Here is a 288,358-nt window from a genome sequence, read left to right as displayed (position 1 = left end):
CTTGTCTAAAATACTGGATTTATTTGATTGCGCTTCAGGGGCTAAGGAAGTGCTCCTAAATAATTTTAGGCCAATTTTTTTCGCGTGTCGGTATGAATTCACACTGAATTTGATTTCACATGAATGTAAAAAAGTACTATTTGGGTTTGGCAAGATCACCACATATGTACAAATCGCATGCAAAAATTCCTAAATTATAAAGAAGACAAGATTTTCCAAAATCGTGGGCAAAGTAAAAAAAATAATTTATTATACTCGTTTAACAATACCGACATCCTCCAAAGCACTCCTCGTTTCGCTTATCGTGCCGCATACAACTCGTGCGACAATAAAACGTCTCATTAAACTTGTATATTATTAATAATATACTACCAGCGCACCGGCCAAGGCGTGTTTCTATAGTAACTATGTTATTAATGTACTTTTTTCACAGTGTTTGCTTCAGGCTAGATATATACAAAATCAAAAAAATTGTTAAAATGGAATAACTTGAGCTTTATTATAAAGGAAAACAAGTAAAATGAAAACAAGTAAACGTTGTTCAAGTCAATACAAATTAGTTTGTTTTACAAAAATAATTTTTAAATGAAGTTCTTTTAAATTTCAATAATAATGCCATATAATCATAAAATACAGTAATGTATATCTAACCCGGACCTCCTATAATCCGAAAATTTCGGTAATCCGAAACACTTCATACAGTGAATGCCATAATCCGAATATTCGATTTCTGTAATCCAAACTTGGCACGTAATTTTTTTTTTTTTAACAGGGATATTTAAATTTATTCAGTTTAAGGCTATTCAATTATTTCGAAATTTAGAAAAAAATGTCTTACAACAATATCTCTAACTTTTGACGGGCAATTTATTTAACTTGAAAAATAAGGGAAGATTAAACAGGTATACATATTATACATACAGGAGCATATTTTGTACATTTCAAGTGAGACTTACTTTATAAAATTTTCAGAATTTTTTTCAACTCTGACTAGCGCTCTACCATATTTATTACAACCATAAATCGTGCACATAATTTCAGAACAATAAATTTTAAAAATGATAGTAATAATAATATCCAACAGAAAACAGAACAAATATTCCACTTAATGGATAATTTCCAATAATACAGAATCAAAATTAAGTAGGACATTAAAATAAAATAAAACTAAAAGCACGTTTGACATTAATAATGGTGATAATGCAATAGAGAAAAAAATATGTATTTCCGTTTTTAATGCAGAAAAGAAAAATAATACAATAAGAAAATCATATAGTTTTGCAGTTTTTAAAGTAAATAGTAAAATTTTGTTGTACAATTCCGAAATTTCTAAAAATTTAAATACGTAGGATTAAAAGTAATGGTGAATTAATAAACCATAGGTGCAGAAATATTATTTTGTCGACTAAAAATAAGTTTAATTTAGCAACATTTTTGTATGGCGTCATCAAACTTTTAGTTGGGACGAACAAACCATGTCACAGTAATCTGTTCAATAATTTCAAAGATGCTTTGTGCAATAAAATCGCCTGCAGACGGACCGAAACGAAAGATCTACTTTTTTATACTTTGGGAGGTATAATACGTCCAAAACATGAGATTATTCCTTCTGCAAATGAATCCTACTACAATACTTCCTTAGCTTACACTCGCAAAGTAAAACAAAAAACTAATAGTTATTTACATTACAAGCTGCGTAAGTAAACTTTTTTTGTCGAGGTGGATTTGACGGGCCGAGGCAACGCCGAGGCCCGGCAAACCTCCGAGACTTAAGAAAGGAGTTACGCAGCGTGTATTGTATTACGTTTTTTCTGCTACCGACACCAGTAACACTAAAAAGTAATAATTCTAGTAACTAAAAAATATTTAAGAAATTATCAGGAACTCATTGAACGTATTCATTTCCGTAGCAACAAGATAAAAAAAAATTGTTTACAAGTGAAGTTTTCTAAAATGTAGTTGTTCAAAGTGAAAAATGAGTGATTCAAGTCATTTACAGGCAATAGAAGAAGCTGCCAATATTGCTTGCGCATGTCTGTTACCTGAAAAATCGAAATTCCGTTATACTGAAACTTACAACGCATTTTCAATTTGGTAGGTATACATCACGAAACATTCAAGATGTTAATGAAACCGTAATGCTTGGTTATTTTAAGGAAAGATCCGAAGCCCGCAAGTCTCCTAGCAGTTTATGGTGTGAATATTCAATGCTGAAATTAACGTCGTGTCAGTTCTTCTGTTTGTTACCTCAATTATATAAGAAAATGTTGGAAGCTCATGCAGTTGATGAAAATGTGACAGTTACTAATTTTGAAATAACTTCAAATAATAATCCTTTAATAAATATTACTGAGTGTAGTGTTACAGTTAATATTAATAAATAATTATAAAAGAAACTATTGCTGTAAAATGAAATTATTGACATTTCTCTGACATTCTACTACTTTCATTACTTTTTTGTCCTGGCAGCGTAAGTAACACTTACGCCCTTAGTAACCTACTTACGGAGCTAGCAACGAGGTTGCCCTATTTACTTCACTTACGCTTACATCAGTGTCACTGGAGCAATAAGATTCATTTACGCTATCGGTAGCAGAAAAAAATATTTAGCAGAGCGCTAATTTACTTCCTGGTGGATATATCGACAAAAACAATTTATTGAATTTATTTGGATACCTACTGATCTCATTACCTAACTGTTATTTCGTTTTACATCTCTTTAATGTTCTTGAAAAGGTTTTTTGCAACATGTGTTTTATGCAGACTTAAATTTTTTAGTGATGACGCTCATTAAAATAATTGATGAAATAATTCGAACATCATTAAAAAATACCATACGAAACAAATTAAATACCAACTTGTGTTGATATAATTTGTGTAGCATTTTAATATGCACCAACTAGTCTAGACATGTTTTTCTAATTATAACACCTCGTTGAAAGAACCAGGAAAAATGCCAAATCGAAGAAGAATTTAAAATCGACCAAAAGTTTTAGAAAAACCACTTGCAAATTAATGTGAGAACGAAATTCCAATAAAATTTAAAATTAAGGTCAATACAAAAATATGCGTATTGATTACTTATTTTCAGTAATGTGCGAACTACATTAAATTTAACCTTGCCCTGTGCATAGATAATCTGGTTTTACGTTGAGTTAGTGTCATCTCTTCTAGTGGGATTTTTGGTATAAAAGCCAAAGTCATACAGCAAGTAATCATATCATTTTCCAACATGCATTCAGTGAGTATTGCACACACGTAAACAATAACTGTAATAACAAATTTTAAATAATAATTTCAGATTGTGGTAATCCTCGCCCTCGTTGGCTTCGCTACGGCACAGCTGAACAGCAAATACCTCCCTCCATCAAGTGGTGGTTCTAGGATTGGTGGCGGCGGTGCTGGTGGCGGCGGCGCTGGAGGCGGTGGTCGTGCTGGTGGTGCTGGTGGTGCTCAAATTCCAATCCTGCGCCTCGAAAGTAACAACAACGGCGACGGTACCTACAGTTATTCCTACGAGACCGGAAATGGCATTGCTGGTGACGAAAAAGGACAATTGAAAAATCCCGGTTCCCAAGACGAAGCTCAGTCTGCAACTGGATCTTTCACCTACACCGCTCCTGACGGCCAAAAAATCACTGTCTCCTACATTGCTGACGAAAATGGTTTTCAACCCGTGGGTGATCATTTGCCTACATCTCCCCCAATTCCTGATGCCATTCTTAAGTCTATTCAACAAAACCAAGCTGGAGGCGCAGGACAATACGGTGTTCCATCTGGTTCTGGTTCACTTCCTCTTCAATCTGGTGGTGCTGGTGGGTACAGATATTAAAGAAAAATTGACTTGACTTAGTAAATTGTAAATTATTATGTACTGTAATACTGTGTAATAGCGTAATATAATTGAAATGTGATAACTAAAAATAATTGTACTTAATTCAGTCCGACACAACTGTAGACGAAAATAGAAGGAACAATAATGTGCAACACTAAAATTGTGCTCAAGTAGGCGCTATATTTTTAGCTCTCTTTCTCATTCCCCTTGTAAGTGACAAGACAACTTACTCATCCAAAGCCAACTTGAGGGCATTTTTTGTTGATTGCACATTATTACGTCCCGAGCATAAGCTAAGGAAGTTAGTAATCGAGTCTATCTGACGAATTGCTACTTTCATATTTTCTCGACGCTTCATGACCCCTAGAGTACGAAAAAACTAAAAAAAAGTTATCTCCCGTTTCCGTTTGTCTGTCTGTCTGTCTATCTGCCTATCTGGTGTAGGTATCCGTTTTTAATCTCAATGGTAAAACGCTAACCAAAATTTTTCTGATCATCCCACACCAATAACATACTCCTGGGTTTGTTGTTTATGAATCCGTCTTTAGATTTTCTTCAGAGCATCCAAATTTTCGCAAATAAAACGAATTGTACCGCAAACTGTTATCTATACTCTATACTTATATAATAAACCTGAAGCTTTTGTTTATTTGAACACGCTTATCTCAGAAACTACTGGTTCAAATTCAAAAAATCTTTTTGTGTTGGATAGTCCATGTATCATATCTACATATAGGCTATATAACATCACGCTACGATAATTAGGAGCGAAGTAGCAATGAAAAATTCGGAAAAACGGGAAAATTATTCCTCCTTTGACAGCTTCCGTTGCTTACGCTGCTTAAACGGTTAAAGTTACGTGAAAATCATGTATGACGAAATTGTTCCTCTCTAAAAGATCTAAAGAAAAGTCCGCGACAGCATATGTCTATCTTTTAAGGTCGAGTCAGTATAACCTTTTTTATGGTAATGAAATTTGTTCTAAAATAATAATGCATTATGTATAAAATTCTCGCGTCACAGTGTTTGTAACCGAACTTCTCCGAAATGGGTTGACCGATTTGTATGAAATTTTTTATGCATATTCGGTAGGTCTGACAATAAGTTGTAAACTATTTTTTAAACCTTTAAGTGATAAGGGGCCCACCCTAAAAAATGTTTGTCTATTTTTTATTTTTATTTTTTTAAGATTTGGCACCAAAAAATACACATAACCCTAAATTTTTACCTTTCTACCACCAACCCCCATTTTTTAATCGTCTATAAAATAAAAATCAATTACTGTTCCTGTTAGTCTCGCTAAGACTCAAAAACGGCTTGACCGATTTGAACATTTTTTTATATTACGGCATTGATTAAATACATATGTATTTAATCAATGATTACGGGGATGGTTTATAAATAAAAAAAAATAAGGATAACTTAAAAGAACAGTTAAAAAATTAAAAAAATCTAAAAATTTTGTATGGGAATCGCCACTTCAAATTAATTTCAATAGTTGGCGTTTCTAACGGACCTGTCGTCTAACTGACGTGTCATACAAAACTAATTCTTCCGTGCGATTGTGAAAAGTATATTGCATTTCGAATCGTTCTTTGTTTTTTCGTAAAAAAAAAACGTCGTTTATTTTACATTGCGAAAGTTTCTTATTCATTTTGATCTGCCATTCTTTTTACCTATATTCACTTTGTTGATTTCGACAAAACCTCAAACTTTACCGTTATTCGAGGATTTAATTTGAAGTTTTCAATATTTTAAAATTCTCAAGACAAAATTTACAGATTTGATTGACTGTGAAAATAATTCTGTGTCGTTTTTTGAAGTTCATTAAAATGCCGAGATAGCTCACATAGGTCCACGAAGTCAATCAAATGTGCGACGAACTACCTCAGGTGCAAACCGCAATGATTTATTTCATGGGTAAATCGGATACGGAAGCTGATCAGTGTTGTGCTCATAATCAACATAATCAAACATTGAAGCGAGACATTGGGTGGTATGAATAAAAGTGAGTAGATACTCATATTCGAAGTACAAAGTACCTAGTAATCTTATATACCTGAGCGTCTACTCTATGTACTGAGTACCTACTTGGAAACATTGTACCTCTCCGGACACAAACTTAACATCTACGCGTTTTGTGAGCATTTAATCTAGAAATGAGCATCGGCGTGGCAAATAACTAAGCTGTCTGTAAAGCAGCTTAGAAAACCTGTAGGATCGTTGTAAGAGTGAATTTTAACTAAACATGGTGACTTTCATGAACGTGGAACGTCGTCAAAAGGTGCATTCAGTTTGAAAAACACATTAGGAGCAGGAATATCGAAAACTTTTCATGTAATTAACTTTTATTTATGCATAAATTGTGCAGTGCGTTTTTTCTAACACTGGCCATAGAGATTTCCATCTCAAGGTGTCTACCCCATGCTAACTTATATTTTGGTAACTCAATTTTTGGCTTGATGGTTGAACACTGTCACTGTTGTCTTTTTTTGTTGTATCGAGATGCTACTTGAGCATCAACTGTTACTTACTGAAGTATTAGTATCATCTAGAAAAACTAGAAATATTTTGATTTGATATTCGAGTAGATACTTCGTATTTCGAGTATGAGCATCTACTGAGTTTTATTTATATCAACCATTGTCAAAAAATTGATCGAACGTTGTTTCGACAGAACTTCCTTCGCACCAAAAGTATAATAAAACCTATTCAGCATTTTCGAGTTGAGTCTGTTCTTCACACAATTTTGTGATGACCTAATCAACATTTACTATCAACACGTATACCACCTTGGATTGGTGCAGTGTAATACTAAAAATAACTGTATTGTATTCCCAAAATTATCTGCGAAAATCGAGTGAGCCATTTCATCAATTTTTTGGGGGGAATAAATAAATATTCTTAACAATTTACCATGCTTACAATAACTTTAAAACGTCTGCAAGATCTCAAAGTATTCATTTTTGCAACTCTTGAGTTATTCACTAAAATAAATTGACTGATCCATATATTTTTTTGAGTCATTGTAAAATCAAATCTAAAAAATATGAATGCAATGATAAATTACGAAAATATACTGATGATGTTTTCCACATTTTAGATAGAATTTATTCGGCAAAATCTTGAGATGACGTCTTCAAGTTTTTGGGCTTGATAAACAGATATATTTTGATTGAAAACCTACCATGTCAAACAGTAACTTCAGAATGTCTAAAAAATTTCAAAATTCAGTTTTGCAGTTCTTGATTCAATCAATAAAATAAATTGACTCAGTGATTAATTTTTTTGAGACACCCCGTATAAGCAAAATTAAAAAATTTGAATGGAATGATAAATCACAAGTATAGTTTCATCCTATTTTGGACATTTTAGACAGGATTCATTTGGCAAAATTTTGGGCTGACGTCATCAATTTTTTGGAGGGGATAAGTAAATGTATTTTGAATAAAAATTTATTATGCTTATCATATGTTTAAAACATCTGCAAGATTTCAAAGCATTCGATTTTGCAGATTCAAAATTAAATTGTAGGTGAAACGAAGTTCACGGGGTCAGCTAGTACTAGTATAAGCGGAGTGGTTGGAAGGTTGTTCTGTGGCTGAGTGTTTGGTTTCAAACATGTAACACGAAAATCGATTACGGTTCGAATGTCGCATAGAATCTTTTGTTTTTTATGATATTATTGCTATTATCTATGATTATTTCCTGAGAGTAAGCTAAGACAGTATAATAATCGGGTCCATCGAATGAATGGCCACTTCTATGTTTTCTCGACGTTTTATGACCCCTAGAGTACGAAATAAGTAGTCTCCCGATTCCGTCTCTTTTTCTCTGTGTTTGTCTGTCTGTTTGTCTGGCGTCTATATCCATTTTTATTAAATACGTAACCTCCAAACCACTGGACCGATTGTTGTCAAATTTTGTGTGTATATTAGAAATATCATGTAAATAGTTAAACGCTAACTAAAATTTGTCATCCCCAACAACAACATGACGCCATCCCCTCAAAAAGTTTAACAATAAATATTTTTTAAATTTTATGAAATCATATACCGGGTGATTTTTTGAACCTGAAACTTTCAAATATCTCGGAAAATAAACACTCTGCGAAAATGTGTCCAGATTCAAAATGTAACCATACAGCGGGGGAAATACACTAGTGCTAAAATTAGCCCCACTTTCCCTCTCCTTGTATGTGGAGCAGGGGTTAACTTTGAAACCTTAAACAGGAAATGCTATTCTTTATTGCAAATCGGAGTCTACGACTAAAAGTACGTATGATTTGTCTAAAACATTTTTTTCAATTCGTGATAGATGATGATAGACGAAATTCAAAATTTTCCGATTTGTCCTACTGCGAGCCTATGCATACGATTCTGCCATATGCTGGCAATAAAAAATACGACGTTTTATGTAAATACTCGAAAATCGTCGTCAAAAAAATTTATTCATGTTACAAATTTCGAATAACTTCGAAATTGTTACCTGTAGAAATGTAAATGGCTGGTGAATGTAAACTACCTTTAGCATAACGCGGGAACAACGATGTGAAAAATAGTTTTCTGTTCTCTTCGGAATAATTGATTAACGTGAGTCTCCTTGGCTTTCAAGTATCAGGGTGCTTGATTTAAGTGAATCCCCTCGCGTCTCAGGGTGCTTGATTTAGGTGAGTTTCCTTGTCTTTGACCTATCAGGCTCTGCTTCATTTATGTGAGTCTTTTCGCCTCTCATTATCAGGGTGCTTAATTTACATGAGTCCCCTCGCCTCATTCTCTTTCAATTAAAGTAAGGGCTCTAAATGATGGCCTCCGAATTCAATGCATATTGAATGTAAAGTGGGGGAAATTTAAAGTCGGGCAGAACTTTTTGACGACTGTAAATATGACTTTATTAAAGTACAAAGAATCCTAGGAAACTCTTAGATCATATAATAAATAGATATCAATACTCAAACTGAAAGCTGTGACTAGACATGAAGCTATCTGTTGTCGTTTTCTACGTCAAGGGGAGTATTATAATGCTATCCTTGTGTGATCACCACATCTTCATCTTTGTTATATGCATTTCATCTGTATATGTCTATTTCACTTCCATCCTGGTACCGCACCGGCGCAACAAATCGCTTTTGACAGATGTTTCTTCTAACCTCTCTTTCGAGTTTTTGTACGAAAAACAATTTTAGAATTTAAAACAAAGATTCTATTTTAAGTGATGTAATCATAAAGGATCACAATTGCTGCCCAATAATTTACTATTCCTTTCGTTATCTAGTGTGAATTATTTATAAAATCAAGCTGTCAACATCTTTCGTACGAAATTAGTTCAGACATACTTCCTAAAATAAGGATAGCTTGATTGTAATCCCTCTATGCAGAAGAGAGATGTGTGACAGGAGGATGTCGTCACAGGCTCTGCCAGGGAAAGAACACGGCGTGGTGGTATCTATTTATTATATGATCTAAGAGGAAACTAGAATTTAACGTTAAATTTGTAATTTGATTGAATACAAAATCACCATGGAGATGATGAAGATAAAATGGGTAATAAAAGCCGCGTTTACCAAAATTGGTAAAAATGTCATGAAAATGTCAGCTTGGTACCCGACTTTAAATTTCCGCCACTGTACATTGAGACATGTCTTTGATTGAATTTCGGCACACGTATTTCTGATTCGCTCAATCATATTCACATATGCTGTTGATTATATATTATTGTTATTTATAACTTTGTCTTTGAAATATCCCCACAAAAAGAAATCTGGCGAAATATGATCTGGTAATCTGGCAAATTTACCGGAGCAGCTCTAGAGATCCTGTGACCACTGAAATCATGATCAAGTACTTCACGTGCTAGCATCGAATGGTGGGCTGGACAACCATCATGTTGAAACCACATATTCTGTCGGACTTCTAACCTCAAGTTTTCAAGTAATCTTGACAGTTTATTTTTCAAAATGGCTCGGTATACCATTCAAACTGCCTTCAAAAATATGGCTCATTTTTGATTATTTACTATGAAAACGTGGTATTTTTTTAATGCAAAACGCGTAAGGTTTGTTTAAATAAACTGAAATAAACGAAATTCAATTTTTTTCGATTTCTCCTACTGAGAAGCTATGCATACAATTCTGCAGTAAAAAATACATCTTAGAAGTATGTATTGCATTGCTCTATATTAGGTACACTCAGAGGTATGAGCTTAGCCACAATCGTTGGTCAATAATATTAGGGTCAGAGGCGGTACCGTTTGGTTTAAAATGAGTTCATACTGTTACGAAATAAACCCATACGCCGCCCCGGTACGACGCCCATGGGTTTTCTAGTATGTGCAGCGATGATGGATGACTCATCGTCGGTGACGGCGGCCGGACGGCATTCGCTAATGAAAAGCCTGGAAGTGGAAGTGGCAATGGGTGCTCCAGAAGAAGCCTAGAGGCGCTGACGGCGACCTTTCGAGAAGAACAGCGTGGCAGTTTAAATGGGAACCACCGTCGGTAGCAGTCAGTGAAGTCCAAACAATGGGAGAAATAGAGTCTAGTCAAATCCATTCTAGTCGCAATTATTCTGTACATAATCGCTGTGTAATTAGTCTCGTAAATTTGAGTTAGTAAGAAATAAATTATTGTTAAGTTTTACCCACACCGATTTTAAATACCCGTTCAACGTAACAATACTTAGTAGACGCTTGTCTTACCATTTGCTAAAATGTGGTATAACAACAAAAATATTTATCGCAACATAAAAACTTAAGTAAGTTTTACGGTTGGCGCTTTCATATTCTATCTTATTGATTTACAAGTGATCGGAACAATTACTTCATTATTCAGTAAAATTAGTAATTCATTACAATTACAAATTACTTTTAATAAGTAATGCACTACTTTAGCAATTACTTTTTTTTCCTTTGAAAACTTTGATGAAGACACAATTTTAAATATTTGTTGTATGGGTCCAAAGGGTCAAGAAAAAAGGTGTTAGAATGAAAAAATCAGTGAGTGATTTATTTTACTAACGTATTTGTTATACAGGCTGTCTCAGACATAAGTATATTAATTTTAACCAGTAACAGAACTCGTGAAACGGAACAACTTTTTTATCTAGCATTTTTTCGAAAACTCAAGTCGAATTTCGAATTTTCCCACCCATATATTCACGAGCCGTCTATGTTCACCTTAAATAATAACTTAAATAATAGCAACACTACAACAATGAAGAAGGTACCGTAGCAACCGTTTTGACACTGACAATCATTTTTATGTCAATGTTTTAATTAAACGTTGTCTCTTTAAAGTTTGTTTGGCACAGATTTATAATTTGTAGACGAAATGTGTTGAAATGGCTTTGTTTTCAAATCTGGAATGCACCGATTTCGTTTTAACGTACGGTGAAGCTCGGGGAAACGGCACTCGCGCCCAACGAATTTTTTCAGAAAACCTCCCAAATCGTCGTCTGCCAAATGTGCGCAGTTTTAAGAACGTTGCAGCATTTTCGAGAGTACGGATCTTTTAAACCTGCACCTCAGGATCGGGGTAAGTTACGTAGTAATAGAATTGCTAATACTGAAGAGGCTGTTTTGAAGAGTGTCGAAGCTCGACCGGGCACTAGCATGTATCACTATCCAGTGTGATGTATCGGAGAGTAGTATTTGGAGGATACTCAGAGAACAAATGTACTCCTTTCAGGACCAGAAAGTTCAGTTATTGAAACTAACAGACTTACCACGTAGGCAAAACTTTTGTGAGTGGGTTAATAGAAAAATAAACGAACAAGCAAATTTTGTATCTCTTATACCATCAACTGATGAGGTCGGTTACATGAGGGAAGGTGTTCAACACCCACATTTGGGCCGATGAAATTCCGTATGCATTAGGGAGCAGGATTTTCAATTTCTCTCTAAATGTTTGTCACATTGACAAGATTAGGAAAATACGTATCCTAGTAACTGTTTTTGACCATAAATTATTAATTATAATAATTATTAGTGTCCATGGGTGACTGAGGATCCATGGGCGGGTAACCTTAATTGGGGTATAACTTTAACAATTTTTAATTTGATAATTAAAAAGTTCTTGACAAAACTCTACTAAAAAAAGTTGTTGAGTTCAATGAGCTCTATAACTGATTTAAATTAATGTACTTATTTCTGAGACACCCTGTATATCCACATCAGTAAATAAAATAAAACAAATAAATACTTCACGCAAGAGGACTGTATTCATAATTTAAATTCAATAATAACTGATATTCAAAATTTTCGTCAGCTAAGACATGACGTTTCCACTGCGACGCTAGATGGAACTGTTGTGGAGTAGAATGTTACATATTTTACCAAAAATTGAAGAGCCGATTCTTTTGCGCCTAATTTCATTCCACTCTAGCTATAAAAAAACGTTCGATGCCAACTGCAACGACTTTTAAACGAAAAAGGTTAGATATTTCAAAACATCTTATTGGCTACGTGTAAATGTATCGTAAATATTAGTCCATCGATAATAATTAGCTGCGGACGCAAATCTTTTAATAATAAAAAGAATGTTCCGAAATACTTAGAAGGGGACTACAAGATAAAGTAAACTTAAAAATCTGTCTTTAATTGCCTCTTACTTGGCGTTGTGACTTACAGATTAAATTTAGAAAACGTTAGAGGTTGGACACTCTCATCAAATTTTATTGTCGGATTATGAGGGGTTTAAAAGGACGGGCTCTATCGGTTACCTGTTATAGATTTGAGTTGACCAGAAAAATGGCCAAAGTTTGTTTGACCACAAATTTTAAATATTCTGTCCCTGTTTACTCACGTATTTATTAAGATATTTTATTTCTGTAAAGCACAATGAATTTTTAATACAATTTCTAGTAATGTACTGTGGTGACCGAATTTAAATCAAACTTTTCGCGCTGAAATTAATTGACAACGGCGCGAAATCACATTTAAATAATTTTAATTTGAAAAAAAAAGAGTTCAATCACAAAAAGGAAATCCTTAAACATAGGCAACCAAATATGCATGGATGGTCTAATGCACGTAGCGCTTAGGAGTTAGTTTGCATGATCTTTGGGTTAGATGGCAGCACGTAGCGCTAGGGTAATTTCAGTTAGAGGGTTGGTAGAAAAGCGGCATGGCGGTAGAATGTGTCATTCTGGTGTGTTTCGTGTAAGTGTAACCACGTGGTAAGAGCTAGGTTTAAATTAGTTGGTTTGGTAGTTAATAAAACGGGAGGAAGCCTTTGTTTAACGACGATCAAACGTATTTTTCATAATGATACAGTTGTCCCCAACCCGCGCGGTAAATTCTTGCGCCCTTTTAATCGAAAATTGCAGACTTCCGGTCGGACGCGAACACGTGTTGTGAATCTGTTTCTTTGTTTGTAAATTCACCAATCAAGCTAGTTTTTCTTAATAGTCAGCTAGTGCAAACACAATTTAACAATCAGGATTATTTAAATTAACCATTTGCTAGAAGATTTCATGAAATTCACTTAGTCAGGAAAAACACCTTATGTTTAATTACGAATAGGTCTCTGGATGCATATACGTAGGTAAGTGTTACATTATAACACTTCTAAATTCTTCACACAAGATTGCTAATAGTTCATTTACGGCAGTTAAACAAGTTCATTATACTGCGGACTGGCGGGGGGTTATGATATTTTCTCCCCTTAGGTGGTTATCATCGTTATCACGATTAATTCATCGGGGCATGTTTCGCAACGCCAGATTGATTAATTAATTAAGGCATGCCCCCAACGCTACAGAAAATTTACATTACCGAGACGCTTTTTCCTCGCAACGATTTTGGAATTTACATCACCGAGACGCTTTTTCCCTCGGAGCGATGATTGGATATTTTTGTATTTGTTTATTATGTGTTTTGTTGGGGTAACCAGTTCGTAGTATTTTAACTTCTCAAAGTAAATTATTTTTGAAGTAACCAATCATTTAGATCATGATATAATTTGGCATAATGTAAACTCTTTGTTTGAACCGTTGATAAAGTGTGGCAAAAATTAATCTCATGTAAATTTTGTTAGCTCTGCAAATTTTCACATCATACAATATTTCTTTAATCTCACAATTTTAACCTCAGTAATTTTATTTGTTGTATAAATTTAATTGAACGTAAATTTCATGTTCTACAGTTCTAACCTCACATAACATTTCTATTTGTACAAGTTTACTTCACACCAGATCTTTCGTCTCATAAATCCTTGCTAAGTTTTGTTTTGTAAATACTTTGTTGATGAATGTTTTCTATCATATAAATTATTTGATGTCCAACTTTAATCCCACATAAGAATTATTTGTTGTCTAAGATTTCACAAGATTGTATGGCGAATTTAAATGTTGTTTATTGCTCTTTGAAACTTTAACACTTGTTCAGTTGTTGTTAACATCAGAGTTATAAGAGATTGAATGTTTTAAAATGGAATCGAGGTTAAATGACACAGAAAACGTGGCAGAAGCGAGGTTTGGTTCCTAGTCGAGCTGGCGAGATTTATCGCGCCACCTGTACAAGTCCACAGGTTTGGATAGATTCAGGGGGCGGCCGCCGACGTTGTGAATTTCTCGATTTGGCCCAATAGTCGAGATCTTTGCGGGTTGGACGACCGTAATGGCCTAGTTCCGCAGGGCAAAGTTCGTCATGGGATATGCGTGTCGGGTAGGCTTTGCGATAGATAGAATCATCGTCGCGGGGGGAGAACAGTTCCAGACCGGTAGCTCAGACTCCGCTTATGCTACAACGCTCCAGGGGTACTTTTCTTGTGCTCCTGTTAACTGCCGTAACAAAAAAAAAAGGGAAAGGGAGATCGGCCGCCACACGCCTGTAATAACTTGTGTACTTGCATCCAGTTACTTGATTCAGCTTTTGCTTTGTTTTACTAAATTTGTGATATTCAAATATTTGCATTGATTCCAAACAGATGTACAGAGTTTCCGTTTGTTCGTTTTTCGTGTGTGTATGTCTGTCAATTCGCGAGTGTTTTTCTTTCCCATATCTTAAGGTGTTTGAAATGTAATATATATGTCGTCCGGGAATAAAAACCAAAGGGGGTTTTTGCGCTGAGGAGTAAATCTTCGAAGCGTCTTTCCCCCTGTGAGGGTGCCGTACTCGCCCTCCAAAACAATTTTTTGCCTATTATTTCTTGCGCTCTCGACAGTGTATGCACTTGTATGAAAGAACTTCTTCCCGCCATTTTTCAAAACCAAAAAAAAAAAAACACACAACGTAGGTTCTCATTTGTTAGACGATCACAGCCAAGGCCAAACTTTGAATTTTTAAATTTTTCGCGGGCCTTTCGAACTGTTTCAAGGTCAAATTTTGAGGCGGGAAGTTTGGGTTATCACAGTACCTTTTTGAAAATTTAAAATTGATCCATAAATAGCGAAAACCAGATAATCTCATACTCATCACAATTTTAACGCGTTGTAGTTTTTTTTTTGACAACAAAATTTAAAAAACGGAAAAGCAGTCTGGGTAAGGTTTTTACAACGGTCTGAAGTTTATTACAATCGGACGTATACTTTGGCAAAAACTTGAGCAGAAGTTTATATGTATTTCCCTATTCTGGAACATGCTTTAGCTCACCATTAAAATGATGAAGAGCTTATGTATATTATGGCTACCTCGGTTCTTAACAAATTCTGTCCTAAACTCGTTTTAGATTTTCACTCCCTACTGGATTAATCTTAATTTGTGGGGACGAACCAGGTATAATAATCCCAGCAGGTCAAGTAAACGATTCGTAGAGAAAAACAAAAAAATGTTTTTTAGTATTGGGGTTAAAGTAATTGAATTACTCAAAAAAAGTAATACGTTGCAATTCCTCATTACATTTTTTGGACAGTAATGCATTACAATTACTCATTACTTGAAAAGGAATTAAATTGCAGTGGTAATGAATTACTTGTAATTGAATTTCTTCCAACCACTGTGAATTACATAATAATATATTTATGTTTTATGCCTAGTATTCGGAAAATTCTTTCCAACATGCCACTGGAACAATCAGTTTCTTGGTATGTTTCTGTTGTCATTTTCCTCCACTACTCTTTACGTCTTTTGCATATCTGCTTTATAATCTTGTATTTGTGCTCTTGAGTGTTTTGGCACTTTAATTGATGTTCTGTTTTCTTCACCTCAAAAATTCCCTCGTCCTCTTCTTTTTCCTACCTATGATGTTGCTTCGTTATTTTCGTTCCTGTATACGAACATAGGTAAAAAGGGAACTACGGTTAATTTGCTAAAAACTAAACAAGTATTAAAAAAAGTTTGGGATGAGTAGTTCCGTTTACGTGTGACATTCATCTGATTAGAAAACTGTCTTTACTGCTCCCGATTTTTATGCAACACGAATTACCACGCCCGGAACGTCATACATACCATCTACACTTTTCAAATATTTTTAACTTCACACTTCACCAAATGTAACTATTAAATACAAGGGTCACTTATTTGTATTTTACTGGAAGACTTATTTACGTTTCCCAAAGTTATAAATTTTTATAATTTCTGAATCACAAGTACGAGATAATTAACAATTTTAACTGAACTAGATATCCATTTACTTACCTTTATTTCCTAGTAATATCATCATCAAGAGATACAAAAAAGAATCAATACGTGATGTATTTTTTCCAAACGTCGTTATATTCGAAATGGATTATCTTCGTCAGACAATCGCATTTTTGTTCTGTTTAAATTGTAAATATCTGGTTGACCGAGTTTCACTCGGCTCGTTTGGTAGTATTAGATCAGATTAGGACAGATAAATATGCGTATAGTATGCATTTTGAAGTACACGCGCTACTTAAAAATACACATTAAAAAAGAAATTCCATAAGCAGTCTTTGTTTTAAACACTGATAAGTGACATGTAGAGATTAAAGAACAGAAAACTGGAATTATTGTTTGACATCTCATTTGTTACCCAAGTTTTCTCTCTGTCGTTTTTTTTTTCCTAGTTCTCTCTCTCGACTCTAGAAAAAGGTCACAACCACATTCTTACTGCCAGAAGAGTTTCGCCTCTGGTGTGGTTAACATACTGAGTTACCGTGCTCTTTTGTGTTATTCCTAATTTCTCAATCTCAACCCTGCTCCCGAAGATGCCATTTACGAAAGTGTGCGAAACGTTGAGCCCAAAAACTCAAATAACACGGTCCCATCCCCGAAAACGATCACATGTTGACACTGACCGTGGAACCTCTGAAATGAATGCTTGACAAAATAATCTCAATTCAACACACTTTCGTGTGCCTTTTATCCGCTCACTGTTTAGTTTTTGGTAAATTTTCTCACCTCAGGAGGTGAATTTCAACGTCCTCTATACAGTGGAGTATGTTTCGGTACGTACAATTGAAGATAAAAAGGTACGTCAAACGTACTGTCAGACTGTCACCCAAACTTCTCAAATAAAACAATCTCGTGTTCGTGTAGTGTCATCTGATGTTGCCTAGCAACAAATATAATTCACTGCCTGAAAATTGCTGAAAATGCATGAAGCTGTAATTTTCAGAAGTTAAAACTATGATCAATCGATTTCTTGACCCAAAAAACCCCTAACCTGTAAATTTCATCGAAATCGTTAGAGCCGTTTTCGAGAAACCCATTACATATATATATACAGGGTGCCGCATCCAAGTCTGGATATAGGGAATTAACATGCGAATTGGTTTTTATTTTATAATATCTCCCCATATCACTTTAAAGCTATTATTGAGTGATGGCTTTGTGGAGGTCGAAGAGGGCTATCGGCCAGTATTTTTTTCAAATCGTTGCATCGCCCTCATTCACTGTAAAAAGGTTTTAAAAATCGTATTTTGAAATTCGCGCCCGATCCGAATTGTCGCGAAGTGTTCCGTCGTACTGTCGAAGTTCGGCGATCGCGTATTTTCATTACCCATGCCGTTGTCTTCGTTGATTCACTATTAAAGTCTCTCCAATCCCTTAAATGTGACATGTGAGGGCGCATACGTCGGGAGGGAAAGGAATCTGTAATGTCGGCTAAATGCTGTCGTGGTCTGACTTTTTGACACAATTTGACATCATGTATTTCAGTTTTTACTTGAAAAAGAGGCAAAATTTCGGTACCGGCACCAAAGTCACAACGCCATGGGCGTGGATGGTCTGCAAAGGGATATGCAGTAGGAAAGTTTTTCTTTGAGGTGTTTACATTGTTATCGGAATGTGTCTCAGGTCAGGTCAGGTCAGAAGCTGCATTCTGGATCACGTTTAGTACTTGCTGGGGAGCTTGAAGAAGTAGGTAGTGGTGACTTGGAACCATGGAGGAACAAAGTAGGAACAGAGCCGGGTTTAAGTCTTTTATTTGCATAATAACAACTTCTCTCAAAGTGTTTACCACAAATGTATAAATTATTTGCAATATTATCACCTGAAATGGTTTTAATGGCTATACATTCCCTTAGGTAAAAGACTCATGTGGGGGTACCTACTTGTAGCATTAAAAACCTTTTTGCACCACAACCTTTTGTTCACAGTGTTTGAAGGGAATCTGTGCATTATTTTGTGGTCTCTAGGATCCTTGATTACCTCACAAGCAGGCACAGAGCAATATTTTTTGGACATTTTGATAATATCAATTCAAGCACAAACTGTTTTGGCGCGTAACAAAACGGATTAATTACAGATTCCTGTAACTCCCGAAGGGAGTGACATCTTTTGATATTTTCCCTTTTGACAAGTCGGACAATTGTAATCAATTAGAGAGACTTTAATAGTGAATCAACGAAGACGACGCCCATGCAAAATTCAAATGTCAAAGTGAAATTAGAAATTATTCTCATCAGAAATCAACGAACAAGTCAAACTGAATTATTTTATCCAGTGTGATGATTATTGTAGGACAAATTAAACGGAATAAATGCACAAATTGATCCATTCATTCGTCATAGTGCGCGACCCCGTCAAACGAGCCATCTCGAACTACAATCAGACCGTATCCAAAAAGCCCAAGATGAAGACTTCAAGACTTCGAGCAGCTGGTCTTCCTCAAAACCCCATCAAAGCCCATCGGCAGCATTGCGACATTTTCTGGGAGCCCTCAAGCTAGGAATGTACTCGGGCTGCCTCACTCAGTAATCACTGAACGACTCAAATTGAATAATTTTTTCCAATATGACGATTATTGTAGGTCAATTTAAACGAAATAAATGCACAAACTGCACAAAATATTTTATTAGGTTGTTGCTGGTGCTGATCGAGTCTTTATTACTAAAATCTCATTAAAATGCCATGTTCTACTGCGATTAGATGAAAAAGCGAGGGCCCGCTTTTCTTATTGTGTGATGATAAGATTTACCATCAAAATAGCTGGCGCTTTTGAAGAGGACCTTTTAATGAACCATTTAGATAACTACAAATAACAAAACTTAACAATTGTTGATGAATGAAGTAATGAAATATTGTACGAATTTGGAGAAGTATTGCACTATTTTCAAGAATTGCTCAAAAAGACTGCTCTCAGCAGCTGTACAGTAAGTAAGCCAATCTTCAAAACTCCTACGCGTGTTGATCAGCATTTTAGTTGAAATCTGAAGACAATATTGCTGGATTGCTTGTTTCAGCGCTTCTCTGTTTGTATAGCTTGTCTGAATGCAGATGGTCGTGAAGAAATCTCCAAAGAAAAAATTCTCAGGGGTTTATATCCGGCGATTGCACAGGCCAATGGGGCGGTGCAAACTTTCCATTCCAACATTGCGGAAAAATACTGGTTCAAATAAACAACATTTATGCGAACTGTATGGCTGGAGATTTGGTCCTGGATGTAAAAGACCTGCTGCAGATGCCGCACCCTTCGAGTCCCAGGAAGTATTTGCTGAGCTAGCATATTATCCTACTTCTGAGCATTCAATCCGGATTCGATGAAAAAAGGTGCAATGACATGATGTCCTAGAAGCCCCAGTCATACACTGACAATTGCACGCCATTGATAACGAAGGTCATGGACCACGTGAGGGTTGTGTAATGCTCAAATTTGATCGTTCTGACGATTATAACTTCCCTTAAGACCAAATGAACGTCAGTAAAACAAATTTTCCTCAAAAACTCTCCATCAGCCTAGATTCTCTCAAGCGTTCCTTCGTAAAACTCTATATGTGAGAAGTAGTCCCCAGGGTTCAATTTTTTGTCATGATGCTTTTTGAAATTCTTCTTTCTCATCTGTTTAAGACCCCTAGAAAACGTCGTGCCCACCTGATTTTATGTAATTTTTATCACCTTTGAAAATAAATGTAACTTTATTTTGCGAAATATTATTTTTATTTTTGTTGTTGTTAACACAATAAACAAATAAAACAGTAATACAAAAGTTTCTGAATCCTAAAACACATTCGTAATAGAGAAAAATACTTTAAAATGTTGATGAGTCAATGTTCTACATTTCTCTCTCAAAAATTTCCTGTAATGAAGATGCTTCCTGGAGGCAAAAAATCCATCCCTGCTTAACGAATGTAAAATCAATTGACTTCCAATCTTTAGTGATTCCAAAAAAAAGGGTGAAATTTATCCAAATTACCTACTAATTAAATTAACTGTTGAAGAACATGCAGGCCCCCGCTTTTTCATCTAATCGCAGTAGAACATAGCATAACCTAATAAAATATTTTGTGCAGTTTGTGCATTTATTCCGTTTAAATTGACCTACAATAATCGTCATATTGTATAAAATAATTCAATTTGAGTCGTTCAGTGATTACTGAGTGTGGCAGCCCGAGTACATTCCTAGCTTGAGGGCTCCCAGAAAATGTCGCAATGCTGCCGATGGGCTTTGATGGGGTTTTGAGGAAGACCAGCTGCTCGAAGTCTTGAAGTCTTCATCTTGGGCTTTTTGGATACGGTCTGATTGTAGTTCGAGATGGCTCGTTTGACGGGGTCGCGCACTATGACGAATGAATGGATCAATTTGTGCATTTATTCCGTTTAATTTGTCCTACAATAATCATCACACTGGATAAAATAATTCAGTTTGACTTGTTCGTTGATTTCTGATGAGAATAATTTCTAATTTCACTTTGACATTTGAATTTTGCATGGATAATGAAAATACGCGATCGCCGAACTTCGACAGTACGACGGAACACTTCGCGACAATTCGGATCGGGCGCGAATTTCAAAATACGATTTTTAAAACCTTTTTACAGTGAATGAGCGCGATGCAACGATTTGAAAAAAATACTGGCCGATAGCCCTCTTCGACCTCCACAAAGCCATCACTCAATAATAGCTTTAAAGTGATCTGGGGAGATATTATAAAATAAAAACCAATTCGCATGTTAATTCCCTATATCCAGACTTGGATGCGGCACCCTGTATACAAACTTTGCTCGTTTAATAGTATTAGATTAGATAGGGTTAGGAACAAACAGTGTAAAGTTTGTGACATCACAAATGATTTAATGCTATGCGGCTTGGTATACAAATTAGATTTATATTACAATATAATACACAAAAGAGTAAAATATATAAATCATATAAAGTTCATTATGTAAAATATCATTAAAAAAGAGTTTTGGAGTGCTTGAAAAAAAAACAAACTTGATGAATTTACAATCTAAAATCTATACATCATAAGCATGTAAGCTGCAATCTTTACATACACATATAAACAAGGGACGTTATGTACTTATGTTTAAAAATATTAAATTATCTCTGCACTTCATATTTTACAAATAAATTTCATTAATAAATAATGAAACTTACCAACCGTTTTGTGACAGATCTTCCTGACAATTTTTAATAATCTTTTATCAATTATTTTTCATTTACCAAAAATAATGCCGATCAGTTTTGATTTCCGACTTTCATTCCAGACACACAAACACAACAAATAATATTAACAACAATAACTAGGTAGAATGTCATACTTATATGTAAATAGAAGAACATTTATAAGTTAAATAGTATTAAAACATACATAACTAAATCTTTCTACTCAATACACCGTTATTCCGAAATTTTCTGTCGTACAATATTAAAAAAGTATATGAGGAGCTAAAATATATAAAAAAATACTTGTAATATATTCAATTCTAGACACATTGTAGGTACAGTTTATACAAATTTAAAACTAAAACTAGCACAGTTGTTTGTGTTTCTTTGAGTCTTGTTACAAATAGCAAAACTTTTTACATCTATTATGGAATAAAACACTATTTAGCACAATTGTTTTTACTAATTCACAGTTCAGTAAATTAATTTTACAATGACTCACCTATTGAAAATTAAAAATGAAACACAAACAACAATCTTCAGAAGATAATACATGATCTTATATAATAAAAATATCATTTTTTTATATAGAGCTATATATCGGTATGTAATCACATTTTTTTATCTTATACTGAGTCCAGACAAAACTTGTTTTATTTTTACTTTGTTCTATCTTTTAAATGATTTTCTTAGGTCAACAAATTAAAATTATACAAATAACATACTTAACAAGAACAAAACATATCACATTCTCTATGTCGAGTAATAAATAAACTGCAGCAATCTATACTACATAAGAAAAGTTTTTGACTAGAATTTTATTTTAAAACTGATGTTTTAAAATTTCTTATAAAAACAAAGAAAAAATAAAACATTTGTCAGCACTGTATTTTTTGTTATAATTAAATATACTCAATTAGCACTAATATTGCTTTGAAAATTAAGTAGAGATTCAGATTGAAACATGCACCTTTTAAGCATCTTCACTTCAACAGAATAGCACAACTAGTATTTGTGTGACTGGTTAAAGCATATTAAGCATCATCAGCTTTTGTGGTGTAAAAAATTTAAAATTCGATTTTTTAAATCTCTTATTAAAAAGCAAATGAAATTATACTCCACTTATATATTTAAATTATATTGCGTCCTGTTGATTAGCTGAATAATACTATCTGACCCAATGATCGACTTGAAGGTATATTTTATTTACAATAACTATATAATCTAGCATCTTTAATTTTCAGTCGTCTTGTTCATTAGTATTTTTACAATTACAAATGTACTTATACTTTATAATACAGAACACTGGAATAGAAACATCGAGAAATGTACCTGTAGGTTTTCACTCACCTTATCTGTACTTGGCCGTACTGACTGTCCAAATTATAATGATAAAGTGTTAACTTAAATGTCTTTTAAATCTTAAAACTTGTCAACTTGTGCTGTTTATCGCACGTTACAGCGTATCCCAAAATCGATGCAATTTTTGTTTTTCTCTCTACGCCAAGTCTGAATAACACGGTACAATATTATTGACATGATATGTTAATTTATTCTCAAAACTATTTCACTGTGAGATTCAGGTGATTACTATGTACATGAATAATTTTAGGCCTCATCACATGTACATTTGACATGAATTGCAAAAATTAAATTGCAGAAGTGTTCTTGAAAATATTTTAATTTGAAATAATTCTATGTCAAACGCACATTTAAAGATTCTGTAGTCGATCAGTGAATCAGATAACAATTTGTACTAAATTACATCACAGTTAACTTATGTATCGTTCGAAAATCGAAAAATAAAAGATTTTTACACCACGATATCTATAAAATATTTTAACAGTAACAAGTCTATTGACTATGTCGTCACCAGTTATTGTATAACACAGCACTTGCACTTAGGTTTCTTTTTTATCGTAACATGTTCGACTTCCCCATCTGGTTTAATTGTCCCTCGTTTAACGTCAACAGCTCCGGGGGCGGCAGGCTTGTTGTCGTTCTGTACATTTCCGTTCGCACTTTTGGGGGCGGCGTTCAGTTCAGTTGCTTTTTTTGGACTTTGCGTAATTGGCTCTGCAACATTGTTCGCCGTTGTTTGGTTCTTTTGTGTGTCTGGCTCATCTAAGGAAGGTAAAGGGGGCGCAGTACTATCTGGTGTGGGCGTTATTGGTTTGCCCCCTTTTATTAACTCTACTATTTCGTCTGCTTCTCTACTCAAGTCGCCTCCAGGTCGAAATGGATTCTCCCAGCCGCTTTCCGTACTAGAACAATTTCCTCATATTAGTAATTACAAAATACATTTTGTACATTATTGTAACAGCCTACTACAAAAATGCATATGTATTGTGCTTGTTATTTTATAGATCATATTATTTTTAAAGCAGTTTTAGTGTGGTGGAAACATTTTCAAAGTTTTTAACACTAAAGTACTAAAGAAAATACGGCGATATATCTGCTAGAAAAAAAAGAACTTTGATAGATTTCATGGGAACAGGGTAGCAAAAATGAAACAAATAGATCTCAATAAAAAAAAAACTTCAAAGCCGAAATACTGAAAAATATTTCAGTGTTCAATATATTTTTCAGTCTAGAGTGGTATGTACAGTTAATATCTAAACTCACTACTAGTATATATTTGACAAGAGTGACGTTCATATGGAACGAAATTAGTACCACCATAATGGTTGTCGTTGTCATTGGTTAGGTAGTTTTGATAAAATTCATTCAAACGATTTCTTTTATTGGGGTTATTTACATGACCTCCTGTGCCCGAGTAGAACCTACAGAGATTTGGAAGAATTGAAAGCTGCTATTATTCAAAGATCAAATAAGATAACTTGTAACAATTAATCCGAACAATAACAAATTTCTGTGATAAGATTTAGTTTTTGTTTGGCAGAAGGTGATCTAACTAAGTATTTGAGCATCTCATTTGATGTTATTTTTGTATTTTTGTTTGTCGTAATATTTTTTACTTCTTATATTATACTGAATTGAAAAGTTCCTAATTTATCTTAGGTGTTTGAATTTAACTCTAGTAAAATTTTAACTTTTATTGCCTAAAGTTAGACAGTGATGCAGACAGTGAATTGATATTTTACGTGATTATTATGATAACTATTAAAGGCGATTTTTTTTACAGAAAAATGGTGAATGCTTGAAAACATCTTTGAATCTTTCCAACTGTTCCTTTTGTTACAAAACAATCAAGGGAGAAAATATTGCCGCTTATTTCAATTTACGTACTTTACGAATAATGATAAAATTAATGCTATAGTATTAAAAAGTAATACAACACATTCGACTAACTCAATCGTGTCATTTTCCTCTAAGGGCACTGCAAATGTAGATATCTGTCATTAGGTCACTACGTCAATTTTATATTTAAATTTGATGATATATTTCGTTGTACAATGGTCAAATAACAATATATTTACTTGGTTAAGTAAGTAATACATATTTCTACAAAATACACATTTTATTAAATAAAAATTGCAAATACATACAGGTAAATAAATAACAAGTCTGTAGTACAAATTTCATGTCAATTTTTAAAAATTTTCATCAAAACATAAATAATATTTCTGTACTTACGATGCATAATAAAAAGATGCAGCTTTTGATTTTGATTGGCCGAAAAAATTTCCACTTATTAATCTCGCTTGGTTAGTAAGAATTGCTGTGGTAACCGTACTAAATTCTGTCCTCTTACTGATTTTGCTCGAAATTTTTTTTTCTTTACTAACCAAGCAGATTAATAAGTGGAAATTTTTTCAACCAATCAGCATCAAAAGCTGCATTATTTTATTATGCATCGTAAATACAGAAATATTATTTAAAAATGAAATACACAATTATTATAACTAGTAATATGTTAGAAATTGGTAAGAATACTTTATTACCGTTTGATGCATTAATTTGAATGAAATTGTCCAAATGGAGGTATTTAGTGCCAAGAGTAAAAACCCAACACGGATTCATAAATCACACATGCAGGTATTACTTTTACAAAATTTAGAGAACATTTATTCGTCAAAATTGTAAAATCTGGAGAACTAAATGGAAATAATGTCATGCACTTCAAAAACCACTTGTCAAAAGCTACTTGAAGTTATAAGCAACAGGTTAACTTAATTTGATCGTCTTTAATATTACAAAATTAAAAAAAAAAATCTCCAAGGGGTATCTCGATATAAGTTCCCTCGCCTATAGAGTACAATCAAACAAATACGGCTTCTTCGAAAAATTACGAAATTTAATTTTGCAAATTTCACGTCTTAATAATTTCTTTATATTATAAGTTAAAATAAAAATATGTGTGGACTGCTGACCAGGTAAAGAAGTATGCTATGTGTATGTGTCAAGTGAGTTTTTCTGTAACAAAATTTTATGATGACGCAGTGTAATACAACTAATAACTAGACTGTCTACACACATTTTCGTGAAAATAGAGTAAGCTGTTCTTGATTTGATAAAAAAAAACTCAATTTCCTAATTCATGTTTTGTGTCATTAAATTTTGAGATGACGTCATCAATTTTGGGGGGGGGGGGGGGGCATAAATTTTGATTACGGATTCACCATGCTTACGACAACTTAACATGTTTGCAAAATTTCAGAACATTAGGTCTGCATGTCTAGGGTAATACCTCAACACAGATTTAATTACACATGCAGGAGATCTGATATAATTTAGTTAGGTAATATTTATTCGGCAAAATTTTAAGATGATGTCGTTATTTTTTGGGGGCGGTTAAAAGGGATAAATTTTGATTAACTATTTACTATGCCTAAGAACACCTTAAAATGTTTGCAAGATTTCAGAACAATCGGTTGTGAAATTTCAAAGTTAAATTGTAAAATGTTGTCATTCAATTTTGATTTTTTTTCCAAAAATGTGGATCTCTAGGATAAAAACCCAACGGATTCATAAACTTCAAGTGCAACAGTATCTTATTTTATAAAATTGAATTAACATTTAATTCGTAGAACGAATTTGGACATAAATTTTAATAATTTTTATCTCTAAAAGGAGAACACTTTTACCTGAACTTTTTTTAACTTTTAGCACCTATACTTCGAGACCAATTGCCGATTTTATTTTTTACGTACCTTTCAATAACAGGCTGTACATATAAAATTTTACAACAATCGATCTACTTAGTAGTAGTAAAAATCCAAAAACTTTTGTTTCATAGTTAGTAAATACATATATCTTAATAATAATAATAATAATAATATATATTTATTCCCAACAGGTAATACACCCAGTTACAGGGAAACAGCAAAATATACCCTAAAACTACAAAATTAAGTTAAACAAAACAATCATTCGCACAAGGCATCAAACAAAACTAAAAATTCCAACACTATTCTAACGAACACTCCAACAAACACTTTCGTATTTTGTGAGATGAATCAGCATGTAGATCACAGCTATCATCAAAAAATCATTTTGTTATATAATTCGCACATGAAGTTAATTGGCGATTTAACTGACGCATTAGTTCTCTTCCTTTGACAATAAAACATGAGGAATTGCCTTGAGTTACTTCTTGGTACAAGGAAGTTCAGCTTACTAAGTAAGTAATTACAATCGATATTGTTATTGACCAAACTGAACAGAAACTTTAATGCGATAATCCTTCTACATGATGCAAGAGACAAGAAGTCGAACCTAGATAATAAAAGGGACTGATCTATACCTCGAACAGGATAGACACCATCAATTCGATATGAGAGAAATTTTAAAAATGTCGTTTGCACCGATTCTAAGTGCTGAATATGTACCTGATATATAGGTGACCAAACTAAGGCAATATAGTCCAGTTTTGACCTCACTAATGAAAAGAAATAATGCTAACTATACAACAAATTTAAGCAGATACAATCCAATTTTGGAAGACTTTTTATGCAGACAAAAAACACAGCTAGCATTATGTTCAAACGATATTTCTAGATTTCTCTCGTATGTTTTTACCTTACGTTGTAAACAAGATGTTCCAAATGTTCATTGGCGTACGTTTTACGACTTTCCTATCTGGCCCACACCATCCACTGAATTATACTTTATTTTCAACATATACATACAATGTTATGATTTACGTAATATTTGTGTGTTGCAAATTTATACTATCTATCGTATACCCATATGTGCAGCAGTGTTGAAAATATCACTCACTATCTCACTTTTTTTAAATTTATCTAGCAAATTTTAGTACTTATTAACATAAATTTGTAAATGTAGATCGTGGTCCAAAAAAACACTTTCGATTCTATGGTTGTATTTACTATTTTAACACATACTTGCTACAATAAAATTAACAAATTTACATGTGCTTATGACTACAAAAGTTCAAGTGCGTGGCAACTACTTAGCGATCAGAAATAATAAACATGAGCCACTAACGATTTCGTATACAATGATCTCTTCCCAACCTCGAGGCTCCAACAAATTATATTTAATATCTCTAATGTGTTCAGTCAATAAAGCACTAATTTTCTGATAGAAGCAACATAACGTTATCTTATAATTATGTTTCTTTCCGTTACAAAAACAGTACCCGGTTCTTCAGTAAGTAACTAACTAATGCTGAGTTTCACCATGTGGAATTAATGTTGCCATCAACTTAAAGCAACTATCAGTATTTCAAAATTTTTATGACTCATATTAATTTGTGTTTAAACCCAGGCATTATTAAATTTTTAAGTAAATTTCTTCCGTACACTATCGTAGAGCGATTTTAATTTCCTGCGCATTGATTTTACATCAACTTTTGAACTCTTCTCGCTCCTCAACTTGGTACACTTACATACATATTATATGTACACATATTTGAAAGTAACGATGTCTTTCCATACCTAATATTTGATAGGTTCGTGTGTCGATATCAAAATGAACAATCGTTCATTAGCCTAGACTATTTAAACTATTTGTAGCTATCACCGGATAGTACATATTGTCAAAAAAGCTTAAATAACGTACTGTCGTACATTATAAACCAAAGATGTCAAAAAAAAGTCGAAGGTATTTCATACCAGCGTTTTCGAAAAACTATAAAATTTGATGTTGCGAATTTTATTTTATAAAATATACACTTATATCTCTATAATAAATTGAAATAAAGATCTGAATGTAATGTTGAAGTAAATGTAAAGAAATGTTCTTCGCGGGTGTTTTAAATCAGGTTTTCCTTTACAAAATTTTGCGATGACGTCAATTTTTTAGGAGGAATAAACAGATATATTTTGATTAACAATTTACCATGCTTACAATAACTTTAAACCGTCTGCAAAATATCAAAGCATTCGGTTTAAGAGTTCCTGATTTATTCAATAAAATAAATTGACTCATAGATACATTTTTTTGAGTCACCTGTATATGCAAATCTAAAAAATATTAATGCAATGGATAAATCATTTTGCACATTTAAGATGGGATTTACTCGACTTTCTACGGGAAAATTTTCAGACGTCATCAATTTTTGGAGAGATAAACAGATACATTTTTATTAAAAAATTACTATTATATTTACCATAATTTCCAAGATTTCAAAGCATTCAGTTTTGATTTTGTTTTCCAAAAAACTTGAAGTCGCGGGTAAAAACAACACGGGTTCATAAACTACACGTTTAGTAGACTTATTTTATACAATTTAACACGCATTTACTGTGTACAATTTTGAGGTGACGTTATCACATTATCGGTGTCAACAAAGTTTGGTTAGCATTTTACCATCTGCATGATATTCATAATACACATATAAAATTTGACAACAATCGGTCCAGTAGTTTCGGAAATTATATGTCTAACAAAAATCGTGACGGATGTATGGAACGGGAGATCCATTTTTCATACTCTAGGGGTCATGACCCATCCAGAAAATATGAAAGCAATCAGTCGCACGATGGACTCGATTACAATACTTCCTTAGCATACGCTCGGAAAGTAATTAAATCGTAGAATTAAGACAATTAATTTACTTTGCCGAATGAGTTTCTATACTTAACATTGATCCAAGCAGTTCCCGTCTTACTGAGCGGCACTCCCATTTTTGAAGACTTATTAACTAATAACAACAATAAATTCGCAATTAACACAATTATTATGTTTTCGTGAAAACCTAATAAACCATTACAAAAGGAAGGAGAATCTTATAATTAAACAATCAAGAACACTTACAGTAAATAATATACTGTCCCTAATCTTTTTATGTAATCATATTTATAACAAGAGGTCTCAAGTTGCTGTTTTTCGTAATTTTGACAACGCGCCACCCTATCAATTACCTTTGTCTTATTTTAATTTTAATAAACGGGTTGAATAATTTCAGAAGATGAAGCATCAAAGACAGTTTATACAGCTTGAATAAAATAATTTTGTATTGTCGTGTTAAAGTTTAGTTAATTATTTTTACCCACATTTATTTATAAATTAAAAAATTGGTCTAAAGAGTTTAGACAGTACTTCCCTCGCTGTCGGAAACTTGACGACTGCATGCCTATTGTATTTTTTTCTCATTACATTTTTGTAGTGGCAATTTAAAAAAAATTGCGATGACGTCATCAACATTTTTGCAAGGACACGTATATCAGTTGGGATAGATGTAGTGTAATACTAAGAATAAAATTATTGTATTCCCAAATTTTCGGGAAAATGAATTGGGTCGTTTTGAATATTGATTTCTTATAATCAATAAAATAACGAAACAATTTACTCACGTATACGGCGCCGGTGTGTAATATCTAGAGAGCGGATTTCTGTCGGCTAGGCAAGGCCAAACTCGGTACGGCTCGTACGGGATGCGAATTCATTGCGGTTGTGGACTGCACTTCGTTTATTTGAGATTAGAATAACGCTGTTTCGTTGCACTCTGCTGTTAATTCCCGTTCTCATTTACTTAGCCGTTTGATTAATAAATCGTTAATTATATTTATGGAATTAGTACTGATTAAATTCAGTGATTATCTATCACCCGCTACTGAGTCCCGGCGATCCAGCGCGTCCCCACCTATAATCGTGACGTAGCCCGACAAAAATCTGCTGTCTAGTAATATGAAAGGCAACTGAAAATCGTTTATGTATAAACATTCTTAATTTAAGATGACAAGCGTAACAGCATACGTGAGAGTCAAACAGAGAAACTGTAAACAAAACGACCATCGGTTTTATTGCTTCGACTTCCGCTTATTATATAAAACATTGGGTTTTATTTTAATTCTTGACGGTGAAATTCACAATTGGTTGATTATAAACATGTCTATTTCACATTCGCGGAACCAAGTGAGCGCATAAAACAAATGCAGGTCTGTAATGTTAAAGTCGATGTAAATAAGCGTGCTACCCTTATGTTTCAACCGAGTTTTTCCTTTAACAAATTTTGTGTCTACCAAATTGGGTTGGTTGGGGTGTAATACTAATAATAAGTGTTGCCTTTAATTTAATCAATAAAATAAATTGACTTCATTAATTTTTTTGAACCACCTCTTAAGAAAATCTAAAAAATATGAACGGAATGATAAATCACAAGTACAAACTCATCATATTTTTTGCATTTTAGATAGGATTTATTCAGCAAAATTTAAGGGTGACGTCATCAATTTTTTTAGGAGGGATGAACAAATACATTTTGAACAAAAGTTTACCATGCTTATAATAACTTTAAAATATTCCCAAGATTTCAAAGCATTCGGTTTTGTAATTCCTGATTAAATCAATAAAATAAATTTACGCATTCATTAATTTTTTTGAGTCACCCTGTATATGCAAATCGAAAAAATTTGAATGGAATGATAAATCACAAGAAGAGACTCACCATATTTTGTACATTTTAGATAGGATTTATTCAGCAAAATTTTGTGGTGACGTTATAAATTTTTTAGGGGGGGACGACCAAATACATTTTGATCAAAAATTTACGATGCTTATGATAATTTTAAAATATCTTCAAGATTTCGAAGCATTCGGTTTTGTAGTTCCTGAGTAAATCAGTAAAATAAATTTACGCTTTCATTTATTTTCTTGAATCACCCTGTATATGCAAATCCAAAAAATATGAATGGAGTGATAGATCACAAGTACAGACTGATCATATTTTGTACATTTTAGATATGATTTATTCGGCAAATTTTCGAGCTGACGTCATCAAGTTTTTGGAGGGGATAAGCAAATATATTTTGACTAAACATTTATTATGCTCTTTATAACCTTAAAACATGTGCAAGATGTCAGAGCATTCCGTTTTGTAGTTCCTGATTAAATCAATAAAATATATTTACGCATTCATTAATTTTTTTGAGTCACTCTGTATATGCAAATCCAAAAAATATGAATGGAGTGATAAATGACAAGTACAGACTCATCATATTTTGTACATTTTAGATATGATTTATTCGGCAAACTTTCGAGCTGACGTCATCAAGTTTTTGGAGGGGATAAGCAAATATATTTTGACTAAACATTTATTATGCTCTTTATGACCTTAAAACATCTGCAAGATTTCAGAGCATTCGGTTTTGTAGTTCCTGATTAAATCAATAAAATATATTTACGCATTCATTAATTTTTTTGAGTCACCCTGTATATGCAAATCCAAAAAATATGAATGGAGTGATAGATCACAAGTACAGACTCATCATATTTTGTACATTTTAGATATGATTTATTCCACAAACTTTTGAGCTGACGTCATCAAGTTTTTGGAGGGGATAAGCAAATATTTTTTGACTAAAGATTTATGATGCTCTTTATAGCCTTAAAACATCTGCAACATTTCAAAGCATTCTGGTTAGCAGATTAAAAATTAAATTTCAAAATGTTGTTTTATAATTTTGATTTTTTTTCCAAAAATCTGGACGTTTCGGGTGAAAAGTCGATTCAGAGTTGTAAACTACATGTGTAGGACTATGTTATTTTATACAATTGAAAACCCATTTACTATGTACAATTTTGAAGTGACGTCATCGCATTAGTGGTGGGGATGATTAGACAAATTTTGGTTAGCGTTTTACCATCTACATGATATTCTTAATATAAGTACAAAATTTCACAACAATCGGTCGAGTACTTTCGGAGATTATTTGTCTAATAAAAATCCGGGACGGCAGACGGACGGACAGACGGACGGACAGACGGACAGACAGACGGAAATGGGAGACCTATTTCTTCGTCTTCTAGGGGTCATGAAAGATCGAGAAAACGTAAAAGTAGAGAGTCGGCCGACGGACTCGATTACAATACTTCCTTTGCTTACGCTCGGGAAGTAAAAATAACACTTTAGTGCACAGTTTGATTCCTTTTGTTCCAAAACACATTTGAGCAATCGTAAAATGATTATCTAAATATGAGTATCTGTGAAGTCTGTAACAAAATTATATTACATTTCTGCAAATACATATCAAAATTTTTAAGTGGGTACAGCGGAAAGTAATTTTAAAAATGTTCTGTTTAGTGTTGACTTATTTGTTTAAATGTATCTCTCAGTGAGAAAAACAGACAGAAATATCCATGAGATCAGGATAAACTTAAAGCTACATCGCACTGTTGGTTTGCAGTTTTTTACTTTGTGCACAAACAAGACCATATAACAGTTTTATTTCCTTTTTTATACAGGTGTCCCAGAATTCGCGCCATTCCCGTGAATGACATGTTCCCTGTCCCGAACTGTGCCGTAATTCGCAAAAAGAATTGTCCAGGCTTTAACCGTGTGAGAACTGGAAGGCGATTAAGTTGACCAATAGAGAGGCTGCTTTTATATCCGAACGTTTCTATGTTCAAAGTTACCTATGCCAAGAACAAAAAATCCGGTAATACTAAAGTTGAATGAATTTTTTCCGAATCCCCCTCCGTCAACAAAAGGAAACAGAAGTGTGGTTATAAATTTAATCATTTTGACAATTGTTTGTCATAAACTGTCACGAAGTTCATCACTGACCTGAACAGACGCTTCTGCCCCCAAAGATGACTGATTAATGTACACAGAGACGTCAAGGTTTACTTTAAGGCAAGTAGCATGGGACAGAAGTTATTTCTGCTGCCATTCTAGTTAAATTGTGTTTAACTGGGCTGTACATGTCATAAAAGAAGCTGTTTCATTTCATCGCAGGCAAATAATACATTTATTACTATTCGACATAGTGTAGATACCGAAGAGCAGGTATTAGAAGTCATTTTCTTAGAGCCCCGTGAATAATGTGTTGTTCTTTTTAACGAAAAGTAGTGCATTTTCAGAATTCACTATGCATCATATCCCTGATATTAAGTTTATCGTTATTTCTAAAAAAGAGTACCACATGTTCATTCAAAGAACGTTATTAAGTGTACTAAAACATAAATATCGCTTTTGATTAATCGGTGCTTATGATTTTCAATAAACAGTATCAATTTTTACCGAACAGCTTTGTTGCTGATACCTAATCTAAGCAACGAAAAAAGAGACGAGACTCCACTTCTCTGGTATATTGAAATCATAGGTATCTGCTGTGGTGTCAATCATGTGGGGGAGATACTGAAAACGGAGACTTATTCAAGAATAATATTGATGTTGCACATGATGATTAAAAACAGTTTCTTTAAAGTTGTGAGTACTTTCTAGAGATTGAAAAGATCCGAATAAAAAATGTGACAAAAATTGTTTAGTTGCATTTTTTTTTATTTAAGGACAATACAAACTATAAACAAATCAGTACCAATACCACTAAGTCACTGATGTCTTATTCATACTAGTATAAAGAATATTTGGAAATGATGTTAATTTATGGAGAATGTAAACGCTCTGCAGCCACTGCTGTGCGCGAATGTACAGGTCTTTTCCCCAACCATCGGCTCCTTGACCAGCATGTGTTTCGTCGTTTGTTGCATCCAGCAAAAGAAGATGGATCTTTTTAGCCTATTCGGAAAGGCCTTCCTGGGGCTACACGGATTATACGCGTAGACGGTGAAGAACAAGTGGCACAAATGAATGGATGCTCAAGATCGATCATGCACCACAGCAGATACCTATGATTTCAATACACTAGAGAAGTGGAGTCTCGTCTCTTTTTTCGTTGCTTATTAGATTAGGTATCAGCAACAAAGCTGTTCGGTAAAATTTGATACTGTTTATTGAAAATCATAAGCACCGATTAATCAAAAGCGATATTTATGTTTTAGTACACTTAATAACGTTCTTTGAATGAACATGTGGTACTCTTTTTTAGAAATAACGATAAACTTAATATCAGGGATATGATGCATAGTGAATTCTGAAAATGCACTACTTTTCGTTAAAAAGAACAACACATTATTCACGGGGCTCTAAGAAAATGACTTCTAATACCTGCTCTTCGGTATCTACACTATGTAGAATGGTAATAAATGTATTATTTGCCTACGATGAAATGAAACAGCTTCTCTTATGACATGTACAGCTCAGTTAAACACAATTTAACTAGAATGGCAGCAGAAATAATTTCTGTCCCATGCTAATTGCCTTAAAGTAAACCTTGACGTCTCTGTGTACATTAATCAGTCATCTTTGGGGGCAGAAGCGTCTGTTCAGGTCAGTGATGAACTTCGTGACAGTTTATGACAAACAATTGTCAAAATGATTAAATTTATAACCACACTTCTGTTTCCTTTTGTTGACGGAGGGGGATTCGGCAAAAATTCATTCAACTTTAGTATTACCGGATTTTTTGTTCTTGGCATAGGTAACTTTGAACATAGAAACGTTCGGATATAAAAGCAGCCTCTCTATTGGTCAACTTAATCGCCTAACAGTTCTCACACGGTTAAAGCCTGGACAATTCTTTTTGCGAATTACGGCACAGTTCGGGACAGGGAACATGTCATTCACGGGAATGGCGCGAATTCTGGGACACCCTGTATGTACTTTCGATATAAAATCTCAGAACATTATACAAGCAGTGAGTGTTCTGCAGATACATAAGGTAATACGTTACTTATTGGTGTAGGCAAGGGGTATAGTGTCATAAAACCGTGGAATGTGCATTACTATACGTTGAACCAAATAAAGCATGCCTAAACTTGGCCAATGCGGCAGTACTAAATGCCCAAATATGAAGGGTCTTTAGCGTACGGTAACCGACTTGGAGACCCACACCCACAACTATGCCGATGACTGAACGCAGGTACATATGTGGTTCCCGGTCTGCGCAAGCACAACGGTCTAACAATATATGTAAGTCCTCTTACCGAAAGGCTTGAACTTAATCGCATGTCTGTACTAGTGCATGTAAACAATAGTATATTACATATCGAGGGTGGTAAGAAGCTAATTACGAACGAAGTTTACACACGAGCGAGCGTAGCGAGCGAGTGATGTAATGAGTTCGTAATTAGCTTACCACCAGAGTTGTGTCATATACTTTTTCTACGATCTATACTGAAGAATCACTTTCAGAAGAATTTTTTTTGGGAAAGCAAATATTTATAATTGCTATGGAAACTACCCAAACAGGCACGTAATATATATATATATTACATGCCTGTTCATTCATTACATGCCAGTGGGTGTAACTATGGTTTTACTATGAGGCTAGACAGTTCGTAATTCATGGATTACTATGAGAGAGTAGAAAAAGAGTTTTATAAATTTGGACCAATTTTTTTTTAATTAAAGTACTACTTTCTTGGAAATTTTTAGAAATTATATTAGTGTCTCGTATTTCTCTACTTGCAATGATTTAGTTTCGTTCTTGTCAATTTTTACTGCAATAAAATGCATCTGTTTCGAGCTTAATTTTTGAAATTTCACTCAGACTGCATATTCTACAATTTGAAAGAAATTTGGCGTAATAAAGTAGAAGTAAAATACATATGTACTATATTTTAATCTTTTATACTTATATTTTATTCCACTTATATCAACTTTATTTTTAAATAATACAATTATGTTGTAAACGGATTATGTTAATGTTCTTCCTACACTAGTTGTATATGGCTGACTACTTATTTGTGTGACAACAATCAGGAACAAAATCTGAAAATATATTTTGATGTAATAAATACCTGCATACTTATTTGAATATATGACGGCATAGATTTTTCCAATCTTGTCACTCTGTACATATTTTCCTAACTTTGTGTTTTTATGGGTACCAATCGAATTTAAACTGTTTTTTTTTTTTATATACCTAATGAATTTCCTTGTCGCTTATTTGTTATTCACTTCTTTATTTACGTGTTTTACCTATTTACGTCTTTGCTGAAAAATGTACATATATTTTGATTTAAAGTATTTTGGAAACCCAGTATTTTGTAATATTATCAGTATTATCATTGTTAGTGTATGTAGAACTGGCATGAAATGCAATTTTTTAATCGATCAACTTCGTGATGATATTGGCTTCCTAGAAACCTGTTCTAAATTGTTAATTTTAGAAAATCAATATGATCACTCCGTACATTACATGTGAACATTCAACAAAATTTATGAACGTTAGTTTAGTAAAATAAATAGGTCATATTTATTAATAGTACTACTATAAAATGGTAATATAACATAATACGAAAATAATTTCTTTTCATATGTACGATTCATTAACTCAAAGCATAATAATCAATTGTCCTCTAATTAACTGAAGTGCAATGTTAGTTCTTATCGACACAATCATCAATCATTTCTATATTACAAATTTAAAAACCCTCAACTCCATTTCATAAAACCAACGAATTTTTTAAACATTTAGCTACAACAATGAACAATCATGGATTTTTGTATGATCTTACACCAAATGTTCTGAAAAGTAACTGACTGGAACAATTTCAACAATTAATCTATTTGGGCGCTAAACACTTGCCAATTCAGTTTGTCATTTACAGTTTAAAATTATATAACTTTAAATGTGGCCAATTTAAAATAGCCTTGGCATTGGCAATACTTGTTGCTAATTCGATGGCGTCACGTTTTTTCCTGACTTAATTAAAATATCGTAATTGCAGCTACTTCAAAGCCCATTGTTGAACATTGTGCGTGGTTGTTGAAACCATAACGTTGAAAAGCGAGCATTAAAAAGTATGGTATTGAAATTTCATTTCAAGATAAGAATTCATTTAAATTACATACCAAAAAACATACCTCAATTCTTCTTGATCTTTAGGCACCTTGACCACATAATATAGAACTCCACCATGTGTCGTCATACTGGGCATGATATACCTACTAATTCGTAAAAAATTTAACCATGCCTTAATTAATTTAAAACTGGGGTCCCAACAAGGTTCAACATATCACAGTTCAAACTTAGGTCACTTTATTAATAATTTAAAGTACAGTCACGGTCGTTTTATTATCACAAGTCTCACATACTACACTTTAATTTAATACAAAAAATTTGTTATTATTTTAATAAAAAAATGTTAATATTGTATGGTGGTCCCTTTCTCACTTAATTTTAGATACTAAATATTATTATTGACGTATCCTGTGCGTAGAAATTATTGTTATTGAGAGAGATGAAAACAGCGAAGTACTTCTTAAATTAATCACAAATTTACAGTACCGGTGCTATATCTAAAAACAATAACGTGAGAGACAAAGTGACTTGCTATCAAACCGATTTTTGTCAAGACAATCGATGACATCGATGGTCTGTTTTGGCTAGTTGAAAATTTGGCCTTCAAACTAAATCAAAAGGTACCACTTGTAAACATCTGACTAGTTGCTATACATTCGGATACAGCTGCCTTCAAATATTCAATTATAGCGTTCTGTTGTGAGATCTCTTTCGCTAAAGGCTTGCAAAGTTAAAAGTAAAACACTAAAATTCACATTTAAACTTAAAACTCATGTGTGTCTCAATCGTAATATCTCTCTTCGTCGGTACACCTCCACTGCATTTTTTAAAAATACTGCAATCTAAAGAGCAAACACACCTCCGAATGACTAATCCGGCACAAACTGAATTTTGACCGATGCCGATGTGGAGCATACAGAGCCATGGGCGTATCGCATTGGCGCACGTTCAGCACTGCTAGCTAAATTTAGGACGACCGGCATGGGAAACGTTGACGTAACAAAAATGTCTTACTCTGAAGAAGTTGCTGAAAGGAACTACAAGAACTATTTATGTCTTCCGGAATGTCAACCGGATCTCTTCCTGGAATGCTGTGAATTCAAAACTGCTCGATTCCGGTTAAACCGTTAATGGCACTTGGGAAACGTGATAAACGTGTTGTCCGACGCTAATGGTGCTGAAGGAAAAGTACTTTTCATTTGACACGGTGGTACGTTGCGCAAATTGAACAGTGAAAGAAAAAATATCGGTCAATTGCAGTACACTTTTTTTAATGCGACTCACGAAAGTTTAGCCAACTTATGCGTAGAATCGGTCGCCAAATCGAAACTCCGCTTCTCAATTTAAGCGCTTCGCTAAGTGAAAACATTAATGCAGATGTGTCGTGTATACATAACATTTTTATGTATTTACTGTGGTAAAAATAGAAATGATGTAACGAAGATGACCTCTGCAGCTACAATCGGTAACATGTTTTCTCTCCATGTGTTGCTAAACGATTGAGAAAAAATTATCAAGTACACAAATTCTTCGCTTCTCAAAACATCTTCATATGTTGTCAAAAAATTATTTTTATACTGACCTTAATCTCACAGGAGTTCATTTAAGATGTTAATAATTTTACATTATCGTATTAAATTTTTACAAAGGCACACATACGAAAACAAAAGTGCTAAATAATTGTAAGCAAGAATTTCGAATGGTAAGCAATGGCAAAGTGCCAAGCACATGAAAGGACGTCGGAATTTAAAGCACTCCAGACTCCAATTTCGATTTTACAACCGCACAGAAATACAAGTGGCTTTGATTAAAAAAATAGGTTACTTCAATTAACCTACTTATCACAAACCAACCCCGCCTCACACTATTGACCTCGATATCACCGATATCCCTACGACAATACGATGGTAGATATGTTGAAATACGCAGAAATGTGTTTGTTTTAGAGCCCGCTTTTACAGTAATGATTTAATTAGTGGCTTTAGGAGAGTCACATTTTAACACATCAACCACCACATCACCTCCGCTACACCATAACCACAGACAACTGGAGTCATCGGGGCACCCGGCCATCGATCGTGGAAACTCCTGGTGCACGTTATTTCCGAGCCTGCGCCAGTGAATGTAGAAAATTACGTCACTGCTGCAATTACTTCGAACAAAAACTAAAGGCTTTTTTAATAATTGTTCCTTTATTTCGGCCAGCATTCATCAAACTTGGTAAACACACTTCTCATTATCCTGGACAATGCGGGTATTCATCACCCTTAACTCCAGCTTTCAAAGGAAGTCAAAGCTATACAACAAGAGGAAGCAATCATTTGTATGATAATCGACTGAAAGTCCAAAGTTGGGACCACAATAAATGTCGACTTAGATTCAATAGCTTTTTTAAATCCGAAATATTGCTGGGAAACCAGACAGGATATTAACAAAATAACTCAATATCCTTATTTGCCATTCCAAATACAATTTAAAAAAAAGGGAGACATCGGAAAATATTAAGTTATTTATAACAAGCGGAACATTTGGATGTTACAACCATGACCAATCAGCACCGGATGATTATTTTATTAGGCGTTTTCTAAGAATAGACAAACACGTAATGAATGCAATATTCACTGGTCGTAGACAAAGTATTATATTGTATTCTCCCAAAGTAGATGCCCCGAAAGGAATTGTAACAAATTAAGAAAATGTGCCATATGTAATTATACAGAACTTGCTTTACCCCTGAAGTACAAACAAATATATCCAGTCGTTTAGAAAAAAAAAACAATATAGACGACAGCATTATCATATTTTAATTACCCATACTCCGCCACTGCCTTTGCATCGAATGCATGAAGTAACCAAATGCATTGATAAAATACAACGCTGTGCCTGTGTTTCTAATGAGGTTTTGCATTAGAATCTGCAGTTTAATACTAATGATAAAATTGGGGTGTACCGTTCTTGATTTAATCAATAAAAAACATTGGAAACTCCGTCGGGGATGGAACCGCAAAACAGAGCGCGCCCCTACACAGATCTATGAGCTAGGTTTACGTAGCTACGTATTATGTAACTAAAGAAGGTTTAAAGAGTAAATAGAGGAATTTATTATTGTATAAAACAGAAATGGCGTTTACTGAGCAAAATTTTAAGATGACGTCATTACAGTGTGGATGAAGATGATCATACAAATTTTGATTAGCGTTTTACCATCTACAGTCTACACGATATTCCTAACACACATACAAAATTTGACAACATTAATCTGGTAAATTCGGAGATTATTTATATAATAAAAATCGATACAGACGGCGGACAGCAGACAGTAATGAGTAATGACTATAATAATTTATATGAAATTAATATAATATTGTTAAAAAAAAGAAGAAATAGTTCATTAATAGTCCTAGTTTATAGCTAATTTTTTAAAAAGTACCACGTTTTTCAACATACTATATTATTAGTATACTAGTCTTATTCAGAAATTGTGTCAGTCTTCTGTTAAAAAAAGCGACCTGGGATTGAAGTTTCTAGTCTGAAGTGGTCATACATAAAGTATACAGGAGGGTGTTTCACAAGTAAAATAAAAAGATATACAAAAATTGCAACCAAAATTTGTAAAACATGTACTGTAGGGAAAATTTTCTTATAATATGTATTCGGGTAAACGTAAAACTTATAAAAGTAATGTCAGTTGACTAAATCGGTCAGACCTAGATTCGGCTTTGACGTACATTGGTCAATTTCTGAATACCGAGGGGGAAAAACTAGACCGATGCATCCGGTTGGTGGCGACGGGATTGCGCCACCCTGTTTTTTTTTACATTTGGCCGATTTGGCACTCTCGTTCAACTGTTCGATCGATCCAGACTACGAGTACAACTTTTTGATATATAAATATTCCGTATTAAGATATTTTAGTTTTTGTATATTTTGAGATGCACATTTTAATTTGCAGAAATACTTGGTGGAATAATCACATTGTACATCAGAATTACATAATGTTGAATTCTGGAACTCATATCGAAACTAACGTTCACACAGACTGTTTTACAGAATAAATTTGTGAATTAATAGCTCTATAACATGGCTTAATTTGGGAAAAATCCAAAGTTACGTTTTAACATCAACATTGCAAAAATTGAATACACACTAATAAGCTTTCATTAATTCATTTATTTATTTATTTACACGTACCCTATGTCACGTCATTTCGCATGTGTTACTATTTTTTGTTTGTTATCCAAGTAACCAAAACCAAAATTTTCAAAATGGGCTCTCAAACAAACACAAAGTATTTCCAAAACAAAGTTTTACACAAAAAAATCTAATCAAGTTAACAAGGAAAAAAAGATCTTATTTAACTCATTGTGTAAAGAATATTATTCAAGTGGAAAAAGGATTTCAATCTAATTTATAAACATGGCTGTGATAAAGTAAAATATAGCATGTTGAGTGATAGATTAACTATTCACAATTTGCATTACGTGACCCGAAATAGCTAAATATACCAGGACTAAAAACACGAAACATATTGATGATACGTTGAAAATAGTGACTGTAACATTAACAACATTAACCATGAATCGACCGGTGATTCAAATCTGATTAATTACTCGCGTGTATTTGATGTTGAAGTCTAGGTCAAAGTGTTATTTTCGTTTTTGCAATTTATAATTTACTCATTTTGTTCATTTGATCAAGTAGGTAACACGTAGTGAAGAGAGGACCACATATCAACAGTTTTTCATTTTTTTTTTTAATTCACGAAACTAATAGTTTTTGGAAATATTCAAAAGTGCCCATGGTACCTTTGAAAAAAAGTTAGAAACTATAAAAAATGAAACGAAAACTGTAACTGCAGTGAAAAATTGTCTTGATAACAATTAGTATTACTATGACCATATCATCTATTCTTTAAAATAATGGAAGTTCACACTGAATTATTTTGTCGTGTTCCTATAGTACGAACAATTTCTCTTGTCATAAAACTACAAAAAAATGTTTAGAGTCTAGAACAATCTATAAAAAATACGCTAAGAAAGATTTATTACTCCATAAAGAAACCTCCCTCCGAAACTGTGACGCTGTCAAAATATACTCATAAAAGTCGAAATAAATATTCTCATTTCGATATATTTTCTACCCCTGCGTGTATGGAAAATCATGAAAAGAAAAGAAAATACCACTGAGGAGTTTCCCTGCGACAAGTCCAAACTATAATCCCTGCCTTCTCTTAATACAAGACAAATTTGTTAGAGAATTTTTAAATTAATTTACTAAGGGCTAGTTTATACCAAATTTTAACTGAGATTAAGTTAATCACGCATTTAATGAGGCGTTTGGCGACGCATGATTGGCGTCCTGTGGTACTTTAAAAAATTAATCGCAGTCAAATATTTAATTGAGCTTCTGTAAACCGGGTCTAAATTTTGTAATAATCCACTTAACTTCGCACAAAGACAAAGTAAATTTCGCTAAATCACACACATAAATTAAACACTCAATCGTGAATACTTTTATTATTGCGATAATTGAGGACTAAATAAAGATAAACTTTTTCTTTGAAAAATTTGGTGTAAAATAAAGAACGAACAAAATTCATAATTATTTAAATCACATGTAAGAACTCCATGTATCAAAATGAAATCGCCAACCAACATAATCATGAACGGTAGTCGTAAAATACCTGTTATTGTACCACAGATTTTTATAGTATACAAATTGCTTAATTTTCTAATCTTAGGTTCCGGCAAAGTATTTATGGTCGATTTTTTACAAGCTGAAAGATGGCATTTTTAACCAGCGTTCTGCAATCTGCTTGAATTGGATAATATATTTCAGTAGTTATTTTTGTTTATTTCAATGTATTTTTTTCGTAATTACATACTTCGAAATATAAACAAATTAAAATGTTTGTAAACGGAAGTTCCTGTACCACAAGCAATACAGTCTGCGAAAGTCCACTTTAATCTTGAATACACAAATAATTTTTATACTTTTACCGCATTGTATGGAAATTTCTGTCGCCATAATTTAGGCTTAAAAGTGACCCGGTCAATTACAAAAAAAAAAAAAAAAAACAAATCCTTACTAAATGTCGCTAATTTAATGCATGTCGAACATTATTTCCAAAAATGATTACACGTATACTCACTGAAATTCCAAAACGAAACGACACATTGAAATATGTTTTATTCTGTACACTAATGGCGATCATAAACAAAACTTTGTCAAACTCCATCGTAACTCGTTCATGTTAATCACATAATTTTGCATTCCAGGATAAATTGAAATTTTACCAAGTAAACAAACTACAGGTTTATTAAAAATAACACACAAACTAGATATCTGACAAGTATCAACTTGTCGTCGTTAAGCACCGTCTATCATAAAATCAACAGTAAATGTGAAAAAGTCGAGATGTGAATAAACATTTTGTATGTTTACATACAAACAGAAATATTAATAAGAATATATTTAATGTTGTTTTAAGTTGAGGACTTAACACAAACATTAATTAAAACTAAAAAAAATAGTTATTAAGAAACCTATAAATTCCAAAGAGGAAGATTAGTAAAAATCAAATAAAACACAAACTAAGTCATATTATGACAAATAATAACAAAGAAACTATTCTAATGAGTAGTTTTCAGTAAAAAAGAAGCGAACAAACAACACCATATTATGTGTTAATAGTTTAATTATAACAATAACATAGCTCCTTTACATCTGTCTGCTTTCCAATGACATTTTAATGGACAACGTGATCATCAAATACTGTTTGAGTTGGCAATAACTACGTTTTAGAAATTCTTCTTGTGTTACTATTGCCAAACCTGATCCAAACGCTTGGCGATATGTCATGCACTTTGAAGGTGTCAAGGTTACTGCATTTTAATGATAATCAATGACAAATTTTGATTTCAATTGAATGTCACTGTCAACTATGCCAATTTTGACAATAGGAAGTAAGATGGGGGTGACAGTTCTACCAATTTCAAGCAAAATTTGTTCATATTAACTGAAACATTTATGAAAAACTACAAATCTTATTATGTATTGATTTTTATTCTGCCAAGATGTTATCCAGTATTCGGAAAATATGTGCATGTGGCATATAGTTTTTTTTTCATAGTCTCACGAAACTATAAACGTACCAATATTTTTAGATTCATTAATTCTAGTTCACTCACGGTGGTTAACTTTAACAAATGAATATTTATCATATTGTCTCATGGTCAATACCTAAAGAAAGCTGCGTTGTTCTAATCAGATCATAATCCATAATGACATTTTGTACATTGAACAAATATAATAAGCAATTACCGTCTCCTAGTTCGTAACGAGTAGCTGGCAGTAGGTGGCTTGTTTCAACTTCAATACATTCAGAATGGTTTTGATTAAATTTTTCCACTACATTTCCATTTTGAGATATAAAGCTTTCAGAATTATGTTGAACCTGAAATTACGCATTAACTATTTCGAACTTGTAAAAATTGTCACTCCTACTTCTCTTTAGTTTTTGTTCTTCAGGGTTATAATTAAATAAATAGGTAAAAATTGAAAATAAATTTTATCTGGACTAACACTTTTACAGCATTCTTTCTAGTAGTTCCCTTATATAAAGTCATAATGTACATTGCATACTAAGAACGTAGTGTTATTATTATTACTAAGGAGTTGTTAACTCGAATATTCGTAATGTAATAAAATAATTAGAAACGAAGCTGTCTTCCTACGACGTCAAACAAAATGTACCTCATCATTTGCTCAACCAGTTAAGTAACCTAAGTAGGGTAGGGCTATCCTGATTAAATGAAAACTGCGGGGGCTGCAATAGTTTCGCTAATTTACGGCTCTCTCGAAATTAAAACCTACAAGTTCGTGATGCAGGTACTCGTTCAGACGATGTTCTTTAATTTACCGCTTGGACTCGGCAAGATAAGTGATCTTTACCGTAGATTGAACAAATTACAACATTTCAACGAGCATCGAAGAAAAACGACCTACATGTCTAGGTTGAGAAATTAAACATGGACTGCAGCAACAGATTGATTTCATTTCCCGAGAAGCTGCAACTTAACCGCTATATTTTTGTAAATGTCACTTAATACTGAATTCTAGTGGATAAATGGCCATCAACGAAATGCCAGGCTTTACTGACATTATACTTAACTGTTGCAGAAATGTCAACGACCCACACTTTTTACGGTAGATAATTCTAAATTAGAAAAAAAGATAACTGTTCGACAGTTGCATTGCTTTAAAAGTCGCACCTTTACACAGCATCACCTCACCCACTTAAAAAAGCCGGACGCATAACAATCCCGTCTAATACTGTTAGAAACTAATTAAAAAAAAAAACTTCCGATTCTGCACAACAAGAAGTTATTTTCAATCAATTTATTGTTGAGATACGTTTAATTAAAACTTCTATAATTAAATTCCATTAGCTTCGCCACAAACACAAGTGTAGCTACTTGATGCACTTATTCCTGTCTAAACAGTTTTAAAAGCTCCGAAGTCAACACGATGATGTTTACAACTTATTTCTTAAAAACAACTACTGTACGTTTGATGATAATTATTGTGTGATTAAACAAAAATCAGACGAAGACAAAATGCACACGATAACGATTTGTTTAAGTTTCACCATTAGATTACTATTAAGCAGCTTGTTAAAAATTTTTTGTTTGACAAAAAAATTGATGTTTTTAAATTTTTCAGGATAAATTAATCCATACAAGCGGAATAAAATGAGTTAAAAACCGCAATAACGACTCTGAGATTAAATCAGTTTAAGCATCATTATATTACATTAAAATACGTTTATTGAAAAGTGAAACTGCATAAAAAGTAGTTACCAAACAATGATCACGATTACAAAATTTGCGATACGAGTAACAAATCAATTCCCCATACGACTTGCACTCTTCCATAGGTACTTTCTCTGGAACTACGACTGACACTTAACCCGCATTCAACGAACAATTTTTTTAATCACTCCCTGTTAGATTGCTGTAATTCTGTCACTAGTGTATACAATATTATATTACAGAAAAGAATTTAATGAGTGTTATTTTTCTGTAAACATACAAATTGAGGACAATAATGTTTTTATTATTAGCTACAGAAACAACATCAAGTCAACAAAAGCTCCAAGCTAACGTTATTGGCTACTTAATCACTGGTAAAAGAAGTCCAATAAAATTACCAGCGAACAAAACATACAAGGCTAAACACGATTATCGCATCACCGTAAAAATGTAATAAAATGCAACTAAACATAAAAAACGTTTTTTCCGTTATTCTATCAAGTAACTTTTATAAATATCACTACCTACTATCTTTTTTTTGTACTTAGATCTAGTGCTCTGCACACCCTCACACTATCAATGAAAAAAATGTTATCAAAACTCACCTTTCTGTTCTATTGTAAACTACATGGTTCGAATCATTCATAGCCACCGTAGTCGCCATTATGAAGTCTGTATCCGTAAAAACAACAGGTTCATCCGGCAGGTCGACTTCTTGAGGTTTCGACTGTTGAAAGAACGTCACTCGTACTTTTTCTCGTTCGGTTCTGGAATAAGAGCACGATCAATTGCTATTTCTCAAATAAAACATCACAGCTGCTAATGGAAATGGATTTAATTGGACTCTGGAGATGCCTGAATCCCAAAAGGGAGAAGCAAGTGTGGAGGAACGTAATTAATTCAATAAACGTACTCACTTAAATGACATTTAGATAAAGAACGATGCAATTCCTTTTAAGGTATGGCAGGAAGGAAGAGTCGAAAAAATTCAAGGCGCATCTAACATTAAAAACTGATTATATAATAACTTTCATGCGTTAGATGAATATAATTTACGTTCCTACTCCAATCGACCTCATAAAAAATTTCAAGACTCGATCAAGGAAATAAGCCATCAGAATGATGGCAATATCAAAAAGCACCGATTTTATCGTGGGTTTAAGTTATATATACATTTTGCAAACTGGAAGAAGTGTTCTTTTAAATAAGTATACTGTTAGTATTATCATTGAATTAAGTTTTTTTTTATTTAGATATACATAATTTCTTTATACAAGTTATTTCAGTACGTGGTGATAATTTTCCTCCCTTATACCGTGCTTTTGACAACTTTCTTTTATTTTATTTTTCTTTGTTACTTTATAATTTGCTTATGCACGTTATTTCAATACTAACGACTTTTTCTATTTACAACCAGTTCTACTGATATTTGACGGAATCCAAAAATTATACACGTGGATTATGTATAAGGGTCAAAATCCAATTCATTTTTTAAATATTTCCTGTGCATTCAATGCGCGAACACGCAACATAAATTTTAATTTTATTGACGACTTCAATATCTGTGCCAACCACGTTGATTATTATTTTTCCAGCCTAATAAATCCTTTACATGCATCAACGATAAATTAAATTTTTCAACTTACCCACTAAATTGTTATGATATTTATAAAAACATTAAAATATTTGGGTCAATAATAACTGTTAAAAACTAGAGGAATTTTGTGATCGTATCATATCCAGCAACTTTAATTAGACTGTTGGCAACGTTATTTATTTAACGTTTAAAAGGAAAAGTTCATTTCACTGTGATTAAATTCTCTACTTGCGGAACTACATTTTTATGGTATTGCTTATAAATATTGTAACTTTTGCTAGTAAATTATTAAGTAAAAGAAAACACTGATCTATCCAGTATTTAGCTGAATATTGAATTTAAATCAAAAGAAAAACTACACAAAAATTTTAATTCTGAATTCCACATATTACAAACAACAAAGAAAGGAACCTAATGTCTGAAACATTCAAACAAAGTAAGAATGATAGCAGTTAAGTTTTGCATTCTTAGTGGAACACTAACAACTCATAGAAGAAAATACGTTAGAAGTGTCAAAATAGCGACACAAAATACTTCCTGTCTAAAAATTACCGATATTCGTTTACCCTAATTTTTTCCAAAGAAAACTGATTTTGTTACAGTCTTCAAGTTTTGAAAGGTTGTATATGGTTTGTTATGAAATACAAATGGACTTTCTGAATTCTACAACCTTTGCGTGATAAAGTTGATATCGCAAAAATCCACATTCCAACGAATGAATAAATTGAGGTCAAATTTTGTACCATTCAAACATTATTGTGTCTAATGTACCCTAGAACCATATTTTCGATTTTTACTTAAAATGCAGGAGAATGGTAGATGCTAGCCAGTACTGGTATATAATTATGCAGTGTACATGAGTTTTTAAATTAAAATGGTTTAAAATTATTATTTTAAGCGAACAGCTTGCATAGATCATTTTCAACGAACTTTGTTAATGCAAATTAAGTTGAACATACTTAGGTGTACTTTTTGAAAAAAATAAAGTTAACTAATGTACTAAAAAAAGTCTCTGACATTCGTTATCTGCATATATTTAACTGAAACTATAATGTTGTCGTCTCGTCTGTTATCATTATTCTATTGTGACTTTTATGTTTATATATTTTTCGAGAACTTCCTTTATATTAGTAGAAGAATAAAGATTACTGAAGATTAAATGAAATGTTATTAAATTAACTAATAATATAAAAAAGAAGAAAAATATTTCATTGCAGATGCGAAGGCAACAAAAAGATGAATTTACGAATTACATTAAAAACCAAGAAAAATAGCTACCAACAAAAATTGGTCGAAGCTTATTTGGATAGAACTCTCCCTTGAAGTGTAGTTCCACAAATCCCACTTCTTTAAAGTGAAGAACCACCAATGAAGCAAGTAACACCCCCTTTCTCCTAAATTTCGACACTATGAAATATATTTAAAGCACGTTCAAATTACAAGCAGCAGCGTTTAAAAGAAAATGAAATTTGATTAATTTTCTCTCGTCAACACAGAGGAGGGGACTAATTAATCAAGTAATTAACCACACTCAGTTTTTTTTTTTTTAAAAACACTTATAAATTTGAAGGACACACATTCAGCAAAACCGTAAGATAACGGGAAACTTTGATTAACGATTTACCGTGTTTGCAATAACCTTAAAATATTTGCAATATTGCACAGCATTCAATCTCAAAGTTTAATAGTGAAATACTGGTTATATAATTTTGATTTTTTCCCTCAAAATCTGGATGCAAAGGGATAAAAATCTGCAGAACTATGTAGCTCTACAAAATTTGAAAAACATTTATTCGGCAAAATTATAAAATGACGTTATCAATTCTTAAGGAGCATTGACGAAAAAATTTTGATTAACGATTTATCATGCCTACGATAAACTTAAAACGTTTGCAAAATTTCAAAGCATTCGGTTTTCCAATTTCATTGTCAAATTGCAAAATGTTATACAATTTTGATTTTTTTCTAAATTCTGGAGGTCTAAGGTCAAAACTCAACACGGATTCATGAATCACATGTGGAGGAGTGTCGTATTTTATAAAACTTCCATAATATTTATTACCCTAAATTTTAATTTCCTGTTAATGGTAAGAATGAGCAGCCAAATTTTGATTAGCGTTTTACCATTTACACGACATTCCCAATACATATAAAATTTTAGAACGATCGGTCCACTAGTTTCTGAGATTATCTAACTAATAAAAATCCGCTCAGACAGACGGAAGGAAACGAGAGACCTATTTTTTCGTACTCTTAATGGTCATGAAACGTCGAGAAAACATAAAAGTAATTAGTCGTCCAATGAACTCGATTTTAGCTTACGCTCAGGAAGTAAAAATTGCTTGAAGGTTACGTAGACAGAACAAAATTTTGTGATGACATCATCAACATTTTAGCAAGAACATATCAATTTGAATAGATGCAGCATAATGCTAATGATAACAGTACCTACTGTATTCTCAAATTTTCTGGTAAATAGGGTGAACGGTGAACCGTTCTTAGTTTGATCAATAAAAAAGTGCCGGGACTGGAACTGCGGGTGTTTAATTTGCAAAGTGAACGCTCTACAATTGAGCCAAACCCCAGTTTCCAATGCTTGGTATTAAGATGTATCGCAACAGAACATATTTACTATTAAAAACATTAAACAATAAAAGTTATAATAATAATAATAATAATAATAAGTAAAATCAAAATGGATTCATAAACCACAAGTGTAGGGTCATGCAATTTTATAAAATTTAAATAGCATTTACTATGCAAAATTTTGAACTGACGTCATCAAATTGTTGGGGATAGGCAGACAAATTTTGGTTACCATTTTATGATATTCTTAGCGTTCATATAAAATTACGGACGGAAGGAAATGGGAGACCTATTTTTTCATACTGGCAATGAAACCTCGAAAAACTATTGTAATTGTTGGACTGCGCTCGGGAAATAAAATGGATTAATCCGTCAAAGTGCAACGATGATGCTTGCACTAACGACATATTCTAATTTGCACAAAAGGTCAATTGGCACAGACTCAAAATCAGAAAACATGAATGAATAAAAATTGCAAAAGGAAACAATATGAATGCATATTCTAGAAACAGAACGAAAAATCTATGCAACCTGGCAGTATAAAAGGTGTAACGGAAAAATAAACGAGATCTATTCATTTTCATGATTCACAGGGTCTATGTATAAACATAAACGTGTTTATTTAAAAATAAATATTCTCACGTAAGTACATTTGCACAATGCACATCATCACTTGCCACAACAAATCGTTTATCCTTGACAAAGACGCAAAACAAAATTCCAAATAAATAAATTAAATTAAATTTTTTATTAAAAATTAAAAAGGTGTGAACTACCCGGGACACATTTCCTGTAATTACTTAGTTACCACACCTCACACTGAGCAAGTAACGATCTATAATTTAGAATCGATGCCCAATAGCAATGACGGTATTTTGTATAGCTACATGCACATGCTCTTTCAGTGGACATTATTGTATGTTACAACAATTTGCACAACAGAAAATAATGCAGTTAGATTGGGTAAAAACATACCTGTGCGCTTCCATCACGATAACGGCAAACTGAATAATATTGCTGGCAATTCGTGTTTACATACCGGCAAAATAATGGATGTAGTTAAAATTTACATTACACAACAACCGGGTCAGTGGTGATAGTGCACCGGCAATATTTACATGCAACTAAAAAAAAAGGAAAACACGGACAGATTTATTTATTTTTAGAACAAGCCGAAAAAAGTTTTACGGCCAAATATCAACAAGCAACAAAATGTTGACGTAGAGTCGGCAATTTGCCAAGAAACGGGCGTAACCGCAGAATAAATAGACCCACACAAAAACGACGAAACCCATTTTTTAAAAGTTTTAAACACTTCCAATTGCCTCGCAATAATCTACCCATAAATCATAAAAGTAAAACAAACCTATGTTATCTACTTTGCCCAATAACCATAACTTTAATCCCACTTTTTCGCAATGGTAATCGTCTGACGAGTTTTACAAAACTGGCTTCGCTACATTCATCTGATTGTATGAAACAGCTATGACGTCAGCTGTATTTTAGCCTGTTTTTAAGCGGCCCCCACGAGATACAAGTGTAATTCGCAAGATTGTGTAAAGAGTGGGTGTGCTGATACTCGCCCAAAGTACCGTTGCTTTTCTTTCTGAACACATACCGTAAAGAACACCTAATCGATATAAATAATATTATCACATTGGCAGCAGTCCAGAGGAGTGATAAGACCTCGACACTGTCAACCAACAACTCTGTTTGCATTACATGATTATTACGATGTCCTGTTTACGTCATCTCGATGCTATTTCATGTGAAAATATCCTACTAAAAGCACAAAAAAAAATGATAAGTAATATCACAAACAACATTTCTTTGGTAAAGAATACCCATTGTTCGTCGTCAAAATAATATTACACACACCATATACTATTACGTAAAATGCGAGAATATAATAATTAAATTAGTAACTACAGAAAATATACAAATAAGGTATCTCATTTATTTACTGTATAGCTATGTTTGTTGTTGAGTGTTTTGTTTGTAATAATTTCAAAGCTTATTAAACTGACAAGGCAATATGCTCTCGTGGTACACAACAAAACAATGAACTATTTTTACATGAGCGAATTTATGAATGCATCACTTGTAAATGGACTGCGAAGTTAGCAATTTTTCAATTATTGATATACAAGTGGATAAAATTTAATAATGGACGTTCACTCTTTTTTGTAATAATAAAATTCTGCTACGCCGGTATTTCGTTTTCAGTTACAAACTAAATTTCCACTTTTTGAGAATTTATATTTGTATTTCTCAAATTCTTAACTGAACACAATTGAACATTGCACTTTTTTTTAATATACCACTTTACAATGTGATTTAGGTAAGATTTTTATTTTTTAGTTCCCGAGTGTAAGCTAGGGAAGCATTGTAATAGGAATAGAGTTCCTCAGCAAATGATCTTTAAAGTGGGAAAAAGTAGGTCTCCACCCGTCTGTTGTTCGTCTACCTGTCGTCTGTGGTACATTGTCGATTTTTTTACACAGATATTCGAAACTATTAGACTAATTATTGTTGTCAAATTTAATCTATTTTAGGAATATCATACAGATAGTAAAACGATAACCAAAATTTGTCTAATCATCCCCTCCAACAATTTGATGGTGTCATATCACAATGTTGTAAGCAATTTAAATCTTGTAAAATAACACACTAGGTATGAATGAATTTGCCCTGATTTTTTACCCTAGACATTCATGGTAAATCATCACCTCTATCATATTACAATCAAAATTTATCCGTTTACCTACTCCAAAAACTTATTCTAAAAATGTTGCTGTATAGATACTTTTTGTTTTTTAATGAACGCATTCATATTTTTTAGAATTACTTATTCAGAGTTGCCCCAAAAAATAATGACAGAAGCAATTCATTTTATTGAACAAATCAAGAACGGCTCACCCTATTTTCTTGAAAATTTGGGAATACAGTTCTGAGTATTACACTATACCTATTCAAATTGATATAAATTTCCTTGGCAGAATGTTAATCAGGTCATCACAAAATTTGGTTACAATAAAACTCTTGAAACACACGCGTAACATGCTCCTGTGTATGATGATTTTCTTTTTATGTCAGGATTATGTGCAAAAAATTCGCATGTTTTTCTAGAAGCGAAAACAAATATCTACCTTTTCAATAAGGCATCTAGCCTTCTACTTACATAAAAAAAAAAACAACAAAAAACTATTCCAAGGAACTGACCAACAAAATGGGCATCACAACTGAGCTTACATAAAAACATTATAATGTTAGTGAACTCGATAATATGCTGTCAGTTAAATCTATTGATTCACGCAAATAAATTTAATGTCCTGCTTCAGAACCGTTTTTTGATTAAAATTTATTTGAATAATTGGGGTCAAATTTACATGGCTACATAAAATTTGACCTCGTTTTGTATAATTTTATTAAGTCGGTAACCCATAGTCCTGTGAAGGCATAAAAGAAGATTTTATATCTCATTATGTCTTGAAAAGTAGAGTGTTATTATCGTTAAATTCGCTGTCCTTCGTGTTCCTCTTGGTCGAATGTTAATAACATGAACTTGTATAAGTCAGTTTTATTGTTTTATTGATGAAACCGAATATGTAGGACACGTAAAGGTTATAACTCTTTATAGGAATCAGGCTCAAAAGCCTGAAGGCGGTCTAAAAAAGACGTTTTGTTACTTTAATTATTGATGAATTGCGTGCAATGCAAGTTTTTTACATTCCACTTTCGACTTGTAATTAAATGTGTGTTGGAGAAAAGGGGGAATAATTTATATTCTTCTAATTTTAGTCGACAATCTTAAACTGTCAAAACGAAAACACCGCTGTATAGATTTAAAGATTTGGTTCATAGACGACATTTCTTGTAGCATATTTATTACGTAGGATCAACAAAAATAGCCCTCTATTTGGCATTGGATTATCATGTCTTTCTCATCCCCTGTGGCAGATGGCAGACGATGAAAGACATCATTGATCTTCCAGGGCTGGCTAGAGAATGATTTTGTTTTATCGAATCTTAGTTGCGTCAGTATGTTATATTATTATTATTATTATTGTCATTTTAAACAAAAAAAAAACAATTGTGATACCACTTCATGTGTTCATCTGTCTACCGAGAACAACACAAAATGTCAGATAATTATTCGGTATCACAAAGTACATACTAGGTCAGGTTGTATAATGTTAATGATAATACATGTATCATAACATATCACACATATCGGTACCTTCGTGGTGGCAAATCTTTTCTGGAGTTCCTTGTTTTGATAACATGATAGTAATTTTTGGTGTCAAATTCTAGAGTACACTTGTATTATTACACTGCCTACCTGCTATGAACTGTTGTCACTACTTTTTAAATAACTATGATTGTGTTATTTTTGTTACCCAAGAACATATTTATATGTTACATACCAAGCAGCTTTAAGGAAACAGACTGTAACGTCTACTAAATATGTAACTTTAATTTCTCTATCTTTCTCTAACACAACCCCAACATTTTTTACAACAAAAATTTCGAAAACTGCAAATACGGCATAAACCATGAAAAAAACATAGCAACCGGATCAGTTATAAACGCAATTAACTAGAGTAAGTAAGTGTTATGCTCTTTTATTCAAATTTAAAATTCACTGCACTAGAAACAAGAATGGCTACCGTCTAGTCCCACTGTTCCTCCTACTGCTTTCGCTTTTCCTCTAATATTTTGAAAGTTGACCACTAGACACACATCTTTAGCAAACTTAATTGCTGTAATACATAACGTACAATATTGGTTTTAATAAAAATTCAACAAATTTTTTGTATTACCAATTTAATATGCATTTAAAAAAGTCACCTGATCAAAACAAATCAAGCATTCTGAAAAATTATACTAGAACGCATTTTCCAGTTGAGTAGGTATATTATTCGGTTGCTTACGTATAATCGTTAAAATATGTGTAAGTAAGTATGTATATTTTCGAGATGTATATCCATATACAGGGTGAATCACTAAGCGATATCTCATTCATTATTAGAGATAGAAAAAAAGACTCAAGACCAAAGTTGTACGGTTCTTTAAGGTACTTTTCTTTATCTCTCTACAAAATGTTGCAACACAGATTTTAACAATAACCCTACTGTGATTTTTTGTGAACCCTTCCATTGCCAAAAAAATTCAAGAAAATTGGAATAACGTGGGAACGTTGCTCCCTCTTTTTTTTAAATAAACTGTGGTTGTAAAACCTACGAGAAGGTCAATCGAAATATGTAAAGATATATAGGGTGTTTCATTAAAAAGAAACTAAATTGTGGGTTACGCCTTAAAAACAAAACATTCTGTACAGTTAAATATAATTTTAGAGTAGAGTAATAATTAATAATATATCAAGAAACGTGCGCTTAGTGATCCACCCTGTATAATTATAATTAATAAATAAATATTATGCTTAATTAAATTTATTCCAACTTCGGATTAAAATTTTTAAAATACAGTACATTTTTTTGTGAAAATTATTTTCAAAATTGTGGGGTCACTTGCCTGTTTTTTGTGAACTTATATTAATTTATTAAAAAATTACTCTGTGTGTATTAACACACAAAAAACCCAGTGTTTTAAATTTTTCCAAGCCAATCCAATGTCGTTTTAAACATTATTTAATAAGAGCACCATCATCACCATGACATTGTCATGCATTATACTGTTGGTACAACACTTGAACTCCTACATACAATCGACAAAATTATGTTTAACAAATAAACATACAAAATGAATTACACGATGACGTAGATAATGCAAATATAAATGTTATTATTATCTGCGATGATGGCATGTTTTCTGCGTTAATTTACTCTGTCCCGTTTAATGTCGCAACCACTATACCAACAATCCAAGTCAATTAAAAATTAATTTAATAAATATTTTGTCGGTTCGTCATCGCCTCAAAGCCTTGAGGGTCAAACACTTTACTTTCACTAATTTCTTAAATTTAATTTTTTTGGCACCTGCTAAGGATTAGCGTTAAGTTTCATTAATTATGCAACTTTCAAAAGCTCTGAAAGTTGAACAAAAAAAAAAAGCGGCGACAGTATTTTGAAACCAAAACAAAGCAAGAACTGGAACGCTGGCCCTATGAAATATATCGGATCGATTCCCTTATTCCATTCATCCTTTGTTGCCAAAGGGAGCCCGTTGAATACGCACCTCTATCTACTGAAGACCACAAATAGCTTTGAGTGGCACCGGACGCACAACCGCAGCACTTGACACTGTCTTCGTGAAACCGCGAAGTGGTCGAAAAGCACCAATTTTACGAACGCCAATGATGCTGGACGAGGTTATAAGATATATAGTTTGTGCCTTGGATACGAATATTTACAATTCGTACGCAACACGCTGACATGGCCACGCCTCGAAGCTCGAGGATTGGTATAGTTCGTTGTTTTGCAGTGGAGCGCCACCGTGCAATCCACAAGTGGGTGATTACAGAACTCTGTATTTTCCAGCCAAAACTTTTTTTTATTTGTTATTAAAAAGAGTCCTTCAAGCGAAATATGTTAGTCGAAAAAAAATTTATTGGCATTGAAAGAAATTAGAAAATACATCCCTCCTTGACTATTTTTTTAAAATGGTTTACTTTAGCCAGTATATTAATTATTGAAAAGTTGCCGTTTTGTTAACAACAACCATATAAGATAGCATTATTTTGGGCACATCATCTTATTCAATATTTTTTAAAGTTATTTCTACACCGTAGCGCTCAAGCTTACTCTTGTCAAACATAGCCCATTGGAGTACTGAGCTTAGATCCGCCACTGCGTATGACAATAACATTAATTAAAATGCATTCATTCAACAACTGATGATAAAAAATTATTAAATGAATCATTTCTGAAAAATTAGCCTTGAGCTGTTGTTTGTGCTTCGATAATATACTTCAATATACTTCTATCTAAACCCAATATCTCAAAAAAAATGTACTGGTATGACCTGAATTATTTTATCGATCATTATATTGGTACCAACTCAAATGTGAGCGGTGTATGCAAAATTAAATGGTTTGAAAATACTCACTTATTTTAATGGTAAGAATAATAATAATGAATACCAAAGTTTTTATTTCAGACTGAATGGAAGGTATTTTATAACTGTTTCTGCGCTGAAAAGGCCCTAAGCCTCAGCAGCGCCCCACACACCATGCCATGTAATATCTTAAGGAAAAATTGTACCAACCAGCTTAAATAAATGTATTTTTGACTTTGACTTTGACTTGACTAACTGTTTCTAGTAATTTTTTTTCTTTTTTTTACAACAATACAATTTAGTTGAGATTTGGGTACCTAATTAAAAAGCAAAAAAAAAAACTCAAAATGTGATCATGAGACACTTTGATAGCTTTACAAAAGGCTGCTTTTATGATTTTATGAAAATAAAAAAAAAATAGTAAACTGAATAAAAAATCCATAATACTATATCAAAATCAAAATCAACTGTGTTTTCAGCAGTAAATTTATGACGCGATGATCTATAAAAATAAGATTAAATTTTTCTAAAATTCTTTTCTAAATGACAATACCGCCTAAGTAAATAGTCAAATTGTTAAAATTTTAAAACCACAGAACTAAAAATAATGCAGATCATTAAATGTAGAAAAATGTTTGTTGCAATTTTTTAGGTACAACAAATTATCTTAGTTATTACAGACATGCGCTTAGAAGTAGATATAATTCTAATGGCATTACTTTTGAAATAAAATTACTGATTAACTTAAATTAATAATATTTTTTCTTAATATAAATTCTCAATGTATCGGTGACTTTACTTATTTATAAACAAACGATGATTCAAACTTTTTTCAAAATATTTTCTGAAAAACTAACGATTTATAAAGATGCTGCAAAGCCGTGAGTCAATCGCTCAATGACTATTTATAACAGCAAAACTCGTCTGTGGCTATAATAATTCCATCACCAGCGAATAATTTTTTGATAACCAAAAGATTTTTTCGGTAAAATTATATAGTACGCTGTCCAAAACTGAAACACTTGTAATATATAAAAAAATCTATCCCTTTCATCTGACATGTGCATAACTCTGAGTTCAATTTTCTTTTCATGACACCACAACGACCTCATAAGGACTTTTAAAGACATTTTTAATTTCTTTATGAACACAGGTGGTTTTGTTAGTATTAACGCCCTTAACCCAAAAATTAATTTTGAAAAAAAAGTATGAAGTTCCAAAAATGAAAATTTTGAATCGTGTGTTTTCTTCACAAAAAAAAAGGATAAACAAAGTTTTATTCTGATAGATTGATATTTACGTAGATCTACAACAACTTTTTTTAAAAATAAACGATTTAAATTATGACATGGCATGTTAAATGTCCTAATTTTAACTAAAAACTTGATAAACATAAATTAAAAATTTGGTACGATTTATTTCAATTAATTTATAAATTAACATCGTGTACTTTCATCCTCTTTGTCTAAAATACGTTCGTTTTAAGCTTATTGCCAAAAGTTAACTCTTTTCTTAACAATGCGTTAAAAATAACAATGTTTGCACCATTACTGCCATTTAAGAAATGACTAGGCAGATTTTAAACGAGCATAGAACAACACAGCGCCTGGCATCGTGTATTCTATAAGAAGCTCCTTTATCATCGGTAAGACCTCTAGTTATTCATTAAAGGCAATGACTTCAGTTTTCCCCTCGTAAATTGATACAGCATAACTCCTTCTTCAAAAATGCCAAACAATACAGAAAGGCGCCACAGGAAAAATCTTTTATCGATTTATTATTCAGTTGTTTAATAATAGATTATAATTCAAAACAGAGGCACAAGCGAGGGCACGGGTTTTTTGTTATGAGCAAACAAACGCACCTGCCCACAGCCATTAGCGATAAAATGAATTATTTCCCTTTGTAAATAAATTTAAAAAGACAGACTTACTCGGTCTGATCCTGATCTGCTGGAAAAGGAATTGCATTTTCAGGTATCGGGCTTGGCTCGGGTTCTTCTTGGACAGGACTTTCAAAAATAAGCGTCTCCACCATCGATCCCTTGGAACTACCAAACGAAACCCTACAAAAAAAAAACAATATTAGTTTAATTATGCTCGTCGTGTTAGATAAAGCTCTTGTAACCCACATCTGCTTATCGATTCGACCGAAAGTCGGTTTTTGTGGCTATAAATAACCCACAGTACTCGTTTCTTTGTCTCATCAATAGCGAAAAACGTTGGATCTTAACATCTTACAAAAAATTGTATCTTTCGTAGAAAACTAAAACAGTTCGCAGTAATATTAATACTACTTTATATGTTGGAAACCAAAATATGATCATGAATAAATTACAAACTTTTTACCACTCCCTGCGATTATTCCCAGCGAAATACAAAAGTTGTAAGCCTAACGTTCAACGTTACAATTTAACTACTACGCAATTACCAATTAGCATAGTAATTTTCGTAAAAGCAGTTCATTCATTAAGTTCGCTATTGTATGCATTAATTCATGTTAATTAAGAAAACGTGAATATTTAAACTGTTGCGAATCTTTTTTAGCGCACACATGGCATAATTCGAAACAAAATTGTGAAAAAATAACTAGTGCGATCCACATTATATAATCATGCTTATTAGTGTACAAGCAATATTTTCTCAAGAGAAAACTATGGTGGCATTTGTTAAAAATGTTTAGCGGTCAAATAAATAAACAATGCAGCTTAATTTATGCATTTAATCAGAAAAACTTCTATTTTTTTTCTTGGCAAATGTACGAACATATAAAACAGCTGTTAAGCACTCATTGTACATCTTATTAGTAAAGTCACAACAGAAATTCTCAAACTTCCAACTTTTCATAACAAAACAATAATTTTACGAACATTCAGCCTCGTTGAAAATGTTTATAAGTACGTTGTGTTTTGCTTATACCACAAAGAGTATTACATGAAATTAACACAGAATCACATGAAACAAACTTACTTCACCCATAAACCGTACAGTACAACGTTTTTGCACATTATTACTTTTACCAAGCTTTGTGCCATATGTAAAACCTAATACTTCCTGACTAGGGTTGCCAGATCTCATATATTTGGTATGAGTATTAGATATTTAAAGAAAATCTCATACCTCATACCAAGTATTAAATATATGAGATAATCTCATATATTTTCATTTTAACCGCCATTTCGAATTCTGTACTCTGCACTTTAGGCGCAGAAACTTAAATTCGAATTCCAATAATTCAGAGTCTACTGTCTAACATGTATGCAAAGTTGTCGGCTGAATCATGACAAAAAAGTGGTGCAGAAACGTCAAATTAGAGACGCGATTAAATTAAATATTAATTCGAGCTTCTGTAAACTCGGCCTAAAACGTCTCATATATTTTTAACTGATCTCATATATATTTTTCCATGGAACTCATATATACCTTCTGAAAAAATCTGGCAACCCTATTCCTGACTTATGTTTGGAAAGTAAAAAATGACATTCCAAACAACAACTGGTCTACTATTGACAATTTTTTGAGAAACCACCCTGCATCCTGCATCAGTGTTTTTCATAAAACTTATAACATATTTGTAATGCTGTGCGACCAAAAAATTTTGAGTTGCAGTAGGCTATGACTTATGACATAATCCATATAAATTATATTCACCACCTTGTGGTCTTTTTACTGTTACGTCTGACGTGCTTATCTTTCATGCATGCTAGTTTGCTACTTTTCAGGTAGCAAAAACTTGTGTTTTTCTTCTTTTAATAAAATACTCCTAAGTAAAATTTTAAAGGCAATTTTTTTTTGTATACATTTTTCCATTTTTTTTTATAAAATAGTACGTACATGAAACCGATTTAATAGCCAACCCAATCAAAAATTATCAGTGCGATTTTGCATGCTTTTTGGCTTTTGAAGGGTTGCGATTTTTTACTAAATTCAAAAAATAATGACAAAGACTACACAAAAAAAATGGAGGGAGTACTTTTTCAAAATTGGTTGAATAATAAGCTTATTCCTGTGATGATGTGTACCGCACCGTACTACTCGAGTAAAAAAAGTCAAATGTACAATGGTTTATTAATCATGGTATCAATTTCAATGAAAAATTTTCGAAAAAAGAACTTTTGAATTTAAATACACGGTTTTGTACGTGAAAAACCAGACGTTACATGACTAATGAAGTAGTAATGAAACATTGAGAGAACATGGTCATAATATTCTTAGATTACCCCCATACCATTGCCAATACTATCCTACTGAATTGGCGTGGGGGTTTTGTAAGAATTTCTACAAGCACATAAATTCCCCACCTGAATCTCCAGATAAGGTGTCAAATTTATACTTGCATCTCTAGATGTACTCCTGACAAATGGCAAAATATTTGTAGACATACTGAAGAATTTATATTGCTCGACTGGAAAAAATATATGGGAAATTTACCATTCGAAAACATTCCTCCTTTTATTATTTCGTTAGGCGAACATGAATCAGAATCAGATGAGGACGATGACCTAGATAATGAATTAGATTCTTCTGAAATTGTGAAGTTTCCTTATTATTACTATGTTAACATTTAATAATGTTGATTTTCAAACTGAAAGATTAAGCTCTGCTAGTAAATTTATTCTTATTAGTTTTCAAATTTGAATTTACATACTTATACATAATTCTTGCGGCAAAAGAGTCGATCAAAAAAGTCGGTCGAAGGATTTTTCGACAAAACTTCTCTCGCCCCTGAAGTACAAAAAAACATCGCACACATTTCGCGATTTGATACCAGAATCTTTCACAATATGTTGTTTTGCGCAAAGGTTTGCCGTCAATATTGTAGCCTCGTGAAGTTTTCCTTGTGAAAATAACAAAGGAAATTGGTGAAACTTAAAGCCAGGAAGTTTCTTATAAATAGCATCAAGAAAAAGAATAATCCACATAAGATCAAGTGTGTCAAAAACATCATTAGAGATACAATATATTATACATCTGATTTAAACCAGCACGATATGTAGTTATTTGTTTTTGTTCCGTATGATTGTATGAGATTTAGAAAAGATGGAGCCATAGAAATATCCTAGCAAAATAGATTTTTTTTGTATGAGATTTATAGTCTTTAAAGGATCTATATCTTATTTTTTAGAAACAGTAAAAATAAACAGACAAAAGAAATCCTTATGTCTTTTGTAGTAAAAATGAAATAAAACTTTTGTTACGTCCATTTGTATTCTAAAGAAAATTTAGCTACAATGTAAACAATAACATTTCACTGCCACCACTTTGGTAACTACGTTGCTACAACCTTCATTATTTTCACTGTTAACTAAAATCTGGGGGGTTTAGATTTATATACAAAAATTAATCACGAATCTGAGCCTGCTACTATAAGACACTTGTGGAAGTTGTTTCATTTCCACATAATTTACACAAGAACACATAATTCCATGTTTCATGTGAATATGAGCTAACACTGTTTCAAATTATCAACAACTAACTACTGACTATATTTTAAACTTCACGAAAAGATTAATTATTCAAAGTTTGCGAATACTATATTCGTAAATTCTTAAACTTAGTGTTTTCTTACAGGATATTCCGGTAAAATCACTTGTTTTAAGACTGCTTCATACCTTTCAAACCTCATTCTCTACATTTAAAGCAACTAGTTTAATAGGGAACTCAATCCATATGTTTCTCGCCACATAAAGCTGCTAACTTCTATGTGTATCCAATTTACAAAATTTATAGGTATAACTCTAAACGACTTACTCCTCTAACGAAAAGCTTTTGACCAACGGAAGATGTCTGCCGCAAATTGTCTAATCAGTTAACAGTCTAGATTATTGTCAGCACTATAAATCCGAAATGATTATATATTACGGAACACCTCATACTATAAGAGCTCCAGATAATTTCAGGGCATACCTATTTCATCTTTGCGTCCCTTCTAAAGTTGGGCTTCCCGCCATTACCCAAATAGTTCATTCTTCCACTGCAGGTTGTTACCTTCGATAACATTGCCGCAGTTTTACTCTTGCATGCAATTCATGATCGCACAAAACTAAAGCAAATTTGCCACACTTCATAGCAAACATAAAAGTTAAAACATTTTATGTCTATCCAACTATTCACAAGGCCAGAAATCCCAAATACAATAACCTGATAACCAAAACAAAGCACTCCATTCTTGAAACTGAAGTGAGTAACTGAAAAAGTGATCTAGAGATGCATACATATGTAAAATTATATGTACTTTATTCCTGATTAAAGTAGATGCTTTTTTTTCATTTCATAAACATAATTTATGCTTTTCGAGGCGCAATGTTTATTTCTATGGAAAGGGAAATAAATACTGTAGATTTAAAAATTACATACATCAGTCGGACAGCTTTCTATCCGGCCGTACTCTCTGTTATATTACTATTTTTTAATGCTTGTGTTGTACTTGTATTTGTGTTAGAAACCAAGTTTTTAACTCATTTATTTTTAATTTATTTTCAGTGAAACTGCTAACTTTATTCACAATATATTTTTCTTATTACGCATTCGAAGCAGGTGTGTTAGAAAGTGAGCATGTTTAACGCAGCTTATTTTTAATTTGATTGCAGTGAAATTACTGAACATTAAAAAATTATCGTTTTAAAATAAATCACAAAAAATAACTGTTAATATTATTATTATCAATGACGAATTTTGCTTGTTTCTATCTACGTTATGGTTGGTCGAGATATGAAGGATTTTGTGAAAATGCAAGAGATTACGGAACCGAAGAAGGAAGAAGTAACGTGTACAGGAGATGAGGAGCAATTTAAGAATCAGAGTTGACACGAAAATTGGATTTCAGCCCTCACTGAGAACCCACGTCAATCGCGTCGGTTATATAACATTCAGTGAAAACACCAGAGGCGTCACAACACAGAGTCCAACGGATACCCCGCTAATCTACGAGTATTATAATAAAATCGTTGACGGACAGACGAAAACGAAAAGCCGACATTTTCGTATTCCAAAAAAAAACGACGTTCAGTAAAATGACCATATTACAATGTTTCTCCTACCTTGTACGTATAAAGTAAAAAATATATATTAACAAACAACGAAGCAAGTTTATGTACAGGGTTAGTATAAATTCCCGGAACGATTGAATAACTTTGTTATTTGAAAAGTTTTTTTTTGTTTGGATATATAGTTAAACATGGCGACTTGATTAGAATGGTTTTCCTTCCTTTATCACTTTCGGTTTGACATATAAGGCCGCCTACTTTTTTTACACCTAGATTTTTTTTTGACATTTTCTGATGCACAATAAAAAAATAATTTCATAAACTGTCAACATGTTTATTTCTACTGATACAAAAAATAGAAAAAAAAACACAAAAAAAACACCTAGTACATATTGTAAAATCACGTGATATTTGAAAGTACTAATAACTAATAAACTATGAGTGGGACTACAGTAAATGTTCAAAGTATTCTCCCGTATACAATTTGACAGTGATGTAATCGATCAACAAAATGTCTCAATGAATTATGTATAATTTTACAATATTAGGTGGTTTTTTTTTCAAATTTTTTGTATCAGTAGAAATAAACATGTTGATAATTTCTGCAAGTAATGTTTTATGCTGCTTCAGAAAATGTCAAAAACATCTGGATGTTCCATTAAAAAAAAAGTAGGCAGCACATTCTGCCAAGCCGAGAGCGATAAAAAATTAGTGCCGATTTATAAAATTCGTGTTTTTTTTCTCTAATTAAATATTTAATTCATAGAAAATAATCGTGGTAATAGCAACCAATGACTTCATTATTTACATAATATGTTACATATGTGATAAAAGCTCCCCATTCAACTGTGCATTTATTTGTTCTGTACTCCACAATGATTTCCGCACCCGTTGGTTTTGAACACAATACAGAATACAACCCAGACAATCCCTTTAATACAAATAAACGATATAAGTGGACACCCTTATCTGAGGCACTCCTTGTTACGCCTTCACGGGATTTACACGCGGTATACGTCGCTCCAACACGGAAGTTTAGATTTCGTATACATATACACCCTATGTTTCTGCATTAATGTAACTAAATACAATACCAAATTATAAAATAATTATAGAGGTTAATTAAGTGCACCATTAACACAAAGTAAACAATGTGTTATACAGTGTCGACCTGAATGATAAGCATTTGTGAATACTCTGTATCAATAATTAAAAATCGTCTACCCCAAGTAAACAAACTAGAGATTTAAGGTGACCCCAGAGGAGTAAATCTGTAAGATTTAAATCTGGAGACCGAAAAAATATTTACGAATTACGAAACTGTTTACTCGAATCTTGTAAAACAATTCGAAACACCTCTGATATTTTTGCTTCTTTTAAAAAAAGTCATAATTTACTTTTAAACATGTGCATTTCACATTTCACTATTACTATCATTGCTCTATTTTCGTGTCAGGGAAATGCTCCTACCATTTTTCGGATATTTTCGGAACCACCCTGTATAGTCATCTTTCAAAGTTCTTGGGTAAAAAGGAACTTTGAGTAGGCATTTTCCGCGAAATGCAAACCAGCCAAAATTATGACTTTATCCGTATGTTTTATTTACTTATTACTACGTAGTTATCCTATTCATTATCCTTGGACATGACCATGTTTAACAGTGCTAATTCGGCCCACTTATATTGTTGAAATCTAAATTAACATATTTTTTATTACTTACATGGTGTAGTTAACACGTTCCATTAAAAATTACAGTTTACGTTTAAATTGATTTAATAAATAATATTTTTTAAACTACAAGAGTGTTAATTTTTCCCCGGTAATAAAGAGAACGGTGTTATAAACATATATCCGCTTATCTCAACGATAATAATAACTGTTATAAAACAGAGTATAAAACTGTTCAAGGAGCCCTATTATCTCATCCACTACCTCCGTATATCCGTTTTTGGACCACTTCATTTGACATTTTATTATAATTGTGTTGTTTGTAATTCAGTTGCTAGATCCACCAACTCACCTCTGACATTTGTAAAATTGCATCCATACGCATAATGTATGTAAATAGTGGAACTAAATTCAAATTGAGAATTCACAAAATGTTTCGCCTCGATTAAGAATTTACGTATGTATGGCGTAGAACGCATGAGCGTCTAACAACTAAACAAACATTTATTCATATCATAAACTAAAAAAAAAGAAATACATATAGCGACACTACATATACAGCGTGAGTCACTCAACGCGCTCAATATCTCATTACTTATTAAATGAAAGATCAAAGATAAACAGCTCCGTGATTATCAGACGCTAAAATTATTTTCACCTGTACAGAGTGTTCTGTTTTTGAGGAACGACATAGAACATAGTTTTATTCAATGAAAAAACACGCATATTTTTACGCATTCTGATTACCTACCCGGCTTTAGAAGTCTACTTTATCTTTGAATTTCTGATGCGATTTTGCCAAGTTAAACTGTATATATTAAAACTTAATTTTATTGACACTATGTATAACACAACATACATAGTTTCCTCTGTTCCAATTCGGTTTAATGATAGTACCCCATTGTGTAAAAGTTAACTTACTTAACAATAGATTACTACTGCCGGTGATGGGACAGTCATAAATAAGAGTTTAACCATGTTGTTACCATTAGACGGTATAATGGTTAAATCCTCATTTATGACTGTCCCATCACTGGTTGTAGTAATCTATTGTTAATGAAGTTAACTTTTACACATCATAAAACCGAATTAGAACTGGAGAAACTATACCTTTACTTATCTAGCCACAGAATATTGTAGCATAGATGTTCAAAATAACATCACCATTGCGATTTTTTCAACCTTGGCATTTCTAAAAAAAATCACGAAAATTGGAATACCATTGGCAACATAACAAATTCAAAAATAGCTTCTAAAACCACGAATGTACATATATAGGGAGTATTTAAAAGACGAAGTTATATGTTGTTCTCTAAAGACAGAAGACTGTGTATAGTTACAAATAATTATGTTCTGTTGTTCAACTAGCTGTACAACTTTGAATGTGACTTCTGTGTTTAGTAATTAACAAAATACCAAGAAAAGTGCGTTTAGTGATTCATCTTGTATGTATGTATATGTATATATTTTTTAATTTCATACTAATTTTTTCTTTTCTTCATTTTTTTAAATTGCAGCAGTTAGTCAGTTTATTGTAACACCTCGTCAAAGAAGATTTTAATTAATTTTCAACAACCTTATTGAATGTAATTCTTCGTATCGGTTATTTCAAGTAACTATACTAAATTTGCTGTCCCGAACCGCATACAGGTCAGTAACAAACCCTTTAATCAACTTTGGTGTTACCTCCATACAAGCCCACAAATCACTCCCACTGTGAAACTCCAAGAACTAAGACATTTCAAACGTATTTTTGTAAATAATAATATAGATATTGACAACAACCAGACAAACTAAACGGTGAAAAATGAAACTTCTAATAGAGTTTATATGACATTTTTTGACTACCAAATTTGTTTTTAGAAATAAACATATTACTGCATATATCACAACTTCAATTTTTCAGGAATAATACTACGTTTAAAACTTACCTGGTTCCAAATAAATTTTCTGCTTAACCCGAAGTTCATAATTTTATGCTGAATCGTTACTATTATTACTAAAACGATTAAATCCAAATCTGCTTCCACAGAAGATACTTCAATGGCTTCAAACAATAAATAACATCAGAATATTATTTTTAGAACTTTAAAACAATAAAAAACAAGTAGGCAGGTAATTAGTATATCTAAATTTTTCCTGTAAAATCTGTTTTAACACTAGAAAAACATCAAATTAATAATGCAATTTATTTCACTTTTTATTTTTTTATAAATTCATATTTCTCAATCAAATTATTATAGCATCATTAAAACCACTTACACAACAGTTGAAATAAAAATGAAATTACACGCTATTATCACTAACAACAAATTATACTCTTCTCATTATCCACTATTTAATATTTAGTTTCGTCGACAATCTATTTACGTTGTTTAAAATTAATATAATGCAACTAAATTAAATAAAACGAATTATTTTCTTTTGTGATGTTTTGGCTGTAACATAAATACTGTTAAAAAAAGGAAGCTTCACAATGATTCTTTTAAGACATTCATCTAACCAGAAATTTTTATTGCTCAAAAATAAAAAACAACTAAATTTAGTTACGAACCAGTACGGAACTGGTTTTCGTAAATTACCAACAGCACTCGTCAACAAAATGTTTCTTCGAATTTTCTAAATAACAAAATTGCCCACATTACTCAGTGAGTGCATTTAAAATGACAGTCGTAAGAACCGTGACAAATAACATCGTACAGTTATTTCTTATTTATGTCACTAGAGTCATCTACACATGTTTTTTCTATAGTTTTTTTCTTTTATGAATCAAAGGAAAGCATTTCACAATTGTAGAATATAATACTGGTGACTCAGTTTTTTAATTTATTTATATTACGAAAAATAAGCGACCATACCAAAGACAATATTTTTTCTTCGTTTGAGTTTAAGTTCCCCTTAGTTTTTTAGAAATTTTCACCAAAAAATTGAACATTGTGGCGTTCTGAATAGTTAGAAAACTTTGATCCACGACCATTAGTTCAGCTCGTCGAGGGCCAAATCCCCGAATTTTTTGAGAATTTGTCTGCAAAATTTAAAAAAAATCCTCAAAAGAGATTTTACACAATCTGTCGAAGCTGTAGCCCCCCACCCTATTCACCAGACTCCGCCACCCTGGAATAAAGTGGGGAGACAGTAAGGGTGACCGGGTGGGGTGAATAGGGTGGGGGTGCTACAACTTGTATATAAGGGCGAAACAAACCCACGATGTTTAGTCTTAATGTTGACGTCACAGTTCTAACATACTAGACACTTTCATTTCCACAAAACTGTAAGTATACCTTTTATTTATTTATATAAATTGTTTCTAATTTTTGTCTTTTTTTCAGATATTTCCAAGCCATGGCTCTACAAAGAAGTTCATCGCCAACCCGCACTGTGGAGACTTTCCCAGAAGAGGAACATTCCACCTGCAGAGAATACAGAAATTTCGTCAAAAATTTCGAGAAGCCCGAGGATTTGACGAAAATAATGACAATCAGAGGAGTTGGAAGGACGCACCTCCCAGGAATTATTTCTGGAAATTTGAGGCTCAGACGGACACTAATTGTGCGACATCGACCCCAGGAGTGACGCGTTGTTTGCATTTGTTTTTGACTAGATATTTGTTATATTGATTTTGATTGTACATATATTTTGTTATTTTGTTTTATAAATTTTATATTATTATATGTTTTATTATAACTTTATAAATTAAATTATTTAACTGCCATACTGTGTCATTTTCCTTAATTTTTCCACTCAATGATGAAAATTTTCAAAGTTGTTACACATGGACAATAAAGATGTTATTCCAATTTTACCTGCGTTATCATAAAACCGGCTTAGCACAACATCATTTCTTAAACCGCTGCAAAAAATAGAAGTTATCCCTCAAAATATGAGCAACTTACACTTAATAATTTTTGAGATGACGTCATCATGTTTCGGAAGGGATAAAAGAATTTAAACCATCAGTAAACATATAAATTTTATGTATAATTATTAATTATGTTGTTTTGACTGTAATATCATTTGTCAATCCTGCAGGACCATAAAGGCGTTATTATTGTATTGTTTTGGTTTATTTGCCATAAATACTAAATCTAGCGGTATTTGAATGTTAAATATGGCCATATTAAGTTAAGTAGCATTATTTTAACTAGAGCGATAAAGCAAGTCATCCAAAATTATATAACAACTAGCAATGCAACAGAAGATATGAAGCCGAGGAGCTCTTCGGAATGTTAGATTCAGTTCAAGCAGTGTCCTAAAAAAGGTAATAAAGACTAAATCTATAGGTACTTCTTTTATTTGGAATGTTCCAATTAAAGACAGTGAGCGACAGAGTTGAAATTTTTTTCAGAACAAGACTTCTTAGGATCAAATATTCTAAGCAAAAAAAAATAATTTGATTTGCAGATTGATTCGATATTAATAAAAACTGATACAGTTTCGTCAATATAATACAAGATAGTTGTCTACAGTGTTCTCGTAGCAAATTTGACTGAACTCTCTGAGAGTAAGATTAAACAACAATATTTTTTCATTTTGATTTTATAAAACGTGCAATTTCCAGATTTTCTATCAAAAAAAAAAACTTATGATGAATCTCCTTACATCCTCTATCTTTAAAGCAATAATAGTCAGTCATAATATCAGTTTTAAGACTGGTACCAAATTCTTTTTCGATTTACTTCTCATACTAGAGCCAGTTATTACACCACTGTATAATTTTAACTTTTTTAAACATTAACTGTACGATTTACAGTTTAATACATATTTTTGCGAAAAATATTGCAGCTATAAATTCGCTAATTTATATAGAGCTGAACAGCACATTATATGGTTATAAATAAGGATTGAGTTTAAAATAAATAAATCAATCGCTTCATTATTCCCACATGGTGATATAAAGCAAAACACATCCTACAGTAAAATAGACATTTAAACGAGAACGCATATGTTCGGTACATTTCTTGAAGCTAAATTTAGAAATAACAATAAATACAAGCAAATTCTCTGTCAGCGTTATTAAATTTTTGCAACCAATAGCAAATATGCAACTTCTACTTTTAACATGAAGAATATTAGCGCTGCTAAAATTTTTAACAAGTTTTAGAGAACTTTACTACATATTCGAGAAAACAGAACAAAGATTAGAACATCATTTGCCCTTTTTGATAATCTTTGTGACGGCACTGACGTCTATTTTATGAAAACCAAGTCTTGTATGTTATTAATATATTTATTTATACGATCTTTTAAACCATGTTTATAAATAAACTGATATTTACTTGCATTTCATGTTACGGTTTCCCCATAAATAATTTGTTATTCTTTTAGCAGTTGTTTCATGTAATTAAGTCAAGCCTAGACATTTACTTTCCTTAATATGCACTTATCTGTTTAGCATCTAATAAGCGTTGAGACTAATATATGCTTTTATAATACGTTGCTTTACTATCTAAACGCAAAGAAAAATTTTTACAGTTGATTAAAATTAAAATGAACGGCCACATAAAATAAAAATAAATTTTTTCCCTAAATTCCAATGTAAGTTGTCGACAGACACATCACTTTAGAAAAGATCAGCAGTATTTTTCTACAATCATTGAATACGCAAAATGTGAAACAGTAAACTATATTTATAAACCTGATAAAAAATAAGGTGCGTTCAAAAAAAGTCCTCAAGTTGAAGTTGGATGAACAAGCTATATTTTTCATCCCTCACGCTACGTAGGAGACAACGAAACTGTACACTGTAAACAAAATGTCAACTTAGAAAAACATTTAGTACCTATGGCCCAAGTTTCAACAAAACCAAAAGCTTAGTGCCGCAATATTTTTCAAGCATTGTGTGACCTATAATAATTTATAAAAAATAGTTAAAATACAACTGGTTTTCCAGGAAGTTCAAACATTTTGCACATACAACCTGCTGTTTTGTTGGCTATTACATTTCAAGATACAGCGTAATGAAACGGTTATTATAAGAGCAGTAACCTGAAATCACTTACGTACAAACCATATTTCATACCTACACATGCAGAGGATACGTAGATTTTGATATTGCAAAATTTGAACGTACTCGACGTTTCTTGAATAAAACATTATTTTTTAACTACATGTATAGAGTATGTTAAAAAAACTGGCGTGGTCTTGTTAAAAATGCTACTGGTGTTACTTGATCGCACTAATATTTTAAAACACTTAAATCAAATTCAAAGACAAGACAAGACGACAGGAATTTTATGGAATAATGTTCTTAAGTATTTTTACTTAAGAAATATGTGCTCGATACAAAAAAATACTAAATTAATTTAATATACTCATATATAAACTTTTAAACATATAAAAACATACATTATAATTAAAAATTAGTCGTGAAAGCTCGGAAAAGTCAAGTAATGGTTGCACCAGTCACATTTGTACTGCCGTGGCCCTTTTAAAGTCGTACAGGTTTTGACCGCACCCTATGAAAATTTTAAAATTTGTAATGTGTACATTCGGTTTTATTTCAATAACTCGACGTCAATATCAATTATCTAAACTACAAAAATCTCTTATTATCAGAAGACTGAGGAATCGTGTCTCTATTAAAAATATAGCTCAGGAAATTAACCTCCACAAAAAAAACAGTTCTACGAACAAAATGAAAATTTGAAAAAACGGGAGCGGTTGAACAAAAAAAAAACAGCTGGTTTATAACTTCGGGCACTAAGTACATAGCATAAATTTATTGTCGTTTCAGAGCAAATACGATAAAAAAACTTTTTTGTTGCAAAGTTTTCAAGAGGTTCTAACTTTTTTTACATAGTTGTTGTTTAAACGACAGTACTTGAAATCTCAGACCAAACTTAAAAGACTTGGATCAAAATTTTCAGGAAATTTATTATGGTAAATATTTAAATTAACATCATAGTGTCACTTATATGTACTTTAACTAACTGTTCAAATCAACATTATATCTGTCACTTTTCAACATTTTGACAAATCAAGTATAGACTATTATTGCGAATCCATTTTTGTCACAAATATTAATAAATTAGTATCATCAATATACACGTCCCTATCGAAGAGGTCGAAAGAGAAACCAAAGAAGAATTTTACAAAATGCTACGACAATACGAGAAAATACCAAAATGTGACTATTGAAACTAATTATACGAGATGCCAACGCACAAATAGGAAAGGAAGAGCATTTTTGTCCCACAACTGAAAAACGCAACCACATAACACAACAAACGGAAATGGAAAATTAGAACAGATTTTGACACAGATCGAAAAAACATCCACAAAGGAATGGGGAACCCCAAATGTAGCGTATACAAATCAGCAGACTATGTGTTAACTGAAAGAAAGACGAACAAAACATCACAGACGTGAAAACATACAGAGTACAGACCATCAGATCTCCATTCCGTCTACTTTCTAGAGGGTACCAAAATTAAACATCTGATACCTAGGAAAATACAACAAAAGAAGAAACACGGAAAAAGAACAAACTAGACATACTATAGCAGGAACAGGAATAATGAAGATGTGAAGCGGAAATCCATATGAAAGCAACTAAAACCAATAAAAGAAGGGGAAGACGTATGTACAACTAAAGTGAGAATACATGGCGAACTCCATAAAAGAAGCAGCAAGTAAAATAAAATCAATAACCACAAAAAAAATAAAGACTACTATGACCAAGAATGTATACAAAAAATAGAAGAAAGAGAAAAGATGAGAGCTCAAATGTTACAAACAGAATCACAATAAGACAGCGGTAGATACAACAAACAATTAAAGAAATGCAAGGAACCATCCAGAGGCAAAAAAAAACAGTATGACTAATCTGTTTTTTGATAAAGATTTTATTAGAGCATAAAACAAATTCGGAAAAGTAATCAAACTAGCATATTTCTTGTTAAAAGCAACTCAGGGGCATTTATATAATACAACAGATGAAATGGAATTACAAAATGAATGGAAAGATATTTCTAAAAGCTTTTAAGTAAAGAGGAGGCTAAATACGCTCGGTCAGGAAAACACAGAGAAGAAGAACATACATTAAATATGGAGGAGCAAAACTTATAAAGATGATACACCAATTAATATCCAAAAATTTGAGTAGAGAAAAATGTCGAAAGACTGGTCCGAAGCAATAAATTTACCCAGTTCACAAAAAAGGAGCGCAGACACATTGTAAAAACTACAGAGGAATAGCGCTGCTGAATGCAGCGCATAAAGTACTAGCAACTAGTGTAAAAAATAAACTAGTAGAAGTGTGGGAAAAATATAGTGGAATATCCAGCAGGTTTTAGCGCCTTTTCTAAAAAAAAAAAAAATACGCTGACGATGTGGTCCTGATTACCATAAGTAGAGCGGAGCTAAAAGAGGTAACAAATAAATTAAAGCGGTAGAGAAAATGGATCTGGAATTAAATCAAGAAAAGAGGAAGTACATGACAAGACAAGTAAAGAACGACAAAATACTCAGCTGATTTATCGAAAAAGGCAATAATAAAACCGTAAATATACAAAAAGTCGAACAGTTTACACAACTTGAAGTCCAGATTAAGAAAGATCCCGGTAATAGAGAATAAGTACAAGCAAAGATAATGTGGAAGAAGATATAGCAACATTGTACATATGAAACTAGAGAAGAAAAATTACCTACAATTCATCCATTTTCCCAATTGATGTAATAAAAAAAGTGGCCATTTGCCTTAGCTTACGCTCAAGAAGTAAAATAATTCTTATTCACATGCCTCATTTGTAACGAAATTAATCCAAAATTAAAAGTTAAATTAATAGTAGGACAAGCTCTAATAACTCATTACTTTATGCACCTTCGCAAAGTCTCTATTAACAAACACTTATTTGACAACTCAAACTCGTGACAACAAATTCCATTTTTTGTGTGGTTGGTGTTAGTTTGACCTATCGAGATCTCGTAAACTCTTAACAACGCCAGTGTAGCACTGACGTCAAAAATTTTATAAAGTAGATATGTACTTTTTTTCGAAAATGTAAAAAAAAAATTACTTATTGCATAAAAAAAATCAATTATTTTTCAAGATTTTTTTGCATCAAGACATAAAAATGTCATGTCAGCTGCCTACAGCGTACCTAAGTCCAAATTGATAATAACACATTTCGATTACTTAAAACCTCTCTTTACGCTTATAGTCCGTATAATTGCATCAACCGTCTATGAACAAACCTAATTGAACACATTTAATTAAATATTTAAACAAAAAATAAATATTGTATATCTAAAGAAATACACTGACTTGACATTAACTTTTCCGCCATCTTAAGCCAATTACAGTGACTTAAACTAATCGCATACTAATTGAATTGTGTTCCCCGCTATACTCAAGACATCGGAGCAAAGTGAACGTACTTATTGTATGTTTTCTTTCAACACATAGCAACTTGTTTATTAATGCATTTGCAGATATTTCCACCGTGAAAATAATAATTATAGTTTGAAAGGTCGAAAAGAAAGGGCAAGAAGTTCGGACTACCGGAAGCTTTCACAATCGCACTGTAATATTTTTTCAAGCGCAAAATTGTTTTTAGTTAGTAGGTGTTACACTGTTTATTAGTGAGTCATAACTTCATTTGAATAAATGTGTTTAATATACTGTGAGGTTAATTCGACCATAGCTATAAATATAAGGCATAATGAAAACGAATTAACTGTATTACGCTTCCAAATGAGGTGCTGAAGGAGTGAAGGGATAGTATTAAAGCAAGATTTTTTTCGGATCTGTTGAACTAGTTACTTGCGGACGTGACATTTACGTTCATCAATTCTATCAATTTAAACGAAATAATTACGTTAGCAATCAAATCATTCCACGGAACAACAAGCGATAAACGACGGAAAAAACTTACTTGACTTTAGTTGACCTGTGTATTAATTAACTATTATCCATCTGACGATAATAGGTATGTAACAAAAAAAAATGCAAAAGTAAAAGTTCTTTACTCGTATCTATTTAAATTACTTTATCTTTTATTTATGGTATCATTGTAAACAATCAGATTAATTTAATTACCGATTATAGTTTACGGGTGTGTTTCCTTGTGGAATAATTGTAGTTAACGATAGTCTTTAATTATTATTATTAAACATTGGCACAATATTTTAAAAGGACTACGATATATGCCAATTATATTATATATGGGTACATGAAATAGAATCAACTTTGATATTTCACAATCGTTTTGGAGGTATCTTGTGTATATTCATCGTTTCCTTCATTTTATAATATCACAAATAAATCTAACACCAGTGGCTAATTTTTCAGCTTTTTTGAACTATGGATGTACTACATCGATTTTTTTTTATTTTTTTTTTTTTCTCGAACTTATAGTATCGTTGAGTTAATGCGCCAATTTTTGAGTAGCCTATATATACAATGCCCAAGGAGAATTCACATCCTCGCATTTGAAAACATTTTGACAATTAAACTTTCAAATCGAGATCGAAGTACCTATAATTTTCAAGAGTGATAAGGTCTACGAACAATGTAACAATAACAATACGAGTATTGTCTTCTTATATTTTAAATATTTAACACATTGTTTTTGATAACAGGAAACTGATATAACATCAGAGACATGTTATTTTGGGAAAACTCTTATTAGAATCAAATAATCAATTACTTCATGATAGAGGGTACAGTCTGGAGTTAATCATGGACTGAGGTATTTTCTCCCAATGTTGTAATTAAAAACCTTCGTCAATATTCTTCCTTCAATTATTTTTTAAACAACGTTCCACTCCCAAGTGTTCAATAATATTCGGTTGTACCCTATATGGTAACTGCATTTAGTACCATTTTCACGGAGATATGCATTTTCTGTAAGAAGATTTATGAAAATGTCATAGGTGTGAAAGAAATTCTGTTAGTGCTATGTATAAAACTATCGAAAATCATTTTTTTGGTAGAAATGTGTATTTTTCAAAATACAAGTTTTTCTAATGCTGGCACTTTTTGTCAATGGTCAAATCTACATTCCAAAATGAGTTTTCGCCCAAAGTTTAGGACATATCTCTCTAGGGATAAGTCGGAACACTTGGCGTATTAACCGGGGAGGGGAGAGTATATATTATTTATTAACGAATGAAACGAAGGATATGCGCCCTTCGTAAATATCCTAAAAGATGGCGCGTGACTGGACAGCTAAATCATGTGACTAGATCTTACATGATTGTGTGGCACCTACTAAATATTTGAGACAGAAATATACCTCTGCGTTTTCTATTTTTCGGGTTTTTTGACAACATTTTTTATGCAATTATGGCCATCCTGTCTACATATCATTAAACTCAATTGTTTTTTACAGTTTCAACATTAGTACAAGCATACGTTAAAGAAATTACTATCCTCATCATAACCGTATCTAGCACATTGGTTAAGTTCCTCTCTTTCTATTTCCGGGCAAGCCAAAAACTCACGTGTTTGGTGAATACTGTAGTACTCATGACGTCATACACTGAATATGCACATAATAATAGTAACGCTAGTTGATTATGACACTTTTATATTATAACATGAGTTCTTAAGGAGCTTGGATAGTGAGACACAGTTATGCCTCTCAAGCTCTAATCTATAGATTTTCGATAAAAAGCTTAAGTATTTCTCAAGAGAAACGAGTGCTTGCCCGGTCGTTTATAGTAAAAAGTAACTACCATTATCCAAAAGGTATTATCAAAAAAGTGTATATTAATTTCTACGCTTCCTCATAAAGTAACTAATCATACATTTATTTAAACATTTTATGCACGTATTTTGAGTCACTGAACTAAAGATTGTGTTAATACATCACCATTCACCACATAAAATTTCATACATTTTAGTCACAATTAACCGCAGGAAAAAAGAACAGAAATAAAAGTGAAACCTCTTTTGCATTTAAAATTGAAGTGCAAAAGTGTTTAAACAAATTGTTACCACTAACGCAGAAAAAAAAATCATTTTGAATAAAGAAGGAAAACGCTTACTATACAAGGGGTGTCTTTTGAGGTCTTATAACAAAATAATTTTTAAAATACTGTGTCAATCTTGTGTTGCAATTTGCACGTCAAAAAAATTTCACTTACTGTTTTCCATTTAATAAATTAAATAGTAGGTACCACGTAATCCTAGCTGTTCAAACACCTACAAACACCGTTCTCAAAGCAAAATAAGTAACCGCCAAGTGCAAACAGAAACGGCGTACTGCATTTCGGTGGTATACATATTTTTTTTAGACAACCATTACAAATTTAGTCGTTTTACGTCCCCAGTTACGACCGTGAAGTGTCTCTTTTTTGTACTGAAATGTCAAAATTACTTTTTTGGACTCACTTGTCACTTTTTTTGTACTCAGAAGTCGAAAATTTACTTTTGCGTCATTGGTCTTGTCTTTTCGACCAACATTTTTTTAAGTGAAAAAGAGAAAAACGTCCTTAGGTATTTCAACTCCATCTTTACTGAATATCGTTATAAAACATAACGGTACAAACTTTGTTCTTAGTAGAGGAAAAGTAGCACTTTGGTTTTCATCAAATCTGCAGGACTTTTCCTCCAACAACGAAAAATATTTTCTAACATCAAAATTACTTAACATGACCAATAATTTTGTGTATAGTCGCCTAAAAAACGTTGTATGCACCTCGGCCAAAGAAAACTTTTTCGGCAGCCGAGGCCTACAAATCAGATGAGGCCGAAAAGTTTTTCTTAATGGCACTGATACACAAATTACTATTTTCAACTGAAAATGTCTATTATATTAAAAGTCTAACTTTTTCCTGTCTCATTTTCAACCCAAAGGAATTCCTTCGAAATTAAAAAAAAATCTAAGAAGTGAAAAACATCTAGTTGTAAAGATAATTCTCTATACAGGGTGTTATTGAAATACATGGAAACAAAAAATCTGATGAATGTAGGGAACCTAAGAAGTCAAATGAACGTTTGTTGTTTTAGTAAAATTTTGAAAGGAAAATTTAACCCCTATCCAAACATTCATTCCTCCACTGATAAATAATGGTTTCACGAAAAAATGTGAAACCTTGTAACTGAAAATTGCCGAGGTGTAACTACTGTTGCTATTAATTTATTGCTAGCAACAAATAAACAATGACAATAATTAATGAACTGACAATTAAAACTTCAAAATCATAATTTAATCAACCATAAAATGAAACAAAACGTAACGTATGCAACTAGAGCAAGTTTTCAAAATGTCCACCACCATTTCGTATACACGCTTCCGCACGTCTAATCAATGATTGTTGCCTTGTTCATGTAGAGTTCTCCACACCACAAAAGGTGAAACTCCCACTCGGTAAGACAATCGTCTAATGCTTATACCTGGATCGTTTTCAACGACATTCAAAATTTCTTCTTCGGCATCAAGTGTCCGTTCTGTCCTTTCACGACCACGATCACTAAAACGAGGTTGAAATTTCCCATTTTCTCGTAGACGCTGAACAACGTTAGCAAATGTTTTATGATTTGGCAATCTTCGTTCGGGAAATGCTTCTTGGTATAAACGTCGAGCTTCCAAGGAGTTTCTTAAGGCTTGTCCATACATCAGAACCATGTCAGTCATTTCAGAATTAGAAAAATTCATTTTGTTCTTCCAAAAAATTGCAAAAACATCAAAAAACGATGGGCTAATGGATGTATTGTCATGTTAACAAGCAACAATTTTACCTACTTTAAATTACTATAGTGATCAAATTTACCTTTAACATTTTTGGAATCAGTAGCGCACACGCAAATTTTAACAGATTTTCAATCAATTTTATCTCGAAAACTAAAGGATTTTTATTAGATCAATATTTGATGCATAAATTCTCTACATCATGACCAATTACCTTAAAAAAAGTTTCCATCTATTTCAAAAATACCCTGTATAACTTGTTTCCGAAACACCCTTGGTACTTTCAAATTACTTTTTTTACTTAAAAGCCATCTCGTTAAAAAAAAAAAATAAAGTACCATCACGTCCTGGTTACACATAACTACTTCAGGTTTGTATTTAGTTAAAAATTGTATGTATTTGTAGTTTGAGATAAAGCAGAAAAAATTGTAAAATTTTTAGGCGTGTATCCTAGCAAATGTGTTTGGCAAATTAATTTTGGCGTCAAATCGCAAAAGAGAGTCATTAATTACATTTTTGTTTTTTTTTAATTGCGACTGGCATAAAGAAAACCTTCAGCTATGAAAATATTTGCACAATTATTGAAGAAAATTCTCATTAACATATTTATTTCATTACGTCTCGAAGGTGGGTTTGTTTCTTCTTCAAGTCTACATTTTTTTTTTTTAATAATAAAATTTACTAACATCAAGCATCTTGCACATGAATTCTTGTTAACAACACCGCCCACTACTCTTTGTCGACACATGTCCATCGGGCGACTTACCAATTTCATGTTTTCTCGGCGTTTCATAAGACTCCTAGAGTACGAAAAAACTAATCTCCCGTTTCCGTCTGTCTGCCTATGTTTCTGTTTTCCTGGCACCTGTGTTGATTTTTATTAGTCACATAATCTCCGAAAGTACTGAACCGATTGTTGTTAAATTTTGTATGTATACTAGGATATTGGTTAAACGCCAACCAAAATTTGGCTCTAATCATCCCCACCAACAATTTAATGACGTCATATCAAAGCATTCTATTTTAAAGTGATTAAATGTTAGACAATAATACAGGGTGTTTCTTTTATTTGATACAACCCCTGTAACTTTTTTATTCTTAAAGATAAACCTGTAGTTCTTTGAGCAAATGTATCATTTTAAAAGATCTTTGTGATGGCAACCTCACATTTACATTATTACTTCCGGTAGAACCGGAAATGACATCAACTTTATTTTTTTTTATGGAACCCTAGGTATATTTTTTCATAAATGGAAAGAATGATTTTTTCTAAAAATCACAGGCAACCAATATTTCTAAAATCAATACTTAAAAAGTTATTAAATAAAATACACGAAAAATTCATATTAATTGATGACAATCTAGTAGCTTGAAAAATTGACACTCATGTCATTTATTCACATAGGTGATCTTTTAAAATGATACAAATTTGGTCAAAGAACTATATGTTTATTTTTTTAAATAAGAAAATTTCGGGGGTTGTATCAAATAAAAGAAACACGTGGTATACTCCTATTCTCGTAGTGTACGAATCCGAATTGAGTTTTTTCCTAAACATCCAAATGTTGACAAAAAACTTACAGTATAATACGAGTTTAGCCTAGGATATCCCGTCCGTGGCTCAGTAAATTGCAGCATCGACGTGCGGACCGGCGATCGCACGTTCGATGTCAAACTTGGCCGTTTGTCTTTTCGTCTTCTCTGGCGCTATCTATGTTTATGACATCAATCAAACAAATTTCTACATGACATTGTTCCGATATATAAACATAAACACTTAAACTTTGTTATTTTTGTTGGGAGGCCATTTTTTCCCGTTGGTTATCTGCTTCATACATTGTCCGTACTTGTACACTTTGGACAATCCTTTGCAATTTGCGCCCCTGCGGCGGGGGGACTACGGGAGTGTTATTTATGCCGCTGGTTTTTATTTTATAGAGGTTATCACCAAACGGACATCGCTAAATCTAATCGAAGAAGTTCTGTCGAAATAAACTTGAAACATTTTTTTTTAATTGAGAAACCTGAAGAGAAGGAAACCCAACTTCGAACCGTAGTTAAATACATGTGTACATTGTTAATAATAATTGGATTTAATGGGAATTTTCTAAAATCATTGAGATAGTGTAACTAATAGTGGAAATTCTGGAGTATACAGGTGCTCTATATAAAACTCCGTGGCCTTATATCTTAAAAACGGATAGAAATTCCGTAAATGCCATTGGTTTTAGCTTGAAAGAGGAAGCTTAATTTTGTAAGAAACATTATTATGACAGTTGGGTCACAATAGAGCCCCAATTAAAAGTTTGATTTTCTTTATTTACATTACAGTTAATACCGATACGATACACCAAAAAGTGAATACCGTATATACGAAAATACATACTACATAAACGTGTACTTTTAACAGTTCCTTTCTCACACGGAAAAATTCTTTTATAATAAATTTGTGTTACAAGGGCTGCAAAACCAATCTTGTGCACTATATTGTTCAGTAATTATTTTGAAAATTGAATTTCTTGTATGTTTTGTATTAAATGTGTTTTATGTGATGTATTGTTATGTATTTTATTTTATTACTGTATTATAATTTGTCATACTTTGTAACATTACAATATATACATTTACTGTTAGACTATTATTCGTTATCATAACTATTGACCTAGAATAGTCCGGAGGGTAGAGAATGTAGAGGGTTCGTCGTGGAGGGTGTGCAACTCGACAAAAGTTTATGAATAAAGTTAAATGAATAAGTCAAAATTATCTGCTGAGGTAAAGCTTGGAGACATGTACCCAGAAGTTCAATATATTTAAGAAGTGTTTTGTGACTAGTTTGATGATGTTACACAATTCTAAGACAAAATGCATATTCAAGCCATTATATTTATAATAAAGACATGGAATATAAAATGACACTCCCCAAATAGTTTATTCTATCGAAAATCAACCCTATAAAGTACTAAGCAGAAATTAGCCATATGGGAACCCCGCCTGTCAGCTTTAGGGGAGGAAGACAATCAAAATTCCGGGCACAACATCAGGGAGGCTAGACAGAGCAGCGTCGGTGAAAACCTCTGCAGCACCGTTCTCGCCCACACAAACACACAGCTGCTGCAGATCAATACCGCTACCGCCATCACCCCTAGTTTTACACTGCACCCCTGACCTAGCTCATCTCTGACCTTCACGACGGAACGTGAGCCACGACGAGTTCTTCTGTCGATGCTGTGAGGAACTAGGAAGTGGCAGCTTGTTCCCATGCCGCTAATCCGTGACTACACCACCACTTCATGAATTATTTCCAACCGACAAATAATAAAAAGCACGAACACCATAACTTTTGATTATGGATGGCTTCGTTGTCGAGGTTGTGTTTGGAAGCGTGGAAAAATAGAAATTTAAGCTGTATAAAACCGGCGGAATCGGCAAAGGCTAACGAGACAACTTGAGGATACGAGGACTATTTGATCTCTCAACCGGAAAAGCGAGCTACTGAAATGTTGACAAGACGAGCCTGTTAGAACAAAAAGGATTCATAATGGGTTCTCAAAGGTAAAACCGTACTGGGGATTTCATTCTCTTGAAATTAAACAAGGACTCACGATTAAACCATTTCTGGTGGAAAAAGACGATTTGCTTAACAATTCTGTTGTGGAATTTGCTTGCGGAATGTGATACTTCAGCGAATTTCGCTGTGAAACCATTTGTTATAATGATGTTTGCGATGTCAAAATAGACGGCGAAAAGCTTATTATACAAACAAGAAGGTTAAAAACACAATACAGTGTCCATACAATATGGTATAGTTCGATAAACTAATAAAATATTCAAGCATGGCCACATTTCAGGAACAAATTGTCCTACTTTATTCTGTCAAAATTAAGATGCAATCAACAATATTTACTGGCAACTTATTACATATTTTTTTAAGATTCAAAAGCTAAATATAACAATACAGATACAAAAAATATTAATTTTTGGAGTGTCAGTCCAGCAATTGTTTACTGAGGGTAGGAGTACATGTGAAACGTTTACCTGACACTGGCCCAGTCAGATTTTTCTAAACGGCAACATTTTTTACTTCTTCTAAAAGAGTACGCTGGGTTTCTGCTAAAACCATACTTTTTATTTCTCAACTATCAAAATGAGTTTTACCTTCGGATTCGATACAAAAGTAGACAATTTTTCAGGGACCACAAAATTTGACGAGTGAATAATTAAACCAAAGGAAAAATAAAATAATTTATCCTTAGAGATTGTATACATCGTTTTTCACGAAAAAAGTTTAACTCATAAATATGTTTTATACATTACATGAAAACTAACCAATAAAACTTAAGAGATTAATAAAGAGTACCTACCATATGTGAAATACATTTAGCCACACAAAAAAAACTGTAGAAAATAATACACATAAAATAATTATGTAACGTAATAATAGTGAAACAAAAAATCCACCTTTCATTAAATCAATTAAGTGAAGGTCTCAAATATTCAGTAATAATATCTCAAGTGTTTATCAAATCGTCGACAATTCGCGCGTTCGAGAAAATTAGGAGACCATTTAGCTTGCACGAGCGGACATTTTGCAGACTATTTTCTGAAAAATAATCACACATTTATTATTGATTGGATACATTTTTTTGAAGGAAACAGTCCAAGTTGATCATTAGACAATGACATTCGACGAACACATCGATAGTTAGCAAACATTCAATACAATTTAATGTACTTTTTAGATGGTATTTAAATTTTTACTGCTTTCTAATTGACCTAGTATATTGTAAACACTAAAATTACTAACACTATTGTTTACTATCAATTTTCTACAACCTCTATAAGAACATTAAAATCACACATCTATGTACATGGTGCCTGAAAGTCCAGGATATCAAAAGTTTACTAAAAAAAAACTTTTAAGCTCTACTACAGCTTTCGCAACAAGCTTCACATGATGTGTGTAAAAGGAGTTCTGGTCGATTTTACACGTTACTCCACAAATACGACCTTACCGAGACATAAAGTGCCTTGATAAATCATTTTCTCTTAATATAGTCTTTGGAGGAATCTGCATCTTAACATTGACTTCACATTCCAGTTGTAAAAATAATACCAAATCTACGTTATTTATTGCAGACGTGTTTAAATACGACGCCCTAATACGAATAGTTGCTTTAAACATTAAAACAGTGGTAATTATATAACAGATCCTACGAACATACGTAAGTTTCCGTTAAGAAGTTTCACTTGGACATCCTGTATATGAAAAACACACATCTATTATTTGCAGATGTTACGCTGCGTCACGTACATTGTAGGAATACATACCTAACAAAATCAATATGTGTAGGTTGTTTTCTAATAAAACTCAGATAACACTATTTTAAAGGTAAATTAAAAGACAATACGCAGTATGTCACTTTCAATGTTTGTCACATTATTACATACCTTGACCGGAATTAATTCTTCCTTTCGCAAGAATCTTTAATAAAAAAAAACAGTAGTATATGTCCCTGTTGTCATGCAGTTTTGAATAGCCACGATACAAAATTATCTCATTTTGTTATTCTTATTAACTATTCCTAAAAACAATCTAAAATTATTATTTACGTATTAATACAGATTACTGAAAAATTCCTTAACGCAGTCAAATAAAATTCATTTCGGGCTTCAATTTACCAATATATTTTCAAATGTGTAAGTATTCATTTAAAAGTTACACAGAAAAGTTGTATTTTAAATGGAACACCTTACATATTCTTACAAGTTTAGGTTTACTGAGAAAAAAAAAAGATGAAATGGTTTTTGATGAACAATTTTTTGGGAAAAAATCATATTTAAAAGTTCACATTTTCTCCATTTTTAAATATGGAAGTTTGAAATTTTGCAAATATATTTTTATTATCTTGTGGTAAAATGTAATGAGGAAATTGGAATAATACTGCCATACAGGGAGTAAATTTGAAAATCGTCGGTCTGAGACACCAATTTTTTTGCAAACTTGTGTCTCTTTTGATGTCAGGTTTGTTGGAATTTATTATTACAGCAATTCCAAAAAGTCCATTGAGATGACTCTCCACAAATTACGTATCAAAATGCACGGTGTCCATTTGAATAATACCATCTTTAGAAATGACAGAGTTGAGAATTCATTCTTTAATCAAAAAACCTTAGTGCATGTTATCGTTTTTCTTCTTAATAATAAAGAATCTGAATCGTAAAAATATATAAGGGGTTACATCTGAAACGACACAATTATGGTGCATAACTTTCAAAGGAAACATATTTAAAAATAAATATTTTAAGATGTAGTTCTAACTGCATCACACTGCATTAACAAAAATGCAATAACTCATGAGGAATGCTTGATCTCCACCACCACACCGTTGATATACCTATAATCTTGATTCACTATTATGGTGGAACTACAAACATTAATTTTCAGAGGACATAGACACCTACAAAAAAACGATTATTAAAATATAATAATCATTGCTTTATTATTTAACATTTAAAGTGTGACTCAGCATACAAAAAACACTTTCATGGCAATGAATCCTTAACTCAAGGTAGCCTAGTCTCTTCATTTTTTCTTTCATCATACAACAGCTTTAATCAAAGAAGCATACGAAATATTTCATAAGAGAATATCCAATGTTGAACTACGTATTCGCCTCGAAATAGTTTTCATCTACGAAACTGATATAATATTTTGTCGCGAAAATTCTTAGTCATTTGAAACAGATAAATGAAATAAATATTAAATGTTTCATACCTTCTGACATTTTATACAAAACTCCCAGTGGAGAGATTGCACTCTACAAAGGAGAGCAAATAGTGGTGCATAAGTATATTATTTTTAGAATTTCATTAACATATAAATTGCATTAAATTATTTTTATTATTCTGTGAAAACGGGGACTAAAATTCTACATCAATTAGTATTCAACCTCACAATAATATTTTGCATTCTGACCGCATTCCAAAAAACTGAAATTAGAAAAATAGACAGACGATTTTACACTGCACTCAAGTAGCTATTACAACTCAAAACACAATTTTTTCACCGAACAGATACTAGCATAAACTAGAGATAGAGAGAATACAGAAAATGCTCACAATGTTGTAAATTTTTATCTTTAACTCTTTAGAAATCTGTGTATATTTTTTCAAGCATTAGTCGAAAATTATGCATCATGTGTATATTTTATCTGGTCGATATTTGGAGAGCTCCTATTTTTTATTCAAAGAAAGCCCCTATAACCATTAACGTAATTAAAGAGACAATCTCCCGAAAGTAAGTCGCTGTTGTTAAGTATTTAAACCCTAATTCTCATACCCCGGTGTCAACGTTTATGCCTGTTCACAAATTTAACATACTTATTTTCACCACTCTTATTTTTGGAAGACCCAAAATACTACTTTTAATCGTTAAAACTGTTCCAGTTTAATACATGCACCTAAAACCAACTTGCCATTGACGCAGAGTAAAAGCACCTATTTATAACCATTGCATTACTGTAGAAGTAAAAAAGTATCGCCGATCCCCCTTGATCTATTTCCAATCGTATACTAACTTTTTTTAATACGTGCGTAGGTTTCAATGTTTGACTTCAAATTGACATTACAAATAAACGTGCTAATGTATTTCATCATACGGCGGTTTCAATCCGACCTTCAAGTTCATATGTCAAGTGAGAACAATAAGATTTATTAATCAATGTTTAAAGAAAAACAAATCATGAAGTCGCAGTGTCACGATCAAGGGATCAAGCAACTACCGTGTGAAATTTAGCGTCCAATTAGCAGCGACTCATTAAAATTTTGGCCAGGCTCAAAGATGCAAAAACAGCATATTCGAGGCTCATCACAACTTTTTTGGAGCATATTTATTAATTTGGCAGCCGTGAAGGACTCATGCTACCACGCATATTGATCAAATTCCCACTAATTTGAGCATTCAAGCACTATTTTAAACATCAGTAAAATATTGCGTCAATTTTTCTTTGGCAGACGAGCACTTTAGTTTTATTGTCGTGACAACAGCTACATTTATACCGAAAGAAACCGTTTTAAAAAAGAAAGAATAAATACAAAAGTGGTACGAGACACTGTGTCGTCTTCACATGAATTACAAGAATAACATGTAGTGACCCAGTGAATGCCCGGAATAATGCGCGTTCATGCCATGAATGTGGCTAATGTCTTCGACTCAGCTGAATATAGAACATGTTTGCACGTTATCTTCACATAAAAAAACACCTTATTATAAAAACTTGCTATTTGCGTTGGCCTATTTGGTTTGTAATAACGCAACTGGTCAGAAATTACACTTGTTACGTAAGTTATGGTAGTCAGAAACGGTGACTCATGGCAGTCCCATCATGTTTAATTACTATAGCCAAATTTGGTTAGTTAATTCTGTACGGGATACTACTTCCCTGCATTAGTAGTAGGTACATTCACTCTATTTCCTGTTAGTAAATAATAAATGATGTTTTGACACTAAAGAAATAACCAAGTAGTATTTTCACTCGCTGGCTTTAGATATTCGAAACGCCAACACACTTTTCGCTAAAACGAAAAACTCAGTTTGTTGTTAAATATATAGAACACACACAATAATGGGTATTTACTCATTTTTATGACCACCACAGACTTATACTTGTAATCGTGGCTGCCTGATAATGAAATACACCAAGTGCAAACATTAACTTTTTGCAGTCTCAAGATTTACCAAAATTTTTTTTGTCTTCACTTCATCTCCAAAATATAGTTTTATAACTGCACTAACGCTAAACCTTGATGAAAGCAATGTGTGCACATCATTCCTATTTAATTACTTATATCATCTACTTTAAGGAAAAACATGTCCACCACCTTATTAAATAATTAAAGCCACAGATAATCACTAAAAGAAGCAGATACTACTTACGATTAATTAATCGATCTTGGGAGAAATTTTAGGAGTGTTAATACAATTATCAGATAAAAACAACTATAACTGTTGAAGAAGATCATCGAATCGCTCCGTTAATTCAAGTAAATGGAACTTACTACACAGGCATTCACTATTTTATCTCAATGAGACGGTGCTGGTGGTAATATTCCCAAGAGAACATTCTTTTGAAAGCACTTGAATTGCAGTTATTTATAAGCAAAAGTAAAGTATATTTTCTGTCAACGTTTTACACAATTCACTCAAAATATTAAACAAATGTCAACATAATATGTACCCTCTTCTGTACTGAGTTTTTAACTTTAAATTTGTCAAAAAAATTTCAATATTAATTTTAAAATAAAATAAAAAAGTCAATGTAAATTCGTAAAACGTAATTAGAATCTTAGTAAGACATTTATCACAAACAAATTAAAAATAATAACACTTGATAATGCATTAGTTTATTACACCGCATGATATGAATATTATTTTAATTTAACCTTTCAAATTTAGATGATGGAAAACATAAAGCAAAAATCTTCGAATAACCTTTAGACCTAATTATTTCATTTAAAATAAGAACCCGTACCACTAACCTATGAACTGTAAACTTAATTTTTTAACTTTTACAACGATTATATCCTACAAATTATTCATGCTAAAAATTTACATTTTAATATCATTTTGCATCAACATATTCGTTCAAAAACTTCAGAAATGTAACTTTTGAAGCTTTCTCTTGTCATTTCTAGCGTTCCTTGCACCCAAAGGGCTCGAAAAGGATAATAAAACGTTCAAATTTTAGGTAGAAACCGTCTTCGTGTTGAATTGTTTTATAAGCTTTCAAACAAGTGACAAATACATAAATGTTATCACTATAATCTGTAATTTATTAATAAATGTGTCGCGATAGCATACTTCCTAAAATAATTTATTTTATAAAAGTAAATCCAGCGACAACGTTTTTAACAATATGGCACACGTTTTTTTGTATACCTATTTTTTCTATGCTGTACATCTCTATGAGATTAATACACGTTACGTGTTAAATTATGAAATATAAGGAAAACAACTATTTTTCTAGAAAAATTCTAACACAGGTTCGTTTTAATTTCTGACAATAAACCTTATATGATCACGATGATCGACAGTTTCTTAAAAAGATTTTATCATTTACATAAGAAAATTAATTTGATATTTTAGGGTAATGATATGTTACACGGATTTATTACTGAGCGGGAATCATACAATTGTAGTTTTAATTTATGAATCAAAATCTATTTAAAATAGTGCTAAAAACTAAACTTAACTAAAAAAAAGTATATTTCTCGGAAAGGAATTTATTACACATAAGTATACCATGAAGAATACTGCTGTCCCTAATCAATTCCCAATCTGAATCAGTATAATTAACCACAGTGATAACGAAAAAATGTTGGTCAACATTCTGTAGCGCCAGGAAATTACACACCATTAAATGATAAAAAAACACCTACTTTAATGTTGCACACGGATGAATCGTGTCGCTCTTTCTTTTATTATTCTCAAAAAAGCCACAAGATTTTCACTGTCTTAATAAATTTTGCTCATCAGAACAACAGTTAAAAGCTAAATTATTTATTTGTATTGTGATAAAATCTAGAATTTTGCAACATTGAGGTACAGATTGAACATGACTACACAACAATGCAGTGTAATAATTGTTGTCTGCTACTTCCGTTTTTCGATCTCAAGACGTTCGATAACTGTGGTCGTTATAAGAACAGTGTACGGTATAATTTTTCGTGCTTGAATACCTATGCAAAATGGCTTATTTCTTGAGTTCCGTTTCAAATTATGTCATTCATGGAACCTGATTTTGTTACGGTACAATAAACTGTCTATCAACAATAAGTGTTCAATCTTCAATCGGATCATATGTTTTTCTCGATTATAAAATTTAAGATTTCACAGATGATTTATTAAGTACCTCCTGCTTCCAAAAAAGTATAGTTACTCTACGAGTACACACAAAATAAAATAAAAATCCATAGGTGCAATAAACGTAAGTTTGCATTTTTTTAAAGAATTGCAACAATAATGGTCAATATTCTCGCTAATAACCAAAGTTTGCTTATACTTTAAATGTGATAATAGTTGTTTTACTTTTATTACATTGGAATAATTTAAAAAAATTAGTGTAAATTAAACACTAACCTATCCACACATAGAAACGAATAAGAAAAATACGTATCTACGGTTTGCTTGACCAAAAAAACAAAAAAATAGCAAAAACAGCAAAGTCATTGTACATCAATCTATTTTAGCTACCCGTGATCGATTAAAAGTACTTAGACATCTTAAAAATAAACCTACGCGTATTTATGGTTGTGCATTGTGATAGAACTGAAAATAGATCCGAATAAACATATACCGCTATTTAAGAAAACCAAAAAAATTAAATATTTAAAACTTTACCTTTTTAGCGTTTGGTGTTTTCCTCCATTAATTACTAACTTAGGCTTTCCTTTATCACTAGTGCTAGTAGGCGTCATTGAACTGTAACTTGCAGTTGCAGTAGTGACATCGCTAACAAAACTGCTAATACTTGTTTCTTTGCTGATAGGACTGGAAGTCCTACCATTTGTTAGGACTTCTGACCCCAAAGATAACTGCATGTGTCCTTTGTTAGGACCCGGTGGCGGTTTTTCGTCCACTGGTAGCATATACGACAACATTACGTCGCACTAACTTTGTACAGTGCCAAACATTTTGTACACTAAACACTTTGACACTTTTTGCACTAGAGTTGCACCAGAAGTTAGTCTGGAAAAGAAAAATACGTTTGTAAGTTCCATTAAAATGTGCGTGGTTAGAATTTCATTTTTCAAAATAAACTGATCGACATAAACATGAATACTTTAAATTTTTTGCATAATATTTAAGTTGTGATTAACAATCGCTCCCATGTCCTTATCTTAATTCGATCAGTTGATTTCATGAAAATGATTAGGTTAAAAAAATAGCCTAAAGATTTACTTGGAATTTCAGTTGTTAATCTTTAAGATAAAAGACAAAACGATGTCACTAAAAATAGCCACTCTTATGTTTAGGAAAGGATTACGAGGATTAGTTAATGGTGGATGTTTTTGGTGCTAGTGACATAGAGAGTAAACATATCGATTGTGGAAGACCTATGGGTTCCCCCTTTGCCGGAAATAGTAGATTCCTAGCGTTTTGGAAAGGCAACCAGTGGTTTATTAAAGATCTATGTTCTAAAAACCTCAACCAGTATTCTTGACATCTTGTTTGATCATTTACCAAACTTAATACTACTTTTGTTATTACTTATTACATACATTATAATTACTAAAAAATATTTTGATAATTTGTATGTACCTACTGCACAAAAATCAATTAGTCTTTAGCACCGAAAATTAAAATTACATATTTAATTAGTTAACAGATTGTCTAACTAATTAACACGTCAACCACATTCATATCATATGTATCTATCTGTTACGATTTTTTAGGAATATGTACAAAATTATTCGTTCACAGGGGACACACTTAACGTTCATTACTCATGCCATAAAAATAATGAAATTGTTTGGAACAGTCAAAACCACCATTCATGATATTTAACAAAATTTGTAATCTGCAAACTTAATTCAGTCTACCTTGACAATGCAAGTTATAACTTGCACTGTATATGGTATGTGGGTGTCACCAAATCGAATGAAATCGTAAGCAGTTGTCAACAATTTTGCAATATTTTTCTTCCATATTTAAATGGTATTTAATCAGAATCTACCACGAAAATTTTTATCATCCACGACGCATTACAATGTTAAATAAATTCGCAACTACATTTACACAATTTTATGTGCGGTTGCCGCGGTATGTTTTTTTATGTTATAAATTTCCACTTTTACAGCGACCGACTTTAATGCTCCACAAATGAAGTCAACCAAATAACGATATCGACTTATACCCATAATAAACGTCTAGTAACACAAAACTTTGGAGCTGACTCTGATAACACCTCGTCACCTATTAATTGTAAAATCGGTATATACATACTAATCAAAAAGGTTCCGTAAACAGTATTAAAAGCAAAGTGTAACTTAATAGTGACAATGAACTGGCGTAACACAAGCTGCAACAACATATTTTGTTGCTAGTAGTCTGGTAATACAACACACGATAAACAAACACCTTCTGGACGTTCGCGATTACCCCTAGGATGATGCAGACATCGTTAAAATATTTTTAGGAAATAGATGCCTGAACACTTAAATTTTCTGGACGTTAAAGATATATTTACACTATAAAACACCTATGTCTAAACACAAACTTGGCGCTGAAAGCTGACATTTTATTTTTAAAAAAGTGCATCCATGGAATTCTAAACATCATAAAAATATTTAAAAACTGTATTTTACTCGAAGCCAACAAAATAAAATTAATATGAACCTGAAAATACGAGAATTCTTAGAATTGTCTAAAATCGAACAGTCGTATAAATTTCAATCAAAAAACAATGCCTTTTTAATGTAAAAGCTATCAAAATGAAGTCGGTGGGTTTTGTTATCGAGCAAGCATTAATTGAACCGGCACCTACACCCGATTAATTTAATTAATCTCTTCCCGGAAACCACAAAACTAAACAATACAATGAAATGAAAGAAACATCTAGGAATGCACATATTTTTTAAATTAAAATCCACACCTTGCAGTCTACTTCCACTACCAGTGGCGTCACTAAAGGGCGCTCGAACCACCCCGCTCTTTCGTATAGCCCAGAATTATTAAATGTTTGCAGATAAATACACCAAATTTTCAAAAATTATGCCTTTAATAAATGACATTAAAATAGAAAAAAACATTCGCATCTATAGCAGTATTTTTAAGTGAGCAGAATTCGTAGAATTTAATTACAAAATACAGTTTAAAGAAAATAGCACCAACATGGCAAAAACAGTAGCGAAGAAATGTCATTTTTTACGTTCGTTAAGTGAAATCTTTTATTGTCGAGCTTTGTTTGTTATTTTTCATGGTTATTTGAACACATTTCCATAATGAATTTGTGAAGAACATTGGTGAGATTATTTATAAGATTGATAAATTGTTCCTTTTTTATGTTGCAGAAAAATGTATCCACAAAAAAAATGTATAAAAAAATTTGAATAGTATTTAACACTTTAACAGCCCTTGAATACGCCAGATTACACTGCTCTCTAAAAATTGTGAGTCGGTATAACGTTGATTTATGGATCAGAACTATTTCAAATACAAGAGCAGTTGATATAAATTAATTTTGATTTACATTACATTTATCTAGATAAGATCTTTATCTTATCTTCTTTATATTTATAAAGAATAAATAAGTAAAAATATGGTATTTTTAAAATCCAGTTTATATTATTTTTTACAAGTGAGAAAAAAAAAATTTTAAGTAAAATTTAATTTTTTACACATACACATGTAGGTATATCAATGAACTACTTCCACTTTTATTAAAACTATTTTACATAACATGTAGAGTTGTAAATGTAATTGTTGTAATTCGTCTTACGTTTAATTGACGTACCATAAAACTGCTGTCGACTCTCGGTTGTGTAAAAGTTTAACCCAAGAGGGCACACACAGCATAAGATTTGATGAAACCATAAGATAAGTGCGTCGTTCATCAACACCTTAGTCTTTGTTTGCATAAATAATAATGATAACAGCATTTTTGTTGCGTCTACGAAAATGACATGAGACACTTTATAATTTTTGATTGCTCTAAACTAGCCAGATAACGTCACATTATTCAAATATTTTTCAAAAATCTGCATAATTAAATAAAATATATATTATATTAACAGATGCAAAATTTGCCAAATCTACATCAGACTTGATCCCGTCGTCCCCCATTTACTTTTCTTGTTACGCCTATGCCTACTGCACCCCATTTTCTGGCTCCACTCAAGTAAAATATCAATAGTTTCATTTCGTCACAGTCAAACGGCAACTGTAATTGTTATTGATGCGGATGTAAAGTCAACTTTACGCATCCATAAGCAAAGAAAGAGTCTGCGACTAGTGTTCCACGGAAATTAGCCGCAGTTCCTTCATTCAAGCCACTTCATTCAAACTACTCAAACAAACTTCATGCCACTCCGCCAACAACATCGTTAACGCAGTAATCTCATTCTTTATCTCATAAACTTCATAAATCAGAATACTGCTCTTTAACGAGACCCAACGAGGGTCAATGCCGGTAACCACCACCCCCTGATGACGAAACGCGCATCCTGCTGACGGAATGTTTACAAACATTTTCGCATCTTTCGCACAATCTCACATCCTGCATTAAAGATGCGATCGATAACTCGCGAAAATGACTAACGATTACGAAACAAACGTACGAGAACGTAGAAAAGTCGAAGAGCCGCTTTTTTGAAGCGGTAACCGGTAACTTGCGGTTAACAACATACATACACACGTACATACATGACGTATTAAAGTAAACTAATTAAGAACATCAACAATAACAAGAAGCCGTTAGTATCGACCACTTTAAATCAATTAAAGCGCTAATTCCGCCACTAACAAGATTCTCGATTCTCGGCATTAGGGGCAGTGACGGCGTCGGAATAATATGTTCAGGGTGGAGAAGAGGCACTGTAGTATTAATATCTACGCATAATAACTACAAACAAGTATCTAATTCTAACACATATTGGGCAGTAAATAAGTAAAAAACGGTTCCATAAAATTTCAAAATTAAATGTCATTGGTATTTGTGGGGTCAACCTCATGTGCGAAAGCTTTCACTGCAGTCACGCTTCTTGAGACATTGCATTTTCGTACCAGCAATCGTAATGAGTACCCGTAAACATTTAAAACTGCAATTTATTCCATACCAATCCGTAAATGACAACAATTTTATTCGAATTTAAGTCACCTAGAATGATTATTTTGTATTTCTTTCTGCAAAGGGTATAAACATAGGACAAATGAAACCTTTAAAGCTTATTTTGGTTCCAACAGCCAAACCAAATGTATCAATTTCATTTTTAAAACATGGTAAGTACGCCCCGGATTACCTTGGCCAGCAAAAACTCGTGTAGAAGAAACTCATATCTACAAATTTCTGCTGCACAAGTTCAAGTCTATCTGCACAGGTCGAGATGTGAACAAGGTCGGAATTATGGAGAAAAAAAAAAACACGCCTACATGGAGTGTGGAACTCTAAAATGTCGTTTTGTAAATTGAAAAAATGTAAACAAGAAATAAAAAGAAGTGCTTGGAAAAAACAAAAATTATTGCAAATTTTTAATTATTAGAACTAAAATTTTAGCTAGTTTCAGTAAAAACTTCGACAGTAGATGAGAATTGTAATCAAATGAATTGATTAGTTCTTAATTAGTCGAGAGATATGTCTTCAATTCGAAAACTTACTTATAACAAGTGTTCATTTAATTTTGTTTTAGGAAGGCTGTCCATCATTAAACGTATGTTGTGTACTTTCTATGTAACAACACAGTCAGCTTCAAACAACTTCAATTTCAAATAATAAATACAAAAACATGATTTAAAAAAGAACAAAACAAAGCAGAAGCTACTAATACTCGTAGAACATTCATAAAATATGTAGTAGTAACACCTTTGTCCACGTCTACTAAGCAGTAGTAAACATCGGTTTGTTAAGTTTACGGTAGTCACCGACTTTGGCGTTAATTTTGCAACCGAAAAGAAACCTTTAGATAAAAAGAAATAAGTTTTGTTTAATTCTACGTCAACAGCATCCAAAATCTGTTTTTAGCGTCTCCTTGAACTTTTTTTGTTCCGGAGGGCATACATATTTTTGGGGGGCTCACTCCGCCACCTGCCCCTTGTAGCGCCGCCCCTGAATTGGGGAAGTGTTATTGATCATCACGGCGCGGTCTGGAGGCGTTTCGAAATTGAAAAGTGATTGCAGGAACGATGTAAAAAGCAGGAAATTCCTGTGGCGCATTTTAGAAAGTGCCGCAAAAACGTACAAGGTCTCGAAAATGTTACATAAACGACAGTGCAGATCGTGGTCGCCGGTGATAGGAAGTGCGGTTACGGCAGCAGGACAAGCAGGAATGAGTTGTAAATTGTAAAGTAACGTAGAAGTGTGTAACTTCACGAAAATTGTATTTACCTGCGATCGCGGTAGGGTTGGTCGTGGCCTGGCCCTAGGCACTGACACCACACCTGCACTGCACCACGTCAATTCTGGATGGTCGAAACCAGAGATGCATGCAATGTCGAGAGCGCGATCTGAGAGCTGCAGGAGCCGGTGCCGAGTTGTTTATCCGCGACGTACTCACGGCGCAGCTCGCGATTTGTACAACACAGCGGACCATGTAAACTCTACTGCTTTGTTACTTCCTCATACCACCGAGCAGTGCGGCTGCGCGCTATGAGGGGTACAATAAAATGGGCTTTGGATTTTTGATGGATTATTCGCGAGCGCTCAGCCCCTTTTAATTGCCTCTGGTTGGCTTGCCTCTGCTTGCCAGACGAGCGGTCTGTGAGTACTAGCGTAATTACCATACGCATCAAACTGTGAGATCTGCGACTACGGTTACGAATTACAAATATTAGCTGTCCGATTTTGTTTACGTTTGTTGAGTCGTTCTGATGTCATATTATGTTTGAAAAATCATGTGATTTTTTTAAATGCGTGAAACCACGACGCTAATTGTTTATTTTTAACTGACTTGTTCGTTGAACGAGTCGACGGTGTCAATTTACTGGTTATATTATAATTTTGTAGTAGTAATGAAGCACTCAGTTGTTAATGGCCCGATAATTACCACAATTTAACTATCTACTTTAAACGATTGATGTTTGATAAGTGAGGGAAATGAGACACAGTGTGTACAGTGTAGATTGTAGTCATTTCTCACAAGCTTAAAACTTGGGGGATGAACAAGGTGATACGTCTCACTTTATACTTTATACGAATGCGAATAAATAGGGGAACACCAGCAATCGTAGCCAGTTAATAAGAATGTGAAAAACTGTTCCTACAAATTAAACTTCTTAATTTTACCTTGAATAACTAGAAAGTATGTTCAATAAGTTATAAAAAAACTCAATGACTACAAACGTCAAACCCGTGACTACTTTTTGAGTTTCAATGAATCGTGGTAATGGGATCAATGATTTTAAAATGACGTCACATCAGTTCTACACGTAAAATTTGTCAAAACGGACGGAAGGTTTCATCGTTTGCTGTAAAGTTCGACAAACTCTTCTCAGTACTATGTGATCGTAAGTTGAAGCTAAGGTCATGTAAGTGTGAAGCTGATGAAATAGTGTCGTTCCACTGTGGATGAACTCTTTTTGCAGAGAAGAAGCGGCCATAGGGTAGGTATAGCATTTGGAAGGAAGGTTGATTTCGCTCACAGTATGAACAAAAATTCAGATGGGATTTTGCACTTCGTTGTGTTCAGCAATCCAGAGTTGGAAAAGTAATTTTCTAATATTCCGGTCATAGTGGAAAAGTTACAAATTTTACTTCCCGAACGTAACTTAGTATTGTAATGGAGTCTATCTGACGAATGACTATTTTCGTGTTTTCTCGACGTTTCGTGACCCCTAGAGTACAAAAAAATGGGTCGTCTATGTCGATTTTTATTAGACAGAAATAATGCAAGTGAAATAAAACTGAACACACTGTGAAATAAGTTCAGACGATAATTCGTGTTTATTCATTTTTATTTATTTATTTATTTGTTATTTATTTATTTATGTATGTATTTCTTATTTTTCAAAGTTTTTTAAGCAACTGTCCACGACCGGAAATTTATGACGACAGCATTATACCATTTAAAGGTATATTCGGCAGACTATCAGACAGAGGAAAGTTTTCTTATGGATTTAAATCAAATCTAGCTTCTTGCAGACAATATCTTGATTGTGTATATTCTAATGTGTTAGCAACAATCGATATTTTAGTTGTGAAAATTTATATACATATGTCACTGTGTTCTCAATATTATTGTGTATATTATTGCAAAACTAAGAGTTAATCCAGGTGACACGGCATTGTTTTTCTTCTTTATGATCGTTACTCTCTAATGTATCTACCTACCAAATAGATTTAAAGATCGTAATACATATATCTAGGTATATATTTTGTTATTCATTAGGGATATTGAGCAAACCCTCAGATGAAAGACACCAAAACTAATTATTATTATTATTGTTGTGTTCATCAGTACAAATACAAATCTGACAATGTAAAGTTAAAAACGTGAGTGATTATCGTCACCCCAGTTTAGAAACTTCCCCAAAGCAAATTATAATAGTCAATTACATAATTATTTAAAGATCTATTTAAAGATGTCCTGGTTTAGAAAAGCAGATTTTATTCAATTATATAGCGTGATGTAAAAATGGTACACTAATTTTATGACACGTTACTATAAGAACTGTTTAGTAAGCAAAGAAAAAATAATTTAAACATTCTTGGGCTCAAATGTAGAAGACATAAGCCTTCAAATTATAATTTTTGTTTTAAATATTTAACCATGTTTTAATATACTACTGAGTGTTGGGTACATAAAATCAATCTGACTTTCATTATGCAAAATAATTTTGGAAGTACTACTCGCATGGTTTTATCGACAGTTTTCTTTATACTACAATACTACAAAAAAAAATTGGTCGAAGATTACTTCGACAGAATTTCGCTCGCCCATAAAGTACAGTTTGTCAAATCCAGCTCTTTCGAAAAATTAAAAGATTTGATTTTACGAGTTTTATTGTTTTTTATGACAACCATTATAAGCTAAAATAAAAATTTGTGTCTAATGTTTGACTAAAGGTACAGAGACGGGCTAACCGTTTGTTACAAGTGAGTTTTTCTATTACAAAATTTGTGTTGACATTGTTGCAAGGCCGCATATATCAGTTTGAATAGATGCATTGTAATACTAATAATAAAAGTATTGTATTATTATTATTCTTGAATAGTGATTTATAATCAATAAAATAACGAAACAATTTAAACACGTCTACTAGGTATATGTAATAACAGAGGTGCGACTGAAGACTGAACTGAAAATCATTTATGGTACTTGTAATTTAAGACAAATAGCGATCAACCTGTAGACGTGAGAATGAAACAGAAAATAAACTAAAAGATATTTTCTATGAATTGCAATAAGCGGATCACAATGCCGGCGGTCCAGACTTTTTTAGTGCTTTGACTTCCGTTTATTGAATAAAACACTACATTTTATTTTGATTTTCGATGTTGTAATTCACATTTGGTTAATTATAACTTGTCTAGATATAGGGGCGGCTCAGCATCCGCTAGCCTCCCTCAAGCTACTTCTCTAGGGGGTCTGAAATATCGAGAAACTATGAAAGTATCAAATTACCCGATGGACTCTATTACATCCTTGGGTATCCTCGATAAGAAAAACAACTTGAAAGTATTTATGTTTATCCATCAGAAGAATGTCACATAGAAATTAGGATCAAAACTATTAAGAAATAATCTACAATCGAGAAAATGTTCTGAATATCATTATTATAATTCTTATTATATAAAGACGTTTGTATTTTCACATTTTCGGAATTTGGTCAATAAAAAATATGAATGCAATGATGAATCACAAGTAAAAACTCAGCATATTTTGCACATTTTGGATAGGATTTATTCAGAAAAATTTTGAGATAACGTCATCAATTTTTTGAAGGGAGTAAACAAATTTATTTTGATTAACAATTTACCATGCTTACAATGACTTTAAAACGTCTGCAAGATTTCAAAGCGTTCAGTTTTGCAATTCTTGATTTATTCAATAACATAAATTGACTGATTTATCAATTTTTTTGAGTCACCTTGTATAAATAAATCTAAAAAATATGAATGCAATGATAAATTACAAGTATAGACTGATTATGTTTTGCACATTTAAATAGGATTTATTCGGCAAAATTTTGAGATGACGTAATCAATTTTTTAGGGTTGATAAACAGATACATTTTGATTAAAAAGTTACCAGGCCTACAATAACTTCAAAACGTCTGCAAGATTTCAAAATATTCAGTTATGCAATTCTTAATTTAAACACTAAAAGAAATTGACTCAGTCATTATTTTTTTAAGACACCCTTTATAAGCAAATCCAAAAAATATAAATGGAATGATAAATCACAAGTACAGACTCATCATATTTTCTACTTTTTAGATAGGATTTATTCGGCAAAATTTTGAGCTGACGTCATCAATTTTTTATAGGGAATAAGTAAATATATATAATTCGATTAAAAATTTATCATGCCTATCATAACCTTAAAACATGTGCAAGATTTCAAAACATTCGGTTTTGCAGATTCAAAATTAAATTGCAAAATGTTGTTTTATAGTTTTGATTTTTTTTTCCAAAAACCTGGACGTTTCGGGACAGAGAGACAGACGGACAGACAGACGAACGGACAAACAGACAGACGGAAGAGGGAGACCTATTTCTTCGTACTCTAGAGGTTAGGAAACGTAAAAGTAGAGAGTCGGCCGACTTTTACTCTCTTACTCTCGGGAAGTAAAAACTTAAAAATTGTTCAAAATGGATCTGACACCAAGGGCTAATTTTCTCTCTCTTGTAAGTGAACGTTAAACTGTCGTAATGGATTTTTTATGATTATTCTAGAACTTAGATTTGTGAACTTAACTGTTGAATTAGTGCACCATTGTTGAAACACCTTGTAGATTAACTGGTTCCAAAGTAATGATCGTTCATTGCTAACTGAATTGATTTTGACTCCGTTTGTTCTCTTTTAAATTCTATACTAAGTAACATCTTTGCAACCTTATTACCTAAAAAATAGACTGTCTGTCCGTCTGTCCGCCGTCTGTGTCGATTTTTATTAGGCAGATAATCTCCAAAACTCCCAGACCGTTTATCGTCAAATCTTATATGTCTATTAGAAAAAACGCTGACCAAAATTGAAATAAAAATCCTATTTAATGCAAATCAAATGAAAATAATTATCTACCTAGAGAATGATGATCTTGTTTATTCGCTTGAATGCACGTCCGACGCACTAATGAAATCTTCAGTAGATTTGTCTTAGCTCTAGGTGGTACGAATGTGATCATCGGTCGGGAATTAATCGTTTGAACTCTTGTTTGAACATATATGGCATAACACTCCACTTCACCAAAAATAAATTTTTTGGAGAAACTTAGCACCCTGCTCTTCACGTCTTTTACCAAGTTCTACGAAATCATGTATTTTCAGAATGGTTTCATTATCGCTTCCTCTTTCTGGATAGTTCCCATCTAAATAGCATAAATCATAGATATTTTAAAAACCGTTTTTGAACTTTTTCCTATACAAATAAATTTTACTGCATTAGTTTTGGAAAAAGATTTCGTTACCTGCAGAAAAAATTCAAGCATTTTCAATGCAAAGCTAATAATGGCATCTATATGAAAATTAGCTGCCCAGCAGAAATTACACCGAGATCCTTAATATGAAGTTTCCTCTGCAGTGTAATGCTATCAATACAGTAATTTGTTTTAATAGGTTCATTCTTTCTACCGTACGACACAACACAACATTTATCTTTATTTAATTTTTGTTCAGAAGCCCTAGTCAAATTGCTAAATAAGTATATTTAAATTTTACTTCAGTCGAAGTGGGTCAGTATTATTATAGATTGCTTGATATCATTTAATGTCATCAGTAAGCCCATCACGTTTCCTTAAAGCTACTACATCAGGAGATCAGTTATAAATAACGAAAAAATTATAGCTCCACGTTGGATCCTTGAAGTACTCCTGTTTTAGTATGATACTGAGAGGATATACAATGATTTTTTTGTGCGTTGCCCATTTTCTTCTAGCGTTCAAGACATATATCTGACATCAAGTTGAAATTTTATCTCTTTATTGAATACGGAAAAACAAGGCACTTTGCACTATTAAGATGACTCACTCTCACAAGACAAGGAAAGGATTTAGTGGATTTAACATAGGATAAAGAGGTATCATGAAGTAAGTAAAAACCCTGACAAAATTAGCACTTGTATTCGCTCTAATTATGATTATGACGATATAACTAACTTACACAATTTGCAACCAAAATAATAATCAATCTAAATACTGAGTAATCGAAAACCAAGCTCCAAGCGGGTACCATTTTCTAAATTAAAAACACAAATTTGCTTCCAAAAACTCATTAAGTCATTATATTGCAGAGTGATAATTCACCTTCACCTTCACCTCCCTTTACTTTACTGTAATGACGTCACCTTAAAATTTTGCTTATTAAAGGTTATACCCCAGAACTTTGTTCTTATTTATTATTATTATTATTATTTTTATTGTTTAAACTTTATTCTTCTTTAGTCACATTAGCTGCGTAAGCCTGACTCATACACCCGTGGAGGGAAGTTTTGCTTTGCAAATGAAAGGTTCACGATCCCGTTCCTTACGGGATTTCCAAATATTTTATTGATCAAATCAAGACACTTTTAATAAATAGTAGTATTACACTGTACGTGTCGGAATTGACATACGTGTCCTTGCTGCAACATTGATCGGAACATTTTCCAATGGAAAAATTCATTAGAAACACAGGCATTGCCGTGCGCTTTATCAATGTAGTGCAAACTGACACTCCGCACTAAACCAAATATAAACAAGTCAACAGAGTGTTTTTGTAACATAATGTCTTCGATTCAAAGGCAGTATCGGAGCATGTATGTGCGACTAAAGTATGATACATTAATAAATTCAAGAAAAGAAATCTACAAGTGTTTTTTACACTGTGATTGGTATTATCTATATTGTTTTTCTAAACAACTGAAAATCAAATAAGCTGTTTTCTTGCAATAAAATAAATTACTTCATTCATTGATTTTTTGGGTTATCTCATTTAAGCAATTGTAAAAAATATGGTTTCAATGATGATTAGCTACAAGCGTAAATCCGGAACATTGCATAATTTAGATGGGATTTATCTAACAAAATTGGAGGTGAGATGTAGATACATTTTTATTAGTGATTTATCATAGGTACGGTAACCAGAGTTAGGCAAAGCCGAAGTGATGGGGAATTAATCAGACAAATATTAAAAATAACGACGCGACGTCAGGCGATAAATTTGGCTGACCGACTGTGCAGTCTCAACCTCAGTGGCGTTTGATACAATCCAGGGTTTATCTGATCAAGATCATCACGAAAATTGTGATATTGAACAGTCACTTTTAATTTTTGAAGCATTTTAACATCTAGGAGAACTCGTATAACTGAGGAAAACTTAGAAAAAGTAGTCATTGTTATTTAAAATTGCCGAAGTTGTAGGCCACGACTGCAAGAGCGCCGATAACCTTAAGATGGGTGCAAAATTTCAAATTAGAACTCTTCCAAAAATCCAGTTGTTTAACTTGAAAGAATAAACACAAATTAATAAACCATAAGTATAGAAGAATATTCTTTTATAACATTTATTAGAATTTACTTAGTAAAATCTTAAAACGAAATTGTTGATGCACCAAAGATAAAATTTCACAACAATTAGTCCAATAGTTTCGTACAGATAGATTATTTTTGTAATAAAATTTCCAACAGACGACAGACAAACCGACGGAAATGGTGACCCACTTGTCATATATTTGAAGGCATGAAACGTCGACAAAACATGGAATTAGCCATACGCCAAATGGACCCTTTTACGCTCAAGAAGTTGAGTTCGTGGAAGAAAGTTAGTTTCTTACCTGAATGGTAGAACATAGCATCTGATGGTTTTCATTCTGTTGAAATGCAAGCGTTCTTGGGGATCTATACCGCAAATCGGAAAGATTTCGATCACATGGTATACTTAACAACGAGGAAAATTTTCTTCTAGGTTATCATTCATCGTGTTATCAAAGTAAAAAATTCTTTCAGGTATTAGGCTTTATTCAGATAACCTTGACAATTATGTGTCGCCATCGTTTCGAAACGTTGGAAGTATAACATAAGGTTATCTGAATCAAGTTCAGTACGTGAAAAAATTATTTAATGAGAAATATTGTTTTTCTTAAGTAGAAAATATCTGTTGACTATCATTCGGTGTGCGATGAATTCATAAAGAATTCCATTCATTAAATACAATGTTATATAACAACACTACTATTGCATTTAATCAATCAGTTGAACACAACATTGTTATTGTTATTGTATTTAATAAATGGAACATAATGTATTGTAATACCAAAACAATTCAGTCTCACCGTGTCTACAACATAATCATGTGCTGCGGTTAATTCGTAAAGCCGAAGAGGAGGAAAATAATCCTTGAAACTTGGTCAAATAAAACTGCGTAAATTTGGATTACAAGAAAAACGGTTTCAGCATAAACAGCTTTACTTTATATACGATGTTTAACCACATGTGAAATAAATTCAGTACCTTAAAAACTAAAAATATTTGTGTAGAAAATTAACAAATAGGTATACAAAAACATTAATCTTTATTAGACCTGTAAGTTCCAAAGTTACCTTATTGATATTGCTGATATTCTTAAATCACATGTTAAAGTTTAATAACTATCGGTCCAGTTATTTCGAAATTAATAAAAGTCGAGTCAACACGAGCAGACAGACGAAAATGGGAAACCTACATTCTCGTATTGTAGGCATCATAGTGGAGGAAACATGAAAGCAGGCATTCGTCGAATGGATCCTAATATTACTTACAATACTTCCTTAGCTTAAGCTCGGAAAGTAAAAATCTATGTTAAAAAAAAAGTGGAACCTAAAAGTGATATCAAATGTTTCATTAATTACTGGAATCATTGTTACTAACTCAAACACGTTTTTATTCCCGTAACATCGAACAGTATATATTAAGGTACTATTAATTTTTCGAGAGATAATATCATAACTGTTGCAAAGCGGCAAAATTATGTTGATATTTTTACGTGTTTGAGTTAATCCCTCTTTTAAGGTAGTTAATTAATATTAAAATTGTTTCCTTCATTAATTTTTAGTTATCCTGGGTAACTAATTCTGAAAAATATAATACCAAAACACAAACAACATTCAAGGCACATTTTTAACCCTTTCACTACGGCTGCCGTACGTATATTTTCGAACGCTTTGCTTTCATATTGCTGCTGGCATACGTTCCTAATAATGCATTTCTATGCATTGAAAAGCGCAGTTTGCGACATGCTATGTCCAAAAGTTGCGCATGATCCGTTTGGTTGAATGCATATATACGTTTACCGTATTCATTGCACCCATCGTAAACACGTTCTGACGACCAGAAATGGCCTGTAAAGAATTAACAGAAGCCGAGTTACATGAATTAGTTGAAGAACTAATGCAAAATAGTGATAGTGAAGGTGTGTATGATTATGATAGTGGAGAAGGTGAGAGTGAAGAAGATGAGGTTGACAACAACACCATAACCAGTGATGAACGTGATAGTCCACTTGCTGTCGGTACCTTTGATCTCGGCGGGGCGTGCGCATTACAGTTCAAAAAAACGGGCCCCTAGCGCATGCCGTATTGCCGCTTAGTACCATTGTCGTAGTTGCCACATCGCCAACAAATCTCTTTAACGCATCCCGAGTCCCAAAATGACAAGTATCAATTTTACAACAGCTTTTATGGTAATAAAATGATGTAAAAACTAAAGATAGTAGATTTTTTATTACGCAAATTTTCTTTTTACTTCTGATCAAGGCCCCAGCTGTTGTTAAAATATTTGGCAATCACTATTGTATGAAGGCTTTCGAATGTAAAAACCTCAAAAAATTAACAAAATGATTTGGATGGCCATTGCTACGTACAGTCAGGGACACGGAATTTCATTAAAACTGCACGTTTTCACATTAGATAAGGGAAAAAATTATATAGAACCACAAGAACAAAGTACCATGTAGTTAATCAAATTTATTTGTAAAAAATAACCACATTTCATTTATTTATTGACAAAAATAAATACGCCCTAATAATAAATATACGACACAAAACTTTTCAGATAATGTGATCGTAGAGCGTGATAGATGGATAGCTAATGCTTACTGGAAAGCAACAGGACAAGTCTACATATATTAATCAGAGCCTCCCTTTATCTGAAAACTAATATACAAATAAATACACCTACCACTAAAAATGACTAGAAGAAAGCCCACCAGTTTAACATATCACAGTCTAATATACGAAAAATATAGACGTCTAACAAAAACTTGACTTGACAACTTCTACAGATGTCGTAAACTATTATCCAATCTCGCTTTTTCTGATGTCGTGTTGATTTTAAACGTTCCATATTGGCAATTTTTGTTCAATGGAATATTCTCATTCTTACAAAGACAGCAAATATTCTATTTGAAAATTATCACTTGGGAGAGCGTAATTAATAGTTGCTAGCAGCTCCTTTAACTTAAGCCTACATTTGAACCTAAAGCCACTGTCTGAAAAAGTTCGCAGCAGACGTTATCCTGTTTTTAATATACTCGTAAAATCCTAATGACAGCATTGTTAATCCTTCAAATAGATTTGGTCGATTGAAATGCCATGCAACATGGAAAACCTGTTCAGTCATTTCATTCACTTCATACTGAGTATTCCCATATTCAACACACCTGGAACAAGAATGAGGTGATAAACATTTCTAAAATAAATACCCACATATGTAGTAGAGGATATTCTACATTTGTATGTTCTGCAGTTTCTACAGTTAAAGGAGTAAAAATGTTTTTCTCTGGAAACAAATAGGTAGTCAAAATTATAAGCACTCATCCTTCCGCTGTCTAATATTATTAAAAATGTTCTCCATCGTCAACATTGTTTGTTCCTTCACAATGCTGAAAATAATCTAAACAAATTTCATAACCTAAAAATGATTAATACATTATGTTAATTCCAACAAAAATAAAGTGAAAGAGTAAATAGGTACTTATCGTTGTGGACGGCCTTAGTGGTGTTGCTTAATCAGAGTAAACACTGCCAGAAGTAAAATGTGACGATTCATAAATGTCAATATTTTTTGAGGTGGAAAGTCTTGGTTCGTTTGTCACAACTGTTTGTTTGGTAGTCCTTATTGTTTCACCTAAAATTTCCAATTATTCTACTAATTTAATTTTCAATAAGACGGCACCTGAAACATGAAGAGTTGGATAGGCTGTTGCTTTCGGTCGGTGGCACAACAGCTGATGTGGATACATTTTTAGTTCAAAGTGACGAATGCAAATCCGATACCTTCTGTAACGTTCTGTTGCAGAATTATTCATGACTGATTCTAGTTTAACTATTCTTGCCCATAAATTTGACCTGTATGTAAACAGTTTAATTTTATAATAAACAACATAGCACACACATATCACTGCGCTAATATGTAAGAAAACAAAGATAACCTTACCTAACCTAAATCATCAAAATGAAATATAAAAAAAGTGGCACTAGGCACTAATCTACAAAAGAAAAGAAAATTGTAATAGTTTTGCACGACTGCTGCAACGCCCTTAGTCACTTTTAATACGCGATATTCGTTAATTCGTTCACAAAAAGTAAATCACTAATTCAACCCATCCGATCAACATTTAACGTTGAAGTGACACAGAAATATTAATAAACGTGTTATGTTTAGGTTTTGTTAAATCAATTTAAATCAGTCAATAACAAAACCAACAATTCGCACACCTAACTTAAATGTGCAATTCCAATACTACAACATAACCTCAATCAACATAACAGCATTTTCGCATCTGACAGTTCAATAACCTAGCCTTACAACCGATGTTTAAATTTACCACGCAAAATATATTGCGCGGGATACCTGCGTAAGGCAAAATTGACTCCATGAAGGTTGCGGAGTGGGATATCACGTTCATCACTGCCATAACATTTACTGATGATAGTGACGGGGAATCACAGCCACAAGAAGACCCAGAGGCGCTGAACCTCATGAACGATCTCGACTTTGATTGGGAATTTTCGCCAGAATTTACATCCAAACCACATACCTTTACAGCACAAGACCAATCTGGTTGCAGGAATGCAAACTTGAACAGTTAGTTGTCAGACAAAACCTTTAGCTTTAGTAACTTTGTAAGTAACTAATACTATTTTTAGGACATTAGAAATTTTTGAATCTTTCATTACATCTGAGTTAGTTCAAGAAATTGTCACAGAATCTAATAGATATAAAATACAAAAACAACATGATAAAACTAATCCTAAAAGCTTCATAAAGCAAATTGAAAACATTACTGGAAACGATATTTATTGCTTAATTGGAGTTTCAATGTTGATGGCAAGAACCAGAAAATTGAAACTTTCAGAATATTGGTGCTCAAATCCGTTAATTAACACTCCTATATTTTCTCAACTACTACCCAGAGGCCGTTTTTGTTTTTGCGGCGAAATTTACACTTTTTCAATAATGATCTTCCTTATAATGGTGATAAATTACATAAAATTAGACTAATAATAAACGCTTTGAGAACGAAGTTCAAAAACAGCTTTTATCCAAATGAAAATGTTTGTATAGACGAAAACTTGATGTTGTTCAAGGGGCGGCTTGGCTTCAAACCGTACATTCCCTCCAAAAGACATCAATTTGGAGTTAAGCTTTTTTTGATTTGTGATTCCACAACGGGCTATGTAATGGATTTTATTGTTTACATTGGATCTACAGCGAGTATACCCCAAGAAAACGAAGCTGTGGGAGTTTCTGGAAAAATAGTGTTGGCACTTATGGCACCATATCTGAATCAGGGACACTTCCTTTACATAGACAATTGGTATTCTAGCCCATCACTTGCCAAATGTTTATATCAAAAGCAAACAAATAAGTGAAAAATTGGAAAAAAGGGAAATGACGTTTAGATCATGCGGTCCAATTTTAGTAGTAAAATTGGCAGATAAAAAGGATATTTACATGATTACAAGCAAGCACGATTATGACATGACTGATACAGGAAAACAATGTGCAGTAACGAAACATAAAATTCTGAAACCGACTTGTACATATAATAGACTACAATAAAAATATGGGAGCTATTGATCAATCAGATATGATGCTGAGTTCTTGTGAATCAGCACGCAAATGTGCCAAATGGTACAAAAAATTGTTCTTCCATTTCATCGATATATGTCTACTGAATTCTCATTGTTTATATGCTGCTTTGACTAATAAAAAAAATGCCACTCGCTGATTTTCAACTCCTGCTACTAAACGAACTGCTTGCAAAATATTGTACCCCAAATCGTGGACCAAACCCTGGAGTACAACACCTAGGGCATCCTCTCCGGCTAATAGGAAGACATTTTATCTCTAAAATTCCGCCTAGAGAAGGAAATAAGCCCGTTGTGCGTCGCTGTGTCGTCTGCTCAAAAAACAAATTAAGAAAAGAAACCACATATTATTGTGAGCCTTGTAATGCTCCTCTTTGTGTGCTGGGTTGTTTTAAAACATACCATACTAAAAAAAGATTTTGAATCGAATTTTCAAGAAGTGTATTTTGTTATCTGTTGCGTTATATAGTTTTATAAAGTTACTAAGAATACTATTACATTTATGTTTCAGTAGAATTAATAAATTTACGTTTTTCATAAATGTATGTTTTTATAACTACCTGTAACGGCTACCGAATGCATTTATGCGTAGGTAGACTGGACTCAAACATTTAAGACGTTTATGGATTTGACGTTTAAAGTACTTTACAGCCGACCTTAGTAAATGTAAACCTTAGATCATATAACAAATAGATACCAATACTCAAACTGAAAGCTGTGACTAGACATGAAGCAATCTGTTGTCGTTTTCTACGTCAAGGGGAGTGGTATAATGCTATCCTTGTGTGATCACCACATCTTCATCTTTGTTATATGCATTTCATCTGTATATGTCTATTTCATTTCCATCCTTGTACCGCACCAGCGCAACAAATCGCTTTTGACAGATGTTTCTTCTAACCTCTCTTTCGAGTTCTTGTACGAAAAACAATTTTAGAATTTAGAACAAAGATCCTATTTTAAGTGATGTAATCATAACAGATCACAATTGCTGCCCAAAAATTTACTATTCCTTTCGTTATCTACTCTGAATTATTTATAAAATCAAGCTGTCAACATCTTTCGTACGAAGTTAGTTCAGACGTACTTCCTAAAATTTGGGCGCGCAAAATTCAAATAGTGATCAGGCAAGGATAGCTTCATTGTAATCCCTCCAAGCACAAAAGAGATGTGTGACAGGAGGATGTCGTCACAGGCTCTCCTAGGGAAAGAACACGGCGTGTTGGTATCTATTTATTATATGATCTAAGATGTAAACCATGCCACGTGCCAGGGACGGCCGAGACGCGAAGGACCGGACTAAGAGTAATTTTGTTTTTAACGTTTCTTCCGTACCTTAATTATTTAATCATTATTCTGCACATCTAAAAATGTTATTAAGATTACCAAAATTTAGTAGTGCAATTGTCTACGACATTCCATAAAAGAAGAAGACCAGTACAGTCCTGCCCTGTGCTTTTACCAGAAAAGGTTTTTTCAGGTAGGTATCGGTGAGCGGGTTTAAGACATCCGGCTGTAACGGCCTATTGAATTATAATGGGAGTCAAATTGGTGTGAAGCCATAAACGCCTTAAAAGTTTGAGTCCAATCTACTCCCAAGCAATAAGTACGGCTACCGTACGAACCTTAATGGAAAAAACGCATCCATACTCAGGGCTTGGGACGCTGAAATTTCAACCGTAGCAAAAGGGTTAAGCATTTATTTAATGATACGTATGTATTTCAAAATAATGTCAACAAGGTAAAAGAGAGCCTAAGAGCACGCATACATAGACTCTAGCCCATGTTTTTTATCAGTGAATCAAATTTAGTGTCTTACCAAGATATCGAGAGATCCTTAATGTATTGTAAGTTCCAAACAAGCTGTAAAATTTAATTTTACAAATTTTATTTTTTACGATTACCCGTAAGCACAAGATTAAACATATGATAAAGAGTATGGCACAACATAAATTTTGAATCAAAATTATTAACAATATTTTAAGAAAAACATTATTATACAGCTATAGAAGTTGTGCGACAAAAATAACAATTAACCTATAAGTAACGAATTCTGTCGCACGTGTGTGTGTTCGTCGAAAGAATATTAATTATTTCTTACTTCCTTTTATATTTTCAGCCACTCAAAGCGATGAAACTAATTCGTAAGTCAGGGCCGGATTAAACATGAGTTGTCGCTGTGGGCTCAACCTATTCAAAAAGTACGCTCAAACAGGCTGAATATCCCCCTCATGATTACGAGACTTAACCTAAAAAAATGTACAGTTTTTTTTGTTTTGTTTTATGTATTATTAATAATCAACACTTTTTATCACTTGCGACGAATTTCCAGTGACGTACACTCGGACACGATATCGTTAAACTGATTGCCTGATGTACTTGTTTTTGAATGCACAAAACAGCAAAATTATTTAGTTTTTCATTTAACATTGAGGATTGCAGGACATTCTTAATTCGCTTCATCCCCGAAAAATTGCCTTCTGAACAATTTTTCACGAATAGAGAAAGATAAATTCTTAATGCTCTACTAAACTGGGGAAAATATTCTGTATCTGTAGATTTTCAGTAGGTATAAATTAAATTAACTATCTAGATTTGGATATTTTCTTCATTATGTCTAATATATTGGCTGTCTCTATTTTCGTAAATGGATGTAATTTTCCTTGATATATCCACGAAAACATAAGCATTCAGGAATTAAAGAATCTATAAGGTCTTTGTTATAACTACTTTTCGGAGATTTTGTCGGTCAAAACCATCATTTTTTGAATTGTGTTCAAGTACCATAAATTTCTGAAATATTTCTTTGTTTTCAAAGCTCTTTTCTTTAATTTCATAACGATTTAATCAATAACAGCGATATATTTTCTATTCTTTATCACTTCTAGAAAGATTTGCGTTAACAAATTTACTGGGGTTAGTTACTTATATAATCATCTGTTAGTCCCTAAGATGTTATACTGATGTTAAAAAAGTTAAGAAACATGTGGACCTGATTTAAATTTATATTGGCATTATTTTGCAACTTTAAGTTAATTTTCATAACATGGTTATAATAAAGAGAATATAATTCATGGATCACATGACCCCATTTCTTCCAATAGAATTTGTACATGCCCTTAGTTACATGTCTATCACAGCGATAATAATTTTATTGCCTTATTGTGGTCTGTTGCTACCTAAATTTAAAAACTGTCAAATTTGACAAATTTTAGAATTTCATAAATTTTATTGCCTTATTGTGGTCTGTTGCTACCTAAATTTAAAAACTGTCAAACTTGACAAATTTTACAATTTCATAATTTTTTTTGTCTATTATGGCTTGCCAACGTTGGGGGCAAGCTCAAAACGACGAAATCAATTCTATGATCAAAAATATGTTCATTTATTATATTCTCATGTTGAATATAACTCGTGATATGATTAATAATCGAAGATATGCTTCGTGAAACCGAAGCAGCACATTCAACTCGTGCTTCGCACTCGTTGAATCTGCAGCTCGGTTTCACTCGAAATATTATCGATAATAATCATATCACTTGTTATATTATAATTGACAAGAAAAAGTGTAATACTGTTTATTTTCCATATGCCTGGTCACGTAATCCATTTGAACAAAATGTGCACAGTAGACCAGGTCAGGTGCCTAATTCATTTCTGTGTCGTGATGCGTGTAACGAAAACAGCTATAATTTATACAGTTTCTGAATATTTGGTGTACTGTGTTATTTTTGACATAAACGAACTACATACACATATAATAAAATACGTTGTGATGATTGAGGCACACACTTAATGATCCTTCAGCAATGTAAAAGCTAGTTTGAAAAATTGATTACACAAAAAAAAATAGAACTGAGATTAAATGACGGTATTTGCCAATAATGAATCTAACAACCAATGCCGGTAGTTTTATTTACTTCTTTGGTGTTTAAACGTTTAAATACGTATTTATTACGTATTGTTCTGTGTAAAGTATATTATTTTCTGTATTTTATATACTATATTTTAGCAAAAACAAGATACTTGTACACTTAACAAAAATTTACAATCGAAAAGTTAAGAAGCATAAGCGGTAAACTATACAGATACTCAATGGAACAAATGGTGAACAGGGGTGGATTTGTTTTATTCTGTAGCAAATGTAGTTGAGGTGTCTGTAGAGGTAGCGAAGAGTAATACTACTAATTTTTTTTCATTAAAAAAATCATCATGACGTTACTGTGTAAAAATAGCTGTTCATAAGAAATACATTTTGACGTCAAAAAATCTCACTTTAAAAAATAAAATTGGCTGGTTCAAGGATTAAAAAAAAATGTGAATTAACAGAATTACGAATTTTGTGCGCAATTTTTTATCAACATTCTGTACAATATTGGTGCATGTTTAATTACTATTAATGCTAATGTACTGATATTTAAATATTAAATTTGAATGATTGTCCGAAACGTATATACAGTATGTCCCCGGATTGAGTTCACAAGAGGAAAAAAAAACCTGTATTTTCTATTTTACAAAAAAATGACTTAGAGGAGAGAAGAATATTTTTGGAACTTTACAATATGTGGAAAACGATTAAGATGACACTTTTTCAAACGGTTTAGTTTCAACCTCTTTTAAATGAATTTGAAGTTAAAGTTGGTACAGTCTTATTAGTGTTCGATTTTTCCCCATTGTCTGATGAAGTACAGGTGCCACACGATATCATTAAAAATATTGTGCTACCACTAGAATGTGACAGTTTCAATGAACATGATGATAATGCTATGATAGAATGAATTTGTGGTTTTAACTCCAGAACACGTCAAAACGTCAGAAGTCTGAACATGATAATACTGCTAATCTTCATATAACCAAAATGTTAGACACCACTAACTATAAAAACGATGACAGCTGTAATACTCGAAAAAACAGAGTTGAGTTTGTTAAAAAACGAATTGTAAGTGAAATACTATAAGTTGTCATAACGTGCCCTTAAGAAAACACACCGATGATTGGTTATAGAAATACATAAAGTCACAGAAGACGAAAACAATATGAAAATACCAAGCATAATGAGCTAAAAACTGGAAAAAAAAAATGTCTAAAGTTATTTCGACAGAATTTCCCTCGCCCTTGAAGTATAGTCTGTCAAATCTCGTTTCTTTAAAAAATGATAAAATTTGATGTTGCAATTTTCGAACGTGATAACTTTTATAAACTAAAAACCACTGGCGTAATTAACATTTCTATAGCGGTCCGCACAAGTGTGAACAATATAAAATAAATTTAAAGCAGATAACCAAAGGGAAAATACTCCACTTGACCACGATTATCAATGGATTCAGAAACAAATTGTGAAAAACATGGGAGATTAGTTACAGTAGATCTTTTTTCGATCCATGTTGATAAGGAGTAATAAATGGTTTAACAGTAGAATAAATTCGTGTGTACAATACTGATTCAAATGTTTTAGCAAAGTTGCGTAACAGACTAATAGGTCTTAATTCTCAACATAGGTCATATCTCCTAAGAATGCCATCAAGGTCCGCCGTAAAAGAATTTTTAGACGATTTTAAAGCTAAAAGAATATCGCTATCTGAAAATGAATCACAAGAAATAAAAAGCTGGGAAGCTAGTTCAACATTCGTTGATGGGCAGATACTGGGATCAGATTCAGAGTAAACACTCTTGAAATCATCAGCGAAAGCATCGACTATCGTATCAGGAGAAGGTAGTTCCGTATTATTGTAACGCAACATACCTACCCGGAATACTGGTACCATTTTTTTTTTACTTTGAATACAAAACCAAAGCTTTTTTGGGTCATCTGTAATCTTGATCTCAATCTCAGCAATATATTTCTTATAAGAATTCTTTATAAGAGATTTAAAATAAGGTCGATGAGATTTGAACAAATTGCAGAAATAGTTCGATTTCTATTTTTTATATAACCCATCATGAATCTTATTTTTAGTTTTTAAAGCAGTTATTATTACTTTATTAAACCAGGGTGGGTATTTATGACGACGGATACAATTATCTTTCATTTTTCGGTACCGCTAAGTCAAATATTTAAAACATAACTCATTGCTGAATAAGGAACAAATTTGATCAACATTAGAGCAAGAATCGAGAATGTTCCAATTACAGGATGTTAGTTTTTCATGTAGCAAGGGAAAATTTACTTTTTTGAAATTGTGTTATTTAATGGCGGTATTAAGAGGAAAGACCTTAGGGGTTTGGTCGCTGAAGTTAGTTTTATTAAAAGGGCTGGATGATGAGCATCAATTCTATCGACACGAGAAAAGTCAGTGGGTCCAACAAGGCAATTAGGATTAGAAAAAAAACTAAATCTGGAATTGTTTGGTGAGCATTTCGTACAGAACTGAGTTGAGAAAAATTATTAAATGCTTGAAAATTGGTAAGGATGATATTTTGATGATCGGAGTTATTAGCGTTAACGGTAAATTCTGCAGCATTAAAATCCCCAAAGAGTAGGATCGTATCATTTTTCATAAATTGATAGGTATTGATTATGTCAAAAAATAACTCAAAGTCATGCATAGAGAAGGTGAGGTTACATAAACTGCAAGAATGAAAATACTTTGACCTTTGTGAATAATTTTCACACCTACAATATTATTAATGTTTAGAACAATATTGTTAACATTTGAAAGAGTCAAACCAATAGAATGAATTGTGCCACGAACACTAATTCGAACTCCTCCACCGGGGGAAACATATAAAATTTGAAAGTCTCTGTCCTGCCTATAAACTACAAAGTCATTAGGAAAAAGTTCACTATCCGTTACATCGATATTACTGTTTAGCCATGTTTCAGTAACTGCTACAACTTCAATATTCGTATTTAAACAGATGCTATTATAGAAATCCTTAACCTTAGTACGCAATCAATCCTCGCACATTTTGATAAAAACAACAAAGAGGAGATTTATTGTTTTGATAATGTGGCTTAATAATGTTTGAATATAAAGGATTCATTAATACAGAATGGGAATGTAAACTTATTAATTAATTAACCACACTGAGTTTTTTTCCCAAAAACACATAGGTAAATTTGAAGAACCTTTATTCAGCAAATTTGTAAGAAGCCGGACCAATTTTGATTAACGATTTACTATGCTTCAATTAACCTTACAATATTTGCAAGATTTTACAGCATTCGGTTTATGGAATTTCAAGGTTAAATTGTAAAATACAGTTTTGAATTTATTTTCCAAAAATCTGGATGTCTAGGGTAAAAACTCAAAACGGATTCTTAATTTTATAAAATTTAAGGAACATTTATTCGGTAAAATTATAAAATGACGTCATCATTTTTTAGCGGGGCACAAACGAAAAAAATTTGATTAAAGATCTTACGATAACTTTAAAATGCTTGCAAGTTTTCAAAGGAAGTAAAAAGCGAAAAAAGGAAACAGTGCGGAAGGTGTGATCGATAATAAAGAAAGAAAAGAAATTGATGCAGCAAAAAAGTCAATATAATAAAAAACGAAAAATTGAATGATATTGTGATGGCAGTTAAAGTAGAATCATTCACTGTTAAAATACGACGAATCCTTGAATCTCGCTAAAGTTCTGGAGTATCGAGTTGGTGAATACTACTGTTACTCCACGAAGAACAGTGAAACAGATTTTTGGAATTTACCGGATGAGCATGATCTCTTATGGTAAATACCTATTCGATTGGTTACATTGTAATAAAGATTGATGAGCCTAAATCTGGAAACCGCAGAGGTGTATTTATAGTTCCCGAAATTAACGACCTGAATTAATATTTTTTATATGTATTAATACAATTTATTTTTATTTGTTTTCTTTTTCTTCTTATTTTTGTTGTTTTTTATATTTAAGTATATCAAACATTATTTTATAACTGTTTTTATAAACTTGACAGAACTGATGCATACAATGAGAACAACTGGTACAAAAGTGGTCATAATAACTGGTCAAGTATGATATGTACGTATTTTTACTATATATTTTAATAATTATTTTCGCTTCCTCTTATTACTTCTTTTCCCATTAGACAAAATTCATTAAAAAAATCTTCATTACGAACACTAGTGATCGCAATAATGGGAAAACCCTTAGTTTTTCGTATGATTTTTTCAAAGTTTCCAAACAGGTACCTAAAAGTAGCCACAAGCGGTGCGTCTACCTTACGATTAATTAATATAAAATGCAGAAGAAAAACGAATAAAAGATTAGAAGCAACACGACAAACTTGTATGTTTCATCTGTTCCGTTACTCTATAATTTTTCTTTGCATTAGGTATGTGTTATCATTATCAGTTATCACGTTATCAGTTTGTCAACTTTATTCGTAAATATGAAGATTTACCTACCACATATTCTTTAAATTACCCAAATTGCGGAATGGTTTTTATTTTTCGGTTAATTTTATCCGCAATGACGATATTATGTTTTAACAAGTAACTGTTTTTGTTTTAACGGAAATCTATCACCTGCGCTCATAAATGTGTCATTATTTACTGGCGTCTACTGTGACGGAGTTAGTTTACTATATCCACTGGATTTTTATACTACAGTAAAAAGTAAAAAGCCTTATCAGGTTGTGGGCAGTACAGTATAAAAATGCATAATCTACAGGCTTAATTTATAGTTGCTACCTCAGTGCTCAAAACCATCTCACACCTCAGCAAAACATTCAGCTGTTGTTCTTTGGTCACTGGTCAATTAGTAATCGCCAGTAAATTAACCTTCACTAATATACGAGGAACGATCAATATTTACGATCCCTAACATAGTAGGCTTTGAGTGACGTTGACGTAATTTGACATTTAAAAAGGTTGATCTTCTGTCATTAAGCTGGTGTAGTTTCAGTTTTCGTTGTTTCATTTTCAATATTATTTGAAAGCTTGAAAGTTTTGGTCAATAAAGCCACATTTAGCAAAAAAAATTAATCCTGACTCCAAGTTTAAAAAGTAGGTTGTTGTGTCATGCACGTAGAACTGTCCAAGGATTTAATTTTATGGAATAAAAATACTAGTTTATAAATAAACAAAACAAATGTATTTAATAAAACAATTAACATCAAGATGTTGGCAGCATAAAAATATTACTTGTTTTTTCGTTCTTCGAACCATTTTCTAATTTCTGCAGCCAACTCCGTATTAGGTACAACCTGATCCATAGACAACGGCGCACGATTAAAAGGGTCAGTTTGGTCACTTAGAAGATGTCTAAAAATGGCATTGAATATTTTATAAAATTGTGGAAAATAGAAAAGAAATCCTACCTTGCGATAGTGGTACGGTCAACAGTTTGCTTTGAACTAGGTAAAATCACCGGATCGGTCATCAAAGTCGACATTATCGGATCCATGAAATGTTCGGGCGCTCCAGCAATTACTTCTTCGCTGGCTTGCTGCTCCTGTGCTTTTTCAGCTACACGCAATGCGACCTCTTTTAATTCCCCTATTAATGCACCTCCACCAATACGAACTAGGACATCCTCCCCAAAAGTGAACAACTGGGGACTGTAAGACCGCCCATCTTGTGAAATGGCTAAACAAAAAGCATCACTCTCTTTAAGGTTAACATATATTTTGGAAATGTTTAAAACGGTTGTGGCTGGATCAAAACTGTATTCTTTTTGGTCTTTAACCTAAAAAGGAAATAATATGCAACTGTATTATTGAAAATTCACCGATTTTACCTTAAAATTCTTCTTTTTCGGTCCAACTAGATTATATAGAAAATAATTGAGCATAGCAGCAACCCTATCTACCATTGTCGAATGTGTAAATACGATTGTTATTTCCGATGTTAGTTTTTCCAAAGTTTTTATAGTGTCTCTACCTAGAATGTTATCAAATTTTGCAATCATACCAATATGATGCATGTAACCTAAATTTTGGGTTCTTTCTTGCGCTGGCAGTGAGTCCCATTCACCATTTTGTCTAAAATATCAACAATATAGATGTAGTATGATGCTTTACTTAGCATTAAATATTCACTTAGCGGTTTGCATTTCTTTCAATTTAGCCATATTCGCTAGCGCTTCATCTAGTAAGTAAACAGCATCATTCATTAGAAGATTAACGAATCTTAAAAAAAGTGGTGGGGTTACAGCTTCCATATTCTGTTCAGCTTCTTTTGCCAAATCTCTGTGAATATTAAGAGACATCAAGAATAAATTTTCAATAAAACACAATAATTACTTAAAGTGTGTTTTATACTCTTCTTTCGTCCACAAATAATCCATTACTGTATACATTGGTCGTCTGTAGTTAAATTTTTGTTCAAATTCTACACTTTGACCGGTCATTTCGATGCCAACGAAGACTTCTAGTAAATTATTGACGATCTAAAGCACACAATACATGCATCAAAAACAATTAGTTCCATCAAATTACATTAGGTACCTCACGGCGATGTGCATGTTGCGTAAATAACATTTCTCTTTGATAGCTTCCAAAGGCATTAAAACCGGAAGGTTCATCATTGTGATGCGGCAACAGCGATTCTAATGCCTCAGCAAGACGTGCTCTCACGTGTGGATTTTTCATGCGTTCTGGTGAGCCCATATAAATTAAAATAAAGGATAAAATTGGCTTTAACTTTTCAAATCCTTGTTCCTCGAATATTTTCGGGTTAAAACGTCGCAAAAATACCAAATAGCACACAATGTTTTCTATAATGAATTCTGGAATGCTTCTGCAATTGTATTATTGATTACTGCTATCTTTAGTTTCGTTATGAACTTACTTTAATGTGTTCGGAATTTCATCTGGTAACGGAAAAGTTATTGGAATTTCGTCTATAGGTGCAAAGCACGTGTGTCCATTGTTAGACTTTACATTAATTGCTATCTGACACAGCCAATACGTGGAGGTCGATGTAAATTCAAACAATAAGTTTAGTAGAACGGGATCTGACAATTGCGCTTTTAAAGATAAATATCTAAAATACGTATGTAAAGAGGTAACGAAATAAAATTAAACTGCAATTACTTTGTCAGTTGTTGGGTCATTCTTCTTTTCAAATTGTCAACTAATTCATTGTTTCCTGTTGCTTGGGCTACAGCATCCAAATAAGCCCTTTCCATTCGCCCTACTTCCTATACAAAATTTTGTATTACTAGCAAACTTATTTTCTACTTGAGATTTGAATATCGTATAAATAACTATAGTTTTTAATGTTCGTCAACATTCTGAATAATATTGGATACACAAAAACAATTTAGTGTAACAAACAGTTAAACTGTAACAGCTGTGAAAGCGGTCTACAGACTCATCATATTTTACACATTTAATTATGATTTATTCAGCAAAATTTTGAGGTAACGTTATCAATCTTTTAGGGGGGATGAGCAAATACATTTTGATAATACATTTACCATGTTTATGATAACTTTAAAACATCTCCAAGATTTTAAAGCATTCAGTATTGCAGGTCCTGATTAGATCAATAAAATGTATTCACGCATTCTTTAATTTTTTTTTGAGTTACCCTGTATATGGAAATAAAAAAAATATGACTGGAATGATAAATCACAAGTACAAATTAATCATACTTTGTCCATATATAGGCAAAATTTTGAGCTGACGTCATCAATTTTTTGGAGGGAATAAGTAAATATATTTTGATTCAAAATTTATCATGCTAATAATAACTGTAAACCATCTGCAAGATTTCAAAGCTTTCGGTTTTGCACATTCAAAATTAAGTTGCAAAATGTTTTTATAATTTTGATTTTTTTTACAAAAATCTGGACGTTTCGGGTAAAAACTCAACACGGAGTCATGAAATGTGTGGGGCTATGTTATTTTATACAATTTAAAACCCTTTACTATGTACAATTTTGAAGTGACGTCATCATATTATTGGTGGGGATAGTTAGACAAATTTTGGTTAGTGTTTTACCATCTACATAATTCCTAATATAAAACAAAATTTGACAACAATCGGCCCTGTACTTTCGAAGATTATCTGTCTAATAAAAATCCGGGACGGCAGCCAAACAGACGGAAACGGGGACCTATTTCTTCGTACTGTAGGCGTCATGAAAGGTCGAGAAAACGTTAAAGTCGAGAGTCGGCCGACGGACTCGATTACAATACTTTCTTCGCTTACGTTCGGGAAGTAAAAAAGGAAAAAGGGGTCCGCATCGAACCCACGACCGCAGATCGCCTTTCCCCGAGAAAGCAACTGCGCGACGATGACTTATATCCCGTGTTAATAAATATAATGTTATTATACCTTGCAAAACCGGATTCGTACCATCATTTCAAAATAAAATTCATTGCGATTACGTCATTAAATTGTTGGTGGGGACAATTGGCCAATTTTTGATTAGCGTTTACCCTTCTACATGGTGTTTCTAATATACATACAAAATTTGACAACAATTGGTTAAGCAGTTCCAGAGATTACGTGTCTAATAAAAATGGATACAGACACCAGACAGACGGACGGAAACGGGAGATTTCTGTTTTAGAACTCTTAAGGGTCATAAAACGTCGAGAAAATATGAAAGTAGCAATTCGTCAGGTGGACTCGATTACTATATTTCGTTAGCTTACGGTCGGAAAATTAAAAAAAAACATATTTAATTAAAAAATATATGAAAGATGTTAAAGGGGACTGCGTTAGCTGAAAAATTTCAGGTGTACGTTTTCTGAAGAGTTTGAATCAACTTAATTCGTGTACATATTTTTGTTGGGTAAATTACAAGAATAAAATTTGCTTCCACGAATTATAAAGGTAAAACCAATAAAACTTACATGGTTTAGGCGCACCAACTTGTCAACTGTAACTTGATATCCTAGATCAACTGCTTTATGAGCAAAATAAAAACATTCAGTTACAAAGTTGTACTTGTCAGCTACCAACAATTGTGTTTCATCTTCAGAATCATTTGGAATTAAACAAGTTTCTTTATTCATTCCAGGTAAATGTACTCCCTTATTTGAACACTGGTCATCCTAAAGATTATACATATATAGATACACAAGAATCTAAATATAAATTAAAACAATTACTTGTACTGAGCAGTAAGTTGGATCCACCTTTAATATTTTCTTATCCAAGAAGTTTGAACAAAATGGACGACACAACCTTAACATTACATTTCCAAAATTAATCATAAAACCATCAGAAACGCTTGTGTAATTTGCTGGATTCAACTCTGGGGGAGACTGGGCATTCCACAATTTTCCTCTATCGACATTGGCTTTTAAGCAAAGACCTAACCATTCTAAAGTTTTGTTTTTAATTTGTGGGCTACATGTCAACAAACTTAGCACAAACGCATGGGTGCGATCTGTTAACTTATCAATGTTTGTCCACAATATACCTTCAGTGGATGTAATACTGGCCTGAAATATTCATAATTAAACCAAAAATCACTCCCTGTTGCATTAAAATTACTTGATCAGTAGGATCCTGAAAATGTTCATAAATGGCATTTGGTGTTTTTGGCAAAATGGAAATATTAAAAATTGCACCCAGAGGCGTGTTTGCATAATCAGAACCAATTGTAAACTTCGGAGGTTTAACATCCAGGAATATACTTGCTAAATATTCTTCAGTTGTAAATACACTTAAAACGTTAAAGACACCATAATCAAACGTTACAATATTGGACTTTTCAATTTCAGAAGTTAACACTAATATAATTTGTGACAATCTGTCCTTAAGGAATGCTTCACCTAAAACACTGTCACTGTTAACATATTCACAAAATGGTATTGTACTATGTACCTCCTTCATCTAAAACACCTTTACATACATCTTTAAAAAATGCTACACAATGTCCATCATTGTCTTTAAGAATATCAATTATTTGTTGTTCCAATTGTTGTCCTTCATAAATTTCTGACTGTATTATAGCTGTGACGGCATTTTGCACTACGAGAGCTTTAACTTTTCCTTTTTCTCCAGTCTCGAGGTGACTATCTTCGTTTATGTTTCTATAACAGTTGCATAAATACGTAATTACTTTAACTTCATACGAATGCGAATTTCTAAATGTTTTTTTGGCGGACTTGATTATTGGATTCTCCCCATTACACATGAATAAGCGTTCAAATAAAGCATGTTGGAGTACTGGCACATCCAAATCGTGTTGGTCATGTACTTTTGACACCTCTTCTAAGTAAAGAAAATGTTTTTTCGCACCAACATTTGGATCCAAAGTAAATGCGAAAATTTCTTCTAGAATACCGCTAATAGAGGGACTTTCACTAGACTTCACAACATTATTTTGAATTAAAGCTGCAAACGGGTTGTCGTCTGACATTTTGCCTTAAAACGTGGCCACTATTAAATAGGTATAAGGTTCTAATTCTACTTTAATCGCATTTTCACGTTTCTCCGAAATTTGATTGAATTTTGCACATCACCACATACCACTTGCTTTGACAACTGCTTGACAAGTGACAATTTTGTTTTGACAGACCCTGCAAAAATGCAACGAATTGACGGACGTGTATTATCAGTTGCATAACGATAAAAACTGACATAAGTAATCATACCCATGCTGGTTAACATTCGGTGAAAATTTAGAAGTTGCGATTAATAAAGTAAGTAAGGGAACTAAGGTATACAGAAAAGAAATAACAAAAATTATATACAGGTTATTTACAAGAAGCTCCTCGTCATAAAGACCCAAACGCAACCAATAATACAATTACATCGCAGTCATTTACAGTTTTCCCACAGTTCACACAATAATTATAACAGTTTAGTTTTAACTTCACCGGACACAACCAATACCTAGTGTATCTCAAAACGTGTTTTTCAATAATTATTTCATAATTTTAAAATGAGTTCAACAACCGTTTGATGCAAACAAATATGTACATTAATTATGATGTTTACAATATAACATTATTATTTGCGATTTCAGAAAAACACTTGCTGAGATAAGAGCTAAAATAAAATAAGTCTATATATGATGAAAATAAATACAACTCTATGAAAGCATGATATTCTGCACATTTCAACTAACTTAGACAATAAAATTTTGACTACTTTAACTGTTTAGTAAAAGATAGTATAACAGTTTGTATAGGTCCAGTGTAATAATCATTCAACAACGCTGCATTCTCAGAATTTGATGAAAATAAGATAACCCGTTTTTGATTTAATCAATAAAATAAACTACTTATTCACTAATTTTTGTTGAAAAATTCTAAAAAACTAATTCAGAAAAATATGGCTGCACAAAAAAACCGCAAGTACATACATATTTTGGACATTTTATATAGAATTTATCTAGTAAAATTATGAAATGACGTCAGTCTTTGGAAGGGAATAATGAGACAAACTTTGGTTGGCGTTTTACCAAATGCGGTATTCCTACATTACACGTAAATATCATACAAAATACCTACAATCCTTGCCTACATCACAATCAGACGGACTCTGAAGACCTATTTTTTCATGCTCTAGACGTTATGAAACTTCGAGAAAATATGAAATATGGTTCAGTTGAAATGAAAACAAGAGCGTACAGATTGTAAAATATCTCATCAATTCATACGCATAAGTGGTACTTTTATAACACATTTTATCTGGGGTGATCATTTAGTGTGAAAAGAATCCAAGTCTGTCATGGTATATTCCCTGGTATTATGACTTTTTAATTCTTCAGCTAAATAGTACATAATCAATATTTTCCGTCAAGTGTAAAGATAACAAATTTTTTTCAAATTCTCCGTTTGTAAGATTCTGCAATAATTATTTGATAAATAAATTTTCGCCATAGTTTTTCATTTAACTTACAATTTTCACACATACAACAAATGGGGGACTTGCATCCTTGAAATGTACTATGTCAACAGGAGTTCCACTTTCTCTTGTGTGAGGATCAAATGGAATGTACGCTTTACCCACTTTTTTAACATCCACATCACACATTGCTATGACTTTTTTTTGATGTTGTACTGATAGTGAATGGTAGAATCTTCGACCTTGCTTGCCAGCATTCCATATAGTGAATTTTTCCCAATTGCTTAAAACATTTAGCTCCAACCTTTGCAGTCTTAGTTTCCAAATTGTAGATCTAATGCAACCCAAAAAATGTAACATCAATCATACAACAGTTATCAAACTTACTCCTGTACTGAGAACGTTGCGGCGTTTAAATGATAAGTATAAGTTAACAAACACTGATCTACTCTAAATACTTTTCCACCTAAATCCAAGTGTTTATAAAAAAATATCAAATCTTCTGGGGTACCTTTTCCTCCTTCAGAAAAACCACCAACACTGTTAATGAATAAAACTTTTTAAATTATAATACATTAACTTTTGAAGAACTTGTTTTACTTGTTAAAAACTTTCCGATGACAGAACCAAGTTGGCATAATTACAGTGGGACCATGAGAAGTGTATATTTGTATGTGAAGTTTTTCTTTTGGCAAAGAATTAGCCCACTCTGTATATCTGTTTGTTGAGTTTTCTGGTATTCGTTTAAACTGGCAACCAATAATCTAAAAAAGAAAATAACAAAACTGTAGTTCAAGTCTTAGTTAATGCGCAAATTGTAACTTTAGTTTACAATTTTACAAAACCAAAACAAATTTACTGTATCTTGTGGTAATATTTTTGCTTTCTCATATTGTTCTGAAATTCTGTTAGGCATCATAATATCATCCTGAAATTTTATGATACGAATAGTTGTATACATTGGAAACAATATATTTACTCACCACATCTTGAAAACATAAGTAGGTACCTTCACTAATGCTAATGGCTTTATTTTTTGCATAGCCAACTAAAACTGTAGATTTTAAAACCCTTCTAGTATCCTGAACTGATTGTCTTACCACCATACGGTGTCCCACTTTCATTATCAATTACTTTTAATTTAATACTACTTTGTTGAAAGACAGTATGCCAATAGTTCAGCAGTTGTTTTGTATCGTCCTGTGAAGCATCATTACATACACATACTTCTAAATTAACGTCTGGTGTTATTTGTTGCTGTAGGATTGAATTAAAGCACTGATTTATCCAGGGGGATCCATTATAAATTGGTATGATCACACTCTGTGAAAAAAATAAATATTACGCATTGTGAACAAGTTTTTAATTTATATTGTGCTTACTATTAATGTCTGTGAACTCATTGTAACATAATAATATACCTGTGTTCAACGTGTTTAACCCCTCCAACACTAACCTACAAATTTATTGCAGACAGCCTGGCACTTCAGTTAGGTTATATCATTAATCTTTCTTGTTATCTTCTTTATTCTGGTTATATGGTACTGATATGTTTTTGGGTGGTGTATGGGTGTAAGCATGATCACGTATGACACGCAAATAGGTTGATGGGTATTATGCGTAGCACGAAAATGTACTGTATGCGTCACGCTACCTACTTTGGATTATATTTATAAGTTACGCACGAAAATTTTAAATAATTAATAAATTGTTTAAACTCCGAATCAACGCACAATAGTCATAATAAGTAAATACGCTGATACGTTAATCCGTTAATATTACGTTATGAATCTGAATTAACATTTGTAAAAATATGATAAAAACTTTTATTCATTTTATGCACAACTGATGTATGAGGTAAAAAAGATACATTACTTCCGTCAAGTAATAAAATACAAAATAAAACATATTTTACACATTTTTAAGTTTGTGCGTTGTTGAATTTAGCCAGCGCCTTTTTTATCTCTAACCCAATTGCCTTTCCTAAAGGTGGTGGAACCGCATTGCCAACCTGTCTGTGCTTGTCCATAATGCTACCATAAAATTTAAAATGATCAGGAAAACCTTGCGATCGAGCACACTCTCGTACACTGACGACACGGTTCTGTTCGGGATGAAGCACTAAAATATTTGCCAAAATAAATCACTAGTCTCTTCAAAAGTAAAAGATTATACCTCTCCCTTGCTTTCCCATGGGTTCAGGATTTGTGATTGTTGTGCCAAAAAATCCATCCCACTCCAAACGTCCATAGAGTCCAGACCAGTGGTTATGCCTATCAGCAGTGTGTGGAAGACACCACGGAATTAGGGTATTCACTTGGCGGTCCGATGGTTCACAAGGCGTACCAATGCTGCATTGGCATACTCCACGATTAGGTTCACCGTCTTTTTGTTTCTTAGTACTGTGTGATACAAGTTAGTAGTATGTAACAATGTGAAATTCATTACTGTAGCTTACAAGTACGGATATCTCAATATGTTTGTCATTGTTCCGTCATTTAATTTAACTGAGATATTTGGCAGATCTCTCCAGTCTGAACCAGGTACTTCAGGAATATAAGTTATTCTGGCTTCTACAATTGGAGCCATTTCTTTACAGATGTGATCAACCAGTACTTTACTGGAAGCGTGGCCTCTCATTTTTCTCTGGAAGTGTGAAATTGGATCTTCTTCGTAAGGTATTTCTGGTTTGTTCCATCCATTTTTAATATCGGGTAGATCAGAAATCGCATCTCTAACGCATATGGTACGATAAGGCGCCGATTCGTTCCATATGTTTCCTGTGGACACGGTAAAACCCACGTAGTTAATTTTGTACTTTCAATATTCCAATATTTACTTAAACAAAAGCACTTTGAACAAGTGGAATATAGGAAAAAAATATGAAATTCCTGCGAAACCAAACATTTGTGTGCAATTATATTGTATGACGGATTAAATGGATAAATCTCAATTTTTCTATTAGATTATTTCCGAAACTACTCAACCAATTGTTGTTAAATTGTAGGAATATCGCATAGAAGATAAAACGCTAACTAAAATTTATCTCATCATCTCCACCAACAATTTGATGACGTTATCTCAAAATTTTCATAATAAATACGTACTATTTAAATTTTATAAAATAACACTCCTGTACTTGTGGTTTATGAATCCGCCTTAATTTTAATTACAATTACGTTACAAAAAAGTTTGTGAAATAATTCTCAGGTATTTCACTTAGCTGATATCTTGCTTACGTAGACAATAAAGATATAGTAGCCCAGTGGCTAAAATTTTAGATTTGAACCGCGTAGATTCGAATTCCATCTTCGTCGACATTCTTTTTTATTTGATCTTGAAGCTTGGACGGTATGTTACATTCATAACCATTTTACCCATATCCATCCAAGTTTAAAGCGCCGACAGGGTTTTCTTTCGTACCGGTACAAAAAAGCATGAATTTCGCCAATGTTATTGTCATTAAAACTGAATGCTGAAAAGATTACTGCAGCCGTTCAGCAACCTAAAAATGCTATAGCGACGCGAAATTTGATTAATAAAAAAACGAGAATTTAGTTCTACCGTTAGAAATTTTTTATTTTCTGTTGTCAAAAAAAAAACACGAGGTTCTTCAACGTCGATGATCGTCCCAGGTTATTAACACTGTTTGTATTCGGTCAGAAAATATTTGTAGTCCTGCATTCTAAAAATTGTATAGCGAAGTAACTTTTGATTCATTAAAAAAAAAAAAGAGCGTAAGTAGTAAGTTTTTATGAAAAAAAAAGGACAACGACACGCGGTATTCCCAAGCGGTCACCCATCCAAGTACTAACCGCGCCCGACGTTGCTTAACTTCGGTGATCGGACGAGAACCGGTGTTTTCAACGTGGTGTGGCCGTTGCTATCAAATTATGTTGTATTCTGACAGTTAAACAACTTTGCCATTACATGTATGGAATAGTATATATTACATACCGAGGCGGAAAGTATTCCATTCCTGTCGAGAGAATTATAGTTTACCGAGAGGCGCAGCCTCGAGGTGAACTAGTTCTCGAAACACGGGAATTGTACTTTTGCCGAGGTTTCTATACTCTTTTATTCACAATCGTTTTAAGTAGATTTATCCCTCAAATTGCTAATAAAATTCAACTTTTAACACTGACAAACGTAAAACTAAGGGTAATGCCCGGTGATAATAATGTGAAATAAAATGAGGGCACCAATCAAAAAGTGGCAAAGTCTTGACCACAAGGTCTCCTTACATTTACAATCGCTGATTTCCATCTACCATTAACTGCACATGCGTAACGTTTTAGGGTCAAAAGTGACATTCCTTCCATCAGTTCCATCTCTTGGGTGGAAAGTGACAGATAAGTGACATATGTCACTTTCCACCCTTGAGATTGAAGTGAAATATGTAATAACTCACTTCCAAACTTTTAAAAAGTTTGAAAGTTTCACATTACTGACCGATTGTGAATAAAAGTATAATACTACGCAATCAAATTTGGAGCACTTATTTCTTTCTTTTTTAACTTTCATCGTTGAACTTTTAACGATTTTAATTATTAAAACGAAACACATTGAAAGAACCCACAGGAGGTTGCTCCATATAGGTACAGAAAAGCATGAATGTCTCGAAAATTGTTGTTAAAACCGTTTGTAATCGGTCAGAAAAGATTACCACGTGTAGGTGTTCATCAGTCTAAAACTTTTAAAGCGAAGCGACTTTTGATTTATTATAAAAGAGCATACGTTTACTCGTAGTTGTATCGCTCGGCTGATTTCTTAAAAATTTTATGTTGAAAACAAAAATGAAAAAAAAAAAAAAATAACGACACGCGGTATCCCAAGCGGTCACCCATCCAAGTACTAACCGCGCCCGACGTTGCTTAACTTCGGTGATCGGACGAGAACCGGTATTTTGAACGTGGTGTGGCCGTTGCTATCAAATTATGTTGTATTCTGACACTTAAACAACTCTGTCATTACATGTATCCAAAAGTATAATACTATACATTCAAATTTGGAGCACTTATTTCTTTGTTTTTTAATTTTCATTGTTAAACCTTTGACACTATCCTACCGCTTTTAACAATTATTCTCAAACAGTTCGAAAAATATTCAAAAAACATAGACAATGCAGTTCCGCATTTGTACAGAAAAGCATGAATCTCTCGAATATTAGTGATATTAAAACTGATTGTAATCATTTAGAAAAGATGAGTACGTGTACATGTAGGTGTTCATCAGTCTAAACATTTTAAAGTGAAGAGACTTTTGATTCATTAAAAAAGAGCGTACGTTTACTTTTATCGCTCGGCTGATTTTTTTTTATTTTATGTTGAAAACAAAAATGAAAAAAAAGAACAACGACACGCGGTATTCCCAAGCGGTCACCCATCCAAGTACTAACCGCGCCCGACGTTGCTTAACTTCGGTGATCGGACGAGAACCGGTGTTTTCAACGTGGTGTGGCCGTTGCTATTAAATTATGTTGTATTCTGACATTTAAACAACTCTATCATTAGGTTAGTGGTTGGAAGTAATTCATTACTGTAATTCAATTCCTTTTCGAGTAATGAGTAATTGTAATAAATTACATTTTTTGAGTAATTCAGTCACATTTACAATTACTTTTAACCCAAATACTCAAAAATTTTGTTTTGTTTTTCTCTACGAATCGTTTATCTGACCTGCTGGGATAATTATACCTGGTTCGTTCCCACAAGGAGAAAATTAACCCAGTAGGGAGTCAAAATTTAAAACGAGTTTAGCACAGAATTTCTTAAGAAAGCAGGTAACCATAATATACATAAGCTCTTCATCATTTTAAGGGTGAGCTAAAGCATATTAGCATAGGGAAATACATATAAACTTTTACCCAAGTTTTTGCCAAAAGTATACGTCCGATTGTAATAAACTTCATACCGTTGAAATGAGCGTAAAAGACCCTATCCAGACTGTTTTTCGGTTTTTTAAATTTTGTTGTCAAAAAAAAAAACTACAACGCGTTAAAATTGTGATGACTATGAGATTATCTGGTTTTCGCTATTTATGGATCAATTTCAAATTTTCAAAAAGGTACATTGGTGGAAATTGTATTAAAAAATCCATTGCGCTTTATAGGAATAAAATATCTTAATAAATAATTGAGTAAACAGGGGCAGAATATTTAAAATTTGTGGTCAAACAAACTTTAGCCATTTTTCTGGTCCACTCAAATCTATAACAGGTAACCGATAGAGCCCGTGCTTTTAAACCCCTCAATCCGACAATAAAATTTTATGAGGGTGTCCATCCTCTAAGGTTTTCTAAATTGAATCTGTAATTCACAAGGTCAAGTCAGAGGCAATTAAAGACAGACTTTTAAGTTTACATCATCTTGTAACCCCCTTCCAAGTATTTAGGAACATCCTTTTTATTAAGAATTAAAAGATTTGTGTCTGCAGGTAATTATCGGTGGACCAAATTTACGAGACATTTACACGTAGCCAATAAGATATTTTGAAATCTCCCACCAATGTAAATTTTTGTTTAAAAGTAGTTGCAGCTGGCATCGCACTTTTATTTGTACCTAGAGTGGAATGAAATTAGGCGCAAAAGAATCGGCTCTTCAATTTTTGGTAAAATATCTAACATGTTTCCCCGCAACAATTCCATCTAGCGCCGCAGTGCAAAGGATGTTTTGGTGTGGATAATTTTAAGACAAAACGTCATGCCTCAGCTGACGATAATTTTGAATGTCAGTTATTATTGGATTTAAATTATGAATAGGTATAGTCCTCTTGCGTGAAGTATTTATTTGTTTTATTTGATTTACTGATGTGAATATGTAACAAAAGATTACTCCGTGTAGGTGTTTATCAGTCTAAAAATTTTAAAGCGAAGCGACTTTTGCTTTATTATAAAAGAGCGTACGTTTAGTTGTATCGCTCGGCTGATTTTTAAAAAAATTTATGTTGAAAACAAAAATGAAAAAAAAAGGACAACGACACGCGGTATTCCCAAGCGGTCACCCATCCAAGTACTAACCGCGCCCGACGTTGCTTAACTTCGGTGATCGGACGAGAACCGGTGTTTTCAACGTGGTGTGGCCGTTGCTATCAAATTATGTTGTATTCTGACAGTCAAACAACTTTGCCATTACATGTATGGAATAGTATATATTACATACCGAGGCGGAAAGTATTCCATTCCTGTCGAGAGAATTATAGTTTACCGAGAGGCGCAGCCTCGAGGTGAACTAGTTCTCGAAACACAGGAATTGTACTTTTGCCGAGGTTTGTATACTATTTTATTCACAATCGTTTTAAGTAGATTTATCCCTCAAATTGCTAATAAAATTCAACTTTTAACACTGACAAATGTCAAACTCAGGGTAATGGCTGGTGATAATAATGTGAAATAAAATGAGGGCACCAATCAAAAAGTAGCAAAGTCTTGACCACAAGGTCTCCTTACATTTACAATCGCTGATTTCCATCTACCATTAACTGCACATGCGTAACGTTTTAGGGTTGAAAGTGACATTCCTTCCATCTCTTGGGTGGAAAGTGACAGTTACTTCCATCTCTTGGGTGGAAAGTGACAGTTACTTCCATCTCTTGGGTGGAAAGTGACAGATAAGTGACATATGTCACTTTCCACCCTTGAGATTGAAGTGAAATATGTAATAACTCACTTCCAAACTTTTAAAAAGTTTGAAAGTTTCACATTACTGACCGATTGTGAATAAAAGTATAATACTATGCAATCAAATTTGGAGCACTTATTTCTTTCTTTTTTTTTCATCGTTGAACTTTTACCGATTTTAATTATCAAACAGAACGAAAAACATTGAAAGAACCCACAGGAGGTTGTTCCATATAGGTACAGAAAAGCATGAATTTCTTGAAAATTATTGTTAAAACCGATTGTAATCTGTCGGAAAAGATTACCACGTGTAGGTGTTCATCAGTCTAAAAATTTTAAAACCAAGCGACTTTTGATTCATTATAAAAGTGCGTATGTTTAATATTATCGCTCGGGTGATTTTTAAAAAATTATGTTGAAAAAAAAATTAAAAAAAAGAACAACGACACGCGGTATTCCCAAGCGGTCACCCATCCAAGTACTAACCGCGCCCGACGTTGCTTAACTTCGGTGATCGGACGAGAACCGGTGTTTTCAACGTGGTATGGCCGTTGCTACCAAATTAAATTGTATTCTGACACTTAAACAACTCTGGCATTACATGTATGAGTTCAGTGCATGTATGCAAACGTATCAGACTATGCAATCAAATTTGGCGCACTTATTTCTTTCTTTTGTAACTTTCATCGTTGAACTTTTAACGATTTCAACACTTATCAAAAAGATCGAAAAATATTGAAAGAACCCACAAGAAGTTATTCCATATAGATACAGAAAAGCATGAATTTCTCGAATATTATTGTTATTAAAACTGATTGTAATCGGTCAGAAAAGATCTACGTGTAGGTGTTCATCAGTTTAAAAATTTTAAAGCAAAGCGACTTTTGATTTATTATAAAAGAGTGTCCGTTTAGTTTTCTCGTTTGGCCGATTAAAAAAAAATTGTTGCAAAAAAATGAAAAAAAAAGAACAACGACACGTGGTGTTCCCAAGCGGTCACCCATCCAAGTACTAACCACGCCCGACGTTGCTTAACTTCGGTGATCGGACGAGAACCGGTATTTTCAACGTGGTATGGCCGTTGCTATCAATTTATGTTGTATTCTCACATTTAAACAACTTTGTCATTGCAATCAGACAAAAGAATCTGCCATCTTAATTCTATCACATTTTTTCTTTTTGTTCTTATAACGTCCGTAAAGTGAGATATGATTTATGATCTGTTAATAATCACCAACTGAATATAACAATTAATTCATTGTTTTATCAATATACTCCACGGCTATTATTACATTTATTCCAGATACAGAACTAAAAGCGAAACAAATCTATCTAGAACTGAAGGCGCTCTTTCACAATATTTCACTGAATAGTAGAAGAGTAGCAAAAATACTTTTTGTTAATTATTGCATTTCATTAAAGTAAATAGTCAAACTGTTTAAAATCTTACCATTTACATATTTCACACCATCTAAAGCAAATGACAAGTGAGTTCCTCTTTTGCTGAACACATGTTGGGGTTCTGGTAGTTGTGGCAAAACATATCCTGGAGCAGCAGCTAACAAAACTAGACGTCTTCTAGTCTGAGGAACGCCGTAATGACCCGCTTGCAAAACACCAAAGGTAACCTGGTAACCAATAGCTAGGAGACATCTTAGTGCCAGTTTTAATACCATGGATCTTTTAAATGATACAAAATTTCTTACATTTTCTAACACGAATATCTTTGGCCTAAAAAAATCTAAATGGTCATACTAATAAATTTTAAGTGTGGTCTTTAACCTGTAATAATCACAGAAACTTAGAAACGTAACGACTAGAGAATTCTTAAATAATGAATACTGTCCGGCATTGAATCTGTTCATTCCTGAAAATCCCTGACACGGAGGTCCTCCAACCAACAATTCCACTTCACCTTTGGCCGGCAAACCTTTCAATCGTTCCTCCCCAGACATAACTTGCTGTAGAACATTATTACAATCGTCAGTAAATACATGACAATCTTTATTATTTAGTTTAAAAGCTTGTGCTGCTGCTATTTCCTTTTCAATCTATAAGAAAATAAAGTTAATCCGATACCGAAATACTAAACACAAGATCTTACAGCCCACTTAGTTTCAGCTATTCCAGCTTGATGGAGACCGTTTGACAGACCACCACATCCAGCAAAAACATCCATACAACGTAAAGGATCTTCAATTTTATCCCACACCGGAGCCTGCTCCAGAGATACTTTAGACGACTTGCTTTTCCCTTTGCCTAATGAAAACATATTTTCAATAAAATAATTTTTGAAAATGGAATGTTGACAAACCTTTGCCTTTTCCTACGTAACCGATTTTTTTGGCAATACTAGGAACTTCTTCAAATTTATATGTTTTCAGATTGTATGATTCTCTAAAATAAAAACGGTAGGGTCCTTCATCGCACCAATCTGCTGGTGCTGAGTCAATTACGTCATAGTACATTAGGTAACACTTGGCAACTACTTCTTTGAAAGAAACGGTTAATACTAGAACAACGAGTTAACTTGTTAACTTATTTTAAATAGCATCGCACACATTAAAACATTTTGGTCATACAAAAAAAAATCTGTGTATTACTTGATGACCTCTCAAGATACCTCAAACATCCCTAATTCTAATTTTATAATTTTTCAAAGAAGCGGGCTTTGTTAAACTTGTAGTTCAGGCGCAAGCTTATCCGTCATTTTTTGGTCACCAACAATTTGTTTATAACAAATATATACACAGTTATATTTATTGTTTGCTACTTTACGATGTTGTGTAATCTAATAATATTTGACTGACATATACATACCTTCATCGGTCCAATATACAAGATTTACGTCCGTTTGGTAAGCCAAAAACATACCACTTTTTGTATTTTCAGCTCTGAAAAATATTCTCACTTTAATATTTATATCATTGTTTTTATTCCGTATTTCTTCAATTTGTCCAATGCAGAAGGGTTCTGGAGTATCTTGATTTGAATATTTCATATCTCCAGTTTTCCTATAGTTTTCAGTGTACACTGACTCGTCAACACTCTTTACCTAGAATTAAACAATGAAATGTTTAACATGCTACCACTCCATTTTTTTACTGTTTTTATTATGTAAACAAAGCTTTATGTTATTCTATTCAAACTTAACTCAAAATCAAACTCGTGAACATAAAATTAATAAAAAAGCTAATTTTAAATTTTAATTAAATTTTACTACACGTTTGTGTGTTTCTTTTGATCCAACAACTGCCATAATATACTTACGCTATCACTACTTGTTTCATATGAGTAAGATGAAAAGTTATACACAGACGGATTAAGGAAAACGGAGGTTCCGACACGAAAAGTTTGTTCGCGCCATGTGACCACTTCATCTTGAAATACTGGTGTTTCAAATTTCTTTTTCTTATCTTCCAAACTAAAAGTTACATGAAAATACGATTATTTAAAAAAAGTTTATTTACAAACCGGCAATTACTGCATGAGTCTATGCTTTCTTTATGATTTATTTCAACATAGTCAGTAAATGTGGCTGTTGGAACACTGTACTGTTTTGAAAAGTGGAATGTATGCCCATCATCTTCATAGTGTGCTAATGTGTCCGTACCGCCTAAATTAAACCAGTCTTTTGGAGTCTCTTTAAAAACAACCTAAGATCAAAAGTACTAGAATAAATTTTACAACAACTGAGACCACAGTTTGATTGTTTTAGTAGAGAAATCGACGAAATTTTAAAAGGTATAACTTGACTTTGTAACTAAAATCCCATTTTTTTTTAAATCGATTTTTTTGCTGTTTTGATTGTTACACTGTTTTAATTTACTATATAAATAAATAAAGCACCTATATTAAACTGTTTCAGAAAATTAAGACAAACTTTTTTTTAAACAAAGATCTCTGATAAAAGGAAAAAGAATAGCATGGACTGATTTAATATTTCAAGTCGTTAGGTTAATTAAACACAACAACCAAACATGGGAACACCATGTATCATGAAAAAAAAATACCTCAGCTTTTCTCACGACACTTCCAAGTGGACAATCATCACAAACATTTACTACAAACAATTCTTGTGGATCTGCTGTTTCACCCAAAATTGTATCACTTCCTCTATAGAACATACGGGCATGAACTGTAGGACCTTGTGGGAATTTGTTATACATGTACTCCACTTTAGCAATACATAATGGTTCATTCGGATTTTCAGGATTTAACATTACATAGTCTCCTACTTGAATGTCAATTTCACCTGAATAAAAAAAAATACATTAATCCAATTAAAATGAATATTTCTGTACCTAAGAGCGCAAAGTGCATAACTCCATTTTTACATAAAATTGGATAAACAGGTATTTTTTGCTAAAAAATGTTGAAGCTTTTTTGTCTAATTCAGGTATTTAGAGTTTTTTATTTGTTATATTCAATATTTTGTATTATATATTTAGAATAAGCTAATAATTTGTCTGGTATGTAAAACGAGCCACAAATAATTGCTCTCACTGAAAACTGACAATTTGGAGTTACGCACTTTGCGCTCGCAGGTACAGATTTAAGTAATCCAAAAACTAATATATGTTACTTAGTTTTTTGATGAGGACTATAATTGCGCATCATGTAATTTTATTTATTTTCACATCAACTGAACAGGGCAGACGATTAGAAAATAAAGTACGTTATTTTGTACAAATCTAAATATGTAGTATAAAAAAAAACGGAGATAATATCTAATGATTTCAAAATATATATCCTTACGAAACAATAGAAAAAGACGCATGGAATTCTACAAATTTTGGAATTATCCTTTTTTAAGTAAAAAATATAAGTTCCTTCTAATTTTTACACTTTCTAGAAGGTGAAAATAATTTAAAAAAATGTGTTATTGTTTCAACGAGAGAAAACAATATTAATCTTTATAAACTGTAAATTGTAAAAGTGCTTTAGTGGCAAAACAATTTGATATAAAAAATATCCTGTGTTGTAATTTTCTTTAATTCTATTTTTGTTCTATTAAAGCGAAGTTTAATTTAGTATCAAAAATTTTTAGCCGTGAATATTTGAAAAAAAAAAAAAATTTTTACATCAGTTCTTTCATTACATCGCTAATCAGCACCACAGAGATTTTTTTTATTTTAATCTGATGTACCTCGCATATTTACAATTTCTAAGAACATAATAGTGAGAAATGATAGGTGCATTTATGCAACAAATAAATTATGTACAGACTGTTCCCTTTTCTATTACTTTTTGGAAAAAACTATTGTTACTAAAATAAAACAATCTTACCAACAACAGCTCTATTATAAAACTGTCTTCCTTTAGATTCTAAAATTGGTTTTCCACACCATTTAACTTTATTAACACTCAGTCTAGCAGAGACAGTTTTCTTCTTGACAGGTTCTTTCTCCTCTTCTACTTCATCTTCATTTTCTGATAACTCAGCATCTTCTACAGCCATGTTAGGGCATCTTCGAAGTTTACATGCCTGTTTACCCCTTCCAGTTCCTCCAAATTTTACCATATCTTTACAGTTTGTACATTTACCACAATCTGGTGCTTGACAAGCATCACACACACCACATCTTCTTTTCTTGGGTCCCTTTTTATCTTTAATTTCTATTTGGTCAGGGAAAAAGTTTTCAAATATAGATCTGACCAAAGCAGTTGTGGTGGCTTTTGTGAAAGTAGTTGTCTTTGAAAGTCCTCTCTACAAAATTGGCAATAAAGTTTGAATGTTACCATATCAATTATTTCTTGACTGTACCTCATTCTGGCGTAATTTTTTGCGCTTTCGAAATGTAACTCCAGCTAAGTTTACTAGAGTTCTTACACATGGTGTGGTTATTAAGCATAAACTATCATCTTCTCCCCCTGCTTGATCATAGCTATAAATCTAGCAAAAGCAATTAACACTTAAATTATTTCAAATTACTGTAATGTGTTTCAAATTGATGTTCAGTTTACCTGATCACAAATAAATTGAGCATGTTGCAAAAGGAAATCTTCAGTTAACTCACAATTACCACTGGTTTCTACTTCTGTCAACAAATCTTCATAAGTAGGATCTTCAGTGCAATGATTGAGAAGAAATTCCATTATTAATTTCACTAATGCAATTTTTTGTTTCAGAAGTTTAACAAATGGGGCATATTCTTCTGATGGTTCCATCAAAATATATGATGCATAAGCAGTTGAAATACCTACTAGTGCCACTTCACCACCATCAAAACCACTTATGTACCATTCATTAATCGGTCCCATGTCATGTGTTGGTATACCATTATTTGAAGAGGAGTCTTCATCATATATTGGTTTAATGTAACCAGAAACATGCAACAGTACATTTTTTTCAACCAAACCTGTATCAAAGGGGCACAAATGTCCTTTATCATCATAAACACTAAAGTGAGTGATCTGAAATAAAACAAAACAATAAAACATTGTTTCTGTGGTAATTTTATTTAACCTTATGTTGTGGTAACTCATCTCCTTCAGGAATATTTTCTTCTTCACCTGTGAAAAGGGATAATTTTTCATCTGTTAAAGCAACGAATTCTTCACATGATTTATTAAGGTGTCCACTGTAAAGTGTGATGTCCTGCATGTATTGTTTACAAATGTTACATTTTTCAAGCTTCACTACAGAAATGTCTCCAGTATTTTTAAGTTTCTGTTTCTTTGGTTTATTTAAATTGGAGTCTGAATTTTCTTTTAAAGGCCTACGCATAAACATAAATACAAACAAATTTTAAGCAAATATAACAATAAATACCTTTTTCTTGTTTTCATTTTTTTATATTTTAAAAGGGCAGGTTACCATTTAAACAAAAGTGAAACATAAAATTGAATTAACCAATATCAGAAATCGACAATTCAGACTAAATCATGAACACAATATGAACATTTTAAGTCGTGATTAAATGAACACGTTCTGTGATGAACACACTACTTGTACGTGCATACCCGCCAAAATAAAATGAAAACGGGCAAACAAAGGTTAGGACAGTATTCCAACCTAAATCATACTAACACCAAATACCCTAACTAGGCAAAACGCCGACTATTTAATATTATTTATTCGTTTATTTATACACAACAACATTTAATACAACAGAATCATTATTTTCAATATTTTGTAAAGCAGCGTTACTTTTTACAAGCCTAACGTAATGTTCAACGATTTTATCTCTTCAACAAACAAATAAGTAGTGACTTTTGTTCGCTGGGTATTGGTACAGTTTTGACTTTCTTTTGTTTACATATGGCAGGATAAATGTCGAAGTTTACGAAGTTTAAATGAATTTACTTCAAAAATGAATTTCGTATATAGATATGGGCAACATTTGCTGCTGTAAAAAACGGGCTAAAAAGTAAGTACACTATTTCATAAGGGTTGATGTAAAGAAAATAAAACCTGTAATGTTTGTATTCAACTACACAAATGTAACTGTATGAATAACAAATTATTTTTTCCAAAGGAAGATCGTCTTATTATTAGTGGGATTAGACAATGCTGGAAAAACTGTAGCTGCAAAGGGTTTGGCTGGTGAATCAATAGATTCAGTTGTTCCAACAGTAGGATTTTCTGTTGTAAACTTAAGTTTCCTGAATTATATTGTTAAAGTGTTTGATTTAGGAGGAGGTCCAAACATAAGAGGAATTTGGCACAAATACTTTGTGGATGTGTGTGAAGCAAACATATAATAACATGAATCATTTTTTCTAAATATTTGTTTTTAGGCTCACGGTGTAATTTTCGTTGTTGATTCAAGTGATATTTCACGCCTTGATGAAGCAAAGGAAGTTCTTCGAGAACTTCTATCGCATGAAAAAATTTCAAGAAAACCAGTGTTAGTTTTAGCAAATAAACAAGACAATGAAAATGCATTAGATGAAGTAGATATAATTGAAAAACTTGAATTAGAACCAATTGTAAATGGAAATGAGTGCCCTACATTGGTGGAAAGTTGCTCAGCAACGGAATCTTCGGGAAATCTGAAAATTGATCCAGGGATTAAAAAGGGGTATGAATGGTTAATAAACTACATTGTTAGACATTACGAAATTTTAAATAAACGCGTGGAAGAGGATGTGATGCAGCAAGTAACTTTAGAACACCGTTTAAGACTGGAAAGGATTGAGAAAATTAGGGCTTTAAAAGAAGCTGAACAAAAAATGAAACAAGAGGATGAAGATGCAATCGAATCCTATTCTAACTATGAAAGAAAAATGAACGGCCAATTACAAGAACAACAGTCTCAATTAAACATCGAAAATTTACAAAATAATGACAGTGATACGAGTGAAAATTCATCTGATTCTTTTCCCCCTGTTTATCATATTAAAGAGGACATTTTACTCGAGCGACCAAAATCCGCAGTTCAGATTGTTAGACAACAACTAGAACTTAATACACCAAGTAAGAAATCATTTATCTCGCGGGCATCCAATAAGACAGCTCCTTTACATTTGTATGGCATTCACGGGCCACGTTCGGCTTCTGCTGAAAGAAAAATATATGATGTTGACCGGAGAAATTTGAAATCAGCAGGAGATGCACCTTTTAGGATCACCGAATTACCAAATGTGCCTATGTTAAGTGGTGATGAGTTGCACAGTGAAATTTATAGCTTGATGAATTTTGACAACACCAATAAGCTGCAACCATCGAGTGAGGTCGATACAGATAAAAGTAGTTTGCCTTGGTTTCATAAAACCAAAAATGGTGATATCAACGGAATAAGTGTCGTTAATATAGATTTGTAAAACTTTTATCACTATTCTAGTCATAAGTTTTTAGTCTATTTTTATATGCACCAATCCCTAGTTTGTACTTTAATAAGAGATAAAAATTGTATTTATGATGGTTATGAAAATACTTTATAAAGGAAAATAAAATCTGCGTATTTTTACTACGGTTTGAAGTAAACATATACGCTTATTTCAATTAATAAACATCAGTGTTGAATCCTATCAACTTTTGGACTTAAGTAATATACCTAACAGGCAAAGTTGTATGCATTGAAGTAAAAATATTCTAATAAGAAAAAAATATCTAAAACCTGAAATATTGTCAATTTTTGGATCACGTGTGGTGTTTGTTACCCAACAGAAAAGAACACGGACTTACAAATTTTGAAATCGCATGCCATTCAAAATGCGTCTTTAAATCCTAGGACTTATTCTTTAACAAACGCCCAAGTTTCCGTATGCAATTCCTTACACAAAGCTCTCCCTCCCTCAAAAAAAAAAAAACGAGAATATATCTAACAAGAAACCCGTAACTGGTTAATTTTTTGAAAAAACCAACATATACCTACCACAGATTTAAATACATTGCCATAAATATTTTTAGAATATTCGTGTCAAAGAGTTAAGTTAAGAAATATGTTCACTAGTCGTCTGACGAAAGCAAAACCTCCTATATGTCATATTCTTAGAAAAATAAGAGTTAATCGAAATCGAAGATCTTCTCGGTCAGATTTAACAACGGAACGACGTTTGTCAGGTTTAGATTGGGTTGGTTTTGAAAAGAACGAAAAGTTCGGAGTACAAGAGAAAGATACTATCGTAGAGAAGAGATTTACGATACTGGAGGTAACGTCTTTCTGTCAAGGACAGTGTACAGATCACAGTTCGCACTGTGGTTCGCACTGATCAATTACTTCTCGTCTGTACACGTTACTATTCGTGTTGTAAAAATTTTCATGATATACCTAGGGATAGACTAATGTATAATTATCCATACACCAGGTGTCACCCCTCGGTATAATATAATGATTATTGTTTGTGACTGGTAAAGACAAACATTAAAAATAAACTATGTTCAAAGCAAAATTTATTTTTGAATAATTGTTATTACTTTTTTGGCATTAATAACTCATAATAAGGTCTATCATTAATATAAAAGTTATATACACGAACATGATTTTATAAACATTAATTTAAGAAGAAAAATCTTCTCCCTACAAGTAGAACTATCACAAATACAATGGCCCACATAACTACAGTAAATATTTGGTCTCTAAAAACAACATACCTTTATTAAAATTATTAACTTGTAACAGAACACTTACATAGTTCTTGGATTAAGTGAAACTTCTGTTTCCATAAAAACATCTGCAACAGGTTCACTGATATTTTCACAACTTTGGCTCACACCTCGTTGTCTAAGAGTATTTTCTTCATTAATAATTGTTGTCTTGATCTTTCTGTCATCCTTTGGTTTGTTACACATTTCTTTATTTGTAGTGTCATCCTCAGCCTTAAAATTTAAGTAAACCTAACTGTAAAGTATATTTTTCTATTCTATAAATCAATTTGTAAAAAACGTTTAACCATGGGGGGAATCACATATTATTGAATTAATTAACGCCTGTTAATACATTGTGAAACATGTGTTTCGACTGGAATCAAATATTTTTATTGTCGTTGACATACATGCCCGACATTTTTTTTACCGATTTTGGCAAAACTATTCACAGAAAGAAGTTTGTATCAACGTTCTCAGTGTAATACTGTGAAAATTCAGAATAAACTGACACAGGTTAGGGTTATTTCTGATAAAAACAGGCAAGGCATTGTTTCATGGGGAGTGAATGCTCATATTGACAATAGCTCCCACATTCCACAAAGTTTAACACTCAATCTAAATAAGTAAATAACTCAACCCTTATTTCCAATGCTCATTAAAATAGCCATCTATTTAGAAATGTTCAAGAACTTTCACCTTTTCATTTGGGTGTCTTTTTAAGTCAATAATTTTCCATTTAAATTGATATTAAACTAAAGACGCAAAATTAATCTGATATGTTCAACGACACAGATCCAATTTGTAGAGAATTGAAAACTACACAAATACCTTTAAAGCAATTTGCTGGATCAATGAAGCTTCTTCATGTGTTAAATTCAAAGTGGACTTAGATTGTGAGGATAAATTATCGGCTATTTTTCCACAGATTTCACATTCCCATTTTTTTGATTTCTTTGCTAATGCCTGTCTTTCTTCTGGAGTGTAATCTAAAGATCCAATAGTGCCTGCTGCTGGAGTCGGCATAAAGGCAATTAAAGCCAAGAGTGCTGTTCTTATTGACCAGGATGGTTGCCAGCTTTCTGGGTGATGCCCAGATATAGACAAACAAATTTTCTTGTTGACTTCAAATCTACCATTTGGCTACAAAATATGTCATAAGAACTAATTTACAAGCAGTTCTAATACTGACAGTCAATAAAATAATATTTGGTGGTTGCATAGGATACTGAGAAGGTAAAAGAATACGACCGTGGTAAAAGCCACCTTCAAACTCAGTGTTGGGTGGTCCTCGAACAGTAAAATGCCATTCAAATAAATTATCCTCTAGAGGATGAGCGAAATATTCCTCTGTCGGCTCTGCTAACTCACGGGCTTCGCGCATAAGGCGTTTTACGCCTAAAAGTCTCTATATTATACTTTTAATGCAAAAATGATATGATAACGTACCTGGGCTTTTTAGGTTATATTTATTCTCTAATGACATTTTGTTGATTTACCTTTGCACGGGGAAGAAATGCACAAAATACTGGTACTTGAACACAAAAATTAATAAAGCTAAAAGAGAAAAAAAAGATTGTAAATTTGTACTGGAATATTTGGTAAATTGTCGAAGAGAGTTATGTCTGACATGTTTCCGAACGAAATATTAAATTATTAATGTCAAAAGTCAGCTGATGTTGACCGGTGCAATTGGTTGTACTCCGTGTTCGAGTGATTTTTTTATCAGTGTAAATCGAATTTACGACGACTACAATGTGGCGAAACAGGATTGGTGGCTACCGTTAATTGTCTTACATTTTTTTTCCGTAAAACAAATAAGAAAACTAGAGAAAACTAAGGTTATATTGGGAGATGGTTAACTGGAAGGAATTTTGTGAAATATATTAAACCGGTGAAAATACACATTCAAGATTCAAGAATATTGTCAAAAATGATTATTTATTCGCATTACCATATAGTCCGTTCCATTTCGAGTTGGGAGCGTAGAAAACCCTTTAGCAATGCATTGGAAATTCATTAAACGAGTTTTTTTATTACTAAAAATGTTGAAATTGATCGATGCCATTGTTCCATAATAGTTGTAAGTTGTAATAGTTAATAATCTGAAATTATTTTTGAAAAACGAAGATAATCAGTAAGCCTTTCCCTCCAATTCAGTATTTTTGAAATCAAGCCGTGCCTCGAACACGTTTTTTATATTGTCATGTCCTGAATTTAAAATTTAAATTGCGCGCAAAGAGAAAAAAGAATCAGTTTGTAATTTCATAAACGGCAATTGTTAAACGAAAATGAATCGCATTCGATTCCACGGTCTCCCACCAACGAGCATAATTTATTGTAAAAATGATTTTTTATTCTAAAATGTGTGTGAAATTTTGAATTCGTCAACACGTTATTTTTGTTTCATTGTTTGTAAATTCACAGGTCATGTTAAAGTTCTTAACTGTTCATGGTTCTGGTAGAACGAACTACAATCACGTAAATGTTGATTTGAGTGGTTTAACCCTTTTTAACAATGATGCCTACAGTTCTGCATGATTTATCTAAGTTATTAGTGTTATTAATTACATTGTCCACGCTTCATAACTTCTCACACGAGATTTAAAATAGTTCATTTATGAAATTTAAACTAATCTGAAACGTTGATCCATTTTGAGAGTAAGGACCTTGAGAATTTCCATATATCGTGGGCCTGAAATGGGGGTGTACTTTGTTTATTTTGTATTATATTAATGTGTTATTTTTTACATTTAAATGATTATTATCTCGCACCTTGAATTTGAACATTTATTCTCGTGTTATTATTTTGATTTTGACCGCATTTAATATGTAATGTAATACTAGTAACTAGACAGCGGATTTCTGTCGGGCTACGTCACGATTATAGGTGGGGACGCGCTGCATCGCCGGGACTCAGTAGCGGGTGATAGGTAATCACTGAATTTAATTGTCACTTGATTCCATAAATACAATTAACGATTTATTAATCAAACGGCTAAGTAAATGAGAACTGGAATTAACAGCAGAGTGCAACGAAGCAGCGTTATTCTAATCTCAAATAAACGAAGTGCAGCCGGTAACTGCAATGAATTCCCATCCCGTACGAGCCGTACCGAGTTTGGCCTTGTCTAGCCCGACAGAAATCCGCTCTCTACTAATAACAATAACTCAAACATTTCGGCAAAATTAAGACATGCGCACAAAATTCGAAAACTCGCGAAAATTTTAAAACTTGGCCACGAACTGTGATCGTCTACAAAATGGAACTCTACATTGTATTTTTAAAATAACGGAATGCATTCTGTCACAATTAGCGCACAGCGGAGCGATAATATACTATGTTATATGATATTAAAGCAATGTCTGCAAAACTGTCATGAATTATTTTATCTTATAGTTATATAGTATACAAAATAAATAATATTTAGGATAAATGCCAAAACTAAATATATGTCAGATTCAAAAATTATAGAAAACAAGTATACAGTGGTCTTGTGCACAGTTCGCTTTGAATGTGCGTTTTTAGAATAAAAATATCAAAATCGAGGTGGTAAAACATGAGGCATGGTGTAACGAAGTGAATTTTCGCCGGAAACCAAGTCTTCGGATGGAAGAGAAGTGTTTCGCCCCTGGGCTGTGGCTGTTTTGAAAACTTCCTTTCGTGTTGAACCCCAAGATCAGACCGACCACCATAATATAGTTTTGGGTTTTCTGCCTGTTTCGAACCGTTTTTGAATCGCCACCTCCGAGCCAAAGGTCGTACCGCCGTCACCGTTTTTTTTTTTCTGTTAACCGCAAGAAACCGAAACCATCGTTTTCCGCCGCCGCGCTCCCCTCCCGTGTCGCCGTACCGTCCCCACGCGATTTCTCGATTTTCAGGACCAGGAGGAGCCCGTCCCGAAGGAAGCCGCCGTCCAGGAGGAAACGACCGTACCGAACATTTTGTTCTTTGTTTTTGGTTTGTTAAACCGACTTCTAATTTTATATTTAAGATTAGCCGTAAGATTATTTTAGCCGTGTAGCTGGTGACAGGGAATATAAACCCGATTATTGTTACAAAAATTCCACCATCTTATTTCTTGTCTCTGCGGGCGCTCACCAGACCACCTGGAGATCCGTGTCTCCGGCTTTAGAGCCACCCCGATCCTCCCTTCTCGGGCGCCCGAGCACCACCGCTCCCAACTTAAGGCACCTGGTGGCATGAAGGTGGCTCTAGTCGGCCCAGGGCTTGGCACTGAGGTACGCCACCCAGAGTTTCATTGCAATACCATAAAATAAGAATATCTAGATCTGTGATATTTATTTGACCGATAACACAGTAGAAGAGTGTTCTTGTTACATATATTTTCTCAACATGGTCGGAAAGGTAATTTTGTGCTGAACAACTCTTAAAAGAGTTAATATACCCATGTCGTCAAAAAAAAATATATTAAAATTTTTATGTTCGTCCGGTGAACAATTAGAAAAAATGAAGTGAATTCTAATTTTACATAGAAAAACGCGCAAGAAGCACTAAAAAAATGTTCCACAGATTTCTGTCCACAGATATTTAATTACGTCTACGAATATTTAAGCGGTCTAGAATATGTACATAGAAGGATCTAACTCTTTATAAAAGCCTCATGTATTCGGAAAGAATGAATACTTGGGTCTTTAACTTAAATCTTTCTTCGACTTTCTTGATTTCTCGATGAAAAGATTATCAGCAAAGAAATTTAAATACGACATAATTTGTGGAACGATTGTTTCCTAAAAATTCACTGATCACTAAGCTAATTGATTCCCAAGTAAATTTTTCCGTATCATTCAAATAGGCGTAGAACATTTGATCCTTCATTCGAATTTCAAGCCCAATGAAAATTCCTAAATATAGAAAACGTACATGATATGAAAACTGAAATTCACTGTAATCTTTTAGTTTTTACCTTGGTTTATGTTAGCAGCAGAAAGCTTAGGAAATATTGTTTTCAGATGTTGAAATGCTTTCTCTCTTGTATTTCACTTGCATAAGAAGCACATACATATAATTGGTATATCCAGATTGGAAGCCAGTTACTAAAGCTACAATTTTTAAATCGCCTATCAAATTGCACTCAATTTTTTTATCGTTAATACAGTTTAACAAGTGTTGAATATTCTCATTATGTTTCTGCAGTTTGTATGGAGTATGTAGTCGGCAGTACTAGATGTTTATTCCTATTATGCAATATTACACCTTTTTAATAATACTAATAATAATAGTAATAGCATTTATTGCCAAACAGTATACACCATTTATAGGACAACATATTGTATAATACCTACATAGTATAATGCAATTAACAAAATAAGAATTAATTAATTATATAATTGTGAAACAACTTAATTATGAGTGAAACACAAACATACAAAAGAATCCACAGTTTATGTGCAATATGAACTTTAACTGGAACTATCTATGAACAATCTCCAAAAAAAAAATGTTTTGACGACCTAGGCATAATGTCTTATTAGATAGTTATTCAGCACATAATAACCTTTCAGAATACATTTTCAGAATGCTTGTAACAAGAATTTTTTCTAAAATTGTTCTACTGTGTAATTATTTACGTCAACCGATATTTCTGTACTGACTAATGCAAAACGTGTTGGGAGCGTATTTTTTAGACTAACACCGGTTGTGGTTAGGATTTTGCCACACCAAACGGCCTTTCAAGGTGGTTCGCCTCCGGCTACATAAGGGAGGGAAGATACGGGTTAAAGTAGAGCTCACACCTCAAAGAAACATGCATTCAAATGAAAAATTGTAATAAATATAGTCAGTCAGATACTATACAAGGTTTTATGGGCCACTAAGCTTAAGAATGGGATCTCATAATTCCTTCTGTGCGGCTGGTTACCGGCTCAAGCCTAGCGTCATAAATCAAGGATTTGTCTGAATCTCTTGCCACGCTGAACAGATCCGGCTTCAGCTATATTCTGTATTTATATCTACATTTTATTTTCAAATTTTATTATTAATACTGCTATACTACTATACTTTTTTTGTAATCTATAATAGAAAATAGCTCACTTATGTATCTAAAATATATTATGCACCAGGCCTTCATGTATTTTTTAAAAAAACATCAACCATTTTTCCAGCACAGTTAAGGTTTTATTTATTTATAAAAGGAACATATGTCCAAATAATCGAGTATTTTGGACGAGTAACACATTCTCTTGCAAATTCTCTTGAACCCGCCTCTGGAATGGATGACGGACGAGAGCAGGTACAGTCGAGAAGATTTACAATTGCGGTTTGCCTCATTAACTATTCCATTGTCGGCCTCACCATACCCTAATTTTACAACAGTCATATAACCTCATAGTATCTGACTAACTATACATACCTCTCCAATTCACCCACAAGCCAAGCGTTTACCACCCCCCAAAACGTCGCTGGTCCTCTCGAGCGAAGCAAAGAAATACCCTCAGTTGCACGAACGAAGCGCAGCATTGTTTGCGGCTCAAGCAGTAGGGGAATCACATGAATACAGAAACACAGTTAAAGAAGACTGAAACAATTCACAACAGAAGAAAGACAAATGGCTCTTTTCGATTCTCGCCCTAGAGGCAACGCTGCCCCGCATCGAAAAGGTCAGGCGTTCGATGTCCGATTTATCCCTTTTTTCCTTACACCGTGACTGGCAATCCATACATATGTCTACTTTAAATTATAAGGGTTGTTTTAATTTTATAATTTTTTAAACAAGGTGAATTTGTTGGACTGTACTTCAGGGTGTATAAGGAACCTTGGGCCAATTTTTTTGTAATAAGAAAATCTCGTTTTTTCTTTAATTGCAAAATGCTAAGAAATATTTTGTTTTATTTAAAAAATTAGGCAAGTTATCAAACAATGAAACAATAGTAAATTTTGACCGTCAGCCGTCTTCGTTTCCTGTTCAAAGCTATTTTTATGTAGTTTCTTGAAATAACGCGTTTGTATCAATGCAAAATCGAGTCCTCAATAGCAGAGGTGTCATTAAAAATCCACGGTTTTCTTTCATATTTTGATGTGTATGGTTATTGTGAATGACATTTTATTAACAATTTCTTAAATAGTGAATGACGGAGTTTATTTTATTGATTATTGCACTCACATGTCACATGATGTCAACTGACCAATCAAACGCGTCAATATTTGTAAATTCAACCAATCAGCATACAATTACGTGATAATTGCACACTGTGCAATTACCACTACCGATAATTATCACTAGCCAGATGTGCCAACTATAAGATAAGCAAGTACCAGTTAATTGCAAAAAAAAACAAGAGGTTACTAACCAAATATTTAATTATGAAACTAAGAATTGTAATTAATTATGGTACAGTTGTAGTAATTTACAGGGGTTTGTGTGCTTGGTGAAGTAGTAACTATATTTTTAGACATTTGTACCAAAGCAGACGGTGCGCAATTTGTGGATTTGTTATTAGACTCTTCCATAGCCGTTGAGTTGGCGCGTAATTTGTCAATCATTTGATAATGATGATCTCCATCGAGCTGAAGGTATGGTTTGATGGAGAAAGTATTGGCATGACCGGTAATCTTTATAAGCTGTTCTTCACCGACTCCCGCTTTTGCAAGTTGCGACACTGCAGTTGACCGTAATGAATGATTACTAATCTTCTTTTTCTTTATGTCGATGCCTATTTCTTCTGCGGCGGTTCTTGTCCATTTCCCCATTTCATTCCTTCCAACGGGTGAATTTTTGAACCATCCTACAGAACTAGGTTCTCTCCATGCAGGATTTGGCGTTAAAAATAAACGATCGGTGGTTATATGTTTACCTCTCTTGCTCAGCATTTTTTTGTAGAGCCTTAAATAATAAAATAATTATTATTTTGTATTTGAAACAGTATTTAATTACCTAACAGGGCAAATTCTAGGATCTGTGGTGTTTGTTGCAAGCCATTTGCTGTCTGTTAATTTATGGCTACCTCCTTGAGCTGTTTTGGAAAAAATACAATTGTATTCTATTCGCCCCGTAGGCAAACCACAATTATCACTTTCTTCCTTAAAATGTTTGATAGTAACGTTAACACCTTCACATCCCCTCCAAGCTAATTCTAATCCAGCCACATAAAAAAACATTTTCTGTAAACCATCTGGCGTGTCTTCGTTATAAATCTTTAGAATCTTGTTGTATTCTTCTAGAGTCAAAATTGAGGAACTAGTTTTGCGTTTTTCCGGTTGTATTTGTAGGTTCCGGCGTTTTGCGTCGCGTGCATTTCTACTACCCTTGAATTCCAGGTCAACAAAAGGATCAAACTTTATACCAAATTTATTGAAATACAGTTCTTGCAACTGCTTTGCCGTTACATTCCACATCGTTTTTATTACTGCTTCTTTGTAGTCATTACCATCGACTTTTTTCATATTGTACCCCCAATCTTTGAGGATGAATGCTAGTTTTTCCGTGGAAGTGTTTCCATCAAAAACATATTTGCGTTCACCGCAAAACTTCTCAAATTGCCTCCAGATTGAATTTCGTGAGTTCTTCGTATTTAGCGGCGTAATGTTTGTAATAGAATCATCAATTTCTTTTGGCGTGTTACGACCAAAACGAAAATTGGACATGGTTTTTTAAACCCACACAAATTTTGCAAAATGGCTGTTCTTATTTACTTGCGTCGCCATAGTATCGCACACCAAACTACTTCGTAAATCATTATAAAATTATTTTTAAAATGTTTGTTCTTGCAATAATCTGTTGAATATATTGCGTGCATCACAATGAAATCGATAATTTTGAACAACAATAATCTCTCATGCTTGTTGCCTAAGAAAAATGCACTCGTGCTAAAGCACTCGTGCGTTTTCAATGCAACAAGCATTCGAGTTATTGTTGCTCAAAATTATCGATAACATTGCGATGCACTTAATATATTATAACTGATTAAAGCAAGAATGGCTCGTCCGATTTTCCAGGAAATTTGGGAATTAATACTCTTATTGTTACTATTATACTTTAGCTATTTAAAATGATACATATACGTAGCCTTGCTAAAATCACATTTTGTAACGTAAAAATCACTTGAAAATGCGAATAACATGCTTCTTTATCTTTCCACACATATCTTTATTTTGACTTAGAGGAGTCATCTTCAAAAAAAAACGCAAAATTAAATTTTATTAATTTTTGAAAAGTTAGAAAATCTCGGCCTAGTTTTTTTGTGTTTTTCAATTTATATTTAAATGTTTATATCAGTGTTTTTGCAGTTAGTGTCCAGTTTTTCCCTCTCCTTGTCGTCCATAGAAAGTTTTTTTTGGAGTGTGTGGAGTGGAGTGCGTTGTTCGCGAGCTCTGCAGTTTCTCAGTGATTTTAAGGTAATTACTAATTACTACTGGCCAGTGTTGGGGACAGAAACTTTTAAAAGTATCTAGATACAGATATAGATATATGGAAGAAAGTATCTAGATACAGATTGTTTTCGATTTTTTCGAAATGTATCTAGATACAGATACAAGATTCTTTTTGAAGCTTTGGCGAATAAAATAACTGAAAACATGTTTATGTATTTTTTTATGTATTGTTTAATGAATTTTTTAAAATTAACATTTCGAACGTATTGTTACCTAAATGATTTCTTCTTGGTGTCAGAATTTGGTTTCCGCTACTAAACACCCGTTACACAGGTGCAGAAGAAGGGATTGTGCTATTAAATTTGTGCTATTAAATTTAAAAAATAAACATTTTACTGTAGCATGATTATTCAAGACTGAAAAATCTTTTCTTTTTTCCTGCAAATAGGCCATCGCTTCGCTCTTTGATGTGTCGCAAATTGTGCAATATTTATTATGTACGCTTAAAAGGAATATATTTTTTTGTTTTTATTCCCATAATACAGTATCCAAATTGTATTTGAGTATATCTAATGGATAACGCCCGTCCTCATGTTGCACGTTTTAGTTTAAATCAATTTGAGTCAATATTTTGCCATGGCCACCCCGTTCACCTGACCTTTCACCCATTTAGCATGTATGGAATTTAATGGGTAAAAAGCTGACAAAATTAATGCATCCTCCACAGACCCCAGAAGCTTTACGACATAAGGTACAGCTCGCATGGGATGCGGTACCTCAGCCGGATAAAGATCATCTTATCAGATCCATGCCAAGACGAGTCAATGAGTGCATACGTCTTAGAGGTGGTCAAAACCATTATTACTAAAAACTTGGTTCTTCTTTGATTTTTTAACTTGAAATTTTCATCGACTGGTCACCCACCCTCTGTAAATATGTGGTGTTAAAATCATTATAAAATTCCAACTCGTTCTTGGTGTTCGGTTTTCAATGTCGGTTAGTATACATTTTAGGAAGAATTGCTGGTTCCGTTTAATTAGGCAAAATAAATACAATTTCTTAGAAAGGTATTTAAACCCCTTATAGGATCAAAAGCTGCCTGGCAGGCCGGAATCACCAGAGTGCAACTTTAAATTTTCAGGTTTTTGTTGAAACTCATTTTATTTGAATCTCGTTTCACGATTTCTGAGAATATATCACGATAAATTATTCTACCAAGGGTTGTAAAAATATTAATTTTATTGCCCAAGATTTACACTTAAATATAATCGGCACATTCTAGGGCAAAACGGACCTGTCAAGCCCTCCTCGCGTTAAGGTACGTGTCCACTGGAGAGTGACTTGGCGAGAATTCGCGAGAGTTACTTTCAAGGGCTTGTCGATTTGAGAGGATATTTTGGCAAATTTTGCTCGCCGATAGATGTCGATCAGACAAAGCTCTCAAAACCCTGTCTACTACACAGTTGCACTTGCGAGGAAAATGGACCCTCTTTACTCGAACCGACAAAGAATTTATGATTTTACGAGCCTTTTGTTAATTTATTTTTCATGAAATACGGTAAAATATTGCAGCTGTGAAAACAGGTAGTAAGAGGACATAAATTATTATCTGGACCTAAAATTGTGCTAAGAAATACGCAAATGCACGATGCTATTTCTATTCATGAAAGAGTAATAGTAACATTACGATTTTTTTGTATCAGGTACATATGTAAAAGTATTATGTAAATCATTGAACAAAATAAGGTGTTCTCCATAGGTTATGTCACGTACATTTTGGGGTGTTTGGACCTTTCTTTTCTGTGTCACAGGTTGTCACATTCATATGATCCCACCTTCTATTATAATGTCATATAATTTTAATGTAGAGTTGATTTTGATTAAATCAACATTGCAATTATTACTCTTATTTAATATTATGTAAAATCTTCTTCCCACATATCTCTTAAAAATGTAAAAAATTGGTCGAAAGTTGTTTCGACAGAACTTCCCTCGCACCGAAAGAACTATGAAACATATCTAACATTTTCGAGTTGAGTTTTTTCTTTACACAATTTTGTGATGACGTCATCAACATTTTTGCAAGGTCACGTATATCAACTTGGATTGGTGCAGTATAATACTAAAAATAACAGTAGATGAATATGAATGCAGTGATAAATCACAATTAAAAACTCAACATATTTTGCACACTTTGGATAGAATTTATTCTGAAAAATTTTGAGATGACGTCATCAAGTTTTTGTTGGGAATAAACATATATGTTTTGATTAACAATTTACCACGCTTACAATAACCTTAAAATGTCTGGAAGATTTCAAAGTACCTATTCAGTTTTGCAATTCTTGTGTTATTCAGGAAACTAAAATCACGCATTCATTTTTTTTTGAGTCGCCCTGTATAAGCAAACCTAAAAAATATGAACACAATAATAAATTACAAGTATTATACTGATCATATATATTTTGCACATTTCGGGTGGAAATTATTCGGCAAAATTTTGAACTGACGTTATCAATTTTTTGGAGGGGATAAGCAAATATATTTTGATTAAAAGTTTATTATGCTTATCATAACTTTAAAACAGCTGTAAGAATCAAAATTAAATTGTAAAATGTTGTTTTATGTTTTCTTTTCCAAAAATCTGGAATCGACCCAGTACTTTTGGAGATTATCTGTCTAATAAAAATCGAGACGGCAGACAGACGGACAGACAGACAGACGGAAACTAGAGACTTATTTTTTCGTACTCTAGGGGCCATGAAAGGTCGAGAAAACGTAAAAGTAGAGAATGGGCTGACGGAAATAACGATGTTTGAAAATTGTTAATATTTTAGTTTTGTTTTTATAAACACTCAGCATATTAGAAATTAATTTAATTGATACCATAGCAAAGCACGTACTTTTGTTTACCTCCCCATAAAATATTATAACACAGATCTTAAAATTAATACGATTGCGATTTTTTTGTGAACCGCTTCATTACAAAAATTTTTTAGAAAATTAGAATTAGGCATTCTATTTAAAAAAGTACGTTGAATATTACGCCTCAAAAACAGAACACTCTGTATAGTTGAAAATAATTTTAGTGTATGCTACGCGATTTCTATAGTCCGTTTTTTCCATATCGTGCAATTAGTTCTGCAGTTTGGTCTTTTGACCATCCAAATTTGGCCATGGCAAAGCTCACCACTCGCGGACAGAACTGTAGGAATTCGAAACGTGTTCGTATTGTGAAAGTACCTCCAGAGAGGCACAGCTTTGGTTTCCAACTAGAGCCCAAGTTCTAGCAAATTTGCTACCCTGTCCACTGCTCGGGTACACTAGCGAGAGAAACGAGCGATTTGTACTCGACCGACAAATAATTTATGATTTTATGAGCTTTTTGTTAATCCTCTTTCAAGAAATTCAAATGAAATGTAAATGCTGGGAAAACAGGTAGCAAAAAGGGTATAGGTCTCCCGGGTTAGATTGGTAAGAGCGCTTAATACGACCGGCACCTGAAGATTATCATCCCGGCAGGTTATGATTTATCAAAGGACAATTACATGCAATGTTGTAGTGTGTAAAAACATCTATAAAATTATTGTCCCTAATAATTATATTTTCAGGTGAGGCAGGTATCAATTTATAAAAGCACTTGTGGATAAACACCGAAAATAAATATAAATATTAATTTTTGAATACTCATGCTACTTAACAATACATTTGTAGTACCTAATATGTAAATTATTATTAAAAATTCATTTAAAAACGTTATTTGAATAATAAAAAATGAATTTACTTCGTTGTGCATAGTTTAATCTCGTACTGCAACAAAATAATAATAATAATAATGAAGTATAATCAGAATCACTTATACAAACTATGATGTTTAATTATAAATTAAAAAAGTTAATCTAGTCTACTTTTCACATTACTTGCTTCAGATTTACGACAAATGAACATAATTTAGTCATTTATTTTCGTTTTACATTTTTTTTAGTATTTAATAATTTCATAAAAATGTGTTACCTATCTCAAAACGCTGTATAAATGTTGAAGTCAGGTAAACGATCAGATTTGGCCGAATTGCGTAGTCCTTTTCACGACTGTTTGCATAGAATCATAAACGTGTAAAATAAGTCGGCTTTACTCGAGAAATGATTTATGATGAACTGCTTACTCTCGGGGAATACTTCCCCAATTCGAAGCTTCTTCACATGGACAGTATCTCTCGCAAGTAAACGCAGTTTGGCTTGTCCACTGGAGAGAATATCGTTCGCGGCGAGATCAGCCGATCAGTGTTTCGTCTTTACTCGACTGGACTCGGAGCTCTCCAGGGCTGATTTTGAGGCGCTTTCTCGCAAGTGGACACTTACCTTTAGGGTTATGAGAAACTGCCCGCTTCTAACTATATTGACTTGCTCCGGACTAGTTAATGCGCTAAAAATATTTCTGTTCCCTCGTTTTCTACTATACTAAAGAATAAAACAAAAGCAGCTGTATTTATCGAACCAAAACCCATGAACTTATTTTACTAAAGACGAAAGCAGACATCGCATCCAACGTTAACCCTTTTAATGCGGAAAATGAATTTGAGAAAGTGGCTGGTATAAAAAATGACAACATGATAATAATTAGTTGAAGAAAAATTTGTTAAATCCTATGTTAGATATGAATTTAAGATATATACCAAGGATCGACTTATCTGATTTTCCCAAGCATATGAAGAAAATTAACTTTTTTGAATTTATAACAATGCTTAATCCTACTATTTGTAAAACCAAGTGAGAACGCAAAATTTTAAAATACTAGCCTACAAAGAAAAACCAAGTATATGTCAAGCTCTTCTTTAGGTTGACAAAATTACGTATACTAGGTTAATGACAGCTGGTGCTCTGTTAGCTGGATATGATTATTATATCGCATTTGACGGACTGGAGGCTAATCGCTGCTTCAAATGTTTCGACCATTCATTCCTCTTGTGTCTGCAAAGAAAAACCGTCGTATCCAAGATGCAGTAGTGAACACGAACTTATTGAATGCAAAGTTGAAAAACTAAAATATATTAACTGTTCTTCTTGCCGAAAATCAAAATGAAGAAATAGATATCGTCCGTGCGGTGCGAGATCATTCTTGCCTTAAATACAGGTTGACCCTCGAAAAAGCTTTGGTTGACAAGAAACCGGTACGAGCAACGAATGTCAAAAAGTGACCTAAAGGTTTCCACATATATGTCAGAAATTAAATGTTATCAAAAGTATCGAGTTGTGTGCAATATCAACGGCATACTCTACGCAGGAACAAGAGACCGCTAACTTTTTAGCTGATTTTTTTGGTAGTGTATTTTCTGTCGGACTGAGCAGCAGTTTACTTCCATGCCCCGCTCCTAACACCTTTCCGAAATTACATTGTGACCTGTTCATTTTCAACATCAATTCTTCCACCGATATCGCTTTAGCGCTAGTTACCCTTTAGTGTGTAAAGAAGACGATATATAAAACAAAAACAGAAAATTACCGCTACATTAGTTTTACGTCTATATGTTGTAAGGTCGTGGAGAGAATCATTTGGAAAACGCTTAATTCGATTTTTAGATGAGCAATCTATTATCTGCACAACCAACAAAGATCCACGGTGGCCTGTTTACTCCAGGGTCTTAATATTTGGACGTTATCGTTGGTTTAATGGTTATTTGTTTAATACGTCCGCCCAATAGTAGAATATGCCAGTGTCATTTTGTCTTCTAATAATAAAGGACAAAAAGGTAATCGAGTACAGCGCTGATTTTCAAAGAAGGTAGAAAGTTTGACAAATAAATATTATGAAGACTTCTTGCATTACGCCTTCTTGCCACTGAAAAACGTCGTTTTTTCATAATCTGACACATGTTTACAACATACTCATCCGTCAGTACAGCAGTGACCTGTATATTGTATAACATCTTTGTTTCATTTCACACTTCTTGTTTGCGTGGTCACAAGTTTCCCATGAAAAGTACAGAATTAGATGGCGACAGCATTTTCTAACAAATAAGAGTATTTCCCGTTTGGAACAATAACGTTAATTCAAAAACCGCGACTACTTACCTTAAAACACAGATTAGGCAGCTACTTATTCGACGTAATTTCAAATGTTAACCACCCTTAATAGGATCGGCAGCAAATTCTAGTTGCTACTTTGTTGTCCTACCGGCGAGCACAATAGGCATTTGCCTCTGGTGCGATTTAATAACAATTTACATTTTAGTGTAAGGGCGCTTTTACAACATTTTGCTGACGATCATATTTCACGATCAAATTTGAAGTTTTTAGGGATTTTAAAATTTTGTCCATGTCGAATTTAGTACAGTCCACTTATTCTTTTTCTTGATGACTTTTGGTTGTAGACTAGTATAAGTTATAACTAATTACTCCGCGATAACTTAAATGGTAAAATTTCCGCCCGACAAGCGAAAGGACGTGGAGTTGAGTCCCACTTAAGGAACATTTTTCTTCACTTCCATATACTTACCTACTTAATAATACCAACCATTCGTGTATTCAAAGAAAAAAATAAGAAGAACTATTAAAAACAGTCTGAAGATTACCGTCAATTTAAAAGTTTGAATTGAAAATGTAACGATCATAGACAAACTTCCAAAAATCCATGGTTGTCTCTGATCGTATTTTTTTGTTGCTCGCTCGGTATATCCCCCATATGGTGCACTTAAAAAGATACTCATGGAGATATGTGATTTTGTCTAAACATACACGAACTGAAGTTTTTTTTTTATATAGCTACGGAATTAAAATATGTGACGCAGTTACAAAGAATATTAACGGAAATTTAATTTAAGTTTAACCAAGAAGTGAATAACTGCTTAACGATAGTTACTGTGGAAACATTTGGTCTGAACATATAAATAGGTACTTGTATTTTTATTGCGCTTCAGAAGGCAAATAACTATTGTTTAAATTCTTGAGATGTTGTTTTTTAACAAAATTAAATAAGATACATAGTTTGCATAGAAAATGATATAAATAAACATAACTAAAACTTTAGATGAGGGTCTGGCGTAAAGATAAATAACACATAATGTACTTTTTTCGGTTTAATTTTCCATAAAAGTGGCTTTACTCAAACACTTGATTGTAAAGGGAAAACATACATCATGTAGGTACATGTTAAATATGATATAAGCAAAGTTTTAATGATAATCTTTATATACAATTTTAAAAATTTAACATGTCTGTTCACTGATTGTAATAAAAGAGGAAACTTACAAAAAAAAATAAGAACAAGAAATAAGTATGGCACCCGCACTAATGAATCGTGGTTTATCTTGTACACATATGATATTAAAAGTGCCACGAAATTAATCTAAACTCGTTTAAAATCTGCTATTTATAAATATTGTACAACACAAGTATTTAATAAAAATTAAGTATATGAGCAAATATGTAACTTACATCTTAAAAACAACATTAAACACTATTTATAACTATATTGCACAAAAACATTAAAATATTTCTGTTTTGCAAAGAATTGTACATTCACAAGTTGTATTATGATGGAATTTTCACTTTGTTTACCCATAACAACTTTTATTTTGATATTTCAATGATAACTAGCCTAAAACATCGATATTATTTAAAACAGGTTCAACTTTGTTAGGGTAAATAATGTGTTGTTCCACAGTGTATATTATACAACTTAAGGAAACAATTTAATTACACTTACTTAAATCTTCTAACAGCATTACACGAAAATATTGCAAAAAATCACAAGATGTGTTAAAAATAGGAACAGTATAAAAATCTCATGAATTTTTTTCTGAAATAACTATATCTGTAATGGCAAAGAAAGTTATCTAGGAAAACTGAAATGTTAACACATAAATTAATTATTTTAAGGATGTGTGTAGCGTTATGTTATGATAATAACAGACTGTTTCGACGTGATTTTTGGTGATGAAACATTTTAGTATGATTTTGTAGTTAAAAATAATACTAAGATGGTCCATAAAATTCAACAAAAAAAAATTTTAGGCCTAAATTATGTATTTGAAAATGTAAAGTCAATTCATAGAATGACTTATTTTTAATGTAACCACTTTATTACAATTTAACTACAAATTCACTAAAAAGAAGAACTATTCTAGAACATGTAGTGGATAATTCTTTTAAATTCGATAAGTCTCAGCAAATACATTAAAAAGCGGATTATCGATATTTTTACGCGAATTTTTTACTTTTACACTTATTCGTTTCAAATCGATGAATAAATTAGTGAACGCAGTTTTGATAATACGATATTTTTGAGCGCACCAACTGCCGATCTTTGTAATGGTTATCTTTAATTTTCGTTTTTTAAAACTATTCGGGAAAAAATATCGATAGATAGACGAAATGACCGAAAATGTGGAAATTAGATATAGTGATTACATATTATTCTTAAATATATTTATATTAAGAGAGCTAAAAACATGTCAATAGTACTTTATCATAAACAGTCAAATGTAAATATTAAATTTCCAAAAACGTTTACATTTTTTATGTACAAATCTCCCCTTTTCCAAGTAACATGTTGATTCTAAATAATCTCGCGTGAAATGGTAACTTTGCACAATGCACAATTGTTAGGATCGAAAGTTTATTTGTACACATCAACATGCGATAAGTGTAAAAGGGAAATTTTCTCCATCAAAAATTAAACTTTTGTAAAAATGTTATTTCATAAAGCAACGTGCGACCTCTATCATTAAATGTTTGTAAACTATTACGTTTATCCTATGTATAAAAATGATTTTTCTTTTTCTAAGAGAAATGACAGAAATTATAGTAAGCAATATTCAATTAAGGAAGTGTCGTTCAATACTCTATAAGAGTAGGTAATAACTTCAATATTTGAATAATACTATAAAAAATGCCATGCAGCAGTGCGCTAATAACCGTATGTAAATAAGTACTGTACCCCTACTTAAACCTTAATGTAATTATAAGGCAGTAGTATAAGTCAAGACTCTTTTAATAATTGAGGAAACAAAGCAATAATTTACAAATATAAAATAATCTTCGCACCATACAATTTCCTAGTCTAAAATATTATTCATTTTTAAGTTCTGATTGTGGTGTAAATAAATAAATTAAAATCCCAATAAATACTTTTAGTTTCACTATAATCGTTTGGCTAAGTATTTACTTCTTACATCTTATCAATTATATTAGGTTTGGTGTGCTGCAAAAGCTGCCGCTTTCTTTTTATGGTTGCTATTTCTTATACCAACCTTTCAAATGGCAAGCCTAAGAAATATATCATAGAAGGCAATCTATAATTTATTCCATACAATGTAACTCACTACACACGATTGTGACTTATATTAATTAACCTCTAACATCTATTGCACTCGGATGAAAACATCGTATTAAGGACAACTTCTGTGTACGATTACCATAAATTGCACAAAATTCTTGTAAACAATAAGTGACAACAACATCTTACATTGCACACGAGGTCTTCTAGTGTGGACATTATATGGAATAATAGGTTGGTAACATATAATATATATATAATTGTGATAGAGAAAACTATTCTATCTAATGTAAAACAATAAGAATCAATATAAAATTCAAAAATATCAGAATCACACATCACCACAAATAGAATTCACAGTAAACATAGTTTATATATTATGAATGCTCGATGAAAATTATGGAGTACTGTTCTATTTATGCGAACTGAAGCCGAAAGCAGCACCCCCTGTACCACCACTGCGGTGAAAATGAACATTTTGCCATTTGTTGTCCCTTTTATGCCACACTCGACTTTCTTCAGATTGATGAGTGTGCGCTTGACCATGTCTGCATATGAACATATTATTTTCATTATTTGAGCGTTTTATTACTAATCTATTCCTTACTTGTCCATATACTGCGTTAGTCGCACGTAGGCGATACATGCCGCATCTTCTCCCAGTAAGTGTACATGGGGATTTAAAATGGTCGTATTCACTGCTTTGCAGTTCTTACCTAGAACTAACATTCGACATGACGAAATAAAATACGATGTATATTTCGACAACATGTAGCTAAATCATTTACCGATATATGCTACACTGTATTAGCAATAGTGCGATTTTTAATGAAGCAATTTATATACAGATAGGTGTGTGTATAGAAAATATGTCAGTATTTTTTTATTGCGCCATCACAGAACACTAAACCATTCTCAGTGCAAAATTTCTTACATAGACTAAGGTATTTATCACTAGTAATAATTTTTTTTTGAGCTAATTTAAGTCTTTAGTGATGCTAAACTAATTATTATTGTTATAGAAATTCAATACAATATTTATAAGTTTAGAAATAAAATTTTAATATTATTTTATTACTTTATTTCAGTCATGTTGGTATTTTTTGTATAAGAATTATAACCACCACGACATGAAATTTAGGCGGGGTTGCATGACAACATGTTTGATCCAATTAATTCTTTTCTATAAACATGGAAGCAATTGTAACTATGCCAAGGCGGTTTGAATAGTTGTTTTTCATCTAAAAATAGGCATTTTTTTTATAAAGAACACAATATTTATAAGGATTCCAAAAAAATTTCATGGAAATTCAATCAATACAGCTAATTAATAAATTCAGTGGTAAATGTAGAAGATTTATTTCGTTCATAAGGTAATCTCTAATTAGCATTAGAGCTATGAAATACTATCAAAATTATGCATGTTGCTAAAATAAATTGTCAACTGATTTAGGTCGGTTCAGTGTTGCCTCCATTAGTTATTCTGCAGGGTCATTTTATGTACATTATTTTAACTATTGTTACAAGTTTATAAGCAAGCAATAAAGGACATTCCAAATTTGTCTAATATATGAAAATTACACCCTTTTCATAGTCAATAGCTTTTTCTAGACAATTTCGTATTCGTATGTTGAATTATATATTAAACCGTTTTGTTAAATGTAATTTAGTCGGATTGTCCAGTTTCTTGACCAGGCATAATCGATACGATGTATAATTAATTATTACCTTGATGTTTTCCTCCCCTAAATATACAGTATTTTAATAACACAATAAGATCGAAAACCTGAAATTGTTAAATAGATAACGACCACCCACTCAGTTGTGACATATTTTTTAAGCTGTTACTATTTTTGTAACAGGATTTACAAAATTAAACTATGTAACACATGTGTTGTGTCACTATAAAGTGCAAATTATAAACATTTCCCATCTGTATAAACTTAATCCAGTAATTGGCAAGAAATTCGAATCTTAAATTTTACTAACCATTATCGAAATAGAATTTGTGGAAATCCATTCCTTCAACCAAGTTGCCCATAGCTTCTGGTTCAAAAGCTGTCAAGTGGGGATCGCATATCTTTCTGTAAGGAAAAAAAAACCTAATTGTCGCAGATCCTCAAAAGGATTTCGACTTACGTGTATGCCTCGAAATCTCCCGTATTAATTGCCTCTATCAGCTGTTCAGTCATTTTGATGATTTCTTGTCTTCGAGCTGCGAAAGTAAATGTAAGTTTAAAAGCTGAACTGAGACATCATGAGACACCAGTGACCATCAAACTAGAAGACGAACTACAAGGAGCACCAAGTACCACTGGTTTATACGTGGAAAGTATAGTTTACAGTAATTTTAAGACATGCACAGCTTTAAAAGTGAGATATTATTCGAAAATAGAGGCCAATCAATGCAACCTTTGCCGTCGAAAATTCCTTGGTTTTCTGAAACCACCATGAAAAATTTTCGACAAGAACTTAAGGTCTGCGTCACATACAACTGACAGGGAAAGTAAAATGAGGTTAGTATAGATAGCGGTAGTTAGTAATAGAATAATTGTGAAAAAGCATACCTGAACCTTGTGAATTTGTGGATAGTTGAGAATACGGCTTTTCGGGGCACACAATCCGTATTTCTACAATCGCAAATAAGCACTGTTAGTACTGCTTTTGCAGCTTGCATGCACGAAAATTAAATGAGACAGATTATCATATTTTTAATCGTAACTCAAAAAACTTGCTTGTAGTTTAACCTGTCAACATTTACATTTTCAGTTGGTTTTAGCAGCAAAAGCTTTTAAGAAAGTTAAGAAGATTAAACTGTGGGTATAAGAGTTATCATAAAATTAGTGCCTACGAAATATAAGTTTACCTTCTTGTACTAATTGCTGGGCTATCACGTTAGATTAATAGACAGTAGGTATGTGCGTTTTATTTCCTTACAAACTTTATTTTAAATTCTTTGATATCGCTGTATTTACAACAACTGCACAACAAAAATCTACCTACTTTAAAATTCAAAATGCTGCCATCAAAAACTCTACTGTGTTGTATTATTTTGTGGCTTACCGTCTAGATCAACCTCACAGGATTCAAGTCGCTGGTATGCCAAAATCGAATCTTCTAATCAAAAATGATTATGCATGCGATTAAATAAATGATGAAAAAATGGTGTTACTAAAGAAATAACGATTACAAGTGAACTAGATGTTAGAACATGAAAAGTTTCATGATTCGTCTTAAGACTAAAGTTCTTATTGAAGAATGGTTTAGATTTTCACCGTCACCATCACAAAACTGAGCAAATAGCTTTAAAAGCGGATTAGATTAATATAAAACATAAAAATAATAAAAATACAAACCTGATTCCGCTGTTAGACATCTGTCGTACTGTACAGTTGTTTCTACCCACTGTTCAGTGTCAATACTGTCGTGTACAGCATCCAAATCTAAAGTGTGCAGAAACATGCATGCAAGCATTAACACAAAATGCAGACTTCAATGGAACTTTTTTTAATTTGAGAGATCTTGTTTTGAATAAATACAAAAAAATTGCAAATTTAATGAGCAATTTGTTATCTTCTTGTTTCGAGTATTATAAAGAACAAATTTTATCAGCGAGGTATATGTAATTAGCGTTAGTCGGAGTTATCAAGAGCATAAAACATGGTAGTACGTATTATTGACACGCGAAAGCACACAGTACCCTAACCTTGTACCCCTTGCAATAAAGCTTGGCCTAAATTAAGAGTATTGGGTCGTGGATTTGCAGCAGCGACAGAACTAGAAGGCGAACTCGAAGAAGGTGCTATTCTTGGCGATTGCGGAGGAGTTCCAGAGCCTAATAGGTTTTAGAGTTAAATAAAGTTGAAAGCATAAAAAATTTACATTTTTATTTAATATATCGCAATTACACACTTATAGAAAGAGTAGATACATCATTTTCATTAATTTAACCAATAGAGAATATACTATGTTAATTCTCGTTTAACCTTTCGGTTTTAATAGAATGTTAAGTCGCGAGATGGCGGTTTAATTTGGAAGATATTAATGCATTCGTGGAAAAACTACGGCAGAATAGTAAAAGAAAATGCAGATGAGAAAGTGTACATACTCTCCCTCCGTTTGGTGGCCCCTAAAACCGCCGCGAGGGCCGACATAATATCACCAAAACAACCAATTTTGCCAAATAAATGTCCCACTTGGCACCAAATAAATATTTTCGGCTTTCGACGAAATTTATTGTCGGGAAATATGACGCGACAATAAAGAAGCCCGGCGTACGATATAAAAATATTCTCGTCACTATTCAAACTGTTGGCAACACTTCCGATGTTGAGATTCGATGTTGTCACTATGCCAAATTTAACTGATGAGTCGAATCGATGCTGATTTTAAACAAATAAAGTTTAAGTAGACTATTTATAGGTGGTCGTATTTTAATTAAGAAACTAAAACATAACTTGTCCTTTTTAAAATAACTCGAGCGGTGTCTACACATGCATTCATTAAACTACACCAAAGACATCTGCTACGAATCCTACCCTCTAAAAATACAATCATGCAACGGCGATTAACTGTTACGTCAGACATGTGCATCTTTTGGGAAGTATAGGTTACAATTCCTGAATTCTCGTTCGCTGATGTTATGTATGTTCATACTTCTATCTACTTAGCGTTGTTTTTTTTTTGAAAACAAATATTTAATACACTTCAAGCATGTAACAGGCATTCAAACAATTCGGAATTGGTGCTAGTGCATATTACATAATAGAAAAAAAAAAATAGTATCATTATAGTGCCGCAAAACTCCAAAGAATGTTTTGTAAAAGTCGAGCAATTAGTATAAGCTAAAGTATTTATCATGTAATAAACCACATCGTTAAACTATATTTAACATGAAAAATTCTCATTAATTGCATACTGCATCATATCGTAACAAAAATTATTTCATTTTATTGACAATTTTTAAGTTGTTATACGTATTTGTAATTATTTTTAATTTATGAATAGTTAATGTCAAACCTTGGGTAGTTAATAATGGCGATCAAATGGAAATGTCTTTATTCTAGAATTTTTTATATGACTTTTTTAAAAAGCATTACACGCTCAACTGCCGTTTTAACATATTCTTATCGTCATCCAAGATATTTTGATAAGGCCAGAGTATAAAATTTTAAATCTTAATGCATAATGTTTTTGAAATTTTGTGTGAAGCAATATAATACATATAATATTATGCATGTAAAAGTTTGTACCATTCTAATTCATTATAATCCTCTAAGTTGAAGTAAATGAACTACGGCACTACGAATTAATGAAATGTGACCTTATCAAAATGAATGAGATGTAGATATTCACGAGTTTGCGTGAGTTTTGTTAATATTAATTTAATTAGGTTTAATCAAGTCATTGTCACGAAATATTATAGGAACACATGCCTTGTTGAAGAAAATAATTTGTTAAAAATACAGATTAAAGCATATTAAAAATTAGTTTATCGGAGCCTTGAAACTATCGTTTTTAGTAAGTAGTTAGTGATGCACTAGAAGGAGATTATAAATAATTGTTACGAATGATGCAGCGTTAAATATTATATTATTAAATAGATTACCTTCCGGATCTTTGGCTATAACGGTAGAACTGCGGTCGACTCCGCCCTTCTTATCCTCTGAGCGAAGCCCAGAACATAAACAGATTATCTAATATTCCCTTAAATTACATTAATTTATGTAGGTACACTTAGGTTCTAAATATAATTATTTATGTGCCCATAACAAAAATAAAATGAAATATTGTGCGATGAAGATTTAATGAAAATGTTTTTAAGATGCTTCAGAAAATGTTCCTGATAATTATTTCAGCGATCCATGTCAAACTGAAGAACAATCATAGTTTTGATAAAATATAATACAATGTTAAATAATATTTCTAGAGGATTTATCATGAGATGATTGTATTACCCTTTTTTCATTTCATCTTCATCTATTCAATTTTTATGCTGCAACTGCAATGCAACTTCTCAGATTTAACCTGAATAATTATTCTGAAATTATTTAAACAAGTGTACAAAATATCTGCTGTTTATTCATAATAAGTTTTTAATTCTTAATCTACTTTTGAGTATTTTTTTGGTGATCATCCATGCTCATAAGCTATTTGTGAATTACTTGAAATGTATGTGCTAGGAAACCAATTAGTGCATACATAGATGGAATTTTTCTCAGAATTATTTATATTATTCATTATTATCCTCTTTTCTTTATCCTTTTAATCCTTTGACTACGTAACAACAACTGCTGGAACTCAAACAATTTTAATTTTGGAAAAATATTTATATTTTTAACAAAAATTCACACCAGTTTTATTAAGGTGTCTTGAAACATAATACATATTTATATGTATTTACGAATCAGCTCTTGTTCTGTAAATAAGAAGATATTTTATTTTTTATTATTCCTTCAATTTCGTTTCGTGTTTCGAAGTAAAAACTAAATAGAAAAATATATAATAAGCCAGATACTGCTTAAAAAACACATTGAAGTACTTGGATACTGATAAATCTTGTTTTGCTCTGATTTTTTTCATTTATATATCCATATATGCAACCGTTGCCATATTGTGACGTTATCAATGTTTCTGTACTTTACCTGTCGGATTCCAAAATAATTAAAATACTACAGTTGAAAACAAAGCGAAAAAATAGATTCGCAACAATATCCCATATTTAATTAATAAAAATTTTGAAGTTTCAGGTGTTACATTTAAGTGTCAAAATGGAATGACACTAGTGCTAACCGAAATTGTTACCACATTGAATTGTGGCTAAGTCTCTTAGTACAGTTTATAATAACACTGAAAATTTTTACGCAACTGACGTTTTTTGTCCTTAAGTTTTGTCTGTGACTTTAATGATAAGTTAATTTGGTTTCACTAAAGATGACTGATTTTATGAGAAATAGTTTTTCTGGACTGACCTGGTAAATATGTGTACAAGTATCACAATAATGTTACACTACACACCCATTATACAAATTGTTTTAATGATTATTCTCTTTGTGGTACTATTTTGCTATTATCAAAATACGCCGTTCCTCTAATTTCTGTTCTTACAGATAACAGGATTTATGAAAAAACTAGGTACTAAATAATGTAAGGTGTTCAAATGACATAATGTAAGAGATTTAAGAAATTATGATGCTGAACACAACAGTAATCATACTATTTGAATTGATAAACTTCTTAAAACTGTCAAATACACAGATAAAACTCCACGGTCTTGTAACGGGTGAACAACATAAATCGTGATCGCAAAAACTTCTGGAAACAAAATTTTGGGAACATACTTAATCGATACGATTGTGTAAAAAGTCATTGTGTTATCAAAGTTTTGACAACCAGAGAGAAATAGTTTAAGGGCCGGTTGCATAAACGCAAATCAAATTTAATCTCTGATTAAGAACAATGGTAACTATGATAATAACAATCGTTACTATGGAGTTAATCAGAGATTAAATTTGATTTGCGTTTATGCAACCGGCCCTAAAAGTTTAAAAAGTATGACATACTCAGCCAACTACGATCACGAATTATGTTGCACATTCGTTATCTTGAGAAGTAAGTACTAAAATTCTGTAAAAGCCATTGATTTTAGATTGAAGGGGAAAACTTTGTATAGTACATTGCAAATTTGATGTAAATATGGTATCGGCGTCATTACACAAGCTTATATTTTATTAAATTGCAACGTATACCTATTTGTTTCAGTGGATTTTGATAGATCATTAAATTACGATTTACAATGATATAATACATGATCTGTTTCAAAAACAGTCATTTAAGTATTATTACAATCGTTTATTTAGCACCATAAAAAGAAATCTAAAGATGTTAAATCTGGACTGTGTAGGGCCTCTATTGCCGATACAATTTTTACAATAATTTTTTCGGAATTAAAAATTTAATGACTTTTCATAAGTAGCAAAGACACAATTGTTGTGGTCTAATATTTCTAACGTTAAACAGCAACTAGATGGATCTGTCTATTTAGATAATTATGTCGTTGTAATCTTAATTTAATAGTCTATCAAAATTCGTTAAAAAAGTACATGCAATGTATTAAATCACGCTTTCCCTTCAAGTTAAAAACACTGGTATGTACAGATTTTTAATATTTCTAATCGTTAAGGACGCGGAGTTACATCTGAGATACCTGTATATTATATAATGGGCTTTTCAATTAAAAGAGCCAACCTAAATAACTCATCTGTTCTTCTAATTTGAGAAAAATCCAAAAATAGGCAATTTTTTATTTTGAGGAGGACATTTTGATACACAAGATCTTGTCACGTTGCTCTCCTGGTCCCCACGGTCCCCGTCTCACGGCTCAAAAGAATTTAGAAACAAATGAACACCACCGGAAAAAATCATTTAAGAAAACTATTCTACCTCTTTGTTCAATGTAGTTAATTATTATTTTCAGATTATTAAATTTATTGAAATATTGTGGTTTTTACTCGTGTAATCTTTTTACCAAGAATACATGTGACCCATTTAATTGGCGTAAAGTGACGTTTTTGTAGAGTTTTTGTGCTACAATATAGGTATTTTTAAAATTTGTATTAATTGTATGGTTATTCCTCCTTTATAGATACCAGAAAATAGGTTATATTTAGTAATAATGCTACATTTAAATATCAATTAAATTAACATTGTTAAATAATAACTCACTTTGGATTGTATTCAACACTTCAAACAGACCACAATAAATTTTATTACTTCAAGCGACATATTTTTTGTACACCAAAAATAATGAGAACGTTCCTGTTTTTTTCACTACTTCCTAGTTTCTAAATAAAATATAAAAAAAAATCAGAAAACTGGTTATCTGATTTACAAAACCAAAATCGTCTTTACATTGTGTGAATTTGAATGAATTTTGTAATAACCTTAAGCAGATGGTTTTGTTGTGTTTCATTTTTCATTTGATACAGTTTTGAAGTAATTAATTTAATTATTAGTTGAAGTAATTATACAATTACTTGTAATACGAATGTTTCACCTTATGTACTACAGCCAAATTAAAGAAAATTAAAAAATGGTTAGCGTTTTATTTTGTTAAGATTAATATCCTTCAAAAGTCGACTCTTTTGCAAATAATTTTAGGTAAAAATTTGGCTGACGATGTCAACATTTCACATGGATAAATAACTATCCTGTTTTCTTCAAATACACTTAATAAAAGTAATTATGTATAATGCTTTAAAATTACAAAACAAAGACATCTTTTACGAAAAGTTTTACGAACTTGATAAGCACATTGGTGCTCATTTACAATGGGCATAAATCATGAGGATGTCATAAGCATTAATGCATAAGAATTTATGTTTAGTGCTCTATGGTTGTATTCCTTCACAATGAACATAAGTGCTTATTCACAATGGGCATAAAGCATAAGAATGTTCACAATAAGCATTATGCTCATTGTGAACGAATAGCAGCATAGTGCGCTAAACATAAATTCTTATGCAGTAATGCTTATGACATCCTTATGCTTTATGCCCATTGTGAATGAGCATAAGAATTTATGTTTAGTGCTCTATGCTTCTATTCGGTCACAATGAGCATAATGCTTAGGACATCCTTATGCTTTATGCCCATTGCGAATGAGCACTTAGTTATAAAGCTATTTAAGTTATATCACAGAAATTTATTTTCACTGACAATAGTATATTTATGCATATTATAAAACATGTCAACGCAAAGTTTTTTTTTTGTTCTCGTCAACTGTACATTAAAGTAGAAATGTCATTACAATGGAATAATGTAACGTTACACCGCCTTAAACTTAATCTTAAAATATAAATCACTTGTTAACTGTTTCACACGTTAATTTTTTTATGTAAAATGTGTGTCACCCATTTAGTAATATGTGTATTTGAAATGAAAAGTGAAACTATATATCAAATATCGAATCATATTAAATACCCATTTATTTTATTAGAAGTTTAAATGATAATTTATGTATCGGAGTATGGACGATTAAATTCATACGAGTCACATAAAGTCACTTAAACTCCGAACGAAATACCACATTTTATTTTCAAACGTTTAATATTTGAAACGATTACTCTGTCTCTTCGTTTTATTAAAATTTTGCCTTGCATTGAGTTACAAATGAAACTTAAATTCCGGTAACAACTTCCTATAAGTGTCCGTTATATGACGTTCTTACCGGGGTTTAAGTGTCATTTCTATGACACCGTGTTTGAGCGGCGCATAAGTACTACTTATACTTCGCCGGCGTATAAATAAAACATTAAGGGCCGGTTGCATAAACGCAAATCAAATTTAATCTCTGATTAAGAACAATTGTAACTATGATAATAACAATCGTTACTATGGAGTTAATCAGAGATTCAATTTGATTTGCGTTTATGCAACCGGCCCTTATACTCCGCCGGAGTATAAATATGTGAAAATCATAGTGGTTGTCAACCATAGTAACCATGGTAAGTGAAATCAAGGCAATTCCTTAATGAAGCAAGAAGATAGGAAATAATCATTTCAAAAAAAGGTTAATCGTTTGAAAATAAAATATTGTATTTCATTCGGAGTTTAAGTGACTTTATGTGACTCGTATGGACTTAATTCGCCTCGCTATCGCTCGGCGTTTAATCGTCCATACTCCGTCACATAAAGTATCACTTAAACTCCTAATAAAATAAATATCTATTAAGGTAACATGTTTTCACTAATACGATAAAAAACCAGTTTCCCCGCGTAACAAGTATGCCCCCTTTAAATTATTCTTTGGGCGTTTAAAATCCACTATTTTTTAAAACCATTAGTAAACAACGCATTTTCAACTGATTTTGTGACACCCCACCCTGCAAAATCCACATCCATTTTTACATACACTGTAACAGTCAAAAATGGTATATTAACTAAGACAGTGAAACCATATAAAACATATCTCATCATGCATTTCGTCACAAACATGCCCAATAACATCGAATTGGGTATCGGGGTCGAATCACATTGCAAAAATAAAAATTCAGTCCTTGCAATCAAACGATGTGCAAAACAAATCGTTCTCATTAAATATATTTAATAAACAACGACTTGAAAAATGGTAAGTTAAAAAAGATATTTAAACTTTAAAGGAATTAACATTGAAATTAAGTTGTGTTGAGGTAGTTATCAATTTTAATTTTTTTTTTGGCAACGCTCCTTCGTATTTATTGTTATTTTGCCAATATTTAATTAGAATGTACTATATTTTACATATTGCTCATTAAATTTGATGCGATTCTATCAAACTGTGCATTTTTTCTTCATTCTTTTTAATCTCTTGTTAGGAGCTAGTACGCACTTTTTAACTGTCACCAAAGCTATTATCTAACATCATTATGACCACTGAACTAGTTATTTGATTTTTTTTGTAGCCAAGTCCAACATTAGACACATTTGTTAAGTGAGTCGATTAATATGTACTGTAAAGATGATGGTTTTGACAATTACAGTATCGGTAGAACATACCAAACAATCTTTTGATTTTACATTAAGTTTGAATTTTTTTCATTATTCGTGAAGGAATAAAACTTAAAATAACATTACTGCAACTTTCGACTTTTTTTTGCAAAGGAATCAATTGCAGAATGTGGTAAGAATGTTTTTTTATTTTTAATATTTAATATAGCTCACAGCGTTATAAGAATTTTTTGATCTAGTTATAATTCTGATATTATGGGATACTATTACTAATATTCTTTGATGTTGTAATCAATTTTAAGAAAATATATTTAAAAAAAAACTACTTATGTGTTTTTAACGTTAAGGTGAATTATGACAATAAACATATTTCAACGTTTTAGCATTTTCTAGAAGGAATATGCAATCGTTTTGGGTTATGTTTGTGTTACGTTGCCCTTAAATAGTACATGAACTTTTTATTAAAATATACACATATTCACAAGAAAGTTTCTAACTAAGATATAAAAAGAGAAATTCTAGTACAAAGAGTAAAGAAAGTGGGTACTACAAAACGTTTGAGAATTACACAGAAGCTACACCCAAGATTTGTAAAAAAGATTTCAATTCGGTAAACAGTTCGGTTTCACCAATATTTTGATAATTTTACCACAAAAAAACTTATTGTTTCAGCAGTTACATTTGTGGTGGTATTATATAGTTAACGATATATGGTGAAATCGGGCCTAGGTGTCAGTTCCTGTCAGTAATAAAATATATCATATTAACGTGAATATAGAAATACATATATAAATACATATTTACTGTAACGTTCTGGGCAAAAAATGTGCCAGCTATGCATAAAAGTAAGTTTTTGATTTAGACTATGCTATACATTATTAGCTGATGCTGGCACATAAACAAAATCAAATTTAATTTAATAACATTATATTCTGTCCATTGTAATATGGGTTTAATTAAAAGTGATATAATAAATAATTTACAGTTACTGTATGTAAAATAAATTAAGAATTAAACTACACGAATAAAAAATATTTAAAAAAGTATTATCTTGTGAATTCGGCGAATTTGTTATTAGACGAGTTTTTATCAACTTTCACTATGACTTTTTGTAAGCCTGAATAAATTCTGAAACACCTATATGCACATACTTTTGAAGGGTTTGTTTCAGTGGTCTGTTAGTTTAAGAACCAAAGAACCTTTATATACCCAAAAGTTTTATTATCTTAAATATGCACATCAAAAGCTCAAATATACAGTTGCATTGTTATAATTTTCGAAAAGTTTATTTAATATAACTATCTGGCTTTGTGTGTCTTAATCTAAACAGCAAAGTACTTTCATATATAAAAAAAAAATTGGTGGATGCGCCGGGATACTATAACATTGTATATGTGTGCACACATTGTCCTAAAATCTGAAACATCACATGTTATTATGCTTAGGAATTAACAGTACTCAGCATTTAACAGTATTACTGAAGAAGACACACAAAATTATACATTAACGTAATTTTACTAGCTTGTTTTATGCGGGAAGCATAAAGAGTAAGAAAATTTAACTAGTATCTCAAGAAGTGGTATATGGATCCTTGTTATGTTGCAGTTTTTAGAATGTATAGTATTTAACCCTTTATACAAGTGTTAAGTGTAAAGTACAGTGTCTCAGAGAAGAATTTGAAGAAAACATTGATCTACCAAATGAAAATTTAACATTAGAAGTGAAAATTATTACAAATGTATCATCAGTTATGACTAGAGGAAAGAAACCACGGAAAAAGAAACACAGCAATATAAATTTGAAGCGAGTTTTACTTAGCAAAATTAACAGATATGATCAAATTTTTGGTGGAAAGTAACAGATAGGTTCTGATTAGTGTTTTATTAACACAACTTTGTGATAAAGAACCGTTAATTGCGTCAAAATTTTCTGGAGATTTATATATTGTGTCTACATTTAATTTCTGAAAATGTTGAAGCTTTGCCCACGATTAGCAAATCTACGTTGTCACTAAGTTTTTTCTGCGATTTTACACGAGAGTCTTAAAATATATCAAAAATTTCGTAAGCAGTTGACTAGTTTCTGTTTTACAAATTCGAAAGGGGAAACTGATATTTTTGTGTTCTACGAACTGTAAAACATCGAAAAATATAAAGATACTAATTTTCTTACAATAATTTACGCTTAGGAAGTAATAGGTTAAAGTAAAACAGTTTGCGAAACCAGGAAGGGAATACAAAGTTGAAAGTCCTATGTATATGAAACACTAGATTGTTTAGGTTGGTTCAGTTCATTCGCAAGATGAATAAAATAACTAAATATTTTGTAAAGAGTGAAAAATATACTTAACCGATTTTTTTTATTTTTTTTTAGCTTATAAAATCTTACTTTTGTTTTGCTTGACGTGTTGTGTATTTGTTGTTAATATGTGAAAAAATACTATAGTACTAAAAAGATATTTTATATTATTAGTTGAAGATTCTATGTAAATGCTAACATTTGTTTAGACTTTTAAATAGGCAATATACTTTATGGCTTATTATTTACACATATATTCTGTATTCAAAACGAGATATAAAAATAAATTGCAATTAGATAATCACATGAACCGCATCTGGGGCTCTTTAGAACAAATAAATATTGAAACACTTTTAATTTCAAAATTATCTCTTTGAAAAAAGAATGCGTTAACGACTATTATAAATTTAAAATATTGAAATTGTGTTAATTAGAGATTCCAAACTTTTTCGAGTAATGTGACCTTCTGTGGCCACAGAACTCTTTTACTGTTCTGTTGCATTTGGTATATTACAGGTTTGTAATTGAATCTATTATCGGAGTGGGCTGATCTAATTTATTGTCGTGATAATGATCTGCACGAAATTAAATGTAAATTGGGTAGTGTGGTACGCTATTGTTAGATTACTTAAAGATAAATTAATCTGACTTTGGCTATATTACTATATTGTAATAATATTTATGTTAGGTACTGTTTCATTTTTCATCATGTTCTATTAACCATCTCATGTCATCAAAGATCCTTTCAATAGCAGGATATCATACTTACTCATTCTTCCATACGTGGTTTAAATAAGTTAGACATCTACTTACTGGTCGATTTTGTAGTTATAACCCTTAATTAGTCTGACTAATCGTCAATATTTTATGTAGCGTTTAATTAACTTTTCTGCGACAAAACTGTAATATTGTTACTATTTTTGTAAAACTTTACTTCTTTGGTGTGTTATTTCAACATCACTCTGTACATTACAATGCTATACGCAAGATTTGTGCTACTATTGCACTCAAGTTCATGTTTTCAAATTGCATGTGTTTTAAAAATTCACTCGAAAGGTGTCTACACTATCTAAATATATGGCATATCTATGTATTAATAATATATACATATATAATACAGCTTTTGTCCAACCGAACCTACGGCAAGTATGTAAACTGTTTGATGTTTTTTGTTATTGATGGTGTGTTAGATTTGATTATTTTTAATAAATAGGTACATTGAACAATGACGAAGCTGTTAATTACAGAAACATCTAGTCACATAATTTTGGAAGCACACATTGCTACTATATAACATTAAACAACGAGTTATGTACATGAACAAGAACTGATTCTAGTTAAAGTGGGTATTTTAGACAAGGGAGTCCGAAAGTTGTTAAACACAGTTTTAATATTGTATTAGTTTATTTAAATGACAAAATTTGGAAATAATGTTTACAAAAAGAAAAAAGTAAATGTTGTCCCACTTTAACAATAAACTTGAGAATGGATTTTCTGGAGCACCTTACTGTGTTTAATGAAAGGCACCACAAGTGTATGTATGTAATAAAATTGATATGATTGTGATTTAACAGATATTGTTAATTAAATAAACCAGTGGTATGTGGGATGAATGATCATCTATATTTACATGGGAATTGACATATTTTCTGCAGGAACGTACTTCATTTAGTTTCTGCAACAAATATGATATTGCAGTGCACATTTCAACAAAAAGGGTGTGTGGGAAGTATAGAAAACTGTGTGCTGTACCTACCTTTTATGTCATCATCTTCTAATGTTGTTGAACTATCGGTGGATTCTTTGACTTGCGATCCATCTCCTTTTTTTACGATTATACTCCTACCTAAAATACAGTACAGTAATAAACACATGTATCTTTTCTCTTGTGGACATTAATCCAAACGAAATTTTAAAAAGCCAATTCAAAAATGAATTAAATACTGAAAAACCCAAAAGTTTGCCAATTAAACTTTTGTGGACTCTAAACTTTAACATAATTCTCATTTCATTATTAAAACCTGTGCTTTTAAATGTAATATCAAGATACGGAGGCGAAATTTTAATTTATTTTTAATTTAATTTAATTAGTTTTAACAGTTTTAAGTTTGGGTAAGTATATTGATATTACTTTGTTTAGGGGATGAAACAAATAAGCTTCATGTTGTTTGTGCACGAAGTGAGTTATGAGTTGTGAAGAAACATATCGGAAATAATTTGTAACGACGGATATGTCTGAATAAACCAGAAACGGCATGCATGAAGCATTCAAACCAAACATTCCGACATAACTTTACTGGTAATTAAGTAAACATCAATAAAAATAGACAAAAATGGGATGGACATTCGCAACCAAATAAAGTTATGTTCAACAGTTAGTAATAACAGCGAAATGATGATGTGGTAGGTTGATGCAGGTTGCAGTGTTCTTACCACATTCTAGTTGCATCAAGGTGAAGTGAAGTGAGGTAGGGTGACGCGAACAAGTCCGCCACAACCAACAAAACAAAGTTACCAACTACCCAATGCTCTATTCTAAATTATTATGCACAACTACTAGTGGTATAGCATGTGTAAGTTGGTGTAATGATGTAGATGAATAAATAAGAAAACTACCACTTTCTGTCGATGTTGTAAGTCTTTTACAATATAGAGGTATTATTTCAACAACAGAATAAAACATGATCATGTTCTACTGGTAAAAATTAAGCCTTGAGAAATTTAAAATTCAATAAAAATATTTAAACGCATATTAAAATATACTGTTACGTTATGCTACGTAAAAATAAATGCTGAAGCACATCAAGGTTGGTAATCACCATATTACTTTGTAAAATTCAGAAAAAATCTTGCACAACAGTTTTTTTTGTTGTTCCAGATTCCCTTTCATTTTGCAAAATGTGTAGCGTAACTGCGGTAAACGGTCCCCTGAGCGCCCAGCATGATTACACATTGGATGTCGAAATTTTTATTGATTTTCCAGTTGGCAGTTACATGGTCTATTAATATACTGTCATATTAAAAAAAGTTCAAATTTGTTGTAAATTATTATTAACCAAATAACTGCATATGAGAAATGCACCACTCTTTTGTGCCTACCAGTATGCACATGACCATGTTGAAAGAGGTGTTTTCCGATACGGTAAGTGTATATGATATGTTGTCAGCAACGGAATAAATAAATAAAAACTATTTACATACAAAAGTACTAAATGTATGTACCAAGAGTTACAAACATAAGTATTTACACTTTAACTTTCTAATAAAATTAAAATACTAGAAGGGCAGATAGTAAAAATTGTAGTTATACATATACATACAGAGTGTTTCGCATAGGTCAACATTTTTCATTTACTCATTTGTTGATGCATAGAAGTATCAAAATTGGGTTTCAGCAATGGAATTTTGGTTGCATTATTTTTAATAGGTTTAAATTTTAAATTTAAGACTACAGATTTTCTTTTGTTTTTAATTAGATGCATGAACATCCTTGAGAATAAACAAATTAAAATTATTGACCTTTCATGGTAAGAAATATCTATGCTATTGGATCGTTTTCGATTGCTGCAGCTACTTTGTCTTGAATACAAATGACTACTTTCATTTAACTGTCTTTTTTTTTCTACAATCTACTTGAGTACTTGGTATTTTTTTCTAATTTATAACTATAGTAGAATTTTCTTCGGCAAAAGCAAAACAAAAAATGCTACCACAATGCATTTCGCAATGTATGTATGTATGCTTCAACCTACTAAACTATTATTTCTATAAAGATTTGAGACAAACATGCCCAGAAGCTAACTGCATCTATATAGAAAGAAGATTCTTTACAGCTTTAATATTATTTACTTTACACTAAAATTGGTGTGTTTCATTTAGCTAATTAAACTTTTAACTGAAAATGTAAAAAAGTAGTGTACATGTGTGAGTCTGTTTTTAAGTATAGTGGTGCCACAAAATTAATAAAGATTTAAAAGACAACATTTAGGAGATAGAATAAGTATTATTTTATTCACAAGAGCATTTTACACATGTTTTAAATTGTCAAGTATTTTCGAACATGATGTGTAGATTAAACATGTGTAAAAAGTTACCGTCAAATGGAGAACAAATAGGTAAGGTAAGGTGGCCATTTAGAACGATGTTTATAATTTATTGAAACAGAATTGTTTAACGTTTTATTACACTTACTTGAGAAATTACGCGTAGCCAACATAGTTGTAAGTATAGCGCCCTGTAAAACATAATTCATGTTGTTTAACAATAAATACCAGTAATAATATTAAACTATACCTTGAGCTTGCGCCGGGCATTGAATTTTTTGAGGCAGTCCACAGTTTCTTGTCGATGAACGACGGATGCAACACGTTCTCGTTGCTACCAATAAAAAATTATAGACAAAAGAAACATATTTGTTTTATTAAACTTACGCAGATCCAGGGATGTTTTAAAGCTTCTGAGGCAGTAATTCTTTTCCCGGGATTAACAGTAAGCATTTGATTGATGAGGTTTTTTGCCTCTGGTGTGACCGTATCCCATTCTGGGCTAGGGTACTAAAATAAATACATCAAAAAATTATTGATGAACAGGTAAGGTCTTAATAACAGGAAAAAGATATTTAATTGTATTGATAAACATAATACATACGAAAGAACGTATCTAAATAATAACAGCTCAACATTAAAAAACAAACTGGATTAGATAAAGCGTTATTTATTGAAGAGTTGATACTAAATGATCTGTACTACTGATACGTAACCAGTGTATATTTAACACCAGGAATAAAAGCGAGAGAGATAATATCAAATTTTAAAACGCCCCTTAACCTTTTTACGCGTACACGTGTCTAAAATAACCCGTGACAAAATAAAAACGTCAATTCCGTAACTGTACTTGTAGCTGAATACGAAATAATTCGTATTTAAGCTGGTTATTTCAAAAGCTTGTACTCAATAATTTTTATCAACAACTCAATCAACTAAGTACTTTGTTCTGGCACTATTGCCGGAGCGCTGTGGAAAGTTCACTTAAAAGCATCAAATATTCATTCTTTAAAATGGTCTTTAAATTGTTGCTCCATTTCTAGATAAAGAACGAAGAAAGTGATGCACTCCCTCTTCAGCTTCGATTGGAATTAATCCGTTTTATTGTCAACGGGAAGAATATGATTATTATTCACCAAGTTACGATAAAATGTTGCGATTACTCGTATTTATATGTTTTCATAAATATTAAACTGAGTCAGAATGTACTAATCATTTTGTCCACATCGTGGAACTTGCTCTAATATTAAAACAAAGAATGTAAAGTATGACTGAGCTTTCATTTAAAAAATTTATTCTGATCACACTCCAGCTTCTTTAAATTCTTCATCGCACGACACTCATAACTAACTATTAACTGGCATGGTGTACCTAAATATAAAGTATGAACTAGATTTTTTCCTCCTGATAATGTTATTAAAATTCCAAACGAACACAGTTATTGTATAAAAATGTAGAAAAAGCAAAACTTGCAAATTGAAAGAACAAATTTTCTAATTTTAGATTTAAAATGACTTGGTTAATACGGTTTTTAGCAAATTAACACAATTTAATAGAGGTCTAAAATGTTAAAGACAATTAGAGTAGCAAATTTACGACCTGTTTAACAAATGTACAAAATGTGAAGAACCGAAAAGTTACTATAATTTCAATCAAACAGAAAATCTCAAAATCTTGAACACCATAAATAAGTTATACAAGGAATGTTTTGGCTCTGTATATTTCAGATAAAATTTGCTACATGCAGTTGAGGACTGCTTTGATTTTGTTCGCCATAAATTAATTGTGGGCTTAAGTAACAGCATTTGTATATTTTCTTATAACTTGAAATTCATCAATACAAACCCTTAATAAAGTTGTTTAAAAAAAAAGCTTATATAACGACAAAGTATAAATAGTTACAAAATATAGGTTTCCTTTATAAAAAAAAAAAAATACAAAACGTAAAATTTTCAAATTTAATTGAATAATAAATAAACTATACTTTGGTCCAATTTTTTAAAGGTGAAAAAATAATAAGTTTTCTACGAAATTACTTTTATCTTTAAAAATGGGGTAGTATGATGAAGTTTACATGTAGTAGGTATTTTCTTTTTTTATAAAAGTGTAGTGATTTTAAAACTGTTATTTGAAGGACTCCAACATCCGATATTATTTTACTTTTATTATTATAAGGAGTAAACATAACATCCGTACTATTAAAAATAATTAAATTATGCCAAGGCGTTTTAAAATATGTTTGCAATAATTTCTAGTATTGTATGTATTTATTAACTATGGCAGGGAGCTATGATTTTTGCCCCATTACGCCTTAACTTGTAACTACTTTACATTTTAAGCTGTTTTAATACTGTACGCGAAAGTTCACTGTTTATGTTGATACGAATATGCTAGTATCTAACAACTTTGTTATAGTGCTTCATTTAAATTTTAATAGTTACGTTTCTCGGCAAAACAGTCATAATCATATGTATAAATTTTCCTTATCTTAAATTTTATAAGGAATGTACCTACAATTAAGTATATTGTTAAGTATGTTGTTGTTCCCACTTCCAGTGAGGAGTGAAATAAATCAAAGGATGCATGATGTCATGAGCAATAAATAAGTAGAGTTCGAAGATATATGTATAGGTATACACTAAAAATTTTCAATTGATATTGCTCAAGGAAAGTATGCTTTCAATAAACACCCGTGGCAAAAAATAACGCACAAATTGATATAAATATAAGGTACTTACTCTTGTAAGTCGATTTTCACTCTATAAACATAACTTGCAACTGTTATAGTAGTTACATTCCTTATAATAGTTGACATTTCGGCATAATTTCTCTTTGACCAATTTACGTTATAATTGGTATTTTTATCATAAATTGACAAAGTAAAATAAAATCGAAATCATCTTTCCGTCAAAAAAATAATAACGACGATTAGCGTTGCCATAGTAATTTATTTGAGCAGACTAATTGGTGGAAAATGCCTTTTTGATTATGTTTACGGCAAAGATTTTATGCGTCACTGCAAAATAAAAATAGAAATTAAACGACAAGCACGATATAAAATTAAACCCTCACAGGCATGCAGCTAAAAATCTAGAATAAAAAAATTGCATCTTTATCATCATACACAATAAAATTACAACAGTGGTTCTGTTGTTGCGCCGAATTGTTGAAAATTTCACAAATGTTTTTGTAGAAGAGCAACGAAGCCGAGATTAAACATGTTAGCATATTCATAGTCTTTAATCGTTTCGTTATAACGTTTGCATTAATGGAGTTCACAAACTTACAGTTTTAGCAGTTTTAAGTTGAAGGATATGGAACTTACATCATAAGCTCCTGCTTTAATTTGTGCGTATAACCGATGCTGGTCCTCATCCCAGAAAGGAGGATAGCCCACTAAGAGAATATATAATATAACACCGCACGCCCAGATATCCACCGGTTTTCCATATGGTTCTTTTTTCAGTACTTCAGGAGATAAATATCCTGGCGTGCCGGCAAATCCAAACCACGCTTGCTGTTCTCCTTGAACTTCTATCGCAAGACCAAAATCTGCTAATTTCACAGCTGCACCTTTTGCTTTACTTGCTAAGAGAAGATTTTCAGGCTGCAAAAATTGCTTTGTATTAGTAAACAATAATAACATTTTCACTGAATTAAAAAATGTATATAATTCTTTAAATGATGCGAAGATGAACTGATTTAAAAAGTAAACAAAAAAATTATAAAGAAGTTCGTTATTGATTTTCATATAGTAAAAGTACTTTTTTGTTCTTTTAATACGATTTCATCATACGTCGGTCATCATTAAATATGTTACTTTTTAGTGAAGTTTCAGTGCTAAACGAATTAGACTTATTTCAGGATTCTTCGATTTTTTTAAACCACTGTTTGCTTACTCCTAATATTTTCTAACAAAAATTTGCCAGTGAGTACGATTTTAGGACACATGGTTGTGAGTATATTTTAACTTTAATTTACCATTTACATTTTTATATAGATTAATTTTTGTTAGTTGTCCTTATTTCGCATGTTCCATTAATTTACATTACAACTATAATTGGTATATTGGTAACACAATAATTAGTTAAAATGTTTCATATTACATATTTCACACAACTCTTGACTTATATTTAAGTTATTTTAAGTTTGGTAATGATAATTATTATTTAACTAACGTATGATAAAACATAATAATAATTGTTTAAAAGAAAAGCAATCTTAGACTATATTCCCATAATTTTAATTTGTCGTAATTGCCAGTCTCCTGTTAGCAAAATCTAGTCGAATTATTTTCTTAATTATGTCTCGCGCGGCGCCAATTTTGCCATGAATCCTTTGCTACACTATTTTACCCTTTCAGACGGTATGATAAGATGTTAATACTACTTTTATTGTAAGAACGCATTTTATAACTTGCAGACAATAAGTTTTCTAAAGATAATATATATAAAGTACAATTTACAGGTTACTTGTGAATGATCGGTTTTTAGTGATATAGGGAACATACCAACAATGGGTTAAATAAGAGACTGATCCTAAAAGTTAATATCTAACTATAATAATCTTTAAACAAATAACACTTTTGGTTTTAATTTATGCTAATCACATTAACTTCCACTTTATCAGTTTTGCGTAATTCTATTAGTCTTCAATAGTGTTGGAATTTTACGCGGTTGCAGAGCTGAGTGGGAACATTACATCTTTAATGACATGTATGAATATTACTTATGAAGCAATGACGAAAAAGGGCTAGAAAAGAAATGCGTGCCGAATATTTTAAATAATTGTTTTTGATTTTATCATTTTAATATTCTTAATCAGTTTGCATACTTCATAATTCTTGCCAAGAAAAAAGTATCAAGCATGTAATTCCCAAAGTGATGTGTTTAAGATTTTATAAATAACCTTGTTTCGTACTATTTCGGTAAATAATTATTATCGTAATATGTGCATTTTGGATAGAGAGCATCCACATAATTTTTTAATTAACTTTGTTACTTTAATTTCATTTCTGATAATATTTTGCTTCAATCTTACGTATGTCATTGTAAGTCCAAAGGCAGTTAATAAGTAATTGCTTTTAAAAAGGGCACTGTGTTTTAAGTAATTGTTCTGTGACAACTCATTAGGACTTTTAACATGCGTTTCGCTGTAATTGGAATGCTCTGTTTATACTGCAAACTTTTGTGACAGTTAGACAGTTATTGAACTTTTTGTCGACATTTATCCACAAAGTAAAACGTGGTAAAACTATGTGTGCCTTCATTTGGTTACTAATTTAACTAGTGAAAAAATGAAATTTTGATCAATAGAAATAGAAATAGGAATATATATTTCATGACCTGACAGTGAAAAACGCTTTTTACCTTCACTTAAAAAATCAAATAAATCTGCATTTTTAAATCTAATGGGGGCAATAAATTGAAAAAACTACAATCACAATCAATAATTTTAAGTAGGTATTTACCCGGTTGCATGTTTGTTAAAGATTCTATGATAATTTGCATAGTAAAACCGACAATTTTTTTTGTATTCTGAACTTCTCTGAAATATTGAGTCCAACATTATCATGTTCCAATGGATTACTGTAAATAATATCCTAAGCTTCGCATTTGTTTTAAATTAATTGATTAAAAATGTTTACTGAAAAAAAAGAACAACTAAGAGTTCTAAATACATTACCTTGAGATCTCTATGTACTACACCGTTTTGATGACAGTGATTAACTGATTCTAATATCTGTTGTATGCAATGTGACGCATCCGCTTCCGAATAAAATTCTCTGGCTACAATATCTTCAAATAATTCACCGCCCGTTACCCTGAAAAAAAGAAACATTTTTATAAGTTATATGTAAAGATGTCGATTTTCACACCTACTAAGAAGAAGTTCACTAGCAACCTAAATGTTACCATATTTGATTGTTTGATTGAATGTTATTACCTCATTACTTTTCATTTTAACTTATTTTATACATTAATTTTAGCCTTCAGCCTGTTACATTTATACGTACATACCAGTGGCGGCTCGTCAGGGGGGGCCAGTTAGGCCAGGCCGAGTCTGTCACCGAACTTGTCAATTTGCGATATTCATTTTTATTTTAAACGCAAGAATATAATTTAAAGCTATTTTGAAATCACCTGATTTTACTGTTGTTATTATTTTTTTAATTACAAAAAGCGTTATCTAATTTATTCACTTTCGTTCGGAAGCACAAATCGTGCCGGGAAGTTTAAATATTTTTACTGCGAGGAGCAGCAGCTGAGGCCGGCCGACTACAAGAATAAACGTCGAATAATGTCATATCTGCTATCGCTCTCTGTTTAGCGGAATTAAAGAGAAATAGCTATAAAGACTGATACGTGTCTGATACCCTCTGATTAACGCGCCTGCAGCAGTGATTGGTCAAATGTCTACTAAAATCGGCCGGCCTTTTGGCAGTACATCAAGTTGTTATAGCGCTATCACCTTCTGTTTGTATAAGTTAGAAGGCAATAGCGATGAAACCGTACAATATTACGTTTCATCACTCCACTTCTGCCGTGCACTTTTCCATGCGGTTCCCCACTACCAGCACCGGCCGGCCGCTGTCTGTATATTGTGAATTTCTGCAGTCTTCACGTGGATGAAATTGGTTTAGGTTTGTTTCTAATTTCAGTAACAATGACAACAGTTAGTAAGAGAATTAGTAACTGATTTAAATTTTGATGCTGTTACACATCTATTAAATAATGACTTTCGACTTTTAACATACGATGATCAATTCCTGGGATATAAAAGAAATGACCCGTTCGGAGCCGCGCATGCAACTTTTAATCGAAGCACGGAGCAATAATAACGTCAGCTCCGGTGCAATAGCATATTAATAATTAATAATTAATACAGCATGGTATGAAAATTATGAATGGCTGACGGGGAGCAAGTCAAAAAACAAACTATTTTGTTGATATTGTTTAATTTTTGAATATGATGTTGACAATAAATTCAAAAAAACTTCAGAAAAAGAGTTTTGCCTCTGGTCGTCTGGTACGATTGACATATTGAGTTACCGTGCTCTTTTGCCATCTTCCTAATTTCTCAACCCTGCTCCTGATGATGCTACTTAGGAAAATGTAGAAGCCTCCGAAATTATTTCTGTCTTTAATTTTAATCATATACCTACCATCCACATCAGCATATGTTGAACGCAGTTTTTCAGCTTTAAAGCGAATTACAAATTTTACTAGAAACTCCATTAGTCAAAATCGATTATCCAAATTATTCGTTTTAGCAATAGAAAAAGAAGTGCTTACAAACTTAACGGAAGATCAAAAGTTCTATAATCAAGTAATTGACCACTTTGCCAATACAAAACAAAGACGCATTGAATTGGTTTATAAAAATTTCTAATTTACTTTTTTAATTTTGTTTTTTACTAATAAATAGTTGTTGACGTTTCATGTTATATTTTTTGTTAGAATGTGTTACTTTATAACTTGAATGTTATTTTCATTTTTATTTGAGTTTATTGTCGTTATTTTATTATTATAGATGGCTTATATTGTATAAGTATATGCTTTACTTTATACCTATTTGAAGAATATTTTTTATTTTGTTTTACCAAGTTGTTAGGACTATATGAATTAACACCATACAGGAAGCAAATTATAGATAATGACTGACTTGAGGTCCCTGGTTCTTGTATTCTATGTCTTAAAACTTTGGGTTACTCACTGCTGGCCGACCCAACCAAAATAGTCACGAGCCGCCACTGGTACATACATATAAAGAGCCGGTTTCAGAATCGATCAATATACGAGTATGTCAAGTTGTAAATTTCAGTTCTAGAACTTTTATGTAGTTCTGCCCAATCCCGATCAAGATCTCACTGTCCAAAATGGGCATTTACTAAATATATCAACTAAGGCGGATAAGTTGCCAGAGTTTACTATATCTGAAAATACGCCTTACCAGACTAAAGTCCTTATTTCGACAGTTTCTCCGTCAACAAACTGAGTAACTGTTCCTTAGATTAGATTTATGAATTCGATTGGAATATGTATTTTATTTGCATGAGTGCCTCCCTTATTTAATATACAAATGAAAATATAAATTCAAAACAAGTACGATAAAACGAAGAAAAAGTGAAACAAAAAAAGTGCAAATGATAAAAGAATATAATTATCGACTCATTTTTCACCAGAATGATCATTGATCACAAATCCATCATTATATCTTTAATAGGTGTCAGCTAATATATATGTATTAACAGAGAAAAAAAAAGCACGATCAAAGGCAGTATTGGATTTTTGAAAGTTTGTCTTTGATCGTTGGATTTTCAGCTCAAATTTTCGAATTAACGATAACCTGTCAAGACGAAAATTCTATCAAAAATAAATCTTTAAACCTTGGCTGTTTTTGATCGTGTTTTTTATTGTTCTCTCGGCACAATGCGTAATCAACGAAAATCATTTTCAGGTCAATTCTCTTTGTCATCTCCGTGGGGATGTTTTTTGTCGACCGTGTCCTATTGTTTGCTGGTCAAACGTTAGTAAGAACAGAGTAAATATTGTAGAAGTAGATATTTCCAACATTTTTCCTCTTAAAAAATTATCCTCATATCAATGTTTGCTACTGTAATCGGATTTTCTTTTAATCATTGAAAATTTAGAAACCAACAAAAGCTACTTTAATTTTATTGTTTAAAAGATATAAGTGTAGAGAATAAAATCATCTAAAACACAAATGAATTTCGGGAACGAACTTTTATATGAAAGATACTGAAGCAGAATTTAAAGTATCTAATTGCATATTTTCTACTCCACTCCTATTCTTATTTTTCAGTAGCACATGTTATAACAGGGGAGCGCCATATTTTGTGATTGCAGAAGGTTCTGGAAACAAAATTTTGAGGCTATGCTTGATCGATACGATTGTGTAAAAAGTCATCAAATTCTTGACAAGCAGAAAAAATCGGGTAAGATTTTTGAAAATACCGACATACGTTTTCTGAAACAAAGCCACCTACGGTCACAAATTATGTTATTTACTCGTTATTAAAAAAAGTAACTATGGACTCTCAAATTTTAGAATTTAAAAATTGCATAACCGTTTTTCTTAGAAAAAGGACAGCAACACTGAACTGGTATCAAACAAATTACAACAAAAAATATCAAATTTGCGTAGACGTGTATTATAGTACTCTCAGTAAACTTCCATAATGTTTTTGCTACGATAAAATTTGTAAATGCTTCGTAATCATACCACGCTATGAATTTAAAAGGTTTCTGTCATTTACAGCAGTTAAACAACCTATAATATAACCTGCTACTGTGTAGATATAATGAAAATTGTTGGCTATTAATAGGTAAATTGAAAATTGTAATATCTGAATAGTTTTGTGCTTCTTTTATAAAAAGTTAGTCTGTTGTTGAAATACGGTTTTAGAAACACACATTATTTTGGCAGCTTATAAAAATTGAACAATTTGGTCAGTATATTTGGAAGTGCTAGTAAACTATAAGGTAGAGGTTCGTAAAATTTACTGTAAGTTTTGTAAGCAAAAATATTAAAATTATTGGCTTCAGATAGATTTTCTTATTCTTCGTTTTCACTGTAGGACGACATTAATGCAACGTTTCTACTCGATATAGACGGAAATGCAATTTCGCTTTGGTAATCTTGCGACGAGCACAGTAAGGAACTCAATATGAAAAGATATCTTGGTTACTGATTTAATGCGACTTTGCTTTAACTTTTTCTCCAAGTCTTTAATAATTGCATCATCAACATTAAGTTTTCCTTATGTTTGTCTATATCTAATCTATTGAATTAACTAAGTATGGAATCCATTCGGCGAATGGCTAATTTCATGTTTCCTCAACGTTTCTTGGCTGCTGGGCCTAGAGTATGAAAGACTAGGTTCCCGTTTCTGCTTGTCTGTCGTATGTCAATAAACTCTTGGCAATATTATTAGATGTACTGTATTTTCCAAAACTAATGGACTGATTTGTTGTGAATTGTTTCTGTATTTTAGGAATATCGCGTAGATGGTAAAACGCTAACCAAAATTAGTTTGACCATTCCTACCAATAATTTCGTGACGTCATCTGAAAATTTTGCATTGTACACGCTACTTAAATGTTTACATATTTCTATATCTGTGGTTTATGAGTGCACCTTTATATTTTACAATTTAACAAAATCTTCCAAATGTTTTAAGATTACTGTAAGCACGGTAATCGTTAACAAAATGTATGTGTTTATTTCTTAAAAAAAAGCATGAACTAATTTATTTTATTGACTACATTAAAACAGATTCAACCGTACTTGCAGCTATCCAAATTGATATACCGGCACATTTTTTTTATTTAATGACGTCATCACCAAATTTTGTTATAAAATAGTCACTTATAACATAACATACGCATGTCATGCTTCTTTACCTTTAGCTACACACATACCTTTATTTTAATTTATAGGGGTTATTATAAAAAAAAAATCGCAAACTCATATTTTACAATCTATTTTAAGAAACTGGATTTGTTTGACTGTATTATGGGCGAAGAAAATTCTGTCTAACTAACTTTAGATCATTTTTATCATATATTTATTGGTTTTTTCAAAAATTGGTACGATTTTTAAGGCAGTATAAAAAATCTAGCAGCAATCAAATTTCAAATGCTAAAATAAAAGATAACAGAAATCTGATGATTACTTTATTGAACCTTAGCTGCGAAATTGCTTCAACAAACAAATCCGTTTTCCGGTAAACTATTATTATAGTCTTATAGTATACGTATTTTTTAAAAGAGTTCAGACACAAATGTGTATTATGAGCTGCATAATTTTCTCCGTTCCTTTATAAAATAAAGTAACGTGCGAGTCTCTAAATTTATAATCTACGTATACTGGTAGTTTAGAAACGTATGCGCATTTCAGGTGCATACACCACACATCTATCAATGTCAAGTTAAATGCAGAACAATAATATCTGACCTAAATAAAAAAGCGAAAGTTGGTGTTATCAACGACATGACTTTGTTATTCCAAAGGCAACCTAGATTCGAAATTTAAAGAATCGCTCCTGTAATTATTATTTAGGTAATTCGGTGCCAACTAATAATTAAGACGTTAAGATCATTACATGCACCACAATTTAATGTCCTTTTTTAATTATTGTCCACATTTGTCACTTTTGTGCCGTTGGTTTCAATGTTGTTAAAATTTGCATATTTTTTTCTCGTGGATTCAGTTGTATACTGCATCGGACGAAAAGAAAGATTTCTTAGATTGTGTTGGGAGATTGGACGATGTAAGTTTAAAAAAAGTATTTAAGAATCATACGAATCTACGAAATTGATGTATTAATCATTCTGTTATTAGGTCCACATGATCAGGTCGACCTCTGCAGCTAGCTGTACTTAAGCATGTGTATCTACCTTAAGACAGATGATCGATATAGCAAGTAAATACGTCATCAAGTGAATCCTGTATCTTTGTTTGCGTAAATATTCTATGAGCAATGAATGACACAAAAGCACTTGACCCCTGTGAAGTTACATTATAATGTAAGTAGAAACTCCGTATGTTCACCTGGTTCCACTTTGGTTCAGAAATGTGATTTTTTGACCCCAGATTTTCGCACATGTGTGTAACATCAAAGAACTACGTTTGTGTAATATTAAAGTCGCAGACAAAACATATAGCTATAATTTAGGTTAATAATGTATCATTTTTCCCTGAATTAGACTAATCAATTCCAGATCAAGTTCTTGAGTGTGTACTGACAGTTGTAATACCCTTTACCGATTTTTTAGTTAAAGAAGTGTTCTGTCAAACTATCAACCTCGTTAGAAGATCCTAGTTGTCGATATTCTACCTTGTTGTATTATTTCTACGAAGGTTGCCTTTTACTTCGTAAAAAGAAAACATAATGTTTTCTTTACCGTGTAGTTCGGGTTCGAAGCATTTGTATTTTTCATAGCCTGGAGAGTTTTCGTTGGTACTATCTTAAGGGTTGGCCAGCTTCGTTACAACGAAGTTTTGAGTTGTAGCTTTGACTTGTTGTGCAACTGGTTTATCAAAAGTTCAAAATGAATCCATTTAAATTTTAGGGCCATTGGAGCTCAATATTTGAAATTGTTTAAATCTGTTGAAAATGTAGGTTTTTTTTCTGGAAATCCGTTAATGCAGTTTCAGAAAATATAACATTCGTCTTAGTTACCGCTGTTGACTTTTTTTTAATTTTAGGATAAATCTTTATACATACCTATTACACAGCTTTCAATTACTTTGCTTTTGTCGTTTTATTTAACATTTATAAAATTTACAGGAATCCGTATGGATAGAAAGTTTTGTAAACGACTTGATTGTATTTTTCATAAATCATAATAATTAAAATAAGTTGTGTTTAGTGTCGCAACAATTTAAGAACATAGTTATACTATACGTTGTCCAAGTTAAGTTTGCAGTAAAAATTTAAAAGGAGAAGATGTCCGTTTCCCTCCTTGGATGACAGGCTTGCCCTCTACAGATCCAAAGAAAAATAATTTGAAACGTACTTTTCTACCTGGACAATAGTTGACTATGGTTTATTATGCAGCATTTCAGAAATTATTTGCTTAATAAATCTGAGTCCATGTGAATGATCAAAATAGTTGATAATATTGACAAAAATTTTAATTTCTATATTTAATAATAATAAGGAAAAGACAAGTTTGTAAATGAGGATTTGTATCGCTAAAATTCAATTCATAAACAAAAAGGTAATAAATTACAGAATTTATTTTAAAAGTCGATTTGTTTAAGTTCCACCAATTGTATGGTTAAAATTTTTAACGCTGCGTGGTGTTCACAGGGTGCGTTCAGAAATAAGTTCTTGAAAATCATATTGCAAGGTTTACTAAGATTTTCATCAAAACGACTTATTCTGTCATTGTTTCTTGTACGTACGTACGTTTACACATATTTTACTATTTTCAAACTGATCCAGCACTTTTCTTCAAGTGACATCACCGAAAATAGGTTTTAACTGTTTATTTTAACATGTACAGATGATTTATTTTGTATAAGCTGACGTTTCACTAATGTAAAGTTTAAAAATTAACTTTATATAAACTATAATGACGTAGTTTAAGTCTTTAATGTTATTATTTGACGTAAAGTATTACTTATTACGGATGTGGAAGAAATTTTTTGTACAAGAAAATTAAAATTTACAATGGCATATTAAAACCTGAGGTCGAATTGGGCGTTCACGAATGTAATGACTAATGAGCTTATGATTTATGATGTGATTTATTTATTTTTATTTCTTTATTATGATTTATGGTGATCTGAAAGATACCGAAAATAATTATTTATCAATAATATTTACTAAGAAAGAGAATAATGACTATTATGGTTGCAAAAAATATACGAATGCGAACCACAAAAAACTGGTCTAAATTATTTAGACAGAACTTCTGTGTATTTGAAGCACACTCAAACAAATGTAATTTCTTAGATAGATCATAAAATATAAAATAAGAAAGTAAAACAAATTACTCGATTTATAAATTTTTTGTCAGACATCTTGTATGAGCATTTTAAAAAAATATAGGTGCCCAAGCGCAGGCGCATAATATTTTGCGTATTTTAGATAGGATTTATGTGTTAAAATTTTGGGATCAAGTTTCTGACGGGTCAAACAGTAAATTCGGATTAGCAATTTACCATGTTTATAAACTTTAAACCACATGCAAGATTTTAAAGTAGTAATTGTAAAATGTTATTACACAATTTTGATTTTTCTTTTCGAAAATCCTGACGTTAATAAGAACGGATTAATAAACCATAACTATAGAAATATGTGACATAAAATTTAAATAAGTAGTAATAATTTATTGGTAAAATTTTGAGACGACGTCATCAAATTGTTGGTAGGTATGATCCAACAAATTCAAGTTTCGAACTATGTACATATAAAATTTCACGATAATCAGTCCCTAGTTTCGTATATTATGTACCCACAGTAAAATCGCCGACAAACGACAGACAGACGAAAACGAGAGACTGACATTCTCGTATTGTAAAAGCTGTAATACGTGGACGCAATATAAAATTAGTCGTTCGTCAAATGTACCCTTATTACAATACTTCTCTAGCTTTTGCTCGACAAGTAATAAGATTTAGTTTGTATTACTGTCAGGTGTAAAGTAGTCAATAACATTACCGCCCTGTTGCATGAGACACTTCTGCGTAAATAGAACGTCATGTTCGAGACGGTTCTAAAGTGTCCAAGTTTGCTAAATGACTACAAAGTGTTGAATAATAGTAAACATGCGCACCGTTGGATGAATGTAGGCAAAATAGTCAATTAGAAGTGGAGTGCGTCTAGTATTGGATGTAGGTTGTTACCTAGTTAACGAAAAGTACAGTACAGATTCCGCAGGGAAATCACTGTGTAATCCAGGGAGTCTTGCTTAGACAGAAACGATAATTATTCTGAGAGGTAATGTGGGCTAGTATTAATTATTAAGAATTTGTGGTAATTAATTAGTGGATTATTGTAATAAAAGTCATTCCGTTTGGATTTCGCTCGGTATTATGAACCCACACAAAACCCTGTCAGTCGTAATAATATCGTAGTTATGGACTATAACATCGTCGGATCTAAGCAAATTTATCTAATAGAACTTGATATACTACTCTAACAAAACGTGTTTGATACACTACTAATTTTGTTTACAAAAACTGTAGGAAGCACCGTAGGTATCTATGTAGTGTAGACAAATTCATATCAGCAGCACTGACACAGAGGAGATGACACTGTTATTGATTACGTGAAAAAACATTTGTTGGGAGCTTCATACGCGTACACTTCAGCTACACCTATAATATATGTATTTTCTTCTCGAAAGTAAACAAGCTGACAAACAAAAAGTGTTTATCATTTTCTAGGGGATGCTACGTGTCATTTTTTTAGATAAGCGAACTGTCACAAAGTAACGTTATCAACTGATCGTAGCCAAGTCATTATAAAAGTGCAAAAATAATTGCATTTTTAAACATTGTACCAAAAACTTGTTTACATCAAGACATTAGTACATATGTATAACATGAGCACAGAGTAACTTAACATCTACATCTTAAACAAAATATGTTGGCATTTAGCTGTTCTTATTTTTGTCAAACCACAATACAATAGACAATATTGTTTTAAAAACGTGATAATGGAATACTTCTGATATATGTATTCCAAATTAGTATATAAACCTTTATCTAACATTAAAAAGTGGAAAACAGTAGTGTGATATCCGATACGACACTACTTTCAATGTAAAAAATACATTCTAAAAAGTTTGTTTTACTGAAAATGAAACGCTATAGAAGTTTGATTACAGGTCAACAATCTGCCCGAATGGTGGAACACAAATCATCCACTGAAGTATTTGTCATCGGTTTATTCTGGATACTGTAGACAATGCTCAAATTCCACTTCACTCATACTATACGTGTGATGCAAATAACAAATCTTTAAAAGATTGAGTTATAAAAATTTTCAAAAACGTTCGAACAGATCAAATTATATTTTCGAAATAATTTTAAAATTTTACAGTTGATGCTGCCAAAATGAGAACATTGATACTTTTGTTTAAAACAATGGTATTTTTATTGCAAATTTTAAACAAAATTAAATCAAATAGTATACAAGGTGATCAAAAAAATGACGAATATGATGGTGCGTTGTTATAGCCTCTGAAGAACTCTAAAAAAATCCTGAACCAAATTTTTGAAAATATTAAACTTCAAAGTTGGAGGTTTGACGTCGTGATTCTAATGTTTTAATGTGAATTTAATTGACAGTCCAAAATTCTGATAAAAATAGTCTAAACTCAAATCTATCAACAGTACAAATGCCTTTGTGGATCGTAACCAAGTAAATTATTATTAAATTAGTATTAGTTCAATATATATTTAATAATTGTGTATTAGACTTTAAAACAGATCAGAATTACGAAGTTAATTCTTCAATTTTGAAGTTAATATTTTCTAAAATTTGGTGCACGGACTTTTTTAGCGAGTTCTTTGGTGGCTTCTCAACAACGTCAGTTTTTGATCAGCCTGTACTATGTTACATGATGAAATGAATCATATTTTAGAAAATGTATAAATATTTATTGAAAATCTAGAGGGTGATAAAAATCACGTTGTTGAGAAACCACTAAAATTGTTAAAAAATTCCTGAAGCAAACTTTCGAAAATACTAAACTTCAAAGTTCTGTTGCTAAGTAATTGTTTTAATGTACTGTCTATTTTACCATAATACGCAGTTAAGTATTTAGTTATTAATAATAATTTAATAATAATAATTTGCTTTATTACCATTCACAAATTAATTTTTTTCGGTGTCAGATCTGATTTTAGGCAGTTTTTATCAGAATTTTAGATTTTAATTAAATTCACATTAAAACAAGTTAAAATTACGGAATGAAGTGCAACTTTGAAGTTTGGTTCAAGCATTTTTTAACATTTTTTTTTTAGTTCTTCAGTGGTTTCTCAACAACGGATCATCAAGCTCACACTAGGACAGACATTTTTTTTTAAATAAATTTCATCCCCGACTAGAGGACATTTTTTGGTGATTATATGGTTTTTACTTCTCGACCTTTTATGACCCCTAGAATACGAAGAAATAGGTCCCCGTTTCCGCCTATCTGTCTGTCTGTCGTTTGTCCGGATTTTTATTAAACAGATAATTTCAGAAACGACTGAACCAATTGTTGTAAAATGTTGTAGGTATATTAGGAATATCATGCAGATGGTAAAACGCTAACCAAAATTTGGTTAATCATCCCCACCACCAAATTCCCCAAAATTTACAATATTATGTTTTTTAATTTTATAAAATAAGATACCTCTGCACCTGTGGTGTACGAATCCGTGTCGAGTTTTCACCCTAGACTTTTAGATTTTTAGAAAAAAATTCAAAATTGTATAACAATATTTTGTAATTTAGTTTTAAAGTTATCGTAATCATGGTAAAATTTATTCGTTTACCCCCACCCAACAAAATTGATAACGTCATCTCAAAATTTTGCCGAATAAATCCTTTCGAAAATGTGCAAAATGTGATAAGTCTACCGGTGATTTATCATTTCATTTATTTTTTTAGAATTGCTTATGTAGAGACACAAAAAAATCAATGTGTCAATTTATTTTATTTATTAAATTAGGAACTGCAGAACCGAACGCTTTGAAATCCTGCAGACGTTTTAAGGTTATAGGAAGCATGGTAAAGTTTTAACACAATGATATCTGTTTATCACTCCCAAAAAATTGATGACTACATCTCAAATTTTTTCCGAATAAATTCTATCCAAAATATGCAACATATGATGAGTCTATACTTCTGATTTATCATTGCATAAAAAGTTTTTCAATTTTTTATAGTGGGTGACATAAAAATAATGGATGAATAAATTTGTTTTATCGATTAAATCAGGAGTGGCTTACTCCATTTTCCCGAAAAATTAGGAATTCTATACTGCATCTATGCAAAGTGATAGATATACGTGTTCTTGCAAAAAAGGGAAAACTCATTTGAAATACGCATAGCACGTTCTTTTTAGATTTATTTTACATACATTTCATTAGTTTAACTTATAAAGGTTCTCACAAAAAAATAAAATTCGCATAATCAAATTTTATAATTTTTCGAAAAAACTGGATTTCTTTTATTGTACCTACTTTAGGTAGGTACGGGGGAAGTTTTGTCAAAATAACCTTCGAGCATTTTTTTTTAAAGTCCACCATCTGTTGTTTTGTGTTGGTAACACAAAATTTCCTCTATACATCTAATAATTTTTGTAAAGTGACACTGACACAACTATCATGGAGGAAAGAGTATTCTTCTCTCCATCCAGAGTTACAGATTGCTGATGACATAAGAAAATACAAAATTTAAACAGAGAGAAAATCATTCTTAACTTAACCTAGATTTGTCTTTGCTTTTCACAAAAAAGTCATAGCCATTGTCCCGTTTATATTATTGGGAGAAGTTGCATCGTTGGTGGACTTTAAAAAAACATTCTTTAGATACATACAGCCTATATGAGTACAATTCATTATAGTTATCAGACAGCCTAAAATTTTTTGACAGTAACGTATAAGTTTCGTCTTTTATTTTCGTTACGAATGGACCAATACCATGAATTAACATTAAATACCTGTTTAAAGATTAAAATTATTGGTAACGCCCACTCTGAGTGATTTTTCAATTAAACACCCGTTAAAAAGTTATACTCATATTAACAAATGATGCCATTAAAAAAGTTATGTATTTCGGTTTCAATGGTTGGTAAGCTGGAGAACTAACTACTTCTGCAAATTATTGTCTTCTTTAAGGCAATAAGATATTAATACTGAGGGTAAATTCAAACTAGGAGAATTGAGACAAATACTTCTTACATTCTTCGTATAAAAACGAAGATTTAGTAAATTTATATTATTATTACTTTTTAACAAAGTAAAACCACTTTCTGAGTTTAAAATTGTAGACACTTTTACATATATTTATATAGCTGTAATTAACAATTATTTAATAAAAGAAAATCATAGATTTGATGAAAAGTTCAAAATTTTATATGTTGCAAACAAATGTGCTAAACTAAATGCTTTCAAATGTTTAGCAATAAAGAGGTATAATAAATTTAAAATGTTACGAAATGACCACCATAGAGATTAGAAAATCTCCTTTACTAAATTTAAATCTGTAAAATCTTCATTTCTCTTTGTTAATTTCAGCTACATATGAACATAAATATTTATTAATTTGGTCAAGTCAAGGTACAATACTATCTATCTATCTTCAGCAATTTTATTTATTTCTTAATAATACCAAAATAATACAATAACCGTCATTTATTTACCTATAAATTATACCTATTTGTTGGTCATCTACAGACGTATGCCGACAATGACATAAACGTCAATAGTAGCTGAGTATCATTAACTTCCAGCTACATATAACTGACTGAGGGTGTAACACGAGTACAATGCTAATTAGTTCTGACAACATTTTTGTCGTACGAATTTAAAAATTACAAATGTAAGTTTGTGCAAGTAAGTAAATAAGGGGAGGAAAACTCATGTTATTAGCATATTGCTTTCCATTTGTACTACCATTATATGTATTATAAATATAATTAGGGATTAACAATAACGATTATCACTAAATTTTACTGGATACCATGCAAAACCGAAGATTTTGTCTTATTAATATACGATTATGGAGAACCAAAAATATGTTAGTTCCATTACAATTTAAAAAGTCACACGTTTCGTACAAATTGCAAGGAACAGTTCTCTTAGTACTTCAAACGAAGTATATTTCAAATTTGATAATTCCCAGTTGGCAAATTACAAGATTCGGAAGATTAATAGTCCAATTAATTCTACTAATACGTAGTAAACTGCATCAATTGTTAATTTTTCCACTTTTTTATTATCAATTCCCTTGTGAAAGGTACAGGAAGTATTCCAAAAGCCATTTTGAGGAATATCTAATTTTAGATTCTCGGTAACTACTGAATCGATTACTTTGAAATTTTACCCGTACATGAAGATTATCCTGTCGATATAACGCGACTATTATTTTCTATTTATTCCCTCAAACAAACCGATGACTCCATTTCAAATTATTTTATATAAACCTCACTCCCAAATCAGTTTAAACTAAAAACTCCTTTGCTTTTTGTTGACAATATATTCATATTTTAACCTATATATTTATATGTATTACCACAAAAAAAAAAAATAGTCTGGACATCACGTTAAGTCATTTTAATTTTTTTTTAACACAATCTCACTTAAAATAAAATAGCACGAGTCTTTGTCTGTGATTTAATTCACCTCGCTTTTTAAACGTACAATACAGAATATTCTAAAAACAATAAAGTTTCTGCAACGAAATTTTATGCACCTATAAATCTTGATGTATTTATCACCCTCACAAAGTTGTCATAATTATCGTTATGAGGAGAGTTTATAAGTATTGTAGGGTTTTGAGAAAGGGCATCTGCATTCGAGTTGATACGGCCGGGTTTATAACACATGTTTTTCATATTGATATTCTTCTAGTTTGAGACGCCAACAAACGAGTTTGGATGATGGATCTTTGCTACTACATAGCCCTGTAAGAGGTCGATGATGATTTTGAATTTTTGCTCGTAAAGATACGGCCTGACGTGATGACTAGCCCAAACGGCGGCTAGAAGTTCCCTTTCTGTTGTGTTATAAATTTATAATTGAAAACTTTTCTAAATGTTTGAAATTACTCTTCTTGATCAGGACCCCAAATGAAAGTCACATTCTTTTTTAATAAATGCGTTAAAGGTCGAGCAATGCCGGCAAAATTTTGATAGATTTTTGGTCAGTGGGCCCAGGGTAATTAGGGAATTGCGTGAATTTTTTTCGGATTTGGCTTTACTCCATGTGCAGTGATGGCATGACCAAGATAACTTATCTCATGTAGAAATTCGCATTTATCGGGGTGGAGTTTTAGATTATTACTACGAAATCGGTCGAAGACGGTTTTTAGTTTGCATTATGTTCGTTCAAGGAATATGCATAATGACATCATCAAGGTAGGTGAAACTCTGAGCACTGCGTCATTTTAATAACCTAAAATCTGATATGTAATTAGCAGAACTAAAGTTTTATTCATCTAAATTTAGATAATTTTTGTTATCTGGGTTATAAAATATGCAATTAAAGAGGATCACTTCACAAGAAAAAGGCATATTGAAATAAACCTATAAGTTTATCAGAGAGAAGTAGATGCTGTTTTAAAGTACATAAATATGCAAAAAGTTTTATAGAACATGAAGTTTCAGGAAACTTCGATATCAAAAACTTTAGTGCAACTGCACTTATTGAAATATGTATACTATATATACAATATGGAAACTACTTATGGAGTGATTGAACTAAAGGTACGTATTGTGTCGAAAACGTTGAAACATGTGAATTTGTGGTTCTAATTACGCTCTTTTTAAGTTGTTGTATATATTTCTGACGTCATTCCCTTTCGAGCTATAATGTCATATCTCATAAGCATTTTTTTAAATAAAATGCTATCCTTTTTATATTTTTTGTAGACAGTACCTTTAAAAACTTTTTCAAGGAACCCACACTTGTTAGACCTATTTTCAAGAATTCTTAAGATTATTAGATTCGTTTATTCGCTCCAAGCAGAGTATTTAATAGTTTACATAATTTCAAAAAAATTGGAAACACGTAAAAAGTTGCAGATTGTTTGAGAATTTACTCAATTAGTAACGAATCTTCTAAATTTTGTTACTATTTAATTTTACATGTTTTTGTATTCTTCAGTTGAAATGTGAATTGTTAAAAAGATTTTTAAGAGAAGTATACAGAACACAAAAAAAATAACATTTCATTTACAAAATTAGTGTGAATCTTAAAAAGAGAGTAATTAGAACAAAAATTAACCTATTTCAGCGTTTTTGGCAAATACCATTAGTTCTGCAATCACTCAATTTATTCTATAAGTAGTTTCCACGCTGTATATTAAAATTATATAAAAATTAAATGATCCAAAAGACATTTATTGTTTCGTTAGTTGTCATAAAGTGTAATCCATTATAAGTGATCATAAATTATCGCAATAGAAAACAATGCGATAGTTGTACGAAATGTAAAGTGCATTACTTCAAAGTATTCAATTGCAGTGAAGCATTTTCCTCTTAAAATACTGAATTATTGAATCAAGGTCAGCTTATACTGCAGATCTATCGAATTTACAAGATTCAATAATTTCAATTTTCCAAGACAGTCCTGAAATTTAAGAAATAATAAAAATATTTAAAGTTTCCAAAAATAAAAAAAATATTTTCAGGGTAGTTCTACAATGCAATTAACAATATTTTAAAAACGTAACGTGTGAATCTGTCAAGGTCAAATTCGCGAATGAAATGGATTTTATTTTTAGGTCACTATTCGAACCAAAATTCAATAACGTCTTTTATCTTACAATAGTAGATTTTGAGGTAGATTATACAACTGTTTTGCGAGAGCAAAATTCAATATTAGTGTTTAACAAGTGATGTAATATAATGTAATTATGCATACTACTAATACATCAAATGACAATACGATTTTTGAGGTTGAATGGGCTGTCAAACTGAATTCATATTATTCTTACTTTTATGTAAAAGCTGCTACTGTAAGATAAAACGTCGTATATCATACGTGAGCGAAATGCAATTATAAGCTCGTGAGAGCAGTATCACTCGCTTATAACATACCATTTCTGTCACTTGTAATTTAAAATAGTATTTTTCCTAATTTAACCAAATCTTTTAATAGCATTTATAAAATGCCAATAGTAGTGAGGAATGATATATGTATAATACAGATATAGTAACTTCCTTATGCAATTGTGGCCTGCAGTCAGTCGTTCTAAATAAAATTATCCACATTTTCAAGTGTTAATTGCTAGTTACCGATATTTAAATTTTCGATGAACCTTTTTGGCTATTTTCTGTTTGGTTTGGTATAATTTACCAATACGCGTTAAAAAGATTTCCCCAACAATTAATTCTATAAAATCGATAGTTATTTCCAGCTAACACCCCATGTTATAGATTTCAATATATTTTTAGGGTGTTGAATTTTGAAAGTTACTAATATTCTTTAAAGATTCAAAAAACATACTTATGCATACCATTATATGTTTTGGCATTGTTAATCTTGACAAAAATAATGAACCACGATCTGAATACTTAGTAGAGTCTTAACTCATACTAAAATATTTATTTCTTGTACAATTTTTCAAAAAAAGTATACAAATTATTTAAATACATTTTTTTCTACGAAATATTCAATGTGATTATCAGGTATATCACAAAATGATTATTTTGGGTGCTGCATGATTTTTAGTTTTTTTGGCTAGTATTACATACTTTGGAAAATTTTAGCACTATCCAATCGACTGTAGTGAAATGGACTTTTACATCCTTTCGGCGTTAGTTAAAAAAAAAATAATTCAGGCGTATTTTGACTTAACTTAGTAACGTAAATAGAATTAATTGGGAAAAACACATTAAAGCATGCCTACAATAAAGTACTTTGTAAATTGCTATACTTACAAATCAAATACTAAATAATGAAAGTTTTCTTCTTGTATACTGTCGTGTAACCTCACTGAAAAATAGAAAACAAATAATTAGTTACACAGAAACAAAGTATGGAATACTTAAAGACGAAAAATATTTTCATTAAACAATTTAAAAACGATGCAATCATCTATACCTACTATTCTAATATTAATGTAGTAATACAACTCAGAAAAAAAAGATGTGGTACAAGGAGAAAGTGGGCATATGCGTAGCACAGAATCATTCAGCGTCCATTCGTACCTTTGATGAGGGAAATAACAAAAGCTGATTTCAAACTCTAGTTATCTCGAAAACGTGTTGGAAAAAGTTGCTACAAAGCTATGTCGAAACACACCACACAACAAGGCGCTTTACAATGGGCATTTGGTACCACTTATACCTTGATTATACACGGATGTATTACCTATGCTATGTTCAATGTTAAAACAGGAAAACTGACAGCGCTAATCATGATTTAATCATTTTCTAGATAGATTGTAAAATTAAATTTGATATGTGGAAAATGTAGTTTGGAACGATAAACATTCATGTTCTTGTTGTGTCTGCTAAAACACTGTTTTTTTTAATTTAGAAGACTACAATTTAAAATATGTACTTATACCAACTAACAAACTAAGCAGTAATCATGAATTCAAACATAATCAAGCTATTTTCGCACAAATTAGGTAATACTTGGAAGAAATAATTGTGTTAATACTTCAAACGAAATTATACTTGGTATCTGATGAGAACTTTCGGCTGGTTATTGAAAATTAATATTCGAAACGCAAAAGTTTCATTCCATTCATACGAAGTAAATTTAACAATAGTATTTTTTTCAATTTTTATAATTATTTTCCAATTAAAGGAAGTATTATTAAAGTTATTTTACGAATGTCTAATTTTAGAATCTTCACAAAATTTTAAGAACACATTTAGATTATCAGTTTTACATTTTAAGTATCAGAATGAGGAAAAGATTTTTGCATGTGATTTAATAATCTATTTTTAACCTACATAATACTATACTATATTATTTAATGAGGGTATAACGGGAGTTATTATGTTACACGAGGATGAAGTTTACAATACGAGCCGAAGGCGAATTATTATTAATCACATAAACTGCAAAATTTATTTACTGCGAAAATCTACGGTTAGTACAGCTCCCAAAAATTTAGTAAAATATACAGTAGGAGCAGAATATTAAAATTAATATTATTTTTTGTAACAGAAAAATTCTCTGGTTGAAGTAGTATTAGTACTACATGAATTCGAGTTTGCGTAAATTTGGTTATGATGTTTTGTATGATGGGGGAGGAGAGGGCACACATGTGGAGACATTAAAATTAAAAAAAAAAAATGTCGTTTTATAAAATTAATGCATGCAGGTAACGACAGTGTGGATTTTGAAATTGAAAGAGACAGCCATGGTTGGTCACGGTCGTGGAATTCCAAAAATTCCGTTTCCGTTCGGCTGTCGTTTTTCTGTCTGTCTGTCAGTCGTCTGTCTCAATTTTGTTCTTCGAAACCATTGAAATGATTGTTGACAAATTTTACACGTATTTTAGGAATATAGTATGGACATAACGCTAACCAAAATTTATCTGATCATTCCCACTAACAATTTGATGCCGCCACCTCAAAATTTCGCTTAGTAAACGCCATTTAAATTTTATAAAATAACATACTCCTATCCTTGTGGTTTATGAATTCCTCTTGATATTTTACTCTAGATATCCAGATTTTAGAATCTCATTATTATGTCCTTTCTAAAAAGTTGATGACGTCATCGCAACATTGTGTTATGAAAAATTCACTTGAAACATACGTATAACATGCAGTTTAAGAGTCTACACATATCTTTATTTTTAACCTATTTAGGGGTTATCATACAACAATGACATTCGCAAAATAAAATTTTGTAGCTTTCTGAAAAATGTGGATTCGTTTGATCATACTTCAGAGGCGACTCAAATTCTGCCTAAATAACCTTAATTGTTTTTTTTTTTTATTTTCAGAACGATACGAAATATCTAATTTAATGTTTACGTGATGTTTTACAGGTCACTGAATACAAAAATGCATGATGACGAGGTTACAAAATAACTACTTACTAGTTAAGAACTTTGTTCATCTGCTAAAAAATTATAGATGTTATTAAAAAACCTGATTCTAAATATGTAGGCCATTGGTTCTTACTTTATAGAGGTTATCACAAAACAAAATCGTAAAATTAAATTTTATAATACATATTTCGAAGAAGTGGGAGTCAGTGGACTGTACTTCGGGGGCGAGGGAAACTCTGTCGAAATAAATTCGATTGAAAGTCTGACATTAAATAACTGTAGAATTGTAAACAAAGAGGAAAGGGGCATCTAAAAATGCATCTAAATAATTCGTTCAAGGTTATTTCGACAGAACTTCCCTCGCCTTAAAGTACAGTACAACATATCCAGTTTTTTAGAAAAATTATAATATTTCTTTCTGCAAATTTTATTTTTTTACTACACCTCTATAATATCCTACCTATAAGTTAAAGTAAAGACATATATGTAGTGTCAAAATGAAGGTAAGGAAGCATGCTGTACGTTTATTTCAAGTGAGTTTTTCGATTACAAAATTTTGTGATGACATCATCGTTTTAACATGGGCACATATATCAGTTTAGATAGATGCAGTGTAATAAAATAAGAGTACTCCATTCTTAAATTTTTGAAGAAAATGGGCGGAGTTGTTCTTTGCACATTTTGTATAGGATTTATTCGGTAAAATTTGTAAATTATGTCATCAATTTTGGGGCGGGGGACAAATCATGCTTAGGAGGATAACCTTAAAAGGTTTAGTTTATAAAATTTCACAATATGTATTCGGTTTTGCAGTTTCAAAGTTAAATTGTAAAATGTTATATTCCTACAATTTTTATTTTTTTTCAAATCTAATTTAGACAGACAGACGACAGGCAATAGACGACAAACAGACGGAAATAAATAAATGTCATTATTCATAGTTTATTAATATTATGTGAGTCAATAAGGAAACAAATGATTTTGTTTCGTAAGCTACAGTTTCTGCTTTGTTTATTTTAAATATGACAGAAAGGTTCCATTTTAAATCCCATAAATGATAAATTAGATCTTTCAAGTCTACAGGAAATATTTTCGATGTCTACACAAGTAAGAATGAATTTATTTTGTTCCGCTACTAAAAACGCACCACAAAAGCAAAATTCACTTCATTCTATTGTTGAAAAGTTGAGTGAAAACCTGATAACAAAAATTTTCCCGAAACTGTTATTACATTGTTAGTGATCATTAAACAAGAACATGAGTTCCTTAGGGCCAAATTTAGAGGCAAGGTAAACAAGCAGTTTCATAAGATACTTTAAAGAAGCTTGAATGCTTGAAGATGTAAGGAGCCTATTGTCCAGTATTCGAAAAATTTGCACAAAAACGTAAATTAAAAGGGTGCATAAGTTTATTAGAAGAATAGTCATCAACCCAATTAACGTGTTAAGTGTCAATCTCATTTTTCATTTAATGGGTAAATTTGAAAACACGGGTAACCCCTTTCCGAAAAAAATCCATACTGAAAGAGTTTTCTATATAAGTGTTCAACATGTATGTACTCCTCCATCGCTGCATCCTTCCCTCTGTACATCGCATATATTGTCATTTTTAGTTTTAAGTTTCAAAATGCCATCTTTCTTAAAAATTTTATAATTAATTTTATTTCACAATGTTCGTCGAAAAGACAAGGCACCAACTGATGTCTTACGAGAGACTCTTTTTAATTAAATTGTTGGTCAGAGTCTAACCCTGCCTTCTTACTTAAACAATGCTTTAGTATTGTAGACCTTGTAGACGGGTACACAAGATGAATAAATTTCGACCGCCCAGCTTTATTTATAAACAACGACGTCATAGCGTGATGTTGGACGTTCTGCATGCTGTTGAATGCGCCAAGGTCATCAAAAAAGGTTATGAGTGTAAAATTTATTTACAGCACATTATCAACGGGAATACATTACATCGGAAGAATGTCACGTAGACATTTGTTTGATTTGAATGAGTTTATCGCCCAAAAAAGATGACTAAAATTATTCATAAGCCTCCATTGAACAAAAAATTCTGAATGTTATTATTATAATTCTTACCTTATCATTATTTTATTATTATAAAGACGAGCGTATTCTCACATTTTCCAGAAAATGGGGTGGCTCGTTCTTAATTTGATCAATAATAAATTGACTGAGTCATTAATTTTTTTGAGTCACCTGTTTAATCAAATCAAAAAAATATGAATGCAATGATTAAAAGTCTGTTCATATTTTGCACATTTGCGAAAGAATTTATTCGGCAAACTTTTGAGATGCCGTAATCAATTTTTTGGAGTTGATAAACACATACATTTTCATTAAAAAGTTACTTCAAAATGTGAAGATTTCAAAGTATTCAGTTTTGCAATTCTTGATTTAATCAATAAAATAAATTGACTCGGTCATTAATTTTTTTCACACACCCCGTGCAGCAAATCTAAAAAGTATTTACGCAGTGATAAATCACAATTATAGACTCATCATACTTTGCACAATGCACATTTAAGATAGCATTTATTCAGCAAAATTTTGGGGTGACGTCATCAATTTTTTAGGGGGGGATCAGGAAATATATTTTGACTAAAAATTTACCATGATAACTGTAAAACATCTCCAAGATTTCAAAGCATTGGGTTTTGTAGTTCCTGATTAAATAAATAAAATATATTCACGCATTCATTAATTTTTTTGAGTCACCCTGTATATGTAAATCCAAAAAATATGAATGGAGTGATAAGTTACAAGTACAGACTCATCATATTTTCTACATTTTAGATAGGATTTATTCGGCAAACTTTTCAGGTGACGTTATCATGCTTATCATAACTGCAACCCATCTGCAAGATTTCAAAGCATTCGATTTTGCAGATTCCAAATTATGTAAATGTCAAAATGTTGTTTCCTAATTTTTGATTTTTTTTCCAAAAATCTGGACGTTTCGGGTAAAATCTCAATTCAGAGTCATAAACTACATGTGTAAGCCTATGTTATTTGATACAATTTAAAATCCATTTACTATGTACAATTTTGAAGTGACGTCATCACATTAGTGGTGGGGATGATTAGACAAATTTTGGTTAGCGTTTTACTATCTACATGATATATAAATAGAAAATTTGACAACAATCGGCCCAATACTTTCGGAGATTATCTGTCTAATAAAAATCCAAGACGGCAGACAGACGGACAGACGGAAACGGGAAACCTATTTCTTCGTCCTCTAGGGGTCATGATAGGTCGAGAAAATGCAAAAGTAGAGAGTCCGCCGACGGACTCGATTACAATACTTTCTTTGCTTACGCTCGGGAAGTAAAATGCTGAATGTTGATGATTGTTGCGGTAAATCAATCATCAAGATTCAGCATTTTTCAATGTCGCGTGAATTTGACATTCATGAAAACCAGTGACGATGATTACAGCATTGCGACGATGGTTTTACATTAAAAATTAAAAGTTAATTGTGAAATGCAGTAATAATTTAAGCAAAGCTAGTGCAACAACATAGCTTTTAATAATTTCTAACACTCATGTATTGTTGTTATTCACCACTTCTAATTGCAAAATTTTACATTAATTATGAAAACTAATTTATTAATTGTATTACACTATTACTTAGTCGCAAAAAAGCATTACAGAATTTAACGAGTGATCTAAAAGTTTTCAGATTAGGGTAGGCTATGGAAATATCTTTCATTTTTTTAATTAAACCGCTAAATGAACATATGTAACTGTCAACAAATCGATAATGTTAAAAACAAAATGGAAATCCACGATTCAAATAATTCAATGCTGGAATAGTAACTTTTTGTCGCCATGTTTTTAGGTAACCCATCATTTATAAGTCGGGAAACGAACATAACCTCATTCGAAATTAATTTATTAATTAATTTAATAATGTTTGACAAGGTTTAACCAAAGAAATGAAAAATAAATTGGCTCATTTATTTTTTTTTGAGTCACTCTGTATAAGTAATTCTAAAAGCTATATAAACCACAAGTATAGAGTCATAATATTTTGCATATTTCAGAGAGGATTTATTAGGCAAAATTTTGAGATAACATCATTAATTATTTGGGAGGGATAAACGAATAAATTTTGATTAACGATTTACCATGATTATGACAACCTTAAAACGTTTGCAAAATTTTAGAACATTCGGTTTTGCAGTTTCAAAGTTAAATTGAAAAATGTTATAAGATTTTCATTTTTTTCAAAAAATCTGAATGTCTGCGGTGAAAATTCAACACGGATTCACACATCACAAGGAAAGGACTATCTTATTTTATCAAATAAAAAAAAAACTATTATTATAAATTTTGAAGATGACGTCATTCCATTGGTGGTGGAAATAATTAGCCAAATTTTGGTTAGCGTTTTACCATCTACATGATATCTTTTAAGTACATACAACATTTGACAATCAGACAGATGGAACTTTTTTCGTACTTTAGGGGTCATGAACGTCGAGAAAATATAAAGTGGCAACTCGCCCCATGGATTCGATTACTATACTTTCTTGGCTTATGCTCAGGAAGTCAAAATATTTTCATGACCTATGCTAATCTGGAAATTTTTTGATCTGTCGTTATAAAACTACGAATTTTTACAAAATGTTTCTACTAAACAGTAAAGGAAGGAGATGCAGAACAATTAAAGAGCTAGCAGATTTTAGAAAAAAAAACTTACTTTTATTACAGTTAACTTACTTACTTCTCTTATTATAACCAAGAACTTCTAGTTTACAATTTTTACTGCGGTACAATGTTGCCTTTTCAAAAAATTAAATTTTCGAAGTCTATTGCCCACAGTACAGTTTGGTGAAACGTAAACACAAGCTAATACGAATATTCAAATAAAGTTCAAAACTCTACAGAATTACATAGGCTTTGTCCAAGTTCATATTAAAAAAAATATATTCCAAAATGAACAAAAAACACAATTTTTAATTTTATCCTTGAATATTTAAAAATTTTCTTCTTAGAAACCACTTACATATACCCATAAAGTTTCTATCCAAAAATACTACCATATATGTTAAAAGTTACATATAGTTTTCGCTGATTCTCTCGTATGTGTGTATATTATTATTATCCATGTTAACAGTAATTATCTTTAAGGCAAAATGTTTGTGACCCGGACTAATTTTATTGACTGACCAAACACAAATTGCTGGTTAATTCATACACACATAACTGTTAACTGAGTTAAAATAATATGTCAGTCTACATAATTTTATAAATTATAATTATAAACAACAAATCGGTTTGTACACACACCTTAACAAATTTCCAATTTTGGACAGATCGTTACATCGTGAACACGATCCCGTAAATAGATAAGAAAATTTAATATTCATCAACAACTTGTGTAAATTGATTTATGAAGTGAATTTAATTTTCCAAATTTTCTTTTGCTGTAACACCAACTTTATGCAGATACAGTGTATTGATGTGTCGATACAAACGATATTTTTAACCACACGTAAAAATCTTTTCTCTTCAATTATTAAGCCCACAGATGTTCGAATGCAATGAAAAACAAATTTCACTACGCTCTTTTTGTTAAATAATCTAGCTTTAATGTAATATGTTCTTCATCCAAGTCGGAAATCCTAGCAAACAAACCTATTTCAAAAAAGCATGGCTACGATTTTTATACTGGCACTAAAATAAAAGTTTCTCATACATATTTAACATTCGTCAATTTGATTGCATTACAACTATTATCACAGCCCTAGACTAAAGGTGCAAAACATGTGTTAAAATTCAGCAAAAATATTGTGAATATGTACTTTCTTGATGACGTTAATCATCTGATTTTTTTTATTTAGATTTAAAAAACTTAGACCTAATGTAATATACCTACTAATATATAATATGTAGATAACATGACGTATAAAACTCACCAAGTTGAACATTTTGAGAGGTAACTGCATAAAAAAAATTATTCATTAGTTCTGTATTTAGACGCTTATTTGGTAAACAAAAATAGTTGATGACAATCAAATGCTAATAGCAGTTACTTGATGATGTCTAACTTGAACTTATTACAATAATGAAAATTATTGATTAACTTGCCTATAAAAGTAAAAAAAGCTGACATTCAAAATTCATGCAAATGTGTCAATAAATAAGAACTTTATTGCTATAATTAACGTACTGCTATGAATAATTAAAATGGTTGTTATTAAAGTTGCAAGGAATGAACCTAAAAAGATCCACCCATTATGTCATCTCCAGTCTACGAAGTAGAGCTTTTATAACAAACGACACAACCCACACTGATGCGCCCCCATGATTTCACTCTATTTTGCAACTTGTGAGTTTTTCTACCAATTTGCACACATTTTTATTTATCATTTTAACATATTTGTATTAGTAAAAAAAGTGACTGAACTAGTCAAACACAGAGTTATTATGAACTTAATAATTAATTCTACACAAATTTCACAATTTTTAACTCTAAATTTCTGTATTGCGTCGGTTAGATACTCTGAGGAAATCTTGACATATTCGCTGCAGTTCTGTACCACTGTAATTCATTTAACCATCTTCGTGTGTTTTTTGATAAGCAACGTTGGTAATTGTTGAGTTCATACCTTAGTACAAAGATTTTATTGAACTTCCAAAAGAACACGGTGTCAATACCAAAAGCTTTAATTAAACAAACGTTACAGTTGCAATCATCGAAAATTAGAATAAATCAACGGCTTTAGTTTTCGTGGGTCTCAAAACTCATAAAATAACATAATGGAAATGCAGGAAAACCCACATTTAGTAAATTGTTTCTGCATTTTTACAATTTTATGGCATCATATTGATAAAGGAATATCGGTAAAAAATCTGATTTTATATAAAAAAAAATGTTTCTACAGATTTTATTTAATGCAAGAATCACAAGAGTGTGTTTGTAATTAGAATCTGGTAAAATAACCAACAATGTAAAAATAACATACAGTATCCACGTGGCACACTCAACGATAAATTTATTCATTCTATTCCTTTTGAGAACAAATCTTTGTCATTATGAAAAATGTTGCCTTTTTGGTAGACATTTTTTTTAAGTCGTAATTTTCCACACCATTGCCATACAAAGATGATACAATTCATAAATTAGGCACTGTGATAGAAACACCACCCACTCTGAAGCGTTAAGTGTACTCATTTTTTTTATGATCAACAGGTTATCATTTGGCACTGGTTGCAGGGATTTATAACGACCATTACCGACGTAATGTTGCCCCTTGTATCTCCACTGGCGAGCGGTGTTGTGGTTACTTAATTTATAAACAACATATACATGGACCCGTTGATAAATAAACACAGTAGCTCTAAAATTTAAAAATAAAATTTATCATAAAGTAACTTTTATTATGCGCAGGTGACGTTACATTATTTCAGAGTATATTATAAATCATACACAAACCTTCTGATACACTGCTGTTACGAAATTTTTTTAGCATCCTTAATCGAGAGGGGACCTTGGACACCTTTATTTTATCAATTTAAAAATTACAAACGTGAGTTTAAGAAAAAAAATGAACTGAATAAATTGAATACAATAAGATAAGAATAAATTAAGAAATTAATTAAAATGACTGCATATGTTTTTCTTTAAATATAAACACTACACTACATTTTCGTTAAGATTTTTTTAACAGTAATACTTTTACTACATAAATATATTTTGCTATGCTGTAATCAATACGTTAACATTTCAAAAAGTAAGTTTTCCATCTAAATATTGTTGAAGTGAAAATGCTTTACAAGGTTAAATTAAACATACAAACACGTAGAGCAGACAGCAGAGCTTTTTTGATTTTTCTTGTAAAAAAAATACATATATATCATATTTTTAAAAACTGTTTAAAATAGATGCTTATAGTAATAGATAGTAGTGATAATGGCCACGTATGTAAAGGTAATTAGTTTTTTTTTGTAGGTCTGCAACAATTATGAAAGAACTGCAGTGTCGAAAAGGTTTTAGAGAAAATTTTAGAATATGTAAAAGTTAAAATAAAAGCTTATAAATCATGATGTCTAATTTTGCGAAAGTTATTCTTTCATGCATCCAATTTTGTCTATAGTTTTACGGTTCTAAAGCAATTTCCACGTGTTCCAAGTGAATCATATTAAATACTTACCTAAAAATCAAGTTATATTATGAACCAATATAGTATACATGGGAATAAATTAGCTAGGGTTATTGTTTAAATTCTTGTGCTTTCAAAGCGTGTACAAAACGTTGTGCATTAAATGTAATAATTTTCCGCGATTTGAAATAATAAAAAAGAATAAAGCGTGGTTATAAATTGTACAAATTATAAAGAACTGTGTTAGAATATATTGAGTTGACAGCATTCTTAACAGATATATTTTCAACTTAATTAAAACAATAATTGTGCAAAGAAAATTGAAATACAAAATAAGGGCGAAAACGATGAGTACATGAAAATACTGTAAAGTATGGCGGTCACATACGTGTGGTATATTTTGGTCAACTAATTTTAACACGCTTATGGTTTAGAAATACTTTTATGTAAATGAAATCATTTTAATCGAAAGTTTGTGCCGTAATTTTGATAAAACTGAATTATGTACATCAGATATATACAAAACTTATTTCACACTGTCGTGATGTAGATTCATTCCAATTAAAGAATCGATAAAACAACAGCATTATCTTAAAACAGGTAATATTCATCCAAGTTTAATTAGCGAAAATGTTTGCTTCATAAACCGCTAAAACATTATAAACACCAAAAATTTGTGTTACATCAACTAGTTTTAAAGTCTTACGAACTTTTCATTCCCTAGTACAAGTTATAATTAAACTTTATAACCTTCTTTGCCTTTAACTCTCAATAACAAACTCACGAAGTTTCATTACTACCGACAAACCTTTGCACGACAGGAAGGGTTTAAAAATAGGAAAGCTCAATTATCTTTAAAATACACAAGCACTAAACTTTTTGCGCCTGCAATAAAATTCGGAAACGATATCATGCAGGATAGTTACAAGAGATCCACAGTGTTTTAAAATTTATAATCGATGCAAGGTGGGATTGCTAACACGTCTAACACAAGACCGATGAATAGGCACATATATTAAGAAAAAATAAAAAGGAGAAACGAAAAGTTGAGTTTCGAAAATGAATATGTTATTCTATTTGAACCAGAAACATCACATAGTGAAAGTATAATACAATTCTTGCGACTTTTTCCTGAATTTTTATCAGTTTTAACGCAAACTTCTATGTACATTTTTTACAACTTTATATTCAAACGCCCCCGAGCCATTTCAAAATGTAAGCAAATTTCAAGAATCGCAATTTTCCAGTGTAATTAGTGGAGATTACAACCCAAATTGTTGTTTACGCCACAATACAAGGCAGATGATACGTGACAAGTTATAGGTTATAAAATATAAAATCAGTCAGTATTTATAGGCTTTACGTCTTGTACTTCTGTTGCAAAATTTTAATTAGTGGTTATGGTCACTAATTAATAATCTCTTTTTCTATTTAAGTTAAAAAAAATGCTAAACTACATTGTTAAAAGCAAATTTTTGAGATGCATTCTTGAACTTTGAGCTATTTAGAAAAAAAATATATTTCTTTGTTCTTTACTGTGTTATGGTTATGAACAAATTAATCTTTCTCGTCAATGCAGTTATTCAAAAATCACTAGCTACATTGAATAGCAACTTGAAGTGTGGTATTAACTTTAAGCCATTTTCTCACTAAACTGCGAAAACACCCAAAATAACAAAAAAGAACAAGGGGGAACATGTAAGTTTTATCTTTAACCTAAATGTGAATTACATAAAAACCCCTAGGATTAATTACTATGTACAAATGGTAACAAAGCAACGTAACAAAGTTATAAAAATGAAAACTTTATAATGTGTAAAAAAGTAACAAGGGTCTTATTGAACAAAATATTGACGTTTCATTTATCATTCATTTAACATCAACTCTATCTGTAAACTAGTTAAAACAAACGGTAGGTATTGCAGTTGCTAGCAATTTTAAAGTCGTCTAAAAACAAAGAATTAATTCGATAATTTGAAGCTAGAATCACGTGAAAAGTCAAATGTAACATAATCATTACCCATTTTCTTGCTAAATCAAATTATACTAACACAGTTTGTCGAAGAGAGACAAAAAAAGCTAGTAGATTCGAACGATGACCAACTGAATCTATAATGCAAAATATACATCTGATCGTCTAATTTATGAAGAAATTTATATCTCTTTTTGTGGATAACTAATACTGAAAGCTTAAAATATTAGTCAACATAAAAATCAAAAACACAAATTAACTGATTCTGTACTAAATTTTCTTTTTCTAATGAGAATTTGATAAATGAAAATCCATTGTATTCTTCATGTACACGACTGAAAGGATTTCAAAATCATACTAATGAGTTCTACTAGACCAGGAGTTCGAAGATCATCTAAAGAACTAGTACAAGCTTCCACACTTGTTGCAAAAGTACTTGTGCATTAAATTTTTATGAGCAAACAAAATTTTACTGTTTAAGTAGATCATCCAGTTTCAATGCCACTAAAGCTATTTTTTCCATCACTGGTTAACTTTAACTGCTAGTTGGTCTGAGGACACCAGTGCTTTTAAAAAAACCTGCTCAGAAAAGGGGTTCTACTGATTCAACGGATGCTAGGACACGAGCAAATGCATCAAGACAAATTCTACTATTTTCGTGCTATTAATATTCATTTTCTACCAGGTCAACCTACCAGACCTACACTGTCAGACCGAAAATGTTACAATCGAAAATTTGAAGCAACACCAATTACGTAGACATTGCATATTTCTAGAGAATATTAAAAGAGTGATCAATAAAAGGCACCACTGTGTACGTAAATCACTAAAGGAAAAAAAATGAAACTAGAACGTCATATATGAATAGTAATGGATTTGACCATGCTGTCACGCACGTGGCGATGATACGAGGTCGTCAAAAATATTTTTAACAAAATCATATGATTACAACATTATTTGAAAATAATAGCACCTTCGTCAAATATCGAAATGCCATTAGCATTTATTTTATAGATGTGTGCATAAAATTATTAATTGCATCTAAAATTTTATGTTCGAATAAAAATGAATTAATAACCAACAAATCTGATTTCAAATCATTATGGGTGGCTGTCGAAATTTGTTACTAAACGATTTACAATTAATTCTAATTTTCGTTGGCTGTTTTGTGTGCAGTAGTTTAATACCAGCACTACATGTATGCAAGGCAGTAAAATTACAATTCAGTTAATTAGAGCTTAAAGCTGTCAGGTGTAGCGAGATACAAACGTATGCAGTATTTTTGTTAAAAGTTTTTTTTTTAGCTTTTCAGTGACAAAAAATATGGGATCTTCCGAAGGAGGTTTTGTTAGAATAAAATGAATTATCCCATTTGTTGTATATAAGGAGGTTTTTGACTTTTATTATTTTAAGATATCAAAATTATACAAAAACAAGGGTTTTTAGTAACTCAAATAGGTTATTATCCCCGCAACACCGAAAAATACCAACAACTGACGAGGCATTTTGACAAGTATGCTAAGAGTTAGTACTAGCGATCTGACCTGACCTGACCTGACCTGACCTGATTGTCTGTGGATATTTTTGAAGATAATAAATAATGTATTTGAATTAGTGTCGGTGCACCGAATGATCAGTCAGACGATTCTTCGCTCTTATTATTTGAGTCTGGAGAAATGATGATCAGTTCCATAATGAATTGCGAATATTTTGAAACAAATATGAACCAAAATTTGAAGTTGATACTGTTTTTGTATAAAGCCAAACCAAAAATATAAATAATAAAATTTGCATACAAAAGAAAATATTTCTTACAAATGTCGATCATGTCTATTTATTTTCAGGGCATTGTTTTTACGATACTAATCAGACAGCAAAATGTCTTAGTTACATTTCAGGGTGAAAATGTATTTTTTTCCGGTACTTATTTCATCTGCAAAAGTCGTCCAAATTTAAGCCGAAATTTTATTGGAACAGTTTATCTAATTGAGATTTTTCCAAAGAACTTACTGGGTATTATCTTAACTGTATATACTACAATTACAGTTGTAAAAGTAGTGTAGTGTCTCGTATAGGATAATCTGCCTCTTGCATTACACTACTTGGTGTCTTAAGTGGGAAGTCTATCAACGTACATTTCCATGAAGAAAGTGTTATTTCTGACTGCTCGCTCTTGTCATGTGATCGAAATATGGGCTTCATTTTTTGAACACTCTGTATCCCAAAACGATTGTTGTAATCTTCATGGTAAAGCAATGAGTGCAACAAGTTTTCAACGTGCAGTTGGATTTGGTGCAAATCTTTATATCGATAAAATACAAATATACAGGTTTTACATTTTCGCTATACAGAAATTTAATAATAATGCGTTGCGTAAATTAATTGTATTTATAGTGTTGTACTCACAGCTCAAAAACAAATGCGACCAAATTAATGGTACACAGGGGCTTATAGTTCAATAATTCATCAGATACTGGAAAAATATATATTTTCCAGAATTTGTATGTCTGTGTAAGCAAAATTCCGGGTTAAGTTTGAACTTTCCTTGTATATATAATTGGTGGTTATTACTACGCAAATCAACAAGGAGCATCTTGTCAAATTTCTACTTTTAGGGCATCTATAACAACATCACAGTACAAAAGAAAATTTGCATCAACTTAAATCGAAGGCAATAAAAGAGTGCAACATGAGAATGAAAGGAACAAAACTGACATTGCATTCATGCAGCATCTACAAGGTGACTGACAATGAAATACTGAGATGCTCAAAAAACGATTACCTAAATGCTTGAGAACATCGGGATTGCTAACTATTTACAATAAAAAAATAAACATACATTAATGTTCGCCCTATTTCATCGTTGGTTGAAATGATAAATTAAAGATGATTGTTCTAGTTAAGCCAATGATATATTACATATAACAGGAAACTTTAGAAAATTTGATTACCTTACCTATATTTGGATGTTGTAACTTCCTACAAATTCGTGCTTCTCTTTCTAATTTTTGGAAATCTGAAACAAATAGACGATTTGTAACAAATTAAATAACGTCTTATAATAAAGAGTACTTATATGTATAGAACAAAGGGGAAATGTTATTTCCCGCACGCAGAATTAGTATGGGTATAATACAACATTCTATGGGACCATGGTAACTGTGTTTGAATTTTTCAAAAATCGGAAAATACTCGTATGAATTTTGTTTGTTGTTCACATTATTTTGTTAAAATATTTCTCGTTTTTATAAGCGCACTGACAAGTGCAAATTCGAAAAATTCGCAACAAATTAGCCAAAAACCTGGTATGGAAATTTATTGAACACAATTGTACCTAAAACAGAATTAATTGCCTTTCCTGAAAATAACGTTTAAGTCAATACTAAATTCTTTGTCCAGTAGCTATAGTGGAGACCTGATTCTCATAAAAACCTTTAAATTACGCTACACTCAATTTACCGACTAACTCACCGGTTTAATTTAAAACCGCGAACCACTTACAACACCATTAATTTAAACGAACTGTCATAACGTCTTATTAAAAACCCATAATACTCCAATTTTCTTGTATAAATGAATCTGTAGAAACACAAAAATAGCTATATATTATGTCCGGTTCTTTTAATTTTCCGAGCGTAAGCCAGCTCCTCAGATAAGAACTAGTTCACCCGTGTCCGTCCTCCATCTGTCGTTTGTCGTTCGTGATCTGTCTGTTGATGATTTCATTAGACACGCATACACCGATTGTTGTGGATTTTTAGGTGTACTTTAAGATGTGTAGATGTTTAATTGCTAACTAAAATTTGTTTTTACTTCAAAATTGTGCTAAGTAAATACCATTTAAATTTTATACAATAACATGTGATTTATTAAAAACCCCTCTGGATTATTTCTTGTTCGGTCATCTAAAAAACACGATTTTTAAAACTCCCATTCACATCATAGAAGAAATGAAAGACAGAATTACTGAAGAGTGTGCTCGTATTATTCCTGCTACACTACAAAATGAGTTTGATAACATGAAAAGACGTGTTAATTTATGTATACAGGAGAATGGATACCATTTCTTTAACTTTGTTTTCGCCTTTCAAGCAAACTTATTCACAAATCTGCAGAAGTTATTTTATTTTAATAGTTTTTCTAGTTTTCACCAAGCAAGAACTAACTTTCGTTTGTAAATTGATTTATATCGGTATGCAACCAACATTACACATGTGTTTGTTTAATTATATAATCTGAAAAGTATCCGAAACCGAGAAGACATACGTTCAAAATCGCACAACCTTCTTTGATTCAAATAATTAAAGAACACACGGGAGTACAAATCAAAGAAAATCATTACATTATCTGCAAAGTATTCAACAATTCATACCGTTAATTTTAATAATTGTTTTACTCTATCTTAACTATATTTTTAAGTTATAAAACGGTGTAGCCGTCATTTTCAATTGTTTGATAAATCGAACACAAAAGTCTTTTATTAATAATTTACTATTTTAATAAACATGAAAAAATCTACTGATATCGATTTGAATGCAGATACCGGCACAGGCGTCGATGCCGATACAAAGATCGCGCCCTAACTATTAAATTTTATTTAATCCCTGCAGAATTAATGTAAAAATACACAAATGTTACTACAATGACATGCTATTTATTGTTATTAAATTTCTAATGTTGTATCGTTAAGCTATCTTTGTACCCTGACGTTATTCCAGAAAACATTATTTAAGCAGGTAATTTGTCATTTCTTTTGCCTAATATTTGCTTCATCCTTTCGAGAAAATGAAAATCCTGGAGACGTGAGACGGCAAATATTTGCACTGCTTTATTCACAACTTCGTTTTACAAATTATAAATTAAACACCTCATCCTCCATACGATCCTGCTTCAAATTTCGACGTAAAATTTTCAACAAAGCTTAAACGCGCATTAAGCAACAACTTTAAGTCGTCTCAAAAGTTCACAATGATTGACATTCTTCCATACAGCGTTTAGATAATACTGTTGCCAAAGCTTTTCATTGTGAATTATGTGCAATTAAAATAAAAACTAAATTTCCAATATGTAGTTGCTCACTGAGGGATGATTGGAATTGTGTCACCGGATGCAAGCACAATTTTGTCTTTGCTGCGGCAAGTGCTGCCCTTTTATAGGGGTTGTCCTTCTTTCCCTAAGGGGTATCATACCCACTTCGTCCATGCAGCGCCCTCGGAAGGGTAGTAGCGGAGCTTACCGGTACTAACTTAACAATAAAGCATACATTTAGGCTGCAATCTCCCCCCCTCAAGACTAATAAACCTCCTCGCTACTGGACCTGGATTGGATTTTTCCAATACACAGGAGCCACTGGAATGGGGTTTGCTTCTAGGGGTCCCTGGAATTTCGTTAGCTGTGGTAGATGCCGACACCCGAAGGTGATATCACCGACTCTTCGGGTTCGCGGCCGAATATGAGATATGCTGGAGTAAATCTAGTGCTTTAGTTCGGAAACTGTTCATAGCAAAACGGATGCTGGGTAATTTCTAGGGCCATATGGCGTGCGTGAAGGTTTTCACCGATCTGAATGCAAATCTGTTTTAAAATCTCAATTTCCGGAGTAAAAGATTGGGTAATATCTAGGCCAAACGTGACTTTCTGCGTTACAGCCTGTACGAATTGCAGTCCGTTATCACTAATGATTCTGCAGGGTAATTCATTGCGCAGATCTATTTCATTAATTGTAGTTGAATCACAGTTCACTGCAGTGGCGTTGGTGAACGCAAACAGTTCTAGCCACCGTGTTGCTTAGTCTTGGACGATAAGTATCCATTTTCTTCTGTTCTCGCCCTGGGTAAATGGCCCAAATATTTAGTCGTCTAACTTCCATGTGTTGTATAACATGGGCGTGTGCAAAAGTACAGCAGTTGGTTGGTTGGTTGGATGGTTTGAATCGTTGACACTCTACCTGGAGGTAATTTTCTGTAAAGTGTGAAATACCCCACAGCGGCCGAAAATAGGCGCGTCGTAAAATTCTCAAAGTGCGCGAAGGGGATCTTGGGACTAGAAACTTGATGTCTTCGTCGTCGCTAGCCTGGAAGCGGCGCTAGACACACTGGTACGCACGTACCTTTTTGGGCATCATGGTTGAGAAATTTCCAAGTTTAGAGGTGTTGAATTACCCATAATTTGTTGCACTTCCAGATAGTAGGATTTTGATATTCTTCCGGTGCGAGTTCGGCGACTTAACCATCATGGTTTATAAAGTGTTCATAGAATGTCAACTACTGACATACCTTATAAATATAGGGTGTCTTTGAAAGGTATGCAAAAAAACTGGTAAATTCGATAATTAGTTCTAATATCTGTCGCAATTTCCTCAATACGATTTCTTAGCTCCTGCCTATTTCTGCCTATCCACCATCCTGGGAAGTTCTCGTTAAACCACGCACGCACTTTGCGGGCATAATGAGCAAAAAATCATCGTGGAGACACATATCACGGCTGCTAATCGGGGTGGTAAAATGTTTGGACCTATTAGGTGGGTTCCAACCAAACCTGTCCAAATATTGACACTGAAACGATCCTGAGTTGCGTGGGGATTCTCGTCTGACCAAACATGAGTGTTGTGGGAATTAAAAATACCAACAGTGGTAAACGTTGCCTTCAAACACATAGAACGCAACCCTTTCCGCAAATCGTCAGGCTTAAGTGTTGTGCGCGTTGTATGTACTGGTGTAAGTCCTGTTCATCTAAGGTCCTCCAAATTACAAATGGGGAAACCCCTATTCGGTACGCTCGGATTTTTTCTACGAAAATTTCGGGTTTCGCATTTGCTGTTTAGTTGGTTCTTTAGCGATCTCGCAAGGATGGACGTGGACGAAATCGTCCATTTTCTCCGAGGCGCTAAATAACGACATTGAAAGTTCTATGGTCTGGTAAATTCCGACCGGTCAAAGCTTCACCCTAGAGACGTCGAATTTCAAGACCATTTCCAAATACTCTGCCGTACATTGAAACCAGGTCCGTCATTTCGACATTTGTATTACCTTGCATTTTTTAGGAAAACCTCTTTAAATACACTTTGGCGAAAAAACGTGAAAAATTTTCACGTGAAACTTTCTATGAGGTACGACCATCATTTTTTACCTCGAAAGTAAAATTATACTGCTGCAAATGTTGCCTAAAACCCAACAAATTGCCGCAAATCAGTAGGGGACACCAAATTTGGGTCATTTTTTAGTGAATTTTATCTCAAGAAGGAAAGAACTTTTTTTTTCCATGTTCAATTTCCCGTTTCTTTTTTTAAATACCTTTCAAAACCACCATGTCTGGCGATTTTTGTTTCTGTGGTATAAAAAGGCCTGGCCGTTTCAATCTCTACTGTGACAAATTGTTTGTAAATAAATCCGAAACAGCTGAACCTTAAAAAATGGGTACTAAATTTCACTTTTTTTATATCGCAATAAACTGGGTATGATGATGGATCAATACACCAATGGATACTATAGGTGCCAACACTTTGAATGGCTCGTTCGATATCTTCTAGACTAATGAACGAAAAATAAATTTTTAAAAATTTGGAATTTAGTCAAAACTGACTGCTATAAATGCATAAATAGCCTTCTGACTTGTACAGTTCTTTCAGGAATCCTGTTACCCGTAACAATCGCCCATCACTTGGACACTTTAATACTTATTTCTATAGTTTTATAATAAATGCCACACCACTTAGTATACAGGGTGTTATTGAAAGGTACGTACAACAAAATTGACAGTTATTCGTGAAGTTTAAGAAGTCTGAAAAACCCTTATTCAACCTTTTTAGACGCTACTGAAGGATAAATAGGTAAAATTAATTTATTTTAGTAAATCCTAGCAACTGTAACAATAAAACTTTTGTCAAGACTAAATGTTGCTATAGAATCGAAAGATGATATTTTTATCAGAGACGTACAACGAATTTGGACATAAATTTTAATAATTTTTATCTCCAAAAGGAGAACACTTTTACCTGAACTTTTTTTTACTTTTAGCACTCATACGTCGAGACCAATTGCCGATTTTATTTTGTACGTACCTTTCAATAACACGCTGTATATAAAAATTGAAAAATTTACATAGGAATCAAGCGACCACAAATGCGTATATGATGTTCGAAGAAAAAATATGTACGTACTTCAAGAAATACAAACAACTTGTGTTACAATTAATACGATAATTTATAGTTGTGGTTGTTAGTCTGATAAGATGAGATTGCCCCAAAACGGTTCGATTTTAAATTTTTGTATACAGTGTTAAATAACCTTAGCATCACTACAGCAATCTACGTAAATTTGAACTCAAAATATTTTTAACCATGTACAGAACTGTAAATTATTGAAAATTGACTCTGAGGTAACATTAGGACGATCATTATCAAAGCGAGTTAAAACGGTTGACAATTTGGTTGACATATGATCACCGACATTAGATTTGTGATTGTTCAACAATAATTGTATTTCGTAACCAATTTTATTATAAATCCTTTGTTGTTGTATGCATTAATACTGGGTATTCCAGTGGTTAACCGCAGATTCTTTACGCATTGCATCATCTAAAAAGAGTAGGTTTTGGAAATTCTAGGTGAATATGATTAATCGTATTCGTATTAGTCTTACAATAAAATACATACTTAATTTTTTTTAAGTTTCTATCAGACACATTTTTATTAACTTCATCTGAGCAATTGTAATTTTACTGACATAACGTCAAGATAAAATTTTAGAATTTAGCATTGAGTCAGAATCTATGTAAAAAAAGTTTTCACTGACAAAATTCGATTCTGTGTTTATTCTTTACAATCAATTTAACATGTATAGTTTTTCCACAAAAAAAATTAATTAAATAAAATTATCTCTCACTGCAGACTCGGTTAGAATATCACATTTTATGCAAATTTTAAACCTGTAACTATGGAAACAAAGGCCAAGAATTTCATTACATCACGAGTGCAAGACTGTCAAGGAATCAATGTACGCCACGTCAAAATATTCAAATCTGATTCGTCTAAACTTATAGAATGCAAATTTCAATAAAATGCAGGTATACAGCCATAGATTGAATACGCACTTCGTTGTCGTAATCGACAATGTGTCAGTAAAAATGTTATGTTGCACTTTATCGATAAAACTTGCACGAGTTTGTGAACCGTTAAATCTCAACAAAAAGTGTTTTGGTAGTACTTTCATTACGTAAATAACAGAAAACAAAGAGATGGATCTTACATTATTTATGCTATATAAGTCATAGCCAGGTTGTTTGTTTTGTAAATAACTATTACAGACAATATTCTCAGTTATATGTAGTTATGATATCACAATAATTGAGTATTCTGACCAATCAATGAGACGTATGATCAAAACCAGTAAGGACCGTAGGGTGTATTTTTCATCATATTACGTCCAGTAAAAAGTACAATATATTGAGATTATTTTCGAATGCTCGTGTGATTCGATTGTCTATACCATAAATTAAAATAGGTCCAAAAGGAATATTACTTATTATTAATTAATATTACTTGCATAACTGTTATTATTTTTTTGCTTATTTCACTGACAGAATTGTTATCATTCTCGGGCATTGAAAACTGTCAATGCGACGTCGCACGCTTCTCTTGGAACTTGATTTACTATGTCCACTAACTTTAATAACTTCTTCCACCCTTCCAATGTTTACATTCGAATTTTGTTTCTGATAAATATACATACATATATTTTTCGTTTTAATAACTGGGTTTCTTGTCTCGATATGTTAAAACTTTTTATAAAAGCAAAATTATTCTAAATTCTCTCGAAATTTCTCAGATAGGAATATCGGCAGCTAGCAAAAAAAACATACTTCAGCTCGTCATAATGTTTTCCTGAATACATGTTTCGGTAAATCAGCTTACTGAATCGGTAAATTCAATTTTTCATGAACACGTTGGTGCCCTTTCAACTGAAGTTCAAACTTAACCACCGGGAATACTGTTTTACAATTTGGAATTATAAAGACCAACTCCACTTTCAAATGTGGTAAAACTTCTAGCCTCAAATTTAAACGTTTAAATAATGTTAGAGACCTACGATTGTTGTTTGACTGCAAACTCAGCTTTATTACCCACTACGAACAATTATAGTTTCTGTTGCGCAATAGACGAAATTTTCAAAATAGCAGAAATCTCTTAAATTTAAACTTTTTTCGTTCGTGCAAACTAGGATTTGCATGTATTAATATAAACATGGTCATCGGGCTGTAGTATCTGTATACAGTACGCCAGCTAAAAGGTAGAAAGACGTTTCCTTAAGTTTCTCCTGTGTAAGATTACCCTGAACAAAATCTTTTAATAATAAAGATTTTTTACAAAAAATAAAAATAGAGACGTGTTGTTTTGTCGCTTCCATTCCTGTGGCAAAAGGATATGGGTGCTAGAGGCTGTACTAAACTGATTGCTCTTATCTTAGCACTGGCCGGATAAATATAGAAATATTCTCACCTGTTTATACAATGTGCCAAAATTACAACTATCGAAATTCTTTGGATTTATTCAACTGCAGTTCCAAGGACATAAAAGCTATTTTAAATTAGTTTCGTTCTGTCTACTGGGCAACTTTTTCTCTAATCACTACATGCCTCACAAGCTATCAACGAAAACAAATGAAATTTATTATTATGTAATTTGTAGTTATATAATTTTCAATAGAACTAGTAAAGTAAGAAGTCAGTTTTCTGAAAATTATCAGGGGTTTTATGTATTTACAGACTTCAAGGACTTCAACGCAGATAAAGACGCCAACCTGTTGATTGTCGCTGCAAGTAAACAAATTTTAAATTGTTTTAACTAAATCAATATTTTTCCGCATGGAACAAACTTGAGTTGCTACTTCATTTAAAATAAAAAAAACTCGAAGTTTGTCTATGACCTATGAGTGTTAGCTTTTTATTGATATTAAATAACATTGGGAGACTACCGTTAACTTATTTAAGACAATAATGACCAAAATCCAACAAACTTTTATTTCCATGACTAATTATAACCCTCAATCAAAAAATACTCTATTTAAGAGACTCAGATTATTCAGTTAATATACCTTAATCACGATATTGTAGATTTTCCTAACAATCCAGATGGATGTTAAGAATTTTGTAAAACATACCTTTAAATCAAAATCTAATCACAATTCTGATCTTTTTTTTAACATACATAGATAACATACTGATCAAAATAATAAATTTATTGTACTTTTTCAACTACCTATCTAATTCGTACGTTACCTACCAAAATGTTAAATTCAAATTCAAGCCAGTAATCAAATTGAAATCAGTTTTTTTTTTATAGGAAAATAAACCAACTCTTTACTTTTACAAATTTCGATCTAAATTGTAAAGTTTTGTAAGTTAACATTTTTAATAACATATTATGCAATGTTAAGAAAAACAAGGTTACGCACTACGTGCCATAAAATGTCACAACAAATAAATCTGAAAAAGACGATAAAAGACAGGTTTGATATTTAATACCAATAAAAAATGTTAACATAATAAAGAAACTGTGTTTATATAGAAAATAGAAGAGATTCATGAAAAACCAACATGTTTTACACTAATTAAGGACAAGATAATTTGTTAAATGCGAGACTACTTGGGAGTTTCTGAATTAAATAGCAAACAAATTTTTACATTTTGACAAACTAAAACAACATCACAGAACGATATGTTACAAAGCTTAATTATCAAAATTCTAAATCATTGTTTTGGAGAAACCACTACTCCTTGGAGTTACTTTGGGAAAAGATCGTTTTATCATTTATTGGTCTTTGTTGCAATAGAAACATTGTTACATTAATCCTTACGGAAAACTGTTTAACGTATGCGGATGATTTAGTCGTAAGGGCGCAAGAAATATATCGAAGAAAAGATTTAATTTGACTCTTAAACATCTAAGGAACCAACAGCTCCAAAAAATGTGCTCATCCATTTACTATAAAATTTCAAAGCTGTTAATTTATAATTATTCACGCATAATCTATTAAAGGGACCAAAGCAAGACATTACAATAATCTTAATGCTTATCTAAGAAGTACGTATATTGATATAGTCAAGACAAGAACAAGAATTGGAATTTCTCATTTCAGAATCTTTTTACTATTTCTACCATCACATAAACACAAAAATTAGGCCTCATTTAGTTATATATGTATAATTGTATAATTACAAATACCAATGTCAAAGTCGAAGGTCTCGCAGTGGGGTTCATAGGCAAAACGAGTGTATGCTAATAAGGTAATAAACGTTTACACAGTAAATTAAGAATTTTGACCTTTTTGATATATTTCGAACAAAATAGGCCAAGTCAAAATCAATACAGAGTGCGGGCCTTGCAATGAAAACATGTAATATTCATAGCTTGACAAGTAACTATCTAAAAATTACAGAAAAATAGCCATGATTTCACTACATAGCTTGGTTAGCTTTTTCATTTCTCAGTGTTGGTAAATCGCAAACGGTGAAAAGTACGCATGCATTTAAATGCAAAAAAGAAAAGTTTAGGAAAAACATCCTCAAAACACAATTTTATGATTTTTTTCTTTAAAATATTTAAAAATAGACTTTGCGATGTTTGTTTTGTGACATCCTCTATAAAAGTGCAAATTGCAAAAGTACGGACAATGTAAAATATATTTAAAGCAGATAACCAACGGAAAATGGCCTCTCAGCAATAATAAGCTGTGGCTTCAAGTGTTTGTTTATACATCGCAAGAATGTTACGTAGAAATTTGTTTGATCTAAATGAGTTTGTCGCCTCAAAACAGAGAACTAAAATTAATAATTAAGCCACAATCGAACAGAATGTTCTGAATATTATTACAATTTTTATTAAATAAAGACGTGCGTAGTCTCACCCTTTCGAGAAAATGTACTGACTCGTTCTTAATTTGGTCAATAAAATATTTGTTATGACGTCATAAACATCGATCATACACAGTGCGGAATTATTAAGTTATTACACTATGTATATTTTTTAGAACATTTGGACGCTTAGGAAAAAACTCAAAGCGAATTCATACAACACAAGTATAGGAGTATATTATTGCACAACATTTAAATAGTTTTAAAATAGAATTCTTTGAAAGTACGTCATTGAATTTATCTACGTGGTATACGTACGTAGAAAATTGGACCACAATCGGTCCAGTGTGTTTCGGAGATTACGTGTCTAATAAAAATCCACACAGACAGACAAAAAGATAGATAGACGGACGGTAACGGGAGACCACTTTTTTCGTACTCTAGCAATCATGAAACGTCGAGAAAACATAAAAGTGACCATTCGTCCGATGGACTCAATTACTATACTTCCTTAGTTTACGCTCGGGAAGTAAAATGTATAACTTTTAAATGTTACTTAAAAAGTTTCATAAATTAAAAACGAAGTAGACAGTAAACAAATATGAAAATAAATGCATCCTTGTAAGTATTCTTAGTTATCAAGTTCTGTGGTAATGTCGAAGACAGAATATTTTTTCAACCGAAACATCACCATCTATTTAGGGAAACTTAAGTAAAAAATTGGTCTAAAGAGTTTAGACAGTACTTCCCTCGCTGTCGGAAACTTGACGACTGCATGCCTATTGTGTTTTTTTTCTCATTACATTTTTGTAGTGGGATTTAAAAAAAAAAAATTGCGATGACGTCATCAACATTTTTGCAAGGACACGTATATCAGTTGGGATAGAGTAGTGTAATACTAAGAATAAAATTATTATATTCTAAAATTTTCGGGAAAATGAATTGGGTCGTTTGAATATTGATTTGTAATAATCAATAAAATAACGAAACAATTTACTCACGTATACCTACGTATCAGAGGCAACTGAAAATCGTGTATGTATAAACATTGTTAATTTAAGATGACAGGCGTAACAGCATACGTGAGAGCCAAACACAGAAACTGTAAACAAAACGACCGTCGGTTTTATTGCTTCGACTTCCGCTTATTATATAAAACATTGGGTTTTATTTTAATTCTTGACGGTGAAATTCACAATTGGTTGATTATAAACATGTCTATTTCACATTCGCGGAATCAAGTAAACGCATAAAACAAATGCAGGTCTGTAATGTTAAAGTCGATGTAAATAAGCGTGCTACCCTTATGTTTCAACCGAGTTTTTCCTTTAACAAATTTTGTGTCTACCAAATTGGGTTGGTTGGGGTGTAATACTAATAATAAGTGTTGCCTTTAATTTAATCAATAAAATAAATTGACTTCATTAATTTTTTTGAACCACCTCTTAAGAAAATCTAAAAAATATGAATGGAATGATAAATCACAAGTACAAACTCATCATATTTTTTGCATTTTAGATAGGATTTATTCAGCAAAATTTAAGGGTGACGTCATCAATTTTTTTAGGAGGGATGAACAAATACATTTTGAACAAAAGTTTACCATGCTTATAATAACTTTAAAATATTCCCAAGATTTCAAAGCATTCGGTTTTGTAATTCCTGATTAAATCGATAAAATAAATTCACGCCTTCATTAATTTTTTTGAGTCACCCTGCATATGCAAATCCAAAAATATGAATGGAATGATAAATCACAAGTACAGACTCATCATATTTTGTACATTTTAGATACGATTTATTCGGAAAACTTTTGAGCTGACGTCATCAGTTTTTTGTAGAAGATAACCAAATATATTTTGACTAAAAATTTATTATGCTCTTTATAACCTTAAAACATCTGCAAGATTTCAAAGCATTCGGTTTTGTAGTTCCTGATTAAATCAATAAAATAAATTTACGCATTCATTAATTTTTTTGAGTCACTCTGTATATGCAAATCCAAAAAATATGAATGGAGTGATAAATGACAAGTACAGGATCATCATTTTTTGTACATTTTAGATATGATTTATTCGGCAAACTTTCGAGCTGACGTCATCAAGTTTTTGGAGGGGATAAGCAAATATATTTTGACTAAACATTTATTATGCTCTTTATGACCTTAAAACATCTGCAAGATTTCAGAGCATTCGGTTTTGTAGTTCCTGATTAAATCAATAAAATATATTTACGCATTCATTAATTTTTTTGAGTCACCCTGTATATGCAAATCCAAAAAATATTAATGGAGTGATAGTTCACAAGTACAGACTCATCATATTTTGTACATTTTAGATATGATTTATTCCACAAACTTTTGAGCTGACGTCATCAAGTTTTTGGAGGGGATAAGCAAATATTTTTTGACTAAAGATTTATGATGCTCTTTATAGCCTTAAAACATCTGCAACATTTCAAAGCATTCTGGTTAGCAGATTAAAAATTAAATTTCAAAATGTTGTTTTATAATTTTGATTTTTTTTCCAAAAATCTGGACGTTTCGGGTGAAAAGTCGATTCAGAGTTGTAAACTACATGTGTAGGACTATGTTATTTTATACAATTGAAAACCCATTTACTATGTACAATTTTGAAGTGACGTCATCGCTTTAGTGGTGGGGATGATTCGACAAATTTTGGTTAGCGTTTTACCATCTACATGATATTCTTAATATAAGTACAAAATTTCACAACAATCGGTCGAGTACTTTCGGAGATTATCTGTCTAATAAAAATCCGTGACAACAGACGGACAGACGGACAGACGGACAGACGGACGGACAGACGGACAGACGGACAGACGGACAGACAGACGGAAATGGGAGACCTATTTCTTCGTCTTCTAGGGGTCATGAAAGATCGAGAAAACGTAAAAGTAGAGAGTCGGCCGACGGACTCGATTACAATACTTCCTTTGCTTACGCTCGGGAAGTAAAAATCATTCATGATAAGTGATTATTGTGTTATGCGATGCTATTTACTTTGAAGAAAACAATTTTAAACTTCAATACAAAACATAAACAATAAACTGTGCACACAAAAAATCAGATGCTGAAAAGTTACACCGATATCCCATATACACATTTCTATTCTTAGACGCTTATCATCAACTACTTCCAAGAATTGAATTTATGATATTTATTATTATTCCCGCCCGCAGAGATTACGTTTTCCACTGAATTATCATGTACTCCATCTGTCACATAATGATGATCTTACGCGACTGTACAAGATCTCTGGTACCCAAAAGCTAAGAAAATGCGTTCTGGATCATTTTAATTTTTATCACATTATAATGAACGCCTTTTTTTGTAACTGCCTGTAAGTTTGCAACATTTTCAAAAAATTCAGGTGAGATAGGCTGTTCAACCTATTTCCGAAAAATGGGCTCCAACTCCAGACTTAATGGAAGGGAAGTTGTCCCATCTATCCATTCGTGAAAACCTAATAATTAACCTTTACTTACTTGGCACAATCTGCAAACTGAATCTTAAATCAATCTAAACTTATAATCGTAATATTTGTACTATAGAATTTGTACTTGATTGGCAGTCCCTTGGGTATTATATATGCGTTTCCGAACGTTTACAGTTCCCGTCTGGCGAAACTTTATCGATATCTTCTAAAAGTTAGCCTTACCTGTAGTGTCTTGTAGAATAATTCTCTTTATACACCTAGCTACTATTTGCAGTTATTTTTTGTATAGATTGCACACGTTGGCTTTCCTCTAATCATAAAATATACAAAAAACGCGCACATGAATAAACAATAAATGTATGAATCAGTTCAAACAGTCAGAGGTACGCTGCTATCATTTACTTTAAAGTACGAATATTAAAAACATTCTGAATATCATTCTTGGATTTTTTTCTATCTAACAAGACAAATAAACACAAGAATTTAAAAAGTTGGTTAGACGTACCAAAATCGGTGTTGTTTCCCCTAAAATTATTCATTTTATTAACAAAAAATTCTCCTAAAACATGAACATTATCTATAGTATTTAAATGCATACGAGTTAAGTCAAATGTAACTGACAAACTAATTATTATCTATAATGTGATTGAGAGAATTTCAAATGGTGTCAAAAATTTTACAAACACTATGATGTCAACTGTTTTGTAATATGTAATATGTGTATTTATTAAAAACATTGGATCACGTGATAGTTTTCAAGAAAAAATAAAAGACTGTGCTATGGTGGAGGCAATTACCTCTGCAACATTTCCCCAGTTCCGACATGTTTTAGTAACCAAGCCATTAGACCTAACGTATCATTTGGCAATATCTTCACCGATAAGCGAGACTCTGCCTGTCAAATGGACTGGGAAGAAGATTGATCCAATACGTATTGAAGTTTTCCTTTTACAAATACACATGTCCAACATGAGCTTTGCAACCTTCTTTCGACCAAAAGATATCGAATAGTGAAGCTATGGACTTTGTACATTTCAAACTATTTATATGTAATGTGTAAGAATAACAGTTGTTTATTCAATACTTGACCTAGTTTAACGTCCATCCAGCCTTTCATTTAAAAAGGTTGAAATACATTTTTACATCAATCTTATCAATTGATAAAATATCCAAAACGATAATTAAAGATCTTACCTCTTGCTGATAATTTTTTTGTATTTATAATTTTGGCGGCGAATTCTAAACCTGTAGACTTCTGAACACATCTCCTCACTACTGAAAAAGCTCCCCTGAAAAAGAAAACATTCCTGTTAATTCAATAAATTCTGGAAACTTGTTACAACAGACTCATTTCTAATGTTAATACATAATTAAGAATTTAATCTTATTTTATAGCAATGCATATTTATAATGACGACAATAATGATAGTTGGTTTAGATACCGATGTAATTCTGTTTAATTAATACATACTTATTTAACTAAATGAAGTCGACAGTAAGATAATGCTAACTGTAAACGTAGAAAACCATTCTGAAAATATTAGCCATCGTTATTAATAGCAGTTAAGATGGAAATAGCAAAAGCGCTATTTCTATAGTAATGTGACCCTAACATTCTATTTATAGAGATTTCACCCAATTATTCGCGACACATACCGTTGGTCGCTGAACTACTCCCATGTAAACATGCGTACTTTGGCTATTAAACAAATCGGAAATAAAGCCCACGTAAAGAATAACTAACTACACTATTATTGTTTGCATATCTTGATACAATCGGTCAACAAAGTACAAGTATTGTTCATATAATACTTTTACGAATAAAATATTTTAACATTCACATTCCCATACTTTGTGAATTTTCTCTACGTCGAATAGATAGATACAGAAGGGAAGAAATTCAATCAAAGTTACCCCAAGTATATATTTAATAAGTCAAAGGTATCGATTGTTTGTAGCCTTAACCCCTATTGGTTCTTTAGGCATTAATTTTTCAGTCCACACCAGTATACCACCAAATTGCTAGAAATACATACTAATTAAAAGCGACGTTTTGTACTGTTGGTTGGAAACCTTACGGAACTGTTTCAACAACTAAAATTAAATAGCGTTTAACACCTATATATTAGGCAAGATCGCGTGCGTAACGTCATTAAATTAAATGTATTGCAAGTGGCATAACATTTCCTACGGAGGAAGTAAGTTATACGGTTGCAATATGACGCATTGTTCATTTGCATAACGATTTTTTACATAAACACCCTGAAAAGTAAGTATACTTAAAACTTTATATTCCCTTAATTAGAAAGAAAAATGATGCTTTAAATTTACTGTCACATTTATAGCGAAAATACAGTTACATTTAATCTAAAACATTTCTCCCTGCCTAGACCCACTACTAGGAAGATTTCCGTTTGTCATTTCATGTGTTATGTTTGACTGATACCAGATATGGGCTAGCACACAAAATTGACGGCAATAATTTGCTTCCAGGGTTGTTACGAACAGCTGAAATTAAGATGCAACAAAATACTTGCTTCGTAAAAACGCTTGAAATTTCAATTATAAGTACAATTTCCAACATATCAAAAAAATCTGGAAAAATTCTCAAAAGTATTATTATCATTTACAAAAAGCGGGAACATGGAGAGACACGATAATATTAAAATAGCTGAACATTATAAAATCCATTTGATTACTGGTGGATTTATCACATCATTGGAATAAATCCCCGAAAACGAGTTTTCAGTTATTTAAAAAGTTAAGCTTGTTTTATTTACAGCAGATAAAACACTTGACATCAATAGTCTATGTACATAATCTGATGTTTGTTATTTTTAAATCCACTAATTCATTTAATCTACTCAGGTTTATTTGAAGTGGACCCAATGACAATTTCTTTTTGATTTGCACAGCCTATCTTTTGTGAACAACTTCTCTTCATTCACTGAACTAAAAACACATTAACATTATTTTCTCTTAAATCCGAGAAAAGTAAACATTCATTAAACATCCCTTCCTTTTTATGAATTTTACATGTTTTTGTATGAAGTAAAATACGTGGATGTGATTAAAAAGTCAGTATTTTTCATTTTCATTCCTTGATATTAAAATTCTTTTACAGTATTAGTATTCTCAACACACTATCCAAACATAAAGCCCCACATTTGTTAACCTTCCAGATATATTATTTAGGAAACCAACTCATACTTGGAGGACGTCAAGAAACCATAAATCGCGCATTGATCATTAATCAACGCAGAGAATCAATGAAAAGAATAATCCGAAGCCCAGTTTATGTGAGTGAAATTCAAAACGGTAGTTTGCCAGATATCCAATTTTCGTAGTTTTTAGGAATAAGGATCATTAATTAATTTAGACATCGCAGCGAACTTCATACTGTTGGTGGTTTCCTGAATGATTCAAATGTTATTTGGGAACCATCCGAATATGTACATGACACGACCTAATCCCAATTATGACATATAATTAATTCAACCCGGCTTAACTAAAATTGTTTCGTAGTTTGGTAAATAATTTAATACGTCGGGAATTGCTTCGATATATATCTGATGGGTAGAGACATTCCTTATTATAAAATCTTTGCCGAAATAAATAAAAACATATTCATTTATTACCTCATAGGTTTTCTTGGGTTTCTTGCTAATGAGGAAACATACCCTAATGGGTGTATTTATCTTACTGTCTTTTTTCCCCGAGTATCTCAGCTAAATTTGATGTGGTGCATTTTATACGTAATTGTAAGCAACGGTGATAAATATGATTTGTCACGTAAATCAGGGGTTCATTAGGAAAATGTTCCCTTCAATCTACGTCAACCTCATGCCACTGTTCTGTAGATGAACTAAATTCTTGTTCGAATCCTCAGTGATTGCTATTGACTTGTCTGCTTCATTTCATCAAACTATTAAAAAATTAATTTAAAAAATGTTTAAGCAGAGCTTCACTCGCCTGTATACAACGAATGCATGTTACAGCGCATTTTTGAATAAAGATTTATTAAGTAATTTTTGGTAAGGATAAACATATTGATAGGTATAATGTAACACGATCAACGTTAGTTTGTTCTACGAATTTCAGGATCGAACCAGAGACTTCACATGCAAGGCAAACCACTGAGCTACACACCGCAAGCGCTAAGCACGTCGATATGTTATTTACAGAGCAACACTGCTCATAGGACAATAAAATAATACTTAAAACAATAAAGAAAAATAAGTTCTGTAGCCATTGAGCCAATGTTACAAATTTTATTTTCCTACAATAACTCAATGTGTAAGGTGAAACATATCAATTATTCATAAATCACATATAAAAGAACATGTTAAGAAAATTAGGAGATGACATCATCAAATGATTGGTGGGGATGAATGGATAAATTTTGGTTAATATTTTACCATCTAAAGAAAGTACCTACACTTAAAATTTCGCAGTGAAGGGTCCATTAGCTTCAGAGATTATCTGTTTAACAAAATACCAAAAATAGGGTTTACTGTGCAGTACGTAGGTACATAATATTAAAATAATGTACCCGATTAAAAATTAAAGTGACATTCTGTAAAATTTTACTTTTCGTCTTTTGTATAATCTTTTCTCTAAAACAAAATTAACTCTGTATGTGACCATACTGAATATTTTGAGTTGGCAGTTTACTTTTTAAAATCACCGCAAATGATTTTATAATAACCAAAAAGAACTGTGGGTTATAAAAACATGTGAAAGCTTAAAGACATATTAAATAAATACTTGAAAGTTGTCTTAAATAATAAGCACTTAAATTACTTGTAATACCCACAGATTATCAATAAGTACTAATTTAATAAAAGCACAATTAAAAGACTCAGTTTCTATCACACTTGAATCTTCTCTAAATTTATTTGTTTTCAATTAATAAAAAATCAGTCTGTAAGTAGTCTCAACGCTGCATCTTTTCTACAACAGACAGATGAACTATGCCAAAACACTTGAGTCACGTCGTCCAGAACGTTACTCCTGTTGTTACGTTGGAATTGTATTTTATATTACATTATATTTTCTTTTTAATAAATGTGAATATGGCACATTAAAAAAATTAAATCTGATACTAAACACACATCAATCACATTCATAATCAGGAAAAAACTCATTTTGGCTGTACCAATATTGCAGCAATTTGACTTTTATCTGTTGAGTGATACATATTGATTAAGTATCTAGATTAACATAAACGATACCATGACGATTATCATTAAATATTTATTTCCTAACAAGCAATTAGAATACAAATCAATAGAAAAAAATTATCATTGGAACTTTTCATCAAATGTAACTTATTTTTAATTTTGGTTATCATAGTGTTAGTGTTTTCCGTGTTTTAAAGTTTAGAAAAAAGTGGAGTTTGTATTTAAAGCGGGTTTGATTCTCCATTATTCGCACCTTATGAAAATTTGGTGTATGATTAAACTGAAACATTAACACACAGTAACAACTGTGTATTTATTTATTAAGTAGTTAGAACTACAAACTTCACCACCAATATATATAGTTCAATCCAAAATCAGTTCTACGGTTAGCTGTCAGCCATATCATGGCTAATTCATTAGCATCACATGTGTGTTTCAACATTCACAAATTCAGATTTCAACTTTATTTCAGATACTTTAACTACATACCTGTGTTAACCATAACGTGTTCAAAATAAAAGAGTAATTGAATAAACCTGTAATTATTTCATTACAAAACAAAAATATTCCACTCGCTAAATTATTTAAAGATATTGTTGCTAAAATTGAAATATATCATGGTTATTTGTTCACTAGTACAAAAAATACCTATTTTCGAGGCGAGTAAAAGGATTGTTGACGAGGAAAATCGAAACACTTTCAGTTAATTTAAAACATTTTTTCCCAAACAAAAATAATATTAAATTACGTACTTTTAACAAAATCAACAAACAAGCAAACAACTTCAAATACATATACACATACATTAATAATATTTAACATTAAAAGTTACATTATAATTTGTACAATTCGTGAACCAATAAGTACGAAGTGGGTTTGGTTTATTTGTTACTACATTATTTGAAACACTATAATACTTACTACAAATTCACTGTTCATATCATCATCGATGTTAAAGAATGCATTAATCTTTAAGCTTTTTGAAACACGTGAAAAAACACGATCAAAAACAGCTATGAATTTTTGAAGATTTGTCTTTGATGGAATTTTCATCTTATCAGGTTACGGTCAATTTGAAAGTATATATGTATATGAGTTGAAAATTAAACAGTGCAACAAAAACTTTCAAAAATTTATTACTGTCTTTTTTGATCGTGTTTTTCATTACTCTCTCGGTATTTTCAAGCTTCATTTTGTAAAGTTGGTCCAGTCGTTGTGCTCCTATTGTATATCAACAATGAGTGCAAATTAAAAACACTGCTTCAGAAAAGCACCAATTTCTTTCAATACGAGATTAGAATATTATCTAATAATGATGCAATATGATTTCGCATTTAAAGTTACTTTGAATACTATTAATCAATTAATCAACAAGATATAAGAAGATTAGTACATTATGGAACTAGTGGATGAAGTTGAATTTCAACGGCGAGAGTGATTTTTTCACACGAGCGAGTGCAACGAGCGAGTGCGAAAAAGAAACTCGAGCCGTTGAAATTTCTTCATCCGCGAGTTGCATATACTATTTTTTCTAAGAAATTAGGAAATAAATGTTTGTTTATGGTAGGTATTTTATTTTTGAAATACATTAACTGTAATAGAACAATTTGTGCAATTATCACCAATAATATTTACACTTTTATCGTAAGTATTATTTGAACTTGTATCTTTGTTTAAACTTAGTTGGCTGCTTCCTGTATCAATAACTGCACTTGTATCAGATTCGAAAATGCCGCATTGGCAGCATTCAAAATTTCTTCAGAAACTTCGTCAGTCTCACTCATGTTCATTGTTTTCACTTGTGTAAACTAGCAGTATTAAACGTCAAACACTAACGGGTCGTCCAGCCTAGGCGTCATGATTTTCGAAGCGCGCGAAGCGGACGGTGCGGTCGGTGCAGGCGATACGCGACACGTTTCGCTAGCTGCGAAACGCTCAGGCTGGACGACCCGTTAAAATCGTAGACGGCCGAGTATTTTTCCACTAGAGGGTGAAATGAAATTTCATCCACTGCCAGCGATGGGAAAATGACAAACTTCAACCTTAATGAGTAGAAAAACAATTTTATTAACAGAAATTAACTTTCTGTACTTTCCGTAACTCATCCCATGAATCGCGTATAGTTATTTCAAATGCTTCTTTTGGCTTAAAAGTAACAGCGACAGTTCTAAAATCGAATTTTTCGCTCATGCCTGTTTCACACGCTGTAGTGGGTAGTTCATATGACCAAAATAATTTCTGTTAGTCCTCTTTTCTATGAAATGTTTTGTTATTCGTGCAACTGAGGAAAATTACATTTTGATATTTTATCTTTAATATCGCCCACTTTATTTATCGAATACGTGATTTGCAATACCGACAGAAACACATATGGCGTGCACTAGCTCAATGTCACATTGCAATTGCATACACCAAAGATAATAAAAACTATTATGTTTTTAGATCTAATGTTATGATTATGACATAGAATCCAAAAGTAAAATATCATTTCCTTAGTTTTAATTATTTTGCGTTTTACCCGAGTATATCTGAGTCGATTGCTCTAATATTATCCACAAGATGTAATTTTCGTTAAAATTTTCAGGTAAATGCTCCCAGTAGGGACATTGCACAGCTACCACTGGGAGCCAGTACTCTCTCTTTTAAAATAATGACAATTAAATGCTTATATTTTGTATTAGTACGATTTTACAAATATCACGCATAAAAGCAAACGTTTCTCCGGGTTAGTTTAAAGCGGAAGTTTCTTTCTCATTTTATAAATATTTTATACAAAACTAAAATGAACAATGTTTTTTCATCAACCGCCAAATGTTCCTAAATATCAACGTATCAATAAATTTGAGCGTCCTTTGGTGGTTGTTATTATACTTATTACCACTTAATATGAGCTACTTGTATTTCCTATAACGACAAACTCAATTGACTATAATCAAATGTTAACCTGTTTGTATTACAGTTTCTTTTTTGCCGAATCAATATCGAAATTATCGAACACTTTTAGAAAAGCTGATGAACTTTATTATTATTTGAATAATTCATTCAAAACTTGTTCACGTGCAATAATACTTATAGCTTATATCTGACGTCTATAGTTTTGCTGGAAATCACAACACATCGACTTTCAAATTGTACAACAAGCTGTATATTATGTTTTCTTCATCATTATAAAATTCTTAATCTGAGGTATAAGGTTCATACGCTTTTGTTAATATTTTATATCATATGCTACGATTTTCAAAAACGATCCAGAACCAAAATGTTTTTCACAATTTCCACTTGAATTCATTTAAATAGCAAAGCTCATTTTGATCAATTACTAAGTAAAGAAATAAATACTTAGAAAGCCACCAGGTCTCGTTTACACCTCTGGTACATGTTTTTAATATCGACTTCGGTTTCAAAATAATTCGCTTCTATCAAAGAATTGTTACCGATGCATAAAATTAACGTTACAATTTGCAAACAAAATGTTGTCTCGGTGCCAAACTGTTTATTGTTAAAGAAACGTTAAAATAACCACAGGAGTAAATACCCTCAGCGACTGAAATCCGCTCCAAAAGGAAAAAAGTGTTTCCAGTGAATTTTGCCATTAGAAAATGTTTCGATCAACATTTCAGCAAGTACACGTATGTCAATTCCCACAAGTGCAGTGTAATACTAAGGGAAAAACTGGGATGTACAAGCACAATGCCCCTCCACAGGTCTATGAATCAGGCTTGCATTTAAAGAAGAAGAAAGTTTAAAGAATAAAAATTATAATAAAATTAATAAACAAAAACAAAACGGATTCATTAAGCACAAGTACAAGAACATATTAATTTATAAAATATTTCAAGTGACGTTTACTAAGCAAAATTTTTAGGTGATGTCCTTATGGTCAGCCTTTTACCATCTACACGTTTTTCCTAACACACAAATAAAACTGCCTAACAAAAGTTGTCAGATTTTGTATTCATATATATTAAACCAGATGTAGAAGTTTTAACGCTAGAAAGAAATAAGATGATCATATTATTTATATTTAAGAAATCAGAATTGCGAATGCTCTACTGGAAGAGGATAGTCCAAGAAAACAATTTCGGTCATAATTATCTCTTTATTTGCTCCTTATTTAGTCGCGACAGGATTAGTAGAAGTTAGGGTAGGTACAAAAGTTGTTTACAGTTCTGAACCATGGTTACAAGACCTTAATAGAAGAATAAAGTATGGTTAAAGGAAAAATAGAAAATTTACAAACAAGTAGGTATATCATAACGTTTTTCTACCTGAGTAGTTTCAAATTTTCTATCTTTGAAAATTTTAAACTCTAAAATTTCCAGCAAGACGTTGAAAACTAGCACTGTGTTTACAGAAGAATTAATTCCATTCTGTCTAAATTTTGATTCAAGTATATTTCACGGTTTTCAAGTAAAATATTTTTGAAAAGTTTTAAGACAAAATTAATTTGTGCAGAAAAACACATAATAAATATGTATAGTAGATTTCAAATGAATCTGCATTGCGGGTGACCTTGACAAGTTGGAGTTACATTAGTACGAAAGAAATATAAATATCCCTCCTCGTCCGTCAGATTTAGGGTTGCTACACCTTGCTGTCATCTTGAAAGAGCCTTAACATCTGATTGTTTGTCAGTCCTTCACCTTAACCCAAAGTGTTTGACAGCAACTGTCAAAATCGTATAGTCATCTTTAAAGTCTAGTGATTTATTTAGTATCTATATTAAAATACGTTCACACGTTTAAAGCCAACGTGATGCAGATTTATCTGAAAAGGACTATATGTATTTAGTAGTATCGCGAACATAGTGGATCTGCTTTATTACAAGTTATGCTAACAATGTGCACCACAATTTACCGCCATAACTATAATTATTAGACTCAGTTTACGGACCCACTTAATCACGTCATTAACTTCATGACGCAATTAACTGATCACGTGATCAAACTCAAACAGTCAAAGTCCCAAATTCACCTATTAATCGCACGTCAGATTTTTATTCGAATTAAATTTTTATTACACCGACCTAATAAATCTTTCACAAATAATTTGTGTCACCACACAAACTTCCTTTCTTAAGAAATGTGAGGAAAAAAGCTAAATACAGTGGACGCCGCTTAATGTGATCACTTTGGGACCTAGACAAATTGATCACACTAACCGACTGATAACAATAAGCGAAAACCACCATCAGAGACACTAAAACTTGAAACAAAGCAAAATCATGAACAAGGCAGTGTTCATTATGCTGATAGATGAAGGTACATAAACATTGAAATTTATTTTTATGTTCGTTATCATTCTGAGAAGGGAACTCTTGATTTCCTTTGGTTATTTTAGAAGTTTGTTGAGAAAGGGCTGAGATTTTTTTTCTAATAAGCTGAGATCTAGTCGTTTTGACGTGCTCATTTTTACATAAGTATCACTCGAATTTAAAACAGAAAAAATTCGTTCATTCAAAAGACGAAAAGGCACTGATTACTAAAGTCTATCACTGATTGTGGCTGTACAAAGTGAGTACCATAAGCTAATGTACCTTTTGCGACCAATGAATGTTCATTAAAACACAATTCTAGTTTCAGTCGTCTCGCTTCTCCAAAAAAAGCAATTACCGCTTGTATAAAAATTGCGAGATTGATCACAATAAGCGAAATATTGATCACAATAAACGGAAAAACTGTAATGCATTGGTATTGCGTGGGCCCGTTCCAAGCCATTTTGATCACACTAAGCGGTTGATAACATTAACCGTGATCATATTAAGCGGCGTCTACTGTATATAATGTACATCTAATGTGTACAACAATATGTCAAAATAAGTTTAAGTGTGTACATTGCTGACACACTTAATTCAAGTTTTATCAAGCACAGTGACAGCAGATAAAATTTACAAGCTTATCACCGTGATTTACAAACGTTATCACGCCCATGATTTCTAACCTTCAAAGGCAGATTTGCTCAATTTTAAGTGCTACACCACAGATCGTATTTAAAAATACACTCAATACAATGAGACATTGTAGAAGAAAACAAGCAATACAAGTTATTCAAAATTTAAACTTTATTTCAAATCCACACAAGTGAATGTCAGTTTTACCCCCAAACAAGCAACGGAAAAACTTTAAATTATCTACTAATGTTTTTCAGTTAGAGTAAAGTTGGATTAATCTAAGAATGAACGTCGCGAACATTTCATATCAAGAAATAAGTTATTAATATCGAAAGTTTTTCAAAAAAAGTTCATGTTTAGCCGAATTTTACAATTCTCTTTTCGTGGTTAAGATATCTAAAATATCTCCACATCTTCATATTTTTATAAAATCTTTTCTCCATCATTTGGATTGTTGGCGTACGGCTTAACTTGCGCAACAATTGTAGCTTTCAACTACAATCTGACGTTCATTTAACTTGACTGTTGGTTATATTAAATATATGTAGGTAAATGTTTCAACATCGAGCGCCAACTTGAGAATGTCTCTGATTGATCGCATGTTGCTAAGGATGATAAATTAATCTGCTTGTGTCTCCATTTGTTTCATTACACTGACAATTTCAAGGAAAACATTAAAATAAAATCTATCACGGTAAATTCTTTAATGTTATAGCAGTAAGTGCAAAACTTACTTGACTTTCATACTTGTAAATTAAATATTCAGCTTGCAGAAAAAAGTCGCCGTATTAGCAATTATAAACAGTTGTGTTTTTTGATTACTGTGAAAATGTATGTATGAGTTTTCTTACCGCCGCACGTGTGGCTACTACACCCATAACGAATTTGGTAATTGCATAATGTTCCAAAATAATATTTTTATAGAAATACACAAACTTAAAAGTCCGCTTGAAAAAATACTCCTTCTACATGACAAACGGTCTACATCATCAATAATAATGAGTGCCAAATTTTTGTTATGTTGGAACCATAATTTAAACTAACAACGAAACAATTTGAATCTCTCTTGATAATAATTTATCGATTTTGGATCCTCCACATGAGTCTGTTTTTGTTTCTTGGTTAATTAAGAAATAGAATTTATTCTGCTCCCAAAGCGCATTAGTTTCTTGAGCTTATTATAGGGATTTGGAGCGAATCCAAAACGAAAGCTCCAGAGCGAACTTTTAGCTTTTTCCATAATAAAAAAAAAGAAAACCCACAACATATATGCAAAATTTTATCATACGAGTGGAAATATAAATATATAAGTAGCGTTCCAACTCTTTTATGAGTTTTCGGGATAAGAAAAAACATTCCTAACAAACCCGTCAATTTCCCACACATTTTAATCCACAAGCTCCAAGGACTCGAAGTGCTCGTAACCAGCTTTGTATATAGTATCATTTTATTAATGTAATCAGTTGAATTCGCACTCTTCGAGTATCCAGCATATGTGCACAAATATTAATGTTGATTTTCCCCTTGGAACAGTGGCGTGGAATTAACACGATCAATATACCCAGCTCGTGAATTGCAACAAATATACAGGATGTATAACAAGAGTAAGTAGCTTGAAAATCAGACGACAGAAATATAAACAATGAGATAAAAATAAATCAGTTGGAATTATAATAAATGATGGAATAAAACTGTCCATTCGATTACGTAAATTCTTCATGTGATGAGGTCCAATTTAAACTTTTCTGATGTATCATCTAATCAGACACTGATTTTTTTATAAATCTTGCACTCATACTGACTTAAGAAAATTATATTCCTGTCACGTATTTCCAGAGTTAGATACAATTTTTGAAACGTGATGCGTCACGAAATGTGAATCGAATCTAATTTAATTCCTGATGATTTTGATTTCCTCTGAGAGTCTCATTTACATTATTTTTTACAGAATATATACATTATAATAAATAAAAAACGTCCTCTAGTTGGCAATGGATAAACACGCGGTGTTCCTCGTCGCTTGCTACGCACAAATGGGGCTGATAAAGGTAGCTGATCGATCGATCATCCAATGCCAATTACACGACGATTTTCGTTGATATCCTGCACTGTCTCAACAGTAGACCTGAAATTTGCGTCTGCTACATATTTTAAAACAGTTAACAATTATATGTAAACCAGTAGATTTTACAAAACGGTTTCTCTACTTATAACAGATTTAAATAAATATGGCTATTGTGGTGCAAGTTAATTTCAAGTTAACAATGAAATATCACTATTTCTGAAAAAAAAAAAAAAATATTATCTGTACACATAGGTATACAACTTTGTTATAACAATTTTTATCCTAAATTGCTTGCTTTTGTAGTATCTACTTAGATAATAATTATGGTTTATTTCCTATGGTGTCATCTTTCCGGAAAGGGGTGGACATGCAAAGTTAAGACGCCAATTAACAACAGAAAACCTTAATTTTATCTTAGTTAATGGTTTATATCTACCGGTAAGCTCCTTATATCTACAATCTTTAAGTGAATGAATATTTTTGCTTGGAATTTATGTCTGCTGATAAAAATATAGCTAATTTGGGAGAGTTGTATAACCATTCTATTTATTTCAAGACGCGGTTTCTATTTTCCGACGAACTTTCATTTGTGAAGAATTTTCAATATTAATTTTATATAGTTTAAGAAACTATTACAATGTAAAAATTATACGTTCTGTATACCTACATATTAGAACATATTTCTTGCTTTGCAATTTTATTATATGACGTTACTCTAGTTATTTTACGAATTTCCGGAGTGTGGTTGCCAAATTACAAAAATTAAATGGACCGTTTTTGAGAAAATTTCGAAGATATTTAACTAATAAAATTTTGGGATGACGGTATCAGATTTTTGATAAGATGAATATTTTGAATAGCTCTCAAAGGGGAACGAGAAACCGATATTTTCGTATTTTACAGCTGTGAACCGTCGAGAAAACATTAAATTAGCGATTTGTCAAAACAGTCCTATTACAATGCTTCTCTAATTTACACTCGGGAAATAAGTTAAATGAGTGAAAATCCAGACAGAACAAATGAACAGATATCATTAAATCATGAAAGCATAATACAGGCGTTTATTATTTTTTACTAAATAAATCAACATTTTATTTCGTGTATTCAAAAAATTCATTCAAAAAGTAGCTAAAACATTTTATAGAAATAATCGTAACTCTCGGAGGAAAAAGGTTAGCAAAACAAAATCTGCAAATAAAGTATTAGCTCATTGTGTATCTCTCACCCTTCTTAAAATACGAAAAAATAAAAAACTCATTTCGTAATTAAAATGCATGACCGTTAAAATTATATTGTATAACAAATAAAAAACTGCTTAATAGAGCTTGAAGGCGCATCTATATTCAAAGATGTCTGCAACCTAATTATAAAAACCATGACGCCTCATGAAAATTCCGAGATCACAACCCTCTAGAGGTCAGGCAAAGGTCAATGTTATCTTTATACCGATTTTCTTATACGCATAACACAATTTCTTGCTCGTAACTTCATTACTTTCCCCACAGAAAATGGGATCATTTTCTGAACCTAAAAGTACAAAGCAGCATGCTAAAGAAATGAAATCCATTCCGTCCTTTGTCTACATTGCATTATATTCATTATGATATTTATAATATTATCAATATTACAACGATTTAACGTGTCTGCGCAGATACGCCTAAACTGTTTCTTCATCGTCTTTGTCAAGACCGAAAATTAATCGTAGAGATTGCAGTTGAAAATCGTATAATATAAAAACTTCAATTTGCGGAAAATCAGGGAATGCCAATATTAATAAACTTTTGACCATTTTATGCCAGTTCTTTGAAAATTAGAATAATATTTAAAAAATCGTACACATTTCCAGAAGTAATTATTATCTCTTTCGGGTTTTTTAAATAAAATGTGATAGTAAGTGTAAGTAATATAAACACTAAAAAAACATGTTCTCTAAACAAATAATCTTTACCTGTCGTTTAACAAGCCGCTCCTAACTTCAAATTACTTTAAGATTTCAACAACCAGTAAGCTCAATTAGTCTTAATTTTCTCTCCTTCAAGTCAACATTATAGTTTTATCCTCTTAGTCAGGATATAATACAACATCAACAGTCAACACCGATCAAGGAGGAATGGAAGCTACAGCCATTATCGTCGTTAAACACATAATCCTGGTTTTTAAATATTTCTGGAAACTAAACACAGGAAAATTTACTATTGTTAGTTGGTCTAACTATATTAAACAATGTGTCCACTCTACAAACATTTATAAAAATATATTGCGAAGTAATTCATTTCCTAATTTATTATCCTCCGAGTTACTGATAAAGTTTTGTAGGATCGGTGTAGAAGTGCAAATTACTGTCGCAGCGAGTCTTTTGAAAACTTTTTCTATTCCCTTGGTGACTGAAAACGTTCGATTTAAATTTAAAAAGCCAGCAATTACTATTAGCGTATCGAAACCCAGAACACGATCTAGTAAAAATCGTAAGAAACTACACTATACAACTCGCATTTAATACTGATCTATGAACTTTCCTATTTATAAAAAGTGTGGAAGTGTTTCATTTTTTATCATTTACATTTTTGTGTAAACAAATGAGACAAACAGATCAAATAACTCGGAAATGCGATGGATTGAGGTTTTCAATTGTACTCCTGTATCGTTACCTTAATAAAAAATATAGATGTATTATGCCATAATAGGACTGGTTGTATAAACTGTTACAAGACCAATAATATGAAGAAAAATGTTTGTCAGTGTTTGCTTTTACGCTATAAATTAGCAACGTTGTCAAAATAACCGTCATGTGGAAACAGAACAATATGAAGTGAAATACATTTCAATATTAAGCAAACAAGGGTAGAATCACAAGTGAATATTATTCTTTGTAAACTAGGGCAAGTCCTCACGGCATGCCTACCTATTTAAACATACTCACATTTAAATTTAATTAAGCTATTTTTGTCGTATTTTCTGCATTAGAATATTTTTTGCTTTTGAAAAAACAACGCCGCAACCGTGGCTGGTGTATGCAATTATTGTATCCCAAAATCTCTAATAAAGGAATAACAATTTTACAAATGGAGGAAATAAAATTAGTATACTGTGCTGAAACTGCAAAAATGTTAGAATCACATTTTTACCCCGGACTATGAATTACGGAATTATTATAATAAGTTTTTATGTGCTCGTAAATATGTCACTTGAACTTTGTAAAACGCTAGCTCCTTTACCTGTAATTTATTAATCTGACAGTGGATGCTTCCGAATAATCTGCAAGTAACTCCGCCTGAATTAACACTATACGTCTCTCAATATCTTCCTACATAAAATTGAATTTGTAATGCGATGATCTTATATATTATATACTTCCGGAGAAACAACTTGGTACAAATTGTACACTGACAATATACTTTTATTTTTATACATGATGTGAAAAAATATGAATAAAACTAAGTATTTATGGTATTGATTAAATCAAAAACGGCTCATTTAGTTTTCTTGAAATTCTAGAAACACAGTTTGTTATTAATGTTACCCTGTACATACAAAATTAATATATTTGTCACCACTAAAAGATTGATACGTCATCAGCATCACAAAATGTTATACGAAAATCTTATTTGAAATATGTAGCGTAACGTGCACCTTTACCCATGGTTTAATAATACTCTCCTATTCTCTTCGAAATTCCCAGAAATTTAACAACAGAATAATTAGTTTCCCATTGTTAGTACACAATATGGAATCTACTCATGGGATAAATTCAGTAATATCAAAACTAATATCTAGTATATGTCGATAACGCTGAAACAGGTCCATCTGTATTTTTACTTACGCTCTTGTTGATAGGACTAGTCGTGACATCATTCCTTTTCGAGCTATGACGTCACATGGTTTTTTCTAATAGATTGCTATACCTATTGTGTATGTTATTTTTGGATAGTACCTTTAAAAACCGTTTCAACAAACCACCTCTATTTTCAATAGTTTTTGAGTTTTTATACGCTCCATTTCAATGGTTTTATCAATTTCAAGAAAAGTTAAAAAACCTCTCAAAGTTGCCGATTGTTTCTTGGTAACACCAAAATTCAACTAATTTTCTTGTATTCTAATACCGTGCTATTAATGTGACTTCATAATCTATCAAAAACCGTTCCAACAAACTACGTTGCAATTAAAAAAAAACAAGTTTGGAATAAGTATACTAAATTAAGCTTCCTCCTTCAATCTAAAAACAATGAGATTTACAGAAAATCAATATGTCTATCCGTTTTCAAGATATTAATGCCGCGGAGTTTTATCTGTGATTCTCTATATGTATCGCGGCATTAGAATTGACTGAGTTTGTTGGCAGAACATACTTTTTAGACAAAAATGTGAAGTTTTCTTGCGTTTATGTTGGCATAACGGAAGTAATTGTGTGACCGATATGTCAATCGTGACATGCAATAAACTTAGGTTATGTTCTGGATACATTTTGAAAATTAGAAATGTCAACAATCTGTCAATCTTGACAGCTGACAACCAGAAATTATAAAAAACATCATGGTACCAATTTCAACTAAAAATCCACGATTGCCAACATAGTCAGTCATTTCTGATCAAGCGGTATATTGATTTTCAACAAAAAGTAAAAAGTTTTATCTACTATTTGACTCCAAAAAGTAATGGCTCGATAAAATTTTGAAATTTTAACAACCTCTTTTCAGTGTTTTCAGGCTTTTCAACATGTACATTTACCGTTTTTCTATTTTTACTTCCTAAGCGTAAAAATGTAGTGTTTTATTCAATAAACAGTTATTCCAATTCGTAGAAAACATGTTTTAGTTTAGTTTGTGTTTCACCGTAAGTACTATACAGGGTGTTCCTTGTATCTGTTTACGCCTGACAATTTTTGCATAGGCAACATATTAGTCACCCCAGAGACGACTTCGTCCAATTTATTTTTTTTTTTAATAAGCAATCATAGCAATTACAAAAAAAATGACAATGATGTGAACGCCAAATAATGCCAAAATTGAAAAAAATAATACTCAATTTATTTTAAAATGCCCCGCTACAAAAATGTAATACGAAAAAGACATAATAGGCATGCAGTCGTCACGTTTCCGACAGCGAGGGAAGTACTGTCCAAACTCTTTAGACCAATTTTTTTAATCAGAAATTAATGAATTTTTTTATTTCAATTACACATTTCTCAAAATTGTCCAAGTAATCTTTAAATTTGTTACTCTTTCGATATATTTAACAAGGATATTTAACAAATATGATCAAGAAGGCAAATAATTATCAACATAGTTTAAATGTCACATGTCAATAACATATAGTTTATCAGTAATTCTTAACCGCTACCGCAAAAATCTAAATTGAACATTTCCGTTAATATTTTTGTCAAATAAAGACATTTTTATTTAAAAATTTAAATTTGCGGGATATATTTAATAACAAATTATAGGTACAACTCTAAATTTGTCGCTTAAACATCTATTATATGTTGCCCACTCATTGACCCAATCGCTTTGTATGAAACACTCACTAATTATATCAACCAGCTGAATTAATATTAATAAAACTTGTAAAATACCATAGCTGGTGTGGAGGACATATGAATTACAATTCAAGTTAGGCAAAAGCATGTCGAAATTTTGCATGCACATTCTTCAACTGTTAAAAGGGACAAACAGAACACGGTTTTTGGTAATATATAAATTAGAATAAAATTTTAAAAAGGTACACATTAAATAAAAATTTCCACGTATTTATACAAAAATATATAACCACCAGCTCTTGTATTTTTTAAAACATCTAAACTCTCTCATAACTATATTGTTACTCACAAAAGGACAACTATTAAAAATCGTCCTAATAAAAAACAATGTATTATTAAAAATTCTAAAATAATAAAATTTGTGTATCTAAATTTACTTTATATTCATCAATTCCTGACAATCACAACAAAGCAACTTCAGTTTATATCACACTTCAATTTTGAGAGGTAAATCTATACAATTTTCGCATTTAAATTGATTCCACCCCTTATTGATTCATCAGCGTATCAGACAACCAAATTGACCAAGTTGCGCTCCTAATAATAGTACCGAAATCAATAGCTCCACACTCTATTCCCATCGAATTAACCGCAACAATAATTATTATTAAGCCCTGAACTATATACAATAGGAAATATGGTTCGTTACATTATGGTACATCCACCAACACGTAATATTACTATAATTCGACACAAACTATTATGATTAACTATTCATCAGGGTCATAACCGTGGAAACACTAGAAAAGTTTTTTCCGTCTTGTAAAAAAACTTTGTGCTTTAATGGGGGATGTTAATATTTTATCAAATTCAAATACGATTCCGCAAGCGACGCACCAAAATGCAAAAAATTAAACATTAGAAATAAATTTTATTCTCCTCCAGTGTACGAGTTTAAAGTTAGAGACACTCCTTTTTAAATTTTGGAAAACAATTTTTTTGAATAAAACTCAAGTGACTTTAATGATGCACCAGATCAATTTCCCTATTCTTTACTAAGACAAGATCCATCCGATGCATAAAACCAAACAGTACTATTCACAGGTGAAAAATTAGAAACTGTTACGAAGCATTTAATTTGTTAAGTATCTCAAACGAAGTATCCTTAAAAAGTTTTTTTTATAATTTCAGAAACTTTTAATGTAATACGAAATATAGAGACGAGCGAAAAGCTTTGAAGTTTAATTTTCATTGCTGCGTGATTAAACTCAAAGTAGCGGATTGCACAGGAACATTTTTGACAACATCATGAAAGTGAAAATACAAAGGTATTACACGGCAAATTTCCATTTGTAATCCTTTAAATACACCGCTTAGGATACCGCTATTAATAACGATTAATCAAATTTAAATTGCTGTAAATTTAAAAAAACTTTCATTTCAAAGTAGAGTGAAAACATTTGAATTACAGGAAACATCTGCGAGAATTTATATTGCATGTACTTAAGCAAAAATTTAAATTAACTATTTCTCAGTTTTTTTTTCAGTCTAACGAACCACTGAAACACGAGAGGGAATTCTAAGCAAGCAACTCATATGAAAGCGCTATGAGATAATTATGATTTTCTATAATTACTATAATTATTGTGAACCCTGATGAAAGGCAAAGACAGATTATGGGAACATAAATGGCATAATAGCATCGTAACATTTTATGCTTTTTGATATGATTGGTAAAAAACACTCATTCTGAACAACCCGACTAATAGCTATTTAACTGTTCTAGTAATCACAACGTGATAAATGGCAAACACTGCCTATAGTGTCTGCATCAAATACCTATCTTATAGCTGTGAACCAACCTCTGTTAACTAAACCTGATTTATGTACTGTGCTCAACTGCTAAAGATTTGTTTAAATTTTACTGCCTTGAATTTAATTTAGCTACCGTACCTCGGGACTAAAATCTTAAATGAATCTATTAAATCAGCTTTGTACAATTTCCGTCCAAGTAATTATCATGATTTATATTAACGAAACATCAACTTGCAAACAGCGTGAAAACAACCTCAAAAAACATTAAAAAATACTGTACCCATTGCGCATATTTTTGTGACTAATTGTAAACAATGTAATCCCTGCCATTAATAAAGATTGCAAATTATTATTTTTACACCTAATTTAAAGGAATGCGGGAAAATCCGTGGAGGTGGCGACACCAGTGTAGGTAGGTGTAATGCAGCGTCCGGCGGGGCCTTTGTCCGAGCCACTGGTTGATGGTTCCCCAAAATAGCCTACGAACTTTTGGCATAGTGGGAGAAAACGCATAGGTCTGCCACACTTACTAAAGATGTTCACAGGAAGCAAGCTAACTTAATAAAAACTTGGATCCCCGAGAGATACTTCAGTATTTTAAATAATTCACAATAAACACTAATGCAAAAATGACACTTCACATTTGAAGACAGAAAATTGTTAAGAAAAATGTGGTTCATGTTTTATTTTTAAAAATTGAAACATTACAATGCACTGTATGATTTCCTAATCGGTCTTCAGAAAAACATGTACACAGTGGTATTTGCTATGCAAACCAAGATTATCCCATGACTCGCTGTTGATTTTATTATTCATTTTGAACAACTCAGGAATAAATATAAAGAAAGGAAAGAAACTAAAAGTAATTTAAATTAAAACAAATCTCGCTTTTTTGAAAGATTATAAAATTAGATTTTGCGATGTTTGTTTTGTAATAACCTCTATAAAGTAAAAACGACCGGCATAAATAACACCCCCGCAGCCCCTGCACCGTAGGGGCACAAATTGCAGGGATTGTGCAAATTGCACATGTAACAATGTAAAATATATTTAAATCAGATAACCAACAGGAAAAAATCGACTGTCAGTAACAAAATCAAGCTTTAACTTCAAGTGTTTGTTTATACATCGGAAAAATATCACGTAGAAATTTGTTTGATGTGAATGAGTTTGTCGCCACAAAACAGAGGATAAAAATTATTAAGCCACAGTTGAACAGATTGTTGCTGGGGATAAATAACCAAATTTTGGTTAGCGTTTTACCTTCTACATGATATTCCTAACATATGTATGTACACAATTTGACAACAATCGGTCTAGTAGTTTCGGACATTTCGCCTTAGCTTACGCTCAAGAAGTAAAAAAGAAAAATTAGTTGAAAGTTGTTTCGACAGAACTTCCCTCGCTCTTGAAATAGAATGATAATTTCTTTTTAGTCACCCTGTATACGCAAATCCAAAAAATATGAATGCAATGATAAATTACAAGTACAGACGCATCATATTTTGTACATTTTAGATAGGAATTATTCGGCAAACTTTTGAGCTGACGTCATCAATTTTTTGGAGGGGATAAGCAAATATATTTTGACTAAAAGTTTATAACCTTAAAACATCTGCAATATTTCAAAGCATTCGGTTTAGCAGATTCAAAATTAAATTGCAAAATGTGTTTCCAAAAATCTTCGGGTAAAAACTCTATTCGGAGTTTAGGACTATGTTATTTTATACAATTTAAAACCCATTTGCTATGTACAATTTTGAAGTGACATCATCGCATTAGTGGTGAGCATGATTAGAGAAATGTTGGTTAGCGTTTTACTGTCTAATAAAAATCCGGGACGGCAGACAGACCGACAGACAGACAGGCGGAAACGGGAGACCTATTTCTTCGTCCTGTAGGGGCATGAAAGGTCGAGAAAACGTAAAAGTAGAGAGTCGGCCGACGGACTCGATTACAATGCTTCCTTCACTTACGCTCAGGAAGTAAAAATGGATATTATTTTCTAGATACGGAAGAACCAATTCTAGAATGTTTTAAGTTCATATTTTCTTCTCTGTCATTTTTCAGTTAACAAGGAAAGAATAAATTTGAACCTCAATAGTTTCAGGTTCAGGTTAAACATTCCAGCAAAATGGAGTAAAATTACATGCCATACAGTTAGAATATACGTAACCTGTAGAATTATACAGTTGTCCCAGATAAATTCCGCTGTTATACCTCGAGAACGGATAGCTATATTAAAATGCTGTAAACACCATTGTTTCTAGCTTGAAGGGGGAATTCAATTTAGCGCATCGCAAATATGATGCAACAGATTTTGATAAATCATGAAATTACGATTACGATAATATTTTTAAAACACGGATAACTGTTGTACATACTGTTTAACTCTAAATAATATAAATTATCTAAATGAAGGGATATAATATCTAGCTACCAAAGAAACAGATGTGCAAATACAATCACACTACTATCTACTCTTAAATTAATGTTATTTAGTATCAGAAATCTTGGACTAACACATTTCTTTGCTATGTGGAAAATGGTTGAATTTTTTTAATTTTGAAAAATACATATTATGAAAACTGAGTCAGAAATTAAGGTCCTACTCGATGGCCAACTGCCCAATGCCCCTAGATTTATTTTTATGGTGATACATAAAAGATTGGACGTATTTTGCGACAGTTGAGTGATTTAGAAGATAAAAAAATAGAATTAGGACGTCTTTAATACGTGGCCCTCTATTAACTGCGAAAATTTAAAAAATTAAAAAAACATAGTATTGCCTCTGGACGCCGACGGCATATATGTATATATATGTCACATTTGCAATGTACTAAATTAAGCTTTCCCCCTGAAGCTAAAAACAATGGCGTTACAGAATTTCAATATCTTTACTTGTTTTCAAAATATAAGACCCCAGAGATTTATCTGAGACACCATATGTATTTCTTTTTTATGTAAAAACTCTGTACTGTGTTTATTACCTTATCAGTTATCACATGCTAGAGTTGTGGCTACTTTTTTGCAATTTTGTCAGTAGTTCGCAAGGAAATATCAATTTTCGTTCGACAATTACAGTTACAGAGAAAAAAAACTCATAACTACAGAATAAGACGCCGCATTTTAACAAAATGTTCAACTTGAACCAGGAAAAAATGCTCTAATTTTACACTGTGAAATATTTGACCTCAAAAAACTTACCTTTTGGGGTACCTACAACTCAGTGAATTATGGAAAACTAATTACTACTTAATCATACTTCTACCACTTTCTTTTCTAAAAAAATCTAAATTACAGAGATAACTTAATTAAATTTCAGAACACAGCAATAAATTACTAAAACTACGCAATGTAATTGCCAATATTGAAAGTTTATACAGGTTATAACGCTAAGACAAATGTTTCGAAAAAAACTTGAGAATAATTAATATAAGAAATTTTATGATCACTGTATCATTTTCAGTTCTATTTAACAGTTTTCAAATGTGAAGATGCTCTAATATCTACCAGTACCAGTAATTCCATCTGGATAAATCATCAAAATAAAATTTCCGGTCACTTGAAAAATTTTATTAACTTAATATAAACGTTTATGCTACGTCTCAAAATGTAAGATAGTGTTTAAACTGTGTTGTAATTAAACATGATTTTTTTTCTTTACTACTGGCTAAAAGTTTCATTAGCTTTTCTGAACTGATTTGCTTGTGCTCAGACTATTTCGGTGTGGAATAGGTGTCACTAAAATCCACCAAGTCTATGAAGTGATGTTTAATCAGACTGTTAAGTGCTTCATCTAATTCTGATCGTGGAATTACGGTATAGTGTTGGAATTTACATCTATTACTTTAAAATGTACTTCTTTTAATTAAAAATACATAAGAAATTCATGCTGCGCATCTAGAGATAGAATGCCTTTTTTGCATTTTAAACTTTAGTATTCATACCACAAATGTCGCCTTGCAGTAACTACTACTCATATTCTTTTTGGACTATCTACAAAGCATACAAAGATACCGTTTGACCCTGGTGTAAGCGGAATAATCATTGTAAAACGAAATACATTTTCAGTTAAAAATATGCAGTTTATGTTTTTTAATATTTAGTGCCTTAATTAAAAAGTTGGTGGCGTTTTTAAAAACACGAAAAAGAAGGAGCACGTTTCTTATCCACCTTAGTGTATGTAGATTTTACGAATAAACCAGCAACTTTTAGCTTTTGCTTTATCTAACAAATGTATATTTGCTTTTTACATCATGCAGTATCTACATGACGTAAAAAAAACATTGAGCGTAAACGAAGGTTATATTTTGATATTTGATTTACTGATAACAAAATATCTAAAATTTCCGTATTATAAATTACTTCAGAATTATTATAACAAAAAATATGTATTACACCTACAGAGCATAGGTCGCGATTTAACACAAATTTTGGTTAAAAACAAATACGTTTTTGGCAATCAACCATGATATTTACTTATCATTGTAAAATCTAGTTTCACTCAAATAAGTAGAACAAAACTTTTGTTGTAATAGACACAAATCACGAATACTACACAACTGCTGACAAACGTCAATAGTAACAATCACAACACAACCATTATTTTTCCTGTTATTGTAACAGATATTTTTATGCTAATTATCTAATCTAAAAGTAATGTTTACACAATGTTCTAAAAAGTTAATCAACCTGAGAGTTACTCACATCCATCATAAAAAAACATTGCTGTTTGGCACAGAAGCCAAACAAACATGCGTACATAGAATAGTTATTACCACTTAACTGAAATTTGGGATTTTTTTACTTACCCGGTCTGTCATTTCCAATTTTGTAAGAGTATAACATAATTTCAATTGTATTCATTGTAAACGTAGAGTCTTTTGTTTCTAAAATGTTTATTAAATTTTATATTTTTGATGTTAACAACGAAACCTAAAGTTATTTGTATCGAAAATAAACCTAAAAATACTGTCTTGTAACACAAGATCTCAAAAAAAAAAAAAACTTGCTATGTCTTACAAAAGTAAAAATATGAGCTTGTGAATGAATAAGACTTATTAACATTTTTTAACGCTGAAGAATGGACTGACTACTTTACTTTGCAATTTTAAGAATACATTAATATTGACGTGAGAGTGGGAACGCAATAACCCAAATATATCTTCTCTAGAGAACTCAATATCACACAATTAACCTTGATTAAACAATGGATTTATTTGAAATTGTGGAAGGGCACCAACACAGGTTACTAAACTTAATTAAAAATATTTTACCATTTTTTGAATCGTGTACACACATCTAATTCCCATAGAATTTTGGACATTAAAACTGATATGTTACTCATCTACACCAACAAATTGATTCAAAAAATTTATTCAGAGAAATTTTGAGATGCTGCCGTCAATTTTTTGGGAGGAATAAATGAATAAATTTTGATCAACGACTTACCATGATTAAGATAACCTTAAAATGTTTACAAAATTTCACAGTATTCGGTCTTCCAGTTGCAAAGTTAAATTGAAAAATTTTGTTGTACAATTTTTTTCCGAAATCTCGATGTCTAGGGTGAAAACTCAACACGGAATCACACAATCGCACCTGCAGTGACGATAGTGACTCTTTTAAAGACTACCTTCGGTGGGATGTTCAGTAGAAGATAGTAAAAAAGTGTACGCGACTTTTCTATGACTTTTAGTTGCAAATTTCCGAGGTAATTCGAAAAATAAAAGTAAAAAATGTAACATGAAGATTAGTTTATTTTTAGATTTCTTATAGATAATATAGTACAAGGTGGAAATGAAATTAAAATAGCTACTTTTTAAAACCTCCATTTTACCGTAGGGACGGTAAAATAGTAACGTTGATTTTTTTTTAGTAGCTTCCGGTAAACAAAAGTCACTATTCACTACGACCCGACTATAACAATTTCGAACTTTTGCTAATAAAACTAATGGTATGAAATGATACAGTCATCTACCGTTAATTCGAAAATAGTAGCTAATAACGAAAAAACCAAAGGATACTAAACTATTTATGAAAAACAAAAAATAAAAGCATGTTATGAACTGACACGGTGAACGTAAAATATCTACAATATTAATTTTAATACGGTCATCATTGTAAATCTCGTTTGTAACTCTCGAGAGAAATTTAATTTTGATTATAGTAATCTCAACTCACACTCAAACAAATTGACACTACTTAAAAATGTTAAGGAATCATATCTTTCAAAAAAAAAAAAAAAAAAAAAAAAAAAAAAAAAAAAAAAAAAAAAAACAATTATATGACTCTAAAATTTCGATGGTAAGTTTCAAATTCGAGGAACTAAAGTTATTTTTTATATTCAATTAATATACAGGTCGCCAGAATGTATGGAAACGGTTAAATATCTCGAAAACTAATTGGTACAAATCAACTGAAATTAGATATAGGGGTACAAGAAGTTGTGCTCTCATTATTTGTTAATAAAAAATTTTTTTGCTTCATTTGTTTTCGAGATGCAAGGCCAACTTGATTTTTTTTATAGCACCATATAATTATGCATTTTTGAATAGAACTTTTTTTCTGAATTCATTATTGATATAGCACAATCATACTTTCTTTTTGATTGAAATGGCAAAATAAATTATTTTAAATAAGAATAAATAACAAACGAAAAATGACATAGTTACCTGTGAAAATAATTTTAATTTCACATGTAAGGTGTTACTTGCAAAAATGGTACATCTAAGTGAAACTGAGCGCACAGTATTATTAATGATTTTCGGTTACGGTGATAAAAGAGGAAGTTTTGCTCAAGTTTGTAACACTTTTCAATGAAATTCATCCTGAGCGAGAACCCATTTCTAAGTCGACGGTTTCAAAAACCCTATGAAGATTTAATGAAGCTGGAAGTGTTAAAGAACGTCCAAAACCTGGCAGGCCAAAAACTGCTACAATGGTGAAAATACCTTTAGTGTCCTCTTAGACGCAACAGAAAATGCCAAAACGTCAGTGTAACAATTAGCGCTGAATCACAATGTTGGTAGAAAATCAGTTCAAACAATAATGAAAAACGTTTCAAAATCCATTTGATACAAGAGCTAAACGATGATGATTTTGATCGTAGAGTTGAATTTACCGAAATTATTATAAACAGAATACAACAAAGCAGAAATTTTATCAACAGGATTTTGTTTTCTAACGAATCTACGTTTTGTTTAAATGGTCATGTGAACAGACACAGCTGCAGATACTGGTCTAACACAAATCCATACTGGATGGAGCAAATCCACACAGTGTCCAGAAAAACTGAATGTTTGGTGCTGTATTACTGGTTACCATGTAATTGGTCTCTTTTTTATTAATGGGAATTTAAATTCTGAGGAATACTTACGACTGTTGCAGGAACGTATAGTGCCTAGACTGAGAGAATTGTTTCCCAAATACCAAAATCCGGAGTTGCCAGAGGAAACTATTTGGTTTCAACAAGACAGTGCTCCAGGCCCCATTTTGGACCTCAAGTGCGACAGCACTTTCTTGAAACTCCCTGGCAGATGGATAGGCCGAAGCGGTACTATTGAGTGGCCTGGCAGGTCACCGGATTTGACACCGCTTGACTTTTTTTTTTGGAGGCTATTTGAAGAATCGCGTTTATATCAATAGACCGATTCACATTGAAGACTTACAGGAACGCATAGGTAGCGAAATTGCTAACATTCGTCCAGGAATTCTCATTAACGCACTACAAAATTTTATTCAGCGTCTTTTTTACTGCCAGGAAGTAAATGCATTTTGAGCATTTTTTGTAGAATATAGAAATTTAATTTTGATTTCGGTTGTTATTGTTTAATAATTTATTTTGCCATTTTAATCAGAAAGAAAGTATGATTGTGCTATATTCATGAATTCAGAAAAAAAGCTCAATTTAAGAATGCATGAATTATGTGGTAGTGCCATTTAAAAAAATCAAGTTCGCCTTGCATCCCGAAAACCAATGAAACAAAAAAAAAATGTTTTCACGAACAAAACTCCTAATTTCAGTTGATTTGTACAATTGGTTCTCAAGAGATTTGACCGTTTCCATACATTCTAGCGACCCTGTATTTTTGTGTTTAATAAAAAATCCTTAGTGAAAAGGCAAATTTTGAGAATTTACACCTACAATATCAAAATGCGTCATCGATCAGTTCTGCAAAAATACAAGCCGCACTTAACATTTATGATTTTGTTTTGCACCAAGTCTATTCATTTTCATTCACCTAAAAGACTTAAGACTCAAGATCGCAGTAAATTTGCAAGGAAAATTCCATTTAGTGTTGTAATTTTTTTTATTAAAGTAAACCTAATTTTGATGAAATGGCCTCAATTTCTTTAAATAAAATGTTACTCAAGTTTTGCCTCTTTTTAACAAATATTTATTTTATTTAACTACTTTAAATTTTACACTTCTTCTAAAAAATTAACTAAAATATTGGGCTGTCATTTAAAAAACCTCACCACCGTCACAACTCTGGTATTAAGTCGCAAGAAAATTTCAAATTTGCTCTTAAAGTGTAGTTCATAAAAAGTCAATTTATCTGGCTTAATATTTTCATTCATTTTTACGGTCACGTATAATAAACCACTTGGAAAACCTTTTAACCACTACGAGGAAAAAAAATAGCATCATTGATCATTCTTGTGGTCGATAATGATAATGAATGAAGAAGGACCGGTCGAGGTACCGAATTTTAGCCTTACTGCAAATACTGTAAATACTTAATATATACCTACACTACCGCTCATTAATATGCGCAACCTTATTGTTTTGCAAAACTAAATGAAATCCTTTTATAGATTGATGCTGTTCATTCTGTTAATGATATTAATTAAAATTGTCTTAATTAACTAAACTTTAGTGTAGGTTTTTTACCACCTTTTAACAAAATCAAATTATCTAGGCGCTGCTGTGTTATGATTTCTCACAAGCCACTATCCGGCCAGTAGAAGTCATAAAATGTATTCATCAGTCCTTAAACTATTACTGGAATCTAAATTTAGCGGATTTTACACTTGGGTGGAACTTGTAGGTCCTAAAGAAGTAAAAAATATCTTTAAAACAGAGTCAAATATATTTTTCATACATAATTCCTACTACAAAAAATTCGATGTCAATAGCAATAGTTAAATGGCGACTATTCCAAAGTAGTATTCACCCCCTAAGCCGATAAAAGATGAATATTTAAATGAGTGAATCTGCATGAAAATGAAACCCAAGTAAAGCGTGCTCAAATTAATGAGGGGTAGTGTAACAATAATAATTGTTTAATACAAACATCAGACCACTACAAGTGCAAATAAAAAGAAAATAGTAAAAGCGTGGGCAACATAATCTACAGTAACAGGTTAAGAGTGGCATTCATTGAAAAAAATAAAGAGATAATGTATGAATTTTTATTAATAGAAACTAACACAAACCTGGACAAAATAAGCCATTAACAATATATAAATAGAGCCAACTTCGATCACAACGTGTCACAAAATCAATGTAATATTGCAATCATGTAAAATTTTGTGTACGCGTATCAAAAAATAATAACATTTTCAATCGCGAGATTTAATTAGCCATTGCGCCCTGATTACATAATAGTGTACTGCAGTGTTTGATATTTCATGCACGACGACAATACGATTTCAATTTGCATTCCAGTCTAATTTGTGTACACGTTAGTGTAAAACACCACCTTAACGTCGGTATCTCTAGAGAAAGGTTAGCCTTCAGGTGAAACGCGATCATAATCGAAATCGTCTCTAGGTCGGAAAAACTAATGATGTAATTGCCAGGATGACTATTTTAGTCATACCGAAGTAAAAAAAGTGTCGCCACAAGAACTAAAAGAAACAGCGACATTTAACCGCAGGCCAATTCTTTGATCGTCATCTAACAAAATGTGTAGCGGCGGCGCGCAACTTATAAAAATAAACACAACACGAAATTACATTGCAATCTGCTTATTAAACACCAGTAAAAAATTACAATGGACTAATAAAATTGCGCTGATAATAAAAACGATGTTAGCATATAGAGCGGCTTTATTGATAAGAATCAATGATGCGTAGGTGTCGTAAATCGAGGTGTTTTTCGGCACCAAAATGAAAATAATTCGAAGGGAGATGAATGAAAACGGCATCGGTATTAGTGCGAGAGTCTTTAATTAGTACTTTCAAAGACAACCACCTGTCATACCGTACAGGGCAGAGCCTCACTATATTGATTTTCTTACTGGCAATGCAGATATTCAAACAGCGCCGAAAATTTGACGGAAAATCGTCGTTTCGTGGTGAAAATTCGGCAAGGAGCGGAACGCGCGTTGCGACGCGTTTACAAAATCGCGTTTATTTTCGTGTGTGGGGTTTAGAAATGATTTTTTTTAGCTGGAACCGTCCATTAACGTTGTCACTCCCGAATTGCCGCGCAGCATCGAAGTTGGCCGTTTCCGCAGCGAAATTCACACATACGGACATCAAAATGCTCGTACTTACTTTCCGAGTTCCTCTTTTAGATCGTAGTTGTCGCTGAAACGCGTACAGGCAATTGGCACGGCCATAGCTCACCACCGCAGTGCCTAAAACGTACTGCTATATGTCGCTCTGCCGACTAGTAAACCGACTGACACACGAGAAAACGGGATTTTTCGCGCAGCCAACCGAAATTATGCCACACAAAATACACCACCAGACGCTCGGTCAGGGACGCACAGCGTCCAGACTTGCTCGATACACTTCGGACGCGGTTCAGTATTATATGGGCTTTTTGCCGACCGACTGCAAACCACCGACCGACGATTTTTCCGAGGGCTCGTCTACTTAATTGATGGCAATCTGCGATCCGGTCGTGCTCTTTCGCGGACGCCGCACGACCTCCAATCCCCACTAGAATCCGAAACTGCTGTTAAGGCGCTCCTCGGGGATATAACCTAAAAGATCAATATTGTGGCGCGTCTACACTACAGACAGATTCGGAACCGACACTCGACAACGGGGGAATAACCTTGCGACTTGTCGTGTAATACTATTAACGCCGGCGCTTCGACATTTCTTACACAACAAACTGAACACACACGATTGCCTTCAGCTTGCTGTTCATGCCAAGGTCTCGACGTTTTGCGTTTACATCTTTTTTTATCTACCGCTGCTGTATCATTTCCTCCTTATGTTTTTATATCTACGACTTTTTTTCTCAGCTAAGATGGTTTATTCAAAGAAATTGTTCTTTTTAGAACAGAAATTTTGTGGTAAAAATGCGACGACGAAGTGAAATTTTAAAAATAGATTTTTAACAACCCATGTCTCTGGCAGTTTCAAAAATATTTACTGCCCTAGAGACTTTCAAATTTCAAAACAAATTTTCAACTTGTTATTTGGCGCCATCTTTTGGTTCATCGCCTGTTTAAAGAGAGTGAGCTGTAGCATATTTATTAACTACAACCTGGATATTCTAGTGTACCCATATAGTATCAAAATAAGGAACAACAAACAAAGGAATACATTTTATTGGTGGATCGTTTTCCCAAGCTTATTTACATTCAAAATTTTAATCCAGTGCGGTGCACTGTCAGCTTCACTTTGTTAGATATTCGCCGAATTTTACTTAAAAAGTTGACCGACTGCATTGTAAAGGATTATCAAAACCGATCTGAGAACGGAAAACCCTTTAAATCCATTCCTCAGGGTTCATTTGCACGTTCTCTGTGGATGTAGAAAATGAACTCCTGGGTACTACCTATACCTCCAAAACAAGGGCGAGTATGTAGGGACCATTTTGCCAGATCAGTGGGAAATTTTTTGGCAAGAAACTGAACATTCCTGCGGTCTCATCTACACTCGACCGCAAAATTAACCGGACATTCATATTTTTACTTATCAACGTTTTAAAATGCTCTGCAAATTAATTTACATCAGTATTTGTACTAGTGTTGTAAATTAACGTGCTTATTTCATTTAAGGTTAATTGTCATGTTAATTATCCGCTAATTTATCAATTATTAATTTATTAATATCTCTAAAAGAGAATTACTGTTTTAAATCACAACTGAATAGTACATAGATTTTTTTTTCAATTAAAATGGAATACTTATGTTCAACATTTATTAAACAATAAACAAAAAATAAAGTAACATTCTTTGATAATAAAATAAATTTTCAAAAAAAAACAAATTGAATTAAAAATCACTTCCACTGCCATCATTCTTATATTCGCTGTCGTTACTTTCTTCGTTTTCTTCTCCTTCTTCACTTTCTATTTGGTCCCCATCCTCATCTTCACTTTTAATTTGTAACACAATTTCTTCATCGTCAATCTATTCATTCTGTTCTTATTTAATCCAACTGTTGTAGGGTAATTAATTATAAATGTTTCTGCTTTCTATTCATCTTCTTCACTCGAGTTAAATTTGTCTTTTACTCTCGGGTTAAGAATATGTGCTAGCAGTTGTACTTAGTGGAACATAAATTGTTTTCTACTGCTGAGATATTCTAACAATTGAAATTGTTCAAAAACGTCAATGTAAATTGATTCTAAATAGCTATGCATACATACTTAGGTATATGTATGATAATGTTGAAGCAGCATCACCTTCAATAGAGTTAATTATAGATTATGGTCCCTTTAACAAATTTAAAAACCCATCTAGATTTTCCGAAAACCTTTAGTAAAATATCTAAATGAGATAAGATTTTGCTTGAAATCTGAAGATACAGCCAATGTTTGAAGACATTCTTTATTCTGAAGTAAACTTTGTATAGATGCTACATTTTGTTTCAACAGGCTTCTGTAATGCACTCGTTTTACCAAGCTTTTCTTTATGTATTATTTTTAAAGCTTCTCTTACAACGCTTTTGTGTGTAAAATATTTCATTAGTTGAGTGGCTTTCTTAACAATTTTATGCATGGTCGGCAACTTCAATATATCTCGTATCAACAAATTCAGACCATGTGCCTGGCATCCATATGTAATTAAGTTGGGGTATTTCTGTTTTAATAACTGCCACGCAAGTTGCATGTTTGCCGCATTATCTGTTATTACCGCGCCAACTTTTTCTGGACCGACTTTTTCGATTACATCACTTATTAATACAGTAAAAATGTATTGACCCGTATGTTCTGGTGTCAAAATAAAATTTATTAAAGATGTCCCATTGATGTCTGTCCAGCCATCATCATACAGTTGTCGCAGTGCTTATTTTGTTCTCTACTTGTTGTTTAATTGCATCATATTCCTCATCTAAAAGTTCATTCAATAATGAGTACCTTGAGGGCAGTTTATATAATGGTCGAATTTTTTGGAAAAATTCTTGCCACCACTTGTTTTCAAGTTATGACTTGTATATACTGCTCTGACTAACGTTGCAACTAAAATATGATTTTCTGTTGGAGACATGTTATCCAAGAACACTCGATGAAACTGGTTAAAGGTTTTGATTCTTCATACTTAAAGAATTACCAAACAATTTCAAATGATGCAATTATAAGTTAATGATACTTACTAAATTTGAATGAGATGTAGATGAAGACAAACGTGAATCTTCAGATATAGTAGATAATGATATTATATCAGCACTGATATCCTGATGTACTGTACTAGTAAATAAAGTTTCATATTCACGTATAGGTTTTGGTTTTATGTTGGATTTCGATTATTGCTCTTTTATAAATTCTAGTGCCCGGGGACAATTAATTGTATGAGTCTGCATTCGAGCAGCATTCGTTGTGAATTTCTTTCCACAAAACTTGCATTTCCCTCCTTTATTTGCCCATTTGTACATTACTATAATACTTCCAAATTTCACTCCGTTACCTTATCATCGCTGATATGGAGAGAAAAAGCGAAATGTACTTTAGTGGGTATCCGGTAATTGTACGTCTTACCACCACCGTCTTGTTTGTCACGGAATAGGTATTTTTTAACTTTTTAATATAAGGGCACGCAGAAAAATCGGTACGGCGGGACACAAACATGTTAACTCATAGACAAACAAAGAGTAAATTCCACTCAAAAAACAGTCATACCAACCGTCCAAATCGTGTTAAGTATCAAAATCTCACCGTCAGAATTAGCACATTTGTGAATTATCCATTGATTATTATCAATGATTATTATGGGTTTTTTCGCAAATTTAGTTAACCGTGAATTAGCGTTAATATCAGTAATTTTCATTTCGTAAATTATCCGACTCACAACACTAATTTGTACACATATAAAATAAAATAGGGGAGTATGTAATAAAATTTTTAGGCGGTATCACATCAGAAGACCATATTTTGTTTAGCAATTTTTTGAAAAATAAAATTAACAGACGCGATTTATTAAAGAAAAAACATATATGACTTTCAATGAAGCTATTGCTTTTCACAATGATGGGCGGAGCCTGCATGATATCGCTAATAGCCTAGGTATACCTCGTAGTGCAGTGTGGAATGCTATATAAAGGTTCCGAGCAACTGGTTCCTGCTCCAGATTACCTGGACAAGGCAGACCACTATCAACAAACCCTGCTGAAGATCGGTTTCTTCAATGCAATTCTCCGAGAACGGACACTCACTGAGCTCTGAGTAAAAGATTTGCAGATGTTCATGCTAGGGTTGTTTCCTCGGATATTATTAAGAAGGTTAAGGAAACACAGTTTGATATCCGATCCACCTGCTACTGGACCTCTTTTGCCTGCAGCACACCGCAGAAAGCGATTGAGATTTGCGGGAATTAGTATTCAAGCTTTAAGGTGGCCACCCAGAAATCCAGATCTAAATCCAATAGAGCATGAAAAAAATTCGTTTTTATGTCGTTAGGAGAGTCAAATTTTTATTTTCTATACAACGGGATCTGCATAATGGTATATAGATTAATATTGAATTGAATTTTTTATAGAATTGACTATCGGCTGTTACATTTTTTCAAAAAAGTAGTATCCGATTCATTTTGCGGCCGAGTATAACTTTCATCCTACGGATCTTGCAAATCTACCTACCTAAATCTGCTACTGTTGCAGTAAAAATCAGTGCAAAATCAAAGCAGGATTATTTACAGGAAAAAAATAAAATGCTTATTAGAAAACAACTTCGAAGTTTAAGAATAAGTTTTAAAAAATGAAGTGGACAGTTATATACCTATGTATAAGTTATTAAGTATACAAAAACTGCTTTTGAAAAACTAAAACAAAATCTGAAAGATCTTTTTACCAAGGATCGAATTGAATTGTTAAAAGCAAAAAAGTTTTCAAAATGTTCTGATGAAATTGTAAGCAATTCCCTTCGTGTCTACAATCTATCTCGAAAATAGGGATTGCCATTTCTGCCCATCCGAAACTTAAACTTTCATTTACAAAATTTGCAGTTCAAAAGCGGATTGCTAGATGAAGTAATTGATTTTATGAAAATAAGACTAAAACATTCAATCAAGATTTCGGAAAAGATTGTACGGGGCTGGATTGGATTATTGCATCCAAAGTGAAACATATACCTATCATGGATTGTAGCGTTAATTTACCCAAGCATAAAGGAATTGCTACCAAAGCTTTAGTAATTATTATGTTGGGCGTTATTACCAGTAGGTGGAAGCAAGTAGCAGCATACACTAGTGTCCCTGTAGAGAGAGTTCCGCAACTGCTTTACTCACTACCTTGGACTTAAAATGGCGGCTCAGCATCAGCTGGAAGAAAGCTAGTTTTGCTTGTTGTTTTGATTGTTGTTTTTTGGGCAAAAACAGGGCGCGAATGTGTGTATAGTGCGTGTATATATAATATGTATATAATATTATTTACTTGGAAAACATGGGAATAAGTTTATATATAAAAAAATTCTTACCAATAGTGCCAGTATTACAAGTAGTAAGAGTATTACGATGCGTATTTTGGCAAACAAAATGCAATAAGACATTTCAGTATTTCTGCGTTTCATTGACCTTTCGTTCGTATACCTAAATTCTTGTTATATCATTAAGATCCAAATTAAAACAGTATTATAACCTGGATGATGTGAATAAAATTGGGAAATAATACTTTGTTTCGATTCAAAAATTGCCCTTCGTTTTACTTTTATTCTAAAAATTTATTGTACCACAATTTATTATTATTCATATCTCCTATTAACTTGGTCCGTTTAAAGTTGGCGCGTGGTGTTGGAGTTACAATGGCGGAGGTTTGCGGAACTCTCTCTACAGGGACACTAGCATACACTGGTGACAGTACCAATGGAGTAATTCTTGCAGATATACAGGTGTTTTTGAAAGGTATGCAAAAAAATTTTGATAAATCTGACCATCTCAGAAAATCATATAAAAATTTTTTCATTGTAGAAATCTCACAAAAAAAAATTACCCCCGTCCACACTTTTTCCGCGCCATTGACAAATTACACTGCGTTTCAAATAAAATGCACCACCTAGAAGGAGTAGGCGTAGAATATTGAAATTTGGTGGAGAAGACTATTTCATATAGACAAATATTTGATTAAAATTTCAAAGAAAATATAAAATGTCTAACACAAGAAATGTTAATAATGTGATAAAATTTCACGTGCGCGAATACAAGACTGTATTCTTCTAGGCATGCTTAAAATGAGATGATCTATTGCCTGTCGGGGTATCTCATTCCAGGCATTTTGAATTTGTTGTAGCAATTCTTCCAAAGTCTTTGGAGGATGTGGTAAATTGCGCAGCCTTCTATGCATTACATCCTATACATGTTCGATTGTTGATAAATCTGGTAATCGGGCAGGCCAGGGTAAGATGTTGACATTATTTTCTTCAAACACTCTTTAAGTAAATATGGCCACATGAGGCCACGCATTATCTTGTTGAAAAGATGTTCTTCGACGGTTCTAGAGGTAAGGAAAAAGAATTTGATTTAACACGTTATCGATGTAACGCCGGGCATTTAGCGTGCCTGGAATGAACACTAAGGGGGTACTTTAACAGATGTGTATACCACCTCATATCATTACTCCAGGTGTTAGAGCGGTATGACGTCTCTGTGCAAATTCCAGATTTTACGTTTGGCCTCGAGACCTTCGAATACGTATGCGTCCATCAGAGTGCCACAAACAAAACCTAGACTTGTTTCTAAACATTATGACATTCCACTATTACAGCCATTGCTGCCTGTGTTGGTACCAGTTAAGCCTGGTAGTTTTGTGTTCTTGTGGTAAGGGAAGTTTACAGTTTGGACCATAAGATCGCAAGCCAAAGGAACGAATTTGGCTGTAGGTGGTACTCCTCGGATTCTGTGCCCAATTGCTGTCATCCAGTCCATCCCAACTGATCGTTATGGTTACCAAGGGTATTGAATAACATTTCTTCTTAGCAAATGATCTTCGCGTTCTTGAGTCACTCTGAAACAGTCGGTACTCCTGCGACGCATTTGTTGCTCTTCGTTGTTCCATTTTCGACTTGTTCTTAATATCGTAGAATGCTTTGGGCCTAGTCTTCTGGTGATTTCCCTAAATGGTAAACCAGCCTCATACAACCCAATAATTCGCCCTCTTTCAATAGGTGTTATCTGTTGAAAATTACCTCGTGTGCGAACTCGTAGCATTTTTGCAAGCACAATCATGACAAATGTCAAGTCAAATTGCAAAAGAATCTTCCTCAAGTGTCTTTAAAACATAATCAAAAAATTAATAAAAATCGAATAACACCCGGTATATTTTCTAAACAAGTTGTAGTTTTTAATTCAAATTTTAATCAAATGTTTGTCTATATGTAACAGTCTTCTCCACCAAATTTCAACATTCTACGCCTACTCCTTCTAGGTGGTGCATTTTATTTGAAACGCAGTGTATATTGATTTAGGTACAGGGTGCACAAAATTAATTGCTTCCTAGCAACTGACTAAGGTAGTCGACATAGGTAGCACCTATGTCGACAGTGACAAGTAAAAAGTCAAAATTTATTTCTTTCCCGTCACGTCCATTAGAAGAAAGATTAGCAAATAAAACCGAAGTCTACTAGTTAGGACTCAAGGAGAACATTTGACTATTGTATAATGTGCATTACCATGTGTCACTGTGGTTTTAAAAGGACGAGGAATAATTATCTAACAATTTCTAAAATGTTGGTATTTAAGGCGGCAAAACAGAGTTTTTCGGGGGAATCACCCTTTTTTACCAAAATTCAGTGAAAGATAAGTTGTGAAAGTGCCTTATAAAGATAAAGAAGTTTGTTCTGGTACTGTTTTCCGTGGGGATAAATGAATGAAACCTTTATTGTTGGCCATGTACTCTACTTAATTCTATTTTCTAGTAATTTAAAAATTTGTAAATAGCACTTTAATAAAAAGTTTTTTTTTATTTTTCAAAAAACAGTTACAAAAGATCCAAGGTAAAAATAACACCGAATCAGTTATTGCTGCGCCCTAAAGATCATATCAGGATTAGCTCTAATATTTGTTGTAACTTCCTCAATGCGATTTTTAGCGGCTCAACTGTGTCCAACTGGGTCTGATGTACCAAGTGCTTCATGTACCCCCACAAAAAGAAATCGCAGGGATAGAGCTCGGAAGATACCACATATCACAACGAGTACCTAGTGGTACATCCTCTAAAAAGTTGCCCAAGATATGATTTAAAAAGTCTAAATAACCAGCGGTTGTTAATCGGGGTGGTAAAATGTATGGATCTATTAGGTGGTTTTCAACCATACCTGCCCAAACTTTGGCACTGAAGCTATCCTGAAAGTGCGTTTCCTGAATTGCGTGGGGATTCTTGTCGGACCAAACATGAATGTTGTGGTAATTGAAAATACCATCTCTGGTAAATGTTACCTCACCTATTGAAAATCATTCTTCGGTAAAGTGTGGATTTTCCCCGTTTTTTTTAAGCAACCATTCACAGGACGCAACCCTTTTTGGCAAATCATCAGACTTTAAGTGTTGTACGCATTGCACATGATACAAGCGTAGGCTCTGTTCATTTAAGGTCCTCCAAACTACAAATGGTGTAAGCCCTACTCGGTACGCCAATGTTCGCACGCTTATGCTTGGATTTTCTTCTACAACGTTTAAAATTTCAGGTTCCGCATTTAGTGTTTGGTTGATTTTTTATTTATACAATTGGGTAATTACAGTGGCCTTAAACAGGGAAAAAAACATTTATACAAACATGAAAACATTACAACATATCATTCGTTATACGTTATATTTACTATAATTTAATAAATCATCAAAACTATAACTAGAAGGCTTGTTGGCATAAATTTAATTTTGTCATTTAATTTACTCACTTTCTCAGGTAATTTATTGTAGAATTCAGGACCGTTTGGCAGGACCATAGTAGTTGAACCCATGCCTACTTGTCTTAAAGTCATCCAAAGGCGATTCTTATATTATTTCCACGTGTATTATTATGAATACTTGCTATTTATTCCAGATTTGATTTTACGTAGAGTGTACAATACAAAATGTAAGGGCAAAGTCAACATACTTAACTTAATGAACAATGGTTTACAGTGGTCGCGTGCTTTGGCACCAGCAATTATTCTGACAATTTTCTTTTGCAATATAAAAGCTTTATGAGATGAGGAGGTGTGTCCCCACAGGGTGACGCCATAACTCAAATGAGAATGAAATAATCCAAAATACAAGTTCCGCAGAACTTCACAACTTACCAGTGGTTGCAGTCATTTAACTAAGAAAATAATGGAAGCTAGTTATTAGCATAGGTGTTCTACATGAATATTCTATTTCAATTTTGTGTCAATGTGCATACCAAGTAATCAGAATTCAAGCTCTTTGTGTCAATTATTAAGCTTTAAGACTTGTCTTTATTAAGGTTCGGCATATGAAATAACTTGAGAGACTGACATTGATGTGGAGCTCCCTTTCATAAAACCAAACTGACCAGGGTTGAAGATTTTATTACTACTAAAGAACGAATATAACCGTTTCTTTAATATTTTTTCAAATATTTTCCCAAATATCGCGGTATTATACAGATTGGTGTATAGCTGTCAATAAGTACTTTGTCCCCTTTTTTAAAAATTGATACTACCACTACTACCCTAGAAACTTTTAATACATCCGGGAAAACACCTAAGGTCAAGCACTCATTTATCAAACAAGTTAATATAGCCGTTACCACTTCATTTGAGCTCTTCGTAATTTTTGCGGTAGATCATATATCCATCGTAAGTGTTGGATTTAGACAGCGCCATTATTTAATCATTAGGATTGAGGTTGACCTTAGCTAAGTCATTTTAGTAATCTTGTGGCTATAGAACCAAAATAATGATTGAATCTATCCGGGCTAATTTTAGAGATGGAGGATTGAGGGTTGTGGTTGTTGTTTTCTAAGTTAATAATTTTCCAAGAGTCCCTAACAACATTTTTGGAACTTTGAATAAATTTATTATAAGCAAATTTTTTGGCTTCTATAATTGATTTAAGATAAAATGTTGTCATCTGATACGTTTAAAGAATGCTTCTATAGATACAAGTATTTTCTTCGTACACTCCATTTTTTTTTTATGTTTGTAGAGAAATGATCTCAAAAAAAAATGAATAAATGAAGTAATTTATTTTATAGATTACATACAACAAACGAGACATAACGTAGGTAACAAAGAAAACTTCACGTTATTTTCATCTGAACTTTCAGGAAATTCGTTATTGTAATATAAACCACAAATCAATGTGATAAAAATTTAGTTTAATGCAATTGTGTCACTTTTAAGTCAAATGAATGTTCAAATCCACATTATATCTACCACTTGTAGCAATCTACTATGACTCTTAAATGCAATGGCTAAAGGATCAAAATTTTGACAAATCGGATGTAGGCAATTGTTGCAAAAACCATTTTGCCGCTAAGTTTTGTCTACGACATTTTCTTATTTTCCCGAAATTCTAATCACACAATACTGCTGTTATTGTGATACTAATAACAGCAGTACTGTGTGATTAGAACACTGTAAAGAAAGAAAGAAAACTAGTTAATAATAATTGGACCAACAACCATTGGTAAATGTGCTGCACTGATGAGACCAAAGAGGTCTAAACTACAGTATACGCTAATCAGAATGTATCTGTTTATCCCCTTCGAAAACCTGATGACGTCATCTTAAAAGTTTGCTGGATAAATCCAGTGGCGGCTCGTGACTGTCTGATGTGGTGAGGCGATGATAGAAGTTTGACAATAATAATAATATCAATAATAAAATTAATTAAATTAATGTCATTAATGCATATTACTAGTCTTAGTAACTACTATCATTACTAACTAGTAATGATAGAAGTGTTACCTGAATACCGCGGTCATTTCCGAATCAGTAGTGAGTCCTAATAATATTATTACTAATAATAATAATAATAATAACACCCATAACACATTTAATCAACAATGTTTTTACAAGTCAAAATTTTGTTTAAACTAGCACTTTCTTGGAGGGATTCGCCAATAGTTGTGTTCCTTTCTAAATATTAATTTAAGCCCATGAAATTTTTAATGTCTTTGGAACTTTCATGTAACTTTGCACTTCGGATGAAATTCTTTAAATCGTTATATCCCGGAGACATCGTCCATGTGTTTTTTTCATTGCCTAAGAGTAGATACGGCCAACAATATACATTTTCAGCATAAATATTACGGCTACGGCAGAGCCGTTTATATGTTTCGTACCAGGTTGATTTAAAAGACCTGGAGTACTGACGATTTTGTCGCTTATCAATGGAAGTTAAATTAATTAACGGTTTTGACTGCTCGATATTTAGCAAAATTTACCGACGTTCTAACTCGGTTCGCCGTGAAAACGGCGTTTCAAGAAGCAACATGATAATATCGTACTCCGGATTCATTTTTCACTCACCTGTACCCTGTACCTATGAAAGAGACAAAAACACGAAACACCAACACGTGGGCTTTTATTCACATTTATGCTAATTACCCACGCACCCTGCACCCCTACCATTCTGTAAAATAAATAGGAAAATGGTTGAATTAGTACGCCGAAATTGGCCGAGAAGCATCGAAGATATCGCCTCAGTTCCGAGCGAATTCATGTATTGGAGTATAGCAGCTGAGTCATGGAAATCCGTGTCTGTGATTGGGCTTCGTTGGTTTAAGTGAACCGACGCTCTGGCCGCTTCAGTTAAAGAATTCGGGGCATAAATCGTACAGTATTCAACGAAAAATGTCCGCAGAACGTGTAAAAAATTAAAAATCATGTACAGATCTCCCATTTCAACATATTTTTGTAACTTAAAATGCATTGAAAGCTCTTTTTTAATTATAAATTAAGTCAATCTGTTCTTTAGATATCTGCTGTGAGGCGCCGCCTCACTTGCCTCATATGACGAGCCGCCACTGGATAAATCTATCTTATGTGTAGAATATTATGAGTCTAGACCTGTAGTTTATCAATGCATTAAGATTTTTTTAAATTGCTTACACAGAATGAATTTTTTTGATAAATCAAAGCAAGGTATGGCGCCTTCTCTTAGCAAACTGCTAAAAATTAAGATCATCATAAAATGTTATTATGAAAAACTCACCTGAAAGTTACTTAGAAGTCCACATCTCTCTTTATTTTAACTTATAGGGGTTATAAAAAATAAAATTCTCAAAATTTGTCTAATAAACTGGATTTGTTTGATTGTAATTCTGTGACGAGAAAAATTCTTAATTTTTTGTTTTTAATTAGCATTACGTAGAACAACTTGATTGTTGTACATACCATATTACCATAAACCGTACTCTTTCGAATAATTGTTCAAAATCAAAACTTTGAAATATTAGAATTCATAAAAAAATTCAAATAGACTATCACAGAAAATTAGGGCAATAACTTAGTAAAGATGATAAAACATTATTCATGTAACTAATTATATATGTATACTAGAAGTTAAATAACCAGCAAAATTTTAAAATTCGGAACGAACAGAAAAAACAAATAGGGTTAGCTTTATAACAGTAATTTTTCCATAGCGAGATAGTTGGCGATTTACTTGTTGAAAAATGAACACATGTTGACGAATCCCCAATGCTTTTCCTTGAATCATATTCTACAAAGTTCTCCGAAAAGGGTGAGAAACTATGTCACATTGATGTTACTTTATCTCCTGGTTTTCCCTATTTATCTTATATTATTCTGTGTAACTGCGCTAGAACTCTAAACATGTCTTTGTCACACATTTTGCAGATCTCTTTTACAGTTTGGTCTCTTCTTCTTATTTTATAATCGCTATTAACTTCAGATTTAATCACAAAGTGATCAAAATCTGCCGCTTTCGCCACCATCTATAGATCCTGCTGCGGACGAAATAGAGCTATAGGTGTGCCACAAAAACATAAGAAAAGTGTGAATATGAGTTGCTACGAGATAATCACCATAGAGGCGTTATTGTTAACTCATCTGGCCAACAAGTCAAGCAATTCCGTTTGTATCTCTAACAAAATAATGCGTGAGACAATGATTGCAAATATTTATGTATTCACTGTTGGAGGTGACAGCATTACCCCTCTAAGAAACTGGTAATGAACTCGCCTGAGTAAGAACTGGATCGAAATCCAGAGGCTGTGTCGCATATGCATATAAAGGCTAATACAGAATGCGTCTCAGGGAGAGCTTTAAACTTGAGATCCTAGAACTATAAGACACTCACAAAACAAACTTTTGGATTATTTTGGTAGCCAATCACAAGAAAGTTGTTTAGTTCATTTTACCCCAACAATTTAAAACCTGCTTCGGTCTAATTTTTATTTTAACCTATTAGTTTAAACAATTCTGATACTATTGTTTACTGGTGATATTGCATTTACTATTAAAAACAAGAAAACGATCAATAAATAGAAAGCACTAGGATACACCTACTAATCGTCGACAAATTACCCACAGAGATATACATATACCGTCATTACATTACAGAACTTAAATTTTGTACAGAGCTTCGTGTATTCCTTCTTAGTTTACATGTCGTAAAAGTAAAACGTAGTCAAAATATTCATGTCTCAAGCTCTTATCAAAATTAAATATCTGGTTGACCGAGCTTCACTCGGCTCGTTTGGTAGTATTAGATCAGATTAGGACAGATAAATATGCGTATAGTATGCATTTTGAAGTACACGCGCTAGTTAAAAATACACATTAAAAAAGAAATTCCATAAGCAGTCTTTGTTTTAAATAGTGATGAGTGACATGTAGAGATTAAAGAATGGAAAACTGGAATTATTGCTTGACATTTTTATTAAAATCTCATTTGTTACCCAAGTTCTCTCTCTGTCGTTCTCTTTTTTTCCTAGTTCTCTCTCTCGACTCTAGAAAAAGGTCACAACCACTTTCTTACTGCCAGAATGGTTTCGCCTCTGGTGTGATTAACATACTGAGTTACCGTGCTCTTTTGCGTTATTCCTAATTTCTCAATCTCAACCCTGCTCCCGAAGATGCCACTTACAAAAGTGTGCGAAAAGTTGAGCCCAAAAACTGAAATAATACGGTCCCATCCCGGAAAACAATCACATATTGACCCTGACCGTCGAACCTCTGAAATGAATGCTTGACAACATAACCTTAACTCAACGCACTTTCGTGTGCCTTTTATCCGCTCACTGTTTAGTTTTCCGTAAATTTTGTTACCTCAGAGGGTGAATTTTAACGTCCTCTATACAGTGGAGTATGTTTCGGTACGTACAATTGAAGATAAAAAGGTACGTCAAACGTACTGTCAGACTGTCACCCAAACTTCTCTTATAAAACAATCTCGTGTTCGTGTAGTGTCATCCGATGTTACCTAGCAACGAATATAATTCACTGCCTGAAAATTGCTGAAAATGTATGAAGCTGTAATTTTCAGAAGTTAAAACTATGATGAATCGATTTCTTGACCCAAAAAACCCCCAACCTGTAAATTTCATCGAAATCGTTAGAGCCGTTTTCGAGAAACCCATTATATATATAGATATCTAATACTATTAAACGAGCAAAGTTTGTATATATATATTTATATATATATATATATATATATATAATGGGTTTCTCGAAAACGGCTCTAACGATTTCGATGAAATTTACAGGTTAGGGGTTTTTTGGGTCAAAAAATCGATTGATCATAGTTTTAACTTCTGAAAATTACAGCTTCATGCATTTTCAGCAATTTTCAGGCAGTGAATTATATTTGTTGCTAGGCAACTTCAGATGACACTACACGAACACGAGATTGTTTTATAAGAGAAGTTTGGGTGACAGTCTGACAGTACGTTTGACGTACCTTTTTATCTTCAATTGTACGTACCGAAACATACTCCACTGTATACAGGACGTTAAAATTCACCTTCTGAGGTGAGAAAATTTACCGAAAACTAAAGAGTGAGCGGATAAAAGGCACGCGAAAGTGCGTTGAATTGAGATTATTTTGTCAAGCATTCATTTCAGAGGTTTCGCGGTCGGAGTCAATGTGTGATCGTTTTCCGGGATGGGACCGTGTTATTTGAGTTTTTGGGCTCAACGTTTCGCACACTTTCGTAAGTGGCATCTTCGGGAGCAGGGTTGAGATTGAGAAATTAGGAATAACGCAAAAGAGCACGGTAACTCAGTATGATAACCACACCAGAGGCGAAACTCTTCTGGCAGTAAGAATGTAGTTGTGACCTTTTTCTAGAGTCGAGAGAGAGAACTAGGAAAAAAAAAGAACGACAGAGAGAAAACTTGGGTAACAAATGAGATTGTAATAAATGTCAAACAATAATTCCAGTTTTCTGTTCTTTAATCTCTACATGTCACTTATCACTGTTTAAAACAAAGACTGCTTATGGAATTTCTTTTTTAATGTGTATTTTTAATTAGCGCGTCTACTTCAAAATGCATACTATACGCATATTTATCTGTCCTAATCTGATCTAATACTACCAAACGAGCCGAGTGAAGCTCGGTCAACCAGATATTATATATATATATATATATACAAACTTTGCTCGTTTAATAGTATAAGATATACCTTCTTATATGAGCGCGTTAAGCACTGGACATCATTTGAACCCCAGTAGCAAGCAATATTTTTCTAATATTTATACAAGATTGATATAATATTAAATGTTGACTAGATATTACAAATATTTATATAATATTCATTTTATATTTATAAATTTATATATGAATTTCAACATATATTACATATTTATGAAATGTCTTTTTATCAAGATACCGAACAACAAAAATGAAAAAAAAAAGTACCATGTTGGGACAACTTGTAGGTAATTTATGTCATACGGTTTTTATTGGAGCAACATTAAAAATTGATTTGAAAAAATACCAGCTATTGTGAAATTGACACTATTCGAAATATCGTGTTGCACACTATTAATTGCTCATTAAAAATTAATATTTTTTTATTTTTGCGAACAAAAAATAATAATTTTATTCATCATTTTTATAAAACTTACTTAAATTTGCGCTTGCTCTGCTGGAACGCGTTTGCGCAATGTGCAACATATACATATTTTCTGTTATTGTTGGTGGTTCAAAAAGTATTTTGTGTAAGTTCATGGTGTTTGTCCTATTGTGAATTGTGATTATCGGTACTGCGATAAATTCAGAATAGTGCAATAAATACCGTTTTGTCAAGAAAAACAGTACTAACCCTACATAACCTCACTTCTGCAAGCAATGCAGAAAATGCAGTTTCTCAACACGTAAGTATATTTAAGAGGTTTAATATTTCTGAATATAAGCACATTATGAATGTAGAGATAAAATGATGAATGTCCGGGCGCAACCAAAAAAAAGAAGAAATCCAGTTAGAAATTGCGGGAGATACGCAGAAATTGAATGAATTGGTAAGCATTTATTATTCTTATTATTAACTCCTAGTATTTATAAACTAGTTAGTTTCAGACTGATAATAATGTTTATTTGCCAGGAAGAGAAGATGTAAAAAACATGTACCTATGCAATTTTGAAGAAATTATTAATAATGAACCAAATTGCTTTCAAGTTTTCAGGGCAAGGAAAAAATAAGCTCTCTTTTAGTGAACTCACAATTAACAAGGCTACAATATGTAAAGTTATGTGATTTCTTAAAAATTACGAAATTTGTAAGTTAATTTAATTGTAGGTACCACACGGAAACGTGACAAAAACGCCACAACTGCTGAAATTTAAAAAATGGTAGGACCTCATTAAGCGCAGACAAAAGCAAGAATGAATTCTCATCGAAAAAAACATGAGGTATGATTTTTTTTATTTTAATTAATTATATCGCTTTTCAATGAATTGGTTATAGAGCAAATAATTATTAAATAAATATTTCTGTATAACGATTGAAATGTAGCAGAACATTGTTATTTCCATTGACAGTGTATTTTTATTTCATTGTAAGTTGGCAGTGTATTTTTATGTTTAAAAAATTTATATTGTGTTTCACATCAGGTGATTTTTTAAATTTATGCTCTGGTTGCCCATGAAGCTTATGCCAGCAGTTTCAGTTTCACTGCTGACATAAGTGTCATGGGTAACTACAGCAAAAATTAAAAAACAATCACCCGGTACAAATTTTCAACGAATTGGTTCTAGGACAAATAATTTTTAAATGTATAAATATTGCCGCAACGTTTCAAATACACTGTTATTTCCAGTGACAATATATTTTTGTGTTTAATAAATTTTATATTGTATTCCATACAAGTTTTTTTTATATCCATACCCCCTTTCATATGAAGAACATTTATTAAATGTTCTGAACTAAATAAGTATTAAACATTGAAAATAAATATATATTCAATATTTAAAACCAATATTGATTTTTAAAAAAAAAATCTGTCGTTACCCATATTATTTAAATGTTAGAACTTCAATATTGATTACATATAAAATGTTACTGGGGAATAGTGGTTTCATTTATTGTAGAATAGCAATTGATACATCTCGTAAATTGATGCTTATAATTATTTATTTCTACTCATAACAATTTTCAAATTATGTAACTAAATTTAGGTAAATTCGAGCTCGCATCCCATCTACTGGTAAAGCAGGACATAAAATTATTTAAAAGGTTTTTTTTCTATGCATTCCAGCTTATTTTTCATCATTTGAAGTTAACGTATCTATTATTTGTTAGTTTTATTGAACTATAGGAATGTCGCAAACGCCCCTAAAGGTACATAATCGAGGGATGTCGTTAAATACTAGAAAAATATTGAAAAAATTCCTTACCTGTGGCGCAGATATGTGAGCTAAAAGTTGAGCGCTTTTGCTGTGTTAAATAACAAAATGATGATTCAATTATCACGATAACTTACAATGAAACGTTTAGTTCATATTTTTGTTCCTCACAGTAATGTTTAATTACTATTTCCCTCATAATAGACAAATTTATAAATGGGTTTTTTAGTATGATAAAATTCCATTCCTATTTTTGTTTTTGTCCAATGTAATTAAAGTTATAATAAGAGTTGTGCTTATCTTCTTAAGAAATAAAAAGTTTTCATGCAGTAGCAATGTACATCGAAAAGTTTGATTATTTTCTTCGTACTTGTCGAATCTCTTGATAATGTACCTACACTTAAGAGTGTTCGCGACATTTCGAACAGTCTGTATGTACGTCCAATAGTCTATTTCTTAAAGAGTTCAATCTATAGCTTATTTCCAGTTTAGTTAACAATTCATAGACACAAAAGGTACCTAATTCTTACAAGTTTTTTTTATATTTCAAATATGAAACAGTATAATATGATTCTCAATAGTAACAGCTGGCTTTTAGATATTTTAGCCACGATGTTTTCTTATAATTATGACAGATAAATCTCGGTTACTAGAAAAAAATTCAGGCACTGAGGAACAAATTAAATGTAATATTCGAATTGCCCTGAATACGAGTCACAGATTACGTCGATGACTTGAAGAAGAAGCTGTTGAGCGTTCTTGAAGAATCGTACGCCGCCTCCACTTCCAGCGCGCAAATCAGGTCATCAGATGATGTTTGATACCTCAATACTTGTAGTATCTTCTTAACTTCACCGTTGCAAAGGTTTCTGTCGCAAGCCTATCTTGAAAAGATGGTGGTGCGTCGGAGTATGCAAGACGTACTGCTGCAAATTCTTGAAGAGATTCTCCAGCTTTTTGAGTTCTTGTTTTTACTTGGGTTGCAAAAACTTGTTTCAAATGTTCATCCCCAAACCAAAGTTCTAGAGCAGCAGTTAGGGCACTGTATCTGTTTCTATCTTCTTCAGACAGAGTTTGGTTGTTCTGTGGTTTGGAGTACCTACAGCGCTGCACCTCGCAACGCTATTACCAAGGCTGTAGCTTTCTGTTCTTCTTCCCAAAGATTCGCTGTCGCTGCTGCCTCAAACTGCTTCTTGTATGATGACCACGGCGTCTTACCATCGTAGGTGGGTGGTTGAATTGTCCTGTGGGCCGACACCACATAACCTGAACCAGCGGTTGCTGCATTTTTTATTATTTTTTCAAATTTCTTCATTTTACTCTCCATTCGGTCTTCTACACATTCCACGGATTTTTCTAACTCACTTTTTCACTGATGCTCCATTCAGACCATGTTTCGTCCTACAATATTTTCCATATTTTCCAGATTTGTTTTTACGTCCTTCATTTCTTCTCTGATTTCTTCTATTTCATTCTTATTTGCTTCCACTTCCTTTTGGAATTTTTCACTTAGGCTGATGATTATCTTATTTTTTGCTTGTCTATTTTTTCGTCCATATTTTCCATTTTTTCGTTCATCTCTTCTATTATTGCATTCATTTTTTGATTTATTTCTTGTGTCCATCTTTTCGTCTATTTCTTTGTTTCGTGCGTCCATTTTTTCCATTCCTGTGCCCATTTCTTTTTTCATTTCTGCGAGCATAGGCATCACCTGCTTTACTTGTTCCTCCATTTTCTCGGTTTGAGCTTTAGTCTCAACAGGCATCAATCTTCAGAATTCTTGTCCAATCTGCCCGTAATTCGTCGTAAATCCCCTTATTAATTTCAAATCTCACCAGTGTTGTGTTACGTTGGACGGATGATTAAAATCGGGGTGGGTAAAACTCAACAATTTATTTCTTAATAACTCAAATTACACGACTAACTATTACAGCGATTATATGCAGAATAACTCCGTGGTGCAACTTGAACGTATTCGTTCATTCGACTCGACTTGCTGACTGGACTCGCTGAATTAGCTGAATAATTATCGTTCCCGACGGTACCCTTATCTAAACCTATACGTGCCTCTCGATGGATCCAGAACGTCGCTACGAGGGTTTTCTGGGCCCGTCGCGACATCCGCTTCCAGACTTTCCTTTAACTAACGCCGCACACCGCCCGGCTTATGAGTCATACTACATACTAGAAGACCCATACCGGGGCGGCGTATGGATTTATTTCGTAACAATATTTTTGCAATTTTAATTTTAACCTCTTGTTAAGCCTCACAACAACAGTTTATTTTCCAAATTCCGATGCGACACTGCCACATTATTCCAATTTTCTTGAAATTTTTTAGCAATGAAAAGGTTCTCAAAAAAAAATTAGGAACAGTATTCATAATTTATAGTTTTACTTTGCCCAGGAACAGTGATAAAATCGGAAATATTGTTCGATTATTATTTCATTATCTTATTATTATTTAAAATATGCGGAAATCATCGCAACTTTTTTCTGAAATAACATGAATGTAATTAAGAACTAATTAATTTTTAGTTATTTTTGTTTCTTTTTATTGGATGGTCATGTAATTGGTGATTCTCTACTGGATTATATTAATATCAATAAAACAATAATGTATCAAAATTTTATTGTTAAATTTTAAGTTTTGTGCTAGGCTTAGAATAACATACAATATGGTTATACTTAATTGTACATCAACAATTTTCTTCTTATGCAAGAGCAACCCTATGGATACAGTCTTCTCAGACTGCACAAGAACATTTAACCACGTTCTATGGCCGATCTTTTTGTGGACGTAAAGTGGACTGTGGAGTTTTTAACAGCAAGAACTCAAAACAATATGTATGATTAACTTTCTCCTCTTAATGATTTGTGTGCTCCAATGTTGCATAATTATCAGTCTTATTTCAGGTGATTACGTTTACAATGTTCCATCATTTAGGCATTTATGCATTTTTGCCTTCCGCCTTAACTACAAAATGATTGAATGTCTAACGAATTTCCAGATTATAAATGTTATCATCATAGTCTTGGTTTGTACATATCAGTGAACTACCAAGCGAGCATGCATAGTCCCTTTTTTTACTTAGACTTTTCTAGGGATTCTATAACTAATTGGTTTCAGTCTTATGCATATAAGTACATTCGTTTCTAGAAATGTTATGACAATCACAACACTTAATCTCGTAAGTTCGCGACACATCTTTGTTTCATTGAATTGATTAACACCAAGAGTCACAATGTTACCGTATCCACTAGTACACATATTTTGAACAATTTAACTTACTAAAGTTACAAGCTCCTAGTGATCGATACAAACGTGGTGACCTAATTTTCACTTATAAATAAACCTTTGAATGATTTCTCTGACCACAACAGAAAACATATTTTTGTACTAAATCAACATCAAGCACTTCGTAGATCATCTTTCAAGTTATCTATATAAATTAATAAGGGTATCATTTTTAACTCATGGAATATTCTACCTCTGCGCCTTCTATAAATAGTTTTAAAAATAGATTAGATCGATTGTGGACTGCAAACATTGTGTAATTCGAAAGTACGGTTATAATGGCCTGTTTAGTTACATCCATTCAGTTCGAGAGTGCTTTTAAACTCAATCTTTTTTTTTCACCTGCGCATTTTTGTTCTTTTTTCTCTTTGTAGTTTCTTGTTACAATTCTGGTGGCAACACAGACATTACGCATACACTCAATTTATACTTTAATAATAATGATATCAGTAAAAATTCGTTTTCTTTTATCTTAAAATCACAAAACAACTGGAGTAACGAAAATGCGTGATCAACGCGTGAACAACGAACCTAACGTTCCTAGCCCTACTAATACACGGGCCTTTAATAAGTATTAGGTGTGTATAACTGTGCCATTGGTGATTTTGGACTGTGTTATTCAGTTTAAGCACACGTTTTCCTTATTTTACTAAAATTATCCTTTTTCAAGTCAATTTTTTATTCTGGTTTTGTATTTAAATACGTTAGGCTATTTCGTGTTTCTCTTATTGATTTTACTAGTGTAAATTTGACATCGCCGCAATGGAGAATATTCTTTCTTTCCGCAGTAGTTACAGTGCTTAACTGATTTAGGTATCTTTATGTTATCTTTTAAATTGAAGAAAAAGTTTACCTCATTTCTGATCCTACCTGTCTTTGGATACATTGTAATATAGCAGCTGCACAATCAAAGTACTTAATTTTATTTGCCAAGAAACGAAACGACTGACCGTGATTCAAATTTAGTAACTGGATACTTTGGACAGACGCAAATTCTCCATAACGCATGTAGTTTCTCCCTAGCTCCATTTAGATCAGTTTAAACTTAAGGGCTGGAAATATAACTCTGAACCCCTAGCCCACAAAAAAATATATAAAACCTCCAATTTAACTGCAATTGCGTGATTTATGACATTATTTTATTTAATATCTGATAAGATTAAGTTGGCCAAGATCGTTGAACTAAAATCTAATCTACGTACTTCTTGTTATAGATTCTGTAATAGAAAACATTCCACTTTAAGGGTTTTGAAAATTCTGCCTATTCCAAAATTACAACAACAAAATAAAAACACGGTTTGCATTTAACGAAAAAAAACATCAAAAATGTTTAATTACTTTGTTTCACAACACCTCAACCTCATTGCAAATGTTTCTCCAATTTTTATCGTGACAAGTAAGCTTGAGTTTCTGTTGAGTTTCTATAGTACAAAATATATGTAGATGATATGATTAGAAAGTTGAGATGAGGTATGCAGTTGGTACAAAATAACCCCCTTTTACCCGGCGCCTCCACCATATGTCGCGTTGCCTGATTAAGAATAATTATTTTAAATGAAAATTGCTCTATTTAATTACAGTTACAGTTAAATGTTGTAAGTAAAAATAATGTACGGCAAAATTGCAAGCCACTTACACTAGGGTTGTAACTTAAGAAAAAAGAATACAATAAAGTCCCTCCAGATAGAAGGACAGAAGGAATTTGTGATTAGAAGATTCCACTCACAAATTCTTTCCGAAATAATTTACTTTTACAAAACTCCAATTCCCAACTGCAGTTGTAAAGTTATCTAATTTTGGAAAATGTCAAACTGAAGTGTGTCAAATTTTTATCTTTACTTCGGAAGCTTAAGCGAAAGAAGTATTGAATCCATTGAGCGACTTATATGTACATTCGTATTTTTTTTTGACTTTCCATGACCCCTAGAGTAAGAAAAATGTGGTATTTCGTTTCCACATGTGTGTCGCCCGCCCGTCTGTCTCTCTGTGTGTGTCGTCTGTGTCAATTTTCAGTAGACAGATAATATCCGAAACTACTGGACCGATCGTAGTCAATTCACGAGAAAATAGCAGCTAAAAGACGAAAAACAAATCCCCAGAACATAAAACAAAATTCGCAGATTTGCAAATCTAAATTACTTAACACGCATGTCCAAATCTGCATATAGTACCATTCAAACAGATAATCAGACTCGATCACCAATTCCCAAACGTAAGAACAAAATTCGCATATTCGCAAATTTCATTGCGCTTGTCAGACATTGCGAACAACACGCGCAGAACTGTACACCCATAAAAACTGCCAATCACAGTTACTTTCATCCAAATTCGTACCCAAACTAAAACAGCAGCAGGCGAAACCCAAACGTATAAAAAACAGATCAAAGAACGCCGCCTTTACTAACAGAGATGCAGCAGGCTGACACAACATAGCGATGACAACATGGGAACCATGAAGCAAGTTGAAAAAATGGACAAAATTACGACACCGAACCCGCGTAAATCCGTCAGAGACGAAATCCTATTCAAACCAAACTAAACTTTTATAAATATAAATTAATTAAAGTAAAAATTATTTATCTCTATCTTAGTTTTTTTTATATTCTCAGGGGATTTCTTTGATTTCTACTGAATTTTTAGTTTTAATTGTTTTTAACAGCTTTGATAGTACTTAGCTAGCATGTAAACACCCAGTCGCCGTTTATTAAAATGATTAAGTACATGACTCGAATTCGTACCTTGCAGTTTCTCAGATTTAGCTGTCACACAACTATTATTACTATGTTTTAGAAGGTATCGCACAAATTTAGGGATTTATTAGGTTGGTTATTCTTAAGTTTTTAATCGCATGAAGTTTTGAGAGGATTTTTAGGATTAAGTAATTTTAATTAATTTCATGGGTTATTTTCGAAGATTTTTTGATTTTGATAATGGAACACAATTGCGTAGCGCTTTTATTACACTTATGTAAGTTTAACCTTATGTTTTATTTAGCCATTTTCCATTTATATATTTATTCATTTAATTTTTTATTAAGCTTGTAGTTTTTATCTTTCAATTAATAAATGTATTAAAATTAGGAGCGTTTAATTAATATTTCTTCCCCCACATGCAGTTTAGCTCTTCCATTTCCAAGGAAATGGGTCTACACCCAAATAAATAATTTTATTTTCAAACGTCATATAACTGACACTTATATGACGCTCTTACCGGGGTTTAAGTGTCATTTCTATGACACCGTGTTTGAGCGGCGCATAAGTACTACTTATACTCCGCCGGCGTATAAATATGTGAAAATCATAGTGGTTGTCAACCATAGTAACCATATGGTAAGTGAAATCAAAGCAATTCCTTAATGAAGCAAGAAGATAGGAAATAATCATTTCAAAAGAAGATTAATCGTTTGAAAATAAAATATTGTATTTCATTCGGAGTTTAAGTGACTTCATGTGACTCGTATGGACTTAATTCGCCTCGCTATCGCTCGGCGTTTAATCGTCCATACTCGACACATAAAGTACCACTTAAACTCCTAATAAAATAAATATCTATTGGCTCCCGCCGGAAGCTAAAGTACATTTTTGTCAAAAATGACGTTTATAAATTTATAAACTTGCTACTTCTAAAACGTCTGGACGGATACAATTATTATCTGAAGCACTACTTTCATCCAAATCCTCCATTTTTTCCAAAATTAATGCGTTTTAAGGAACACAAAACTACAATTCACGAGACGCTTTGTTCAAATGCGATTAATTTTTTATTTGTTTGAAAATTGTCATAGAAATTATCTAGATAACTTATTTAGTTTATTGCGGTAATAACTAGTTTTTTCATTTAAACTTTTATAAAATTGATTTTAAACGTTCGTTCGAAGAAAAAATTATATATACAGTTGCCGCCAAAAAATTTCAGACGTCAATGTCATTCAGTCGTCAGATAGTGTAAAGCAACCTTTAGATATTTCTAACCTAAATTTTTAACTTCTACATTTGACACTTACATGAATGTAGCTGTAGCGTAAGCTGGAATTTTATTTTGAAAGTTTGACATTCCAGCTGTCCGAAATAATGACAATAAAGCATAGACTACATTAAAATTTTTGACATGACAGAAAAGTGATGTTTGAAATTTTTTATCGGAAACTGTATATCACTTGAGCAAAGTGCCATTTCCTCCTCTGAATCCGCGGGAGGAAATGTTTCACTTTGCTCCCTTGATATATAAATAACTATTGTTAGTGTCCAAATGCACGGCCGAGGTCAAAAACAATTTGGGCACGACAATAAATTAAATATCTGCAATGCCAACAAAATTGTTTTAAAATAAATTCCATGGGCTACTAGAGGACATTTTTTTTTCGATCATGTGGTACTTAAAAGAAGTCATTTCGACTGTACAAACATGCTCCATCATTCGATATTTATGGATAGTTTTAAAATTACCTTGTGCTCAAAAATGTTACCATTTCTTAAAACTTATTAACTTTAAAAGAATGAAAGTCAAGATTCACGATTATATGATATCGTGGCGGTAGAATAAGAGGAGAGAAGAGAGATAAATAAGATCACATACAAACTCTAAAAACGGGTCTTTAGTGTCTCTTGGGCCTAAATGGCTCTTCCAGTTCCTTCAAAAAAGAAGTTGTTCGAGTACCAGTGTTCAAAAGTGTAGTGGGCCTAAGCAAAGAATATTAACAATTCTGTACCTACCTGGGAGCTAAAGACACTAAAGCCCAATTTGAAGCAAATTGAGATATTAGCGTGAAATAAATAATGTCTATGAGTGAAAATTTTATCAGTAAAAGTCACAATAGTAAAAAAAAGTCATTGGATTGAATAAACTTAAGTCCATTTTTGTATTAGTGTTAGTTTGTTAGCTAAATTGTAGTAGAGCAGCTTTCAACACAAAAAGGTACAGGGGCGGGGCTTAAGATGCGCGACTTGTAGTCGGGCTAGCAGTGGCGCAACATCGATGTATTGAGAAGGGAGTTTCGGCTGAGTTACATTTCTTTCAAAAACAATTAAAAATAGAGCAATTTCCACAAAAGAATACAGACAACCATTTAATAAAAATAAATTTATTTGTTTGGTAAAAAAATAGACTTACGTAACAATAAATTATGATAATCTATCACACAAAATTTGGTATTTTTAATTATTAAACGAGTTTATAATGTGAGGGATTATAGCATGAGTAAAAAATTTCACGAATCCCTCATTATAAACCAGTATCATATACTATTTTATAGTCGACTAGTCTTAAA

General features: G+C 32.2%; 9 protein-coding genes, 3 long non-coding RNA genes, 5 other non-coding genes and 1 pseudogene across 38 annotated transcripts; 4 read left to right on the top strand and 14 right to left on the bottom strand.

Annotated features, from left to right (window-relative positions):
- Positions 1-3,211: 3,211 nt before the first annotated feature.
- Positions 3,212-3,832, top strand: LOC135135226 (pupal cuticle protein 20-like). Its single transcript, XM_064064247.1, has 2 exons — positions 3,212-3,241; positions 3,302-3,832. Exons 1-2 carry the CDS (start codon positions 3,233-3,235, stop codon positions 3,830-3,832), a joined length of 540 nt encoding a protein of 179 aa, XP_063920317.1. The 5' UTR covers positions 3,212-3,232.
- Positions 3,833-18,570: 14,738 nt separating this feature from the next.
- LOC135135659 (uncharacterized) lies at positions 18,571-20,104 on the top strand. Its single transcript, XR_010281617.1, has 2 exons — positions 18,571-18,982; positions 19,036-20,104. It is a non-coding gene; the product is annotated as an uncharacterized LOC135135659 (long non-coding RNA).
- Positions 20,105-22,420: 2,316 nt separating this feature from the next.
- Positions 22,421-97,202, bottom strand: LOC135135658 (uncharacterized protein). Its single transcript, XM_064064784.1, has 5 exons — positions 96,984-97,202; positions 91,283-91,630; positions 59,528-59,659; positions 47,000-47,161; positions 22,421-23,826 (listed from the first exon to the last, which is right to left on the bottom strand). Exons 2-5 carry the CDS (start codon positions 91,540-91,542, stop codon positions 23,439-23,441), a joined length of 942 nt encoding a protein of 313 aa, XP_063920854.1. The 5' UTR covers positions 91,543-91,630; positions 96,984-97,202; the 3' UTR covers positions 22,421-23,438.
- A 9,528-nt stretch (positions 97,203-106,730) lies between these two features.
- LOC135135371 (uncharacterized) lies at positions 106,731-108,724 on the bottom strand. 2 transcript variants are annotated; one of them, XR_010281521.1, is made up of 3 exons: positions 107,942-108,196; positions 107,741-107,893; positions 106,731-107,677 (listed from the first exon to the last, which is right to left on the bottom strand). It is a non-coding gene; the product is annotated as an uncharacterized LOC135135371 (long non-coding RNA). The 2 variants fall into 2 exon arrangements; XR_010281520.1 differs by adding an exon at positions 108,203-108,724 and having other exon boundaries at positions 106,732-107,893; positions 107,942-108,114.
- A 10,152-nt stretch (positions 108,725-118,876) lies between these two features.
- LOC135135524 (ubiquitin conjugation factor E4 A) lies at positions 118,877-124,362 on the bottom strand. Its single transcript, XM_064064590.1, has 12 exons — positions 123,594-124,362; positions 123,261-123,541; positions 122,873-123,208; positions 122,615-122,815; positions 120,842-120,948; positions 120,597-120,791; positions 120,254-120,545; positions 120,050-120,195; positions 119,846-119,995; positions 119,545-119,788; positions 119,126-119,493; positions 118,877-119,069 (listed from the first exon to the last, which is right to left on the bottom strand). The coding sequence occupies exons 1-12, from the start codon at positions 124,129-124,131 to the stop codon at positions 118,946-118,948; spliced, it is 2,982 nt and encodes a 993-aa protein (XP_063920660.1). The 5' UTR covers positions 124,132-124,362; the 3' UTR covers positions 118,877-118,945.
- Positions 124,363-124,455: 93 nt separating this feature from the next.
- On the bottom strand, positions 124,456-127,271 carry LOC135135525 (UDP-GlcNAc:betaGal beta-1,3-N-acetylglucosaminyltransferase-like protein 1). Of its 2 annotated transcripts, none has more exons than XM_064064591.1 (8): positions 126,947-127,271; positions 126,665-126,887; positions 126,548-126,618; positions 126,424-126,492; positions 126,165-126,328; positions 125,952-126,104; positions 125,619-125,898; positions 124,456-125,564 (listed from the first exon to the last, which is right to left on the bottom strand). In XM_064064591.1, the coding sequence occupies exons 1-8, from the start codon at positions 126,965-126,967 to the stop codon at positions 125,484-125,486; spliced, it is 1,062 nt and encodes a 353-aa protein (XP_063920661.1). In that variant the 5' UTR covers positions 126,968-127,271; the 3' UTR covers positions 124,456-125,483. The 2 variants fall into 2 exon arrangements, with proteins under 2 accessions (XP_063920661.1, XP_063920662.1); XM_064064592.1 differs by having other exon boundaries at positions 126,548-126,612; positions 126,947-127,267.
- A 105-nt stretch (positions 127,272-127,376) lies between these two features.
- Positions 127,377-140,154, bottom strand: LOC135135523 (DNA (cytosine-5)-methyltransferase PliMCI-like). Its single transcript, XM_064064589.1, has 16 exons — positions 139,957-140,154; positions 139,651-139,903; positions 139,149-139,598; positions 138,949-139,077; positions 138,471-138,891; positions 137,195-137,436; positions 136,656-136,837; positions 136,452-136,605; positions 136,002-136,236; positions 135,496-135,693; positions 135,286-135,440; positions 134,964-135,232; positions 134,632-134,912; positions 128,023-128,344; positions 127,740-127,966; positions 127,377-127,685 (listed from the first exon to the last, which is right to left on the bottom strand). Exons 1-16 carry the CDS (start codon positions 139,971-139,973, stop codon positions 127,486-127,488), a joined length of 3,735 nt encoding a protein of 1,244 aa, XP_063920659.1. The 5' UTR covers positions 139,974-140,154; the 3' UTR covers positions 127,377-127,485.
- Positions 129,331-129,449, bottom strand: LOC135135720 (5S ribosomal RNA). The gene has a single exon (XR_010281637.1). It is a non-coding gene; the product is annotated as a 5S ribosomal RNA (ribosomal RNA).
- On the bottom strand, positions 130,376-130,493 carry LOC135135712 (5S ribosomal RNA; annotated as a pseudogene).
- LOC135135718 (5S ribosomal RNA) lies at positions 130,914-131,032 on the bottom strand. Its single transcript, XR_010281635.1, has one exon. It is a non-coding gene; the product is annotated as a 5S ribosomal RNA (ribosomal RNA).
- On the bottom strand, positions 132,533-132,651 carry LOC135135719 (5S ribosomal RNA). The gene has a single exon (XR_010281636.1). It is a non-coding gene; the product is annotated as a 5S ribosomal RNA (ribosomal RNA).
- LOC135135711 (5S ribosomal RNA) lies at positions 133,619-133,737 on the bottom strand. Its single transcript, XR_010281630.1, has one exon. It is a non-coding gene; the product is annotated as a 5S ribosomal RNA (ribosomal RNA).
- On the bottom strand, positions 134,149-134,267 carry LOC135135717 (5S ribosomal RNA). The gene has a single exon (XR_010281634.1). It is a non-coding gene; the product is annotated as a 5S ribosomal RNA (ribosomal RNA).
- A 284-nt stretch (positions 140,155-140,438) lies between the features above and the next one.
- LOC135134944 (ADP-ribosylation factor-like protein 13B) lies at positions 140,439-142,157 on the top strand. Its single transcript, XM_064063853.1, has 3 exons — positions 140,439-140,554; positions 140,663-140,867; positions 140,925-142,157. The coding sequence occupies exons 1-3, from the start codon at positions 140,517-140,519 to the stop codon at positions 141,948-141,950; spliced, it is 1,269 nt and encodes a 422-aa protein (XP_063919923.1). The 5' UTR covers positions 140,439-140,516; the 3' UTR covers positions 141,951-142,157.
- An 848-nt stretch (positions 142,158-143,005) lies between these two features.
- LOC135134925 (ubiquitin-conjugating enzyme E2 J1-like) lies at positions 143,006-144,954 on the bottom strand. The gene is made up of 5 exons (XM_064063824.1): positions 144,664-144,954; positions 144,407-144,612; positions 144,046-144,357; positions 143,261-143,448; positions 143,006-143,208 (listed from the first exon to the last, which is right to left on the bottom strand). The coding sequence occupies exons 1-5, from the start codon at positions 144,698-144,700 to the stop codon at positions 143,124-143,126; spliced, it is 828 nt and encodes a 275-aa protein (XP_063919894.1). The 5' UTR covers positions 144,701-144,954; the 3' UTR covers positions 143,006-143,123.
- Positions 144,955-150,352: 5,398 nt separating this feature from the next.
- Positions 150,353-151,857, bottom strand: LOC135135521 (uncharacterized). Its single transcript, XM_064064588.1, has 3 exons — positions 151,110-151,857; positions 150,526-151,058; positions 150,353-150,471 (listed from the first exon to the last, which is right to left on the bottom strand). Exons 1-2 carry the CDS (start codon positions 151,817-151,819, stop codon positions 150,545-150,547), a joined length of 1,224 nt encoding a protein of 407 aa, XP_063920658.1. The 5' UTR covers positions 151,820-151,857; the 3' UTR covers positions 150,353-150,471; positions 150,526-150,544.
- A 7,750-nt stretch (positions 151,858-159,607) lies between these two features.
- Positions 159,608-262,709, bottom strand: Camkii (Calcium/calmodulin-dependent protein kinase II). 16 transcript variants are annotated; one of them, XM_064064060.1, is made up of 18 exons: positions 262,202-262,709; positions 232,461-232,555; positions 217,916-217,975; positions 202,788-202,842; positions 185,335-185,473; positions 182,975-183,256; positions 180,037-180,159; positions 179,900-179,983; positions 179,792-179,840; positions 177,363-177,452; positions 167,430-167,486; positions 165,528-165,656; positions 165,178-165,264; positions 164,389-164,451; positions 163,961-164,036; positions 163,811-163,905; positions 162,429-162,537; positions 159,608-162,369 (listed from the first exon to the last, which is right to left on the bottom strand). In XM_064064060.1, exons 1-18 carry the CDS (start codon positions 262,264-262,266, stop codon positions 162,234-162,236), a joined length of 1,794 nt encoding a protein of 597 aa, XP_063920130.1. In that variant the 5' UTR covers positions 262,267-262,709; the 3' UTR covers positions 159,608-162,233. The 16 variants fall into 16 exon arrangements, with proteins under 16 accessions (XP_063920130.1, XP_063920128.1, XP_063920129.1 ...); XM_064064058.1 differs by having other exon boundaries at positions 162,429-162,543; positions 262,202-262,706; XM_064064059.1 differs by having other exon boundaries at positions 162,429-162,543; positions 179,798-179,840; positions 262,202-262,705.
- Positions 262,710-278,046: 15,337 nt separating this feature from the next.
- On the top strand, positions 278,047-279,346 carry LOC135135210 (uncharacterized). 5 transcript variants are annotated; one of them, XR_010281472.1, is made up of 4 exons: positions 278,047-278,326; positions 278,382-278,470; positions 278,519-278,861; positions 278,917-279,346. It is a non-coding gene; the product is annotated as an uncharacterized LOC135135210 (long non-coding RNA). The 5 variants fall into 5 exon arrangements; XR_010281470.1 differs by having other exon boundaries at positions 278,052-278,326; positions 278,519-278,697; positions 278,749-279,346; XR_010281469.1 differs by having other exon boundaries at positions 278,055-278,326; positions 278,519-278,692; positions 278,749-279,346.
- Positions 279,347-288,358: the final 9,012 nt, after the last annotated feature.

The sequence above is a fragment of the Zophobas morio genome, unplaced genomic scaffold (genome assembly GCF_036711695.1).
Source record: "Zophobas morio isolate AGI-343-1 ecotype UQ-CSIRO unplaced genomic scaffold, CSIRO_AGI_Zmor_V1 ptg000024l, whole genome shotgun sequence".
Classification (NCBI taxonomy): Eukaryota; Metazoa; Arthropoda; class Insecta; order Coleoptera; family Tenebrionidae; genus Zophobas; species Zophobas morio.
This window is presented reverse-complemented; position numbering and strand designations above follow the sequence as displayed.

Coding starts and splice junctions, on each gene's coding strand:
- LOC135135658 (XM_064064784.1), bottom strand. CDS start 91,542: ATGTTGTCGTATATGCTACCAGTGGACGAAAAACCGCCACCGGGTCCT. Junction 59,660..91,282: donor AAACACCAAACGCTAAAAAG/GTAAAGTTTTAA, acceptor TTTTTTTTGTAG/GGTTTCGTTTGGTAGTTCCA. Junction 23,827..46,999: donor GTTTACAATAGAACAGAAAG/GTGAGTTTTGAT, acceptor AAATTGTTCTAG/TACGGAAAGCGGCTGGGAGA.
- LOC135135524 (XM_064064590.1), bottom strand. CDS start 124,131: ATGTCAGACGACAACCCGTTTGCAGCTTTAATTCAAAATAATGTTGTG. Junction 120,949..122,614: donor AGTTGGTGCGCCTAAACCAT/GTAAGTTTTATT, acceptor AATTTTGTATAG/GAAGTAGGGCGAATGGAAAG. Junction 119,494..119,544: donor CGAAAAAGAAGAATTTTAAG/GTAAAATCGGTG, acceptor TTTCCTTTTTAG/GTTAAAGACCAAAAAGAATA.
- LOC135135525 (XM_064064591.1), bottom strand. CDS start 126,967: ATGAGTTCACAGACATTAATA. Junction 126,619..126,664: donor AAGTGGGACACCGTATGGTG/GTAAGACAATCA, acceptor TAAAATCTACAG/TTTTAGTTGGCTATGCAAAA. Junction 125,565..125,618: donor TTGTTGTATGTGTGAAAATT/GTAAGTTAAATG, acceptor TAATTATTGCAG/AATCTTACAAACGGAGAATT.
- LOC135135523 (XM_064064589.1), bottom strand. Junction 138,892..138,948: donor AAAAATTACGCCAGAATGAG/GTACAGTCAAGA, acceptor CCAATTTTGTAG/AGAGGACTTTCAAAGACAAC. Junction 136,237..136,451: donor ATGAAACAAGTAGTGATAGC/GTAAGTATATTA, acceptor GTTTAATTCTAG/GTAAAGAGTGTTGACGAGTC.
- LOC135134944 (XM_064063853.1), top strand. CDS start 140,517: ATGGGCAACATTTGCTGCTGTAAAAAACGGGCTAAAAA. Junction 140,555..140,662: donor TGTAAAAAACGGGCTAAAAA/GTAAGTACACTA, acceptor TTTTTTCCAAAG/GAAGATCGTCTTATTATTAG. Junction 140,868..140,924: donor GGCACAAATACTTTGTGGAT/GTGTGTGAAGCA, acceptor ATTTGTTTTTAG/GCTCACGGTGTAATTTTCGT.
- LOC135134925 (XM_064063824.1), bottom strand. CDS start 144,700: ATGTCATTAGAGAATAAATATAACCTAAAAAGCCCAG. Junction 144,613..144,663: donor ATATAACCTAAAAAGCCCAG/GTACGTTATCAT, acceptor AGAGACTTTTAG/GCGTAAAACGCCTTATGCGC. Junction 143,209..143,260: donor TCACTTAATCCAAGAACTAT/GTAAGTGTTCTG, acceptor TGTTGTTTTTAG/AGACCAAATATTTACTGTAG.
- LOC135135521 (XM_064064588.1), bottom strand. CDS start 151,819: ATGTCCAATTTTCGTTTTGGTCGTAACACGCCAAAAGAAATTGATGAT. Junction 151,059..151,109: donor CCTAGAATTTGCCCTGTTAG/GTAATTAAATAC, acceptor TTATTATTTAAG/GCTCTACAAAAAAATGCTGA.
- Camkii (XM_064064058.1), bottom strand. CDS start 262,266: ATGGCCGTGCCAATTGCCTGTACGCGTTTCAGCGACAACTACGATCTA. Junction 202,843..217,915: donor GTTACAACATCCAAATATAG/GTAAGGTAATCA, acceptor TCTATTTTTCAG/TGAGGTTACACGACAGTATA. Junction 164,037..164,388: donor CACAAATTCACAAGGTTCAG/GTATGCTTTTTC, acceptor TTACTTTCGCAG/CTCGAAGACAAGAAATCATC.